The following is a 225,033-nucleotide window of genomic DNA, read 5'->3' as shown; positions in this document are numbered from 1 at the left end:
GGTACTGTGCAGTGTATTTACAGGAGGGGAATCAGGAGTACTGTGCGGTGTATACACAGGGGGGAGATCAGGGGTACTGTGCGGTGTATATAGAGGGGGGAGATCAGGAGTACTGTGCGGTGTATATACAGGGGGGAGATCAGGAGTACTGTGCGGTGTATATACAGGGGGAGATCAGGAGTACTGTGCAGTGTATATACAGGGGGGAGATCAGGGGTACTGTACGGTGTATTTACAGGGGGAGATCAAGGGGACTGTGCTGTGTATATACAGGGGGAGATCAGAGGTACTGTGCGGTGTATATACAGGGGGAGATCAGGGGTACTGTGCGGTGTATATACAGGGGGAGATCAGAGGTACTGTGCGGTGTATATACAGGGGGAGATCAGAGGTACTGTTCGGTGTATATACAGGGGGAGATCAGAGGTACTGGGCAGTGTATATACAGGGGGAGATCAGAGGTACTGTGTGGTGTATATACAGGGGGAGATCAGGGGTACTGTGCGGTGTATATACAGGGGGAGATCAGGGGTACTGTACGGTGTATTTACAGGGGGAGATCAGGGGGACTGTGCTGTGTATATACAGGGGGAGATCAGAGGTACTGTGCGGTGTATATACAGGGGGAGATCAGGGGTACTGTGCGGTGTATATACAGGGGGAGATCAGGGGTACTGTGCGGTGTATATACAGGGGTAGATCAGGGGTATTGTGCGGTGTATATACAGGCGGGAGATCAGTGGTACTGTGCGGTGCATATACAGGGGGGAGATCAGGGGTACTGTGCGGTGTATATACAGGGGGAGATCGGGGGAACTGTGCGGTGTATATACAGGAGGGGAATCAGGGGTACTGTGCGGTGTATATACAGGAGGGGAATCAGGAGTACTGTGCGGTGTATATACAGGGAGAGATCAGGGGTACTGTGCGGTGTATATACAGGGGGGAGATCAGGAGTACTGTGTGGTGTATATACAGGGGGGAGATCAGGGGTACTGTGTGGTGTATATACAGGGGGGAGATCAGAGGTACTGTGCGGTGTATATACAGGGGGGAGATCAGGAGTACTGTGCGGTGTATATACAGGGGGAGATCAGGAGTACTGTGCAGTGTATATACAGGGGGGAGATCAGGGGTACTGTACGGTGTATTTACAGGGGGAGATCAAGGGGACTGTGCTGTGTATATACAGGGGGAGATCAGAGGTACTGTGCGGTGTATATACAGGGGGAGATCAGGGGTACTGTGCGGTGTATATACAGGGGGAGATCAGAGGTACTGTGCGGTGTATATACAGGGGGAGATCAGAGGTACTGTTCGGTGTATATACAGGGGGAGATCAGGGGTACTGTGCGGTGTATATACAGGGGGAGATCAGGGGTACTGTGCGGTGTATATACAGGGGGAGATCAGGAGTACTGTGCTCTGTATGTACAGGGGGAGATCGGGGGAACTGTGCGGTGTATATACAGGAGGGGAATCAGGGGTACTGTGCGGTGTATATACAGGAGGGGAATCAGGAGTACTGTGCGGTGTATATACAGGGAGAGATCAGGGGTACTGTGCGGTGTATATACAGGGGGGAGATCAGGAGTACTGTGCGGTGTATATACAGGGGGGAGATCAGGGGTACTGTGTGGTGTATATACAGGGGGGAGATCAGAGGTACTGTGCGGTGTATATACAGGGGGGAGATCAGGAGTACTGTGCGGTGTATATACAGGGGGGAGATCAGGGGTACTGTGCTGTGTATATACAGGGGGAGATCAGGAGTACTGTGCTGTGTATATACAGGGGGAGATCAGAGGTACTATGCGGTGTATATACAGGGAGGAGATCAGGGGTACTGTGCAGTGTATATACAGGGGGAGATCAGGGGTACTGTGCAGTGTATTTACAGGAGGGGAATCAGGAGTACTGTGCGGTGTATATACAGGGGGGAGATCAGGGGTACTGTGCGGTGTATATAGAGGGGGGAGATCAGGAGTACTGTGCGGTGTATATACAGGGGGGAGATCAGGGGTACTGTGCGGTGTATATACAGGGGGGAGATCAGAGGTACTGTGCTGTGTATATACAGGGGGGAGATCAGGGGTACTGTGCGGTGTATATACAGGGGGAGATCAGGAGTACTGTGCAGTGTATATATAGGGGGAGATCAGAGGTACTGTGCAGTGTATATACAGGGAGGAGATCAGGGGTACTGTGCAGTGTATATACAGGGGGAGATCAGGAGTACTGTGTGGTGTATATACAGGGGGAGATCAGGGGTACTGTGCAGTGTATATACAGGGGGAGATCAGAGGTACTGTGCAGTGTATATACAGGGGGAGATCTGGGGTACTGTGCGGTGTATATACAGGGGGGAGATCAGAGGTACTATGCGGTGTATATACAGGGGGAGATCAGGAGTACTGTGCGGTGTATATACAGGGGGGAGATCAGAGGTACTATGCGGTGTATATATAGGGGGAGATCAGGAGTACTGTGCAGTGTATATACAGGGGGAGATCAGAGGTACTGTGCGGTGTATATATAGGGGGAGATCAGGAGTACTGTGCGGTGTATATACAGGGGGGAGATCAGAGGTACTGTGCAGTGTATATACAGGGGGAGATCAGAGGTACTGTGCAGTGTATATACAGGGAGGAGATCAGGGGTACTGTGCGGTGTATATACAGGGGGAGATCTGGGGTACTGTGCTGTGTATATATAGGGGGAGATCAGAGGTACTGTGCAGTGTATATACAGGGAGGAGATCAGGGGTACTGTGCGGTGTATATACAGGGGGAGATCAGGGGTACTGTGCGGTGTATATACAGGGGGAGATCAGGGGTACTGTGCGGTGTATATACAGGGGGAGATCAGGGGTACTGTGCAGTGTATATACAGGGAGGAGATCAGAGGTACTGTGTGGTGTATATACAGGGGGAGATCAGGGGTACTGTGCGGTGTATATACAGGGGGAGATCAGAGGTACTGTGCAGTGTATATACAGGGGGAGATCAGGAGTACTGTGCAGTGTATATACAGGGGGGAGATCAGGGGTACTGTGCAGTGTATATACAGGGGGAGATCAGAGGTACTGTGCGGTGTATATACAGGGAGGAGATCAGGGGTACTGTGCGGTGTATATACAGGGGGGAGATCAGAGGTACTGTGCGGTGTATATACAGGGGGAGATCAGGAGTACTGTGCGGTGTATATACAGGGGGAGATCAGGGGTACTGTGCAGTGTATATACAGGGGGAGATCAGGGGTACTGTGCGGTGTATATACAGGGGGAGATCAGGAGTACTGTGCAGTGTATATAAAGGGGGAGATCAGAGGTACTGTGCGGTGTATATACAGGGGGAGATCAGGAGTACTGTGTGGTGTATATACAGGGGGAGATCAGGGGTACTGTGCAGTGTATATACAGGGGGAGATCAGGAGTACTGTGCTGTGTATATACAGGGGGGAGATCAGGGGTACTGTGCAGTGTATATACAGGGGGAGATCAGAGGTACTGTGCGGTGTATATACAGGGAGGAGATCAAGGGTACTGTGCGGTGTATATACAGGGGGGAGATCAGAGGTACTGTGCGGTGTATATACAGGGGGAGATCAGGAGTACTGTGCGGTGTCTATACAGGGGGAGATCAGGGGTACTGTGCGGTGTATATACAGGGGGAGATCAGGAGTACTGTGCAGTGTATATAAAGGGGGAGATCAGAGGTACTGTGCGGTGTATATACAGGGGGAGATCAGGAGTACTGTGTGGTGTATATACAGGGGGAGATCAGGGGTACTGTGCAGTGTATATACAGGGGGAGATCAGAGGTACTGTGCAGTGTATATACAGGGGGAGATCAGGGGTACTGTGCGGTGTATATACAGGGGGGAGATCAGAGGTACTATGCGGTGTATATACAGGGGGAGATCAGGAGTACTGTGCGGTGTATATACAGGGGGGAGATCAGAGGCACTATACGGTGTATATATAGGGGGAGATCTGGAGTACTGTGCAGTGTATATACAGGGGGAGATCAGAGGTACTGTGCGGTGTATATACAGGGGGAGATCAGGAGTACTGTGCGGTGTATATACAGGGGGGAGATCAGAGGTACTGTGCAGTGTATATACAGGGGGAGATCAGAGGTACTGTGCAGTGTATATACAGGGAGGAGATCAGGGGTACTGTGCGGTGTATATACAGGGGGAGATCAGGGGTACTGTGCTGTGTATATATAGGGGGAGATCAGAGGTACTGTGCAGTGTATATACAGGGAGGAGATCAGGGGTACTGTGCGGTGTATATACAGGGGGAGATCAGGGGTACTGTGCGGTGTATATACAGGGGGAGATCAGGGGTACTGTGCGGTGTATATACAGGGGGAGATCAGGGGTACTGTGCAGTGTATATACAGGGAGGAGATCAGAGGTACTGTGTGGTGTATATACAGGGGGAGATCAGGGGTACTGTGCGGTGTATATACAGGGGGAGATCAGAGGTACTGTGCAGTGTATATACAGGGGGAGATCAGGAGTACTGTGCAGTGTATATACAGGGGGGAGATCAGGGGTACTGTGCAGTGTATATACAGGGGGAGATCAGAGGTACTGTGCGGTGTATATACAGGGAGGAGATCAGGGGTACTGTGCGGTGTATATACAGGGGGGAGATCAGAGGTACTGTGCGGTGTATATACAGGGGGAGATCAGGAGTACTGTGCGGTGTATATACAGGGGGAGATCAGGGGTACTGTGCAGTGTATATACAGGGGGAGATCAGGGGTACTGTGCGGTGTATATACAGGGGGAGATCAGGAGTACTGTGCAGTGTATATAAAGGGGGAGATCAGAGGTACTGTGCGGTGTATATACAGGGGGAGATCAGGAGTACTGTGTGGTGTATATACAGGGGGAGATCAGGGGTACTGTGCAGTGTATATACAGGGGGAGATCAGAGGTACTGTGCAGTGTATATACAGGGGGAGATCAGGGGTACTGTGCGGTGTATATACAGGGGGGAGATCAGAGGTACTATGCGGTGTATATACAGGGGGAGATCAGGAGTACTGTGCGGTGTATATACAGGGGGGAGATCAGAGGTACTATGCGGTGTATATATAGGGGGAGATCAGGAGTACTGTGCAGTGTATATACAGGGGGAGATCAGAGGTACTGTGCGGTGTATATATAGGGGGAGATCAGGAGTACTGTGCGGTGTATATACAGGGGGGAGATCAGAGGTACTGTGCAGTGTATATACAGGGGGAGATCAGAGGTACTGTGCAGTGTATATACAGGGAGGAGATCAGGGGTACTGTGCGGTGTATATACAGGGGGAGATCTGGGGTACTGTGCTGTGTATATATAGGGGGAGATCAGAGGTACTGTGCAGTGTATATACAGGGAGGAGATCAGGGGTACTGTGCGGTGTATATACAGGGGGAGATCAGGGGTACTGTGCGGTGTATATACAGGGGGAGATCAGGGGTACTGTGCGGTGTATATACAGGGGGAGATCAGGGGTACTGTGCAGTGTATATACAGGGAGATGATCAGAGGTACTGTGTGGTGTATATACAGGGGGAGATCAGGGGTACTGTGCGGTGTATACACAGGGGGAGATCAGAGGTACTGTGCAGTGTATATACAGGGAGGAGATCAGGGGCACTGTGCGGTGTATATACAGGGGGAGATCAGGGGTACTGTGCTGTGTATATACAGGGGGAGATAAGATATACTTTATTTTATTTTATCCCGGAGGAAATTGCGGTATCACAGCAGCAGAACACAGATCTCGAACATGACACATATAATAACAAAACATTTGGAATGCTTTAGACATTGCTTTTCAGACATTTGTTAAACACCCCCATAGCTGTTGGAACAAACGATCTCCTGTATTTTTCCTTTTTACACCTTAGTTGTATTAGGCGATTGCTGAATGTGCTCTTCTGTTTCGCAAACAGTTCATAAAGCGGGTGTGTGTTGTTGCCCATTATAGCTCTGCACTTCTTCTTAATCCTATCCTCTACCACCTCTTCAAAAGTCCCAAGCTGTAGGCCCACCGTCGCGCTAGCCTTCTTTATAAGTTTGTTGAGCTTGTTGGCGTCAGCAACACGCACACTGTTACCCCAGCAAATTATTGCCGCAAAGGTGGCACTAGCCACAATGGATTGGTAGAACACCTCAAGCATTTTGCCACACACATTAAAAGACCTTAACTTCCTTAGGAAGTACAATCTACTCATCCCCTTCTTGTAGACCTTCTCCATGTGGCACTTCCAGTCTAGCTTGCTATCCAGGTAAACCCCCAAATATTTGAAACTGTCCACCATCTCCACATCCTGACCGTCAATGGTAACAGGTAGGCATACCTTCTTGCACCTTCCATAGCTCATCACCAACTCCCTGGTTTTCTTAACATTTAGTTCTAGATGGTTAGCCTGGCACCATACTACAAAGTCCGCAACCACCCTTCTATATTCCTCTTCGTCCTGGTCCTTCCCAATACCGCCAACTATCACAGAGTCATCCGAGTACTTCTGGAGGTGACAACGGTCTGATTTATACTGAAAGTCAGCTGTGTACAATGTAAAGAGGAATGGCGACAGCACTGTTCCCTGCGGGGCTCCGACACTGCTCAGTACACTATCTGATGTAGCCGTCCCCCACCTAACAAACTGTGGCCTATCCGACAGGTAGTCAATTATCCAATTCACAAGTCCCTCATCCACCGCCATTTTAATCAACTTTCCTCGCAGTAAGAGTGGCTGTAATGTGTTGAACGCACTAGAGAAATCAAAGAACAAAGCACGCACTGTGGTTCCATCATTGTCCAAAAAGGAATGTACTGTTTGTAGCAGAGACGCTACAGCATCGTCCACACCCAGTCCCTGCCGGTACGCAAACTGAAGAGCATCAGTATGCGCCATCACCCTCGGACACAAGTGAGCAAGTACTATTCTCTCCAAGGACTTCATCGCATGCGATGTTAAGGCCACCGGTCTATAGTCCCCCGGGGAAGCCGGGAAGGTAGTCTTGGGAATCGGCACCAGGCAGGAAGTCTTCCATAGCACTGGTACTCTCTTTGATTGTAAGCTCTGGTTAAAGAGATGCTGGAAGACAGTACATAACTCATTTGCACACACTCTGAGGACACGTGGACTGAGACCGTCAGGCCCTGCTGCTTTGCCAATGGCCAGCTTACTAAACTGGTCCCTCACGTCATTTTTGGAGACCGAGAAATGATCTATTTCACCCCCTGTTAATTTAGCTAGTTGTTCCCCGGCCTCCTCCCCCTTCCCTGCTGCTACCGCACCTTTATTGCTGAATCTATTGAAGAACTGATTCATTTCATTAGCCATTGTAAGTCCACCACCCCCCTGCTCCGACCTTGCCTTAAACCCAGTCACTAGCTTCATTCCAGCCCACACCTCTCTGGAGCTTTTTTGTGCAAATTGATTTTCTAATTTAACTCTGAATGCCTCACGGGCAATCTTAATTTTCCCCTTTAGGTCTCGCTGTATAATTTTCAATGCCTCCTTGTCCTTCCTTTTAAAAGCCAGTTTTTTCATGTTTAGTAAATGTTTCAACTCTTTTGTAATCCATGGCTTATTGTTTGCATAACACCGAATCTCTTGAACAGGTACTACAATGTCCATACAGAAGTTGATGTAATCAGTAACTCTGCCAGTAATCTCATTAACATTACATTTCTCTTTCATGGTACACAACACCTCCCAGTCTGTACAGTCAAAGCAGTCTTGTAACGCCTCCTCTGCTGCTGGACACCACTTCCTTATCTTTTTAATTGTCACTGGTTGTTTGCGGACGTCTGGTTGGTAAGCAGGAGACAATAGTATGAGGTTGTGGTCAGATTTCCCCAGGGGGGGTAATGCAGCCGATGAATAAGCATTCTTAACATTAGCAAAGAGGAGATCCAGTGTGATGTTGTCCCGTGTAGGACATTTGACATATTGATAGAACTTTGGTATTGCAGATGAGATCTTTACTCGATTGAAATCCCCAGAAATTACAGTTAGAGAGTTTGGGTGTTTAGTCTGAAGCCGGGCCATCACCCCTGACAACACATCCCCAGCAGCCTCTGGGTTCGCAGATGGTGGTATATACATCACAACTACAATAACAAGAGTGAATTCTCTAGGCAGATAGTAAGGCCTGAGGCCCACTGCTAACAGTTCAATATTTGGACAGCAATGTTTCTCCTTAACAGTTACATGCCCCTGATTGCACCATCTGTTGTTAATGTAGAGTATCACTCCTCCACCTTTTTTCTTGCCGCATCTAACTCTCTCTCTATCAGCCCGAACCATTTGAAACCCTGGTACCGAGACACATGAATCTGGGACCTCCTCATGCAGCCAGGTTTCTGTAAAGCACATGAGACTGCATTCCCTAAACTGCTTCTGGGTCTTACTCAGAGCCAGCAGTTCATCCGACTTATTTCCCAGCGATCGTACGTTACCCATGATAATGGATGGGACCACTGGTTTAAACCTTCTCCTCCAGGACTTGATCTTCTTGCCTGCTCTGCAGCCTCTGAAAGGTCTCCTTATTTCCCGTGGAACATTCAGTATTGCCACTGCTGGAGAAGACTTTATCCTGCGCAGTTCCAGAAGACGATCCCTAGAATACACTGCTCGTTTAGCAACAGACCTAGGGTCCACCATCCCGTCATTATTCCCACCCGTCACACCAGTCCTCTCCATGGCAAATCGTATACAGTGACCTCCACCGCTCACATATGGCTGTATCCCTGTCACAGGCTGTGGGTAGCAGCATGCATCCTTCAGTAGCATTAGCTGAGCTGGTCCGTATTGCTTGCCCCAGAGTGTCTGTACCTGCAGGAGACTTGTAAGTGGTGGAAGAAGATCCAGGTGCAGATCTCGTGCTGTGTGCCCAGCAGCAGTTGATAGTGTGGGAAGTGTTGTATCTTCCATCCCCAATAGACGAGTATACAGGAACGTTGCAATCCAGAGAAGGTAATAAAATAAAATAACTGTAACAAAACTGTAACTAAAATAAAGTAGAAGCTTCTGCTGCTGCAATGGGCTGCCAGTAGTCCGGCGCCGTATTGTCTCCACAATCTAGCAGAGAGGCAGACAGGATCAGAGGTACTGTGCAGTGTATATACAGGGAGAAGATCAGGGGCACTGTGCGGTGTATATACAGGGAGGAGATCAGGGGTACTGTGCGGTGTATATACAGGGGGAGATCAGGGGTACTGTGCAGTGTATATACAGGGGGGAGATCAGGGGTACTGTGCGGTGTATATACAGGGGGAGATCAGGAGTACTGTGCAGTGTATATACAGGGGGAGATCAGAGGTACTGTGCGGTGTATATACAGGGGGAGATCAGAGGTACTGTGCGGTGTATATACAGGGGGAGATCAGGAGTACTGTGCGGTGTATATACAGGGGGGAGATCAGAGGTACTATGCGGTGTATATGTAGGGGGAGATCAGGAGTACTGTGCGGTGTATATACAGGGGGAGGTCAGAGGTACTGTGTGGTGTATATACAGGGGGAGATCAGGAGTACTGTGCGGTGTATATACAGGGGGGAGATCAGAGGTACTGTGCAGTGTATATATAGGGGGAGATCAGAGGTACTGTGCAGTGTATATACAGGGAGGAGATCAGGGGTACTGTGCGGTGTATATACAGGGGGAGATCAGGGGTACTGTGCGGTGTATATACAGGGGGAGATCAGGGGTACTGTGCGGTGTATATACAGGGGGAGATCAGGGGTACTGTGCAGTGTATATACAGGGAGGAGATCAGAGGTACTGTGTGGTGTATATACAGGGGGAGATCAGGGGTACTGTGCAGTGTATATACAGGGGGAGATCAGAGGTACTGTGCAGTGTATATACAGGGAGGAGATCAGGGGCACTGTGCGGTGTATATACAGGGGGAGATCAGGGGTACTGTGCTGTGTATATACAGGGGGAGATCAGAGGTACTGTGCAGTGTATATACAGGGAGGAGATCAGGGGTACTGTGCGGTGTATATACAGGGGGAGATCAGGGGTACTGTGCGGTGTATATACAGGGGGAGATCAGGGGTACTGTGCGGTGTATATACAGGGGGAAATCAGGGGTACTGTGCGGTGTATATACAGGGGGGAGATCAGAGGTACTGTGTGGTGTATATACAGGGGGAGATCAGGAGTACTGTGCAGTGTATATACAGGGGGGAAATCAGGGGTACTGTGTGTGCGCAGTGTATATACAGTGGGAAATCAGGCGTACTTTGTGTGCGGTGTATATACAGGGGGAAATCAGGGGTACTGTGTGTGCACGGTGTATATACAGGGGGAAATCAGGGGTACTTTGTGTGCGGTGTATATACAAGGGGAAATCAGGGGTACTGTGCAGTATATATGTAGAATAATATACATATTGAGGATTACATCCAGTATACAGGAGAAGTGTTACTGTGCAGTGTATATACTGTATATTGAATAATACAGATACTGGTAATTACTCTCAGTATACAGGACAGGAGAAGTGGTACTGTGCAGTGTTTATACAGAACTATCATCTCTACATAAATACATCACCCGAACCATCATCAGTACATTATTATGAAACCAAAATTATCATCAGCAAATAAATAGAACACCAGAGCCATCAATAGTACATGAATATGGCACCAGAACCTTCATCAGCAAATAAATACGTCACCAGAACCACCATCAGTACATTATGCCTCACAAGGACTACCATAAGTACATGAATACATCACCAGAACCACCACCTGTACATGAATACAGCACCAAGCTTAGTACAGCAATCAATTATAATGTCAAGCTAGCCCCATATACAATTACATTGCATGAACCAACAACTCCCAGTATGTCAGTTAGGGATCACCTTGTGAAGTGGATCCTCTAAGCCAGTGTTTCCCAAACTCCAGTCCTCACGGACCCCCCACAGATCATGTTTTCAGGATTTCCATAGTGTTGCACAGGTGAGAGAATTTCTGATGCATTGATGATACTTCCACCTGTGGTGCCCCTGAGGGTACTGCATCTCACACAGAGGTGTGGTATCTCACTCACAGGTAAGGAAGGAGTACAGCTCAGGACCCTAACACCTGCATCCAACACATACCCGCAGTGGGGGTAGGGCGAGATTGCTCCTAAGGGAGAGCACAGTCCCGGGTCCCTAGCTGGGGGGGAGGAACTATGTAGTGGGTGTGGGTGGAGGAAATAGCTTAGGGAAGCACATGAGAGCGAGGTATAAATAGAGAAGCCATCTTGTTTAGTCAGATCAGAACAGTGAGCAGAGAGAGAGAGAACAGTCTACAGTGAGAGGAGTTGGGAGCAGGGCTCTGCAGGAGCTCTGCTCAGGCAGAGGGCCTGAGGAGAGGCCCAGGACTGAAGAAAGAGGAGAGGGAGCAGGAAGGGCTCCAGGAACGGAAGAAGGGACCCCAGGGGTACGGGCAGTGCTGGAAGCCACCCGTACGCCCGAATCTACCAGGAGGTGGAGGGGTCAGGCCACACAAAGGGGACCGGTCCCTCAACTAGCAGAGAACTTTATGACTCAACTAGGAACCGGAGGCTGCAGTATTTCAAGTTCTGCAGCCAACAGTCCATATCAGTCTCACCAAGAAGGTAGCTATAGAGGACTCAGGGGACGGGACAGACGTCGCCTGACAAGGCCCGCAGGTACCGGATTGGGACACTAGGTATGAGGTGCAGGGAGACAGCCAGAGAGAGGACACAGAAGGGGGTCCTGCTAAGTACTCCGGAGATATCTGAGGGTGGACTGAACCCCTCCCTAAGTAAGCGCAGCACGACGAGGGAAGTTACTTTGGTGCCTGTAACTTGGACTGCAATAACCGTGAGTAAAGACCCTGAGGACTGCACCCCCCTGTCTCTGTGATTTATATCTGCGCCATCACCCCCACACTACAACGCCCAGCACAACCCATAGCATCTACACTGCCCTGGAGCTAACCTCTACCTGTGGAGAGCCACACCATCCCTGCTGCAGTAACATCAGCTCCAGAGGACCTGCTCCACAGCGGCGGCTCCCTTAGTCGCATACAACAGGTGGCGTCCCGAACTTTATACAATCACTATAAATCCCCTATCAATAACCCCTTTTTGTTGACCGCCCTGGGTCACGGTCCGGGTCACCGCCACTGTGACATCCCCCAGCATCTACCGGCCCGGCACCGGGTACCCCACGGCCCAGGGGGTGCGTCATATTTGGCGTCACGAACAGGATTTGAGCCCACGCGTTATCACCGGGTATTGTGCGCCTAAAGACTGTGTTTTATACTGAATGTGGCGCCCGCCCCAGAAGAACGGGCGCCATTATGTGCGAGCCAAAAGACAATAAGAAACCGCCTCCCATCGTGGGCCGGGTTCCAGAACGGCGCCAAAAGTGAAGCCCGTCCCGAGCAACAGTGACCATGTATGTGGATGTGTCTGTCAAGCTGGGGAGGCTGCCCCAAAGTGTGTCCGACAGCAAGTTGCCATGGAACCGCCCCTGAAAGGGGAGAGGAGAGAAGAAACCTGGGAGACAGGGTGTGGTCTCCAAGAGTCCTGACAGACCACACCCGGAGGGCAAGATGGAGAGTCAGGAGCCAGGTCCCATCCGTGGTCTGCAACAGGCGGCAAGGCCTCTTACCTTGGAGGAGGCCATGGCAGAGCTATCGCTGGAGGATACTGAATTCCTCCAGGCGGAAATCCAGGAGCTGGGAAGGAGAATGGAGAGGGCCCAGCAGGACACCATCGCCGGCTGGAGAAAGGAGCTGCTGGAGAAGCTGATGATCCGGCAGCAGCCAGCGCTGCACTCCACCAGCAGCGCTCCAGCCCCGGAGGAACCTGAACAGTGCCAGGAGGCAGAGGATGGCACAAGCGCGGCCACGGGAGCAGGTAAGGAGAGACTCCCTGTCCCGGGCGCTGAGAGTGCTAGCTTGCTCCTGGGCTCCCCGGCGGAACCTCCGATCCCGGGCGCTTGCTCCACCGACTTGCTCCTGGGCCCCCTACCGGAGCCACCTGCCCCCGCGCCTGAGTGGATCTACGGAGACACTGGCTATGACTGGTCCGCCAGATATGAGGACCAGCAAGGACCCCCACTCGCACCTGCACCCCCGGTTACCTGTCCAGGAGGAGAAGAGTTCCGGTGGGATAACCGGGGAGGGGACCTCATGGGGTTCCCATGGGAAACGCAGGCCCTCCGGAGGGAAGAGCACTGCAGGAGCTCCTGCAGCTGGAGTGGGAACATCATCACCGACAGGTGCGGTGGGAAAAGATGGAGGCCCGGAACATGGCGGCCAAAAACCGGGCCCGCCAAGCCAGAGCTACCACCCCTAGTCACCGTCTGGAGGGGACCGTCGTTAAGTTCGACCTAAACGCGGGGTGGGGCTTTGTGAGGGAACCGCATAACGACAGGGATGTGTTTGTAAACCGGCGGGATGTGGAACCCCACCTCCAACAGGGGCATCCCGGTTGAAATCTGTATCCCGGTGACTACGTCACATTTACCCGGCACAAGGGCGAGCGCGGCTGGTATGCCCTGCAAGTATACCGCGTGGTAAAGAAAGGAGACCTGCTCCCGCAGCCCCAGGCGGAAGACCCGGCTGGGTCAGCCTGCAAAAATCAGGAATTTCCTCCCCGGAGGGAGCACCCCTGTTAAACTGTTTGTGTTGCAGAAACTGTACATAAGTTACCTGGAAAGGTACAGGAAGTTTTGTTCATTTAGTTACCCGGTAAGGGTATAGAGACATTGGGGAAGAGGACGGTGATCTCCCTAAAAACTTTCCATTTTACATAATTGCACTTCTTAAAGTGTTCCTTATTGGTTTTATATATACAAAAATGACCTCAGAATAAAAACCCGTTTGGCGTGGCCGAAGACGTGGACCAACAGCTGGATCACCTATGTCCTGCAGCCACGCCCAGGGCCTACATTGAGGGTTTTCGGACGGGTCCCTCATACTCAAGTTTGCTACTTTGCACCTTAATAAAGAAAGTAGACACCTGGTTGCAGATCATGCTGTAACCTGTTAACAAATGTTTACTATGAAGAATGTTTATGAGAAAAATGTTTTATATGCGGAAGATGTGTTTATACAAGTGAAAAGAGTTTTACTGAAAGAGTTCTATAATGTTTTATATATGTGAAGAAAGTTTTATAATACTTTGATAAAAAACCGTAACCATTGACGTCCAAGAAAAAGTGCCTCCCATAAAGGGAAGAAAAGATGTTGTGGTTGTGATCTTATATGCGAATGCATTCTAAAATTTTGTATGTCTAAAATACCCTGTTTTTACTGTGTTCCAGCCCGCGGACGTGCTGTGTTTTACCTGGGGTGTGTAGGGTGCCCCTGAGGGTTCGGTCGCCACAGAGGTACTGCATCTCACACAGAGGTGTGGTATCTCACTCTCAGGTAAGGAAGGAGTACTGCTCAGGACCCTAACACCTGCATCCAACACATACCCGCAGTGGGGGTAGGGCGAGATTGCTCCTAAGGGAGAGCACAGTCCCGGGTCCCTAGCTGGGGGGCAGGAACTATGTAGTGGGTGTGAGTGGAGGAAGTAGCTTAGGGAAGCACATGAGAGCGAGGTATAAATAGAGAAGCCATCTTGTTTAGTCAGATCAGAACAGTGAGCAGAGAGAGAGAGAACAGTCTACAGTGAGAGGAGTTGGGAGCAGGGCTCTGCAGGAGCTCTGCTCAGGCAGAGGGCCTGAGGAGAGGCCCAGGACTGAAGAAAGAGGAGAGGGAGCAGGAAGGGCTCCAGGAATGGAAGAAGGGACCCCAGGGGTACGGGCAGTGCTGGAAGCCACCCGTACGCCCGAATCTACCAGGAGGTGGAGGGGTCAGGCCACACAAAGGGGACCGGTCCCTCAACTAGCAGAGAACTTTATGACTCAACTAGGAACCGGAGGCTGCAGTATTTCAAGTTCTGCAGCCAACAGTCCATATCAGTCTCACCAAGAAGGTAGCTATAGAGGACTCAGGGGACGGGACAGTCGTCGCCTGACAAGGCCCGCAGGTACCGGATTGGGACACTAGGTATGAGGTGCAGGGAGACGGCCAGAGAGAGGACACAGAAGGGGGTCCTGCTAAGTACTCCGAAGATATCTGACGGTGGACTGAACCCCTCAAGGAGTAAGCGCAGCACGACGAGGGAAGTTACTTTGGCGCCTGTAACTCGGACTGCAATAACCGTGAGTAAAGACCCTGAGGACTGCACCCCTCTGTCTCTGTGATTATTATCTGCGCCATCACCCCCGCACTACAACGCCCAGCACAACCAATAGCATCTACACTGCCCTGGAGCTAACCTCTACCTGTGGAGAGCCACACCATCCCTGCTGCAGTAACATCAGCTCCAGGGGACCTGCTCCGCAGCGGCGGCTCCCTTAGCCGCATACCACTGGTGGCATCACGAACTTTATACAATCACTATAAATCCCCTATCAATAACCCCTTTTGTTGACCGCCCTGGGTCACGGACCGGGTCACCGCCACTGTGACATCCCCCAGCATCTACCGGCCCGGCACCGGGTACCCCACGGCCCAGGGGGCGCGTCATACTACCTGGGCAATACTAAGGAAATCCTGAAAACATGACCTGTTGGGGGCCGCGAGTACTGGAGTTTGGGAAACACTGTTCTAAGCCAAGGTCCGGGGGGGCACAAGGATCCCAGGTGTTGATGCAGCAGCAAGAAGGCACATATGGAGTGAGGACTTGGAGCACTGGAGACGTCAGGCAGACAGGACACGGGAAAGCACAAGTGGGCCTTATGTAGGCCTAGGTCGAATATAACATGGGAGCACGCCGGGCCACATGGAAAACCCAGCGTGGAGTACAGCAAAGGGCATCGGTCACAGAAGAAGGTAATGACACCCTGCCAAGCCCGAGCCGATGAGTAACAATCTCTTCAACATTGGCAAGGAGATAATGGGAGTTGTTGTTACCAGCCATCATCATACTGTGGACCACACAGGACTGATGAGACAAAGCCAGTGTCACAAGCAAACATTTACTTACACTCATGTTCCTTATACTGTAGGTGACATCTTCTCTGATTGAGTGTTTCTTTCTTTTCATCTCCATCTTGTTCAGACACCAAGATGACTTTTCATATCCACAGCTCGTCTCTGCAGACTTCTGTTTTCTCCGGTCTTCCGCAGCACATCCTGACACAGTGCTCTTAAAAATAAGAGTGTTATTATAAGCCTCCTATAGTGTATGTCCTCCACACTGTCCACCATAATGAGCTATAATGACCACAATGTCTGCCATAGTCTGCCAAAACTGCCAGCACATCCGCCGTTATAAACCACAGCCTGTACCATGGCCGCCCCTTTCCACTGTTTTCCCTTACGCTCTCAATATTTCCACACTGTCACCCCGCCATGCTAACCTCTCTCCATACTGTGCCTCCATTTCACGCTGTTCCTTCACCTTATCCATACTGTGCCCCCTCTTCACACTATGTCCTCATACTGCCCAGCATGTTGCCCTCTCCAAACTGTACCCTGTTCTCCCACTGCCCCCCTACACTATATGATGGTCACCACAGCTGCCAATACAGTATGATATCATCAACAGCCCCCCAATATATAGTATAGTCACCACCATAGACTCCCATATACAGTATGATATCCACAACAACCCCCCATTATATAGTATTGTCGCCACCTCAGCCTCCCATACAGTGGGGAAAATAAGTATTTGATACACTGCCAATTTTGCAAGTTTTCCCACCTACAAAGAATGGAGAGGTCTGTAATTTTTATCGTAGGTCACTTCACATGTGAGAGACAGAATCTGAAAATAAGAAACAGAAAATCACATTGTTGGATTTTTACATAATTAAATTGCATTTTATTGCATGAAAGAAGCCCTCCTACTCTGCACTCATTACCTGTATTAACTGAACCTCTTAGAACTCGTTATCTGTATAAAAGACACTTGTCCACACACTCAATCAATCACACTCCAACCTCTCCACCATGGCCAAGACCAAAGAGCTGTCTAAGGATACCAGGGACAAAATTGTAGACCTGCACAAGGCTGGGATGGGCTACAGGACAATAGGCAAGCAGCTTGGTGAGAAGGCAACAACTGTTGGCACAATTATTAGAAAATGGAAGAAATGCAAGATGACCAGGGCCGGCGTCAGCACCCGGCGCACCCGGGCAAATGCCGGGGCCCTGAGCAGGCAGAGGGGCCCACTGGCGGTCGCGCACCCCGCTGGGCTATGGGCGGAGGAGAGTGGTGTCAGCGCCCGCCCTTCTCCGCCGCTTGCTCAGGGCCCCGGCAGGCGGATACTTACCTCTCCTCGTGCCTCCGCAGATCCGCTGTCTTCCTGCTCTGCGCTCCCTGTGACGTCTCACGTCAGAGGGCGCGGTGACGTCTTTTCACCGCGCCCTCCCCTGAGCCGTCACAGGGAGCGCTGAGCGGGAAGACGCTGACAACGCTGGAGTCCGGACCCGAGCAGCGGGCAGCAGGCGAGAAGGAGGGAGGTGAGTATTTGATTTTTTTTTTTTAATGTATGGAGGCATGGGGCAGTATAAAGAGAGGGGGGGGGAGGGGTGGCATCCTCCATGGAGCATTATAAAGAGGGGGGGTGACATCCTGCATGGGGCATTATAAAGAGGGGGGGTGACATCCTGCATGGGGCATTATAAAGAGGGGGGGTGACATCCTGCATGGGGCATTATAAAGAGGGGGGGACAGCCTGTATGGGGCATTATAAAGAGAGGGGGGGACATCCTGCATGGGGCATTATAAAGAGAGGGGGGGCATCCTGCATGGGGCATTATAAAGAGAGGGGGTGACATCCTGCATGGGGCATTATAAAGAGAGGGGGGGCATCCTGCATGGGGCATTATAAAGAGAGGGGGTGACATCCTGCATGGGGCATTATAAGGTGGGGAACAGCCTGCATGGGGCATTATAAAGAGAGGGGGGGGCATCCTGGATGAGGCATTATAAAGAGGGGGGGTGACATCCTGCATGGGGCATTATAAAGAGGGGGGGGTGACATCCTGCATGGGGCATTATAAGGTGGGGAACAGCCTGCATAGTGCATTATAAGGGGGGGGGCAGCCTGTATGGGGCATTATGTGGGGGGTAACAGCCTGCATGGAGCATTATAAGGGGGGGCAGCCTGTATGGGGCATTATGGGGGGGGTAACAGCCTGCATGCAGCATTATATGGGGGTCAGTATCCTGTATGGAGCGTTAAAAGGGGACCGGTATCCTGTATGGAGCGTTATAAGGGGACCGGTATCCTGTATGGAGCGTTATATGGGGGCCAGTATCCTGTATGGAGTTTTATAAGGGGACCAGTATCCTGTATGGAGCGTTATATGGGGACCGGTATCCTGTATGGAGCGTTATATGGGGGCCAGTATCCTGTATGGAGTTTTATAAGGAGACCAGTATCCTGTATGGAGCGTTATATGGGGGCCAGTATCCTGTATGGAGCTTTATAAGGGGACCAGTATCCTGTATGGAGCGTTATATGGGGGCCAGTATTCTGTACGGAGCCTTATATGGGGGCCAGTTGTCACGCTGTCTCTGTATACTGGAGGTAGGGGGCCTAAGCTGACCCTAAGCTGGGGCCCTGACTAATCCCTCAACCTGGAGGTACTGTTAAAGGTACAGAGGTCCAGGCCGCCAGCGTAACCCCTACCTCCTGAGGATCCCTGCACCTAAGTAATCTAGTCCTGAGAAGGACCCCGATCACAACAAAAGAGGACAAGTAATAATATGCCCACACACAGTACTTAGACGAACAAGACAGTACAAGGGAAAAACCAAAACCACCTTGCATACAAAAACTACACAACTACAACAGAGGGAACACCAACGGGAAAGGAGATAAATGATAAAGCGAGGAAGGGAAAACCCACTCCAAATACACTTATCTCAGAAACTCCAAATACCACGATCCGCTCTGTATGAAATGCTTTCACCGACACTTCCCAAACAGACCAGCAGGCATTTGAAGGAGACTCACTACAGCAGCATTGATTGCAGCTGGGCGAGGCTGGACCTCGTCTAGCACAGAGAGAGAGAGAATTAACTCCCTCACTGCCGAAAACACAAAGCACCAAAAAGTCAGCTGCGAGAAGTCAGGCTGTGTAATCGTGACGATCTTCGTGGCGACACACCCGTGACAGTACCCCCCCTTCTACGAGGGGCCTCCGGACCCTCAGGGCCAGGTTTATCCGGGTGAGTCGTGTGGAAGGCCCGAACTAATCGGTCTGCGTTAATATCCGACGCAGGAACCCACATCCTCTCCTCAGGACCATACCCTTTCCAATGAACCAGGTACTGAAGGGACCGGCGATTAAAACGTGAATCGATGACCCTTGATACCTGGAACTCCAAGTTACCATTGACCACCACTGGAGGGGGAGGTGAAGGTGACGGTACCACCGGCGCCACATACCTCTTAAGCAACGATCTGTGGAACACGTTGTGAATTTTAAACGTAGGGGGGAGGTCAAGACGGAATGCCACCGGATTAATAATAGAACTGATTCTGTACGGCCCGATGAACCTGAGACCCAGTTTCCAGGAGGGAACCTTAAGTTTAATATTCCTGGTAGACAACCATACCCGATCGTTCACACTTAGGTCCGGACCAGACACTCTCCTCCTATCAGCCATACGTTTGTATCGGTTCCCCATAGTATTCAGATTCTTCAGCACCCCTCTCCATACTGAAGCGAGTGATGAGGAAAATCGTTCCTCCTCAGGAACCCCCGAAGAGCCCCCCCTACTGAAAGTACAAAACTGGGGGTGAAAACCATATGCCCCAAAAAACGGGGACTTACCAGTGGACTCGCTCCGCCTATTATTAAGAGCAAACTCTGCCAGAGGTAAGAAAGAAGCCCAGTCCTCCTGGTTCTCTGACACAAAACACCGGAGATATGTCTCCAAGCTCTGGTTCATACGTTCCGTCTGACCATTGGTCTGAGGGTGAAAAGCCGATGAGAATGACAAATGCATCCCCCGCCGTGCACAAAACGCCTTCCAGAACTTGGACACAAACTGAGACCCCCGATCAGACACCACATCGGAGGGTACCCCGTGAAGCCTCACAATCTCCCCAATGAACACCTGCGCAAGAGTTTTAGCATTAGGGAGAGCCGGAAGAGCGATAAAATGTGCCATCTTGCTGAACCTGTCCACTACAACGAGTATGACCGTTTTACCCGAAGACGGAGGGAGGTCCGTAATAAAGTCCATAGACAGATGAGTCCAAGGACGCTCCGGGATCTTCAAAGGTAAGAGGGCCCCAGACGGACGGGTATGTGAGGTCTTAGAGCGCGCACAAACCCCACAGGACGCGACAAAAGTTACCACCTCCTTATGTAAGTTAGGCCACCAAAACCGACGCGAGAGGAGATCCACAGTTGCTTTACTCCCCGGGTGTCCTGCAAAAACTGAGTTATGGTGTGCCTCGATCACCTTTTGTCGCAACTGATCTGGAACAAACAGTCTCCCCGGAGGTCCAACAGGGGCGTCCCCCTGAGCCTCCAATACCTCCTCCTCCAGCTCAGAGCATACTGCCGAAACCACCACCCCCTCCTGAAGGATAGGAATCGGGTCGTCCGTATTCCCGGCCCCAGGGAAACTGCGAGATAAGGCATCCGCCTTTAAATTTTTTGACCCAGGACGATATGTAACGACAAAATTAAACCTGGTAAAAAACAATGACCACCTAGCTTGTCTGGGATTCAGACGTTTCGCGGACTCCAGATATAGCAGGTTCTTGTGATCGGTGATGACGGTGACCGGATGGACTGCCCCCTCCAAAAAATGGCGCCACTCCTCAAAAGCTAACTTAATGGCCAAGAGTTCCCTATTGCCGACATCGTAATTCCTCTCAGCGGACGACAATTTTTTAGAGAAAAAGGCGCACGGATGCCACTTACCAGGGGACGAACCTTGTGACAATACTGCTCCCACCCCTACCTCGGAAGCGTCTACCTCTACAATGAATGGCTGTGACGCATCAGGTTGAATGAGTATGGGTGCCGAGGCAAAACATTTTTTCAAGCAGGAGAATGCTTGACAAGCCTTGTCAGACCACCTAGAAAAATCCGTCCCCTTTTTAGTCATGTCTGTGAGAGGCTTAACCATGGACGAGAAATTACGAATGAACTTCCGGTAATAATTAGCAAACCCCAGGAAACGTTGTAGTGCCTTAAGATTCTCCGGCCGATCCCACTCAAGAACTGCCCGCACTTTCCCAGGGTCCATACGAAAACCGGACGCTGAAACCAGGAAGCCTAAAAACTGGAGTTCCTGTACGGCGAACACACACTTTTCCCATTTGGCATACAGTTTATTATCCCGCAAGATCTGTAACACCTGTCTAACGTGCTCCTGATGAGACACCAGATCCGGCGAGTAAATTAAGATATCATCCAGATATATGACAACAAACTGTCCCACCAGGCGGCGAAAAATGTCATTAACAAAGTGTTGGAACACCGCCGGGGCATTAGTCAGACCGAATGGCATGACAAGGTTCTCATAATGCCCCTCCGGAGTGTTAAACGCCGTCTTCCACTCATCCCCCTCCTTCATCCTAATCAGATTGTACGCCCCCCTGAGATCCAACTTAGAGAACCATTTGGCGCCCACGATCTGATTAAAGAGATCGGGAATAAGTGGGAGTGGATACGGATCTCGGACCGTAATCCGATTAAGTTCACGGAAATCCAGGCAAGGGCGTAGGCCTCCATCTTTCTTCTTAACAAAGAAGAACCCCGCAGCCACCGGTGAAGATGAAGGTCTAATATGCCCCTTAGCCAGACTTTCTGAAATATAATCCTTCATGGCGTGCCTCTCAGGACCAGAAAGGTTATACAACCTAGCTTTAGGTAACTTGGCCTCAGGGAGCAGTTTTACAGAACAGTCATACTCGCGATGAGGAGGTAGTTCCTGACACCCTTTCTCCGAGAATACATCCTCAAAGTCCGCCAGAAATGGAGGTAAGACCCAAGGAGTAACCGCACCGATGACCGTGTTCATGCAGTTTTTATTACAGAATTTACTCCATTGGCTTATCTCTCTGGTTTGCCAATTAATAACCGGGTTATGCTTAGTTAACCAAGGAAGGCCCAACACTATAGGAGTGGGAAGACCCTCCAACACGTAGCAAGACAACAGTTCTTTATGTATCGCCCCCACTTGAAGTTTTACGTCATGCACAGCTTGCAAAAAACTTCCCTGACCGAGAGGCCTGGCATCGATCGAGAATATGGGGATGGGTTTAGCCAACTCACTCAATCGCATACCTTGAACCCGGGCAAACCGAGCATCAACCAGATTAGCCCCGGCCCCACTATCCAGAAGAACAGATATCCTCTCAGTTCTCGTACCCACCACCACCTCCGCCGGTACGAGAAACTGAGACGAACCTAGGGACGAAATACCTACTCCCAGATTGCCGTCCACCACACAACCTGGGATCAACAGTTTTCCGACGACTCTTCACTCTGCAAGGGACGGGATGGACACCCCCCAATAAAATGTCCCTTTCTCCCGCAGAAGAAACACCTTCCTGTCTTATGGCACACCACCGGTCCCCTCCCCCGAAATGATGTCCCTCCTAATTGCATAGGCTCCTCTGGACTGACCAGGGGAACCACCATATGAGGGGACCTTGTAGGAGGTGGAGTCATCACAGGGGGTCGAGTTATCCCGCACCTCTCCCGAAGCCGTCTGTCAACGCGAATAGCCAGGGCCATAGCGGCTTCCAGTGACGCGGGAGAGTCATACTGTGCCAACACATCCTGTAATTTGTCGGATAAACCTTGACAAAACTGGCTCCTAAGAGCCGGGTCATTCCACTGGGTGTCCGTGGCCCACCTACGGAACTCCGAACAGAATTCCTCCGCCGGACGATCTCCCTGCTGGATCCTACGTAACTTAGACTCAGCAAGGGAGATCCGATCTGGGTCATCATATACGAGTCCCAGAGCAGCGAAAAACCTATCCACTGACTGGAGAGCCGGGGAGCCCGGGGGAAGAGAGAACGCCCAAGATTGTGGGTCCCCTTGTAGGAGCGAGATGACAATTCCCACCCTTTGTTCTTCACTCCCCGATGACCGAGGCCGCAGCCGAAAGTACAATTTGCATGCCTCCCGGAAAACAAAAAACTTGTCCCGCCCCCCAGTGAACCTGTCAGGGAGAGCTACTTTAGGTTCTGGTCCGGCTTGCTCCTGAGGATGCAAAACCTTGGACCTAACGTCCGCCAGCTCCATGGACAAACTCTGCAACTGCCGAGCTAGACCGGCTACTGGATCCATGGTAGCTGGAGAAAAACTAAGTGGGTCGGTGAAAATGTCACACTGTCACAGAATACTGGAGGTAGGGGGCCTAAGCTGACCCTAAGCTGGGGCCCTGACTAATCCCTCAACCTGGAGGTACTGTTAAAGGTACAGAGGTCCAGGCCGCCAGCGTAACCCCTACCTCCTGAGGATCCCTGCACCTAAGTAATCTAGTCCTGAGAAGGACCCCGATCACAACAAAAGAGGACAAGTAATAATATGCCCACACACAGTACTTAGACGAACAAGACAGTACAAGGGAAAAACCAAAACCACCTTGCATACAAAAACTACACAACTACAACAGAGGGAACACCAACGGGAAAGGAGATAAATGATAAAGCGAGGAAGGGAAAAACCACTCCAAATACACTTATCTCAGAAACTCCAAATACCACGATCCGCTCTGTATGAAATGCTTTCACCGACACTTCCCAAACAGACCAGCAGGCATTTGAAGGAGACTCACTACAGCAGCATTGATTGCAGCTGGGCGAGGCTGGACCTCGTCTAGCACAGAGAGAGAGAGAATTAACTCCCTCACTGCCGAAAACACAAAGCACCAAAAAGTCAGCTGCGAGAAGTCAGGCTGTGTAATCGTGACGATCTTCGTGGCGACACACCCGTGACACCAGTATTCCGTATGGAGCCTTATATGGGGGCCAGTATTCCGTATGGAGCCTTATATGGGGGCCAGTATTCCGCATGGAGCCTTATATGGGGGCCAGTATTCCGCATGGAGCCTTATATGGGGGCCAGTATTCCGTATGGGGCCTTATATGGGGGCCAGTATTCCTTATGGGGCCTTATATGGGGGCCAGTATTCCTTATTGGGCCTTATATGGGGGCCAGTATTCTGTATGGGGCCTTATATGGGGGCCAGTATTCCGTATGGGGCCTTATATGGGGGCCAGTATTCTGTATGGAGCGTTATATGGGGGCCAGTATTCCGTATGGAGCCTTATATGCGGGCCAGTATTCTGTATGGAGCCTTATATGGGGGCCAGTATTCTGTATGGAGCGTTATATGGGGGCCAGTATTCTGTATGGGGCCTTATATGGGGGCCAGTATTCTGTATGGGGCGTTATATGGGGGCCAGTATTCCGTATGGGGCCTTATATGGGGGCCAGTATTCTGTATGGAGCGTTATATGGGGGCCAGTATTCCGTATGGAGCCTTATATGGGGGCCAGTATTCCGTATGGAGCCTTATATGGGGGCCAGTATTCTGTATGGAGCGTTATATGGGGACCAGTATTCCGTATGGAGCCTTATATGGGGGCCAGTATTCCGTTTGGAGCCTTACATGGGGGCCAGTATTCCGTATGGAGCCTTATATGGGGGCCAGTATCCTGTATGGAGCCTTATATGGGGGCCAGTATTCCGTATGGAGCCTTATATGGGGGCCAGTATCCTGTATGGAGCCTTATATGGGGGCCAGTATTCTGTATGGAGCCTTATATGGGGGCCAGTATCCTGTATGGAGCCTTATATGGGGGCCAGTATTCCGTATGGAGCCTTATATGGGGGCCAGTATTCCGTTTGGAGCCTTATATGGGGGCCAGTATTCTGTATGGAGCGTTATATGGGGGCCAGTATTCCGTATGGAGCCTTATATGGGGACCAGTATTCTGTATGGAGCGTTATATGGGGGCCAGTATCCTGTATGAAGCCTTATATGGGGGCCAGTATTCTGTGTGGAGCGATTCACCGGTTTCTGAGCTATTGTGGAATTTACAATAGATATCACTCATGTAATGTAAGAAGTGAAATCTTTGCATTGTACTATATATATATATATTTCTCCGCCGTATCTCTGCATCATGAATCGTGGTATGTGTTAAAGGGGCGCACTGAGACTCTTTCGCCCGGGGCCCAGAAAAACCTGGAGCCGGCCCTGAAGATGACTGTCAATCTTCCTCAGTCTGGGGCTCCATGCAGGATCTCACCTTGTGAGGTAAGGATGATTCTGAGAGAGGTCAGGAATCAGCCCAGAACTACACGGGAGGACCTGGTCAATGACCTGAAGAGAGCTGGGACCACAGCCTCAAACATTAGTAACACACTATGCCATCATGGATTAAAATCCTGCAGAGCACGCAAGATCCCCCTGCTCACACCAGCACATGTCCAGGCCCGTTTGAAGTTTGGCAATGACCATCTGGATGATCCAGAGGAGGCATGGGAGAAGGTCATGTGGTCAGATGAGACCAAAATAGAACTTTTTGGTATCAACTCTAGTGATGAGCGAGCATGCTCGCCACTGCTCCGTACTCGCCCGAGCATCTCACTACTCGAAATGCTCGGAGCTCGCCAAGTACTTGCGGGAGCTCGGGTCCCCGTCCTGCATGTCTGGCGCTATTTAGAGCACCAATCATTCAGGGATTGCCAGCCACTCACTGTAATGCCACAGCCATGGTGGTTGTGGCATTACAGTGATTGCCCAAATCGATGGGAACAGTGCTCACAGTGAAACATGAAAAGCCGGCAATTCAGCAGCGGCATACACCGGTACCCGACAATTTAGAACCGAAAGAATAGAGCATCACACATAGATTAGATAGATAGAAACATGTCAGTCACATATATATGAAGTACAGTGATAGTGTTGATTACTGCACTTGTCATTTAGTGTAAAGGATTTATTAAAAAAAATATTAGTGTTTTCATGCACCGTCTCTTTAAAAAAGCCGGCCGGCAATTCAGCATCTGTACCCGACAATTTATAACAGAAAGAATAGAGAATCACACATAGATTAGATAGATAGAAACATGTCAGTCACATATATAAGAAGTACAGGCAGTTTCTGGTTTTTATTTTTAGATAGTCTCACAGGTGAAGTAACCCACGATAAAAATTACAGACCCCTCCATTCTCTGTAGGTGGGAAAATGTGCAAAATCAGCAGTGTATCAAATACTTCTTTCCCCACTGTATATAGTACAATGACCCCCCCCCCCCCCAGGTCCCAATACATTACAATGGCCCCCACAGCCCTTTATATACAGAATGATATTCACCACAGTCCCCAGTATAATGTCCCCCACAGTCCCCAGTATAATGTCCCCCACAGTGCCCTATACAATAAGGGCATCACAGCCCCCAATACAGTATGGTCATCACAGACCCCAGATATAAAGTCACTCACAGCTCTCTAATCATTATGATGTCCCCACAGCCCAGGTATTATCCCCCCTATAGCCCCTCATATAATAGGATGTCCCCTACAGCCTCTCATCATATAATGTCGCCAATAGCCCCACATATAATATGTTTCTGCAGCACCTCATATAAAAGGATGTCCCCCACAGCCCCTCATAATATAAGGTAGAGAATAGCCCCAGATACAGTATAATGTTTCTGCAGCCCCCAATATACTGTGTATAATATGATGTTCGCCCTCATATAATATATCCCCCCTCAGTCCCTCATGTAATATGATTTCCTCCCTTAGCCCCTCATATATAATATCCCCACTCAGTCCCTCATGTAATATGATGTCCCCCGTCAGCCCCTCATATAATATGATATCCCCCACAGCCCCTCATATAATAATGCCACAACCAAGATATAATGTCTCCCACAGTCCCTCATGTGATGTCCTCCACAGTCCCATATACAATGTCCCCACAGCCCCTCATATAATAAGATGTCCCTGCGGCCGAAGTGGTTGCAGGCATTCAGCAATGTCAGATTATTTTTTTCAAACGGCGCCGCTCTCAGGGAGGCAGGAGGTAGTGCACTAGGCAGGTGCCCACCCTGCTTGACCAGCTATAAGTTATCACAAGAGGTAAGCAATATACAGAGCCACCTAGTGGCCATCCTCAGGTACTGCAGCTCAGATCACATTCTATTTAATAGTAATGGGGAGTGTTGGGTGTCAGACTTCACCAAACTAATCTTGCTCACCTATCTTATGGATAATCCTTGAAGGGAAGTTTTTGTGATTTTTATTTTTGTATTAATAATTATTATGTAATAAATTATTTTTAATACAAAATGTAATGTCCTGATTTAACATTTTTTTATTTGCTATTTTTTTCTGCTACCACAGGGAGAAGACTTTTTTATTTGCTGGTGTGTAAACGTCTGAGCACAACACTTACACACTCCAAATACAGCAGCCCCTGGACATAGGAAGCTGTGTCAGTGTCCAACCGCATCTCCTACACTGTGGCTGCCTCAGCTGTGGACTGGGCTGGCCCCCTCGGCTGTCAAGTCACAGCTGTTGGAGAAGTTGGGTGTCATTTTGTGACCGTCAAGTTTTCAGAACTACGATATCCCCATCTTTGCTCACGCAGTATCCAGCTGCAAGCAGAGACAAGAGGGTAACAGGGCAGATGCGGAGAGTACAGGTCTGGCAGTGGTAGTGACGGCCCTATGGGGTAGAGGCTGCAAGTACAGGTCGGGCAGCAGTGGTGACCAAAGCTCCAGTGAAGAAGCGGTGAATACAGGTGTTGACCGGAGCTCCGGGGAAGAGGCAGCGAGTACAGGTTGGGAAGTGGTGGTGACCAGAGATCTGGGGCAGACGTGGTGAGTACAGGTTGAGCAGTGGCAGTGACCGGAGCTCTAGGGAAGAGGCAGTGAGTACAGGTAGTGACCTGACCTCCAGGAACGAGGTTGCAAGTATAGGTTTTTTCAGCGGTGGTGACCAGAGCAGCAGAGAAAAGGTGGCAAGTACAAGTCGGGCGGCAGCAGTGATCAGAGCTTCGGGGATGGGGTGGCAAATACAGGTCAGTAGTGGTGACCAGAGCTCTGGAGAAGAGGTCGTGAGTGTAAGTCTGGCAGCAGTGGTGACCAGAGCTCCAGTGAAAAGGCAGCGAGTTCAGGTCGGGCAGCAGCAGTGACAATAGCTCCAGGGAAGGGGCGGCAAGGTACAGGTCGGGCAGTGGCAGTGATCAGAGTTCCGGGGAACAGGTGGCGAGTACAGGTTGGGCAGCAGCAGTGATCGATGCCCCAGGGAAGGGGTGGCGAGTACAGGTCAGGCAGCGGCAGTGATCAGAGCTCCGGGGAACAGGTGGCGAGTACAGGTTGGGCAGCAGCAGTGATCGATGCCCCAGGGAAGGGGTGGCGAGTACAGGTCAGGCAGCGGCAGTGATCAGAGCTCCGGGGAACAGGTGGCGAGTACAGGTTGGGCAGCAGCAGTGATCGATGCTCCAGGGATGAGGTGGCGAGTACAGGTTTGGCAGCCCGGTTTTATACTACTAATACCATAGCATCCATACTTCCATGTGCAATGTAGGTTCTAGAGTAAAAGGCAGAATATACTGATACATCTCTACATAGCAATCTGTTTTTATGTCGCTGTATTCAAGAGGGAAAATAAGAAAAAGATTTTTTTTCTTCCTATAAAATACTAAAAAATAAAGGAAAACAATTACTATAATGTCATTTTTAATGCACTTTATAATTAATGCATTAAACATCACAAATGAGCAAATAGCAGACATAGTTACGTCCCTGTAATAGTAACGACCAACACAACACCGCGGTCAGATAATTTACAACGATCGGTAAATGGAGTTAAAAATGGCGTGATTGATATTGTTTCTACATTAAAGCCATAAAATATGTAATAGACGTGTAATGCTGTTTTTTCGATGTTTTTGCAGCTTTGCTTCCTCCTCCTCCATGCTTTATCTCACAGCTGCTGGGACTTGTAGTACCACAGGACAGCACTGAGGCGTCACATAGCTGGTGCTTGCTGTTCACCACAGTCACCAGCAGGTGGCGCGCTGTGATAACCTTATCAGCAGAAGGCCCCGCCTATCAGTTACACGTCACACACCACGCCCTCCTACGCAGCCTATCACGTCCACCTCATGACGTCATCGCGTCTCTCCTGCCGGCACTAGGACGCACACGGCTTAGAGGCACCGCACATCCGGGACAACGAACCGAGGCCGGACAAACCGGCGAGAGTCTCACACCTCACATGGGGATCTCAGGAAGTGATGACGTCACCACCCAGGAGGAGGAGCCCAAGACCGTAGCCAGGTCCAGGGTAAGGAGCCCGGAGCGCAACCACTTCCGGTGTGTCCGTGACGTCATCGCGTGCGCCGGAAGTTGCTGCCATGTAGCTAAACTGAACACATGACATTGTACCCAGAGCTGCCAGTGAGGGAGGAGGAGGTGTGCTGGGAGTTGTGGTTCCCTCTCAGCCTTAACCCCTTCAGCTCAGGGCGATTTAACTTTTTTTTTTGTTTCTTTTTTGCCCCCCTTCTTCCCGGAGCCAGAACTTTTTTTTATCTCTTGGTCAATATGGCCGTGTGAGGGCTTGTTTTTTGCGGGACGAGTTGTACTTTTGACCGACACCATTGGTTTTACCATATCATGTACTGGGAAACGGGAAAAAAATTCCAAGTGCGGTGGAATTGCAAAAAATAAAGTGCAATTCCACAATTGTTTTTTACCACGTTCTCTGGATGCTAACACTGAGCTGCCATTATTATTCCCCAGGTCATTACGAGTGCGCAGACACCAAACATGTGCAGGTTCTTTCATAGTTAAGTGGTGAAAAAAAATCCAAAGTTTTTATGGAAAAAAGTTTTTTCATTTCTCCCCATTTCTAAGACCTGTAGCGTCTCCTTTTTCCATGATCTGGGGCCGGGTGAGGGCTTATTTTTTGCGCGCTGAGCTGACGTTTTTATTGATATCATTTTGGGGTACATACAATGTTTTCATAGAATCATAGAGTGGTAGAGTTGGAGGGGACCTCCTGGGTCATCTGGTCCAACCCCCTGCTCAAAGCAGGATTCACTAAATCATCTCAGACAGATGTCTGTCCAGCCTCTGTGTGAAGACGTCCATTGAAGGGGAACTCACCACCTCTCGTGGCAGCCTGTTCCACTCATTAATCACCCTAACTGTCAAAAAGTTTTTTCTAATATCTAATCTGTGTCTCCTCCCATTTAGTTTCATCCCATTGCTTCTAGTCTTTCCTTGTGCAAATGAGAATAAAGATGATCCTTCTACAATGTGACAGCCCTTGACATATTTGTAGACAGCTATTAAGTCTCCTCTCAGTCTTCATTTTTGCAAGCTAAACATTCCCAAATCCTGCAACCGTTCCTCATAGGACATAGTTTGCAGACCGGTCACCATTCTGGTCGCTCTTCTCTGAACTTGCTCCAGTTTGTCGATGTCTTTTTTATAATGTGGTGCCCAAAACTGTACACAGTATTCCAGATGAGGTCTGACCAAAGAGGAGTAAAGACCGATAATGACTTCACGTGATCTAGACTGTATGCTTCTGTTAACACATCCCAGAATTGTATTTGCCTTTTTTGCTGCTGCATCACACTGTTGACTCATGTTCAGTCTATGATCTATTAGTATACCTAAGTCTTTTTCACATGTACTGTTGCTTAGCTCTATTCCTCCCATTCTGTATATGCTTTTTTCATTTTTATTGCCCAGATGTAGTACTTTGCATTTTTCCCTGTTAAAAACCATTCTGTTGGTTGCTGCCCACTGCTCCAGTTTATTTAGGTCTTTTTGAATCCTCTCTCTCTCTTCTCTAGTATTAGCTATCCCTCCTAGCTTTGTGTCATCAGCAAATTTAATCAGTTTACCCTCAATTCCTTCATCTAAATCATTGATAAAGATGTTGAACAATACAGGTCCCAGGACGGAGCCCTGTGGTACCCCACTTGAGACATTCATCCAGCTGGATGTGAAGCCATTTACAACCACCCTTTGAGTCCGATCACTAAGCCAGTTATGAATCCACCTTACAGTTGCCTTGTCCATTGCATACTTGGTCATTTTTTCAATAAGGATGGTGTGAGATACTTTGTCAAATGCTTTGCTGAAGTCAAGATATACTATATCTACAGCATTTCCCTGATCCACCCAGTCAGTGATTCTGTCATAGAAGGAAATTAAGTTAGTCTGACATGACTTGTTAGTTACAAACCCATGCTGACTCTGGTTAATCACTTCATTCTTATCCAGGTACTTACATGTTGTTTAATAATTTGTTCAAATATCTTTCCAGGTATAGAAGTCAGACTCACCGGCCTATAGTTCCCTGGGTCCACCTTCTTCCCCTTTTTGAAGATAGGAACAACATTTGCTCTTCTCCAGTCTTCTGGAACTTCTCCTGTTCTCCAAGAATTTTCAAAGATTATGGAGAGTGGTTCTAAAATTTCTTCTACGATCTCCTTCAGTACTGTGGGGTGTAATTCATCTGGACCTGGAGACTTGAACTCATTTATGTTAGCTAAATATTGCCTCACAATCTTTCTGTTTACAGATGATAACTTGGATTCTGCTATTCCTTTAATAGGACAGTGAAGATCAGTTGATGTTACATTTTCTTTCTGAGAGAAAACAGATGCAAAATAGGAATTAAAAAGTTCGGCCTTCTCAACATCCTTTCTTACCATTTCACCATTTTTCATCCTGTAAAAATCTAATAACATCTTTGACTGTTCTTTTACTTTTGACATACCCCCAAAATCCTTTTTTATTGCTTTTGACATCTCTTGCAAGCCTTAATTCATTGTCAGCTTTAGCTAACCTGATACGTGCCCTGCAGGATCTGCAGACTGCATTATAATCTTTAGATATGCCTCCCTCTTTCCATTTAATAAACATTTCTTTCTTTTTTTTTAGCATGTGTTTAAGTTCTGTGTTCATCCATCCTGGTTTCCTTAAATGCTTCCCATTCTTCCTACTTTTCGGGATTGTTATCGATTGTGCTTTGAGAATCTCATTTTTAAAAATTTCCCATCCTTCCTGGACATTTTTGTCCTTAAGGACATCCAGCCATTGGATCCCTCCTATTCTCTTTCTGAGTCTCTTAAAATCTGCCTTTCTAAAATCTTTCCTTTAAGTTTGAGTCTTCACATGTCTTCCTCCTCTAGTTATCCAAAATTCTATAATAGCATGATCGCTGCCTCCTAGGGTCCCAGCCACCTTTACCTCCTCAACCATTTCCTCCCTGTTTATAACGATTAGATCCAAAGTAGCAGATCCCCTTGTTTTCTCCCCTACCTTTTGGAAGATAAAGTTGTCAGCAAGAGAGGATAAGAATTTGCTTGACCTGTTAGTTTTACTTGAGAGAGATTCCCAACAAATGTCTGGATAGTTGAAATCTCCCATGACCACTACGTCATAATTTTTGGAGAACTTGGTCATTTGATGCATAAAGAGTTCATCCATATCTTCAGCTTGCCCAGGTGGCCTGTAGTAAATGCCTACAATGGTGTCCTTTCCGTTGTTCTCTCCTTGTATTCTTACCCAAACAGTTTCCACAGAACTCCCAGTCTCTGAAGCTTCAATCTCTGTGTAGATATTCGCTTTTCTAACATACAATGCGACACCTCCTCCTCATTTATCAAGTCTGTTTCTTGCAAATAGTTGTATCCTTTTAGCCTTTTATTCCAATCATGTGTATCGTCCCACCAAGTTTCAGTGATTCCAATGACATCATATTCCTTTTCCTGCATTAGTAGTTCCAATTCTCCTTGTTTGTTGCCCATGCTTTGTGCATTTGTATAAAAACATTTTAGTTTGTGATTGGTTTCTCTTCCTCCCATATTTTTATTATTTAGATTTTTTTGTCTTTGTTCTTCCTTTCCACTTCCAGTAGCAGAGATCTCAATAGTATTTGTCAGCTGTATGGCTTTTTCTGGCCTTTTGCTTCCCTTCCCACATTGTTCTGGTATAAAGCTCTCCTGATGAGTGCAGCAAGGCGACTTCCAAATACATGTTTTCCAGTCTTCGTAAGGTGCACCCCATCTCTAGCAAGTAGTCCATCGTATAGGTAATTCATTCCGTGATCCAGAAATCCAAATCCTTGTTGACGGCACCATCGACGTAGCCAGTTGTTCACCTGTAGAATCTTATTCCACCTCATTGTTCCATGGCCATCCACTGGGAGGATGGATGAGAAGACCACCTGCGCTCCCAATTCTTTCACTTTCTTGCCTAAGACTTCAAAGTCACTGCAGATGGTTTCCAGGTCCTTTCTTGCGGTGTCATTTGTCCCCACATGTATTAGCAGGAATGGGTAGTGATCTGTAGGTCTGAAGAGTCTTGATATCCTGTCAGACACATCTTTAATTTTTGCTCCTGGAAGACAGCACATTTCTCTTGAGGTTATGTCTGGTCTGCAGATAGCGGCCTCTGTTCCTCTTAACAGGGAATCCCCCATGACCACCACTCTCCGTTGTTTCTTCACAACATTCTTCTTTCTCCATCCAGGAGGATTCTGAGGGCTTACAAGGTTATTCATTGCTGGCAAAGTCTTATCTTGCTGTATTTCTTCATGGTTCTCCTGCGTGAGAGCCTGGTACTGGTTCCTGAGCAGTATGGGTGCTGACTGCCTCTCGATCCTCCTGCTTCTGTGGGTCACATGCTTCCATTCATCTGTTTCGTCAGGTGCAGTTCGAATTTCTTCTCTTTCTGAATCATGAAGAGATAATTCTGCTCTGTCTAAGAACTCTTCACCTTCCTTAATGATTTTCAACGTAGTTAACCTCTCTTCTAGATTTCGCAACTTTTCCTCCAACAGGGACACAAGCTTGCATTTCTGGCATGTGAAGTTTGGCTTTTCCACTGGCAAGTCTGTGAACATGTAGCAGGATATGCAGCTCACCAAATGGCTCCTGGACTCTTCCATGTTCTTACTGTTAATGTTCTGAAAACAGTGAAAAAAGCTTCAAAAAAAGCTTCAAAAGGCGCGCGCCGGGAGGCGCGCGGTTTACCGATGTCCTCTTTTCAGCTCCAACAGCCAAAATCCAGTGTTCTTTGAGCTCGCGGAGACTCTTCACTTACCCCAAAATGCAGTGGGAATATGCAAATTATCTCGTCAGGACTCCTCCCCTGGTTTGATCACCTGTTATTGCATTTTATTGCAAAGTTGCGATGACCAAAAAAAGACATAATTCTGGCATTTTTCTCGTTACGCCTTTTGCCGATCGGATTAATTATTTTTTTATATTGATAGATTGGGCGATTCTGAATGCGACGACACCAAATATGTGTATGTGGTTTTTTTTAATTTGTTTTATTTTGTGTGAGGTATAAGGGGGTGATTTGAACTTTTATGTTTCTATTTTTTTTACTGTTTCTTAAAACTTTTTTTCCCCCACTTTTTACTGGCTTCAGTAGACTCCATGGGAGACTAGAAGCTGCGATCATCGAATCGCTTGTGCTACACTGCTGCATCCCGGCTGTGGGTAGCAGAAATCATCTTGTATAGAGAGGAGCCGCACCCCCGTCCTCTTGTGTATAGAGAGGAGCCGCACCCCCGTCCTCCTGTATGTAGAGAGGAGCCGCACCCCCGTCCTCTTGTGTATAGAGAGGAGCCGCACCCCCGTCCTCCTGTATGTAGAGAGGAGCCGCACCCCCGTCCTCCTGTATGTAGAGAGGAGCCGCACCCCCGTCCTCTTGTGTATAGAGAGGAGCCGCACCCCCGTCCTCCTGTATGTAGAGAGGAGCCGCACCCCCGTCCTCTTGTGTATAGAGAGGAGCCGCACCCCCGTCCTCTTGTGTATAGAGAGGAGCCGCACCCCCGTCCTCTTGTGTATAGAGAGGAGCCGCACCCCCGTCCTCCTGTATGTAGAGAGGAGCCGCACCCCCGTCCTCTTGTGTATAGAGAGGAGCCGCACCCCCGTCCTCCTGTATGTAGAGAGGAGCCGCACCCCCGTCCTCCTGTATGTAGAGAGGAGCCGCACCCCCGTCCTCTTGTGTATAGAGAGGAGCCGCACCCCCGTCCTCCTGTATGTAGAGAGGAGCCGCACCCCCGTCCTCTTGTGTATAGAGAGGAGCCGCACCCCCGTCCTCTTGTGTATAGAGAGGAGCCGCACCCCCGTCCTCCTGTATGTAGAGAGGAGCCGCACCCCCGTCCTCTTGTGTATAGAGAGGAGCCGCACCCCCGTCCTCTTGTGTATAGAGAGGAGCCGCACCCCCGTCCTCTTGTGTATAGAGAGGAGCCGCACCCCCGTCCTCTTGTGTATAGAGAGGAGCTGCACCCCAGTCCTCCTGTATGTAGAGAGGAGCCGCACCCCCGTCCTCCTGTATGTAGAGAGGAGCCGCACCCCCGTCCTCTTGTGTATAGAGAGGAGCCGCACCCCAGTCCTCCTGTATGTAGAGAGGAGCCGCACCCCCGTTCTCCTGTATGTAGAGAGGAGCCGCACCCCCGTCCTCTTGTGTATAGAGAGGAGCCGCACCCCCGTCCTCCTGTATGTAGAGAGGAGCCGCACCCCCGTCCTCTTGTGTATAGAGGAGCCGCACCCCCGTCCTCCTGTATGTAGAGAGGAGCCGCACCCCCGTCCTCTTGTGTATAGAGAGGAGCCGCACCCCCGTCCTCCTGTATGTAGAGAGGAGCCGCACCCCCGTCCTCTTGTGTATAGAGAGGAGCCGCACCCCCGTCCTCCTGTATGTAGAGAGGAGCCGCACCCCCGTCCTCTTGTGTATAGAGAGGAGCCGCACCCCCGTCCTCCTGTATGTAGAGAGGAGCCGCACCCCCGTCCCCCTGTGTGTAGAGAGGAGCCGCACCCCCGTCCCCCTGTGTGTAGAGAGGAGCCGCACCCCCGTCCCCCTGTGTGTAGGGAGGAGCCGCACCCCCGTCCCCCTGTGTGTAGGGAGGAGCCGCACCCCCGTCCCCCTGTGTGTAGGGAGGAGCCGCACCCCCGCCCCCCTGTGTGTAGGGAGGAGCCGCACCCCCGCCCTCCTGTGTGTAGAGAGGAGCCGCACCCCCGCCCTCCTGTGTGTAGAGAGGTGCCGCACCCCCGTCCTCCTGTGTGTAGAGAGGAGCCGCACCCCCGTCCCCCTGTGTGTAGAGAGGAGACGCACCCCCGTCCTCCTGTGTGTAGAGAGGAGACGCACCCCCGCCCTCCTGTGTGTAGAGAGGTGCCGCACCCCCGCCCTCTTGTGTGTAGAGAGGAGCCGCACCCCCGTCCCCCTGTGTGTAGAGAGGAGCCGCACCCCCGTCCCCCTGTGTGTAGAGAGGAGCCGCACCCCCGTCCCCCTGTGTGTAGAGAGGAGCCGCACCCCCGTCCCCCTGTGTGTAGAGAGGAGCCGCACCCCCGTCCCCCTGTGTGTAGAGAGGAGCCGCACCCCCGCCCTCCTGTGTGTAGAGAGGAGCCGCACCCCCGTCCTCCTGTGTGTAGATAGGAGCCGCACCCCCGCCCTCCTGTGTGTAGAGAGGAGCCGCACCCCCGCCCTCCTGTGTGTAGAGAGGAGCCGCACCCCCGCCCTCCTGTGTGTAGAGAGGAGCCGCACCCCCGTCCTCCTGTGTGTAGATAGGAGCCGCACCCCCGTCCCCCTGTGTGTAGAGAGGAGCCGCACCCCCGTCCTGTGTGTAGAGAGGTGCCGCACCCCCGTCCTCCTGTGTGTAGATAGGAGCCGCACCCCCGTCCTCCTGTGTGTAGAGAGGAGCCGCACCCCCGTCCTCCTGTGTGTAGAGAGGAGCCGCACCCCCGTCCTCCTGTGTGTAGAGAGGAGCCGCACCCCCCGCCGTCGCCCCCTGTGCTCTGTTACCTGTAGTGCATATATAGGGGCTGCTCCGCTGCTGGTGGACACAGCGCCACCCTCTGTATATCTGTAGCACAAATATCTGACCCTTCTTCTGTCCTCAGGAGCCGGTGGTGGCCCCCGGGGAGCACCCCCTGCAGTATCGCTACACCTTCTGGTACTCCCGGAGGACGCCCTCCCGACCCGCCAGCACTCAGAACTACGAGCAGAACATCCGGCAGGTGGGCACAGTGGCATCGGTGAGTAGCCCTCCTTCGTGTACAGCGCTCCTCGGGGGTAGCCGTGGTAGTACCGCCACCTCTCGTCCTCTAGGTGGAGCAGTTCTGGCGGGTGTACAGCCACTTAGTGCGGCCCGGAGACCTCTCAGGATACAGCGACTTCCACCTGTTCAAGGAAGGAATCAAACCCATGTGGGAGGTGAGTGCAGGCAACGCTCTACCCCTAAGGGCACCTCTACTGTCCATTAGGGGTTAAACCTGTCCAGGTAAGTCCTCCATACTGCTGTTGCATTCCTCCCCATTTTCAGAATCTCTGCTTGCTGTCGGTGGACTTTCATCTGCATTTAGAGGCTGAGCCTCCCCTGTCCTGACTTGGTTCGTCCCTTGGCTGCGGGTAGTTACAATGTATCTATCAGGCACAACCTCCTGCATTATAACAAATGTTCAGCACAGGAGACAAATCTGTGCAGCTCCAGTCCTGTTAACCTCCCTTAGGTTTTAATAGGCCGGATGCAATAGTAACAGACCCTCAGCTCTGAAAAAGTATCGGGAGGGGTTTTCACCTTTTAAAGTGTTCCTGACATGTTAAAATTGTCTGGAAGCAAGCAGATATATTGGGAAAGGGTAGAAACTCAGCCTGTTGGGACACAGCAGAACTTCTCATGGTCGTGCTCGACCTTTCATTAAACCATAACCTCTGTGCCCCCCTCCCCACGCAGGATGACGCCAATAAGAATGGCGGCAAGTGGATCATCCGCCTCCGGAAAGGGCTGGCGTCCCGCTTCTGGGAGAACATCATCCTGGCCATGCTGGGGGAGCAGTTCATGGTGGGAGAAGAGATCTGCGGGGTGGTGGTGTCCATACGCTTTCAGGTAAGTGACTCTTCCTGACCGGTCCACTGCGCACAATGTACGGGATGTGAAGGAGCATGGCTTGCCGGCTCCTCCCCCTGACACTGAGCTTTGTCTGTGCCGCCCCCTGCAGGAAGACATCCTCTCCATTTGGAACAAGACGGCCAGCGACCAGCTTAGCACCATCCGGATCCGGGACACACTCAGGAGGGTCCTCAACCTCCCTCCGAACACCATCATGGAGTACAAGACTCACACTGACAGCCTGAAGTGAGTGTTCACTCCCCTCCACCCCCCCCTCGAGTGAGCTTGGACTGTAGGAAAGGAGAGGTTTCAGTTTAGCCTGTCCTGACACGTTGTAACAAACCCTCAGCTGGGTGACCTGTATGTGAGTAGTGATTGTAAGATCGGACGCCCTTCTTCTGTTTCCCTGCAGAGACAACTCAAGTTTCCGAAACACGAAGCTCACGCTGTGAGGTCTGAGGTCTCCCAGAGGGTCCGGTGGGATGAAGTGACCTCCGGTCACAGCATTCGTCTGTGGAGGGGTCTGCACTGGATGTGGAGACCCCTGATCACTCAGGGTGCGGTCACACGGGGCTGAGGATCAGACTGGCCAGTCCCGCTCCTCTTCTCTATCATCCTTGTAGGGTTTTGTAATTGACACAAATCAGGACAATAAAATATTTTCCAGCAATTTTCTGGTTTATTACAGAGATGACTCCGCCCCCGAGGAGCAGAAAACTGCAAAACTCAGCCGGCCGCGGTGGAGCAGGGGGGGAAGACGTGGTCACCGCTCGGGAAGGGACGTTCAGGAGCATTGTTAAAATGTCCCATGAAAAAGATGGCTAGAGTCCCCACCACAAAGAGGGGGAGCGCCCCCCAGAAACACAAGACGTCCAACACGTTCCCGATCATCACCCAGTTCTCCATCTCCTGAAGGGAGAGAAACCAGAGTGACATCAGGCTATTGAAATCATATGTCTACGGAGTTCAGCTCTGGAGTTAAATACAGGATAAGTAATGTATGTACCCAGTGATTTCACCAGCAGAATAGTGAGTGCAGCTCTGGAGTATAATACAGGATGTAACTCAGGATCAGTAATGTAATGTATGTACACAGTGACTGCACCAGCATTATAGTGAGTGCAGCTCTGGAGTATAATACAGGATGTAACTCAGGATCAGTAATGTAATGTATGTACACAGTGTCTGCTCCAGCAGAATAGTGACTGCAGCTCTGGAGTATAATACAGGATGTAACTCAGGATCAGTAATGTAATGTATGTACACAGTGACTGCACCAGCAGAATAGTGAGTGCAGCTCTGGAATATAATACAGGATGTAACTCAGGATCAGTAATGTAATGTATGTACACAGTGACTGCACCAGCAGAATAGTGAGTGCAGCTCTGGAATATAATACAGGATGTAACTCAGGATCAGTAATGTAATGTATGTACACAGTGACTGCACCAGTAGAATAGTGAGTGCAGCTCTGGAGTATAATACAGGATGTAACTCAGGATCAGTAATGTAATGTATGTACAGTGACTGCACCAGCAGAATAGTGAGTGCAGCTCTGGAGTTAAATACAGGATATAACTCAGGATCAGTAATGTAATGTATGTACACAGTGACTGCACCAGCAGAATAGTGAGTGCAGCTCTGGAGTATAATACAGGATGTAACTCAGGATCAGTAATGTAATGTATGTACACAGTGACTGCACCAGCAGAATAGTGAGTGCAGCTCTGGAGTATAATACAGGATGTAACTCAGGATCAGCAATGTAATGTATGTACACAGTGACTGCACCAGCAGAATAGTGAGTGCAGCTCTGGAGTTAAATACAGGATATAACTCAGGATCAGTAATGTAATGTATGTACACAGTGACTGCACCAGCAGAATAGTGAGTGCAGCTCTGGAGTTAAATACAGGATATAACTCAGGATCAGTAATGTAATGTATGTACACAGTGACTGCACCAGTAGAATAGTGAGTGCAGCTCTGGAGTATAATACAGGATGTAACTCAGGATCAGCAATGTAATGTATGTACACAGTGACTGCACCAGCAGAATAGTGAGTGCAGCTCTGGAATATAATACAGGATGTAACTCAGGATCAGTAATGTAATGTATGTACACAGTGACTGCACCAGCATAATAGTGAGTGCAGCTCTGGAGTATAATACAGGATGTAACTCAGGATCAGTAATGTAATGTATGTACACAGTGACTGCACCAGCAGAATAGTGAGTGCAGCTCTGGAGTATAATACAGGAGGTAACTCAGTATCAGTAATGTCATGTATGTACACAGTGACTGCACCAGCAGAATAGTGAGTGCAGCTCTGGAGTATAATACAGGATGTAACTCAGGATCAGTAATGTAATGTATGTACACAGTGACTGCACCAGCAGAATAGTGAGTGCAGCTCTGGAGTATAATACAGGATGTAACTCAGGATCAGTAATGTAATGTATGTACACAATGACTGCACGAGCAGAATAGTGAGTGCAGCTCTGGAGTATAATACAGGATGTAACTCAGGATCAGTAATGTAATGTATGTACACAGTGACTGCACCAGCAGAATAGTGAGTGCAGCTCTGGAATATAATACAGGATGTAACTCAGGATCAGTAATGTAATGTATGTACACAGTGACTGCACCAGCAGAATAGTGAGTGCAGCTCTGGAGTATAATACAGGATGTAACTCAGGATCAGTAATGTAATGTATGTACACAATGACTGCACCAGCAGAATAGTGAGTGCAGCTCTGGAGTATAATACAGGATGTAACTCAGGATCAGTAATGTAATGTATGTACACAGTGACTGCACCAGCAGAATGGTGAGTGCAGCTCTGGAGTATAATGCAGGATGTAACTCAGGATCAGTAATGTAATGTATGTACACAGTGACTGCACCAGCAGAATAGTGAGTGCAGCTCTGGAGTATAATACAGGAGGTAACTCAGGATCAGTAATGTAATGTATGTGCACAGTGACTGCACCAGCAGAATAGTGAGTGCAGCTCTGGAGTATAATACAGGATGTAACTCAGGATCAGTAATGTAATGTATGTACACAGTGACTGCACCAGCAGAATAGTGAGTGCAGCTCTGGAGTATAATACAGGATGTAACTCAGGATCAGTAATGTAATGTATGTACACAGTGACTGCACCAGCAGAATAGTGAGTGCAGCTCTGGAGTATAATACAGGATGTAACTCAGGATCAGTAATGTAATGTATGTACACAGTGACTGCACCAGCAGAATAGTGAGTGCAGCTCTGGAGTATAATACAGGAGGTAACTCAGGATCAGTACAGGATCAGTAATGTAATGTATGTACACAGTGACTGCACCGGCAGAATAGTGAGTGCAGCTCTGGAATATAATACAGAATGTAACTCAGGATCAGTAATGTAATGTATGTACACAATGACTGCACCAGCAGAATAGTGAGTGCAGCTCTGGAGTATAATACAGGATGTAACTCAGGATCAGTAATGTAATGTATGTGCACAGTGACTGCACCAGCAGAATAGTGAGTGCAGCTCTGGAGTATAATACAGGATGTAACTCAGGATCAGTAATGTAATGTATGTACACAGTGACTGCACCAGCAGAATAGTGAGTGCAGCTCTGGAGTATAATGCAGAATGTAACTCAGGATCAGTAATGTAATGTATGTACACAGTGACTGCACCAGCAGAATAGTGAGTGCAGCTCTGGAGGATAATACAGGAGGTAACTCAGGATCAGTAATGTAATGTATGTGCACAGTGACTGCACCAGCAGAATAGTGAGTGCAGCTCTGGGGTATAATACATGATGTAACTCAGGATCAGTAATGTAATGTATGTACACAGTGACTGCACCAGCAGAATAGTGAGTGCAGCTCTGGGGTATAATACAGGATGTAACTCAGGATCAGTAATGTAATGTATGTACACAGTGACTGCACCAGCAGAATAGTGAGCGCAGCTCTGGAGTATAATACAGGAGGTAACTCAGGATCAGTAATGTAATGTATGTACACAGTGACTGCACCAGCAGAATAGTGAGTGCAGCTCTGGAGTATAATACAGGATGTAACTACGGATCAGTAATGTAATGTATGTACACAGTGACTGCACCAGCAGAATAGTGAGCGCAGCTCTGGAGTATAATACAGGAGGTAACTCAGGATCAGTAATGTAATGTATGTACACAGTGACTGCACCAGCAGAATAGTGAGTGCAGCTCTGGAGTATAATACAGGATGTAACTCAGGATCAGTAATGTAATGTATGTACACAGTGACTGCACCAGCAGAATAGTGAGTGCAGCTCTGGAGTATAATACAGGATGTAGCTCAGGATCAGTAATGCAATGTATGTACACAGTGACTGCACCAGCAGAATAGTGAGTGCAGCTCTGGAGTATAATACAGGATGTAACTCAGGATCAGTAATGTAATGTATGTACACCGTGACTGCACCAGCAGAATAGTGAGTGCAGCTCTGGAGTATATACAGGATGTAACTCAGGATCAGTAATGTAATGTAAGTACACAGTGACTGCACCAGCATAATAGTGAGTGCAGCTCTGGAGTATAATACAGGATGTAACTCAGGATCAGTAATGTAATGTATGTACACAGTGATTGCACCAGCAGAATAGTGAGTGCAGCTCTGGAGTATAATACAGGATGTAACTCAGGATCAGTAATGTAATGTATGTACACAGTGATTGCACCAGCAGAATAGTGAGTGCAGCTCTGGAGTATAATACAGGATATAACTCAGGATCAGTATTGTAATGTATGTACACAGTGACTGCACCAGCAGAATAGTGAGTACAGCTCTGGAGGATAATACAGGAGGTAACTCAGGATCAGTAATGTAATGTATGTACACAGTGACTGCACCAGCAGAATAGTGAGTGCAGCTCTGGAGTATAATACAGGATGTAACTCAGGATCCGTAATGTAATGTATGTACACAGTGACTGCACCAGCAGAATAGTGAGTGCAGCTCTGGAGTATAATACAGGATGTAACTCAGGATCCGTAATGTAATGTATGGACACAGTGACTGCACCAGCAGAATAGTGAGTGCAGCTCTGGAGTATAATACAGGATGTAACTCAGGATCAGTAATGTAATGTATGTACACAGTGACTGCACCAGCAGAATAGTGAGTGCAGCTCTGGAGTATAATACAAGATGTAACTACGGATCAGTAATATAATGAATGGACACAGTGACTGCACCAGCAGAATAGTGAGTGCAGCTCTGGAGTATAATACAGGATGTAACTCAGGATCAGTAATGTAATGTATGTACACAGTGACTGCACCAGAAGAATAGTGAGTGCAGCTCTGGAATATAATACAGAATGTAACTCAGGATCAGTAATGTAATGTATGTACACAATGACTGCACCAGCAGAATAGTGAGTGCAGCTCTGGAGTATAATACAGGAGGTAACTCAGGATCAGTAATGTAATGTATGTGCACAGTGACTGCACCAGCAGAATAGTGAGTGCAGCTCTGGGGTATAATACATGATGTAACTCAGGATCAGTAATGTAATGTATGTACACAGTGACTGCACCAGCAGATTAGTGAGTGCAGCTCTGGAGTATAATACAGGATGTAACTCAGGATCAGTAATGTAATGTATGTACACAGTGACTGCACCAGCAGAATAGTGAGTGCAGCTCTGGGGTATAATACAGGATGTAACTCAGGATCAGTAATGTAATGTATGTACACAGTGACTGCACCAGCAGAATAGTGAGTGCAGCTCTGGAGTATAATACAGGATGTAACTCAGGATCAGTAATGTAATGTATGTACACAGTGACTGCACCAGCAGAATAGTGAGCGCAGCTCTGGAGTATAATACAGGAGGTAACTCAGGATCAGTAATGTAATGTATGTACACAGTGACTGCACCAGCAGAATAGTGAGTGCAGCTCTGGAGTATAATACAGGATGTAACTACGGATCAGTAATATAATGTATGGACACAGTGACTGCACCAGCAGAATAGTGAGTGCAGCTCTGGAGTATAATACAGGATGTAACTCAGGATCAGTAATGTAATGTATGTACACAGTGACTGCACCAGCAGAATAGTGAGTACAGCTCTGGAGTATAATACAGGATGTAGCTCAGGATCAGTAATGCAATGTATGTACACAGTGACTGCACCAGCAGAATAGTGAGTGCAGCTCTGGAGTATAATACAGGATGTAACTCAGGATCAGTAATGTAATGTATGTACACCGTGACTGCACCAGCAGAATAGTGAGTGCAGCTCTGGAGTATAATACAGGATGTAACTCAGGATCAGTAATGTAATGTATGTACACAGTGATTGCACCAGCAGAATAGTGAGTGCAGCTCTGGAGTATAATACAGGATATAACTCAGGATCAGTATTGTAATGTATGTACACAGTGACTGCACCAGCAGAATAGTGAGTGCAGCTCTGGAGGATAATACAGGAGGTAACTCAGGATCAGTAATGTAATGTATATACACAGTGACTGCACCAGCAGAATAGTGAGTGCAGCTCTGGAGTATAATACAGGATGTAACTCAGGATCCGTAATGTAATGTATGTACACAGTGACTGCACCAGCAGAATAGTGAGTGCAGCTCTGGAGTATAATACAGGATGTAACTACGGATCAGTAATATAATGTATGGACACAGTGACTGCACCAGCAGAATAGTGAGTGCAGCTCTGGAGTATAATACAGGATGTAACTCAGGATCAGCAATGTAATGTATGTACACAGTGACTGCACCAGCAGAATAGTGAGTGCAGCTCTGGAGTATAATACAGGATGTAACTACGGATCAGTAATATAATGAATGGACACAGTGACTGCACCAGCAGAATAGTGAGTGCAGCTCTGGAGTATAATACAGGATGTAACTCAGGATCAGTAATGTAATGTATGTACACCGTGACTGCACCAGCAGAATAGTGAGTGCAGCTCTGGGAGTATAATACAGGAGGTAACACAGGATCAGTAATGTAATGTATGTACACAGTGACTGCACCGGCAGAATAGTGAGTGCAGCTCTGGAATATAATACAGAATGTAACTCAGGATCAGTAATGTAATGTATGTACACAATGACTGCACCAGCAGAATAGTGAGTGCAGCTCTGGAGTATAATACAGGAGGTAACTCAGGATCAGTAATGTAATGTATGTGCACAGTGACTGCACCAGCAGAATAGTGAGTGCAGCTCTGGGGTATAATACATGATGTAACTCAGGATCAGTAATGTAATGTATGTACACAGTGACTGCACCAGCAGAATAGTGAGTGCAGCTCTGGGGTATAATACAGGATGTAACTCAGGATCAGTAATGTAATGTATGTACACAGTGACTGCACCAGCAGAATAGTGAGTGCAGCTCTGGAGTATAATACAGGCTGTAACTCAGGATCAGTAATGTAATGTATGTACACAGTGACTGCACCAGCAGAATAGTGAGTGCAGCTCTGGAGTATAATACAGGATGTAACTCAGGATCCGTAATGTAATGTATGTACACAGTGACTGCACCAGCAGAATAGTGAGTGCAGCTCTGGAGTATAATACAGGATGTAACTACGGATCAGTAATATAATGAATGGACACAGTGACTGCACCAGCAGAATAGTGAGTGCAGCTCTGGAGTATAATACAGGATGTAACTCAGGATCAGTAATGTAATGTATGTACACAGTGACTGCACCAGCAGAATAGTGAGTGCAGCTCTGGAGTATGATACAGGATGTAACTCAGGATCAGTAATGTAATGTATGTACACCGTGACTGCACCAGCAGAATAGTGAGTGCAGCTCTGGAGTATATACAGGATGTAACTCAGGATCAGTAATGTAATGTAAGTACACAGTGACTGCACCAGCAGAATAGTGAGTGCAGCTCTGGAGTATAATACAGGATGTAACTCAGGATCAGTAATGTAATGTATGTACACCGTGACTGCACCAGCAGAATAGTGAGTGCAGCTCTGGAGTATAATACAGGATGTAACTCAGGATCAGTAATGTAATGTATGTACACAGTGATTGCACCAGCTGAATAGTGAGTGCAGCTCTGGAGTATAATACAGGATGTAACTCAGGATCAGTAGTGTAATGTATGTACACAGTGACTGCACCAGCAGAATAGTGAGTGCAGCTCTGGAGTATAATACAGGATGTAGCTCAGGATCAGTAATGTATGTACACAGTGACTGCACCAGCAGAATAGTGAGTGCAGCTCTGGAGTATAATACAGGATGTAACTCAGGATCAGTAATGTAATGTATGTACACAGTGACTGCACCAGCAGAATAGTGAGTGCAGCTCTGGGGTATAATACAGGATGTAACTACGGATCAGTAATATAATGTATGGACACAGTGACTGCACCAGCAGAATAGTGAGTGCAGCTCTGGAGTATAATACAGGATGTAACTCAGGATCAGTAATGTAATGTATGTACACAGTGACTGCACCAGCAGAATAGTGAGTGCAGCTCTGGAGTATAATACAGGATGTAGCTCAGGATCAGTAATGCAATGTATGTACACAGTGACTGCACCAGCAGAATAGTGAGTGCAGCTCTGGAGTATAATACAGGATGTAACTCAGGATCAGTAATGTATGTACACCGTGACTGCACCAGCAGAATAGTGAGTGCAGCTCTGGAGTATATACAGGATGTAACTCAGGATCAGTAATGTAATGTAAGTACACAGTGACTGCACCAGCAGAATAGTGAGTGCAGCTCTGGAGTATAATACAGGATGTAACTCAGGATCAGTAATGTAATGTATGTACACAGTGATTGCACCAGCAGAATAGTGAGTACAGCTCTGGAGTATAATACAGGATGTAACTCAGGATCAGTAGTGTAATGTATGTACACAGTGACTGCACCAGCAGAATAGTGAGTGCAGCTCTGGAGTATAATACAGGATGTAGCTCAGGATCAGTAATGTAATGTATGTACACAGTGACTGCACCAGCAGAATAGTGAGTGCAGCTCTGGGGTATAATACAGGAGGTAACTGAGGATTAGTAATGCAATGGATGTACACAGTGACTGCACCAGCAGAATAGTGAGTGCAGCTCTGGAGTATAATACAGGATGTAACTCAGGATCAGTAATGTAATGTATGTACACCGTGACTGCACCAGCAGAATAGTGAGTGCAGCTCTGGAGTATAATACAGGATGTAACTCAGGATCAGTAATGTAATGTATGTACACAGTGACTGCACCAGCAGAATAGTGAGTGCAGCTCTGGAGTATATACAGGATGTAACTCAGGATCAGTAATGTAATGTAAGTACACAGTGACTGCACCAGCAGAATAGTGAGTGCAGCTCTGGAGTATAATACAGGATGTAACTCAGGATCAGTAATGTAATGTATGTACACAGTGACTGTACCAGCAGAATAGTGAGTGCAGCTCTAGAGTATAATACAGGATGTAACTCAGGATCAGTAATGTAATGTATGTACACAGTGACTGCACCAGCAGAATAGTGAGTGCAGCTCTGGGGTATAATGCAGGATGTAACTCAGGATCAGTAATGCAATGTATGTACACAGTGACTGCACCAGCAGAATAGTGAGTGCAGCTCTGGAGCATAATACAGGATGTAACTCCGGATCAGTAATGTAATGTATGTACACAGTGACTGCACCAGCAGAATAGTGAGTGCAACTCTGGAGTATAATACAGGATGTAACTCAGGATCAGTAATGTAATGTATGTACACAGTGACTGCACCAGCAGAATAGTGTGTGCAGCTCTGGGGTATAATGCAGGATGTAACTCAGGATCAGTAATGCAATGTATGTACACAGTGACTGCACCAGCAGAATAGTGAGTGCAGCTCTGGAGTATAATACAGGATGTAACTCAGGATCAGTAATGTAATGTATGTACACAGTGACTGCACCAGCAGAATAGTGAGTGCAGCTCTGGAGTATAATACAGGATGTAACTCAGGATCAGTAATGTAATGTATGTACACAGTGACTGCACCGGCAGAATAGTGAGTGCAGCTCTGGGGTATAATACAGGATGTAACTCAGGATCAGTAATGTAATGTATGTACACAGTGACTGCACCAGCAGAATAGTGAGTGCAGCTCTGTAGTATAATACAGGATGTAACTCAGGATCAGTAATGTAATGTATGTACACAGTGACTGCACCAGCAGAATAGTGAGTGCAGCTCTGGGGTATAATACAGGAGGTAACTCAGGATCAGTAATGTAATGTATGTACACAGTGACTGCACCAGCAGAATAGTGAGTGCAGCTCTGGGGTATAATAAAGGATGTAACTCAGGATCAGTAATGTAATGTATGTACACAGTGACTGCACCAGCAGAATAGTGAGTGCAGCTCTGGAGTATAATACAGGATGTAACTCAGGATCAGTAATGTAATGTATGTACACAGTGACTGCACCGGCAGAATAGTGAGTGCAGCTCTGGGGTATAATACAGGATGTAACTCAGGATCAGTAATGTAATGTATGTACACAGTGACTGCACCAGCAGAATAGTGAGTGCAGCTCTGGAGTATAATACAAGATGTAACTACGGATCAGTAATATAATGAATGGACACAGTGACTGCACCAGCAGAATAGTGAGTGCAGCTCTGGAGTATAATACAGGATGTAACTCAGGATCAGTAATGTAATGTATGTACACCGTGACTGCACCAGCAGAATAGTGAGTGCAGCTCTGGAGTATAATACAGGAGGTAACTCAGGATCAGTAATGTAATGTATGTACACAGTGACTGCACCAGCAGAATAGTGAGTGCAGCTCTGGGGTATAATACAGGAGGTAACTCAGGATCAGTAATGTAATGTATGTACACAGTGACTGCACCAGCAGAATAGTGAGTGCAGCTCTGTAGTATAATACAGGATGTAACTCAGGATCAGTAATGTAATGTATGTACACAGTGACTGCACCAGCAGAATAGTGAGTGCAGCTCTGGGGTATAATACAGGAGGTAACTCAGGATCAGTAATGTAATGTATGTACACAGTGACTGCACCAGCAGAATAGTGAGTGCAGCTCTGGGGTATAATACAGGATGTAACTCAGGATCAGTAATGTAATGTATGTACACAGTGACTGCACCAGCAGAATAGTGAGTGCAGCTCTGGAGTATATTACAGGAGGTAACTCAGGATCAGTAATGTAATGTATGTACACAGTGACTGCACCAGCAGAATAGTGAGTGCAGCTCTGGAGTATAATACAGGAGGTAACTCAGGATCAGTAATGTAATGTATGTACACAGTGACTGCACCAGCAGAATAGTGAGTGCAGCTCTGGAGTATAATACAGGAGGTAACTCAGGATCAGTAATGTAATGTATGTACACAGTGACTGCACCAGCAGAATAGTGAGTGCAGCTCTGGAGTATAATACAGGATGTAACTCAGGATCAGTAATGTAATGTATGTACACAGTGACTGCACCAGCAGAATAGTGAGTGCAGCTCTGGGGTATAATACAGGATGTAACTCAGGATCAGTAATGTAATGTATGTACACAGTGACTGCACCAGCAGAATAGTGAGTGCAGCTCTGAAGTATAATACAGGAGGTAACTCAGGATCAGTAATGTAATGTATGTACACAGTGACTGCACCAGCAGAATAGTGAGTGCAGCTCTGGGGTATAATACAGGATGTAACTCAGGATCAGTAATGTAATGTATGTACACAGTGACTGCACCAGCAGAATAGTGAGTGCAGCTCTGGAGTATAATACAGGATGTAACTCAGGATCAGTAATGTAATGTATGTACACAGTGACTGCACCAGCAGAATAGTGAGTGCAGCTCTGGGGTATAATACAGGATGTAACTCAGGATCAGTAATGTAATGTATGTACACAGTGACTGCACCAGCAGAATAGTGAGTGCAGCTCTGTAGTATAATACAGGATGTAACTCAGGATCAGTAATGTAATGTATGTACATAGTGAGTGCAGCTCTGGGGTATAATACAGGAGGTAACTCAGGATCAGTAATGTAATGTATGTACACAGTGACTGCACCAGCAGAATAGTGAGTGCAGCTCTGGGGTATAATACAGGATGTAACTCAGGATCAGTAATGTAATGTATGTACACAGTGACTGCACCAGCAGAATATTGAGTGCAGCTCTGGAGTATAATACAGGATGTAACTCAGGATCAGTAATGTAATGTATGTACACAGTGACTGCACCAGCAGAATAGTGAGTGCAGCTCTGGGGTATAATACAGGAGGTAACTCAGGATCAGTAATGTAATGTATGTACACAGTGACTGCACCAGCAGAATAGTGAGTGCAGCTCTGGGGTATAATACAGGAGGTAACTCAGGATCAGTAATGTAATGTATGTACACAGTGACTGCACCAGCAGAATAGTGAGTGCAGCTCTGGGGTATAATACAGGATGTAGCTCAGGATCAGTAATGTAATGTATGTACACAGTGACTGCACCAGCAGAATAGTGAGTGCAGCTCTGGAGTATAATACAGGAGGTAACTCAGGATCAGTAATGTAATGTATGTACACAGTGACTGCACCAGCAGAATAGTGAGTGCAGCTCTGGAGTATAATACAGGAGGTAACTCAGGATCAGTAATGTAATGTATGTACACAGTGACTGCACCAGCAGAATAGTGAGTGCAGCTCTGGAGTATAATACAGGATGTAACTCAGGATCAGTAATGCAATGTATGTACACAGTGACTGCACCAGCAGAATAGTGAGTGCAGCTCTGGAGTATAATACAGGATGTAACTCAGGATCAGTAATGTAATGTATGTACACAGTGACTGCACCAGCAGAATAGTGAGTGCAGCTCTGGAGTATAATACAGGATGTAACTCCGGATCAGTAATGTAATGTATGTACACAGTGACTGCACCAGCAGAATAGTGAGTGCAGCTCTGGAGTATAATACAGGATGTAACTCAGGATCAGTAATGTAATGTATGTACACAGTGACTGCACCAGCAGAATAGTGAGTGCTGCTCTGGAGTATAATACAGGATGTAACTCAGGATCAGTAACGTAATGTATGTACAGTGACTGCACCAGCAGAATAGTGAGTGCAGCTCTGGGGTATAATACAGGAGGTAACTCAGGATCAGTAATGTAATGTATGTACACAGTGACTGCACCAGCAGAATAGTGAGTGCAGCTCTGGGGTATAATACAGGATGTAACTCAGGATCAGTAATGTAATGTATGTACACAGTGACTGCACCAGCAGAATAGTGAGTGCAGCTCTGGAGTATATTACAGGAGGTAACTCAGGATCAGTAATGTAATGTATGTACACAGTGACTGCACCAGCAGAATAGTGAGTGCAGCTCTGGAGTATAATACAGGAGGTAACTCAGGATCAGTAATGTAATGTATGTACACAGTGACTGCACCAGCAGAATAGTGAGTGCAGCTCTGGAGTATAATACAGGAGGTAACTCAGGATCAGTAATGTAATGTATGTACACAGTGACTGCACCAGCAGAATAGTGAGTGCAGCTCTGGAGTATAATACAGGATGTAACTCAGGATCAGTAATGTAATGTATGTACACAGTGACTGCACCAGCAGAATAGTGAGTGCAGCTCTGGGGTATAATACAGGATGTAACTCAGGATCAGTAATGTAATGTATGTACACAGTGACTGCACCAGCAGAATAGTGAGTGCAGCTCTGAAGTATAATACAGGAGGTAACTCAGGATCAGTAATGTAATGTATGTACACAGTGACTGCACCAGCAGAATAGTGAGTGCAGCTCTGGGGTATAATACAGGATGTAACTCAGGATCAGTAATGTAATGTATGTACACAGTGACTGCACCAGCAGAATAGTGAGTGCAGCTCTGGAGTATAATACAGGATGTAACTCAGGATCAGTAATGTAATGTATGTACACAGTGACTGCACCAGCAGAATAGTGAGTGCAGCTCTGGGGTATAATACAGGATGTAACTCAGGATCAGTAATGTAATGTATGTACACAGTGACTGCACCAGCAGAATAGTGAGTGCAGCTCTGTAGTATAATACAGGATGTAACTCAGGATCAGTAATGTAATGTATGTACACAGTGACTGCACCAGCAGAATAGTGAGTGCAGCTCTGGGGTATAATACAGGAGGTAACTCAGGATCAGTAATGTAATGTATGTACACAGTGACTGCACCAGCAGAATAGTGAGTGCAGCTCTGGGGTATAATACAGGATGTAACTCAGGATCAGTAATGTAATGTATGTACACAGTGACTGCACCAGCAGAATATTGAGTGCAGCTCTGGAGTATAATACAGGATGTAACTCAGGATCAGTAATGTAATGTATGTACACAGTGACTGCACCAGCAGAATAGTGAGTGCAGCTCTGGGGTATAATACAGGAGGTAACTCAGGATCAGTAATGTAATGTATGTACACAGTGACTGCACCAGCAGAATAGTGAGTGCAGCTCTGGGGTATAATACAGGAGGTAACTCAGGATCAGTAATGTAATGTATGTACACAGTGACTGCACCAGCAGAATAGTGAGTGCAGCTCTGGGGTATAATACAGGAGGTAACTCAGGATCAGTAATGTAATGTATGTACACAGTGACTGCACCAGCAGAATAGTGAGTGCAGCTCTGGGGTATAATACAGGATGTAGCTCAGGATCAGTAATGTAATGTATGTACACAGTGACTGCACCAGCAGAATAGTGAGTGCAGCTCTGGAGTATAATACAGGAGGTAACTCAGGATCAGTAATGTAATGTATGTACACAGTGACTGCACCAGCAGAATAGTGAGTGCAGCTCTGGAGTATAATACAGGAGGTAACTCAGGATCAGTAATGTAATGTATGTACACAGTGACTGCACCAGCAGAATAGTGAGTGCAGCTCTGGAGTATAATACAGGATGTAACTCAGGATCAGTAATGCAATGTATGTACACAGTGACTGCACCAGCAGAATAGTGAGTGCAGCTCTGGAGTATAATACAGGATGTAACTCAGGATCAGTAATGTAATGTATGTACACAGTGACTGCACCAGCAGAATAGTGAGTGCAGCTCTGGAGTATAATACAGGATGTAACTCCGGATCAGTAATGTAATGTATGTACACAGTGACTGCACCAGCAGAATAGTGAGTGCAGCTCTGGAGTATAATACAGGATGTAACTCAGGATCAGTAATGTAATGTATGTACACAGTGACTGCACCAGCAGAATAGTGAGTGCTGCTCTGGAGTATAATACAGGATGTAACTCAGGATCAGTAACGTAATGTATGTACAGTGACTGCACCAGCAGAATAGTGAGTGCAGCTCTGGGGTATAATACAGGAGGTAACTCAGGATCAGTAATGTAATGTATGTACACAGTGACTGCACCAGCAGAATAGTGAGTGCAGCTCTGGGGTATAATACAGGATGTAACTCAGGATCAGTAATGTAATGTATGTACACAGTGACTGCACCAGCAGAATAGTGAGTGCAGCTCTGGAGTATATTACAGGAGGTAACTCAGGATCAGTAATGTAATGTATGTACACAGTGACTGCACCAGCAGAATAGTGAGTGCAGCTCTGGAGTATAATACAGGAGGTAACTCAGGATCAGTAATGTAATGTATGTACACAGTGACTGCACCAGCAGAATAGTGAGTGCAGCTCTGGAGTATAATACAGGAGGTAACTCAGGATCAGTAATGTAATGTATGTACACAGTGACTGCACCAGCAGAATAGTGAGTGCAGCTCTGGAGTATAATACAGGATGTAACTCAGGATCAGTAATGTAATGTATGTACACAGTGACTGCACCAGCAGAATAGTGAGTGCAGCTCTGGGGTATAATACAGGATGTAACTCAGGATCAGTAATGTAATGTATGTACACAGTGACTGCACCAGCAGAATAGTGAGTGCAGCTCTGAAGTATAATACAGGAGGTAACTCAGGATCAGTAATGTAATGTATGTACACAGTGACTGCACCAGCAGAATAGTGAGTGCAGCTCTGGGGTATAATACAGGATGTAACTCAGGATCAGTAATGTAATGTATGTACACAGTGACTGCACCAGCAGAATAGTGAGTGCAGCTCTGGAGTATAATACAGGATGTAACTCAGGATCAGTAATGTAATGTATGTACACAGTGACTGCACCAGCAGAATAGTGAGTGCAGCTCTGGGGTATAATACAGGATGTAACTCAGGATCAGTAATGTAATGTATGTACACAGTGACTGCACCAGCAGAATAGTGAGTGCAGCTCTGTAGTATAATACAGGATGTAACTCAGGATCAGTAATGTAATGTATGTACACAGTGACTGCACCAGCAGAATAGTGAGTGCAGCTCTGGGGTATAATACAGGAGGTAACTCAGGATCAGTAATGTAATGTATGTACACAGTGACTGCACCAGCAGAATAGTGAGTGCAGCTCTGGGGTATAATACAGGATGTAACTCAGGATCAGTAATGTAATGTATGTACACAGTGACTGCACCAGCAGAATATTGAGTGCAGCTCTGGAGTATAATACAGGATGTAACTCAGGATCAGTAATGTAATGTATGTACACAGTGACTGCACCAGCAGAATAGTGAGTGCAGCTCTGGGGTATAATACAGGAGGTAACTCAGGATCAGTAATGTAATGTATGTACACAGTGACTGCACCAGCAGAATAGTGAGTGCAGCTCTGGGGTATAATACAGGAGGTAACTCAGGATCAGTAATGTAATGTATGTACACAGTGACTGCACCAGCAGAATAGTGAGTGCAGCTCTGGGGTATAATACAGGATGTAGCTCAGGATCAGTAATGTAATGTATGTACACAGTGACTGCACCAGCAGAATAGTGAGTGCAGCTCTGGAGTATAATACAGGAGGTAACTCAGGATCAGTAATGTAATGTATGTACACAGTGACTGCACCAGCAGAATAGTGAGTGCAGCTCTGGAGTATAATACAGGAGGTAACTCAGGATCAGTAATGTAATGTATGTACACAGTGACTGCACCAGCAGAATAGTGAGTGCAGCTCTGGAGTATAATACAGGATGTAACTCAGGATCAGTAATGCAATGTATGTACACAGTGACTGCACCAGCAGAATAGTGAGTGCAGCTCTGGAGTATAATACAGGATGTAACTCAGGATCAGTAATGTAATGTATGTACACAGTGACTGCACCAGCAGAATAGTGAGTGCAGCTCTGGAGTATAATACAGGATGTAACTCCGGATCAGTAATGTAATGTATGTACACAGTGACTGCACCAGCAGAATAGTGAGTGCAGCTCTGGAGTATAATACAGGATGTAACTCAGGATCAGTAATGTAATGTATGTACACAGTGACTGCACCAGCAGAATAGTGAGTGCTGCTCTGGAGTATAATACAGGATGTAACTCAGGATCAGTAACGTAATGTATGTACAGTGACTGCACCAGCAGAATAGTGAGTGCAGCTCTGGGGTATAATACAGGATGTAGCTCAGGATCAGTAATGTAATGTATGTACACAGTGACTGCACCAGCAGAATAGTGAGTGCAGCTCTGGAGTATAATACAGGAGGTAACTCAGGATCAGTAATGTAATGTATGTACACAGTGACTGCACCAGCAGAATAGTGAGTGCAGCTCTGGAGTATAATACATGATGTAACTCAGGATCAGTAATGTAATGTATGTACACAGTGACTGCACCAGCAGAATAGTGAGTGCAGCTCTGGAGTATAATAAAGGATGTAACTCAGGATCAATAATGTAATGTATGTACACAGTGACTGCACCAGCATAATAGTGAGTGCAGCTCTGGAGTATAATACAGGATGTAACTCAGGATCAGTAATGTAATGTATGTACACAGTGACTGCACCAGCAGAATAGTGAGTGCAGCTCTGGAGTATAATACAGGATGTAACTCAGGATCAGTAATGTAATGTATGTACACAGTGACTGCACCAGCAGAATAGTGAGTGCAGCTCTGGAGTATAATACAGGATGTAACTCAGGATCAGTAATGTAATGTATGTACACCGTGACTGCACCAGCAGAATAGTGAGTGCAGCTCTGGAGTATAATACAGGATGTAACTCAGGATCAGTAATGTAATGTAAGTACACAGTGACTGCACCAGCATAATAGTGAGTGCAGCTCTGGAGTATAATACAGGATGTAACTTAGGATCAGTAATGTAATGTATGTACACAGTGATTGCACCAGCAGAATAGTGAGTGCAGCTCTGGAGTATAATACAGGATGTAACTCAGGATCAGTAATGTAATGTATGTACACAGTGATTGCACCAGCAGAATAGTGAGTGCAGCTCTGGAGTATAATACAGGATATAACTCAGGATCAGTATTGTAATGTATGTACACAGTGACTGCACCAGCAGAATAGTGAGTGCAGCTCTGGAGGATAATACAGGAGGTAACTCAGGATCAGTAATGTAATGTATGTACACAGTGACTGTACCAGCAGAATAGTGAGTGCAGCTCTGGAGTATAATACAGGATGTAACTCAGGATCAGTAATGTAATGTATGTACACAGTGACTGCACCAGCAGAATAGTGAGTGCAGCTCTGGAGTATAATACAGGATGTAACTCAGGATCAGTAATGTAATGTATGTACACAGTGACTGCACCAGCAGAATAGTGAGTGCAGCTCTGGGGTATAATGCAGGATGTAACTCAGGATCAGTAATGTAATGTATGTACACAGTGACTGCACCAGCAGAATAGTGAGTGCAGCTCTGGAGTATAATACAGGATGTAACTCAGGATCAGTAATGTAATGTATGTACACAGTGACTGCACCAGCAGAATAGTGTGTGCAGCTCTGGGGTATAATGCAGGATGTAACTCAGGATCAGTAATGCAATGTATGTACACAGTGACTGCACCAGCAGAATAGTGAGTGCAGCTCTGGAGTATAATACAGGATGTAACTCAGGATCAGTAATGTAATGTATGTACACAGTGACTGCACCAGCAGAATAGTGAGTGCAGCTCTGGAGTATAATACAGGATGTAACTCAGGATCAGTAATGTAATGTATGTACACAGTGACTGCACCGGCAGAATAGTGAGTGCAGCTCTGGGGTATAATACAGGATGTAACTCAGGATCAGTAATGTAATGTATGTACACAGTGACTGCACCAGCAGAATAGTGAGTGCAGCTCTGGGGTATAATACAGGATGTAACTCAGGATCAGTAATGTAATGTATGTACACAGTGACTGCACCAGCAGAATAGTGAGTGCAGCTCTGTAGTATAATACAGGATGTAACTCAGGATCAGTAATGTAATGTATGTACACAGTGACTGCACCAGCAGAATAGTGAGTGCAGCTCTGGGGTATAATACAGGAGGTAACTCAGGATCAGTAATGTAATGTATGTACACAGTGACTGCACCAGCAGAATAGTGAGTGCAGCTCTGGGGTATAATACAGGATGTAACTCAGGATCAGTAATGTAATGTATGTACACAGTGACTGCACCAGCAGAATAGTGAGTGCAGCTCTGGAGTATAATGCAGGATGTAACTCAGGATCAGTAATGTAATGTATGTACACAGTGACTGCACCGGCAGAATAGTGAGTGCAGCTCTGGGGTATAATACAGGATGTAACTCAGGATCAGTAATGTAATGTATGTACACAGTGACTGCACCAGCAGAATAGTGAGTGCAGCTCTGGGGTATAATACAGGATGTAACTCAGGATCAGTAATGTAATGTATGTACACAGTGACTGCACCAGCAGAATAGTGAGTGCAGCTCTGGGGTATAATACAGGATGTAACTCAGGATCAGTAATGTAATGTATGTACACAGTGACTGCACCAGCAGAATAGTGAGTGCAGCTCTGTAGTATAATACAGGATGTAACTCAGGATCAGTAATGTAATGTATGTACACAGTGACTGCACCAGCAGAATAGTGAGTGCAGCTCTGGGGTATAATACAGGAGGTAACTCAGGATCAGTAATGTAATGTATGTACACAGTAACTGCACCAGCAGAATAGTGAGTGCAGCTCTGGGGTATAATACAGGATGTAGCTCAGGATCAGTAATGTAATGTATGTACACAGTGACTGCACCAGCAGAATAGTGAGTGCAGCTCTGGAGTATATTACAGGAGGTAACTCAGGATCAGTAATGTAATGTATGTACACAGTGACTGCACCAGCAGAATAGTGAGTGCAGCTCTGGAGTATAATACAGGAGGTAACTCAGGATCAGTAATGTAATGTATGTACACAGTGACTGCACCAGCAGAATAGTGAGTGCAGCTCTGGAGTATAATACAGGAGGTAACTCAGGATCAGTAATGTAATGTATGTACACAGTGACTGCACCAGCAGAATAGTGAGTGCAGCTCTGGAGTATAATACAGGATGTAACTCAGGATCAGTAATGTAATGTATGTACACAGTGACTGCACCAGCAGAATAGTGAGTGCAGCTCTGGGGTATAATACAGGATGTAACTCAGGATCAGTAATGTAATGTATGTACACAGTGACTGCACCAGCAGAATAGTGAGTGCAGCTCTGGAGTATAATACAGGAGGTAACTCCGGATCAGTAATGTAATGTATGTACACAGTGACTGCACCAGCAGAATAGTGAGTGCAGCTCTGGGGTATAATACAGGATGTAACTCAGGATCAGTAATGTAATGTATGTACACAGTGACTGCACCAGCAGAATAGTGAGTGCAGCTCTGGAGTATAATACAGGATGTAACTACGGATCAGTAATATAATGAATGGACACAGTGACTGCACCAGCAGAATAGTGAGTGCAGCTCTGGAGTATAATACAGGATGTAACTCAGGATCAGTAATGTAATGTATGTACACCGTGACTGCACCAGCAGAATACTGAGTGCAGCTCTGGAGTATAATACAGGAGGTAACTCAGGATCAGTACAGGATCAGTAATGTAATGTATGTACACAGTGACTGCACCGGCAGAATAGTGAGTGCAGCTCTGGAATATAATACAGAATGTAACTCAGGATCAGTAATGTAATGTATGTACACAATGACTGCACCAGCAGAATAGTGAGTGCAGCTCTGGAGTATAATACAGGAGGTAACTCAGGATCAGTAATGTAATGTATGTGCACAGTGACTGCACCAGCAGAATAGTGAGTGCAGCTCTGGGGTATAATACATGATGTAACTCAGGATCAGTAATGTAATGTATGTACACAGTGACTGCACCAGCAGAATAGTGAGTGCAGCTCTGGGGTATAATACAGGATGTAACTCAGGATCAGTAATGTAATGTATGTACACAGTGACTGCACCAGCAGAATAGTGAGTGCAGCTCTGGAGTATAATACAGGATGTAACTCAGGATCAGTAATGTAATGTATGTACACAGTGACTGCACCAGCAGAATAGTGAGTGCAGCTCTGGAGTATAATACAGGATGTAACTCAGGATCCGTAATGTAATGTATGTACACAGTGACTGCACCAGCAGAATAGTGAGTGCAGCTCTGGAGTATAATACAGGATGTAACTACGGATCAGTAATATAATGAATGGACACAGTGACTGCACCAGCAGAATAGTGAGTGCAGCTCTGGAGTATAATACAGGATGTAACTCAGGATCAGTAATGTAATGTATGTACACAGTGACTGCACCAGCAGAATAGTGAGTGCAGCTCTGGAGTATGATACAGGATGTAACTCAGGATCAGTAATGTAATGTATGTACACCGTGACTGCACCAGCAGAATAGTGAGTGCAGCTCTGGAGTATATACAGGATGTAACTCAGGATCAGTAATGTAATGTAAGTACACAGTGACTGCACCAGCAGAATAGTGAGTGCAGCTCTGGAGTATAATACAGGATGTAACTCAGGATCAGTAATGTAATGTATGTACACCGTGACTGCACCAGCAGAATAGTGAGTGCAGCTCTGGAGTATATACAGGATGTAACTCAGGATCAGTAATGTAATGTAAGTACACAGTGACTGCACCAGCAGAATAGTGAGTGCAGCTCTGGAGTATAATACAGGATGTAACTCAGGATCAGTAATGTAATGTATGTACACAGTGATTGCACCAGCAGAATAGTGAGTGCAGCTCTGGAGTATAATACAGGATGTAACTCAGGATCAGTAATGTAATGTATGTACACAGTGATTGCACCAGCAGAATAGTGAGTACAGCTCTGGAGTATAATACAGGATGTAACTCAGGATCAGTAGTGTAATGTATGTACACAGTGACTGCACCAGCTAATAGTGAGTGCAGCTCTGGAGTATAATACAGGATGTAGCTCAGGATCAGTAATGTATGTACACAGTGACTGCACCAGCAGAATAGTGAGTGCAGCTCTGGAGTATAATACAGGATGTAACTCAGGATCAGTAATGTAATGTATGTACACAGTGACTGCACCAGCAGAATAGTGAGTGCAGCTCTGGGGTATAATACAGGATGTAACTACGGATCAGTAATATAATGTATGGACACAGTGACTGCACCAGCAGAATAGTGAGTGCAGCTCTGGAGTATAATACAGGATGTAACTCAGGATCAGTAATGTAATGTATGTACACAGTGACGGCACCAGCAGAATAGTGAGTGCAGCTCTGGAGTATAATACAGGATGTAGCTCAGGATCAGTAATGCAATGTATGTACACAGTGACTGCACCAGCAGAATAGTGAGTGCAGCTCTGGAGTATAATACAGGATGTAACTCAGGATCAGTAATGTATGTACACCGTGACTGCACCAGCAGAATAGTGAGTGCAGCTCTGGAGTATATACAGGATGTAACTCAGGATCAGTAATGTAATGTAAGTACACAGTGACTGCACCAGCAGAATAGTGAGTGCAGCTCTGGAGTATAATACAGGATGTAACTCAGGATCAGTAATGTAATGTATGTACACAGTGATTGCACCAGCAGAATAGTGAGTACAGCTCTGGAGTATAATACAGGATGTTACTCAGGATCAGTAATGTAATGTATGTACACAGTGATTGCACCAGCAGAATAGTGAGTACAGCTCTGGAGTATAATACAGGATGTAACTCAGGATCAGTAGTGTAATGTATGTACACAGTGACTGCACCAGCAGAATAGTGAGTGCAGCTCTGGAGTATAATACAGGATGTAACTCAGGATCAGTAATGTAATGTATGTACACCGTGACTGCACCAGCAGAATAGTGAGTGCAGCTCTGGAATATAATACAGGATGTAACTCAGGATCAGTAATGTAATGTATGTACACAGTGACTGCACCAGCAGAATAGCGAGTGCGGCTCTGGAGTATATACAGGATGTAACTCAGGATCAGTAATGTAATGTAAGTACACAGTGACTGCACCAGCAGAATAGTGAGTGCAGCTCTGGAGTATAATACAGGATGTAACTCAGGATCAGTAATGTAATGTATGTACACAGTGACTGTACCAGCAGAATAGTGAGTGCAGCTCTGGAGTATAATACAGGATGTAACTCAGGATCAGTAATGTAATGTATGTACACAGTGACTGCACCAGCAGAATAGTGAGTGCAGCTCTGGAGTATAATACAGGATGTAACTCAGGATCAGTAATGTAATGTATGTACACAGTGACTGCACCAGCAGAATAGTGAGTGCAGCTCTGGAGTATAATACAGGATGTAACTCAGGATCAGTAATGTAATGTATGTACACAGTGACTGCACCAGCAGAATAGTGAGTGCAGCTCTGGAGTATAATACAGGATGTAACTCAGGATCAGTAATGTAATGTATGTACACAGTGACTGCACCAGCAGAATAGTGTGTGCAGCTCTGGGGTATAATGCAGGATGTAACTCAGGATCAGTAATGCAATGTATGTACACAGTGACTGCACCAGCAGAATAGTGAGTGCAGCTCTGGAGTATAATACAGGATGTAACTCAGGATCAGTAATGTAATGTATGTACACAGTGACTGCACCAGCAGAATAGTGAGTGCAGCTCTGGAGTATAATACAGGATGTAACTCAGGATCAGTAATGTAATGTATGTACACAGTGACTGCACCAGCAGAATAGTGTGTGCAGCTCTGGGGTATAATGCAGGATGTAACTCAGGATCAGTAATGCAATGTATGTACACAGTGACTGCACCAGCAGAATAGTGAGTGCAGCTCTGGAGTATAATACAGGCTGTAACTCAGGATCAGTAATGTAATGTATGTACACAGTGACTGCACCAGCAGAATAGTGAGTGCAGCTCTGGAGTATAATACAGGATGTAACTCAGGATCAGTAATGTAATGTATGTACACAGTGACTGCACCGGCAGAATAGTGAGTGCAGCTCTGGGGTATAATACAGGATGTAACTCAGGATCAGTAATGTAATGTATGTACACAGTGACTGCACCAGCAGAATAGTGAGTGCAGCTCTGGGGTATAATACAGGATGTAACTCAGGATCAGTAATGTAATGTATGTACACAGTGACTGCACCAGCAGAATAGTGAGTGCAGCTCTGTAGTATAATACAGGATGTAACTCAGGATCAGTAATGTAATGTATGTACACAGTGACTGCACCAGCAGAATAGTGAGTGCAGCTCTGGGGTATAATACAGGAGGTAACTCAGGATCAGTAATGTAATGTATGTACACAGTGACTGCACCAGCAGAATAGTGAGTGCAGCTCTGGGGTATAATACAGGATGTAACTCAGGATCAGTAATGTAATGTATGTACACAGTGACTGCACCGGCAGAATAGTGAGTGCAGCTCTGGGGTATAATACAGGATGTAACTCAGGATCAGTAATGTAATGTATGTACACAGTGACTGCACCAGCAGAATAGTGAGTGCAGCTCTGGGGTATAATACAGGATGTAACTCAGGATCAGTAATGTAATGTATGTACACAGTGACTGCACCAGCAGAATAGTGAGTGCAGCTCTGGGGTATAATACAGGATGTAACTCAGGATCAGTAATGTAATGTATGTACACAGTGACTGCACCAGCAGAATAGTGAGTGCAGCTCTGTAGTATAATACAGGATGTAACTCAGGATCAGTAATGTAATGTATGTACACAGTGACTGCACCAGCAGAATAGTGAGTGCAGCTCTGGGGTATAATACAGGAGGTAACTCAGGATCAGTAATGTAATGTATGTACACAGTGACTGCACCAGCAGAATAGTGAGTGCAGCTCTGGGGTATAATACAGGATGTAGCTCAGGATCAGTAATGTAATGTATGTACACAGTGACTGCACCAGCAGAATAGTGAGTGCAGCTCTGGAGTATATTACAGGAGGTAACTCAGGATCAGTAATGTAATGTATGTACACAGTGACTGCACCAGCAGAATAGTGAGTGCAGCTCTGGAGTATAATACAGGAGGTAAATCAGGATCAGTAATGTAATGTATGTACACAGTGACTGCACCAGCAGAATAGTGAGTGCAGCTCTGGAGTATAATACAGGAGGTAACTCAGGATCAGTAATGTAATGTATGTACACAGTGACTGCACCAGCAGAATAGTGAGTGCAGCTCTGGAGTATAATATAGGATGTAACTCAGGATCAGTAATGTAATGTATGTACACAGTGACTGCACCAGCAGAATAGTGAGTGCAGCTCTGGGGTATAATACAGGATGTAACTCAGGATCAGTAATGTAATGTATGTACACAGTGACTGCACCAGCAGAATAGTGAGTGCAGCTCTGGAGTATAATACAGGAGGTAACTCAGGATCAGTAATGTAATGTATGTACACAGTGACTGCACCAGCAGAATAGTGAGTGCAGCTCTGGGGTATAATACAGGATGTAACTCAGGATCAGTAATGTAATGTATGTACACAGTGACTGCACCAGCAGAATAGTGAGTGCAGCTCTGGAGTATAATACAGGATGTAACTCAGGATCAGTAATGTAATGTATGTACACAGTGACTGCACCAGCAGAATAGTGAGTGCAGCTCTGGAGTATAATACAGGATGTAACTCAGGATCAGTAATGTAATGTATGTACACAGTGACTGCACCAGCAGAATAGTGTGTGCAGCTCTGGAGTATAATACAGGATGTAACTCAGGATCAGTAATGTAATGTATGTACACAGTGACTGCACCAGCAGAATAGTGAGTGCAGCTCTGGAGTATAATACAGGATGTAACTCAGGATCAGTAATGTAATGTATGTACACAGTGACTGCACCAGCAGAATAGTGTGTGCAGCTCTGGGGTATAATGCAGGATGTAACTCAGGATCAGTAATGTAATGTATGTACACAGTGACTGCACCAGCAGAATAGTGAGTGCAGCTCTGGAGTATAATACAGGATGTAACTCAGGATCAGTAATGTAATGTATGTACACAGTGACTGCACCAGCAGAATAGTGAGTGCAGCTCTGGAGTATAATACAGGATGTAACTCAGGATCAGTAATGTAATGTATGTACACAGTGACTGCACCAGCAGAATAGTGAGTGCAGCTCTGGAGTATAATACAGGATGTAACTCAGGATCAGTAATGTAATGTATGTACACAGTGACTGCACCAGCAGAATAGTGAGTGCAGCTTTGGAGTATAATACAGGAGGTAACTCAGGATCAGTAATGTAATGTATGTACACAGTGACTGCACCAGCAGAATAGTGAGTGCAGCTCTGGAGTATAATACAGGATGTAACTCAGGATCAGTAATGTAATGTATGTACACAGTGACTGCACCAGCAGAATAGTGAGTGCAGCTCTGGGGTATAATACAGGATGTAACTCAGGATCAGTAATGTAATGTATGTACACAGTGACTGCACCAGCAGAATAGTGAGTGCAGCTCTGTAGTATAATACAGGATGTAACTCAGGATCAGTAATGTAATGTATGTACACAGTGACTGCACCAGCAGAATAGTGAGTGCAGCTCTGGGGTATAATACAGGAGGTAACTCAGGATCAGTAATGTAATGTATGTACACAGTAACTGCACCAGCAGAATAGTGAGTGCAGCTCTGGGGTATAATACAGGATGTAGCTCAGGATCAGTAATGTAATGTATGTACACAGTGACTGCACCAGCAAAATAGTGAGTGCAGCTCTGGAGTATATTACAGGAGGTAACTCAGGATCAGTAATGTAATGTATGTACACAGTGACTGCACCAGCAGAATAGTGAGTGCAGCTCTGGAGTATAATACAGGAGGTAACTCAGGATCAGTAATGTAATGTATGTACACAGTGACTGCACCAGCAGAATAGTGAGTGCAGCTCTGGAGTATAATACAGGAGGTAACTCAGGATCAGTAATGTAATGTATGTACACAGTGACTGCACCAGCAGAATAGTGAGTGCAGCTCTGGAGTATAATACAGGATGTAACTCAGGATCAGTAATGTAATGTATGTACACAGTGACTGCACCAGCAGAATAGTGAGTGCAGCTCTGGGGTATAATACAGGATGTAACTCAGGATCAGTAATGTAATGTATGTACACAGTGACTGCACCAGCAGAATAGTGAGTGCAGCTCTGGAGTATAATACAGGAGGTATCTCCGGATCAGTAATGTAATGTATGTACACAGTGACTGCACCAGCAGAATAGTGAGTGCAGCTCTGGGGTATAATACAGGATGTAACTCAGGATCAGTAATGTAATGTATGTACACAGTGACTGCACCAGCAGAATAGTGAGTGCAGCTCTGGAGTATAATACAGGATGTAACTACGGATCAGTAATATAATGAATGGACACAGTGACTGCACCAGCAGAATAGTGAGTGCAGCTCTGGAGTATAATACAGGATGTAACTCAGGATCAGTAATGTAATGTATGTACACCGTGACTGCACCAGCAGAATACTGAGTGCAGCTCTGGAGTATAATACAGGAGGTAACTCAGGATCAGTACAGGATCAGTAATGTAATGTATGTACACAGTGACTGCACCGGCAGAATAGTGAGTGCAGCTCTGGAATATAATACAGAATGTAACTCAGGATCAGTAATGTAATGTATGTACACAATGACTGCACCAGCAGAATAGTGAGTGCAGCTCTGGAGTATAATACAGGAGGTAACTCAGGATCAGTAATGTAATGTATGTGCACAGTGACTGCACCAGCAGAATAGTGAGTGCAGCTCTGGGGTATAATACATGATGTAACTCAGGATCAGTAATGTAATGTATGTACACAGTGACTGCACCAGCAGAATAGTGAGTGCAGCTCTGGGGTATAATACAGGATGTAACTCAGGATCAGTAATGTAATGTATGTACACAGTGACTGCACCAGCAGAATAGTGAGTGCAGCTCTGGAGTATAATACAGGATGTAACTCAGGATCAGTAATGTAATGTATGTACACAGTGACTGCACCAGCAGAATAGTGAGTGCAGCTCTGGAGTATAATACAGGATGTAACTCAGGATCCGTAATGTAATGTATGTACACAGTGACTGCACCAGCAGAATAGTGAGTGCAGCTCTGGAGTATAATACAGGAGGTAAATCAGGATCAGTAATGTAATGTATGTACACAGTGACTGCACCAGCAGAATAGTGAGTGCAGCTCTGGAGTATAATACAGGAGGTAACTCAGGATCAGTAATGTAATGTATGTACACAGTGACTGCACCAGCAGAATAGTGAGTGCAGCTCTGGAGTATAATATAGGATGTAACTCAGGATCAGTAATGTAATGTATGTACACAGTGACTGCACCAGCAGAATAGTGAGTGCAGCTCTGGGGTATAATACAGGATGTAACTCAGGATCAGTAATGTAATGTATGTACACAGTGACTGCACCAGCAGAATAGTGAGTGCAGCTCTGGAGTATAATACAGGAGGTAACTCAGGATCAGTAATGTAATGTATATACACAGTGACTGCACCAGCAGAATAGTGAGTGCAGCTCTGGGGTATAATACAGGATGTAACTCAGGATCAGTAATGTAATGTATGTACACAGTGACTGCACCAGCAGAATAGTGAGTGCAGCTCTGGAGTATAATACAGGATGTAACTCAGGATCCGTAATGTAATGTATGTACACAGTGTCTGCACCAGCAGAATAGTGAGTGCAGCTCTGGAGTATAATACAGGATGTAACTACGGATCAGTAATATAATGAATGGACACAGTGACTGCACCAGCAGAATAGTGAGTGCAGCTCTGGAGTATAATACAGGATGTAACTCAGGATCAGTAATGTAATGTATGTACACAGTGACTGCACCAGCAGAATAGTGAGTGCAGCTCTGGAGTATAATACAGGATGTAACTCAGGATCCGTAATGTAATGTATGTACACAGTGACTGCACCAGCAGAATAGTGAGTGCAGCTCTGGAGTATAATACAGGAGGTAAATCAGGATCAGTAATGTAATGTATGTACACAGTGACTGCACCAGCAGAATAGTGAGTGCAGCTCTGGAGTATAATACAGGAGGTAACTCAGGATCAGTAATGTAATGTATGTACACAGTGACTGCACCAGCAGAATAGTGAGTGCAGCTCTGGAGTATAATATAGGATGTAACTCAGGATCAGTAATGTAATGTATGTACACAGTGACTGCACCAGCAGAATAGTGAGTGCAGCTCTGGGGTATAATACAGGATGTAACTCAGGATCAGTAATGTAATGTATGTACACAGTGACTGCACCAGCAGAATAGTGAGTGCAGCTCTGGAGTATAATACAGGAGGTAACTCAGGATCAGTAATGTAATGTATGTACACAGTGACTGCACCAGCAGAATAGTGAGTGCAGCTCTGGGGTATAATACAGGATGTAACTCAGGATCAGTAATGTAATGTATGTACACAGTGACTGCACCAGCAGAATAGTGAGTGCAGCTCTGGAGTATAATACAGGATGTAACTCAGGATCAGTAATGTAATGTATGTACACAGTGACTGCACCAGCAGAATAGTGAGTGCAGCTCTGGAGTATAATACAGGATGTAACTCAGGATCAGTAATGTAATGTATGTACACAGTGACTGCACCAGCAGAATAGTGTGTGCAGCTCTGGAGTATAATACAGGATGTAACTCAGGATCAGTAATGTAATGTATGTACACAGTGACTGCACCAGCAGAATAGTGAGTGCAGCTCTGGAGTATAATACAGGATGTAACTCAGGATCAGTAATGTAATGTATGTACACAGTGACTGCACCAGCAGAATAGTGTGTGCAGCTCTGGGGTATAATGCAGGATGTAACTCAGGATCAGTAATGTAATGTATGTACACAGTGACTGCACCAGCAGAATAGTGTGTGCAGCTCTGGGGTATAATGCAGGATGTAACTCAGGATCAGTAATGTAATGTATGTACACAGTGACTGCACCAGCAGAATAGTGTGTGCAGCTCTGGAGTATAATACAGGATGTAACTCAGGATCAGTAATGTAATGTATGTACACAGTGACTGCACCAGCAGAATAGTGAGTGCAGCTCTGGAGTATAATACAGGATGTAACTCAGGATCAGTAATGTAATGTATGTACACAGTGACTGCACCAGCAGAATAGTGTGTGCAGCTCTGGGGTATAATGCAGGATGTAACTCAGGATCAGTAATGTAATGTATGTACACAGTGACTCCACCAGCAGAATAGTGAGTGCAGCTCTGGGGTATAATGCAGGATGTAACTCAGGATCAGTAATGTAATGTATGTACACAGTGACTGCACCAGCAGAATAGTGAGTGCAGCTCTGTAGTATAATACAGGATGTAACTCAGGATCAGTAATGTAATGTATGTACACAGTGACTGCACCAGCAGAATAGTGAGTGCAGCTCTGGGGTATAATACAGGATGTAACTCAGGATCAGTAATGTAATGTATGTACACAGTGACTGCACCAGCAGAATAGTGAGTGCAGCTTTGGAGTATAATACAGGAGGTAACTCAGGATCAGTAATGTAATGTATGTACACAGTGACTGCACCAGCAGAATAGTGAGTGCAGCTCTGGAGTATAATACAGGATGTAACTCAGGATCAGTAATGTAATGTATGTACACAGTGACTGCACCAGCAGAATAGTGAGTGCAGCTCTGGAGTATAATACAGGATGTAACTCAGGATCAGTAATGTAATGTATGTACACGGTGACTGCACCAGCAGAATAGTGAGTACAGCTCTGGAGTATAATACAGGATGTAACTCAGGATCAGTAATGTAATGTATGTACACGGTGACTGCACCAGCAGAATAGTGAGTGCAGCTCTGGAGTATAATACAGGAGGTAACTCAGGATCAGTAATGTAATGTATGTACACAGTGACTGCACCAGCAGAATAGTGAGTGCAGCTCTGGAGTATAATACAGGATGTAACTCAGGATCAGTAATGCAATGTATGTACACAGTGACTGCACCAGCAGAATAGTGAGTGCAGCTCTGGGGTATAATGCAGGATGTAACTCAGGATCAGTAATGTAATGTATGTACACAGTGACTGCACCAGCAGAATAGTGAGTGCAGCTCTGGAGTATAATACAGGATGTAACTCAGGATCAGTAATGTAATGTATGTACACAGTGACTGCACCAGCAGAATAGTGTGTGCAGCTCTGGGGTATAATGCAGGATGTAACTCAGGATCAGTAATGCAATGTATGTACACAGTGACTGCACCAGCAGAATAGTGAGTGCAGCTCTGGAGTATAATACAGGATGTAACTCAGGATCAGTAATGTAATGTATGTACACAGTGACTGCACCAGCAGAATAGTGAGTGCAGCTCTGGAGTATAATACAGGATGTAACTCAGGATCAGTAATGTAATGTATGTACACAGTGACTGCACCGGCAGAATAGTGAGTGCAGCTCTGGGGTATAATACAGGATGTAACTCAGGATCAGTAATGTAATGTATGTACACAGTGACTGCACCAGCAGAATAGTGAGTGCAGCTCTGGGGTATAATACAGGATGTAACTCAGGATCAGTAATGTAATGTATGTACACAGTGACTGCACCAGCAGAATAGTGAGTGCAGCTCTGTAGTATAATACAGGATGTAACTCAGGATCAGTAATGTAATGTATGTACACAGTGACTGCACCAGCAGAATAGTGAGTGCAGCTCTGGGGTATAATACAGGAGGTAACTCAGGATCAGTAATGTAATGTATGTACACAGTGACTGCACCAGCAGAATAGTGAGTGCAGCTCTGGGGTATAATACAGGATGTAACTCAGGATCAGTAATGTAATGTATGTACACAGTGACTGCACCAGCAGAATAGTGAGTGCAGCTCTGGAGTATAATACAGGATGTAACTCAGGATCAGTAATGTAATGTATGTACACAGTGACTGCACCGGCAGAATAGTGAGTGCAGCTCTGGGGTATAATACAGGATGTAACTCAGGATCAGTAATGTAATGTATGTACACAGTGACTGCACCAGCAGAATAGTGAGTGCAGCTCTGGGGTATAATACAGGATGTAACTCAGGATCAGTAATGTAATGTATGTACACAGTGACTGCACCAGCAGAATAGTGAGTGCAGCTCTGGGGTATAATACAGGATGTAACTCAGGATCAGTAATGTAATGTATGTACACAGTGACTGCACCAGCAGAATAGTGAGTGCAGCTCTGTAGTATAATACAGGATGTAACTCAGGATCAGTAATGTAATGTATGTACACAGTGACTGCACCAGCAGAATAGTGAGTGCAGCTCTGGGGTATAATACAGGAGGTAACTCAGGATCAGTAATGTAATGTATGTACACAGTAACTGCACCAGCAGAATAGTGAGTGCAGCTCTGGGGTATAATACAGGATGTAGCTCAGGATCAGTAATGTAATGTATGTACACAGTGACTGCACCAGCAGAATAGTGAGTGCAGCTCTGGAGTATATTACAGGAGGTAACTCAGGATCAGTAATGTAATGTATGTACACAGTGACTGCACCAGCAGAATAGTGAGTGCAGCTCTGGAGTATAATACAGGAGGTAACTCAGGATCAGTAATGTAATGTATGTACACAGTGACTGCACCAGCAGAATAGTGAGTGCAGCTCTGGAGTATAATACAGGAGGTAACTCAGGATCAGTAATGTAATGTATGTACACAGTGACTGCACCAGCAGAATAGTGAGTGCAGCTCTGGAGTATAATACAGGATGTAACTCAGGATCAGTAATGTAATGTATGTACACAGTGACTGCACCAGCAGAATAGTGAGTGCAGCTCTGGGGTATAATACAGGATGTAACTCAGGATCAGTAATGTAATGTATGTACACAGTGACTGCACCAGCAGAATAGTGAGTGCAGCTCTGGAGTATAATACAGGAGGTATCTCCGGATCAGTAATGTAATGTATGTACACAGTGACTGCACCAGCAGAATAGTGAGTGCAGCTCTGGGGTATAATACAGGATGTAACTCAGGATCAGTAATGTAATGTATGTACACAGTGACTGCACCAGCAGAATAGTGAGTGCAGCTCTGGAGTATAATACAGGATGTAACTACGGATCAGTAATATAATGAATGGACACAGTGACTGCACCAGCAGAATAGTGAGTGCAGCTCTGGAGTATAATACAGGATGTAACTCAGGATCAGTAATGTAATGTATGTACACCGTGACTGCACCAGCAGAATACTGAGTGCAGCTCTGGAGTATAATACAGGAGGTAACTCAGGATCAGTACAGGATCAGTAATGTAATGTATGTACACAGTGACTGCACCGGCAGAATAGTGAGTGCAGCTCTGGAATATAATACAGAATGTAACTCAGGATCAGTAATGTAATGTATGTACACAATGACTGCACCAGCAGAATAGTGAGTGCAGCTCTGGAGTATAATACAGGAGGTAACTCAGGATCAGTAATGTAATGTATGTGCACAGTGACTGCACCAGCAGAATAGTGAGTGCAGCTCTGGGGTATAATACATGATGTAACTCAGGATCAGTAATGTAATGTATGTACACAGTGACTGCACCAGCAGAATAGTGAGTGCAGCTCTGGGGTATAATACAGGATGTAACTCAGGATCAGTAATGTAATGTATGTACACAGTGACTGCACCAGCAGAATAGTGAGTGCAGCTCTGGAGTATAATACAGGATGTAACTCAGGATCAGTAATGTAATGTATGTACACAGTGACTGCACCAGCAGAATAGTGAGTGCAGCTCTGGAGTATAATACAGGATGTAACTCAGGATCCGTAATGTAATGTATGTACACAGTGACTGCACCAGCAGAATAGTGAGTGCAGCTCTGGAGTATAATACAGGATGTAACTACGGATCAGTAATATAATGAATGGACACAGTGACTGCACCAGCAGAATAGTGAGTGCAGCTCTGGAGTATAATACAGGATGTAACTCAGGATCAGTAATGTAATGTATGTACACAGTGACTGCACCAGCAGAATAGTGAGTGCAGCTCTGGAGTATGATACAGGATGTAACTCAGGATCAGTAATGTAATGTATGTACACCGTGACTGCACCAGCAGAATAGTGAGTGCAGCTCTGGAGTATATACAGGATGTAACTCAGGATCAGTAATGTAATGTAAGTACACAGTGACTGCACCAGCAGAATAGTGAGTGCAGCTCTGGAGTATAATACAGGATGTAACTCAGGATCAGTAATGTAATGTATGTACACCGTGACTGCACCAGCAGAATAGTGAGTGCAGCTCTGGAGTATATACAGGATGTAACTCAGGATCAGTAATGTAATGTAAGTACACAGTGACTGCACCAGCAGAATAGTGAGTGCAGCTCTGGAGTATAATACAGGATGTAACTCAGGATCAGTAATGTAATGTATGTACACAGTGATTGCACCAGCAGAATAGTGAGTGCAGCTCTGGAGTATATACAGGATGTAACTCAGGATCAGTAATGTAATGTAAGTACACAGTGACTGCACCAGCAGAATAGTGAGTGCAGCTCTGGAGTATAATACAGGATGTAACTCAGGATCAGTAATGTAATGTATGTACACAGTGATTGCACCAGCAGAATAGTGAGTGCAGCTCTGGAGTATAATACAGGATGTAACTCAGGATCAGTAATGTAATGTATGTACACAGTGATTGCACCAGCAGAATAGTGAGTACAGCTCTGGAGTATAATACAGGATGTAACTCAGGATCAGTAGTGTAATGTATGTACACAGTGACTGCACCAGCTAATAGTGAGTGCAGCTCTGGAGTATAATACAGGATGTAGCTCAGGATCAGTAATGTATGTACACAGTGACTGCACCAGCAGAATAGTGAGTGCAGCTCTGGAGTATAATACAGGATGTAACTCAGGATCAGTAATGTAATGTATGTACACAGTGACTGCACCAGCAGAATAGTGAGTGCAGCTCTGGGGTATAATACAGGATGTAACTACGGATCAGTAATATAATGTATGGACACAGTGACTGCACCAGCAGAATAGTGAGTGCAGCTCTGGAGTATAATACAGGATGTAACTCAGGATCAGTAATGTAATGTATGTACACAGTGACGGCACCAGCAGAATAGTGAGTGCAGCTCTGGAGTATAATACAGGATGTAGCTCAGGATCAGTAATGCAATGTATGTACACAGTGACTGCACCAGCAGAATAGTGAGTGCAGCTCTGGAGTATAATACAGGATGTAACTCAGGATCAGTAATGTATGTACACCGTGACTGCACCAGCAGAATAGTGAGTGCAGCTCTGGAGTATATACAGGATGTAACTCAGGATCAGTAATGTAATGTAAGTACACAGTGACTGCACCAGCAGAATAGTGAGTGCAGCTCTGGAGTATAATACAGGATGTAACTCAGGATCAGTAATGTAATGTATGTACACAGTGATTGCACCAGCAGAATAGTGAGTACAGCTCTGGAGTATAATACAGGATGTAACTCAGGATCAGTAATGTAATGTATGTACACAGTGATTGCACCAGCAGAATAGTGAGTACAGCTCTGGAGTATAATACAGGATGTAACTCAGGATCAGTAGTGTAATGTATGTACACAGTGACTGCACCAGCAGAATAGTGAGTGCAGCTCTGGAGTATAATACAGGATGTAACTCAGGATCAGTAATGTAATGTATGTACACCGTGACTGCACCAGCAGAATAGTGAGTGCAGCTCTGGAGTATATACAGGATGTAACTCAGGATCAGTAATGTAATGTAAGTACACAGTGACTGCACCAGCAGAATAGTGAGTGCAGCTCTGGAGTATAATACAGGATGTAACTCAGGATCAGTAATGTAATGTATGTACACCGTGACTGCACCAGCAGAATAGTGAGTGCAGCTCTGGAGTATATACAGGATGTAACTCAGGATCAGTAATGTAATGTAAGTACACAGTGACTGCACCAGCAGAATAGTGAGTGCAGCTCTGGAGTATAATACAGGATGTAACTCAGGATCAGTAATGTAATGTATGTACACAGTGATTGCACCAGCAGAATAGTGAGTGCAGCTCTGGAGTATAATACAGGATGTAACTCAGGATCAGTAATGTAATGTATGTACACAGTGATTGCACCAGCAGAATAGTGAGTACAGCTCTGGAGTATAATACAGGATGTAACTCAGGATCAGTAGTGTAATGTATGTACACAGTGACTGCACCAGCTAATAGTGAGTGCAGCTCTGGAGTATAATACAGGATGTAGCTCAGGATCAGTAATGTATGTACACAGTGACTGCACCAGCAGAATAGTGAGTGCAGCTCTGGAGTATAATACAGGATGTAACTCAGGATCAGTAATGTAATGTATGTACACAGTGACTGCACCAGCAGAATAGTGAGTGCAGCTCTGGGGTATAATACAGGATGTAACTACGGATCAGTAATATAATGTATGGACACAGTGACTGCACCAGCAGAATAGTGAGTGCAGCTCTGGAGTATAATACAGGATGTAACTCAGGATCAGTAATGTAATGTATGTACACAGTGACGGCACCAGCAGAATAGTGAGTGCAGCTCTGGAGTATAATACAGGATGTAGCTCAGGATCAGTAATGCAATGTATGTACACAGTGACTGCACCAGCAGAATAGTGAGTGCAGCTCTGGAGTATAATACAGGATGTAACTCAGGATCAGTAATGTATGTACACCGTGACTGCACCAGCAGAATAGTGAGTGCAGCTCTGGAGTATATACAGGATGTAACTCAGGATCAGTAATGTAATGTAAGTACACAGTGACTGCACCAGCAGAATAGTGAGTGCAGCTCTGGAGTATAATACAGGATGTAACTCAGGATCAGTAATGTAATGTATGTACACAGTGATTGCACCAGCAGAATAGTGAGTACAGCTCTGGAGTATAATACAGGATGTAACTCAGGATCAGTAATGTAATGTATGTACACAGTGATTGCACCAGCAGAATAGTGAGTACAGCTCTGGAGTATAATACAGGATGTAACTCAGGATCAGTAGTGTAATGTATGTACACAGTGACTGCACCAGCAGAATAGTGAGTGCAGCTCTGGAGTATAATACAGGATGTAACTCAGGATCAGTAATGTAATGTATGTACACCGTGACTGCACCAGCAGAATAGTGAGTGCAGCTCTGGAATATAATACAGGATGTAACTCAGGATCAGTAATGTAATGTATGTACACAGTGACTGCACCAGCAGAATAGTGAGTGCGGCTCTGGAGTATATACAGGATGTAACTCAGGATCAGTAATGTAATGTAAGTACACAGTGACTGCACCAGCAGAATAGTGAGTGCAGCTCTGGAGTATAATACAGGATGTAACTCAGGATCAGTAATGTAATGTATGTACACAGTGACTGTACCAGCAGAATAGTGAGTGCAGCTCTGGAGTATAATACAGGATGTAACTCAGGATCAGTAATGTAATGTATGTACACAGTGACTGCACCAGCAGAATAGTGAGTGCAGCTCTGGAGTATAATACAGGATGTAACTCAGGATCAGTAATGTAATGTATGTACACAGTGACTGCACCAGCAGAATAGTGAGTGCAGCTCTGGAGTATAATACAGGATGTAACTCAGGATCAGTAATGTAATGTATGTACACAGTGACTGCACCAGCAGAATAGTGAGTGCAGCTCTGGAGTATAATACAGGATGTAACTCAGGATCAGTAATGTAATGTATGTACACAGTGACTGCACCAGCAGAATAGTGTGTGCAGCTCTGGGGTATAATGCAGGATGTAACTCAGGATCAGTAATGCAATGTATGTACACAGTGACTGCACCAGCAGAATAGTGAGTGCAGCTCTGGAGTATAATACAGGATGTAACTCAGGATCAGTAATGTAATGTATGTACACAGTGACTGCACCAGCAGAATAGTGAGTGCAGCTCTGGAGTATAATACAGGATGTAACTCAGGATCAGTAATGTAATGTATGTACACAGTGACTGCACCAGCAGAATAGTGAGTGCAGCTCTGGAGTATAATACAGGATGTAACTCAGGATCAGTAATGTAATGTATGTACACAGTGACTGCACCAGCAGAATAGTGTGTGCAGCTCTGGGGTATAATGCAGGATGTAACTCAGGATCAGTAATGCAATGTATGTACACAGTGACTGCACCAGCAGAATAGTGAGTGCAGCTCTGGAGTATAATACAGGCTGTAACTCAGGATCAGTAATGTAATGTATGTACACAGTGACTGCACCAGCAGAATAGTGAGTGCAGCTCTGGAGTATAATACAGGATGTAACTCAGGATCAGTAATGTAATGTATGTACACAGTGACTGCACCGGCAGAATAGTGAGTGCAGCTCTGGGGTATAATACAGGATGTAACTCAGGATCAGTAATGTAATGTATGTACACAGTGACTGCACCAGCAGAATAGTGAGTGCAGCTCTGGGGTATAATACAGGATGTAACTCAGGATCAGTAATGTAATGTATGTACACAGTGACTGCACCAGCAGAATAGTGAGTGCAGCTCTGTAGTATAATACAGGATGTAACTCAGGATCAGTAATGTAATGTATGTACACAGTGACTGCACCAGCAGAATAGTGAGTGCAGCTCTGGAGTATAATACAGGATGTAGCTCAGGATCAGTAATGTATGTACACAGTGACTGCACCAGCAGAATAGTGAGTGCAGCTCTGGAGTATAATACAGGATGTAACTCAGGATCAGTAATGTAATGTATGTACACAGTGACTGCACCAGCAGAATAGTGAGTGCAGCTCTGGGGTATAATACAGGATGTAACTACGGATCAGTAATATAATGTATGGACACAGTGACTGCACCAGCAGAATAGTGAGTGCAGCTCTGGAGTATAATACAGGATGTAACTCAGGATCAGTAATGTAATGTATGTACACAGTGACGGCACCAGCAGAATAGTGAGTGCAGCTCTGGAGTATAATACAGGATGTAGCTCAGGATCAGTAATGCAATGTATGTACACAGTGACTGCACCAGCAGAATAGTGAGTGCAGCTCTGGAGTATAATACAGGATGTAACTCAGGATCAGTAATGTATGTACACCGTGACTGCACCAGCAGAATAGTGAGTGCAGCTCTGGAGTATATACAGGATGTAACTCAGGATCAGTAATGTAATGTAAGTACACAGTGACTGCACCAGCAGAATAGTGAGTGCAGCTCTGGAGTATAATACAGGATGTAACTCAGGATCAGTAATGTAATGTATGTACACAGTGATTGCACCAGCAGAATAGTGAGTACAGCTCTGGAGTATAATACAGGATGTAACTCAGGATCAGTAATGTAATGTATGTACACAGTGATTGCACCAGCAGAATAGTGAGTACAGCTCTGGAGTATAATACAGGATGTAACTCAGGATCAGTAGTGTAATGTATGTACACAGTGACTGCACCAGCAGAATAGTGAGTGCAGCTCTGGAGTATAATACAGGATGTAACTCAGGATCAGTAATGTAATGTATGTACACCGTGACTGCACCAGCAGAATAGTGAGTGCAGCTCTGGAATATAATACAGGATGTAACTCAGGATCAGTAATGTAATGTATGTACACAGTGACTGCACCAGCAGAATAGTGAGTGCGGCTCTGGAGTATATACAGGATGTAACTCAGGATCAGTAATGTAATGTAAGTACACAGTGACTGCACCAGCAGAATAGTGAGTGCAGCTCTGGAGTATAATACAGGATGTAACTCAGGATCAGTAATGTAATGTATGTACACAGTGACTGTACCAGCAGAATAGTGAGTGCAGCTCTGGAGTATAATACAGGATGTAACTCAGGATCAGTAATGTAATGTATGTACACAGTGACTGCACCAGCAGAATAGTGAGTGCAGCTCTGGAGTATAATACAGGATGTAACTCAGGATCAGTAATGTAATGTATGTACACAGTGACTGCACCAGCAGAATAGTGAGTGCAGCTCTGGAGTATAATACAGGATGTAACTCAGGATCAGTAATGTAATGTATGTACACAGTGACTGCACCAGCAGAATAGTGAGTGCAGCTCTGGAGTATAATACAGGATGTAACTCAGGATCAGTAATGTAATGTATGTACACAGTGACTGCACCAGCAGAATAGTGTGTGCAGCTCTGGGGTATAATGCAGGATGTAACTCAGGATCAGTAATGCAATGTATGTACACAGTGACTGCACCAGCAGAATAGTGAGTGCAGCTCTGGAGTATAATACAGGATGTAACTCAGGATCAGTAATGTAATGTATGTACACAGTGACTGCACCAGCAGAATAGTGAGTGCAGCTCTGGAGTATAATACAGGATGTAACTCAGGATCAGTAATGTAATGTATGTACACAGTGACTGCACCAGCAGAATAGTGAGTGCAGCTCTGGAGTATAATACAGGATGTAACTCAGGATCAGTAATGTAATGTATGTACACAGTGACTGCACCAGCAGAATAGTGTGTGCAGCTCTGGGGTATAATGCAGGATGTAACTCAGGATCAGTAATGCAATGTATGTACACAGTGACTGCACCAGCAGAATAGTGAGTGCAGCTCTGGAGTATAATACAGGCTGTAACTCAGGATCAGTAATGTAATGTATGTACACAGTGACTGCACCAGCAGAATAGTGAGTGCAGCTCTGGAGTATAATACAGGATGTAACTCAGGATCAGTAATGTAATGTATGTACACAGTGACTGCACCGGCAGAATAGTGAGTGCAGCTCTGGGGTATAATACAGGATGTAACTCAGGATCAGTAATGTAATGTATGTACACAGTGACTGCACCAGCAGAATAGTGAGTGCAGCTCTGGGGTATAATACAGGATGTAACTCAGGATCAGTAATGTAATGTATGTACACAGTGACTGCACCAGCAGAATAGTGAGTGCAGCTCTGTAGTATAATACAGGATGTAACTCAGGATCAGTAATGTAATGTATGTACACAGTGACTGCACCAGCAGAATAGTGAGTGCAGCTCTGGGGTATAATACAGGAGGTAACTCAGGATCAGTAATGTAATGTATGTACACAGTGACTGCACCAGCAGAATAGTGAGTGCAGCTCTGGGGTATAATACAGGATGTAACTCAGGATCAGTAATGTAATGTATGTACACAGTGACTGCACCGGCAGAATAGTGAGTGCAGCTCTGGGGTATAATACAGGATGTAACTCAGGATCAGTAATGTAATGTATGTACACAGTGACTGCACCAGCAGAATAGTGAGTGCAGCTCTGGAGTATAATACAGGATGTAACTCAGGATCAGTAATGTAATGTATGTACACAGTGACTGCACCAGCAGAATAGTGAGTGCAGCTCTGGGGTATAATACAGGATGTAACTCAGGATCAGTAATGCAATGTATGTACACAGTGACTGCACCAGCAGAATAGTGAGTGCAGCTCTGGAGTATAATACAGGCTGTAACTCAGGATCAGTAATGTAATGTATGTACACAGTGACTGCACCAGCAGAATAGTGAGTGCAGCTCTGTAGTATAATACAGGATGTAACTCAGGATCAGTAATGTAATGTATGTACACAGTGACTGCACCAGCAGAATAGTGAGTGCAGCTCTGGGGTATAATACAGGATGTAACTCAGGATCAGTAATGTAATGTATGTACACAGTGACTGCACCAGCAGAATAGTGAGTGCAGCTCTGGGGTATAATACAGGATGTAACTCAGGATCAGTAATGTAATGTATGTACACAGTGACTGCACCAGCAGAATAGTGAGTGCAGCTCTGGGGTATAATACAGGATGTAACTCAGGATCAGTAATGTAATGTATGTACACAGTGACTGCACCGGCAGAATAGTGAGTGCAGCTCTGGGGTATAATACAGGATGTAACTCAGGATCAGTAATGTAATGTATGTACACAGTGACTGCACCAGCAGAATAGTGAGTGCAGCTCTGGAGTATAATACAGGATGTAACTCAGGATCAGTAATGTAATGTATGTACACAGTGACTGCACCAGCAGAATAGTGAGTGCAGCTCTGGAGTATAATACAGGATGTAACTCAGGATCAGTAATGTAATGTATGTACACAGTGACTGCACCAGCAGAATAGTGAGTGCAGCTCTGGAGTATAATACAGGATGTAACCCAGGATCAGTAATGTAATGTATGTACACAGTGACTGCACCAGCAGAATAGTGAGTGCAGCTCTGGAGTATAATACAGGATGTAACTCAGGATCAGTAATGTAATGTATGTACACAGTGACTGCACCAGCAGAATAGTGTGTGCAGCTCTGGGGTATAATGCAGGATGTAACTCAGGATCAGTAATGCAATGTATGTACACAGTGACTGCACCAGCAGAATAGTGAGTGCAGCTCTGGAGTATAATACAGGCTGTAACTCAGGATCAGTAATGTAATGTATGTACACAGTGACTGCACCAGCAGAATAGTGAGTGCAGCTCTGGAGTATAATACAGGATGTAACTCAGGATCAGTAATGTAATGTATGTACACAGTGACTGCACCGGCAGAATAGTGAGTGCAGCTCTGGGGTATAATACAGGATGTAACTCAGGATCAGTAATGTAATGTATGTACACAGTGACTGCACCAGCAGAATAGTGAGTGCAGCTCTGGGGTATAATACAGGATGTAACTCAGGATCAGTAATGTAATGTATGTACACAGTGACTGCACCAGCAGAATAGTGAGTGCAGCTCTGTAGTATAATACAGGATGTAACTCAGGATCAGTAATGTAATGTATGTACACAGTGACTGCACCAGCAGAATAGTGAGTGCAGCTCTGGGGTATAATACAGGAGGTAACTCAGGATCAGTAATGTAATGTATGTACACAGTGACTGCACCAGCAGAATAGTGAGTGCAGCTCTGGGGTATAATACAGGATGTAACTCAGGATCAGTAATGTAATGTATGTACACAGTGACTGCACCGGCAGAATAGTGAGTGCAGCTCTGGGGTATAATGCAGGATGTAACTCAGGATCAGTAATGCAATGTATGTACACAGTGACTGCACCAGCAGAATAGTGAGTGCAGCTCTGGAGTATAATACAGGCTGTAACTCAGGATCAGTAATGTAATGTATGTACACAGTGACTGCACCAGCAGAATAGTGAGTGCAGCTCTGGAGTATAATACAGGATGTAACTCAGGATCAGTAATGTAATGTATGTACACAGTGACTGCACCGGCAGAATAGTGAGTGCAGCTCTGGGGTATAATACAGGATGTAACTCAGGATCAGTAATGTAATGTATGTACACAGTGACTGCACCAGCAGAATAGTGAGTGCAGCTCTGGGGTATAATACAGGATGTAACTCAGGATCAGTAATGTAATGTATGTACACAGTGACTGCACCAGCAGAATAGTGAGTGCAGCTCTGTAGTATAATACAGGATGTAACTCAGGATCAGTAATGTAATGTATGTACACAGTGACTGCACCAGCAGAATAGTGAGTGCAGCTCTGGGGTATAATACAGGAGGTAACTCAGGATCAGTAATGTAATGTATGTACACAGTGACTGCACCAGCAGAATAGTGAGTGCAGCTCTGGGGTATAATACAGGATGTAACTCAGGATCAGTAATGTAATGTATGTACACAGTGACTGCACCGGCAGAATAGTGAGTGCAGCTCTGGGGTATAATACAGGATGTAACTCAGGATCAGTAATGTAATGTATGTACACAGTGACTGCACCAGCAGAATAGTGAGTGCAGCTCTGGGGTATAATACAGGATGTAACTCAGGATCAGTAATGTAATGTATGTACACAGTGACTGCACCAGCAGAATAGTGAGTGCAGCTCTGTAGTATAATACAGGATGTAACTCAGGATCAGTAATGTAATGTATGTACACAGTGACTGCACCAGCAGAATAGTGAGTGCAGCTCTGGAGTATAATACAGGATGTAACTCAGGATCAGTAATGTAATGTATGTACACAGTGACTGCACCAGCAGAATAGTGAGTGCAGCTCTGGAGTATAATACAGGATGTAACTCAGGATCAGTAATGTAATGTAAGTACACAGTGACTGCACCAGCAGAATAGTGAGTGCAGCTCTGGAGTATAATACAGGATGTAACTCAGGATCAGTAATGTAATGTATGTACACAGTGACTGTACCAGCAGAATAGTGAGTGCAGCTCTGGAGTATAATACAGGATGTAACTCAGGATCAGTAATGTAATGTAAGTACACAGTGACTGCACCAGCAGAATAGTGAGTGCAGCTCTGGAGTATAATACAGGATGTAACTCAGGATCAGTAATGTAATGTATGTACACAGTGATTGCACCAGCAGAATAGTGAGTACAGCTCTGGAGTATAATACAGGATGTAACTCAGGATCAGTAATGTAATGTATGTACACAGTGATTGCACCAGCAGAATAGTGAGTACAGCTCTGGAGTATAATACAGGATGTAACTCAGGATCAGTAGTGTAATGTATGTACACAGTGACTGCACCAGCAGAATAGTGAGTGCAGCTCTGGAGTATAATACAGGATGTAACTCAGGATCAGTAATGTAATGTATGTACACCGTGACTGCACCAGCAGAATAGTGAGTGCAGCTCTGGAATATAATACAGGATGTAACTCAGGATCAGTAATGTAATGTATGTACACAGTGACTGCACCAGCAGAATAGTGAGTGCGGCTCTGGAGTATATACAGGATGTAACTCAGGATCAGTAATGTAATGTAAGTACACAGTGACTGCACCAGCAGAATAGTGAGTGCAGCTCTGGAGTATAATACAGGATGTAACTCAGGATCAGTAATGTAATGTATGTACACAGTGACTGTACCAGCAGAATAGTGAGTGCAGCTCTGGAGTATAATACAGGATGTAACTCAGGATCAGTAATGTAATGTATGTACACAGTGACTGCACCAGCAGAATAGTGAGTGCAGCTCTGGAGTATAATACAGGATGTAACTCAGGATCAGTAATGTAATGTATGTACACAGTGACTGCACCAGCAGAATAGTGAGTGCAGCTCTGGAGTATAATACAGGATGTAACTCAGCATCAGTAATGTAATGTATGTACACAGTGACTGCACCAGCAGAATAGTGAGTGCAGCTCTGGAGTATAATACAGGATGTAACTCAGGATCAGTAATGTAATGTATGTACACAGTGACTGCACCAGCAGAATAGTGTGTGCAGCTCTGGGGTATAATACAGGATGTAACTCAGGATCAGTAATGTAATGTATGTACACAGTGACTGCACCAGCAGAATATTGAGTGCAGCTCTGGAGTATAATACAGGATGTAACTCAGGATCAGTAATGTAATGTATGTACACAGTGACTGCACCAGCAGAATAGTGAGTGCAGCTCTGGGGTATAATACAGGAGGTAACTCAGGATCAGTAATGTAATGTATGTACACAGTGACTGCACCAGCAGAATAGTGAGTGCAGCTCTGGGGTATAATACAGGAGGTAACTCAGGATCAGTAATGTAATGTATGTACACAGTGACTGCACCAGCAGAATAGTGAGTGCAGCTCTGGGGTATAATACAGGATGTAGCTCAGGATCAGTAATGTAATGTATGTACACAGTGACTGCACCAGCAGAATAGTGAGTGCAGCTCTGGAGTATAATACAGGAGGTAACTCAGGATCAGTAATGTAATGTATGTACACAGTGACTGCACCAGCAGAATAGTGAGTGCAGCTCTGGAGTATAATACAGGAGGTAACTCAGGATCAGTAATGTAATGTATGTACACAGTGACTGCACCAGCAGAATAGTGAGTGCAGCTCTGGAGTATAATACAGGATGTAACTCAGGATCAGTAATGCAATGTATGTACACAGTGACTGCACCAGCAGAATAGTGAGTGCAGCTCTGGAGTATAATACAGGATGTAACTCAGGATCAGTAATGTAATGTATGTACACAGTGACTGCACCAGCAGAATAGTGAGTGCAGCTCTGGAGTATAATACAGGATGTAACTCCGGATCAGTAATGTAATGTATGTACACAGTGACTGCACCAGCAGAATAGTGAGTGCAGCTCTGGAGTATAATACAGGATGTAACTCAGGATCAGTAATGTAATGTATGTACACAGTGACTGCACCAGCAGAATAGTGAGTGCTGCTCTGGAGTATAATACAGGATGTAACTCAGGATCAGTAACGTAATGTATGTACAGTGACTGCACCAGCAGAATAGTGAGTGCAGCTCTGGGGTATAATACAGGATGTAGCTCAGGATCAGTAATGTAATGTATGTACACAGTGACTGCACCAGCAGAATAGTGAGTGCAGCTCTGGAGTATAATACAGGAGGTAACTCAGGATCAGTAATGTAATGTATGTACACAGTGACTGCACCAGCAGAATAGTGAGTGCAGCTCTGGAGTATAATACATGATGTAACTCAGGATCAGTAATGTAATGTATGTACACAGTGACTGCACCAGCAGAATAGTGAGTGCAGCTCTGGAGTATAATAAAGGATGTAACTCAGGATCAATAATGTAATGTATGTACACAGTGACTGCACCAGCATAATAGTGAGTGCAGCTCTGGAGTATAATACAGGATGTAACTCAGGATCAGTAATGTAATGTATGTACACAGTGACTGCACCAGCAGAATAGTGAGTGCAGCTCTGGAGTATAATACAGGATGTAACTCAGGATCAGTAATGTAATGTATGTACACAGTGACTGCACCAGCAGAATAGTGAGTGCAGCTCTGGAGTATAATACAGGAGGTAACTCAGGATCAGTACAGGATCAGTAATGTAATGTATGTACACAGTGACTGCACCGGCAGAATAGTGAGTGCAGCTCTGGAATATAATACAGAATGTAACTCAGGATCAGTAATGTAATGTAAGTACACAGTGACTGCACCAGCATAATAGTGAGTGCAGCTCTGGAGTATAATACAGGATGTAACTCAGGATCAGTAATGTAATGTATGTACACAGTGACTGCACCAGCAGAATAGTGAGTGCAGCTCTGGAGTATAATACAGGATGTAACTCAGGATCAGTAATGTAATGTATGTACACAGTGATTGCACCAGCAGAATAGTGAGTGCAGCTCTGGAGTATAATACAGGATGTAACTCAGGATCAGTAATGTAATGTATATACACAGTGATTGCACCAGCAGAATAGTGAGTGCAGCTCTGGAGTATAATACAGGATATAACTCAGGATCAGTATTGTAATGTATGTACACAGTGACTGCACCAGCAGAATAGTGAGTGCAGCTCTGGAGTATACTACAGGAGGTAACTCAGGATCAGTAATGTAATGTATGTGCACAGTGACTGCACCAGCAGAATAGTGAGTGCAGCTCTGGGGTATAATACATGATGTAACTCAGGATCAGTAATGTAATGTATGTACACAGTGACTGCACCAGCAGAATAGTGAGTGCAGCTCTGGGGTATAATACAGGATGTAACTCAGGATCAGAAATGTAATGTATGTACACAGTGACTGCACCAGCAGAATAGTGAGTGCAGCTCTGGAGTATAATACAGGATGTAACTCAGGATCAGTAATGTAATGTATGTACACAGTGACTGCACCAGCAGAATAGTGAGCGCAGCTCTGGAGTATAATACAGGAGGTAACTCAGGATCAGTAATGTAATGTATGTACACAGTGACTGCACCAGCAGAATAGTGAGTGCAGCTCTGGAGTATAATACAGGAGGTAACTCAGGATCAGTAATATAATGTATGGACACAGTGACTGCACCAGCAGAATAGTGAGTGCAGCTCTGGAGTATAATGCAGGATGTAACTCAGGATCAGTAATGTAATGTATGTACACAGTGACTGCACCAGCAGAATAGTGAGTGCAGCTCTGGAGTATAATACAGGATGTAGCTCAGGATCAGTAATGCAATGTATGTACACAGTGACTGCACCAGCAGAATAGTGAGTGCAGCTCTGGAGTATAATACAGGATGTAACTCAGGATCAGTAATGTAATGTATGTACACCGTGACTGCACCAGCAGAATAGTGAGTGCAGCTCTGGAGTATAATACAGGATGTAACTCAGGATCAGTAATGTAATGTAAGTACACAGTGACTGCACCAGCATAATAGTGAGTGCAGCTCTGGAGTATAATACAGGATGTAACTTAGGATCAGTAATGTAATGTATGTACACAGTGATTGCACCAGCAGAATAGTGAGTGCAGCTCTGGAGTATAATACAGGATGTAACTCAGGATCAGTAATGTAATGTATGTACACAGTGATTGCACCAGCAGAATAGTGAGTGCAGCTCTGGAGTATAATACAGGATATAACTCAGGATCAGTATTGTAATGTATGTACACAGTGACTGCACCAGCAGAATAGTGAGTGCAGCTCTGGAGGATAATACAGGAGGTAACTCAGGATCAGTAATGTAATGTATGTACACAGTGACTGTACCAGCAGAATAGTGAGTGCAGCTCTGGAGTATAATACAGGATGTAACTCAGGATCAGTAATGTAATGTATGTACACAGTGACTGCACCAGCAGAATAGTGAGTGCAGCTCTGGAGTATAATACAGGATGTAACTCAGGATCAGTAATGTAATGTATGTACACAGTGACTGCACCAGCAGAATAGTGAGTGCAGCTCTGGGGTATAATGCAGGATGTAACTCAGGATCAGTAATGTAATGTATGTACACAGTGACTGCACCAGCAGAATAGTGAGTGCAGCTCTGGAGTATAATACAGGATGTAACTCAGGATCAGTAATGTAATGTATGTACACAGTGACTGCACCAGCAGAATAGTGTGTGCAGCTCTGGGGTATAATGCAGGATGTAACTCAGGATCAGTAATGCAATGTATGTACACAGTGACTGCACCAGCAGAATAGTGAGTGCAGCTCTGGAGTATAATACAGGATGTAACTCAGGATCAGTAATGTAATGTATGTACACAGTGACTGCACCAGCAGAATAGTGAGTGCAGCTCTGGAGTATAATACAGGATGTAACTCAGGATCAGTAATGTAATGTATGTACACAGTGACTGCACCGGCAGAATAGTGAGTGCAGCTCTGGGGTATAATACAGGATGTAACTCAGGATCAGTAATGTAATGTATGTACACAGTGACTGCACCAGCAGAATAGTGAGTGCAGCTCTGGGGTATAATACAGGATGTAACTCAGGATCAGTAATGTAATGTATGTACACAGTGACTGCACCAGCAGAATAGTGAGTGCAGCTCTGTAGTATAATACAGGATGTAACTCAGGATCAGTAATGTAATGTATGTACACAGTGACTGCACCAGCAGAATAGTGAGTGCAGCTCTGGGGTATAATACAGGAGGTAACTCAGGATCAGTAATGTAATGTATGTACACAGTGACTGCACCAGCAGAATAGTGAGTGCAGCTCTGGGGTATAATACAGGATGTAACTCAGGATCAGTAATGTAATGTATGTACACAGTGACTGCACCAGCAGAATAGTGAGTGCAGCTCTGGAGTATAATGCAGGATGTAACTCAGGATCAGTAATGTAATGTATGTACACAGTGACTGCACCGGCAGAATAGTGAGTGCAGCTCTGGGGTATAATACAGGATGTAACTCAGGATCAGTAATGTAATGTATGTACACAGTGACTGCACCAGCAGAATAGTGAGTGCAGCTCTGGGGTATAATACAGGATGTAACTCAGGATCAGTAATGTAATGTATGTACACAGTGACTGCACCAGCAGAATAGTGAGTGCAGCTCTGGGGTATAATACAGGATGTAACTCAGGATCAGTAATGTAATGTATGTACACAGTGACTGCACCAGCAGAATAGTGAGTGCAGCTCTGTAGTATAATACAGGATGTAACTCAGGATCAGTAATGTAATGTATGTACACAGTGACTGCACCAGCAGAATAGTGAGTGCAGCTCTGGGGTATAATACAGGAGGTAACTCAGGATCAGTAATGTAATGTATGTACACAGTAACTGCACCAGCAGAATAGTGAGTGCAGCTCTGGGGTATAATACAGGATGTAGCTCAGGATCAGTAATGTAATGTATGTACACAGTGACTGCACCAGCAGAATAGTGAGTGCAGCTCTGGAGTATATTACAGGAGGTAACTCAGGATCAGTAATGTAATGTATGTACACAGTGACTGCACCAGCAGAATAGTGAGTGCAGCTCTGGAGTATAATACAGGAGGTAACTCAGGATCAGTAATGTAATGTATGTACACAGTGACTGCACCAGCAGAATAGTGAGTGCAGCTCTGGAGTATAATACAGGAGGTAACTCAGGATCAGTAATGTAATGTATGTACACAGTGACTGCACCAGCAGAATAGTGAGTGCAGCTCTGGAGTATAATACAGGATGTAACTCAGGATCAGTAATGTAATGTATGTACACAGTGACTGCACCAGCAGAATAGTGAGTGCAGCTCTGGGGTATAATACAGGATGTAACTCAGGATCAGTAATGTAATGTATGTACACAGTGACTGCACCAGCAGAATAGTGAGTGCAGCTCTGGAGTATAATACAGGAGGTAACTCCGGATCAGTAATGTAATGTATGTACACAGTGACTGCACCAGCAGAATAGTGAGTGCAGCTCTGGGGTATAATACAGGATGTAACTCAGGATCAGTAATGTAATGTATGTACACAGTGACTGCACCAGCAGAATAGTGAGTGCAGCTCTGGAGTATAATACAGGATGTAACTACGGATCAGTAATATAATGAATGGACACAGTGACTGCACCAGCAGAATAGTGAGTGCAGCTCTGGAGTATAATACAGGATGTAACTCAGGATCAGTAATGTAATGTATGTACACCGTGACTGCACCAGCAGAATACTGAGTGCAGCTCTGGAGTATAATACAGGAGGTAACTCAGGATCAGTACAGGATCAGTAATGTAATGTATGTACACAGTGACTGCACCGGCAGAATAGTGAGTGCAGCTCTGGAATATAATACAGAATGTAACTCAGGATCAGTAATGTAATGTATGTACACAATGACTGCACCAGCAGAAAAGTGAGTGCAGCTCTGGAGTATAATACAGGAGGTAACTCAGGATCAGTAATGTAATGTATGTGCACAGTGACTGCACCAGCAGAATAGTGAGTGCAGCTCTGGGGTATAATACATGATGTAACTCAGGATCAGTAATGTAATGTATGTACACAGTGACTGCACCAGCAGAATAGTGAGTGCAGCTCTGGGGTATAATACAGGATGTAACTCAGGATCAGTAATGTAATGTATGTACACAGTGACTGCACCAGCAGAATAGTGAGTGCAGCTCTGGAGTATAATACAGGATGTAACTCAGGATCAGTAATGTAATGTATGTACACAGTGACTGCACCAGCAGAATAGTGAGTGCAGCTCTGGAGTATAATACAGGATGTAACTCAGGATCCGTAATGTAATGTATGTACACAGTGACTGCACCAGCAGAATAGTGAGTGCAGCTCTGGAGTATAATACAGGATGTAGCTACGGATCAGTAATATAATGAATGGACACAGTGACTGCACCAGCAGAATAGTGAGTGCAGCTCTGGAGTATAATACAGGATGTAACTCAGGATCAGTAATGTAATGTATGTACACAGTGACTGCACCAGCAGAATAGTGAGTGCAGCTCTGGAGTATGATACAGGATGTAACTCAGGATCAGTAATGTAATGTATGTACACCGTGACTGCACCAGCAGAATAGTGAGTGCAGCTCTGGAGTATATACAGGATGTAACTCAGGATCAGTAATGTAATGTAAGTACACAGTGACTGCACCAGCAGAATAGTGAGTGCAGCTCTGGAGTATAATACAGGATGTAACTCAGGATCAGTAATGTAATGTATGTACACCGTGACTGCACCAGCAGAATAGTGAGTGCAGCTCTGGAGTATATACAGGATGTAACTCAGGATCAGTAATGTAATGTAAGTACACAGTGACTGCACCAGCAGAATAGTGAGTGCAGCTCTGGAGTATAATACAGGATGTAACTCAGGATCAGTAATGTAATGTATGTACACAGTGATTGCACCAGCAGAATAGTGAGTGCAGCTCTGGAGTATAATACAGGATGTAACTCAGGATCAGTAATGTAATGTATGTACACAGTGATTGCACCAGCAGAATAGTGAGTACAGCTCTGGAGTATAATACAGGATGTAACTCAGGATCAGTAGTGTAATGTATGTACACAGTGACTGCACCAGCTAATAGTGAGTGCAGCTCTGGAGTATAATACAGGATGTAGCTCAGGATCAGTAATGTATGTACACAGTGACTGCACCAGCAGAATAGTGAGTGCAGCTCTGGAGTATAATACAGGATGTAACTCAGGATCAGTAATGTAATGTATGTACACAGTGACTGCACCAGCAGAATAGTGAGTGCAGCTCTGGGGTATAATACAGGATGTAACTACGGATCAGTAATATAATGTATGGACACAGTGACTGCACCAGCAGAATAGTGAGTGCAGCTCTGGAGTATAATACAGGATGTAACTCAGGATCAGTAATGTAATGTATGTACACAGTGACGGCACCAGCAGAATAGTGAGTGCAGCTCTGGAGTATAATACAGGATGTAGCTCAGGATCAGTAATGCAATGTATGTACACAGTGACTGCACCAGCAGAATAGTGAGTGCAGCTCTGGAGTATAATACAGGATGTAACTCAGGATCAGTAATGTATGTACACCGTGACTGCACCAGCAGAATAGTGAGTGCAGCTCTGGAGTATATACAGGATGTAACTCAGGATCAGTAATGTAATGTAAGTACACAGTGACTGCACCAGCAGAATAGTGAGTGCAGCTCTGGAGTATAATACAGGATGTAACTCCGGATCAGTAATGTAATGTATGTACACAGTGATTGCACCAGCAGAATAGTGAGTACAGCTCTGGAGTATAATACAGGATGTAACTCAGGATCAGTAATGTAATGTATGTACACAGTGATTGCACCAGCAGAATAGTGAGTACAGCTCTGGAGTATAATACAGGATGTAACTCAGGATCAGTAGTGTAATGTATGTACACAGTGACTGCACCAGCAGAATAGTGAGTGCAGCTCTGGAGTATAATACAGGATGTAACTCAGGATCAGTAATGTAATGTATGTACACCGTGACTGCACCAGCAGAATAGTGAGTGCAGCTCTGGAATATAATACAGGATGTAACTCAGGATCAGTAATGTAATGTATGTACACAGTGACTGCACCAGCAGAATAGCGAGTGCGGCTCTGGAGTATATACAGGATGTAACTCAGGATCAGTAATGTAATGTAAGTACACAGTGACTGCACCAGCAGAATAGTGAGTGCAGCTCTGGAGTATAATACAGGATGTAACTCAGGATCAGTAATGTAATGTATGTACACAGTGACTGTACCAGCAGAATAGTGAGTGCAGCTCTGGAGTATAATACAGGATGTAACTCAGGATCAGTAATGTAATGTATGTACACAGTGACTGCACCAGCAGAATAGTGAGTGCAGCTCTGGAGTATAATACAGGATGTAACTCAGGATCAGTAATGTAATGTATGTACACAGTGACTGCACCAGCAGAATAGTGAGTGCAGCTCTGGAGTATAATACAGGATGTAACTCAGGATCAGTAATGTAATGTATGTACACAGTGACTGCACCAGCAGAATAGTGAGTGCAGCTCTGGAGTATAATACAGGATGTAACTCAGGATCAGTAATGTAATGTATGTACACAGTGACTGCACCAGCAGAATAGTGTGTGCAGCTCTGGGGTATAATGCAGGATGTAACTCAGGATCAGTAATGCAATGTATGTACACAGTGACTGCACCAGCAGAATAGTGAGTGCAGCTCTGGAGTATAATACAGGATGTAACTCAGGATCAGTAATGTAATGTATGTACACAGTGACTGCACCAGCAGAATAGTGAGTGCAGCTCTGGAGTATAATACAGGATGTAACTCAGGATCAGTAATGTAATGTATGTACACAGTGACTGCACCAGCAGAATAGTGTGTGCAGCTCTGGGGTATAATGCAGGATGTAACTCAGGATCAGTAATGCAATGTATGTACACAGTGACTGCACCAGCAGAATAGTGAGTGCAGCTCTGGAGTATAATACAGGCTGTAACTCAGGATCAGTAATGTAATGTATGTACACAGTGACTGCACCAGCAGAATAGTGAGTGCAGCTCTGGAGTATAATACAGGATGTAACTCAGGATCAGTAATGTAATGTATGTACACAGTGACTGCACCGGCAGAATAGTGAGTGCAGCTCTGGGGTATAATACAGGATGTAACTCAGGATCAGTAATGTAATGTATGTACACAGTGACTGCACCAGCAGAATAGTGAGTGCAGCTCTGGGGTATAATACAGGATGTAACTCAGGATCAGTAATGTAATGTATGTACACAGTGACTGCACCAGCAGAATAGTGAGTGCAGCTCTGTAGTATAATACAGGATGTAACTCAGGATCAGTAATGTAATGTATGTACACAGTGACTGCACCAGCAGAATAGTGAGTGCAGCTCTGGGGTATAATACAGGAGGTAACTCAGGATCAGTAATGTAATGTATGTACACAGTGACTGCACCAGCAGAATAGTGAGTGCAGCTCTGGGGTATAATACAGGATGTAACTCAGGATCAGTAATGTAATGTATGTACACAGTGACTGCACCGGCAGAATAGTGAGTGCAGCTCTGGGGTATAATACAGGATGTAACTCAGGATCAGTAATGTATGTACACAGTGACTGCACCAGCAGAATAGTGAGTGCAGCTCTGGGGTATAATACAGGATGTAACTCAGGATCAGTAATGTAATGTATGTACACAGTGACTGCACCAGCAGAATAGTGAGTGCAGCTCTGCGGTATAATACAGGATGTAACTCAGGATCAGTAATGTAATGTATGTACACAGTGACTGCACCAGCAGAATAGTGAGTGCAGCTCTGTAGTATAATACAGGATGTAACTCAGGATCAGTAATGTAATGTATGTACACAGTGACTGCACCAGCAGAATAGTGAGTGCAGCTCTGGGGTATAATACAGGAGGTAACTCAGGATCAGTAATGTAATGTATGTACACAGTGACTGCACCAGCAGAATAGTGAGTGCAGCTCTGGGGTATAATACAGGATGTAGCTCAGGATCAGTAATGTAATGTATGTACACAGTGACTGCACCAGCAGAATAGTGAGTGCAGCTCTGGAGTATATTACAGGAGGTAACTCAGGATCAGTAATGTAATGTATGTACACAGTGACTGCACCAGCAGAATAGTGAGTGCAGCTCTGGAGTATAATACAGGAGGTAACTCAGGATCAGTAATGTAATGTATGTACACAGTGACTGCACCAGCAGAATAGTGAGTGCAGCTCTGGAGTATAATACAGGAGGTAACTCAGGATCAGTAATGTAATGTATGTACACAGTGACTGCACCAGCAGAATAGTGAGTGCAGCTCTGGAGTATAATATAGGATGTAACTCAGGATCAGTAATGTAATGTATGTACACAGTGACTGCACCAGCAGAATAGTGAGTGCAGCTCTGGGGTATAATACAGGATGTAACTCAGGATCAGTAATGTAATGTATGTACACAGTGACTGCACCAGCAGAATAGTGAGTGCAGCTCTGGAGTATAATACAGGAGGTAACTCAGGATCAGTAATGTAATGTATGTACACAGTGACTGCACCAGCAGAATAGTGAGTGCAGCTCTGGGGTATAATACAGGATGTAACTCAGGATCAGTAATGTAATGTATGTACACAGTGACTGCACCAGCAGAATAGTGAGTGCAGCTCTGGAGTATAATACAGGATGTAACTCAGGATCAGTAATGTAATGTATGTACACAGTGACTGCACCAGCAGAATAGTGAGTGCAGCTCTGGAGTATAATACAGGATGTAACTCAGGATCAGTAATGTAATGTATGTACACAGTGACTGCACCAGCAGAATAGTGTGTGCAGCTCTGGAGTATAATACAGGATGTAACTCAGGATCAGTAATGTAATGTATGTACACAGTGACTGCACCAGCAGAATAGTGAGTGCAGCTCTGGAGTATAATACAGGATGTAACTCAGGATCAGTAATGTAATGTATGTACACAGTGACTGCACCAGCAGAATAGTGTGTGCAGCTCTGGGGTATAATGCAGGATGTAACTCAGGATCAGTAATGTAATGTATGTACACAGTGACTGCACCAGCAGAATAGTGAGTGCAGCTCTGGGGTATAATGCAGGATGTAACTCAGGATCAGTAATGTAATGTATGTACACAGTGACTGCACCAGCAGAATAGTGAGTGCAGCTCTGTAGTATAATACAGGATGTAACTCAGGATCAGTAATGTAATGTATGTACACAGTGACTGCACCAGCAGAATAGTGAGTGCAGCTCTGGGGTATAATACAGGATGTAACTCAGGATCAGTAATGTAATGTATGTACACAGTGACTGCACCAGCAGAATAGTGAGTGCAGCTTTGGAGTATAATACAGGAGGTAACTCAGGATCAGTAATGTAATGTATGTACACAGTGACTGCACCAGCAGAATAGTGAGTGCAGCTCTGGAGTATAATACAGGATGTAACTCAGGATCAGTAATGTAATGTATGTACACAGTGACTGCACCAGCAGAATAGTGAGTGCAGCTCTGGAGTATAATACAGGATGTAACTCAGGATCAGTAATGTAATGTATGTACACGGTGACTGCACCAGCAGAATAGTGAGTACAGCTCTGGAGTATAATACAGGATGTAACTCAGGATCAGTAATGTAATGTATGTACACGGTGACTGCACCAGCAGAATAGTGAGTGCAGCTCTGGAGTATAATACAGGAGGTAACTCAGGATCAGTAATGTAATGTATGTACACAGTGACTGCACCAGCAGAATAGTGAGTGCAGCTCTGGAGTATAATACATAATGTAACTCAGGATCAGTAATGCAATGTATGTACACAGTGACTGCACCAGCAGAATAGTGAGTGCAGCTCTGGGGTATAATGCATGATGTAACTCAGGATCAGTAATGTAATGTATGTACACAGTGACTGCACCAGCAGAATAGTGAGTGCAGCTCTGGAGTATAATACAGGATGTAACTCAGGATCAGTAATGTAATGTATGTACACAGTGACTGCACCAGCAGAATAGTGTGTGCAGCTCTGGGGTATAATGCAGGATGTAACTCAGGATCAGTAATGCAATGTATGTACACAGTGACTGCACCAGCAGAATAGTGAGTGCAGCTCTGGAGTATAATACAGGATGTAACTCAGGATCAGTAATGTAATGTATGTACACAGTGACTGCACCAGCAGAATAGTGAGTGCAGCTCTGGAGTATAATACAGGATGTAACTCAGGATCAGTAATGTAATGTATGTACACAGTGACTGCACCGGCAGAATAGTGAGTGCAGCTCTGGGGTATAATACAGGATGTAACTCAGGATCAGTAATGTAATGTATGTACACAGTGACTGCACCAGCAGAATAGTGAGTGCAGCTCTGGGGTATAATACAGGATGTAACTCAGGATCAGTAATGTAATGTATGTACACAGTGACTGCACCAGCAGAATAGTGAGTGCAGCTCTGTAGTATAATACAGGATGTAACTCAGGATCAGTAATGTAATGTATGTACACAGTGACTGCATCAGCAGAATAGTGAGTGCAGCTCTGGGGTATAATACAGGAGGTAACTCAGGATCAGTAATGTAATGTATGTACACAGTGACTGCACCAGCAGAATAGTGAGTGCAGCTCTGGGGTATAATACAGGATGTAACTCAGGATCAGTAATGTAATGTATGTACACAGTGACTGCACCAGCAGAATAGTGAGTGCAGCTCTGGAGTATAATACAGGATGTAACTCAGGATCAGTAATGTAATGTATGTACACAGTGACTGCACCGGCAGAATAGTGAGTGCAGCTCTGGGGTATAATACAGGATGTAACTCAGGATCAGTAATGTAATGTATGTACACAGTGACTGCACCAGCAGAATAGTGAGTGCAGCTCTGGGGTATAATACAGGATGTAACTCAGGATCAGTAATGTAATGTATGTACACAGTGACTGCACCAGCAGAATAGTGAGTGCAGCTCTGGGGTATAATACAGGATGTAACTCAGGATCAGTAATGTAATGTATGTACACAGTGACTGCACCAGCAGAATAGTGAGTGCAGCTCTGTAGTATAATACAGGATGTAACTCAGGATCAGTAATGTAATGTATGTACACAGTGACTGCACCAGCAGAATAGTGAGTGCAGCTCTGGGGTATAATACAGGAGGTAACTCAGGATCAGTAATGTAATGTATGTACACAGTAACTGCACCAGCAGAATAGTGAGTGCAGCTCTGGGGTATAATACAGGATGTAGCTCAGGATCAGTAATGTAATGTATGTACACAGTGACTGCACCAGCAGAATAGTGAGTGCAGCTCTGGAGTATATTACAGGAGGTAACTCAGGATCAGTAATGTAATGTATGTACACAGTGACTGCACCAGCAGAATAGTGAGTGCAGCTCTGGAGTATAATACAGGAGGTAACTCAGGATCAGTAATGTAATGTATGTACACAGTGACTGCACCAGCAGAATAGTGAGTGCAGCTCTGGAGTATAATACAGGAGGTAACTCAGGATCAGTAATGTAATGTATGTACACAGTGACTGCACCAGCAGAATAGTGAGTGCAGCTCTGGAGTATAATACAGGATGTAACTCAGGATCAGTAATGTAATGTATGTACACAGTGACTGCACCAGCAGAATAGTGAGTGCAGCTCTGGGGTATAATACAGGATGTAACTCAGGATCAGTAATGTAATGTATGTACACAGTGACTGCACCAGCAGAATAGTGAGTGCAGCTCTGGAGTATAATACAGGAGGTAACTCCGGATCAGTAATGTAATGTATGTACACAGTGACTGCACCAGCAGAATAGTGAGTGCAGCTCTGGGGTATAATACAGGATGTAACTCAGGATCAGTAATGTAATGTATGTACACAGTGACTGCACCAGCAGAATAGTGAGTGCAGCTCTGGAGTATAATACAGGATGTAACTACGGATCAGTAATATAATGAATGGACACAGTGACTGCACCAGCAGAATAGTGAGTGCAGCTCTGGAGTATAATACAGGATGTAACTCAGGATCAGTAATGTAATGTATGTACACCGTGACTGCACCAGCAGAATACTGAGTGCAGCTCTGGAGTATAATACAGGAGGTAACTCAGGATCAGTACAGGATCAGTAATGTAATGTATGTACACAGTGACTGCACCGGCAGAATAGTGAGTGCAGCTCTGGAATATAATACAGAATGTAACTCAGGATCAGTAATGTAATGTATGTACACAATGACTGCACCAGCAGAATAGTGAGTGCAGCTCTGGAGTATAATACAGGAGGTAACTCAGGATCAGTAATGTAATGTATGTGCACAGTGACTGCACCAGCAGAATAGTGAGTGCAGCTCTGGGGTATAATACATGATGTAACTCAGGATCAGTAATGTAATGTATGTACACAGTGACTGCACCAGCAGAATAGTGAGTGCAGCTCTGGGGTATAATACAGGATGTAACTCAGGATCAGTAATGTAATGTATGTACACAGTGACTGCACCAGCAGAATAGTGAGTGCAGCTCTGGAGTATAATACAGGATGTAACTCAGGATCAGTAATGTAATGTATGTACACAGTGACTGCACCAGCAGAATAGTGAGTGCAGCTCTGGAGTATAATACAGGATGTAACTCAGGATCCGTAATGTAATGTATGTACACAGTGACTGCACCAGCAGAATAGTGAGTGCAGCTCTGGAGTATAATACAGGATGTAACTACGGATCAGTAATATAATGAATGGACACAGTGACTGCACCAGCAGAATAGTGAGTGCAGCTCTGGAGTATAATACAGGATGTAACTCAGGATCAGTAATGTAATGTATGTACACAGTGACTGCACCAGCAGAATAGTGAGTGCAGCTCTGGAGTATGATACAGGATGTAACTCAGGATCAGTAATGTAATGTATGTACACCGTGACTGCACCAGCAGAATAGTGAGTGCAGCTCTGGAGTATATACAGGATGTAACTCAGGATCAGTAATGTAATGTAAGTACACAGTGACTGCACCAGCAGAATAGTGAGTGCAGCTCTGGAGTATAATACAGGATGTAACTCAGGATCAGTAATGTAATGTATGTACACCGTGACTGCACCAGCAGAATAGTGAGTGCAGCTCTGGAGTATATACAGGATGTAACTCAGGATCAGTAATGTAATGTAAGTACACAGTGACTGCACCAGCAGAATAGTGAGTGCAGCTCTGGAGTATAATACAGGATGTAACTCAGGATCAGTAATGTAATGTATGTACACAGTGATTGCACCAGCAGAATAGTGAGTGCAGCTCTGGAGTATAATACAGGATGTAACTCAGGATCAGTAATGTAATGTATGTACACAGTGATTGCACCAGCAGAATAGTGAGTACAGCTCTGGAGTATAATACAGGATGTAACTCAGGATCAGTAGTGTAATGTATGTACACAGTGACTGCACCAGCTAATAGTGAGTGCAGCTCTGGAGTATAATACAGGATGTAGCTCAGGATCAGTAATGTATGTACACAGTGACTGCACCAGCAGAATAGTGAGTGCAGCTCTGGAGTATAATACAGGATGTAACTCAGGATCAGTAATGTAATGTATGTACACAGTGACTGCACCAGCAGAATAGTGAGTGCAGCTCTGGGGTATAATACAGGATGTAACTACGGATCAGTAATATAATGTATGGACACAGTGACTGCACCAGCAGAATAGTGAGTGCAGCTCTGGAGTATAATACAGGATGTAACTCAGGATCAGTAATGTAATGTATGTACACAGTGACGGCACCAGCAGAATAGTGAGTGCAGCTCTGGAGTATAATACAGGATGTAGCTCAGGATCAGTAATGCAATGTATGTACACAGTGACTGCACCAGCAGAATAGTGAGTGCAGCTCTGGAGTATAATACAGGATGTAACTCAGGATCAGTAATGTATGTACACCGTGACTGCACCAGCAGAATAGTGAGTGCAGCTCTGGAGTATATACAGGATGTAACTCAGGATCAGTAATGTAATGTAAGTACACAGTGACTGCACCAGCAGAATAGTGAGTGCAGCTCTGGAGTATAATACAGGATGTAACTCAGGATCAGTAATGTAATGTATGTACACAGTGATTGCACCAGCAGAATAGTGAGTACAGCTCTGGAGTATAATACAGGATGTAACTCAGGATCAGTAATGTAATGTATGTACACAGTGATTGCACCAGCAGAATAGTGAGTACAGCTCTGGAGTATAATACAGGATGTAACTCAGGATCAGTAGTGTAATGTATGTACACAGTGACTGCACCAGCAGAATAGTGAGTGCAGCTCTGGAGTATAATACAGGATGTAACTCAGGATCAGTAATGTAATGTATGTACACCGTGACTGCACCAGCAGAATAGTGAGTGCAGCTCTGGAATATAATACAGGATGTAACTCAGGATCAGTAATGTAATGTATGTACACAGTGACTGCACCAGCAGAATAGTGAGTGCGGCTCTGGAGTATATACAGGATGTAACTCAGGATCAGTAATGTAATGTAAGTACACAGTGACTGCACCAGCAGAATAGTGAGTGCAGCTCTGGAGTATAATACAGGATGTAACTCAGGATCAGTAATGTAATGTATGTACACAGTGACTGTACCAGCAGAATAGTGAGTGCAGCTCTGGAGTATAATACAGGATGTAACTCAGGATCAGTAATGTAATGTATGTACACAGTGACTGCACCAGCAGAATAGTGAGTGCAGCTCTGGAGTATAATACAGGATGTAACTCAGGATCAGTAATGTAATGTATGTACACAGTGACTGCACCAGCAGAATAGTGAGTGCAGCTCTGGAGTATAATACAGGATGTAACTCAGGATCAGTAATGTAATGTATGTACACAGTGACTGCACCAGCAGAATAGTGAGTGCAGCTCTGGAGTATAATACAGGATGTAACTCAGGATCAGTAATGTAATGTATGTACACAGTGACTGCACCAGCAGAATAGTGTGTGCAGCTCTGGGGTATAATGCAGGATGTAACTCAGGATCAGTAATGCAATGTATGTACACAGTGACTGCACCAGCAGAATAGTGAGTGCAGCTCTGGAGTATAATACAGGATGTAACTCAGGATCAGTAATGTAATGTATGTACACAGTGACTGCACCAGCAGAATAGTGAGTGCAGCTCTGGAGTATAATACAGGATGTAACTCAGGATCAGTAATGTAATGTATGTACACAGTGACTGCACCAGCAGAATAGTGAGTGCAGCTCTGGAGTATAATACAGGATGTAACTCAGGATCAGTAATGTAATGTATGTACACAGTGACTGCACCGGCAGAATAGTGTGTGCAGCTCTGGGGTATAATGCAGGATGTAACTCAGGATCAGTAATGCAATGTATGTACACAGTGACTGCACCAGCAGAATAGTGAGTGCAGCTCTGGAGTATAATACAGGCTGTAACTCAGGATCAGTAATGTAATGTATGTACACAGTGACTGCACCAGCAGAATAGTGAGTGCAGCTCTGGAGTATAATACAGGATGTAACTCAGGATCAGTAATGTAATGTATGTACACAGTGACTGCACCGGCAGAATAGTGAGTGCAGCTCTGGGGTATAATACAGGATGTAACTCAGGATCAGTAATGTAATGTATGTACACAGTGACTGCACCAGCAGAATAGTGAGTGCAGCTCTGGGGTATAATACAGGATGTAACTCAGGATCAGTAATGTAATGTATGTACACAGTGACTGCACCGGCAGAATAGTGAGTGCAGCTCTGTGGTATAATACAGGATGTAACTCAGGATCAGTAATGTAATGTATGTACACAGTGACTGCACCAGCAGAATAGTGAGTGCAGCTCTGGGGTATAATACAGGAGGTAACTCAGGATCAGTAATGTAATGTATGTACACAGTGACTGCACCAGCAGAATAGTGAGTGCAGCTCTGGGGTATAATACAGGATGTAACTCAGGATCAGTAATGTAATGTATGTACACAGTGACTGCACCGGCAGAATAGTGAGTGCAGCTCTGGGGTATAATACAGGATGTAACTCAGGATCAGTAATGTAATGTATGTACACAGTGACTGCACCAGCAGAATAGTGAGTGCAGCTCTGGGGTATAATACAGGATGTAACTCAGGATCAGTAATGTAATGTATGTACACAGTGACTGCACCAGCAGAATAGTGAGTGCAGCTCTGGGGTATAATACAGGATGTAACTCAGGATCAGTAATGTAATGTATGTACACAGTGACTGCACCAGCAGAATAGTGAGTGCAGCTCTGTAGTATAATACAGGATGTAACTCAGGATCAGTAATGTAATGTATGTACACAGTGACTGCACCAGCAGAATAGTGAGTGCAGCTCTGGGGTATAATACAGGAGGTAACTCAGGATCAGTAATGTAATGTATGTACACAGTGACTGCACCAGCAGAATAGTGAGTGCAGCTCTGGGGTATAATACAGGATGTAGCTCAGGATCAGTAATGTAATGTATGTACACAGTGACTGCACCAGCAGAATAGTGAGTGCAGCTCTGGAGTATATTACAGGAGGTAACTCAGGATCAGTAATGTAATGTATGTACACAGTGACTGCACCAGCAGAATAGTGAGTGCAGCTCTGGAGTATAATACAGGAGGTAACTCAGGATCAGTAATGTAATGTATGTACACAGTGACTGCACCAGCAGAATAGTGAGTGCAGCTCTGGAGTATAATACAGGAGGTAACTCAGGATCAGTAATGTAATGTATGTACACAGTGACTGCACCAGCAGAATAGTGAGTGCAGCTCTGGAGTATAATATAGGATGTAACTCAGGATCAGTAATGTAATGTATGTACACAGTGACTGCACCAGCAGAATAGTGAGTGCAGCTCTGGGGTATAATACAGGATGTAACTCAGGATCAGTAATGTAATGTATGTACACAGTGACTGCACCAGCAGAATAGTGAGTGCAGCTCTGGAGTATAATACAGGAGGTAACTCAGGATCAGTAATGTAATGTATGTACACAGTGACTGCACCAGCAGAATAGTGAGTGCAGCTCTGGGGTATAATACAGGATGTAACTCAGGATCAGTAATGTAATGTATGTACACAGTGACTGCACCAGCAGAATAGTGAGTGCAGCTCTGGAGTATAATACAGGATGTAACTCAGGATCAGTAATGTAATGTATGTACACAGTGACTGCACCAGCAGAATAGTGAGTGCAGCTCTGGAGTATAATACAGGATGTAACTCAGGATCAGTAATGTAATGTATGTACACAGTGACTGCACCAGCAGAATAGTGTGTGCAGCTCTGGGGTATAATGCAGGATGTAACTCAGGATCAGTAATGCAATGTATGTACACAGTGACTGCACCAGCAGAATAGTGAGTGCAGCTCTGGAGTATAATACAGGATGTAACTCAGGATCAGTAATGTAATGTATGTACACAGTGACTGCACCAGCAGAATAGTGAGTGCAGCTCTGGAGTATAATACAGGATGTAACTCAGGATCAGTAATGTAATGTATGTACACAGTGACTGCACCAGCAGAATAGTGTGTGCAGCTCTGGGGTATAATGCAGGATGTAACTCAGGATCAGTAATGTAATGTATGTACACAGTGACTGCACCAGCAGAATAGTGAGTGCAGCTCTGGGGTATAATGCAGGATGTAACTCAGGATCAGTAATGTAATGTATGTACACAGTGACTGCACCAGCAGAATAGTGAGTGCAGCTCTGTAGTATAATACAGGATGTAACTCAGGATCAGTAATGTAATGTATGTGCACAGTGACTGCACCAGCAGAATAGTGAGTGCAGCTCTGGAGTATAATACAGGAGGTAACTCAGGATCAGTAATGTAATGTATGTACACAGTGACTGCACCAGCAGAATAGTGAGTGCAGCTCTGGGGTATAATACAGGATGTAACTCAGGATCAGTAATGTAATGTATGTACACAGTGACTGCACCAGCAGAATAGTGAGTGCAGCTTTGGAGTATAATACAGGAGGTAACTCAGGATCAGTAATGTAATGTATGTACACAGTGACTGCACCAGCAGAATAGTGAGTGCAGCTCTGGAGTATAATACAGGATGTAACTCAGGATCAGTAATGTAATGTATGTACACAGTGACTGCACCAGCAGAATAGTGAGTGCAGCTCTGGAGTATAATACAGGATGTAACTCAGGATCAGTAATGTAATGTATGTACACGGTGACTGCACCAGCAGAATAGTGAGTACAGCTCTGGAGTATAATACAGGATGTAACTCAGGATCAGTAATGTAATGTATGTACACGGTGACTGCACCAGCAGAATAGTGAGTGCAGCTCTGGAGTATAATACAGGAGGTAACTCAGGATCAGTAATGTAATGTATGTACACAGTGACTGCACCAGCAGAATAGTGAGTGCAGCTCTGGAGTATAATACAGGATGTAACTCAGGATCAGTAATGCAATGTATGTACACAGTGACTGCACCAGCAGAATAGTGAGTGCAGCTCTGGAGTATAATACAGGATGTAACTCAGGATCAGTAATGTAATGTATGTACACAGTGACTGCACCAGCAGAATAGTGAGTGCAGCTCTGGAGTATAATACAGGATGTAACTCAGGATCAGTAATGTAATGTATGTACACAGTGACTGCACCAGCAGAATAGTGAGTGCAGCTCTGGGGTATAATACAGGAGGTAACTCAGGATCAGTAATGTAATGTATGTACACAGTGACTGCACCAGCACAATAGTGAGTGCAGCTCTGGAGTATAATACAGGATGTAACTCAGGATCAGTAATGTAATGTATGTACACAGTGACTGCACCAGCAGAATAGTGAGTGCAGCTCTGGAGTATAATACAGGATGTAACTCAGGATCAGTAATGTAATGTATGTACACAGTGACTGCACCAGCAGAATAGTGAGTGCAGCTCTGGAGTATAATACAGGATGTAACTCAGGATCAGTAATGTAATGTATGTACACAGTGACTGCACCAGTAGAATAGTGAGTGCAGCTCTGGAGTATAATACAGGATGTAACTCAGGATCAGTAATGCAATGTATGTACACAGTGACTGCACCAGCAGAATAGTGAGTGCAGCTCTGGAATATAATACAGGATGTAACTCCGGATCAGTAATGTAATGTATGTACACAGTGACTGCACCAGCAGAATAGAGAGTGCAGCTCTGGGGTATAATACAGGATGTAACTCAGGATCAGTAATGTAATGTATGTACACAGTGACTGCACCAGCAGAATAGTGAGCGCAGCTCTGGAGTATGCAGGATGTAACTCAGGATCAGTAATGTAATGTATGTATACAGTGACTGCACCAGCAGAATAGTGAGTGCAGCTCTGGAGTATAATACAGGGTGTAACTCAGGATCAGTAATGTAATGTATGTGCACAGTGACTGCACCAGCAGAATAGTGAGTGCAGCTCTGGGGTATAATACAGGATGTAACTCAGGATCAGTAATGTATGTACACAGTGAGTGCACCAGCAGAATAGTGAGTGCAGCTCTGGAGTATAATACAGGATGTAACTCAGGATCAGTAATGTAATGTATGTACACAGTGACTGCACCAGCAGAATAGTGAGTGCAGCTCTGGGGTATAATACAGGATGTAGCCTGTACTCTCTATCACACTCACCGCGTTGCTCTTGTTCTGCTCTTTTGTGCTGCTGGTTATGAAGTTGCACGCCTCCACACACTCCTTTATTTCCGGGGCGCAGTGAACCAGGTTCTTGAACAGTGGGGTCGTTACCCCAACGTCGAAGCCGTCCACTATAATACGGGGAGCAGAGTTATTCGGAGCCGTGTTATTCTTCCCAGCCCCGTTCATCATTTCGCTGCTGTCTAATGACTTATCTCTGTCTTTGACTTCTCGACCTCCCATCTCCTTCCAGCCGGAGACCATAAGCAGCGGCTCCACTTCAGAACATCATGGTAGAAGGTTTATCAATTAGCCCAGGGCGAATGTTAAGCAGGAGAATTGTGAGTGCAGCTCTGGCTGTGAGTGTAGTATAAGGCTGATGTGCAGAGGTGGAGCTGTGCTGTAGGCCACCCGCAGCTTCCTGCCGCCCCCTCCTTACCTATCTGCCACCTCCACTGCCCCTTCCTGCCTTTGGGCTCCTTTTCTTCACCTCTGTGGCCTCGGTCGTCCCTGTTCATCCCATGTCGCTCTCTCTGCCGCTCAAACATCAGCTCGCTCCGCGGCTTCCTCAGGACATATTCCTCCGCCTTCAGCATGATGCCGAGGGAGCTCTTCCTCCTCTCCCGCGGAGTGGCCTCCTCTTCCTCGCAGGGCTCGATCTTCATCTGCAGGTAGCGAGGTAACACCTCCAGAAGCCTCTGCAAGAGACCAAGCCGGAGGAGCGCTTGTGTTTTGCTCTTTGATCCGACCATTTTATTGATACAATTACTGACTTACGACGTTGTTACTGCGTTTTCGGAAACCAAAAAAACTACAATTTTGTCTTTTTTTTTTTTTCTTTTGGCGTTTACCATACGGTTTAATAGTAGGACATAACGGTAGAGCTCGAACCATTTCCTCACGTGTTTCATGGTCGCTGTCAGGCGGTGGGTGCTCGGCGTCCGCAGCGAAACATTGAGGACAATGACGCAGCTTAAGACGATGATGGTCGACACAAGCATCACAAAGATCAAGTACCTGCAAGGAAATGTAAATGTCATTACCCTGAAGTGCAGCAGAGGGCGCTGCGCCTATCGCACAACAACCAAGGGGTGGTCTGACAGCATGGCGCTGGCAAACTCCATGTAGCAACCAATAGAATGGTGACGGATGGGGTCACTTACTTTCCAATTAGTGGAACACTCAGGGAAGTTTCTGGGACCTTCTGAGCTATCAGGAACAGAAACACAACCTGTGCCAGGAGTACGGAGATGGACAAGGTGCACTTCTGACCGCCAGCTGGACAACGAGAGACGAAGAATTAAGTGGATTGTCCATGATTTTATGGTTGGACACACTGGTCCCAGTCCTAGCCATTTATGAAGATCATCCCTTTCACAGTCTGTTCTGGGTGCCACCAGTCTTTTGTAGAAAAGTATGATCCCTGAGAACCCATGCTATAAGCTAAATGAAGGTGAAGTTGCCCTCTAGGAAACTTTTTATGCCTATTTTGCTCTTTGGTCACACGACTATTGACCATCGCCAGTGGGTTCCTCACCTTTGGCAGGCAGAAAGTAGACGAGCACCACAAGCGAGGAGATGAGGACACACGGCACAATGATGTTGACTACGTAGAATAATGGCTTCCTCTGAATGATCAGGCCAAAGATAATCTGCTGGTACTGGAGGTCGTCATCCGTGTAGATGGTGTTCAGATATTTCCAGGCTGGGCAATGTTTAATGGCCCATTCACCATTTTCTGCAAGAGAGGGGAGTCATGGCAGACAACGATGTACACATGTCAGCCGCCCGTAATCATAAAAGCCAACACCTCTGACCTCCTTGTTGATTAGCATCCCAAGAGGAAACCCCATTTTTTCACAAAGACAAGATGAAACAAATCAATGGTCGTAAGTCAGGTCTGAGTCAATTGTATCCGTCAGTACCTGTGAAAGCCTCAGGGTCAATAGCAACCGTATCTATTGGTTCATTATTGTCACCCAACGCCAGCTGCATGTCCACTTCTTGGGCATTGTACGTTTGAGACCTAGAACAAGACAGCTTATTCAGAACTCCTCAAGATATACACAAGCTATGTTGCCAAAGGTGTGTGAAACCCCTAGCCCTCACTTTTGCATGAGCTTGATGGACATCCCTTTAGCATTAACATGGATTTGGGCCACTTTTTTGTTAGAAAAGTTTCAATTCATAGAAGATCGTCACTTTTATATGGGCTTCATTAATATCCCATGGGTGTCCAATTCATAGAAGGTCATCACTTCTATGTGAGCCCGGTGGACATTCCATGGGTATCCAAGTCATAAAAGTGATGACCTTCTATAGGAGCTTGATGAAGATACTATTGACATCTAATTCATAGATGACCTGCAAAGTGCTTGATGGACATCCAATGGATGTTAATATGCAGGTGGACCACTTTGTTAGATGAGAAGGTCCAATTCATAGATGGTCATCACTTCTATATGAGCTTGATTAATATTCCATGGGTATCCAATTAAGATCATCACTTCTACAGGTGCTTGATGGACATCCCATGGGCATCCAAGTCATACAACAAGTGATGACCTTCTATAGTAGCTTGTTGAAGATACCATGGGCATCTAATTCATAGAAGTGATGACCTGTATGTGCTTCATGAACATCCCATGGGGGTTAATATGCAGTTGAGCCGCTTTGTTGGAAGAGAAGGTCCAATTCACAAAAGGTCATCACTTCTATATGAGCTTGATGGACATCCCATGGGCGTTAATATCGAGTTGGGCCACTTTGTTGGATGAGAAGGACCAATTAATTCCAAAGGTGTTGGATGGGGTTGTGGTCCGTGTTGTGTTGCCACTTTAGTTTATCCATACCTTGCTTTTGACAATATAGTGTATGAATGGATGTATTGTGAGAAGAAAACGTATTGGGAAAGGCTCCAAAAAGAAGACCAATAGCAAGACTTTAAAACCCACCACAACTTTCTGGAGATGATGTTCCCGCTTGTTGTCACCAGAAGAAGTAAATTAGTAAACATGAGTCCAGCATGTCCTCACCTGAACACCAGAGTGCAGTTCTGCCAGTCGAAGGGGAAGTAGGTGACCTTAATGCTACATGCGCTCCTGAAGATGGCAGGTGGAAGCCAAGACATGTACCCGGTATTACTGACTAGAACGTTGGCGTAGTATGCAACATCAAACTGCCCGTCAACGCTGGAAGAAAATACGAGAAGGGTTACTTGCCCCTCCTTAATGTTTGTCATCTACACCAAGAAATTGAGATGCCACCGTTAGTCCCTCTGAGACCGTGAGCGCTGCCTTTTGTTTAGAGGTGGGTAACTCCTCATATCAAGCAACGCATGATTATTGATTGTTGATGAATAATCCCAGTGCTGCTCTCTTGCTTTAGAGGCGAGGTCAGGAAGAACTCACATGGGGTCCTGAACACTTACTTGTTCTCCAGTACGATTTCCGGCAGCCACACCATGTCAGGTGGGATTCGCATCACCTTGATGCCGCCATACTCTGAACTGTTCCACGTCATGCGAAAGTCATCCCACTCCTGATAGACAATAGGATGAATGCAATTAGTACTACCGCCATGAATGCAATTAGTACTACCGCCACATAGTTACTCTATAGGGAAAGAGAAATTCCACCTTAGAATAAATTTCTGACGGTTATTATTATTTAGTTTTCAGCTGTAGAATTCAGTGTTAATTCATTTCCTAATATGTATTTATGCCAAACAATTCTGTATAGACTTAGAGCTCCACTAGAGGGAGCACAGGAGCATACTGCATACCGCTCCACTAGAGGGAGCCCAGGAGGTTACTGCACACCGCTCCACTAGAGGGAGCTCAGGAGCATACTGCACGCCGCTCCACTAGAGGGAGCTCAGGAGCATACTGCATACCGCTCCACTAGAGGGAGCTCAGGAGCATACTGCATACCGTTCCACTACAGGGAGCTCAGGGGCATACTGCATACCGTTCCACTAGAGGGAGCTCAGGGGCATACTGCATACCGCTCCACTAGAGGGAGCCCAGGAGGTTACTGCATACCGCTCCACTAGAGGGAGCTCAGGACCATACTGCATACCGCTCCACTAGAGGGAGCTCAGGAGCATACTGCATACCGCTCCACTAGAGGGAGCTCAGGAGCATACAGCGTACCGCTCCACTAGAGGGAGCTCAGGAGCATACTGCATACCATTCCACTAGAGTGAGCTCAAGAGCATACTGCATACTGTTCCACTAGAGGGAGCTCAGGAGCATACTGCATACCACTCCACTAGAGGGAGCTCAGGAGCATACTGCATACCGTGCACTAGAGGGAGCACAGGAACATACTGCATACCATCCACTAGAGGGAGCTCAGGAGCATACTGCATACTGTTCCTCAGTCTAGAGGGAGCTCCGAAGCATACTGCATACCGTTCCACTAGAGGGAGCTCAGGAGCATACTGCATACCGTTCCACTAGAGTGAGCTCAAGAGCATACTGCATACCGCTCCACTAGAGGGAGCTCAGGAGCATACTGCATACCATTCCACTAGGGGGAGCTCAGGAACATACTGCATACCATCCACTAGAGGGAGCTCAGGAGCATACTGCATACCGTTCCACTAGGGGGAGCTCAGGAGCATACTGCATACAGTTCCTCTAGAGGGAGCTCAGAAGCATACTGAATACCGTCCACTAGAGGGAGCTCAGGAGCATACTGCATACCATCCACTAGAGGGAGCTCAAGAGCATACTGCATACCGTTCCACTAGAGGGAGCTGGGGAGCATAATGCATACCGTCCACTAGAGGGAGCTCAAGAGCATACTGCATACTGCTCCACTAGAGGGAGCTCAGGAGCATACTGCATACCGTCCACTAGAGGGAGCTCAAGAGCATACTGCATACTGTTCCACTAGAGGGAGCTCAGGAGCATACTGCATACCGTCCATTAGAGGGAGCTCAGGAGCATACTGCATACCGTCCACTAGAGGGAGCTCAGGAGCATACTGCATACCGTCCACTAGAGGGAGCACAGGAACATACTGCATATCATCCACTAGAGGGAGTTCAGGAGCATACTGCATACCGCTCAACTAGAGGGAGCTCAGGAGCATACTGCTCCACTAGAGCAGGGTTCCCCAACTCCAGTCCTCAAGGCCCACCAACAGGTCATGTTTTCAGGATTTCCTTAGTATTGCACAGGTGATGTAACTATTGCCTGTGCTGATGATGGAATTATCACCTGTGCAATACTAAGGAAATCCTGAAAACATGACCTGTTGGTGGGCCTTGAGGACTGGAGTTGGGGAACCCTGCACTAGAGGGAGCTCAGGAGCATACTGCATACCGCTCCACTAGAGGGAGCTCAGAAGCATACTGCATACCGCTCCACTAGAGGGAGCACAGGAGCATACTGCATACCGTCCACTAGAGGGAGCTCAGAAGCATACTGCATACCGCTCCACTAGAGGGAGCTCAGGAGCATACTGCATACCGCTCCACTAGAGGGAGCTCAGGAGCATACTGCATACCGTCCACTAGAGGGAGCTCAGGAGCATACAGCGTACCGCTCCACTAGAGGGAGCTCAGGAGCATACTGCATACCATTCCACTAGAGTGAGCTCAAGAGCATACTGCATACTGTTCCACTAGAGGGAGCTCAGAAGCATACTGCATACCGCTCCACTAGAGGGAGCTCAGGAGCATACTGCATACCGCTCCACTAGAGGGAGCTCAGGAGCATACTGCATACCGTCCACTAGAGGGAGCTCAGGAGCATACAGCATACCGCTCCACTAGAGGGGGCTCAGGAGCATACTGCATACCGTTCCACTAGGGGGAGCTCAGGAGCATACTGCATACCACTCCACTAGAGGGAGCTCAGGAGCATACTGCATACCGCTCCACTAGAGGGAGCACAAGAGCATATTGCATACCGCTCCACTAGAGGGAGCTGAGGAGCATACTGCATACCGCTCCACTAGAGGGAGCTCAGGAGCATACTGCATGCCGCTCCACTAGAGGGAGCTCAGGAGCATACTGCATGCCGCTCCACTAGAGGGAGCTCAGGAGCATACTGCATGCCGCTTCACTAGAGGGAGCTCAGGAGCATACTGCATGCCGCTCCACTAGAGGGAGCTCAGGAGCATACTGCATACCGCTCCACTAGAGGGAGCTCAGGAGCATACTGCACACCGCTCCACTAGAGGGAGCTCAGGAGCATACTGCTTGCCATTCCACTAGAGGGAGCTCAGGAGCATACTGCATGCCGCTCCACTAGAGGGAGCTCAGGAGCATACTGCATACCGCTCCACTAGAGGGAGCTCAGGAGCATACTGCATACCGCTCCACTAGAGGGAGCTCAGGAGCATACTGCATACCGCTCCTCTAGAGGGAGCTCAGGAGCATACTGCATACCGCTCCACTAGAGGGAGTTCAGGAGCATACTTCATACCTCTCCACTAGAGGGAGCTGAGGAGCATACTGCATACCGTTCCACTAGAGTGAGCTCAAGAGCATACTGCATACCGCTCCACTAGAGGGAGCTCAGGAGCATACTGCATACCATTCCACTAGGGGGAGCTCAGGAACATACTGCATACCATCCACTAGAGGGAGCTCAGGAGCATACTGCATACCGTTCCACTAGAGGGAGCTCAGGAGCATACTGCATACCGTTCCACTAGAGTGAGCTCAAGAGCATACTGCATACCGCTCCACTAGAGGGAGCTCAGGAGCATACTGCATACCGCTCCACTAGAGGGAGCTCAGGAGCATACTGCATACCGTCCACTAGAGGGAGCTCAGGAGCATACAGCATACCGCTCCACTAGAGGGGGCTCAGGAGCATACTGCATACCGTTCCACTAGGGGGAGCTCAGGAGCATACTGCATACCACTCCACTAGAGGGAGCTCAGGAGCATACTGCATACCGCTCCACTAGAGGGAGCACAAGAGCATATTGCATACCGCTCCACTAGAGGGAGCTCAGGAGCATACTGCATACCGCTCCACTAGAGGGAGCTGAGGAGCATACTGCATACCGCTCCACTAGAGGGAGCTCAGGAGCATACTGCATGCCGCTCCACTAGAGGGAGCTCAGGAGCATACTGCATGCCGCTCCACTAGAGGGAGCTCAGGAGCATACTGCATGCTGCTTCACTAGAGGGAGCTCAGGAGCATACTGCATGCCGCTCCACTAGAGGGAGCTCAGGAGCATACTGCATACCGCTCCACTAGAGGGAGCTCAGGAGCATACTGCACACCGCTCCACTAGAGGGAGCTCAGGAGCATACTGCATGCCATTCCACTAGAGGGAGCTCAGGAGCATACTGCATGCCGCTCCACTAGAGGGAGCTCAGGAGCATACTGCATACCGCTCCACTAGAGGGATCTCAGGAGCATACTGCATACCGCTCCACTAGAGGGAGCTCAGGAGCATACTGCATACCGCTCCACTAGAGGGAGCTCAGGAGCATACTGCATACCGCTCCACTAGAGGGAGTTCAGGAGCATACTTCATACCTCTCCACTAGAGGGAGCTGAGGAGCATACTGCATACCGTTCCACTAGAGTGAGCTCAGGAGCATACTGCATACCGTTCCACTAGAGGGAGCTCAGGAGCATACTGCATACCATTCCACTAGGGGGAGCTCAGGAACATACTGCATACCATCCACTAGAGGGAGCTCAGGAGCATACTGCATACCGTTCCACTAGAGTGAGCTCAAGAGCATACTGCATACCGCTCCACTAGAGGGAGCTCAGGAGCATACTGCATACCATTCCACTAGGGGGAGCTCAGGAACATACTGCATACCATCCACTAGAGGGAGCTCAGGAGCATACTGCATACCGTTCCACTAGTGGGAGCTCAGGAGCATACTGAATACCGTCCACTAGAGGGAGCTCAGGAGCATACTGCATACCATCCACTAGAGGGAGCTCAAGAGCATACTGCATGCCGTTCCACTAGAGGGAGCTGGGGAGCATAATGCATACCGTCCACTAGAGGGAGCTCAAGAGCATACTGCATACCGCTCCACTAGAGGGAGCTCAGGAGCATACTGCATACCGTCCACTAGAGGGAGCTCAAGAGCATACTGCATACTGTTCCACTAGAGGGAGCTCAGGAGCATACTGCATACCGTCCATTAGAGGGAGCTCAGGAGCATACTGCATACCGTCCACTAGAGGGAGCTCAGGAGCATACTGCATACCGTTCACTAGAGGGAGCACAGGAACATACTGCATATCATCCACTAGAGGGAGTTCAGGAGCATACTGCATACCGCTCTACTAGAGGGAGCTCAGGAGCATACTGCTCCACTAGAGGGAGCTCAGGAGCATACTGCATACCGCTCCACTAGAGGGAGCTCAGAAGCATACTGCATACCGCTCCACTAGAGGGAGCACAGGAGCATACTGCATACCGTCCACTAGAGGGAGCTCAGAAGCATACTGCATACCGCTCCACTAGAGGGAGCTCAGGAGCATACTGCATACCGCTCCACTAGAGGGAGCTCAGGAACATACTGCATACCGTCCACTAGAGGGAGCTCAGGAGCATACAGCATACCGCTCCACTAGAGGGGGCTCAGGAGCATACTGCATACCGTTCCACTAGGGGGAGCTCAGGAGCATACTGCATACCACTCCACTAGAGGGAGCTCAGGAGCATACTGCATACCGCTCCACTAGAGGGAGCACAAGAGCATATTGCATACCGCTCCACTAGAGGGAGCTCAGGAGCATACTGCATACCGCTCCACTAGAGGGAGCTGAGGAGCATACTGCATACCGCTCCACTAGAGAGAGCTCAGGAGCATACTGCATGCCGCTCCACTAGAGGGAGCTCAGGAGCATACTGCATGCCGCTCCACTAGAGGGAGCTCAGGAGCATACTGGATGCCGCTTCACTAGAGGGAGCTCAGGAGCATACTGCATGCCGGTCCACTAGAGGGAGCTCAGGAGCATACTGCATACCGCTCCACTGGAGGGAGCTCAGGAGCATACTGCACACCGCTCCACTAGAGGGAGCTCAGGAGCATACTGCATGCCATTCCACTAGAGGGAGCTCAGGAGCATACTGCATGCCGCTCCACTAGAGGGAGCTCAGGAGCATACTGCATGCCGCTCCACTAGAGGGAGCTCAGGAGCATACTGCATACCGCTCCACTAGAGGGATCTCAGGAGCATACTGCATACCGCTCCACTAGAGGGAGCTCAGGAGCATACTGCATACCGCTCCACTAGAGGGAGCTCAGGAGCATACTGCATACCTCTCCACTAGAGGGAGCTGAGGAGCATACTGCATGCCGCTCTACTAGAGGGAGCTCAGGAGCATACTGCATACCGCTCCACTAGAGGGAGCTCAGGAGCATACTGCATGCCATTCCACTAGAGGGAGCTCAGGAGCATACTGCATACCGCCCTACTAGAGGGAGCTCAGGACCATACTGCATACCGCTCCACTAGGGGGAGCTCAAGAGCATACAGCATACCGCTCCACTAGAGGGAGCACAGGAGCATACTGCATACCGTTCCACTAGAGGGAGCTCAGGACCATACTGCATACCGCTCCACTAGATGGAGCTCAGGACCATACTGCATACCGCTCCACTAGGGGGAGCTCAAGAGCATACAGTATACTGTTCCACTAGATGGAACTCAGGAGCATACTGCATACCGTTCCACTAGATGGAGCTCAGGAGCATACTGCATACCGTTCCACTAGAGGGAGCTCAGGAGGATACTGCATACCGTTCCACTAGAGGGAGCTCAGGAGCATACTGCATACCGCTCTACTAGGGGGAGCTCGGGAGCATACTGCATACCGCTCCACTAGAGGGAGCTCAGGAGCATACTGCATACCGCTCCACTAGAGGGAGCTCAGGAGCATACAGCATACCGCTCCACTAGAAGGAGCTCAGGAGCATACTGCATACCGTTCCACTAGAGTGAGCTCAAGAGCATACTGCATACCGCTCCACTAGAGGGAGCTCAGGAGCATACTGCATACCATTCCACTAGGGGGAGCTCAGGAACATACTGCATACCATCCACTAGAGGGAGCTCAGGAGCATACTGCATACCGTTCCACTAGGAGGAGCTCAGGAGCTTACTGCATACAGTTCCTCGAGTCTAGAGGGAGCTCAGAAGCATACTGAATACCGTCCACTAGAGGGAGCTCAGGAGCATACTGCATACCATCCACTAGAGGGAGCTCAGGAGCATACTGCATACCATCCACTAGAGGGAGCTCAGAAGCATACTGAATACCGTCCACTAGAGGGAGCTCAGGAGCATACTGCATACCATCCACTAGAGGGAGCTCAGGAGCATACTGCATACCATCCACTAGAGGGAGCTCAAGAGCATACTGCATACCGTTCCACTAGAGGGAGCTGGGGAGCATAATGCATACCGTCCACTAGAGGGAGCTCAAGAGCATACTGCATACCGCTCCACTAGAGGGAGCTCAGGAGCATACTGCATACCGTCCACTAGAGGGAGCTCAAGAGCATACTGCATACTGTTCCACTAGAGAGAGCTCAGGAGCATACTGCATACCGTCCATTAGAGGGAGCTCAGGAGCATACTGCATACCGTCCACTAGAGGGAGCTCAGGAACATACTGCATACCGTCCACTAGAGGGAGCACAGGAACATACTGCATATCATCCACTAGAGGGAGTTCAGGAGCATACTGCATACCGCTCTACTAGAGGGAGCTCAGGAGCATACTGCTCCACTAGAGGGAGCTCAGGAGCATACTGCATACCGCTCCACTAGAGGGAGCTCAGAAGCATACTGCATACCGCTCCACTAGAGGGAGCACAGGAGCATACTGCATACCGTCCACTAGAGGGAGCTCAGAAGCATACTGCATACCGCTCCACTAGAGGGAGCTCAGGAGCATACTGCATACCGTCCACTAGAGGGAGCTCAGGAGCATACAGCATACCGCTCCACTAGAGGGGGCTCAGGAGCATACTGAATACCGTTCCACTAGGGGGAGCTCAGGAGCATACTGCATACCGCTCCACTAGAGGGAGCACAAGAGCATATTGCATACCGCTCCACTAGAGGGAGCTCAGGAGCATACTGCATACTGCTCCACTAGAGGGAGCTGAGGAGCATACTGCATACCGCTCCACTAGAGGGAGCTCAGGAGCATACTGCATACCGCTCCACTAGAGGGAGCTCAGGAGCATACTGCATGCCGCTCCACTAGAGGGAGCTCAGGAGCATACTGCATGCCGCTCCACTAGAGGGAGCTCAGGAGCATACTGCATGCCGCTTCACTAGAGGGAGCTCAGGAGCATACTGCATGCCGCTCCACTAGAGGGAGCTCAGGAGCATACTGCATACCGCTCCACTAGAGGGAGCTCAGGAGCATACTGCACACCGCTCCACTAGAGGGAGCTCAGGAGCATACTGCATGCCATTCCACTAGAGGGAGCTCAGGAGCATACTGCATGCCGCTCCACTAGAGGGAGCTCAGGAGCATACTGCATACCGCTCCACTAGAGGGAGCTCAGGAGCATACTGCATACCGCTCCACTAGAGGGAGCTCAGGAGCATACTGCATACCGCTCCACTAGAGGTAGCTCAGGAGCATACTGCATACCGCTCCACTAGAGGGAGCTCAGGAGCATACTGCATACCGCTCCACTAGAGGGAGCTCAGGAGCATACTGCATACCTCTCCACTAGAGGGAGCTGAGGAGCATACTGCATGCCGCTCTACTAGAGGGATCTCAGGAGCATACTGCATACTGCTCCACTAGAGGGAGCTTAGGAGCATACTGCATGCCATTCCACTAGAGGGAGCTCAGGAGCATACTGCATACCGCTCCTCTAGAGGGAGCTCAGGAGCATACTGCATACCGCTCCACTAGAGGGAGCTCAGGAGCATACTGCATACCGCTCCACTAGAGGTAGCTCAGGAGCATACTGCATACCGCTCCACTAGAGGGAGCTCAGGAGCATACTGCATACCGCTCCACTAGAGGGAGCTCAGGAGCATACTGCATACCTCTCCACTAGAGGGAGCTGAGGAGCATACTGCATGCCGCTCTACTAGAGGGAGCTCAGGAGCATACTGCATACCGCTCCACTAGAGGGAGCTTAGGAGCATACTGCATGCCATTCCACTAGAGGGAGCTCAGGAGCATACTGCATACCGCCCTACTAGAGGGAGCTCAGAACCATACTGCATACCGCTCCACTAGGGGGAGCTCAAGAGCATACAGCATACCGCTCCACTAGAGGGAGCACAGGAGCATACTGCATACCGTTCCACTAGAGGGAGCTCAGGACCATACTGCATACCGCTCCACTAGGGGGAGCTCAAGAGCATACTGCATACCGCCCTACTAGAGGGAGCTCAGGACCATACTGCATACCGCTCCACTAGGGGGAGCTCAAGAGCATACAGCATACCGCTCCACTAGAGGGAGCTCAGGAGCATACTGCATACCATCCACTAGAGGGAGCTCAGAAGCATACTGAATACCGTCCACTAGAGGGAGCTCAGGAGCATACTGCATACCATCCACTAGAGGGAGCTCAGGAGCATACTGCATACCATCCACTAGAGGGAGCTCAAGAGCATACTGCATACCGTTCCACTAGAGGGAGCTGGGGAGCATAATGCATACCGTCCACTAGAGGGAGCTCAAGAGCATACTGCATACCGCTCCACTAGAGGGAGCTCAGGAGCATACTGCATACCGTCCACTAGAGGGAGCTCAAGAGCATACTGCATACTGTTCCACTAGAGAGAGCTCAGGAGCATACTGCATACCGTCCATTAGAGGGAGCTCAGGAGCATACTGCATACCGTCCACTAGAGGGAGCTCAGGAACATACTGCATACCGTCCACTAGAGGGAGCACAGGAACATACTGCATATCATCCACTAGAGGGAGTTCAGGAGCATACTGCATACCGCTCTACTAGAGGGAGCTCAGGAGCATACTGCTCCACTAGAGGGAGCTCAGGAGCATACTGCATACCGCTCCACTAGAGGGAGCTCAGAAGCATACTGCATACCGCTCCACTAGAGGGAGCACAGGAGCATACTGCATACCGTCCACTAGAGGGAGCTCAGAAGCATACTGCATACCGCTCCACTAGAGGGAGCTCAGGAGCATACTGCATACCGTCCACTAGAGGGAGCTCAGGAGCATACAGCATACCGCTCCACTAGAGGGGGCTCAGGAGCATACTGAATACCGTTCCACTAGGGGGAGCTCAGGAGCATACTGCATACCGCTCCACTAGAGGGAGCACAAGAGCATATTGCATACCGCTCCACTAGAGGGAGCTCAGGAGCATACTGCATACTGCTCCACTAGAGGGAGCTGAGGAGCATACTGCATACCGCTCCACTAGAGGGAGCTCAGGAGCATACTGCATACCGCTCCACTAGAGGGAGCTCAGGAGCATACTGCATGCCGCTCCACTAGAGGGAGCTCAGGAGCATACTGCATGCCGCTCCACTAGAGGGAGCTCAGGAGCATACTGCATGCCGCTTCACTAGAGGGAGCTCAGGAGCATACTGCATGCCGCTCCACTAGAGGGAGCTCAGGAGCATACTGCATACCGCTCCACTAGAGGGAGCTCAGGAGCATACTGCACACCGCTCCACTAGAGGGAGCTCAGGAGCATACTGCATGCCATTCCACTAGAGGGAGCTCAGGAGCATACTGCATGCCGCTCCACTAGAGGGAGCTCAGGAGCATACTGCATACCGCTCCACTAGAGGGAGCTCAGGAGCATACTGCATACCGCTCCACTAGAGGGAGCTCAGGAGCATACTGCATACCGCTCCACTAGAGGTAGCTCAGGAGCATACTGCATACCGCTCCACTAGAGGGAGCTCAGGAGCATACTGCATACCGCTCCACTAGAGGGAGCTCAGGAGCATACTGCATACCTCTCCACTAGAGGGAGCTGAGGAGCATACTGCATGCCGCTCTACTAGAGGGATCTCAGGAGCATACTGCATACCGCTCCACTAGAGGGAGCTTAGGAGCATACTGCATGCCATTCCACTAGAGGGAGCTCAGGAGCATACTGCATACCGCTCCTCTAGAGGGAGCTCAGGAGCATACTGCATACCGCTCCACTAGAGGGAGCTCAGGAGCATACTGCATACCGCTCCACTAGAGGTAGCTCAGGAGCATACTGCATACCGCTCCACTAGAGGGAGCTCAGGAGCATACTGCATACCGCTCCACTAGAGGGAGCTCAGGAGCATACTGCATACCTCTCCACTAGAGGGAGCTGAGGAGCATACTGCATGCCGCTCTACTAGAGGGAGCTCAGGAGCATACTGCATACCGCTCCACTAGAGGGAGCTTAGGAGCATACTGCATGCCATTCCACTAGAGGGAGCTCAGGAGCATACTGCATACCGCCCTACTAGAGGGAGCTCAGAACCATACTGCATACCGCTCCACTAGGGGGAGCTCAAGAGCATACAGCATACCGCTCCACTAGAGGGAGCACAGGAGCATACTGCATACCGTTCCACTAGAGGGAGCTCAGGACCATACTGCATACCGCTCCACTAGGGGGAGCTCAAGAGCATACTGCATACCGCCCTACTAGAGGGAGCTCAGGACCATACTGCATACCGCTCCACTAGGGGGAGCTCAAGAGCATACAGCATACCGCTCCACTAGAGGGAGCACAGGAGCATACTGCATACCGTTCCACTAGAGGGAGCTCAGGACCATACTGCATACCGCTCCACTAGGGGGAGCTCAAGAGCATACAGTATACTGTTCCACCAGATGGAACTCAGGAGCATACTGCATACCGTTCCACTAGAGGGAGCTCAGGAGCATACTGCATACCGTTCCACTAGAGGGAGCTCAGGAGGATACTGCATACCGTTCCACTAGAGGGAGCTCAGGAGCATACTGCATACCGCTCTACTAGGGGGAGCTCAGGAGCATACTGCATACCCCGCTCCACTAGAGGGAGCTCAGGAGCATACTGCATACTGTTCCACTAGAGGGAGCTCAGGAGCATACTGCATACCGCTCTACTAGGGGGAGCTCAGGAGCATACTGCATACTGTTCCACTAGGGGGAGCTCAGGAGCATACTGCATACCGCTCTACTAGAGGGAGCTCAGGACCATACTGCATACCGCTCCACTAGGGGGAGCTCAGGAGCATACTGCATACTGTTCCACTAGAGGGCGCTCAGGAGCATACTGCATACCGCCCTACTAGAGGGAGCTCAGGAGCATACTGCATACCGCTCCACTAGAGGGAGCTCAGGAGCATACTGCACACCGCTCCACTAGAGGGAGCTCAGGAGCATACTGCATGCCATTCCACTAGAGGGAGCTCAGGAGCATACTGCATGCCGCTCCACTAGAGGGAGCTCAGGAGCATACTGCATACCGCTCCACTAGAGGGATCTCAGGAGCATACTGCATACCGCTCCACTAGAGGGAGCTCAGGAGCATACTGCATACCGCTCCACTAGAGGGAGCTCAGGAGCATACTGCATACCTCTCCACTAGAGGGAGTTCAGGAGCATACTTCATACCTCTCCACTAGAGGGAGCTGAGGAGCATACTGCATACCGTTCCACTAGAGTGAGCTCAAGAGCATACTGCATACCGCTCCACTAGAGGGAGCTCAGGAGCATACTGCATACCATTCCACTAGGGGGAGCTCAGGAACATACTGCATACCATCCACTAGAGGGAGCTCAGGAGCATACTGCATACCGTTCCACTAGAGGGAGCTCAGGAGCATACTGCATACCGTTCCACTAGAGTGAGCTCAAGAGCATACTGCATACCGCTCCACTAGAGGGAGCTCAGGAGCATACTGCATACCATTCCACTAGGGGGAGCTCAGGAACATACTGCATACCATCCACTAGAGGGAGCTCAGGAGCATACTGCATACCGTTCCACTAGGGGGAGCTCAGGAGCATACTGCATACAGTTCCTCTAGAGGGAGCTCAGAAGCATACTGAATACCGTCCACTAGAGGGAGCTCAGGAGCATACTGCATACCATCCACTAGAGGGAGCTCAAGAGCATACTGCATGCCGTTCCACTAGAGGGAGCTGGGGAGCATAATGCATACCGTCCACTAGAGGGAGCTCAAGAGCATACTGCATACCGCTCCACTAGAGGGAGCTCAGGAGCATACTGCATGCCATTCCACTAGAGGGAGCTCAGGAGCATACTGCATACCGCCCTACTAGAGGGAGCTCAGGACCATACTGCATACCGCTCCACTAGGGGAAGCTCAAGAGCATACAGCATACCGCTCCACTAGAGGGAGCACAGGAGCATACTGCATACCGTTCCACTAGAGAGAGCTCAGGACCATACTGCATACCGCTCCACTAGATGGAGCTCAGGACCATACTGCATACCGCTCCACTAGGGGAGCTCAAGAGCATACAGTATACTGTTCCACTAGATGGAACTCAGGAGCATACTGCATACCGTTCCACTAGATGGAGCTCAGGAGCATACTGCATACCGTTCCACTAGAGGGAGCTCAGGAGGATACTGCATACCGTTCCACTAGAGGGAGCTCAGGAGCATACTGCATACCGCTCTACTAGGGGGAGCTCAGGAGCATACTGCATACCGCTCCACTAGAGGGAGCTCAGGAGCATACTGCATACCGCTCCACTAGAGGGAGCTCAGGAGCATACAGCATACCGCTCCACTAGAGGGAGCTCAGGAGCATACTGCATACCATTCCACTAGGGGGAGCTCAGGAACATACTGCATACCATCCACTAGAGGGAGCTCAGGAGCATACTGCATACCGTTCCACTAGGAGGAGCTCAGGAGCTTACTGCATACAGTTCCTCTAGAGGGAGCTCAGAAGCATACTGAATACCGTCCACTAGAGGGAGCTCAGGAGCATACTGCATACCATCCACTAGAGGGAGCTCAGGAGCATACTGCATACCATCCACTAGAGGGAGCTCAGAAGCATACTGAATACCGTCCACTAGAGGGAGCTCAGGAGCATACTGCATACCATCCACTAGAGGGAGCTCAGGAGCATACTGCATACCATCCACTAGAGGGAGCTCAAGAGCATACTGCATACCGTTCCACTAGAGGGAGCTGGGGAGCATAATGCATACCGTCCACTAGAGGGAGCTCAAGAGCATACTGCATACCGCTCCACTAGAGGGAGCTCAGGAGCATACTGCATACCGTCCACTAGAGGGAGCTCAAGAGCATACTGCATACTGTTCCACTAGAGGGAGCTCAGGAGCATACTGCATACCGTCCATTAGAGGGAGCTCAGAAGCATACTGCATACCGTCCACTAGAGGGAGCTCAGGAGCATACTGCATACCGTCCACTAGAGGGAGCACAGGAACATACTGCATATCATCCACTAGAGGGAGTTCAGGAGCATACTGCATACCGCTCTACTAGAGGGAGCTCAGGAGCATACTGCTCCACTAGAGGGAGCTCAGGAGCATACTGCATACCGCTCCACTAGAGGGAGCTCAGAAGCATACTGCATACCGCTCCACTAGAGGGAGCACAGGAGCATACTGCATACCGTCCACTAGAGGGAGCTCAGAAGCATACTGCATACCGCTCCACTAGAGGGAGCTCAGGAGCATACTGCATACCGTCCACTAGAGGGAGCTCAGGAGCATACAGCATACCGCTCCACTAGAGGGGGCTCAGGAGCATACTGAATACCGTTCCACTAGGGGGAGCTCAGGAGCATACTGCATACCGCTCCACTAGAGGGAGCACAAGAGCATATTGCATACCGCTCCACTAGAGGGAGCTCAGGAGCATACTGCATACTGCTCCACTAGAGGGAGCTGAGGAGCATACTGCATACCGCTCCACTAGAGGGAGCTCAGGAGCATACTGCATACCGCTCCACTAGAGGGAGCTCAGGAGCATACTGCATGCCGCTCCACTAGAGGGAGCTCAGGAGCATAGTGCATGCCGCTCCACTAGAGGGAGCTCAGGAGCATACTGCATGCCGCTTCACTAGAGGGAGCTCAGGAGCATACTGCATGCCGCTCCACTAGAGGGAGCTCAGGAGCATACTGCATACCGCTCCACTAGAGGGAGCTCAGGAGCATACTGCACACCGCTCCACTAGAGGGAGCTCAGGAGCATACTGCATGCCATTCCACTAGAGGGAGCTCAGGAGCATACTGCATGCCGCTCCACTAGAGGGAGCTCAGGAGCATACTGCATACCGCTCTACTAGAGGGAGCTCAGGAGCATACTGCATACCGCTCCACTAGAGGGAGCTCAGGAGCATACTGCATACCGCTCCACTAGAGGTAGCTCAGGAGCATACTGCATACCGCTCCACTAGAGGGAGCTCAGGAGCATACTGCATACCGCTCCACTAGAGGGAGCTCAGGAGCATACTGCATACCTCTCCACTAGAGGGAGCTGAGGAGCATACTGCATGCCGCTCTACTAGAGGGAGCTCAGGAGCATACTGCATACCGCTCCACTAGAGGGAGCTTAGGAGCATACTGCATGCCATTCCACTAGAGGGAGCTCAGGAGCATACTGCATACCGCTCCTCTAGAGGTAGCTCAGGAGCATACTGCATACCGCTCCACTAGAGGGAGCTCAGGAGCATACTGCATACCGCTCCACTAGAGGTAGCTCAGGAGCATACTGCATACCGCTCCACTAGAGGGAGCTCAGGAGCATACTGCATACCGCTCCACTAGAGGGAGCTCAGGAGCATACTGCATACCTCTCCACTAGAGGGAGCTGAGGAGCATACTGCATGCCGCTCTACTAGAGGGAGCTCAGGAGCATACTGCATACAGCTCCACTAGAGGGAGCTTAGGAGCATACTGCATGCCATTCCACTAGAGGGAGCTCAGGAGCATACTGCATACCGCCCTACTAGAGGGAGCTCAGAACCATACTGCATACCGCTCCACTAGGGGGAGCTCAAGAGCATACAGCATACCGCTCCACTAGAGGGAGCACAGGAGCATACTGCATACCGTTCCACTAGAGGGAGCTCAGGACCATACTGCATACCGCTCCACTAGGGGGAGCTCAAGAGCATACTGCATACCGCCCTACTAGAGGGAGCTCAGGACCATACTGCATACCGCTCCACTAGGGGGAGCTCAAGAGCATACAGCATACCGCTCCACTAGAGGGAGCACAGGAGCATACTGCATACCGTTCCACTAGAGGGAGCTCAGGACCATACTGCATACCGCTTCACTAGGGGGAGCTCAAGAGCATACAGTATACTGTTCCACCAGATGGAACTCAGGAGCATACTGCATACCGTTCCACTAGAGGGAGCTCAGGAGCATACTGCATACCGTTCCACTAGAGGGAGCTCAGGAGGATACTGCATACCGTTCCACTAGAGGGAGCTCAGGAGCATACTGCATACCGCTCTACTAGGGGGAGCTCAGGAGCATACTGCATACCCCGCTCCACTAGAGGGAGCTCAGGAGCATACTGCATACTGTTCCACTAGAGGGAGCTCAGGAGCATACTGCATACCGCTCTACTAGGGGGAGCTCAGGAGCATACTGCATACTGTTCCACTAGGGGGAGCTCAGGAGCATACTGCATACCGCTCTACTAGAGGGAGCTCAGGACCATACTGCATACCGCTCCACTAGGGGGAGCTCAGGAGCATACTGCATACTGTTCCACTAGAGGGCGCTCAGGAGCATACTGCATACCGCCCTACTAGAGGGAGCTCAGGAGCATACTGCATACCGCTCCACTAGAGGGAGCTCAGGAGCATACTGCACACCGCTCCACTAGAGGGAGCTCAGGAGCATACTGCATGCCATTCCACTAGAGGGAGCTCAGGAGCATACTGCATGCCGCTCCACTAGAGGGAGCTCAGGAGCATACTGCATACCGCTCCACTAGAGGGATCTCAGGAGAATACTGCATACCGCTCCACTAGAGGGAGCTCAGGAGCATACTGCATACCGCTCCACTAGAGGGAGCTCAGGAGCATACTGCATACCGCTCCACTAGAGGGAGTTCAGGAGCATACTTCATACCTCTCCACTAGAGGGAGCTGAGGAGCATACTCCATACCGTTCCACTAGAGTGAGCTCAAGAGCATACTGCATACCGCTCCACTAGAGGGAGCTCAGGAGCATACTGCATACCATTCCACTAGGGGGAGCTCAGGAACATACTGCATACCATCCACTAGAGGGAGCTCAGGAGCATACTGCATACCGTTCCACTAGAGGGAGCTCAGGAGCATACTGCATACCGTTCCACTAGAGTGAGCTCAAGAGCATACTGCATACCGCTCCACTAGAGGGAGCTCAGGAGCATACTGCATACCATTCCACTAGGGGGAGCTCAGGAACATACTGCATACCATCCACTAGAGGGAGCTCAGGAGCATACTGCATACCATTCCACTAGGGGGAGCTCAGGAACATACTGCATACCATCCACTAGAGGGAGCTCAGGAGCATACTGCATACCGTTCCACTAGGGGGAGCTCAGGAGCATACTGCATACAGTTCCTCTAGAGGGAGCTCAGAAGCATACTGAATACCGTCCACTGGAGGGAGCTCAGGAGCATACTGCATACCATCCACTAGAGGGAGCTCAAGAGCATACTGCATGCCGTTCCACTAGAGGGAGCTGGGGAGCATAATGCATACCGTCCACTAGAGGGAGCTCAAGAGCATACTGCATACCGCTCCACTAGAGGGAGCTCAGGAGCATACTGCATACCGTCCACTAGAGGGAGCTCAAGAGCATACTGCATACTGTTCCACTAGAGGGAGCTCAGGAGCATACTGCATACCGTCCATTAGAGGGAGCTCAGGAGCATACTGCATACCGTCCACTAGAGGGAGCTCAGGAGCATACTGCATACCGTCCACTAGAGGGAGCACAGGAACATACTGCATATCATCCACTAGAGGGAGTTCAGGAGCATACTGCATACCGCTCTACTAGAGGGAGCTCAGGAGCATACTGCTCCACTAGAGGGAGCTCAGGAGCATACTGCATACCGCTCCACTAGAGGGAGCTCAGAAGCATACTGCATACCGCTCCACTAGAGGGAGCACAGGAGCATACTGCATACCGTCCACTAGAGGGAGCTCAGAAGCATACTGCATACCGCTCCACTAGAGGGAGCTCAGGAGCATACTGCATACCGCTCCACTAGAGGGAGCTCAGGAGCATACTGCATACCGTCCACTAGAGGGAGCTCAGGAGCATACAGCATACCGCTCCACTAGAGGGGGCTCAGGAGCATACTCCATACCGTTCCACTAGGGGGAGCTCAGGAGCATACTGCATACCACTCCACTAGAGGGAGCTCAGGAGCATACTGCATACCGCTCCACTAGAGGGAGCACAAGAGCATATTGCATAACGCTCCACTAGAGGGAGCTCAGGAGCATACTGCATACCGCTCCACTAGAGGGAGCTGAGGAGCATACTGCATACCGCTCCACTAGAGAGAGCTCAGGAGCATACTGCATGCCGCTCCACTAGAGGGAGCTCAGGAGCATACTGCATGCCGCTCCACTAGAGGGAGCTCAGGAGCATACTGGATGCCGCTTCACTAGAGGGAGCTCAGGAGCATACTGCATGCCGCTCCACTAGAGGGAGCTCAGGAGCATACTGCATATCGCTCCACTGGAGGGAGCTCAGGAGCATACTGCACACCGCTCCACTAGAGGGAGCTCAGGAGCATACTGCATGCCATTCCACTAGAGGGAGCTCAGGAGCATACTGCATGCCGCTCCACTAGAGGGAGCTCAGGAGCATACTGCATACCGCTCCACTAGAGGGAGCTCAGGAGCATACTGCATACCGCTCCACTAGAGGGATCTCAGGAGCATACTGCATACCGCTCCACTAGAGGGAGCTCAGGAGCATACTGCATACCGCTCCACTAGAGGGAGCTCAGGAGCATACTGCATACCTCTCCACTAGAGGGAGCTGAGGAGCATACTGCATGCCGCTCTACTAGAGGGAGCTCAGGAGCATACTGCATACCGCTCCACTAGAGGGAGCTCAGGAGCATACTGCATGCCATTCCACTAGAGGGAGCTCAGGAGCATACTGCATACCGCCCTACTAGAGGGAGCTCAGGACCATACTGCATACCGCTCCACTAGATGGAACTCAGGAGCATACTGCATACCGTTCCACTAGATGGAGCTCAGGAGCATACTGCATACCGTTCCACTAGAGGGAGCTCAGGAGGATACTGCATACCGTTCCACTAGAGGGAGCTCAGGAGCATACTGCATACCGCTCTACTAGGGGGAGCTCAGGAGCATACTGCATACCGCTCCACTAGAGGGAGCTCAGGAGCATACAGCGTACCGCTCCACTAGAGGGAGCTCAGGGGCATACTGCATACCGCTCCACTAGAGGGGGCTCAGGAGCATACTGCATACCGCTCCACTAGAGGGAGCTCAGGAGCATACTGCATACCGCTCCACTAGAAGGAGCTCAGGAGCATACAGCATACCGCTCCACTAGAAGGAGCTCAGGAGCATACTGCATACCGTTCCACTAGAGTGAGCTCAAGAGCATACTGCATACCGCTCCACTAGAGGGAGCTCAGGAGCATACTGCATACCATTCCACTAGGGGGAGCTCAGGAACATACTGCATACCGCTCTACTAGAGGGAGCTCAGGAGCATACTGCATACCATTCCACTAGGGGGAGCTCAGGAGCATACAGCATACCGCTCCACTAGAGGTAGCTCAGGAGCATACTGCATACCGCTCCACTAGAGGGAGCTCAGGAGCATACTGCATACCGCTCCACTAGAGGGAGCTCAGGAGCATACTGCATACCTCTCCACTAGAGGGAGCTGAGGAGCATACTGCATGCCGCTCTACTAGAGGGAGCTCAGGAGCATACTGCATACCGCTCCACTAGAGGGAGCTTTGGAGCATACTGCATGCCATTCCACTAGAGGGAGCTCAGGAGCATACTGCATACCGCTCCACTAGAGGGAGCTCAGGAGCATACTGCATACCGCTCCACTAGAGGGAGCTCAGGAGCATACTGCATACCGCTCCACTAGAGGGAGCTCAGGAGCATACTGCATACCGCTCCACTAGAGGGAGCTCAGGAGCATACTGCATACCTCTCCACTAGAGGGAGCTGAGGAGCATACTGCATGCCGCTCTACTAGAGGGAGCTCAGGAGCATACTGCATACCGCTCCACTAGAGGGAGCTTAGGAGCATACTGCATGCCATTCCACTAGAGGGAGCTCAGGAGCATACTGCATACCGCCCTACTAGAGGGAGCTCAGGACCATACTGCATACCGCTCCACTAGGGGGAGCTAAAGAGCATACAGCATACCGCTCCACTAGAGGGAGCACAGGAGCATACTGCATACCGTTCCACTAGAGGGAGCTCAGGACCATACTGCATACCGCTCCACTAGGGGGAGCTCAAGAGCATACAGTATACTGTTCCACCAGATGGAACTCAGGAGCATACTGCATACCGTTCCACTAGAGGGAGCTCAGGAGCATACTGCATACCGTTCCACTAGAGGGAGCTCAGGAGGATACTGCATACCGTTCCACTAGAGGGAGCTCAGGAGCATACTGCATGCCGCTCCACTAGAGGGAGCTCAGGAGCATACTGCATACCGCTCCACTAGAGGGAGCTCAGGAGCATACTGCATACCGCTCCACTAGAGGGAGCTCAGGAGCATACTGCATACCGCTCCACTAGAGGTAGCTCAGGAGCATACTGCATACCGCTCCACTAGAGGGAGCTCAGGAGCATACTGCATACCGCTCCACTAGTGGGAGCTCAGGAGCATACTGCATAACTCTCCACTAGAGGGAGCTGAGGAGCATACTGCATGCCGCTCTACTAGAGGGAGCTCAGGACCATACTGCATACCGCTCCACTAGATGGAACTCAGGAGCATACTGCATACCGTTCCACTAGATGGAGCTCAGGAGCATACTGCATACCGTTCCACTAGAGGGAGCTCAGGAGGATACTGCATACCGTTCCACTAGAGGGAGCTCAGGAGCATACTGCATACCGCTCTACTAGGGGGAGCTCAGGAGCATACTGCATACCGCTCCACTAGAGGGAGCTCAGGAGCATACAGCGTACCGCTCCACTAGAGGGAGCTCAGGGGCATACTGCATACCGCTCCACTAGAGGGGGCTCAGGAGCATACTGCATACCGCTCCACTAGAGGGAGCTCAGGAGCATACTGCATACCGCTCCACTAGAAGGAGCTCAGGAGCATACAGCATACCGCTCCACTAGAAGGAGCTCAGGAGCATACTGCATACCGTTCCACTAGAGTGAGCTCAAGAGCATACTGCATACCGCTCCACTAGAGGGAGCTCAGGAGCATACTGCATACCATTCCACTAGGGGGAGCTCAGGAACATACTGCATACCGCTCTACTAGAGGGAGCTCAGGAGCATACTGCATACCATTCCACTAGGGGGAGCTCAGGAGCATACAGCATACCGCTCCACTAGAGGTAGCTCAGGAGCATACTGCATACCGCTCCACTAGAGGGAGCTCAGGAGCATACTGCATACCGCTCCACTAGAGGGAGCTCAGGAGCATACTGCATACCTCTCCACTAGAGGGAGCTGAGGAGCATACTGCATGCCGCTCTACTAGAGGGAGCTCAGGAGCATACTGCATACCGCTCCACTAGAGGGAGCTTTGGAGCATACTGCATGCCATTCCACTAGAGGGAGCTCAGGAGCATACTGCATACCGCTCCACTAGAGGGAGCTCAGGAGCATACTGCATACCGCTCCACTAGAGGGAGCTCAGGAGCATACTGCATACCGCTCCACTAGAGGGAGCTCAGGAGCATACTGCATACCGCTCCACTAGAGGGAGCTCAGGAGCATACTGCATACCTCTCCACTAGAGGGAGCTGAGGAGCATACTGCATGCCGCTCTACTAGAGGGAGCTCAGGAGCATACTGCATACCGCTCCACTAGAGGGAGCTTAGGAGCATACTGCATGCCATTCCACTAGAGGGAGCTCAGGAGCATACTGCATACCGCCCTACTAGAGGGAGCTCAGGACCATACTGCATACCGCTCCACTAGGGGGAGCTAAAGAGCATACAGCATACCGCTCCACTAGAGGGAGCACAGGAGCATACTGCATACCGTTCCACTAGAGGGAGCTCAGGACCATACTGCATACCGCTCCACTAGGGGGAGCTCAAGAGCATACAGTATACTGTTCCACCAGATGGAACTCAGGAGCATACTGCATACCGTTCCACTAGAGGGAGCTCAGGAGCATACTGCATACCGTTCCACTAGAGGGAGCTCAGGAGGATACTGCATACCGTTCCACTAGAGGGAGCTCAGGAGCATACTGCATGCCGCTCCACTAGAGGGAGCTCAGGAGCATACTGCATACCGCTCCACTAGAGGGAGCTCAGGAGCATACTGCATACCGCTCCACTAGAGGGAGCTCAGGAGCATACTGCATACCGCTCCACTAGAGGTAGCTCAGGAGCATACTGCATACCGCTCCACTAGAGGGAGCTCAGGAGCATACTGCATACCGCTCCACTAGTGGGAGCTCAGGAGCATACTGCATAACTCTCCACTAGAGGGAGCTGAGGAGCATACTGCATGCCGCTCTACTAGAGGGAGCTCAGGAGCATACTGCATACCGCTCCACTAGAGGGAGCTTAGGAGCATACTGCATGCCATTCCACTAGAGGGAGCTCAGGAGCATACTGCATACCGCTCCACTAGAGGGAGCTCAGGAGCATACTGCATACCGCTCCACTAGAGGGAGCTCAGGAGCATACTGCATACCGCTCCACTAGAGGTAGCTCAGGAGCATACTGCATACCGCTCCACTAGAGGGAGCTCAGGAGCATACTGCATACCGCTCCACTAGAGGGAGCTCAGGAGCATACTGCATACCTCTCCACTAGAGGGAGCTGAGGAGCATACTGCATGCCGCTCTACTAGAGGGAGCTCAGGAGCATACTGCATACCGCTCCACTAGAGGGAGCTTAGGAGCATACTGCATGCCATTCCACTAGAGGGAGCTCAGGAGCATACTGCATACCGCCCTACTAGAGGGAGCTCAGGACCATACTGCATACCGCTCCACTAGGGGGAGCTCAAGAGCATACAGCATACCGCTCCACTAGAGGGAGCACAGGAGCATACTGCATACCGCTCCACTAGAGGGAGTTTAGGAGCATACTGCATGCCATTCCACTAGAGGGAGCTCAGGAGCATACTGCATACCGTTCCACTAGAGGGAGCTCAGGACCATACTGCATACCGCTCCACTAGGGGGAGCTCAAGAGCATACTGCATACCGCCCTACTAGAGGGAGCTCAGGACCATACTGCATACCGCTCCACTAGGGGGAGCTCAAGAGCATACAGCATACCGCTCCACTAGAGGGAGCACAGGAGCATACTGCATACCGTTCCACTAGAGGGAGCTCAGGACCATACTGCATACCGCTCCACTAGGGGGAGCTCAAGAGCATACAGTATACTGTTCCACCAGATGGAACTCAGGAGCATACTGCATACTGTTCCACTAGAGGGAGCTCAGGAGCATACTGCATACCGTTCCACTAGAGGGAGCTCAGGAGGATACTGCATACCGTTCCACTAGAGGGAGCTCAGGAGCATACTGCATACCGCTCTACTAGGGGGAGCTCAGGAGCATACTGCATACCCCGCTCCACTAGAGGGAGCTCAGGAGCATACTGCATACTGTTCCACTAGAGGGAGCTCAGGAGCATACTGCATACCGCTCTACTAGAGGGAGCTCAGGACCATACTGCATACCGCTCCACTAGAGGGAGCTCAGGAGCATACTGCATACTGTTCCACTAGAGGGAGCTCAGGAGCATACTGCATAACGCTCTACTAGAGGGAGCTCAGGACCATACTGCATACCGCTCCACTAGAGGGAGCTCAGGAGCATACTGCATACTGTTCCACTAGAGGGAGCTCAGGAGCATACTGCATAACGCTCCACTAGAGGGAGCTCAGGACCATGCTGCATACCGATCCACTAGGGGGAGCTCAAGAGCATACATCATACTGTTCCACTAGAGGGAGCTCAGGAGCATACTGCATACCATCCACTAGAGGGAGCTCAAGAGCATACTGCATACCGTTCCACTAGAGGGAGCTGGGGAGCATAATGCATACCGTCCACTAGAGGGAGCTCAAGAGCATACTGCATACTGTTCCACTAGAGGGAGCTCAGGAGCATACTGCACACCGTCCATTAGAGGGAGCTCAGGAGCATACTGCATACCGTCCACTAGAGGGAACTCAGGAGCATACTGCATACCGTCCACTAGAGGGAGCACAGGAACATACTGCATATCATCCACTAGAGGGAGTTCAGGAGCATACTGCATACCGCTCTACTAGAGGGAGCTCAGGAGCATACTGCTCCACTAGAGGGAGCTCAGGAACATACTGCATACCGCTCCACTAGAGGGAGCTCAGAAGCATACTGCATACCGCTCCACTAGAGGGAGCACAGGAGCATACTGCATACCGTCCACTAGAGGGAGCTCAGAAGCATACTGCATACCGCTCCACTAGAGGGAGCTCAGGAGCATACTGCATACCGTCCACTAGAGGGAGCTCAGGAGCATACAGCATACCGCTCCACTAGAGGGGGCTCAGGAGCATACTGCATACCGTTCCACTAGGGGGAGCTCAGGAGCATACTGCATACCACTCCACTAGAGGGAGCTCAGGAGCATACTGCATACCGCTCCACTAGAGGGAGCACAAGAGCATATTGCATACCGCTCCACTAGAGGGAGCTCAGGAGCATACTGCATACCGCTCCACTAGAGGGAGCTGAGGAGCATACTGCATACCGCTCCACTAGAGGGAGCTCAGGAGCATACTGCATACCGCTCCACTAGAGGGAGCTCAGGAGCATACTGCATACCGCTCCACTAGAGGTAGCTCAGGAGCATACTGCATACCGCTCCACTAGAGGGAGCTCAGGAGCATACTGCATACCGCTCCACTAGAGGGAGCTCAGGAGCATACTGCATACCTCTCCACTAGAGGGAGCTGAGGAGCATACTGCATGCCGCTCTACTAGAGGGAGCTCAGGAGCATACTGCATACCGCTCCACTAGAGGGAGCTTAGGAGCATACTGCATGCCATTCCACTAGAGGGAGCTCAGGAGCATACTGCATACCGCCCTACTAGAGGGAGCTCAGGACCATACTGCATACCGCTCCACTAGGGGGAGCTAAAGAGCATACAGCATACCGCTCCACTAGAGGGAGCACAGGAGCATACTGCATACCGTTCCACTAGAGGGAGCTCAGGACCATACTGCATACCGCTCCACTAGGGGGAGCTCAAGAGCATACAGTATACTGTTCCACCAGATGGAACTCAGGAGCATACTGCATACCGTTCCACTAGAGGGAGCTCAGGAGCATACTGCATACCGTTCCACTAGAGGGAGCTCAGGAGGATACTGCATACCGTTCCACTAGAGGGAGCTCAGGAGCATACTGCATGCCGCTCCACTAGAGGGAGCTCAGGAGCATACTGCATACCGCTCCACTAGAGGGAGCTCAGGAGCATACTGCATACCGCTCCACTAGAGGGAGCTCAGGAGGATACTGCATACCGCTCCACTAGAGGTAGCTCAGGAGCATACTGCATACCGCTCCACTAGAGGGAGCTCAGGAGCATACTGCATACCGCTCCACTAGAGGGAGCTCAGGAGCATACTGCATAACTCTCCACTAGAGGGAGCTGAGGAGCATACTGCATGCCGCTCTACTAGAGGGAGCTCAGGAGCATACTGCATACCGCTCCACTAGAGGGAGCTTAGGAGCATACTGCAAGCCATTCCACTAGAGGGAGCTCAGGAGCATACTGCATACCGCTCCACTAGAGGGAGCTCAGGAGCATACTGCATACCGCTCCACTAGAGGGAGCTCAGGAGCATACTGCATACCGCTCCACTAGAGGTAGCTCAGGAGCATACTGCATACCGCTCCACTAGAGGGAGCTCAGGAGCATACTGCATACCGCTCCACTAGAGGGAGCTCAGGAGCATACTGCATACCTCTCCACTAGAGGGAGCTGAGGAGCATACTGCATGCCGCTCTACTAGAGGGAGCTCAGGAGCATACTGCATACCGCTCCACTAGAGGGAGCTTAGGAGCATACTGCATGCCATTCCACTAGAGGGAGCTCAGGAGCATACTGCATACCGCCCTACTAGAGGGAGCTCAGGACCATACTGCATACCGCTCCACTAGGGGGAGCTCAAGAGCATACAGCATACCGCTCCACTAGAGGGAGCACAGGAGCATACTGCATACCGCTCCACTAGAGGGAGTTTAGGAGCATACTGCATGCCATTCCACTAGAGGGAGCTCAGGAGCATACTGCATACCGTTCCACTAGAGGGAGCTCAGGACCATACTGCATACCGCTCCACTAGGGGGAGCTCAAGAGCATACTGCATACCGCCCTACTAGAGGGAGCTCAGGACCATACTGCATACCGCTCCACTAGGGGGAGCTCAAGAGCATACAGCATACCGCTCCACTAGAGGGAGCACAGGAGCATACTGCATACCGTTCCACTAGAGGGAGCTCAGGACCATACTGCATACCGCTCCACTAGGGGGAGCTCAAGAGCATACAGTATACTGTTCCACCAGATGGAACTCAGGAGCATACTGCATACTGTTCCACTAGAGGGAGCTCAGGAGCATACTGCATACCGTTCCACTAGAGGGAGCTCAGGAGGATACTGCATACCGTTCCACTAGAGGGAGCTCAGGAGCATACTGCATACCGCTCTACTAGGGGGAGCTCAGGAGCATACTGCATACCCCGCTCCACTAGAGGGAGCTCAGGAGCATACTGCATACTGTTCCACTAGAGGGAGCTCAGGAGCATACTGCATACCGCTCTACTAGGGGGAGCTCAGGAGCATACTGCATACTGTTCCACTAGGGGGAGCTCAGGAGCATACTGCATACCGCTCTACTAGAGGGAGCTCAGGACCATACTGCATACCGCTCCACTAGGGGGAGCTCAGGAGCATACTGCATACTGTTCCACTAGAGGGAGCTCAGGAGCATACTGCATAACGCTCCACTAGAGGGAGCTCAGGACCATGCTGCATACCGATCCACTAGGGGGAGCTCAAGAGCATACATCATACTGTTCCACTAGAGGGAGCTCAGGAGCATACTGCATACCATCCACTAGAGGGAGCTCAAGAGCATACTGCATACCGTTCCACTAGAGGGAGCTGGGGAGCATAATGCATACCGTCCACTAGAGGGAGCTCAAGAGCATACTGCATACTGTTCCACTACAGGGAGCTCAGGAGCATACTGCACACCGTCCATTAGAGGGAGCTCAGGAGCATACTGCATACCGTCCACTAGAGGGAACTCAGGAGCATACTGCATACCGTCCACTAGAGGGAGCACAGGAACATACTGCATATCATCCACTAGAGGGAGTTCAGGAGCATACTGCATACCGCTCTACTAGAGGGAGCTCAGGAGCATACTGCTCCACTAGAGGGAGCTCAGGAACATACTGCATACCGCTCCACTAGAGGGAGCTCAGAAGCATACTGCATACCGCTCCACTAGAGGGAGCACAGGAGCATACTGCATACCGTCCACTAGAGGGAGCTCAGAAGCATACTGCATACCGCTCCACTAGAGGGAGCTCAGGAGCATACTGCATACCGTCCACTAGAGGGAGCTCAGGAGCATACAGCATACCGCTCCACTAGAGGGGGCTCAGGAGCATACTGCATACCGTTCCACTAGGGGGAGCTCAGGAGCATACTGCATACCACTCCACTAGAGGGAGCTCAGGAGCATACTGCATACCGCTCCACTAGAGGGAGCACAAGAGCATATTGCATACCGCTCCACTAGAGGGAGCTCAGGAGCATACTGCATACCGCTCCACTAGAGGGAGCTGAGGAGCATACTGCATACCGCTCCACTAGAGGGAGCTCAGGAGCATACTGCATGCCGCTCCACTAGAGGGAGCTCAGGAGCATACTGCATGCCGCTCCACTAGAGGGAGCTCAGGAGCATACTGCATGCCGCTTCACTAGAGGGAGCTCAGGAGCATACTGCATGCCGCTCCACTAAAGGGAGCTCAGGAGCATACTGCATACCGCTCCACTAGAGGGAGCTCAGGAGCATACTGCACACCGCTCCACTAGAGGGAGCTCAGGAGCATACTGCATGCCATTCCACTAGAGGGAGCTCAGGAGCATACTGCATGCCGCTCCACTAGAGGGAGCTCAGGAGCATACTGCATACCGCTCCACTAGAGGGAGCTCAGGAGCATACTGCATACCGCTCCACTAGAGGGAGCTCAGGAGCATACTGCATACCGCTCCACTAGAGGGAGCTCAGGAGCATACTGCATACCTCTCCACTAGAGGGAGCTGAGGAGCATACTGCATGCCGCTTTACTAGAGGGAGCTCAGGAGCATACTGCATACCGCTCCACTAGAGGGAGCTCAGGAGCATACTGCATGCCATTCCACTAGAGGGAGCTCAGGAGCATACTGCATACCGCTCCACTAGGGGGAGCTCAAGAGCATACAGTATACTGTTCCACTAGATGGATCTCAGGAGCATACTGCATACCGTTCCACTAGAGGGAGTTCAGGAGCATACTGCATACCGTTCCACTAGAGGGAGCTCAGGAGCATACTGCATACTGTTCCACTAGAGGGAGCTCAGGAGCATACTGCATACCGCTCTACTAGGGGGAGCTCAGGAGCATACTGCATACTGTTCCACTAGGGGGAGCTCAGGAGCATACTGCATACCGCTCTACTAGAGGGAGCTCAGGACCATACTGCATACCGCTCCACTAGGGGGAGCTCAGGAGCATACTGCATACTGTTCCACTAGAGGGAGCTCAGGAGCATACTGCATACCGCTCCACTAGAGGGAGCTCAGGACCATACTGCATACCGCTCCACTAGGGGGAGCTCAAGAGCATATAGCATACTGTTCCCCTAGATGGAGCTCAGGAGCATACTGCATACCATTCCAGTAGAGGGAGCTCAGGAGCATACTGCATACCATTCCACTAGAGGGAGCTCAGGAGGATACTGCATACCGTTCACAAGAGGGAGCTCAAGAGCATACTGCGTACCTCTCCACTAGAGGGAGCTCAGGAGCATACTGCATACCTCTCCACTAGAGGGAGCTCAGGACCATACTGCATACCGCTCCACTAGAGGGAGCTCAGGGGCATACTGCATACCGCTCCACTAGAGGGAGCTCAGGAGCATACTGCATACCGCTCCACTAGAGGGAGCTCAGGAGCATACTGCATACTGTTCCACTAGAGGGAGCTCAGGAGCATACTGCATACCACTCCACTAGAGGGAGCTCAGGAGCATACTGCATACCGTCCACTAGAGGGAGCACAGGAAAATACTGCATACCATCCACTAGAGGGAGCTCAGGAGCATACTGCATACCGTTCCACTAGGGGGAGCTCAGGAGCATACTGCATACTGTTCCTCTAGAAGGAGCTCAGAAGCATACTGAATACCGTCCACTAGAGGGAGCTCAGGAGCATACTGCATACCATCCACTAGAGGGAGCTCAAGAGCATACTGCATACCGTTCCACTAGAGGGAGCTGAGGAGCATACTGCATAACGTCCACTAGAGGGAGCTCAAAAGCATACTGCATACCGCTCCACTAGAGGGAGCACAAGAGCATATTGCATACCGCTCCACTAGAGGGAGCTCAGGAGCATACTGCATACCGCTCCACTAGAGGGATCTGAGGAGCATAGTGCATACCCCTCCACTAGAGGGAGCTCAGGAGCATACTGCATACTGTCCACTAGAGGGAGCACAAGAGCATATTGCATACCGCTCCACTAGAGGGAGCTCAGGAACATACTGCATACCGCTCCGCTAGAGGGAGCTGAGGAGCATACTGCATACTGCTCCACTAGAGAGAGCTCAGGAGCATACTGCATACCGTCCACTAGAGGGAGCTCAGGAGCATACTGCATGCCGCTCCACTAGAGGGAGCTCAGGAGCATACTGCATACCACTCCACTAGAGGGAGCTCAGGGCCATACTGCATACCGCTCCACTAGGGGGAGCTCAAGAGCATACAGCATACTGTTCCACTAGAGGGAGCTCAGGAGCATACTGCATACCTTTCCACTAGAGGGAGCTCAGGGGCATACTGCATACCGCTCTACTAGAGGGAGCTCAGGACCATACTGCATACCGCTCCACTAGAGGGAGCTCAGGACCATTCTGCATACCGCTCCACTAGAGGGAGCTCAGGAGCATACAGCATACCGCTCCACTAGAGGGAGCTCAGGAGCATACTGCATACCGCTCCACTAGAGGGAGCTCAGGAGCATACAGCATACCGCTCCACTAGAGGGAGCTCAGGAGCATACTGCATACCGCTCCACTAGAGGGAGCTCAGGAGCATACTGCATACTGTTCCACTAGAGGGAGCTCAGGAGCATACTGCATACCACTCCACTAGAGGGAGCTCAGGAGCATACTGCATACCGTCCACTAGAGGGAGCACAGGAAAATACTGCATACCATCCACTAGAGGGAGCTCAGGAGCATACTGCATACCGTTCCACTAGGGGGAGCTCAGGAGCATACTGCATACTGTTCCTCTAGAGGGAGCTCAGAAGCATACTGAATACCGTCCACTAGAGGGAGCTCAGGAGCATACTGCATACCATCCACTAGAGGGAGCTCAAGAGCATACTGCATACCGTTCCACTAGAGGGAGCTGAGGAGCATACTGCATACCGTCCACTAGAGGGAGCTCAAAAGCATACTGCATACCGCTCCACTAGAGGGAGCACAAGAGCATATTGCATACCGCTCCACTAGAGGGAGCTCAGGAGCATACTGCATACCATCCACTAGAGGGAGCTCAAGAGCATACTGCATACCGTTCCACTAGAGGGAGCTGAGGAGCATACTGCATAACGTCCACTAGAGGGAGCTCAAAAGCATACTGCATACCGCTCCACTAGAGGGAGCACAAGAGCATATTGCATACCGCTCCACTAGAGGGAGCTCAGGAGCATACTGCATACCGCTCCACTAGAGGGAGCTGAGGAGCATACTGCATACCCCTCCACTAGAGGGAGCTGAGGAGCATACTGCATACTGCTCCACTAGAGAGAGCTCAGGAGCATACTGCATACCGTCCACTAGAGGGAGCTCAGGAGCATACTGCATGCCGCTCCACTAGAGGGAGCTCAGGAGCATACTGCATACCACTCCACTAGAGGGAGCTCAGGGCCATACTGCATACCGCTCCACTAGGGGGAGCTCAAGAGCATACAGCATACTGTTCCACTAGAGGGAGCTCAGGAGCATACTGCATACCATTCCACTAGAGGGAGCTCAGGGGCATACTGCATACCGCTCTACTAGAGGGAGCTCAGGACCATACTGCATACCGCTCCACTAGAGGGAGCTCAGGACCATTCTGCATACCGCTCCACTAGAGGGAGCTCAGGAGCATACAGCATACCGCTCCACTAGAGGGAGCTCAGGAGCATACTGCATACCGCTCCACTAGAGGGAGCTCAGGAGCATACAGCATACCACTCCACTAGAGGGAGCTCAGGAGCATACTGCATACCGCTCCACTAGAGGGAGCTCAGGAGCATACAGCATACCGCTCCACTAGAAGGAGCTCCGGAGCATACTGCATACCGTTCCACTAGAGTGAGCTCAAGAGCATACTGCATACCGCTCCACTAGAGGGAGCTCAGGAGCATACTGCATACCATCCACTAGAGGGAGCTCAGGAGCATACTGCATACCGTTCCACTAGGGGGAGCTCAGGAACATACTGCATACCATCCACTAGAGGGAGCTCAGGAGCATACTGCATACCGTTCCACTAGGGGGAGCTCAGGAGCATACTGCATACAGTTCCTCTAGAGGGAGCTCAGAAGCATACTGAATACCGTCCACTAGAGGGAGCTCAGGAGCATACTGCATACCATCCACTAGAGGGAGCTCAAGAGCATACTGCATACCGTTCCACTAGAGGGAGCTGGGGAGCATAATGCATACCGTCCACTAGAGGGAGCTCAGGAGCATACTGCATGCCGCTCCACTAGAGGGAGCTCAGGAGCATACAGTATACTGTTCCACTAGATGGAGCACAGGAGCATACTGCATACCGTTCCACTAGAGGGAGCGCAGGAGCATACTGCATACCGTTCCACTAGATGGAGCACAGGAGCATACTGCATATCGTTCCACTAAAGGGAGCACAGTAGCATACTGCATACCGTGCCACTAGGGGGAGCTCAGGAGCATACTGCATACCTTACCACTAGAGGGAGCTCAGAAGCATACTGCATACTGATCCACTAGAGGGAGCTCAAGAGCATACTGCATACTGTTCCACTAGAGGGAGCTCAGGAGCTTACTGCATACTGTCCACTAGAGGGAGCTCAGGAACATACTGCATACCGTCCACTAGAGGGAGCTCAGGAGCATACTGCATACCGTCCACTAGAGGGAGCGCAGGAGCATACTGCATACCGTCCACTAGAGGGAGTTCAGGAGCATACTGCATACCATCCACTAGAGGGAGCTCAGGAGCATACTGCATACCGTCCACTAGAGGGAGCGCAGGAGCATACTACATACCATCCACTAGAGGGAGCACAGGAACATACTGCATACCATCCACTAGAGGGAGCTCAAGAGCATACTGCATACCCTTCCACTAGAGGGAGCTCAGGAGCATACTGCATACCATTCCACTAGAGGGAGCACAGGAGCATACTGCATACCACTCCACTAGAGGGAGCTCAGAAGCATACTGCATACCGTTCCACTAGAGGGAGCTCAGGAGCATACTGCATACCGTTCCACTAGAGGGAGCTCAGGAGCATACTGCATACCATTCCACTAGAGGGAGCACAGGAGCATACTGCATACCACTCCACTAGAGGGAGCTCAGAAGCATACTGCATACCGTTCCACTAGAGGGAGCTCAGGAGCATACTGCATACCGTTCCACTAGAGGGAGCTCAGGAGCATACTGCATACCGCTCCACTAGAAGGAGCTCAGGAGCATACTGCATACTGTTCCACTCGGGGGAGCTCAGGAGCATGCTGCATACCGTTCCACTAGAGGGAGCACAGGAGCATACTGCATCCCATTCCACTAGAGGGAGCACAGGAGCATACTGCATACCGTTCCACTAGGGGGAGCTCAGGAGCATACTGCATACCGTTCCTCTAGGGGGAGCTCAGGAGCATACTGCATACCATTCCACTAGGGGGAGCTCAGGAGCATACTGCATACCGTTCCACTAGAGGGAGCTCAGGAGCATACTGCATACCGCTCCACTAGAGGGAGCTCAGGACCATACTGCATGCCGCTCCACTAGAGGGAGCTCAGGAGCATACTGCATACCGCTCCACTAGAGGGAGCTCAGGAGCATACTGCATACTGCTCCACTAGAGGGAGCTCAGGAGCATACTGCATACCGTCCACTAGAGGGAGCTCAGGAGCATACAGCGTACCGCTCCACTAGAGGGAGCTCAGGAGCATACTGCATGCAATTTATACATTGAATACAATAATAACACAGTATGCCGTAAGCTCTTAAGCTCCCCCTAGTTGTGGCTGCAGGTAGACAGAATTTTTTTATACATGCAGTGGATTTGGAGCTCTGTTTCAGGAAAAGACACCTCATACTCCTGACTGAAGAATCTAGAAACCTATAATGCATCCAGAGAGCGTATATATCAAGTCATCTGACTCCACAATCGGTTTCCTTACCAGCAGCAGCCACACACTGGTTGTCATCGTCTCTTCCTTCTCATTCTAGCAAAAAAAAGAATAGCAAATGTCAGTGCATCTTTTGCAGAAATGCTCTGTGCTGCTGGAGACTTTGTTCCTCCCACTAAGTAATTGGGTCTGTCACTTCCCAACAATATTCTTGTTGTGAGGAACGCTGACCCTTGTAACACTAAGTATCTCCTTAAATACTCTGTGCTGCTGGGGAATCTGCTCCTTCCACTATATTCTTTTCTGTCTGCGACCTCCAACCAGATTAGCACACTGTTTACCTGAAATACTCTGTGCTGCTGGCAGGACCTTGCTCTTTTCACTACGTGGAAGACATCTCTCCTGAAATGCTCTGCACTGCTGAGGACTCTACGTCTCCCTCCATGTAAATCCCGACCTGGAATTTCCCACTAGATGGCGCAATGCTCTCCTATAATACTCTGTGTTGCTGATGGTTTTCGTTTTTCCACTGTTTGTGACCTCATTTCCTGAAATGCTCTGTACTGCTGTAGGGACCTTCTTTACTCCACTTGATCATCCTACCGATCGTCTTACTGGATGACCATCCTACTCCATAACTATTATCCTATTGGACCAAAACTCTTCTCTCTTTAAATATTCTGTGCTGCTGGACTGACCCCACCGATTGTAATAAAGAAGTGATTGCTCACCAAGGAGATGAGGTTGGTCAGTGTGAGTTTCAGTTTGACTTCGATGATGTCTTTGATGGATTTGACGGGTCGGGACATTTTATCATAATTTGAGAATAAATCATCGATCAGTCGTTTTTCCTCATTCGCCATAAAACCTAAGAGACAAAAAAGAGATTGCTTGTCATCGTCCGCTGGGTGTGCATTATGGCTACAGGAGCAAGCGGAGGGGTAAAGTGAAGCTCCGGGGTCTCAAAGCAGAATCTGTACCACGGCCCCCAACTATTCATGTGACATTTACAACATGGCGGTCTTATATGTGGCTCCACAGTTACAGATTTAGTGCAGTGACTAGTCCAGATTTTGGACAAACATACCAGGCTAGAGTCTGGATTTTACAGCGTTAACCAGCAAGCTCTATGCCTCAGTACTGATTTGTAACCTCCAAGCCTTGTCTCATTGATGTGAAACCACTAAGCTCTGTGCCCCTATACTATGTGCAACTACTAAGCTCTGTGCCCCTATATAATGTGCAACTACTAAGCTCTGTGCCCCCACACAATGTGCAACTACTAAGCTCTGTGCCCCTATACAACGTGTAACTCTAAGCTCTCTGCCTCTATACAATGTGTAACCACTAAGCTCTGTGCCCCTATACAACGTGTAACTCTAAGCTCTCTGCCTCTATACAATGTGTAACTACTAAGCTCTGTGCCCCTATACAATGTGTAACCACTAAGCTCTGTGCCCCTATACAGTGTGTGACCACTAAGCTCTGTGCCCCTATACAATGTGTAACTACTAAGCTCTATGCCCCTATACAGTGTATTACCACTAAGCTCTGTGCCCCTATACAGTGTGTAACCACTAAGCTCTGTGCCCCTATACAACGTGTAACTCTAAGCTCTCTGCCTCTATACAATGTGTAACTACTAAGCTCTGTGCCCCTATACAATGTGTAACCACTAAGCTCTGTGCCCCTATACAGTGTGTGACCACTAAGCTCTGTGCCCCTATACAATGTGTAACTACTAAGCTCTATGCCCCTATACAGTGTATTACCACTAAGCTCTGTGCCCCTATACAGTGTGTGACCACTAAGCTCTGTGCCCCTATACAATGTGTAACTACTAAGCTCTGTGCCCCTATACAGTGTATTACCACTAAGCTCTGTGCTCCTATACAGTGTGTAACCTCTAAGCTCTGTGCCTCTATACAGAGTGTAACCACTAAGCTCTCTGCCCCTATACAGTGTGTAACCACTAAGCTCTGTGCCCCTATACAGTGTGTAACCACTAAGCTCTCTGCTCCTATACAGTGTGTAACCACTAAGCTCTGTGCCCCTATACAGTGTGTAACCACTAAGCTCTGTGCCCCTATACAGTGTGTAACCACTAAGCTCTCTGCTCCTATACAGTGTGTAACCACTAAGCTCTGTATTCCTATACAGTGTGTAACCTCTAAGCTCTGTGCCTCTATACAGAGTGTAACCACTAAGCTCTGTGCCCCTATACAGTGTGTAACCACTAAGCTCTCTGCTCCTATACAGTGTGTAACCATTAATCTCTGTGCCCCTATACAGTGTGTAACCACTAAGCTCTGTGCCCCTATACAGTGTGTAACCATTAAGCTCTGTGCCCCTATACAGTGTGTGACCACTAAGCTCTGTGCCCCTATACAGTGTGCAACCACTAAGCTCTGTGCCTCTATACAGTGTGTAACCATTAAGCTCTGTGCCCCTATACAGTGTGTGACCCCTAAGCTCTGTGCCCCTATACAGTGTGTAACCACTAAGCTCTGTGCCTCTATATAGTGTGTGACCACTAAGCTCTGTGCCCCTATACAGTATGTAACCACTAAGCTCTCTGCCCCTATACAGTGTGTGACCACTAAGCTCTGTACCCCTATACAGTGTGTAACCACTAAGCTCTGTGCCCCTATACAGTGTGTGACCACTAAGCTCTGTGCCCCTATACAATGTGTAACTACTAAGCTCTATGCCCCTATACAGTGTATTACCACTAAGCTCTGTGCCCCTATACAGTGTGTGACCACTAAGCTCTGTGCCCCTATACAATGTGTAACTACTAAGCTCTGTGCCCCTATACAGTGTATTACCACTAAGCTCTGTGCTCCTATACAGTGTGTAACCATTAAGCTCTGTGCCTCTATACAGAGTGTAACCACTAAGCTCTCTGCCCCTATACAGTGTGTAACCACTAAGCTCTGTGCCCCTATACAGTGTGTAACCACTAAGCTCTCTGCTCCTATACAGTGTGTAACCATTAAGCTCTGTGCCCCTATACAGTGTGTAACCACTAAGCTCTGTGCCCCTATACAGTGTGTAACCATTAAGCTCTGTGCCCCTATACAGTGTGTGACCACTAAGCTCTGTGCCCCTATACAGTGTGCAACCACTAAGCTCTGTGCCTCTATACAGTGTGTAACCATTAAGCTCTGTGCCCCTATACAGTGTGTGACCCCTAAGCTCTGTGCCCCTATACAGTGTGTAACCACTAAGCTCTGTGCCTCTATACAGTGTGTGACCACTAAGCTCTGTGCCCCTATACAGTGTGTAACCATTAAGCTCTGTGCCCCTATACAGTGTGTGACCCCTAAGCTCTGTGCCCCTATACAGTGTGTAACCACTAAGCTCTGTGCCTCTATACAGTGTGTAACCACTAAGCTCTGTGCCCCTATACAGTATGTAACCAATAAGCTCTCTGCCCCTATACAGTGTGTGACCACTAAGCTCTGTACCCCTATACAGCGTGTAACCACTAAGCTCTGTGTCCCTATACAGTGTGTGACCACTAAGCTCTGTTTTGTCTTTGTAACCAATATGCATAAAACCTGTTTAGTCTGTTGCACCATTTTCAAACCGGAAACAAGGCGTGAAGTCAAGGGCCACTCGCCGTAAAATGGGCCCACGTACAGTACAGGCCAAAAGTTTGGACACACCTTCTCATTTAAAGATTTTTCTGTATTTTCTTGACTATGAAAATTGTACATTCACACTGAAGGCATCAAAACTATGAATTACCACATGTGGAATTATATACTTAACAAAAAAGTGTGAAACAACTGAAAATATGTCTTATATTCTAGATTCTTCAAAGTAGCCACCTTTTGCTTTGATGACTGCTTTGCACACTCTTGGCATTCTCTTGATGAGCTTCAAGAGGTATGTGTGTCCAAACTTTTGGTCTGTACTGTATACTGTGGGAACAATATATATACATACAGTTAGGTCCATATATATTTGGACAGAGACAACATTTTTCTAATTTTGGTTCTAGACATTACCACAATGAATTTTAAACAAAACAATTCAGATGCAGTTGAAGTTCAGACTTTCAGCTTTCATTTGAGGGGATCCACATTAAAATTGGATGAAGGGTTTAGGAGTTTCAGCTCCTTAACATGTGCCACCCTGCTTTTAAAGGGACCATAAGTAATTGGACAATTGACTCCAAGGCTATTTCATGGACAGGTGTGGGCAATCCCTTCGTTATGTCATTCTCCATTAAGCAGATAAAAGGCCTGGAGTTGATTTGAGCTGTGGTGCTTGCATTTGGAAGGTTTTGCTGTGAAGTAAACATGCGGTCAAAGGAGCTCTCCATGCAGGTGAAACAAGCCATCCTTAAGCTGCAAAAACAGAAAAAACCCATCCGAGAAATTGCTACAATATTAGGAGAGGCAAAATCTTGAGTTTGGTACATCCTGAGAAAGAAAGAAAGCACTGGTGAACTCATCAATGCAAAAAGACCTGGGCGCCCACGGAAGACAACAGTGGTGGATGATCGCAGAATAATCTCCATGGTGAAGAGAATCCCCTTCACAACAGCCAACCAAGTGAACAACACTCTCCAGGAGGTAGGCGTATCAATATCCAAATCTACCATAAAGAGAAGACTGCATGTAAGTAACTACAGAGGGTTCACTGCACAGTGCAAGTCACTCATAAGCATCAAGAAGAAAAAGGCTAGACTGAACTTTGCTAAAAAAACATCTATAAAAGCCAGCACAGTTCTGGAAGAACTTTCTTTGGACAGATGAAACCAAGATCAACCTCTACCAGAATGATGGAAAGAGAAAAGTATGGCGAAGGCGTGGTACAGCTCATGATCCAAAGCATACCACATCATCTGTAAAACATGGCGGAGGCAGTGTGATGGCGCGGGCATGCATGGCTGCCAGTGGCACTGGGTCACTAGTGTTTATTGATGATGTGACACAGGACAGAAGCAGCCGAATGAATTCTGATGTATTCAGAGCCATACTGTGTGCTCAGATCCAGCCAAATGCAGCCAAACTGATTGGCCGTCGTTTCATACTACAGATGGACGATGACCCAAAACATAAAGCCAAAGCAACCCAGGAGTTTATTAAAGCAAAGAAGTGGAATATTCTTGAATGGCCAAGTCAGTCACCTGATCTCAACCCAATTGAGCATGCATTTCACTTGTTAAAGACTAAACTTCAGACAGAAAGGCCCACAAACAAACAGCAACTGAAAACCACCACAGTGAAGGCCTGGCAGAGCATCAAAAAGGAGGAAACCCAGCGTCTGGTGATGTCCATGAGTTCAAGACTTCAGGCAGTCATTGCCAACAAAGGGTTTTCAGCCAAGTACTAGAAATGAACATTTTATTTACAATTGTTTAATCTGTCCAATTACTTTTGGTCCCTTTAAAAACAGGGTGGCACATGTTAAGGAGCTGAAACTCCTAAACCCTTCATCCAATTTTAATGTGGATCCCCTCAAATGAAAGCTGAAAGTCTGAACTTCAACTGCATCTGAATTGTTTTGTTTAAAATTCATTGTGGTAATGTCTAGAAGCAAAATTAGAAAAATGTTGTCTCTGTCCAAATATATATGGACCTAACTGTATATACTCCAGATGTGTAGGACGGTTGGATATTTCCCCCCGATGAGGTATGTTCCCTTATTATATAAATGTGTACACGACACCTGTCCTGTCTATAAGAACCCCACAGATTACATATGACCCCCGCACATACAGACTCACCGCTCAGGAGGGGCAGCAGGGCCAGGAGGCTGAGCCTCCAGCCCATGTTTAGAGTGTCAGCTCCTGGGTCGATCTCTAAAGGACTGGATGGAGGAGACAGCTCGCAGCGATGGAGTTATTTAAAGATAGGATATGTTATTTCCGAAGGGAGGAGACTATCGCTTTCCAAAACCTCTTCACCCCCTTCTGGGTTTGATGCCAACTGCCCCCTCCACCCGGAAGGATCCCGTACAGCTGTCACCAACTAGTGCCAATAAGACCCCTTCTATTTAACCTCTTCCTGGCCTTTTTTAAGGGACAGAGGCAGATGGGGGTTCAGGGGCTCTACCAAGAACAGGAACAAAAGAAATTGACAGAGTCACTTGGTGTTAAATCTAACTCTTTCAGAATTATTAATTTATCTAAACACACTATTACTGGGTCTCAAGCAAATGTCTTAAAGAAGGGTTTGAATTTCTGTCTCCCAACCCATCTCAATAAATTCAACATTGTTAAAGATTTACACCTTTTTGGGAGGAAATTGATTTTTAAAAAGATGTTTTCAAAGAAATCTTCGAACGAAATCTTATCTTCAGGAGTGGACACAATTCCTAACTTCTCTAGTCAGGACCTGCAGATTTTGAAAATACTTGAGGAACTTGACATGGATAATGGAATGGAGAAGATTGGATCTGAGGAAGGAATAGGGTCAACTTGGCATAAAAAATCTTTGAAGCCTAAGTCTACTAACATGCCGCCATTACAAACCTGTCCAGCTGTTAAAGTCTTTATAGATATGGTCACAACGGATATACTAGCTTTACCTGATAAAACCTCAGGACCACATTTGGATTTTGAAGATAGACGGGCAATAAATACACTGAAACGACTGGATGATGTCGTTTTTAAGCCCAGTGACAAAGGTGGTAACATAGTTGTGTGGCCACAAGATAAATACATCCAAGAAGCTAAGAGGCAGCTCAATAACAAGGACTGTTACAAGTCCCTCTGGAGTGATCCCAAGGACCAATTCCTGAATGAGTATAAAGATATCGTATTCCAGGGTTGGGAAAATGGGGCAATCACTAAAAATGAAAGAGACTTTCTTGAGGTGAAGAATTCCAGGATAGCTACATTTTATATGCTACCCAAAGTTCATAAAGACATCAATAACCCACCAGGGAGACCCATTGTCTCTGGTATAGGAAATTTAACTGAAAAGGCCAATCAGTGGATTGATCAGGAATTAAGGGGATATGTATACGATCTTCCCTCCTATACCAGGGACACTATGCAGGTTCTTCAAGAATTACAAGGTAACAAACTGGATGAGCATGAACTCTTAGCGACATGTGATGTCGAAAGTCTATATACCAGTATAGACCAAGACATGGGATGTAAGGCTGTAGATTTTTTCCTTTCCAAGGATCAAAATTACAATCCAACTAGAAAACGATTTCTTCTTGGCCTTCTGAAGTTCATCTTGAAGAGGAATTATTTTGTGTTTGATGGTCGATTTTACCTTCAAACGCGGGGTGCCGCGATGGGGGCGGCAGTGGCACCAACTTTTGCCAACCTCTACCTAGGATGGTGGGAAGAGGAAATTGTTTTTGCGGAGGACATGTCTATCCATGTGGATCGGATCGTCATATGGAAACGTTATATAGATGACGTACTGATCATCTGGAAAGGCACAGGGGAAACCTTACAAAATTTTATTAACGTCCTCAATGATAATCAGTACAATTTGAAGCTTACTCTTCTATACCATCAAGACAAAATCCCGTTTTTGGATATTATGATCAAGAGAGATGCAGATAACATGATTCAAACTGATCTCTATAGGAAAGATACTGCTACCAATAGCATCTTGGACGCCAGAAGTGCCCATTTCACAACAACCATTAGAGCCATTCCCAAGGGGGAATTTTTGTGTTTACGTCGCAACTGTTCCACATTTGAGAGATTTAAAGCAAGAGCGGAGGACCTCAAAGAAAGACTTTTGGAAAGGAAGTATTCCAAGAGCAATATTAAAAGAGCATACAATATTGCCTTGAGAACTGAAAGGAGAGACCTTCTGACCCCGAAGAAACGTAAAGAACTGGGTAATGACAATGTGAGATTCATTACTGAATATCATGAGGACTGGTCTGAGATGATGAATATCCTCAATAGATATTGGGGTATCCTGAAATCGGATAGAGATCTCCACTATTGCCTTACACCGTGGGCATCTGCAGGCTATCGCAAAACCACGTCTATCTCGAGTCTGCTGGTGAGCAGTCATTTCAAACGGAACAATAAACCCATGACAGTTCGAGATCCGGGTTTTTTTCCTTGTAAGATATGCAAGGCTTGCCAAATTCTAGTTCCCAAGAGGTCTTTTAAAGATGCCTTTGGAAAAACCTTTACCTTGCGACAACACCTTAACTGTTCCTCTGTTGGAGTGGTTTACTGTTTGGAATGTACATGTGGACTACAATATGTGGGGAAAACCACGAGAGATTTGAAAACCCGGGTGAGAGAACACATTAGAAGCATCGTCAATTATGATAAGGATGAACAAAAAACTCAAGAACAACGGAAAGTTTTTGCACCCACCCCTATTGCCAGACATTTTAAGGATGTACATGCCTTAAGGTGGAAAGAACTGAAAGGGTGGGCTATTCTCCAACAGAAAATGGATATCAGAGGGGGCAATTTGGATTCAATCCTTCTAAAGAAGGAAAGTGAATGGATTTTCAGATTGAATACGGTCCGACCCCACGGACTTAATGAGAACTTCAATTTTGGCTGCTTTCTCTGATCTCGTTTATGAGATCAGGGTACCTTGTGGATTTGGTTTTGATTTTATCTGTCCACTATAATAAAATATATATTCATATATATCACATACCTCTTTAGGATATATTCTTTGATGACATATCCTTAGACTATTCGCCATCTCTTTGATATGTTATTTTGGCGGTTTAACTTTGAGAGTATAATCAAACCACATATGTATGATATGTACTGTATGTCCTTTGGACAATATTCTCCTTGAATTAGGAGTCTATCTGCTGATCATTCCATTTGAATCCTTGTAGAATCTATAGCATACATCATGATTCTGTTATAACTTGTCCTCCTTTGATTTATATTTAACAGCCATTATATACTCCTCTCTTTATATCTCTTCCTCATACATAATCTATCCTGAGATTATTTGCCTTTTCCCTATACAGACAATCAAATGAACTACCTTTATATAAACTGATTAACAATTATTTTAGGCCTTGATGCTTATAATTTAATATGAAATGTTCATTTGGTTCACAATTTTGTTTATTGCACCCTGTACCAATTGATCTTAACAAATCCGTACTTTTGATTTAATTGGCTGCTATACCTGTCAGTCATGGCAGGATGTATAAATAACCTGAGAAGGCGGCCGATCCCGCCCTTAGAAAAAGCCGGTACCTCCGGCGAAACGCGCGTCGGGACGTTCATGTCCTGTACATTCATATGCCAGCCTGCAATCTTCTATTCCCTTTCCTATCCACCTACTATGTCCCCGTCTGGCAACTCAGTATAGCGTCTCACTGAATTGGATCATTACACTGACCGCGTGCATACCACGTGTACGCGGCCAGCGTGTGAGACTGCTTGCCGGTGTTAGGAGTGAGCGTGCAGCTACAACTTTAGCTGCCGCTGATATAACATTGCCCACTCCTGGCACCGTGACGGAGATTGAGGAGTGACAGTGCAGCCTTGTATATAGCTGCTTTGATAGATCACTGTCTGCTCCTCATACCGCTGCGGGGCTTGATAATAGGGGTGCAGCATACCGTCAGTAACGGGGACGACACACCCCCACAATATATTTTGGGTTGAATCTTGCGGGGATTCCGCTTCATTCATTTGTGGGGTCACTTATAATATAAGAGTGACCCATGCTAATATGTGACAGAAGAAAACCTCATAATAGTTATAACTGTCACATCCACTATTATCCACAAAGAATACTGTATAATTAATTATTCTGAATCAGAATGTAGCGGTGACCCACAATGATTTCTCATAATTACTCATGCAGAGTAAATAGGGAAATATACATTTAAAAGGGACAGCACAATATAATTCCCCACCTCCAACTTTGAGGGACATAAGTGGTGGATCTGTATAATTTATCTGGCTGTGACATATAATACAGGACTTATAGGGTCAGAATTTATAAATTAATATCGACCCCATATGCATCCACTTGGATGTATGTTAGAATTTGATTTTACAATTAAACACTAGTATTTTAATTGAATCCATATTAAAAGTTATATTTTATATTTATTCACACTCTTTTTCCCCCTTTTCCCCTTCCTTATGATTTATGATCTATTTTGGTGATGTTCACCAGTGTGAATATTGTCCAATAAATCGGACTTTACTGAGTTTAATTGGCGTCTGTAGTATCCTCGCCTGACACCATGGTGTTCCTCCGGGACAGTCGGAGTCGTACATTACAGTTCAGCGACCTTCTCCAGGTATCGGCACCAAGGTCAAATGTTTCTGTTATTATAATTACTAGGTGATTCTTTATTTTCTAGCTCTTTATAATTAGCTTAGACTTCAGTCTGGGGGCTGTCGTAGAGCTGGGTGACTAATGACTTTCCTATAGTATATATAGCAATCGACCATTGTTTTGAATATCTGTCACTAAACGATCAGACCTAGTCCTGGTCCCAGGATCACAATTGATTTTCAAACTTATGTTGGGTTTAGTCTGTATATTAACAATAACATTTCTTTCCAGCAACTTTGTGTCTTTTTCCTCTCTATCCGCCTCTCTGTGCATTCAGCTTCCATGGCAGAATAATCACTCCTACTCTTATACTGCTAAAACTAAGTTTCCCAGCAGCACTTGCTCCTCCTCAGTGCTGGAAACCGCTTCCCCTTCTGATAGATGCTCCTTACTGCCCTATCAGTATGTGTCACCCCAGGCCTGGATGCCACAAACTTGTAAGGCTGTGTCTGAGAGCAGGAGGGAGGTTCTCTGGTCATGGACTATTTGCATGCCGCACCTCCTGTCCCAGGCCAGTAGGGGGAGCAGGCTGCCCCTATAAAAACTGGTACTGAGGGCAGGGTTAGAGAGACCAGGACCCACTTCTGAAGTATCCAGAAGGGTTCCCAGAAGAGAGGGACAGGTCAGCCGCAGCTGAGGAGTCCAGGAGGCATAGAAGGAACACCAAGCCAGGGACAGAGGCGACGAGAGCCGGTCCTGGTTGAAAGGGAACTACATACCGGACACTGGTGTCCGAGGCTGTCAGGATTGCAAGTCCTGCAGCAGATCATCTACCTGCGAGGGATTTTAGGTCCCTTAGCCTAAGAAGCCTGGAGCCTCCGCCACACAGACTGACCGGTACAGCACAGAGAAGCTACAGGTACTTAAGGCCCGAGTCGCGAGCCATACAGGCGTAGTACACGGCAAGCTCAGGGACGTGGGCTATGATACCACTAAAGGGGGAGATAGTCAGCAAGGGCAGAGAGAGAATGGTAGGCCTACCCACTCACCCTGACCAGTGGAGCTCACCCGAATGCTCTCAGATACCCAGGTCCATTCCTACCCTGTACTCCTGGTGGGTCTGTGATAAGATCTGCAGTAAAAGACCCTGGACTGCATTATTGGACTCTGTGTGGTTACTGCTGCGCCTGCACCATCACCCCCAGCATCCTATTACACTGCCCTGAGGCTACACTCCTCCCGTGGGGAGTTGTACTATTCCCTGCTGCATCCCCAACACCAGCCTCAGCGGTCTGCCTTGCAGCGGCGGTCCTCCCTGACCGCAATCCACGGGTGGCGTAGTCGGACATTACCTAAAACACATCATAGACTACCACTGGTCTGACCACCCTGAGCCACGGGACCGGGTCGCCACTACTACTCCCAGCATTGCCCTGAAGTCCGGTCTCGAGTGCCCCACGGCCCAAGGGGTGAGTCAGCTTTGGCATAGTCGGCAGGATTGTGACCAACCCGCCACAAACGGGTATTGCGTGCCTGAGAAAGACTGTACACTTACCTTAAAGAGAAGTTTCCCGCCATCCGGAGCCGTTTCCCGCCGTTTTCACCCGTCTCCCGCCATCTTCAGCAGTTTTCCCGCCATCTTCAGCTGTTTTCCCGCCATCGGACGCCATCTTCAGGACGCCGCGCGGGAAGAAGAGGGGCGTGGACGTCCAAAGCGCGCGAGACTTGAAGCCCCGCCCTACACACCGACGCTGCGCAAGGTCCTGGAAGGGAGAGAGAGAGACGCTGACGTCACCAGGACGCGACGCAAGGTCCTCACACGGAGCAGCACCAGCGGAGCTGCGGCCTACAGAAGAGGATCGTTGGAAGGTAGGCCACGCTTAACTAGGGGGGAGGAAGATGACGGATACGGAGGGGCCTTCTACAACCAGTGGGGCTGCAGCAGCGGTGATGCCGTTCTCTATGCCCTACATCCCCGGAGCAGCCTGGCTGCCCCAATACTCAGGGGACCCCCAGACCTTAACTGACTTTAGGGAAAGACTGCACAGTTTATTCAAAGTTTATCCCCTGACGGAAGAACAGAAAGTGAGCATTCTAACGGGGCAGCTCACCGGTGCAGCCCAGCGGGAAGTGAAATCATGGTCAGATGAGGAGAAAAGGACAGTAAAGGACATTCTGACCCGGCTGCGGAGTACCTTTGATACCCGTACCTCAGCAGAAATCAAAATGCGGTTCTATGGCTGTAAGCAGCGGGCCCAGGATAGTATCAGAGATTATGCCTTGAACCTGCAAGAAGCCCTGAGAGCTATCAAACAAGCTGACCCTGGTAGCGTGCAGGACTCTGATAAACTGTTGACTGACCAGTTCATAGAAGGTCTGCTGTCCAGCGCCCACAGAACCCAGCTGTGCCTCATGGCCCTACAGAACCCCGATTTGACTTTTGCGCAGTTCAAGGATCGGTCCATCCGGGTGCTCAGACAACCCGCAGCAGGTGGCGCTGTAGCTTCCCGGCACCCTGCCATCACTTACCACCAGGGGGCAGCGCCCTACCCCGCAGACCTTGTGGGGGCTGATGCACAGGCCCTAAATCCATCCCAACCTGCAGACCTGCACCATCAGGTCCAGGAGCTAACAAAGAGTGTGGCTGCATTAACCAGGACCGTACAGTCGTTGCAGGTGGAACCTTCAAGACCAATCGAGCTGGCTTCCAGTCCAGAGGATGTCCCGTGGCGTCGACAGAGGAGGATCCCGCCGTTCAGAGGGAGGGCCGCCGACCGCTACACTGAGGATGGACAGCCGATTTGCCGCCGTTGCAGTCAGCCAGGACACATAGCAAGGTACTGTACTTTAAATGGGTCCGACCTGGGGCAGAGGGCCAACCCCCAGGCATAAGGTCATCAGGCCCGTCTAATTGGCGTGATAAGTATGTGGGAGGATGCCCGGTCTTACCCGTAGTGCTGGACGGTATCCCCATAAGTGCACTGCTGGACACCAGGTCTCAAGTGACTACCATCCCCTACGTACTTTTCAAGCGGTACTGCAGTGACACTGACATAACCCGCTACCCAGACGATGACTTAAGCATCATTGCCAGCAATGGCCAACCCGTGCCGCAGGTGGGGTTCATAGAGATGACAATCAAGATTGGTAAGGTGGAACTGCCGGCACAGGGAGTGATCATTGTGGACATTGACCGTCGTGAAAGTCACCCTAAAATAACTGTGGGTACTAATGTAATTGAAAACTGTCTTTCAGAAGTAATTGTGATTTTACAGCAGGTGGCGTTGAATGCAAGCTCCAGCCAAAAGAGGGTCCTCCAGAAAGAGATAAGAGCCCTGATGAGACGGCATCAGGTAGAACTGTCTGGTGGTGAGATCGGTAGTGTAAGAATGAGTGACCCATTCCCCATTTCCATGCCTCCCAAAAGTGAAATGATGATCTGGTGTCGGACTGCAATCGGGTTGAGAGGCAGAGATTACCAAGCCATGGTAGAACCCGTGTACTCAGACAGCAGGCCCACCATTTTGACAGCCCGGGGGGTGGTTGATGTCCGTCATGGGAGGGTGCCCGTTCGCATTCTCAACATTGGGGAGAGGGAGGTACACCTACCCAGGTATGCTACACTTGCCAAACTGTTTGCTGTTGAGCACAAAGCTATCAGGGCGGTGGAACCGTTGCCTCCATCTCCACAGGCGGAGGGTAATGGCTCCCAGAAACAAAAGTGGGACTGGTGCCAGAAACTCCATGTGGGTGCTGACTCCACTCCCCTGCACCAAAAACAAGGAGTCTACCGGGTGGTCCAGGAGTACGAGAGAATTTTTAGTAAGCACCCGCTTGACTTCGGCAGAGTAAAAGGGATAGAACACCATATCCCCACGGGGAGCCACACACCAATAAAAGAGAGACACAGGCCTGTACCCCCTGCACATTATCAGAACGCCAAGGGCATGCTAAGAGAAATGAAAGAAGCTGGGGTCATTAGAGATAGCTGTAGCTCCTGGGCAGCCCCCCTGGTTCTGGTAAAAAAAAAAGACTGCACCATGAGAATGTGCGTGGACTATAGACAAATCAACCGTATCACCCACAAAGATGCATATCCGCTGCCTAGAATAGAGGAGTCTTTAGCAGCTCTAAAATCAGCTAATTTCTTCTCTACTTTGGACCTTACTAGCGGGTACTGGCAGGTTCCTGTGGCAGAGGCTGACAAGGAGAAGACCGCCTTCACCACCCCGATGGGACTGAGTGAGTTCAACTGTATGCCCTTCGGGCTCTGCAACGCACAGGGACCTTCCAGAGGCTGATGGAATGCTGTCTAGGGCACCGAAACTTCGAGACGGTCCTCCTTTACCTGGACGACGTGATCGTCTATTCGAAGACTTACGAGGACCATCTAAAGCACCTGGCCGAGGTGTTCGAAGCCCTGGCAGTCTACGGCCTGAAAGTGAAGCCTTCAAAGTGCCACCTGTTAAAACCGAAGGTCCAATACCTAGGACACGTGGTGAGTGCAGAGGGAGTAGCCACCGACCCCGACAAAGTTACAGCCATCAAGAGCTGGCAAAGCCCTTCTAACATCAAGGAAGTGAGGCAATTCCTCGGGTTGGTAGGCTACTACCGAAGGTTCATCCCCGGGTTCACTAAGATGGCAGCCCCTATGCAGGACCTCCTGATAGGGCAATCTAAATCCAGAAGTCACAAGCCACCCTTCAAGTGCGACAAGCCGGAAGAGGAGTCCTTCCGCCAGTTGAAGATGGCCCTCACGGGGGTTGAGATCCTGGCCTACCATGATTATGGTCAGCCTTTTATCCTCCACACAGATGCCAGTAATGTGGGGCTGGGAGCCGTACTGTCACAGAACCAACAGGGCAGAGAAAGGGTGATCGCATATGCCAGCCGGAAGTTGAGGCCCACTGAAAGAAACCCGGAGAACTACAGCTCCTTCAAGCTAGAATTCTTGGCAGTGGTGTGGGCCGTCACAGAACGGTTAAGCTTTACCTGGCCTCCGCAAAGTTCACCGTGTACACGGACAACAACCTGTCGACACATCTGGACAATGCAAGACTAGGTGCCCTAGAACAACGGTGGATGGCCCGGCTATCCAATTATGACTTCACAATCAAATACCGGGCAGGCAGAACCAACGCCAACGCAGACGCCCTATCAAGAATGCCCCACCTACCTGAAGGAGAAGACGACTCGGAAGAGCTGGAGGAAATAGAGCTCCCTGCTTTCCACCGGTATGGGGCCACTCAGCTTTCTCACCGGGTAAGAGACAAGGACTTAACCACCGTCATGTTCAATCCCTTACTCCACCACGGCTGGGCTGAAACACAAGATAGCGACCCTGCAATACGCCTGGTGAAAGACATGTTAACCCAGGAAGACGCTAGCCCTGGCCCGGACGCTCCAGAGGAAGCCAAGCAGATATGGAAGGAGAAAAGCAGGCTATTCCTCTACGAGGGTAAGCTGTGCAGAAGGCTTGTCAACCACCGGACAAACGACCTGACCTGGCAGATAGTGGTCCCAAGGCGAGATGCAGCAATCGTCCTGGAGGCCTACCATGACAGAGCGGGAGACTTCGGGTGGAAGAAACTGGAGTTCCTACTGAGAGAGCGGTTCTACTGGGTCGGCATGAGAAGGACCATCGAGAAGTGGAGCAGGGACTGCGGCCCATGCCACCTCAGAAGGAAGGACCGTACCAGCCAGCAGACACCCTTGAGGCCCATCGTCACCAGGCAGCCTCTTGAGCTGGTAGCTCTGGACCATGTGAAATTGGCTCCAAGCCGGTCGGGCTACGTCTATGCCCTGACAATTGTGGGCCATTACTCCCGGTTTCTGGTAGTGGTTCCTGTTAAAGACCTGACAGCCCAAACTGCGGCCAGAGCCTTCCAGCAACACTTCTGCCGTCCACATGGGTATCCGGAACAGGTCTTGACAGATCAAGGTCCAGCGTTTGAGGCTGAAGTATTCCAGGAGTTCTGCATCCTCTATGGCTGTAGGAAGATTCGGACAACGCCTTACCACCCGCAGACCAACGGGCTGTGTGAGAAGATGAACAATATCGTCATTGATCTCCTCAAGACGTTACCCCCGGAAGAACGCAGCCTGTGGCCGGAGAAGCTGCCAGACCTGATGGACTTGTACAACCATATCCCGGTGAATGCTACAAATTGCACCCCGGCTTACCTGATGCGAGCAAGACCAGGTAAGCTGCCGATCGACCTGGAAATGGGAGTCCTGACACCTGAGGACACCTCCCCAGATGCGGACTGGGACACGGAACGGCGGCTACAGTACAAGAAGGTACAGGAGAGTGTGGAGAGGAGTCTGGCTCAAGCGAGAGAAAAGCAAGAGAGGCTCTTCAACCAACATGCCCCTGCTGGTCCCCTGGAACCTGGTGAGCAGGTCCTGAAGCGGAAGAGAAGGCTTCACAAGCTGGATGACCAGTGGGAGAGAGACCCCTACACAGTGCTGCAGTCCGATCATGACAACCCGAAGGTATGTGTGATTACCAAGGATGGAGGAGAAACCACAAGCACCGTCTCCAGAGACCACCTAAAACGGTGCCCCGAGCAACTACAGAATCCAAATGAAGATCAAGATGACCTTGAACCCGCAGAGGACAAGGAAGAGATGATCAGCACAGTTCTCGAAGAGTTCCCCCGGACCTGGACTCAGATAAATGGCGCAATAGTGGTTACCGTCCTACACTTCCTTCAGCCTACCCAGCAGGAGCCTACAGGAGGACAGGAAGAACAAGAAGAGCAAGCGGCCCCAGAGGCGGAAGAACCCACGCCAGCAGCCCAGGAGAGTCAACCCTCTGCTGACAGTGAGCCTGCCATGCCTGCTGTAAGCCAAAGGACCCGCAGACAGCTGCCTGCCCTGCCTGTACAACCAGCTAGTAGCTGTACCCTCAATGATAGTGGGGAAAGCCAGGTTGGTCCACCACCAGACAGTGGGTTAAGGAGGTCAACCAGGAGCACTAGGGGTCAAATGCCAGCTCGCTGGAAGATCTAAATGTAAAATGTATGTATTTAATGTGTTATGTTTGTACCCTGGTTATTAATACTGTTTTCCAATTTTTCATAGTGACGAATGGACTAAAAGGTTATGAACTTTGAGTAACCGGGACTTCCTTGTAAATATGTTCGGAGCCTAACCAAAGGAAAGAATAAAGACTGTCAAGGACTCGGGGCAAGGACAGACACCCACCTGGTTAAGGCTCCCGTTGTGTTGGTGAAATGGACACCCGGTCACAGGCCATACTGTGACCTAAAGAACTCAATATGTGGTGTTGTTTGTTGTTTTCTTCTCTGTTATGTTTATGTTATAATTTCTACCCTGTATTGTGTTTCTCGTTTAGTCCCGGAGTACTAAGCTTTCCTAGGGGGGAATGTGTCACCCCAGGCCTGGATGCCACAAACTTGTAAGGCTGTGTCTGAGAGCAGGAGGGAGGTTCTCTGGTCATGGACCATTTGCATGCCGCACCTCCTGTCCCAGGCCAGTAGGGGGAGCAGGCTGCCCCTATAAAAACTGGTACTCAGGGCAGGGTTAGAGAGACCAGGACTCACTTCTGAAGCATCCAGAAGGGTTCCCAGAAGAGAGGGACAGGTCAGCCGCAGCTGAGGAGTCCAGGAGGCAAAGGAGGAACAGAAAGCCAGGGACAGAGGCGACGAGAGCCGGTCCTGGTTGAAAGGGAACTACATACCGGACACTGGGATCCGAGGCTGTCAGGATTGCAAGTCCTGCAGCAGATCATCTACCTGCGAGGGATTTTAGGTCCCTTGGCCTAAGAAGCCTGGAGGCTCCGCCACACAGAGGGACCGGTACAGCACAGAGAAGCTACAGGTACCTTAGGCCCGAGTCGCGAGTCATACAGGCGTAGTACACGGCAAGCTCAGGGACGTGGGCTATCATACCACTAAAGGGGGAGATAGTCAGCAAGGGCAGAGAGAGAATGGTAGGCCTACCCACTCACCCTGACCAGCGGAGCTCGCCCGTATGCCCTCAGACACCCAGGTCCATTCCTACCCTGTACTCCTGGTGGGTCTGTGATAAGATCAGTAAAAGACCCTGGACTGTATTATTGGGCTCTGTGTGGTTACTGTTGCGCCTGCACCATCACCCCAGCATCCTATTACACTGCCCTGAGGCTACACTCCTCCCGTGGGGAGTTGTACTATTCCCTGCTGCATCCCCAACACTAGCCTCAGCGGTCTGGCTTGCAGCGGCTGTCCTCCCTGACCGCAATCCACGGGTGGCGTAGTCGGACATTACCTAAAACACATCATAGACTACCACTGGTCTGACCACCCTGAGCCACGGGACCGGGTCGCCACTACTACTCCTAGCATTGCCCTGAAGTCCGGTCTCGAGTGCCCCACAGCCCAGGGGGTGAGTCAAGTACATTGCTCCTCTCAGCCCCTGTATACAGCCCATCCTGCAGTATATCATTTGTCTCAGCCCCAGTATACAGCCCATCCTGCAGTACATTGTTCCTTTCCGACCCTGTATACAGTCCATTCTGCAGTACAATGCGCCTCTACCCCTGTATACAGCCCATCCTGCAGTATATCTTTCCTCTCAGCCCCTGTATACAGCCCATCCTGTAGTACATTACTCATCTCAGCCCATGTATACAGCCCATCCTGCAGTATATCATTTGTCTCAGCCCCAGTATACAGCCCATCCTGCAGTACATTGTTCCTTTCCACCCCTGTATACAGCCCATCCTACAGTACATTGCGCCTCTCAGCCCCTGTATACAGCCCATCCTGCAGTACATCACTCATCTCAGCCCCTGTATACAGCCCATCCTGCAGTACATCACTCATCTCAGCCCCTGTATACAGCCCATCCTACAGTACATTGCGCCTCTCAGCCCCTGTATACAGCCCTTCCAACAGTACATCACTCATCTCAGCCCCTGTATACAGCCCATCCTACAGTACATCACTCATCTCAGCCCCTGTATACAGACCATCCTACAGTACATTGCACCTCTCAGCCCCTGTATACTGCCCATCCTGCAGTACATCACTCATCTCAGCCCCTGTATACAGCCCATCCTACAGTACATTGCGCCTCTCAGCCCCTGTATACAGCCCATCCTGCAATACATCACTCATCTCAGCCCTTGTATACAGCCCATCCTACAGTACATTGCGCCTCTCAGTCCCTGTATACAGCCCATCCTACAGTACATCGTGCCTCTCAGCCCCTGTATACAGTTCATCCTGCAGTATATCTTTCCTCTCAGCCCCTGTATACAGCCCATCCTGCAGTACATCACTCATCTCAGCCCCTGTATACAGCCCATCCTGCAGTACATCACTCATCTCAGCCCCTGTATACAGCCCATCCTGCAGTACATCACTCATCTCAGCCCCCGTATACAACCCATCCTGCAGTATATCTCTCCTCTCAGCCCCTGTATACAGGCCATCCTGCAGTACATCGCGCCTCTCAGCCCCTGTATAAAGCCCATCCTACAGTACATTGCGCCTCTCAGCCCCTGTATACAGCCCATCCTGCAATACATCACTCATCTCAGCCCCTGTATACAGCCCATCCTACAGTACATCGCGCCTCTCAGCCCTGTATGCAACCCATCCTGCAATACATCGTGCCTCTCAGCCCCTGTAAACAGTCCATCCTGCAGTATATCTTTCCTCTCAGCCTCTGTATACAGCCCATCCTGCAGTACATCACTCATCTCAGCCCCTGTATACAGCCCATCCTGCAGTACATCACTTATCTCAGCCCCCGTTTACAACCCATCCTGCAGTACATCGCGCCTCTCAGCCCCTGTATAAAGCCCATCCTGCAGAACATTGCGCCTCTCAGCGCCTGTATACAGCCCATTCTGCAGTATATGCCATATTTAGCCCCTGTATATGGCCCATCCTGCAGTACAGTAGAGTTCAAAATAATAGCAGTTCAATATGACTGACCAGATTAATCACTGTTTTTGGTATAAATTCTATCACCACATGTCAAACAATTTACCAGTTGGTGCCGTAGATTTTAAGAAAACCACCAGACTCCGCATTCATGATCTGCAGGTTTTTGAGTCTGTGTATTTGAATAATTAATTGTACGGGGTGTGATCAAAATAATATCAGTGTGGAGTTCAATCAGTGAGGTCAATCATTCTGTGAGGAAACAGGTGTGAATCAGGTGGCCCTTATTTAAGGGTGAAGCCAGCACATGTTGTACATGCATTTCTCCTTGAAAGCCTGAGAAATAAAGGTCGTTCGAGACATTGTTCAGAAGAACAGCGTACTTTGATTAAAAAGTTGATTGGAGAGGGTAAAACTTCTAAAGAAGTGCAGACAATGATAGACTGTTCAGCTAAAATGATCTCCAGTGCTTTAAAATATAAAAGCAAAACCAGAGAGACGTGGAAGAAAACAGAAGACTACCATTCGAATGGATGGAAGAATAGCCAGAATAGCAAAGGCTCAGCCAATGATTAGCTCCAGGATGATCACAGACAGTCTCCAGTTACCTGTGAGTCCTGTGACAGTTAGAAGACGCCTGTGTGAAGCTAATCTCTTAGTAAGAAGTCCCCGCAAAGTCTCACTGTAAAACAGACATGTACTGAAGGGCATACAATTTGCCAAAGAACACATCAACTGGCCTAAAGAGAAATGGAGAAACATTTTGTGGCCTGCTGAAAGTAAAATTGCTCTTCTTGGGTCCAAGGGCCGCAGACAGTTCATCATACGACCCCCAAACTCTGCATTCAAGCGACAGCACACTCTGAAGACAGTGAAGCATGGTGGAAGCATCATGATACAGGCATGTTTCTCTGACTATGGTGCCGGACCTATTTATCGCATTGAACACACTGCTATTATTTTGAACACTACTGTATATGCCATGTTCAGCAACTATATACAGCCAATCCTGCAGTACATCTCTCCTCTGAGCCCCTCTGTATACTGTACCATACTGCAGTACATCTCTCCTCTCAGCCCCTTCGTATACTGTACCATCCTGCAGTACCTCTCCTCTCAGCCCTTCTGTATACTGTACCATCCTGCAGTACATCTCTCCTCTCAGCCCCTCTATATACTGTACGATCCTGCAGTACATCTCTCCTCTCAGCACCTCTATATACTGTACCTTCCTGCAGTACATCTCTCCTCTCAGTCTTTCTATATACTGTACCTTCCTGCAGTACATCTCTCCTCTCAGTCTTTTTATATACGGTACCAAACTGCAGTACATCTCTCTTCTCAGCCCCTCTGTATACTGTACCATCCTACAGTACATCTCTCCTCTCAGCCCCTCTGTATACAGTACCATCCTGCAGTACATCTCTCCTCTCAGCCCCTCTGTATACTGTACAATCCTGCAGTACATCTCTCCTCTCAGCCCCCCTATATACTGTACCATCCTGCAGTACATCTCTCCTCTCAGCCCCTCTATATACTGTACCATTCTGCAGTACATCTCTCCTCTCAGCCCCTCTATATACTGTATCATCCGGAAGCACATCTCTCCTCTCAGCCTTTCTATATACTGTACCATCCTGCAGAACATCTTTCCTCTCAGCCCCTCTCCATACTGTATCATCCTGCAGTACATCTCTCCTCTCAGCCCCTCTATATTCTGTACCATCCTGCAGTACATCTCTCCTCTCAGCCCCTCCGTATACTGTACCATCCTGCAGCACATCTCTCAACGAAGCCCCTCTGTATACTGTACCATCCTGCAGTACATCTCTCCTTTCAGCCCCTCTATATACTGTACCATCCTGCAGTACATCTCTCCTCTCAGCACCTCTATATACTGTACCATCCTGCAGTACATCTCTCCTCTCAGCCCCTCTGTATCCTGTAACATCCTGCAGTACATCTATCCTCTCAGTCCCTCTATATACTGTAGCATCCTGCAGTACATCTCTCCCCTCAGCCCCTCCATATAATGTACCATCCGGCAGTGCATGTCTCCTCTTAACCCCTATGAACACTGTACCATCCTGCAGTACATCTCTCCTTTCAGCCCCTCTATATACTGCACCATCCTGCAGTACATCTCTCCTCTCAGCCCATCTGAATACTGTACCATCCTGCAGTACCTCTCTCCTCTCAGCCCCTCCGTATACTGTACCATCCTGCAGTACATCTCTCCTCTCAGCCACTCTATATACTGTACTTTCCTGCAGTACATCTCTCCTCTCAGCATTTCTGTATACTGTACCATCCTGCAGTACATCTCTCCTCTCAGCACCTCTATATACTGTACCTTCCTGCAGTACATTTCTCCTCTCAGCCTTTCTATATACTGTACCATCCTGCAGTACATCTCTCTTCTGAGCCTCTCTATATACTCTACCATCCTGCAGTACATCTCTCCTCTCAGCCCCTCTGTATACTGTAACATCCTGCAGTACATCTATCATCTTAGTCCCTCTATATACTGTACTATCCTGCAGTACATCTCTCCTCTCAGCCCCTCTATATACTGTATCATCCGGAAGCACATCTCTACTCTCAGCCCCTCTATATTCTGTACCATCCTGCAGTACATCTCTCCTCTCAGCAGCACTATATACTGTACCTTCCTGCAGTACATCTCTCCTCTCAGCCTTTCTATATACTGTACCATCTTGCAGTACATCTCTCCTCTGAGCCTCTCTATATACTCTACCATCCTGCAGTACATCTCTCCTCTCAGCCCCTCTATATACTCTATCATCGGGAAGCACATCTCTCCTCTCAGCCTTTCTATATACTGTACAATCCTGCAGAACATCTTTCTTCTCACCCCCTCTGCATACTGTATCATTCTGCAGTACATCTATCCTCTCAGCCCCTCCGTATACTGTACCATCGTGTAGCACATCTCTACTCTCAGCCCATCTATATACTGTACCATCCTGCAGTACATCTCTCCTCTCAGCACCTCTATATACTGTACCATCCTGCAGTACATCTCTCCTCTCAGCCCCTCTGTATACTGTACCATCCTGCAGAACATCTCTCCTCTCAGCCCATCTATATACTGTACCATCCTGCAGTACATCTCTCCTCTCAGCACCTCTATATACTGTACCTTCCTGCAGTACATCTCTCCTCTCAGCCTTTCTATATACTGTACCATCCTGCAGTACATCTCTACTCTCAGCTCCTCTATATACTGTTCCATCCTGCAGTACATCTCTCCTCTCAGCCCCTCTGTATACTGTAACATACTGCAGTACATCTATCCTCTCAGTCCCTCTATATACTGTAAAATCCTGCAGTACATCTCTCAGCACCTCTATATACTGTAACTTCCTGCAGTACATCTCTCCTCTCAGCCTTTCTATATACTGTACCATCCTGCAGTACATCTCTATTCTCAGCCCCTCTATATACTGTACCATCCTGCAGTACATCTCTCCTCTCAGCCCCTCTGTATACAGTATCATCATGCAGTACATCTCTCCTCTCAGCCCCTCTGTATACTGTACAATCCTGCAGTACATCTCTCCTCTCAGCCCCTCTATATACTGTACCATCCTGCAGTACATCTCTCCTCTCAGCCCCTCTATATACTGTACCATTCTGCAGTACATCTCTCCTCTCAGCCCCTCTATATACTGTATCATCCGAAAGCACATCTCTCCTCTCAGCCTTTCTATATACTGTACCATCCTGCAGAACATCTTTCCTCTCAGCCCCTCTCCATACTGTATCATCCTGCAGTACATCTCTCCTCTCAGCCCCTCTATATTCTGTACCATCCTGCAGTACATCTCTCCTCTCAGCCCCTTCATATACTGTACCATCCTGCAGCACATCTCTCAACGAAGCCCCTCTGTATACTGTACCATCCTGCAGAACATCTCTCCTTTCAGCCCCTCTATATACTGTACCATCCTGCAGTACATCTCTCCTCTCAGCCCCTCTGTATCCTGTAACATCCTGCAGTACATCTATCCTCTCAGTCCCTCTATATACTGTAGCATCCTGCAGTACATCTCTCCCCTCAGCCCCTCCATATAATGTACCATCCGGCAGTGCATGTCTCCTCTTAACCCCTATGAACACTGTACCATCCTGCCGTACATCTCTCCTTTCAGCCCCTCTATATACTGCACCATCCTGCAGTACATCTCTCCTCTCAGCCCATCTGAATACTGTACCATCCTGCAGTACCTCTCTCCTCTCAGCCCCTCTGTATACTGTACCATCCTGCAGTACACCTCTCCTCTCAGCCACTCTATATACTGTACTTTCCTGCAGTACATCTCTCCTCTCAGCATTTCTGTATACTGTACCATCCTGCAGTACATCTCTCCTCTCAGCACCTCTATAAACTGTACCTTCCTGCAGTACATTTCTCCTCTCAGCCTTTCTATATACTGTACCATCCTGCAGTACATTTCTCTTCTGAGCCTCTCTATATACTCTACCATCCTGCAGTACATCTCTCCTCTCAGCCCCTCTGTATACTGTAACATCCTGCAGTACATCTATCATCTTAGTCCCTCTATATACTGTACTATCCTGCAGTACATCTCTCCTCTCAGCCCCTCTATATACTGTATCATCCGGAAGCACATCTCTACTCTCAGCCCCTCTATATTCTGTACCATCCTGCAGTACATCTCTCCTCTCAGCAGCACTATATACTGTACCTTCCTGCAGTACATCTCTCCTCTCAGCCTTTCTATATACTGTACCATCTTGCAGTACATCTCTCCTCTGAGCCTCTCTATATACTCTACCATCCTGCAGTACATCTCTCCTCTCAGCCCCTCTATATACTCTATCATCGGGAAGCACATCTCTCCTCTCAGCCTTTCTATATACTGTACAATCCTGCAGAACATCTTTCTTCTCACCCCCTCTGCATACTGTATCATTCTGCAGTACATCTATCCTCTCAGCCCCTCCGTATACTGTACCATCGTGCAGCACATCTCTACTCTCAGCCCATCTATATACTGTACGATCCTGCAGTACATCTCTCCTCTCAGCACCTCTATATACTGTACCATCCTGCAGTACATCTCTCCTCTCAGCCCCTCTGTATACTGTACCATCCTGCAGGACATCTCTCCTCTCAGCCCATCTATATACTGTACCATCCTGCAGTACATCTCTCCTCTCAGCACCTCTATATACTGTACCTTCCTGCAGTACATCTCTCCTCTCAGCCTTTCTATATACTGTACCATCCTGCAGTACATCTCTACTCTCAGCTCCTCTATATACTGTACCATCCTGCAGTACATCTCTCCTCTCAGCCCCTCTGTATACTGTAACATACTGCAGTACATCTATCCTCTCAGTCCCTCTATATACTGTAAAATCCTGCAGTACATCTCTCAGCACCTCTATATGCTGTAACTTCCTGCAGTACATTTCTCCTCTCAGCCTTTCTATATACTGTATCATCCTGCAGTACATCTCTATTCTCAGCCCCTCTATATACTGTACAATCCTGCAGTACATCTCTCCTCTCAGCCCCTCTGTATACTGTAACATCCTGCAGTACATCTATCCTCTCAGTCCCTCTATATACTGTAACATCCTGCAGTACATCTCTCTTCTCAGTCCCTCTATATACTGCACAATCTTGCAGGACATCTCTCCTCTCAGCCCCTCTGAATACTGTACCATCCTGCAGTACATCTCTCCCCTCTGCCCCTCCATATACTGTACCATCCGGCAGTGCATGTCTCCTCACAACCCCTCTGAATACTGTACCATCCTGCTGTACATCTCTCCTTTCAGCCCCTCTATATACTGCACCATCCTGCAGTATATCTCTCCTCTCAACCCCTCTGAATACTGTACCAACCTGCAGTACATCTCTCCTTTCAGCCCCTCTATATACTGCACCATCCTGTAGAATATCTCTCCTCTCAGCCACTCTACATACTGTACCATCCTGCAGTACATCTCTCCTCTCAGCCTTTCTATATACTGTACCATCCTGCAGCACATCTCTTCTCTCGGCTTCGCTATATACTGCACCATCCTGCCGTACATCTCTCCTCTCAGCCCCTCTGTATACTGTAACATTCTGCAGTACATCTCTCCTCTCAGCCCCTCCTTATACTGTACCATCCTGCAGTACATCTCTCCTCTCAGCCCCTATGTATACTGTACCATCCTGCAGTACATCTCTCCTCTCAGCACCTCTATATAATTTACCATCCTGCAGTACATCTCTCCTCTCAGCACCTCTATATACTGTACCTTCCTGCAGTATATCTCTCCTCTCAGCCTTTCTATATACTGTACCATCCTGCAGTACATCTCTCCTCTCAGCCTCTCTATATACTGTACCATCCTGCAGTACATCTCTGCTCTCAGCCCCTCTGTATTCTGTAACATCCTGCAGTGCATCTATCATCTTAGTCCCTCTATATACTGTACCATCTTGCAGTACATCTCTACTCTCATTCACTCTATATACTGCACCATCCTGCAGTACAACTCTCCTCTCAGCCCCTCTGAATACTGTACCATCCTGCAGTACATCTCTCCTCTCAGTCACTCTATATACTGTACCATCCTGCAGTGCATGTCTCCTCTCAGCCCCTCTGAATACTGTACCATCCTGCAGCACATCTCTCCTCTAAGCACCTCTATATACTGTACCTTCCTGCAGAACATCTCTATCAGCCCCTCTGTATGCTGTACCATTCTGCAGTACATCTCTCCTCTCAGCCCCTCCGTATACTGTACCATCCTGCAGTACATCTCTCATCTCAGCCACTCTATATACTGTAACATCCTGCAGTACATCTATCCTCTCAGTCCCTCTATATACTGCACCATCCTGCAGGACATCTCTCCTCTCAGCCCCTCTGAATACTGTAGTATCCTCCAGTACATCTCTCCCTTCAGCCCCTCCATACACTGTACCATCCGGCAGTGCATGTCTCCTCTCAACCCCTCTGAATACTGTGCCATCCTGCAGTACATCTCTCCTTTCAGCCCCTCTATATACTGCACCATCCTGTAGTACATCTCTCCTCTCAGCCCCTCTGAATACTGTACCATCCTGCAGTACCTCTCTCCTCTCAGCCCCTCCGTATACTGTACCATCCTGCAGTACATCTCTCCTCTCAGCCACTCTACATACTGTACCTTCCTGCAGTACATCTCTCCTCTCAGCATTTCTGTATACCATACCATCCTGCAGTACATCTCTCCTCTCAACCTCTCTATATACTGTACCATCCTGCAGTACATCTCTCCTCTCAGTCCCTCTGTATACTGTAACATCCTGCAGTACATCTCTCCTCTCAGCCCCTACGTGTACTGTACCATCCTGCAGTACATCTCTCCTCTCAGCCCCTCTGTATACTGTACCATCCTGCAGTACATCTCTCCTCTCAGCACCTCTATATACTGTACCATCCTGCAGTACATCTCTCCTCTCAGTCCCTCTGTATACTGTAACATCCTGCAGTACATCTCTCCTCTCAGCACCTGTGTACTGTACCATCCTGCAGTACATCTCTCCTCTCAGCCCCTCTGTATACTGTACCATCCTGCAGTACATCTCTCCTCTCAGCAGCTCTATATACTGTACCATCCTGCAGTACATCTATCCTCTCAGCCTTTCTATATACTGTACCATCCTGCAGTACATCTCTCCTCTGAGCCTCTCTATATACTCTAGCATCCTGCAGTTCATCTCTCCTCTCAACCCCTCTGTATACTGTATCATCCTGCAGTACATCTATCATCTTAGTCCCTCTATATACTGTACGATCCTGCAGTACATCTCTCCTCTCAGTCACTCTATATACTGCACCATCCTGTAGTACATCTCTCCTCTCAGCATCTCTGAACACTGTACCATCCTGCAGTACATCTCTCCTCTCAGCCCCTCCGTATACTGTATCATTCTGCAGTGCATGTCTCTTCTCAGCCACTCTGAATACTGTACCATCCTGCAGTACATCTCTCCTCTCAGCACCTCTATATACTGTACCTTCCTGCAGTACATCTCTCCTCTGAGCCTTTCTATATACTGTACCATCCTACAGTACATCTCTCCTCTCAGCCCCTCTGCATGTTGTACCGTCCTGCAGTACATCTCTCCTCTCAGCCCCTCTGTATACTGTACCATCCTGCAGCACATCTCTCCTCTCAGCCCCTCTGTATACTGTACCATCCTGCACTACATCTCTCCTCTCAGCCCCTCTGTATGCTGTACCATCCTGCAGTACATCTCTCCTCTCAGCCCCTCCTTTTACTGTACCATCCTGCAGCACATCTCTCCTCTCAGCCCCTCTATATACTGTACCATCCTGCAGTACATCTCTACTCTCAGCACCTCTATATACTGTACCATCCTGAAATACATCTCTCCTCTCATCACCTCTATATACTGTACCATCCTGCAGAAAATCTCTCCTCTCAGCCGCTCTATATACTGTACCATCCTGCAGTACTGCTCTCCTCTCAGCCTTTCTATTTACTGTACCATCCTGCAGTGCATCTCTCCTCTCTGCCACTCTATATACTGTACCATCCTGAAGTACATCTCTCCTCTCAGCCCCTCTGTATACTCTAACATCCTTCAGTACATCTATTCTTTTAGTCCCTCTATATACTGTACTATCCTGCAGTACATCTCTCTTCTCAGTCCCTCTATACGCTGCACCATCCTGCAGTACATCTCTCCTCTCAGCCCCTCTGAATACTGTACCATCCAGCAGTACATCTCTCCTCTCAGCCCCTCCTTATACTGTACCATCCTGCAGTGCATGTCTCCTCTCAGCCCCCCTGAATACTGTACCATCCTGCAGTACATCTCTCCTCTCAGCACCTCTATATACTGTACCTTCCTGCAGTACATCTCTCCTCTCAGCCTTTCTATGTACTATACCATCCTGCAGTACATATTTCCTCTCAGCCCCTCTGAATGCTGTACCATCCTGGAGTACATCTCTCCACTCAGCCCCTCCGTATACTGTACCATCCTGCAGTACATCTCTCCTCTCAGCCCCTCTATATACTGTACCATCCTGCAGTACATCTCTCCTCTCAGCCCCTCTATGTACTGTACCATCCTGCAGTACATCTCTCCTCTCAACCCCTCTGTATTCTGTAACATCCTGCAGTACATCTATCCTCTTAGTCCCTCTATATACTGTACCATCCAGCAGTACATCTCTCCTCTCAGTCCCTCTATACACTGCATCATCCTGCAGTACATCTCTCATCTCAGCCCCTCTGAATACTGTACCATCCTGCAGTACATCTCTCCTCCCAGCCCCTACATATACTGTACCATCCTGCAGTTCATGTCTCCTCTCAGCCCCTCTGAATACTGTACCATCCTGCAGTACATCTTTCCTCTCAGCACCTCTATATACTGTATCTTCCTGCAGTACATCTCTCCTCTCAGCCTTTCTATATACTATACCATCCTGCAGTACATCTCTCCTCTCAGCCAGTCTGTATGCTGTACCATCCTGCAGTACATCTCTCCACTCAGCCCCTCCGTATACTGTACCATCCTGCAGCACATCTCTCCTCTCAGCCCCTCTGTATACTGTACCATCATGCAGTACATCTCTCCTGTCAGCCCCTCTATATACTGTACCATCCTGAGGTACATCTCTCCTCTCAGCACCTCTATATACTGTACCATCCTGAAGTACATCTCTCCTCTCAGCCCCTCTTTATACTGTGCTATCCTGCAGTACATCTCTCCTTTCAGCCCCTCTGTATACTGTACCATCCTGCAGTACATCTCTCCTCTCAGTCCCTCTCTATACTGTACCATCCTGCATTACCTCTCTCCGCTCAGCCCCTCCATATACTGCACCATCCTGCAGTACATCTCTCCTCTCAGCCACTCTATATACTGTACCTTCCTGCAGTACATCTCTCCTCTCAGCCTTTATATATACTGTACCATCCTGCAGTACATCTCTCCTCTCAGCCCCTCTATATACTGTACCATCCTACAGTACATCTCTCCTCTCAGCCCCTCTGAATACTGTACCATCCTGCAGTACCTCGCTCCTCTCAGCCCCTCCATATACTGCACCATCCTGCAGTACATCTCTCCTCTCAGCCACTCTATATACTGTACTTTCCTGCAGTACATCTCTCCCCTCAGCCTCTCTATATACTGTACCATCCTGCAGTACATCTCTCTTCTCATCCCCTCTGTACACTGTACCATCCTGCAGTACATCTCTCCTCTCAGCCCCTCTGTATACTGTACCATCCTGCAGTACATCTCTCCTCTCAGCACCTCTATATACTGTACCATCCTGCAGTACATCTCTCCTCTCAGCACCTCTATATACTGTACCTTCCTGCAGTACATCTCTCCTCTCAGCCTTTCTATATACTGTACCATCCTGCAGTACATCTCTCCTCTCAGCCTCTCTATATACTGTACCATCCTGCAGTACATCTCTGCTCTCAGCCCCTCTGTATACTGTAACATCCTACAGTACATCTATCATCTTAGTCCCTCAATATACTGTACCATTCTGCAGTACATCTCTCCTCTCAGTCACTCTATATACTGCACCATCCTGCAGTACAACTCTCCTCTCAGCCCCTCTGAATACTGAACCATCCTGCAGTACATCTCTCCTCTCAGCCCCTCCGTGTACTGTACCATCCTGCAGTGCATGTCTGCTCTCAGCCCCCCTGAATACTGTACCATCCTGCAGTACATCTCTCCTTTAAGCACCTCTATATACTGTACCTTCCTGCAGTACATCTCTCCTCTCAGCCTTTCTATATACTGTACTATCCTGCAGTACATCTCTCTCAGCCCCTCTGTATGCATTACCATTCTGCAGTACCTCCCTCCTCTCAGGCCCTCCGTATACTGTTCCAAACTGCAGTACATCTCTGCTCTCAGCCATTCTATATACTGTACCTTCCTGCAGTACATCTCTCCTCTCAGCATTTCGGTATACTGTACCATCCTGCAGTACATCCCTCCTCTCAGCCTCTCTATATACTGTACCATCCTGCAATACATCTCTCCTCTCAGCCCCTCTGTATACTGTACCATCCTGCAGTACATCTCTCCTCTCAGCACCTCTATATACTGTACCTTCTTGCAGTACATCTCTCCACTCAGCCTTTCTATATACTGTACCATCCTGCAGTACATCTCTACTCTCAGCCCCTCTATATACTGTACCATCCTGCAGTACATCTCTCCTCTCGGCCCCTCTGTATACTGTAACATCCTGCAGTACATCTATCCTCTCAGTCCCTCTATATACTGTAACATCCTGCAGTACATCTCTCCTCTCAGCACCTCTATATACTGTACCTTCCAGCAGTACATCTCTCCTCTCAGCCTTTCTATATGCTGTTCCATCCTGCAGTACATCTCTACTCTCAGTCCCTTAATATACTGTACCATCCTGAAGTACATCTCTCCTCTCAGCCCCTCTGTATACTGTAACATCCTGCAGTACATCTCTCCTCTCAGTCCCTCCATATACTGCACAATCCTGCAGTACATCTCTCCTCTCAGCCCCTCTGAATACTGTACCATCCTGCAGTACATCTCTCCCCTCAGCCCCTCCATATACTGTACCATCCGGCAGTGCATGTCTCCTCTCAACCCCTCTGAATACTGTGCCATCCTGCTGTACATCTCTCCTTTCAGCCCCTCTATATACTGCACCATCCTGCAGTATATCCCTCCTGTCAACCCCTCTGAATACTGTACCAACCTGCAGTACATCTCTCCTTTCATCCCCTCTATATACTGCACCATCCTGTAGTATATCTCTCCTCTCAGCCCCTCTGAATACTGTACCATCCTGCAGTACCACTCTCCTCTCAGCCCCTCCGTATACTGTACCATCCTGCAGTACATCTCTCCTCTCAGCCACTCTTCATACTGTACCATCCTGCAGTACATCTCTTCTCTCAGCCTTTCTATATACTGTACCATCCTGCAGTACATCTCTTCTCTCAGCCTCTCTATATACTGTACCATCCTGCAGTACATCTCTCCTCTCAGACCCTCTATATACTGTACCATCCTGCAGTACATCTCTCCTCTCAGCACCTCTATATACTGTACCATCCTGCAGTACATCTCTCCTCTCAGTCACTCTATATACTGCACCATCCTGCAGTACATCTCTTCTCTCAGCCTTTCTATATACTGCACCTTCCTGCAGTACATCTCTCCTCTCAGCCTTTCTATATACTGTACCATCCTGCAGTACATCTCTGCTCTCAGCCCCTCTATATACTCTAACATCCTGCAGTACATGTATCATCTTAGTCCCTCTATATACTGTACCATCCTGCAGTACATCTCTCCTCTCAGTCACTCTATATACTGCACCATCCTGCAGTACAACTCTCCTCTCAGCCCCTCTGAATACTGAACCATCCTGCAGTACGTCTCTCCTCTCAGCCCCTCTGTATACTGTACCATCCTGCAGTGATGTCTCCTCTCAGCCCCTCTGAATACTGTACCATCCTGCAGTACATCTCTCCTCTAAGCACCTCTATATACTGTACCTTCCTGCAGTACATCTCTCCTCTCAGCCTTTCTATATACTGTACCATCCTGCAGTACATCTCTCTCAGCCCCTCTGTATGCTGTACCATTCTGCAGTACATCTCTCCTCTCAGCCCCTCCGTATACTGTACCATCCTGCAGTACACCTCTCCTCTCAGCCATTCTATATACTGTACCTTCCTGCAGTACATCTCTCCTCTCAGCATTTCGGTATACTGTACCATCCTGCAGTACATCTCTCCTCTCAGCCTCTCTATATACTGTACCATCCTGCAGTACATCTCTCCTCTCAGCCCCTCTGTATACTGTAACATCCTGCAGTACATCTCTCCTCTCAGCCCCTCCATATACTGTACCATCCTGCAGTACATCTCTCCTCTCAGCCCCTCTGTATACTGTACCATCCTGCAGTACATCTCTCCTCTCAGCCCCTCTGTATACTGTAACATCCTGCAGTACATCTATCATCTTAGTCCCTCTATATACTGTACCATCCTGCAGTACATCTCTCCTCTCAGCCCCTCTATATACTGTATCATCCAGAAGCACATCTCTCCTCTCAGCCTTTCTATAAACTGTACAATCCCTCAGAACATCTTTCTTCTCACCCCCTCTGCATACTGTATCATTCTGCAGTACATCTCTCCTCTCAGCCCCTCTATATTCTGTACCCTCCTGCAGTACATCTATCCTCTCAGCCCCTCCTTATACTGTACCATCGTGCAGCACATCTCTCCTCTCAGCCACTCTGTATACTGTACAATCCTGCAGGACATCTCTCCTCTCAGCACCTCTATATACTGTATCTTCCTGCAGTACATCTCTCCTCTCAGCCTTTCTATATACTATACCATCCTACAGTACATCTCTCCTCTCAGCCACTCTGTATGCTGTACCATCCTGCAGTACATCTCTCCACTCAGCCCCTCCGTATACTGTACCATCCTGCAGCACATCTCTCCTCTCAGCGCCTCTGTATACTGTACCATCATGCAGTACATCTCTCCTGTCAGCCCCTCTATATACTGTACCATCTTGAGGTACATCTCTCCTCTCAGCACCTCTATATACTGTACCATCCTGAAGTACATCTCTCCTCTCAGCCCCTCTTTATACTGTGCTATCCTGCAGTACATCTCTCCTTTCAGCCCCTCTGTATACTGTACCATCCTGCAGTACATCTCTCCTCTCAGTCCCTCTCTATACTGTACCATCCTGCAGTACCTCTCTCCTCTCAGCCCCTCCATATACTGCACCATCCTGCAGTACATCTCTCCTCTCAGCCACTCTATATACTGTACCTTCCTGCAGTACATCTCTCCTCTCAGCCTTTCTATAAACTGTACCATCCTGCAGTCCATCTCTCCTCTCAGCCCCTCTATATACTGTACCATCCTACAGTACATCTCTTCTCTCAGCCCCTCTGAATACTGTACCATCCTGCAGTACCTCTCTCCTCTCAGCCCCTCCATATACTGCACCATCCTGCAGTACATCTCTCCTCTCAGCCACTATATATACTGTACCTTCCTGCAGTACATCTCTCCCCTCAGCTTTTCTATATACTGTATCATCCTGCAGTACATCTCTCCTCTCAGCCTCTCTATATACTGTACCATCCTGCAGTACATCTCTCTTCTCATCCCCTCTGTACACTGTACCATCCTGCAGTACATCTCTCCTCTCAGCCCCTCTGTATACTGTACCATCCTGCAGTACATCTCTCCTCTCAGCACCTCTATATACTGTACCATCCTGCAGTACATCTCTCCTCTCAGCACATCTATATACTGTACCTTCCTGCAGTACATCTCTCCTCTCAGCCTTTCTATATACTGTACCATCCTGCAGTACATCTCTCCTCTCAGCCTCTCTATATACTGTACCATCCTGCAGTACATCTCTGCTCTCAGCCCCTCTGTATACTGTAACATCCTGCAGTACATCTATCATCTTAGTACCTCAATATACTGTACCATCCTGCAGTACATCTCTCCTCTCAGTCACTCTATATACTGCACCATCCTGCAGTACAACTCTCCTCTCAGCCCCTCTGAATACTGTACCATCCTGCAGTACATCTCTACTCTCAGCCCCTCCGTGTACTGTACCATCCTGCAGTGCATGTCTCCTCTCAGCCCCCCTGAATACTGTACCATCCTGCAGTACATCTCTCCTTTAAGCACCTCTATATACTGTACCTTCCTGCTGTACATGTCTCCTCTCAGCCTTTCTATATACTGTACTATCCTGCAGTACATCTCTCTCAGCCCCTCTGTATGCTTTACCATTCTGGAGTACCTCTCTCCTCCCAGGCCCTCCGTATACTGTTCCAAACTGCAGTACATCTCTCCTCTCAGCCATTCTATATACTGTACCTTCCTGCAGTACATCTCTCCTCTCAGCATTTCGGTATACTGTACCATCCTGCAGTACATCCCTCCTCTCAGCCCCTCTGTATACTGTACCATCCTGCAGTACATCTCTCCTCTCAGCACCTCTATATACTGTACCTTCCTACAGTACATCTCTCCTCTCAGCCTTTCTATATACTGTACCATCCTGCAGTACATCTCTACTCTCAGCCCCTCTATATACTGTACCATCCTGCAGTACATCTCTCCTCTCGGCCCCTCTGTATACTGTAACATCCTGCAGTACATCTATCCTCTCAGTCCCTCTGTATACTGTAACATCCTGCAGTACATCTCTCCTCTCAGCACCTCTATATACTGTACCTTCCTGCAGTACATCTCTCCTCTCAGCCTTTCTATATGCTGTTCCATCCTGCAGTACATCTCTACTCTCAGCCCCTCAATATACTGTACCATCCTGAAGTACATCTCTCCTCTCAGCCCCTCTGTATACTGTAACATCCTGCAGTACATCTCTCCTCTCAGTCCCTCCATATACTGCACAATCCTGCAGGACATCTCTCCTCTCAGCCCCTCTGAATACTATACCATCCTGCAATACATCTCTCCCCTCAGCCCCTCCATATACTGTACCATCCGGCAGTGCATGTCTCCTCTCAACCCCTCTGAATACTGTACCATCCTGCTGTACATCTCTCCTTTCAGCCCCTCTATATACTGCACCATCCTGCAGTATATCCCTCCTGTCAACCCCTCTAAATACTGTACCAACCTGCAGTACATCTCTCCTTTCATCCCCTCTATATACTGCACCATCCTGTAGTATATCTCTCCTCTCAGCCCCTCTGAATACTGTACCATCCTGCAGTACCTCTCTCCTCTCAGCCCCTCCGTATACTGTACCATCCTGCAGTACATCTCTCCTCTCAGCCACTCTTCATACTCTACCATCCTGCAGTACATCTCTTCTCTCAGCCTTTCTATATACTGTACCATCCTGCAGTACATCTCTTCTCTGAGACTCTCTATATACTGTACCATCCTGCAGTACATCTCTCCTCTCAGACCCTCTGTATACTGTAACATTCTGCAGTACATCTCTCCTCTCAGCCACTCCGTATACTGTACCATCCTGCAGTACATCTCTCCTCTCAGACCCTCTGTATACTGTACCATCCTGCAGTACATCTCTCCTCTCAGCACCTCTATATACTGTACCATCCTGCAGTACATCTCTCCTCTCAGCACCTCTATATACTGTACCTTCCTGCAGTACATCTCTCCTCTCAGCCTTTCTATATACTGTACCATCCTGCAGTACATCTCTGCTCTCAGCCCCTCTATATACTCTAACATCCTGCAGTACATCTATCATCTTAGTCCCTCTATATACTGTACCATCCTGCAGTACATCTCTCCTCTCAGTCACTCTATATACTGCACCATCCTGCAGTACAACTCTCCTCTCAGCCCCTCTGAATACTGAACCATCCTGCAGTACGTCTCTCCTCTCAGCCCCTCTGTATACTGTACCATCCTGCAGTGATGTCTCCTCTCAGCCCCTCTGAATACTGTACCATCCTGCAGTACATCTCTCCTCTAAGCACCTCTATATACTGTACCTTCCTGCAGTACATCTCTCCTCTCAGCCTTTCTATATACTATACCATCTTGCAGTACATCTCTCCTCTCAGCCCCTCTGTATGCTGTACCATCCTGCAGTACATCTCTCCACTCTGCCCCTCCGTATACTGTACCATCCTGCAGCACATCTCTCCTCTCAGCCGCTCTGTATACTGTACCATCATGCAGTACATCTCTCCTCTCAGCCCCTCTATATACTGTACCATCCTCAGGTACATCTCTCCTCCCAGCACCTCTATATACTGTACCATCCTGAAGTACATCTCTCCTCTCAGCACCTCTTTATGCTGTACTATCCTGCAGTACATCTCTCCTTTCAGCCCCTCTGTATACTGTACCATCCTGCAGTACATCTCTCCTCTCAGTCCCTCTCTATACTGTACCATCCTGCAGTACCTCTCTCCTCTCAGCCCCTCTATATACTGCACCATCCTGCAGTACATCTCTCCTCTCAGCCACTCTATATACTGTACCTTCCTGCAGTACATCTCTCCTCTCAGCCTTTCTATATACTGTACCATCCTGCAGTACATCTCTCCTCTCAGCCCCTCTATATACTGTACCATCCTACAGTACATCTCTCCTCTCAGCTCCTCTGAATACTGTACCATCCTGCAGTACCTCTCTCCGCTTAGCCCCTCCATATACTGCACCATTCTGCAGTACATCTCTCCTCTCAGCCACTCTATATACTGTACCTTCCTGCAGTACATCTCTCCTCTCAGCCTTTCTATATACTGTACCATCCTGCAGTACATCTCTATTCTCATCCCCTCTGTACACTGTACCATCCTGCAGTACATCTCTCCTCTCAGCCCCTCTGTATACTGTACCATCCTGCAGTACATCTCTCCTCTCAGCACCTCTATATACTCTACCATCCTGCAGTACATCTCTCCTCTCAGCACCTCTATATACTCTACCTTCCTGCAGTACATCTCTCCTCTCAGCCTTTCTATATACTGTACCATCCTGCAGTACATCTCTCCTCTCAGCCTCTCTATATACTGTACCATCCTGCAGTACATCTCTCCTCTCATCCCCTCTGTATACTGTACCATCCTGCACTACATCTCTCCTCTCAGCCCCTCTGTATACTGCACCATCCTGCAGCACATTTCTCCTCTCAGCCCCTCCGTTTACTGTACCATCCTGCAGCACATCTCTCCTCTCAGCCCCTCTATATACTGTACCATCCTGCAGTACATCTCTCCTCTCAGCCTTTCTATATACTGTACCATCCTGCAGTACATCTCTCCTCTCAGCCCCTCTATATACTGTACCATCCTACAGTACATCTCTCCTCTCAGCTCCTCTGAATACTGTACCATCCTGCAGTAACTCTCTCCGCTTAGCCCCTCCATATACTGCACCATTCTGCAGTACATCTCTCCTCTCAGCCACTCTATATACTGTACCTTCCTGCAGTACATCTCTCCTCTCAGCCTTTCTATATACTGTACCATCCTGCAGTACATCTCTATTCTCATCCCCTCTGTACACTGTACCATCCTGCAGTACATCTCTCCTCTCAGCCCCTCTGTATACTGTACCATCCTGCAGTACATCTCTCCTCTCAGCACCTCTATATACTCTACCATCCTGCAGTACATCTCTCCTCTCAGCACCTCTATATACTCTACCTTCCTGCAGTACATCTCTCCTCTCAGCCTTTCTATATACTGTACCATCCTGCAGTACATCTCTCCTCTCAGCCTCTCTATATACTGTACCATCCTGCAGTACATCTCTCCTCTCATCCCCTCTGTATACTGTACCATCCTGCACTACATCTCTCCTCTCAGCCCCTCTGTATACTGCACCATCCTGCAGCACATTTCTCCTCTCAGCCCCTCCGTTTACTGTACCATCCTGCAGCACATTTCTCCTCTCAGCCCCTCTATATACTGTACCATCCTGCAGTACATCTCTCTTCTCAGCACCTCTATATACTGTACCGTCCTGAAATACATCTCTCCTCTCATCCCCTCTATATACTGTACCATCCTGCAGTAAATCTTTCCTCTCAGCCCCTCTATATACTGTACCATCCTGCAGTACATCTCTCCTCTCAGCCCCTCCGTATACTGTAACATCCTGCAGTACATCTATTCTTTTAGTCCCTCTATATACTGTACCATCCTGCAGTACATCTCTCCTCTCAGCCTTTCTATATACTATACCATCCTGCAGTACATATCTCCTCTCAGCCCCTCTGAATGCTGTACCATCCTGGAGTACATCTCTCCACTCAGCCCCTCCGTATACTGTACCATCCTGCAGCACATCTCTCCTCTCAGCCCCTCTGTATACTGTACCATCCTGCACTACATCTCTCCTCTCAGCCCCTCTGTATGCTGTACCATCCTGCAGCACATCTCTACTCTCAGCCCCTCCGTTTACTGTACCATCCTGCAGCACATCTCTCCTCTCAGCCCCTCTATATACTGTACCATCCTGCAGTACATCTCTCCTCTCAGCACCTCTATATACTGTACCGTCCTGAAATACATCTCTCCTCTCATTCCCTCTATATACTGTACCATCCTGCAGTAAATCTTTCCTCTCAGCCCCTCTATATACTGTACCATCCTGCAGTACATCTCTCCTCTCAGCCCCTCTGTATACTGTAACATCCTGCAGTACATCTATCATCTTAGTCCCTCTATATACTGTACCATCCTGCAGTACATCTCTCCTCTCAGCCCCTCTATATACTGTATCATCCGGAAGCACATCTCTCCTCTCAGCCTTTCTATAAACTGTACAATCCCTCAGAACATCTTTCTTCTCACCCCCTCTGCATACTGTATCATTCTGCAGTACATCTCTCCTCTCAGCCCCTCTATATTCTGTACCCTCCTGCAGTACATCTATCCTCTCAGCCCCTCCTTATACTGTACCATCGTGCAGCACATCTCTCCTCTCAGCCACTCTGTATACTGTACCATCCTGCAGCACATCTCTCCTCTCAGCACCTCTATATACTGTATCTTCCTGCAGTACATCTCTCCTCTCAGCCTTTCTATATACTATACCATCCTGCAGTACATCTCTCCTCTCAGCCACTCTGTATGCTGTACCATCCTGCAGTACATCTCTCCACTCAGCCCCTCCGTATACTGTACCATCCTGCAGCACATCTCTCCTCTCAGCGCCTCTGTATACTGTACCATCATGCAGTACATCTCACCTGTCAGCCCCTCTATATACTGTACCATCTTGAGGAACATCTCTCCTCTCAGCACCTCTATATACTGTACCTTCCTGAAGTATATCTTTCCTCTCAGCCCCTCTTTATACTGTGCTATCCTGCAGTACATCTCTCCTTTCAGCCCCTCTGTATACTGTACCATCCTGCAGTACATCTCTTCTCTCAGTCCCTCTCTATACTGTACCATCCTGCAGTACCTCTCTCCTCTCAGCCCCTCCATATACTGCACCATCCTGCAGTACATCTCTCCTCTCAGCCACTCTATATACTGTACCTTCCTGCAGTACATCTCTCCTCTCAGCCTTTCTATATACTGTACCATCCTGCAGTCCATCTCTCCTCTCAGCCCCTCTATATACTGTACCATACTACAGTACATCTCTTCTCTCAGCCCCTCTGAATACTGTACCATCCTGCAGTACCTCTCTCCTCTCAGCCCCTCCATATACTGCACCATCCTGCAGTACATCTCTCCTCTCAGCCACTCTATATACTGTACCTTCCTGCAGTACATCTCTCCCCTCAGCTTTTCTATATACTGTACCATCCTGCAGTACATCTCTCCTCTCAGCCTCTCTATATACTGTACCATCCTGCAGTACATCTCTCTTCTCATCCCCTCTGTACACTGTACCATCCTGCAGTACATCTCTCCTCTCAGCCCCTCTGTATACTGTACCATCCTGCAGTACATCTCTCCTCTCAGCACCTCTATATACTGTACCATCCTGCAGTACATCTCTCCTCTCAGCACATCTATATACTGTACCTTCCTGCAGTACATCTCTCCTCTCAGCCTTTCTATATACTGTACCATCCTGCAGTACATCTCTCCTCTCAGCCTCTCTATATACTGTACCATCCTGCAGTACATCTCTGCTCTCAGCCCCTCTGTATACTGTAACATCCTGCAGTACATCTATCATCTTAGTCCCTCAATATACTGTACCATCCTGCAGTACATCTCTCCTCTCAGTCACTCTATATACTGCACCATCCTGCAGTACAACTCTCCTCTCAGCCCCTCTGAATACTGTACCATCCTGCAGTACATCTCTACTCTCAGCCCCTCCGTGTACTGTACCATCCTGCAGTGCATGTCTCCTCTCAGCCCCCCTGAATACTGTACCATCCTGCAGTACATCTCTCCTTTAAGCACCTCTATATACTGTACCTTCCTGCTGTACATGTCTCCTCTCAGCCTTTCTATATACTGTACTATCCTGCAGTACATCTCTCTCAGCCCCTCTGTATGCTTTACCATTCTGGAGTACCTCTCTCCTCTCAGGCCCTCCGTATACTGTTCCAAACTGCAGTACATCTCTCCTCTCAGCCATTCTATATACTGTACCTTCCTGCAGTACATCTCTCCTCTCAGCATTTCGGTATACTGTACCATCCTGCAGTACATCCCTCCTCTCAGCCCCTCTGTATACTGTACCATCCTGCAGTACATCTCTCCTCTCAGCACCTCTATATACTGTACCTTCCTGCAGTACATCTCTCCTCTCAGCCTTTCTATATACTGTACCATCCTGCAGTATATCTCTACTCTCAGCCCCTCTATATACTGTACCATCCTGCAGTACATCTCTCCTCTCGGCCCCTCTGTATACTGTAACATCCTGCAGTACATCTATCCTCTCAGTCCCTCTATATACTGTAACATCCTGCAGTACATCTCTCCTCTCAGCACCTCTATATACTGTACCTTCCTGCAGTACATCTCTCCTCTCAGCCTTTCTATATGCTGTTCCATCCTGCAGTACATCTCTACTCTCAGCCCCTCAATATACTGTACCATCCTGAAGTACATCTCTCCTCTCAGCCCCTCTGTATACTGTAACATCCTGCAGTACATCTCTCCTCTCAGTCCCTCCATATACTGCACAATCCTGCAGGACATCTCTCCTCTCAGCCCCTCTGAATACTATACCATCCTGCAGTACATCTCTCCCCTCAGCCCCTCCATATACTGTACCATCCGGCAGTGCATGTCTCCTCTCAACCCCTCTGAATACTGTACCATCCTGCTGTACATCTCTCCTTTCAGCCCCTGAATACTGCACCATCCTGCAGTATATCCCTCCTGTCAACCCCTCTGAATACTGTACCAACCTGCAGTACATCTCTCCTTTCATCCCCTCTATATACTGCACCATCCTGTAGTATATCTCTCCTCTCAGCCCCTCTGAATACTGTACCATCCTGCAGTACCTCTCTCCTCTCAGCCCCTCCGTATACTGTACCATCCTGCAGTACATCTCTTCTCTCAGCCTTTCTATATACTGTACCATCCTGCAGTACATCTCTTCTCTGAGCCTCTCTATATACTGTACCATCCTGCAGTACATCTCTCCTCTCAGACCCTCTGTATACTGTAACATTCTGCAGTACATCTCTCCTCTCAGCCACTCCGTATACTGTACCATCCTGCAGTACATCTCTCCTCTCAGACCCTCTGTATACTGTACCATCCTGCAGTACATCTCTCCTCTCAGCACCTCTATATACTGTACCATCCTGCAGTACATCTCTCCTCTCAGCACCTCTATATACTGTACCTTCCTACAGTACATCTCTCCTCTCAGCCTTTCTATATACTGTACCATCCTGCAGTACATCTCTGCTCTCAGCCCCTCTATATACTCTAACATCCTGCAGTACATCTATCATCTTAGTCCCTCTATATACTGTACCATCCTGCAGTACATCTCTCCTCTCAGTCACTCTATATACTGCACCATCCTGCAGTACGTCTCTCCTCTCAGCCCCTCTGTATACTGTACCATCCTGCAGTGATGTCTCCTCTCAGCCCCTCTGAATACTGTACCATCCTGCAGTACATCTCTCCTCTAAGCACCTCTATATACTGTACCTTCCTGCAGTACATCTCTCCTCTCAGCCTTTCTATATACTATACCATCTTGCAGTACATCTCTCCTCTCAGCCCCTCTATATACTGTACCATCCTACAGTACATCTCTCCTCTCAGCTCCTCTGAATACTGTACCATCCTGCAGTACCTCTCTCCGCTTAGCCCCTCCATATACTGCACCATTCTGCAGTACATCTCTCCTCTCAGCCACTCTATATACTGTACCTTCCTGCAGTACATCTCTCCTCTCAGCCTTTCTATATACTGTACCATCCTGCAGTACATCTCTCTTCTCATCCCCTCTGTACACTGTACCATCCTGCAGTACATCTCTCCTCTCAGCCCCTCTGTATACTGTACCATCCTGCAGTACATCTCTCCTCTCAGCACCTCTATATACTCTACCATCCTGCAGTACATCTCTCCTCTCAGCACCTCTATATACTCTACCTTCCTGCAGTACATCTCTCCTCTCAGCCTTTCTATATACTGTACCATCCTGCAGTACATCTCTCCTCTCAGCCTCTCTATATACTGTACCATCCTGCAGTACATCTCTCCTCTCAGCCCCTCTGTATACTGTACCATCCTGCACTACATCTCTCCTCTCAGCCCCTCTGTATGCTGCACCATCCTGCAGCACATTTCTCCTCTCAGCCCCTCCGTTTACTGTACCATCCTGCAGCACATCTCTCCTCTCAGCCCCTCTATATACTGTACCATCCTGCAGTACATCTCTCCTCTCAGCACCTCTATATACTGTACCGTCCTGAAATACATCTCTCCTCTCATCCCCTCTATATACTGTACCATCCTGCAGTAAATCTTTCCTCTCAGCCCCTCTATATACTGTACCATCCTGCAGTACATCTCTCCTCTCAGCCCCTCCGTATACTGTAACATCCTGCAGTACATCTATTCTTTTAGTCCCTCTATATACTGTACCATCCTGCAGTACATCTCTCCTCTCAGCCTTTCTATATACTATACCATCCTGCAGTACATATCTCCTCTCAGCCCCTCTGAATGCTGTACCATCCTGCAGTACATCTCTCCACTCAGCCCCTCCGTATACTGTACCATCCTGCAGCACATCTCTCCTCTCAGCCCCTCTGTATACTGTACCATCCTGCACTACATCTCTCCTCTCAGCCCCTCTGTATGCTGTACCATCCTGCAGCACATCTCTACTCTCAGCCCCTCCGTTTACTGTACCATCCTGCAGCACATCTCTCCTCTCAGCCCCTCTATATACTGTACCATCCTGCAGTACATCTCTCCTCTCAGCACCTCTATATACTGTACCGTCCTGAAATACATCTCTCCTCTCATTTCCTCTATATACTGTACCATCCTGCAGTAAATCTTTCCTCTCAGCCCCTCTATATACTGTACCATCCTGCAATACTGCTCTCCTCTCAGCCTTTCTTTTTACTGTACCATCCTGCAATACATCTCCCCTCTCAGCCCCTCTATATACTGTACCATCCTGCAGTGCATCTCTCCTCTCAGCCCCTCTGTATACTGTAACATCCTGCAGTACATCTATTCTTTTAGTCCCTCTAGATACTGTACCATCCTGCAGTACATCTCTCCTCTCAGCCTTTCTATATACTATACCATCCTGCAGTACATATCTCCTCTCAGCCCCTCTGAATGCTGTACCATCCTGCAGTACATCTCTCCACTCAGCCCCTCCATATACTGTACCATCCTGCAGCACATCTCTCCTCTCAGCCCCTCTATATACTGTACCATCCTGCAGTACATCTCTCCTCTCAGCCCCTCTATGTACTGTACCATCCTGCAGTACATCTCTCCTCTCAGCCACTCTGTATACTGTAACATCCTGCAGTACATCTATCCTCTTATTCCCTCTATATACTGTACCATCCAGCAGTACATCTCTCCTCTCAGTCCCTCTATACACTGCTTCATCCTGCAGTACATCTCTCATCTCAGCCCCTCTGAATACTGTACCATCCTGCAGTACATCTCTCCTCTCAGCCCAAACGTATACTGTACCATCCTGTAGTTCATGTCTCCTCTCAGCCCCTCTGAATGCTGTACCATCCTGCAGTACATCTCTCCTCTCAGCACCTCTATATACTGTACCTTCCTGCAGTACATCTCTCCTCTCAGCCTTTCTATATACTATACCATCTTGCAGTACATCTCTCCTCTCAGCCCCTCTGTATGCTGTACCATCCTGCAGTACATCTCTCCACTCAGCCCCTCCGTATACTGTACCATCCTGCAGCACATCTCTCCTCTCAGCCCCTCTATATACTGTACCATCCTCAGGTACATCTCTCCTCTCAGCACCTCTATATACTGTACCATCCTGAAGTACATCTCTCCTCTCAGCCACTCTTTATGCTGTACTATCCTGCAGTACATCTCTCCTTTCAGCCCCTCTGTATACTGTACCATCCTGCAGTACATCTCTCCTCTCAGTCCCTCTCTATACTGTACCATCCTGCAGTACCTCTCTCCTCTCAGCCCTTCTATATATTGCACCATCCTGCAGTACATCTCTCCTCTCAGCCACTCTATATACTGTACCTTCCTGCAGTACATCTCTCCTCTCAGCCTTTCTATATACTGTACCATCCTGCAGTACATCTCTCCTCTCAGCCCCTCTATATACTGTACCATCCTACAGTACATCTCTCCTCTCAGCTCCTCTGAATACTGTACCATCCTGCAGTACCTCTCTCCGCTTAGCCCCTCCATATACTGCACCATTCTGCAGTACATCTCTCCTCTCAGCCACTCTATATACTGTTCCTTCCTGCAGTACATCTCTCCTCTCATCCTTTCTATATACTGTACCATCCTGCAGTACATCTTTCTTCTCATCCCCTCTGTACACTGTACCATCCTGCAGTACATCTCTCCTCTCAGCCCCTCTGTATACTGTACCATCCTGCAGTACATCTCTCCTCTCAGCACCTCTATATACTCTACCATCCTGCAGTACATCTCTCCTCTCAGCACCTCTATATACTCTACCATCCTGCAGTACATCTCTCCTATCAGCTTCTCCATATACTGTACCATCCTGCAGTACATCTCTCCTCTCAGTCCCTCTCTATACTGTACCATCCTGCAGTACATCTCTTCTCTCAGCCCCTCTGAATTCTGTACCATCCTGCAGTACATCTCTCCTCTCAGCCCCTCTGTATACTGATCCATCCTGCAGTACAACTCTCCTCTCAGCCCCTCCGTATACTGTAACAACCTGCAGTATATCTCTCCTCTCAGCTCCTCCGTATACTGTACCATCTTGCAGTACATGTCTCCTCTCAACCCCTCTGTACACTGTGCCATCCTGCAGAACATCTCTCCTCTCAGCCACTCTGTATACTGTACCATCCTGCAGTACATCTCTTCTCTCAGCCCCTCTGAATTATGTACCATCCTGCAGTACATCTCTCCTCTCAGCCCCTCTGTATACTGATCCATCCTGCAGTACAACTCTCCTCTCAGCCCCTTCGTATACTGTAACAACCTGCAGTATATCTCTCCTCTCAGCTCCTCCGTATACTGTACCATCTTGCAGTACATGTCTCCTCTCAACCCCTCTGTACACTGTGCCATCCTGCAGTACATCTCTCCTCTCAGCCCCTCTGTTTACTGTACCATCCTGCAGTACATTTTTCCACTCAGCACCTCTGAATACTGTACCATCCTGCCGTACATCTCTCCTCTCAGCCCCTCCGTATACTGTACCATCCTGCAGTACATCTCTTCTCTCAGCCCCGCTGAATGCTGTAACATCCTGCAGTACCTCTCTCCTCTCAGCCCTTCTGTATACTGTACCATCCTACAGTACTTCTCTGCTCTCAGCCTCTCCGTATACTGAACCATCCTGCAGTATATCTCTCCACATAGTACCTCTCTAAACTTTACCATCCTGCAGTACATCTCTCTTCTCAGCCTCTCCGTATACTGTACCATCGTGCAGTACATCTCTCCTCTCAGCCCCTCTGTACACTGCACCATCCTGCAGTACATCTCTCCTCTCAGCGCCTCTGTATACTGTACCATTATGCAGAATCTCTCTCCTTTTAGCCGCTTCGTATTCTGTACCATCCTTCACTACATCTCTCTTCTCAGATCTTCTGAATACTGTACTATCCTGCAGTACATCTCTCCTATCGGGCGCTCTATATACTGTACCAACCTGCAGTACAGCACTCCTTTCAGTCCCTCTCTATACTGTACCATCCTGCTGTACATCTCTCCTCTCTGACACTCTGTATACTGTACCATCCTGCAGTACATCTCTCCTCTCAGCCCCTCTGTATACTATACCATCCTACAGTATATCTCTCCTCGCAGCCCCACTATTTACTGTACCATCCTACAGCACAACTCTCCTCTCAGCCCCTTTTTATACTGTACCATCCTCCAGTACATCTCTCCTCTCAGCCTCTCTGTATACTGTGCCATCCTGCAATACATCTCTCCTCTCAGTCCCTCTCTATACTGTACCATCCTGCAGTACATCTCTCTTCTCAACCTTTCTATACACTGTACCATCCTGCAGTACATCTCTCCTCTCAGACCCTCCGTATAATGTACCATACTGCAGTACATCTCTCCTATCAGCCCTTCTATATACTTTAACATCTTGCAGTACATATCTCCTCTCAGCCTCTTTGTATACTGTACTATCCTGCAGTATATCTCTCCTCTCAGCCCCTTTGTATACTGTACTATCCTGCAGTACATCTCTCCTCTCAATCCCTCTATATACTGTACCATCCTGCAGCACATCTCTCCTCTCAGCCCCTTCGTATACTGTACCGTCCTGCAGTACATCTTTCCTCTCACTCCCTTTCTAAATTGTTCCATCCTGCAGTACATCTCTCCTCTCAGCCTTTCTATATACTGTACCATCCTCCAGTAAATCTCTCATCTCAGCCCCTCCGTATACTGCACCATACTGCAGTACATCTCTCCTCTCAGCACCTCAATATACTGTACCTTCTCGCAATACATCTCTCCTCTCAGCCTTTCTATATACTCTACCATCCTGTAGTACATCTCTCCTAACAGTTTCTCCATATACTGTAACATCCTGCAGTACATCTCTCCTCTCAGTCCCTCTATGTAAGGTACCATCCTGCAGTACATCTCTCCTCCAAGCCCCTCCATATACTGTACTCTCCTACAGTACATCTCACCTCTCAGTCCCTCTCTATACTGTACCATCCTGCAGTACATCTCTCCTCTCATCCACTCTGTATACTGTACCATCCTGCAGTACATCTCTTCTCTCAGCCCCTCTGAATTCTGTACCATCCTGCAGTACATCTCTCCTCTCAGCCCCTATGTATACTGTACCATCCTGCAGTACATCTCTCCTCTCAGCCCCTCCGTATACTGTACCATCCTGAAGTATATCTCTCCTATCAGCTCCACCGTATACAGTACCATCTTGCAGCACATCTCTCCTCTCAGCCTTTCAATATACTGTACCATACTGCAGTACATCTCTCCTCTCAGCGCCTCTATATACTGTACCATACTGCAGTACATCTCTCCTCTCAGCCCCTCTGTATACTGTAGCATCCTGCAGTATATCTCTCCTCTCAGCCCCTCCGTATACTGTACCATCCTGCAGTACATCTCTCCTCACAGCCCCTCCGTATACTGTACCATCCTGCAGTACATCTCTCCTCTCAGCCCCTCTATATCCGTTACCATCCTGCAGTACATCTCTCCTCTTAGCCCCTCTGTATACTGTACTATCCTGCAGTACATCTTTCCTCTCAGTCCTTCTATATACTGTACCATCCTGCAGTACATCTCTCCTCTCAGCTCCTTCGTATACTGTACCATCCTGCAGTACAACTCTCCTCTCACTCCCCCTCTATACTGTACCATCCTGCAGTACATCTCTCCTCTCAGCCTTTCTATATACTGTACCATCCTGCAGTACATCTCTCGTCTCAGCCCCTCAGTATACTGTACTATTCTGCAGTATATCTCTCCTCTTAGTCCCTCTCTATACTGTACCATCCTGCAGTACATCTCTCCTTTCAACCCCTCCGTATACTGTACAATGCTGCAATACATCTCTCCTCTCAGCCCTTCTGAATACTGCACCATTCTGCAGTACATCTCTCCTCTCAGCCCTTTCGTATACTGTACCTTACTGCAGTACAACTCTCCTCTCTCTCCCTCTCTATAGTGTACCATTCTGCAGTACATCTCTCCTCTCAGCCTTTCATAAATACTGTACCATCCTGCAGTACATCTCTTGTCTCAGTCCCTCCGTATACTGTACCATCCTGAAGTATATCTCTACTCTTAGTCCCTCTCTATACTGTACCATTCTGCAGTACATCTCTCCTTTCAGCCCCTCCGTATACTGTACAATCCTGAAATACATCTCTCCTCTCAGCCTTTCTATATACTGTACCATCCTCCAGTAAATCTCTCATCTCAGCCCCTCCGTATACTGCACCATACTGCAGTACATCTCTCCTCTCAGCACCTCAATATACTGTACCTTCTCGCAATACATCTCTCCTCTCAGCCTTTCTATATACTCTACCATCCTGTAGTACATCTCTCCTAACAGTTTCTCCATATACTGTAACATCCTGCAGTACATCTCTCCTCTCAGTCCCTCTATGTAAGGTACCATCCTGCAGTACATCTCTCCTCCAAGCCCCTCCATATACTGTACTCTCCTACAGTACATCTCTCCTCTCAGTCCCTCTCTATACTGTACCATCCTGCAGTACATCTCTCCTCTCATCCACTCTGTATACTGTACCATCCTGCAGTACATCTCTTCTCTCAGCCCCTCTGAATTCTGTACCATCCTGCAGTACATCTCTCCTCTCAGCCCCTATGTATACTGTACCATCCTGCAGTACATCTCTCCTCTCAGCCCCTCCGTATACTGTACCATCCTGAAGTATATCTCTCCTATCAGCTCCACCGTATACAGTACCATCTTGCAGCACATCTCTCCTCTCAGCCTTTCAATATACTGTACCATACTGCAGTACATCTCTCCTCTCAGCGCCTCTATATACTGTACCATACTGCAGTACATCTCTCCTCTCAGCCCCTCTGTATACTGTAACATCCTGCAGTATATCTCTCCTCTCAGCCCCTCCGTATACTGTACCATCCTGCAGTACATCTCTCCTCACAGCCCCTCCGTATACTGTACCATCCTGCAGTACATCTCTCCTCTCAGCCCCTCTATATCCGTTACCATCCTGCAGTACATCTCTCCTCTTAGCCCCTCTGTATACTGTACTATCCTGCAGTACATCTTTCCTCTCAGTCCTTCTATATACTGTACCATCCTGCAGTACATCTCTCCTCTCAGCTCCTTCGTATACTGTACCATCCTGCAGTACAACTCTCCTCTCACTCCCCCTCTATACTGTACCATCCTGCAGTACATCTCTCCTCTCAGCCTTTCTATATACTGTACCATCCTGCAGTACATCTCTCGTCTCAGCCCCTCAGTATACTGTACTATTCTGCAGTATATCTCTCCTCTTAGTCCCTCTCTATACTGTACCATCCTGCAGTACATCTCTCCTTTCAGCCCCTCCGTATACTGTACAATGCTGCAATACATCTCTCCTCTCAGCCCTTCTGAATACTGCACCATTCTGCAGTACATCTCTCCTCTCAGCCCTTTCGTATACTGTACCTTACTGCAGTACAACTCTCCTCTCTCTCCCTCTCTATAGTGTACCATTCTGCAGTACATCTCTCCTCTCAGCCTTTCATAAATACTGTACCATCCTGCAGTACATCTCTTGTCTCAGTCCCTCCGTATACTGTACCATCCTGAAGTATATCTCTACTCTTAGTCCCTCTCTATACTGTACCATTCTGCAGTACATCTCTCCTTTCAGCCCCTCCGTATACTGTACAATCCTGAAATACATCTCTCCTCTCAGCCCCTCTGAATACTGTACCATTCTGCAGTACATCTCTCCTCTCAGCCCCTCTGTATACTGTACCATCCTGCAGTCCATCTCTCCTCTCAACCCCTCCGTATACTGTACCATCCTGCAGTATATCTCTCCTCTCATCCCCTCCGTATACTGTACCATCTTGCAGTACATTTCTCCTCTCAGCCTTTCAGTATACTGTACCATTCTGCAGCTCATCTCTCCTCTCAGCCCCTCTATATACTGTACCATCCTGCAGTACATCTCTCCTTTGAGCCCTTTATATACTGTACCATCTCGAATTACATCACTCCTCTCAGCTCCTGTATAAACCGTACCATCCTCCAGTACATCTCTCCTCTCAGCCCCTCTATATAATGTACCATTCTGCAGTAAATCTCTCCTCTCAGTCACTCTCTATAAGGTACCGTACTGCAGTACATCTCTCCTCTCACCCCTTCTGAATACTGTACCATTTTGCAGTACATCTCTCCTCTCAACTCCTCTCTATACTGTACCATCCTACAGTTCAACTCTCTTCTCTGCCCCATTGTATACTGTACCATCCTCCAGTACATCTCTCCTCTCAGCCCCTCTGTATACTGTACCATCCTGCAGTACATCTCTCCTCTCAGTCCCTCTCTACACTGTACCATCCTGCAGTACATCTCTCTTCTCAACCTTTCTATATACTGTACCATCCTGCAGTACAGCTCTCCTCTCAGCCCCTCTGTATACTGTACCAACCTGCAGTACATCGCTCCTCTCAGCCCCTCTTTATACTTTATCATCCTGCAGTACATCTCTCCTCTCAGCCCCTCTGTATACTGCACTATCCTACAGTATATCTCCCCTCTCAGTTACTCTATATACTGTACCATCCTGCAGTACATCTCTCCTCTCAGCCCTTTCGTATACTGTACCATCCTGCAGTACATCTCAAGTCTCAGCCCCTCAGATTACTGTACCATCCTGCAGTACATCTCTGCTCTCAGTCCCTCCGTATACTGTATGATCCTGCAGTATATCTCTCCTCTTAGTCCCTCTCTATACTATGCCATCCTGCAGTACATCTCTCCTTTCAGCCCCTCCGTATACTGTACAATCCTGCAATACATCTCTCCTCTCAGCCAATCCGTATACTGTACAATCTTGCAGTACATCTCTCCTCTCAGCCTTTCAATATACTGTACCATACTGCAGCACATCTCTCCTCTCAGCCCCTCTATACACTGTACCATCCTGCAGTTCATCTCTCCTTTGCGTCCTTTATATACTGTACCATCTCGGATTACATCGCTCCTTTCAGCTCCTCTATAAACCGTACCATCCTGCAGTACATCTCTCCTCTCAGCCCCTGAATATATTGTACCATTCTGCAGTAAATCTCTCCTCTCAGTCCCTCTCTATAAGGTACCATACTGCAGTACATCTCTCCTCTCAGCCGCTCGGAATACTGTACCATCCTGCAGTACATCTCTCCTCTCAACCCCTCTCTATACTGTACCATCGTGCAGTACATTTCTCATCTGAGCCTCTCTGAATACTGTACAATCCTGCAGTACATCTCTCCTCTCAGCCCCTCCATATACTATACCTTCCTGCAGTACATCTCTTCTCTCAGCCCCTCTGAATACTGAACCATTCTGCAGTACATCTCTCCTCTCAGCCCCTCTGTATACTGTACCATCCTGCAGTACATCTCTTCTCGCAGTCCCTCTATATACTGTACCATCCTGCAGTATATCTCTACTCTCTGCCCCTCCGTATACGGTACCATGCTGCAGTAGATCTCTCCACTTAGTGCTCTCTATACTTTACCATCCTGCAGTAGATCTCTCCTCTCAGCCTCTCTGCAAACTGTACCATCCTGCAGTACATCTCTCCACTCAGCCCCTCTGTATACAGCACCATCCTGCAGTACATCTCTCCTCTCAGCCCCTCTGTATACTGTACCATCCTGCAGTACTTCTCTCCTATAAGTACCTCCGTATACTGTACTATTCAGCAAAATATCTCTCCTTTCAGCCCCTCCGTATACTGTGTGATCCTGCAATACATCTCTCTTCTCAGCCCTTCTGAATACTGTACCATCCTGCAGTACATCTCTCCTCTTAGCCCATCTATATACTGTACCAACCTGCAGTACATCTCTCCTCTCAGCCCCTCGGTATACTGTACCATCGTGCAGTACATCTCTACTCTCAGCCCCTGTGTATACTATACCATCCTGCAGTACATGTCTCCTCGCAGCCCCTCTATATACTGTACCATGCTACAGTTCAACTCTCCTCTCTGCCCCTTTGTATACTGTACCATCCACCACTACATCTCTCCTCTCAGCCCCTCGGTATACTGTACCATCCAAGAGTACATCTCTCCTCTCAATCCCTCTCTATACTGTACCATCCTGCAGTACATCTGTCCTCTCAGCCCCTCCGTATTCTGTGCCATCCTGCAGTACATCTCTCCTCTCAGCCCCTCTATTTACTTTACCATCCTGCAGTACATCTCTCCTCTTAGTGCCTCTCAATGCTGTACCATCCTGCAGTACATCTCTCCATTCAGCCCCTCCGTATACTGTAAACTCCTGCAATACATCTCTCCTCTCAGCCCCTCTGTATACTGTACCATCCTGCAGTACATCTATCCTATCAACCCGTCTGAATACTGTACCATCCTGCAGTACATCTCTCCTCTCAGCCCCACAATATACTGTACCATCCTGCAGTACATCTCTCCTCTCAGTCCCTCTCTATACTGCACCATCCTGCAGTACATCTCTGTTCTCAGTCCCTCCGTATACTGTACCATCCTGCAGTATATCTCTCCTCTTAGTCCCTCTCTATACTGTAACATCCTGCACTTCAACTCTCCTCTCAGCACCTCCGTATACTGTACAATCCTACAATATCTCTCTCCTCTCAGCCCCTCTATACATTGTACCAACCTGCAGAACATCTCTCCTCTCAGCCCCTTCGTATAATGTAGCATCCTGCAGTACATCTCTCCTCTCACTCCATTTATACTGTAACATCCTGCAGTACATCTCTCCTCTTAGCCTTTCTATATACTGTACCATCGTGCCGTACATCTCTCCTCTCAGCCCCTCTGTATACTGTACCATCCTGCAGCACATCTCTCCTCTCAGTCCCTCTCTATACTGTACCATCCTGCAGTACATCTCTCTTCTCAACCTTTCTATATACTGTACCATCCTTCAGTACATCTCTCCTCTCAGCCACTCCGTATACTGTACCATCCTGCAGTACATCTCTCCTCTCAGCCCCTCTATATTCTTTACCATCCTGCAGTACATCTCTTCTCTCATTCCCTCTATATATTGTACCATCCTGCAGTACATCTCTCCTCTCAGCCCCGTCGTATACTGTACCATCCTGCAGTACATCTCTCCTCTCACCCCCGCTCTATACTGTAACATACTGCAGTACATCTCTCCTCTCAACCTTTCTATATACTGTACCATCCTGCAGTACATCTCTTTTCTCAGCCCATTAGTATACTGTACCATCCTGCAGTACATCTCTGCTCTCAGTCCCTCTCTATGCTGTACTGTCCTGCAGTACATCTCTTCTCTCAGCCTTTCTATATACTGTACCATCCTGCAGTATATCTCTCCTCTCAGCCCCTTTATATACTGTACCATCTTGCAGTACATCTCTTCTCTCAGCCACTCTGTATACTCTACCATCCAGCTGTACATCTCGCCTCTCAGCCCCTCTGAATACTGTACCATCCTGCAGTACATCTCTCCTATCAGTCCCTCAATATACTGTACCATCCTGCAGTACATCTCTCCTCTCAGTCCCTCTCTATACAGCACCATCCTGCAGTACATCTCTGCTCTCAGTCCCTCCGTAAACTATACCATCCTGCAGTATCTCTCCTCTTAGTCCCTCTCTATACTGTACCATCCCGCTGTACAACTCTCCTCTCAGCCCCCCCGTATACTGTACCATCCTGCAGTACAGTACTCCTCTCAGTCCCTCTATATAATGTACCATCCTGCAGCACATCTCTCCTCTCAGCCCCTCTGAATACTGTACCATCTTGCAGTACATTTCTCCTCTCAGCCCCTCTATGTACTGTACCATGTTGCAGTACATCTCTCCTCTCAGCCCCTCTATATACTGCAGCATCCTTCAGTACATCTCTGCTCTCAGTCCCTCCGTATACTGTACCATGCTGCAGTATATCTCTCCTCTTAGTCCCTCTCTATACTTTACCATCCTGCTGTACATCTCTCCTTTCAGCCCCTCCGTATACTGTACAATCCTGCAATACATCTCTCCTCTCAGCCGCTCTGTATACCGTACCATCCAGCAGTACATCTCTCATCTCAACCCGTCTGAATACTGTACCATCATGCAGTACAACTCTCCTCTTAGCCCCTCAATATACTGTACCATCCTGCAGTACATCTCTCCTATCAGTCTCTCTCTACACTGCACCATCCTGCAGTACATCTCTGCTCTCAGTCCCTCCGTATAATGTACCATCCTGCAGTATATCTATCCTCTTAGTCCCTCTCTATACTGTACCATCCTGCAGTACAACTCTCCTCTCAGCCCGTCCATATACTGTACAATCCTGCAATACATCTCTCCTCTCAGCCTTTCTATATACTGTACCAAACTGCAGTACATCTCTCCTCTCAGCCCCTTCGTATACTGTACCACCCTGCAGTACATCTCTCCTCTCAGCCTTTCTATATACTGTACCATTCTGCCATATATCTTTCCTCACAGCACCTCTATATAATGTACTATCCTACAGTACAACTCTCCTCTCTGCCCCTTTGTATACTGTACCATACTCCACTACATCTCTCCTCTCAGCCCCTCTGTATACTGTACCATCCTGCAGTACATCTCTCCTCTCAGTCCCTCTATATACTGCACCATCCTGCAGTACATCTCTCCTCTCAGCCCCTCTATATTCTTTACCATCCTGCAGTACATCTCTCCTCTCAGCTCCTCTGTATACTGTACTATCATGCAGTACATCTCTCCTCTCACTCCCTGTATATATTGTACCATCCTGCAGTACATCTTTACTCTCAGCCCCTTCGTATACTGTACCATCCTGCAGTACATCTCTCCTCTCACTCCCTCTCTTTACTGTAACATCCTGCAGAACATCTCTCCTCTCAGCCTTTCTATATACTGTACCATCCTACAGTACATCTCTTGTCTCAGCCCCTCAGTATAGTGTACCATCCTGCAGTACATCTCTGCTCTCAGTGCCTCCGTATACTGTACCATCCTGCAATATATCTCTCCTCTTAGTCCCTCTCTATACTGTACCTTCCTGCAGTACATCTCTCCTTTCAGCCCCTCCATATACTGTACAATCCTGCAATACATCTCTCCTCTCAGCACCTCTGTATACTGTACCATCCTTCAGTACATCTCTCCTCTCAGCCCCTCTGTATGCTGTACCATCCTGCAGTACATCTCTCCTCTCAACCTGTCTGAATACTGTACCATCCTGCAGTACATCTCTCCTCTCAGTCCCTCTCTATACTGCACCATCCTGCAGTACGTCTCTGCTCTCAGTCCCTCCGTAAACTGTCCCATCCTGCAGTATCTCTCCTCTTAGTCCCTCTCTATACTGTTCCATCCTGCAGTACAACTCTCCTCTCAGCCCCTCCGTATACTGTACAATCCTGCAATACATCTCTCTTCTCAGCCCCTCTGTATACTGTTCCATCCTGCAGTACATCTCTCCTCTCAGCCCCTCTGTATACTGTACCATCCTGCAGTCCATCTCTCCTCTCAGCCCTTCTGAATACTGTACGATACTGCACTACATCTCTCCTCTCAGCCCCTCAATATACTATAACAACCTGCTGTACATCTCTCCTCTCAGTCCCTCTCTATACTGTACCATTCTGCAGTACATCTCTCCTCTCAGCCCCTCTGTATGCTCTACCATCCTGCAGTACATCTCTCCTCTCAGCCCCTCTGTGTACTGTGCCATCCTGCAGTATATCTCTCCTCTGATTCCCTCTATATACTGCACCATCCTGCAGTACATCTCTCCTCTCAGCCCCTCAGAAAACTGTACCATCCTGCAGTACATCTCTCCTCTCAGCCCCTCCGTATACTGTACCATCCTGCAGTGCATCTCTCCTCTCAGCCCCTCTGAATACTGCACCATCCTGCAGTACATCTATCCTCTCAGCCCCTCTGTATACTGTACCATCCTGCAGTACATCTCTCCTCTCAGTTCCTCTATATACTTTACCATCTTGCAGTACATCTCTCCTCTCAGCCCCTCTGTATACTGTACCATCCTGCAGTACATCTCTCCTCTTAGTCCCTCTCTATACTTCACCATCCTGCAGTAAATCTCTATTCTCAGCCCCTCCGTATACTGTACCATCCTGCAGTACATCTCTCCTCTCAGCCCCTCTGAATACTGTACCATTCTGTAGTACATCTCTCCTCTCAGCCCCTCTGTATACTGTACCATCCTGCAGTACATCTCTTCTCTCAGCCCCTTTGTATACTGTACCATCATGCAGTACATCTATCCTCTCCGCCCCTCTGTACACTGTACCATCCAGCAGTACATGTCTCCTCTCAGTTCCTCTATATACTTTACCATCTTGCAGTACATCTCTCCTCTCAGCCCCTCTGCATACTGTACCATCCTGCAGTACATCTCTCCTCTTAGTCCCTCTCTATACTGCACCATCCTGCAGTAAATCTCTATTCTCAGCCCCTCCGTATACTGTACCATCCTCCATTACATCTCTACTCTCAGACCCTTTGTATACTGTACCATCCTGCTGTACATCTCTCCTCTCAGCCCCTCTCTATACTGTACTGTCCTGCAGTGCATCTCTTCTCTCAGCCTTTCTATAAACTGTACCATCCTCCAGTATATCTCTCCTCTCAGCCCCTTTATATACTGTACCATCCTGCAGTACATCTCTTCTCTCAGCCACTCTGTATACTGTACCATTCAGCTGTACATCTCTCCTATCAGCCCCTCTGAATACTGTACCATCCTGCAGTACATCTCTCCTCTCAGTCCCTCAATATACTGTACCATCCTGCAGTACATCTCTCCTCTCAGTCCCTCTCTATACTGCACCATCCTGCAGTACATCTCTGCTCTCAGTCCCTCCGTAAACTGTACCATCCTGCAGTTTCTCTCCTCTTAGTCCCTCTCTATACTGTACCATCCTGCAGTACAACTCTCCTCTCAGCCCCCCCGTATACTGTACCATTCTGCAGGACAGTTCACCTCTCAGTCCCTCTGTATAATGTACCAACCTGCAGCACATCTCTCCTCTCAGCCCCTCTGAATACTGTACCATCTTGCAGTACATTTCTCCTCTCAGCCCCTCTATATACTGTACTATGTTGCGGTACATCTCTCTTCTCAGCCACTCTATATACTGCAGCATCCATCAGTACATCTCTGCTCTCAGTCCCTCCGTATACTGTACCATCCTGCAGTATATCTGTCCTCTTAGTCCCTCTCTATACTTGCCATCCTGCAGTACATCTCTCCTTTCAGCCCCTCCGTATACTGTACAATCCTGCAATACATCTCTCCTCTCAGCCCCTCTGTATACTGTACCATCCTGCAGTACATCTCTCCTCTCAACACGTCTGAATACTGTACCATCCTGCAGTATAGCTCTCCTCTCAGCCCCTCAATATACTGTACCATCCTGCAGTACATCTCTCCTCTCAGTCCCTCTCTATACTGCACAATCCAGCAGTACATCTCTGCTCTCAGTCCCTCCGTATACTGTACCATCCTGCAGTATATCTATGCTCTTAGTCCCTCTCTATACTGTACCATCCTGCAGTACAACTCTCCTCTCAGCCCCTCCGTATACTCTACAATCCTGCAATACATCTCCCCTCTCAGCCCCTCTATATACTGTACCATACTGCAGTACATCTCTCCTCTCAGCCCCTTCGTATACTGTACCATCCTGCAGTACATCTCTCCTCTCACTCCCTCTCTGTACTGCACCATCCTGCAGTACGTCTCTGCTCTCAGTCCCTCCGTAAACTGTCCCATCCTGCAGTATCTCTCCTCTTAGTCCCTCTCTATACTGTTCCATCCTGCAGTACAACTCTCCTCTCAGCCCCTCCGTATACTGTACAATCCTGCAATACATCTCTCTTCTCAGCCCCTCTGTATACTGTTCCGTCCTGCAGTACATCTCTCCTCTCAGCTCCTCTGTATACTGTACCATCCTGCAGTCCATCTCTCCTCTCAGCCCTTCTGAATACTGTACGATACTGCACTACATCACTCCTCTCAGCCCCTCAATATACTATAACAACCTGCTGTACATCTCTCCTCTCAGTCCCTCTCTATACTGTACCATTCTGCAGTACATCTCTCCTCTCAGCCCCTCTGTATACTCTACCATCCTGCAGTACATCTCTCCTCTCAGCCCCTCTGTGTATTGTGCCATCCTGCAGTATATCTCTCCTCGCAGCCCCTCCATATACTGTACCATCCTGCAGTATATCTCTCCTCTGATTCCCTCTATATACTGCACCATCCTGCAGTACATCTCTCCTCTCAGCCCCTCAGAAAACTGTACCATCCTGCAGTACATCTCTCCTCTCAGCCCCTCCGTATACTGTACCATCCTGCAGTGCATCTCTCCTCTCAGCCCCTCTGAATACTGCACCATCCTGCAGTACATCTATCCTCTCAGCCCCTCTGTATACTGTACCATCCTGCAGTACATCTCTCCTCTCAGTTCCTCTATATACTTTACCATCTTGCAGTACATCTCTCCTCTCAGCCCCTCTGTATACTGTACCATCCTGCAGTACATCTCTCCTCTTAGTCCCTCTCTATACTTCACCATCCTGCAGTAAATCTCTATTCTCAGCCCCTCCGTATACTGTACCATCCTGCAGTACATCTCTCCTCTCAGCCCCTCTGAATACTGTACCATTCTGTAGTACATCTCTCCTCTCAGCCCCTCTGTATACTGTACCATCCTGCAGTACATCTCTTCTCTCAGCCCCTTTGTATACTGTACCATCATGCAGTACATCTATCCTCTCCGCCCCTCTGTACACTGTACCATCCAGCAGTACATGTCTCCTCTCAGTTCCTCTATATACTTTACCATCTTGCAGTACATCTCTCCTCTCAGCCCCTCTGCATACTGTACCATCCTGCAGTACATCTCTCCTCTTAGTCCCTCTCTATACTGCACCATCCTGCAGTAAATCTCTATTCTCAGCCCCTCCGTATACTGTACCATCCTCCATTACATCTCTACTCTCAGACCCTTTGTATACTGTACCATCCTGCTGTACATCTCTCCTCTCAGCCCCTGTGAATACTGTACCATCCTGCAGTACATCTCTTCTCCCAGCCCCTCTGTATACTGTACCATCCTGCAATACATCTCTCCTCTTGGCCCCTCCGTATACTGTACCATCCTACAGTACATCTCTCCTCTCAGCAGCTCTGAATACTGTACCATCCTGAAGTTCATCTCTCCTCTCAGACCCTCCGTATACTGTACGATCCTGCAGTATATCTCTCCTCTCAGCCCCAACATTACCTGTACCATCCTACAGTACATCTCTCCTTTGAACCCTTTATATACTGAACCATCTCGCATTACATCTCTCCTCTCAGCTCCTGTTAAGACCCTACCATCCTGCAGTACATCTCTCGTCTCAGTCCCTCTATATACTGTACCATCCTGCAGCACATCTCCCATCTCAGCCCCTCTGCATACTATACCATTCTGCAGTACATCTCTCCTCTCAGCCCCTCTGTATACTGTACCATCCTCCAGTACATCTCTCTTCTCAGCTTTTCTATATACTGTACCTTCCTGCAGTACATCTGTCCTCTATGCCCCTCGGTATACTGAACCATCCTGCAGTACATCTCTCCTCTCAGACCCCCCGTATACTATTCCATCCTGCAGTACAGTTCTCCTCTCAGACCCTCAATATAATGTACAATCCTGCAGCACATCTCTCCTCTCAGTCCCTCTGAATACTGTACCATCCTGCAGTACATCTCTCGTCTCAGCCCCACCGTATACTGTACCATCCTGCAGTACATCTCTCCTCTCAGCCCCTTTGAATTTTGTGCCATCCTGCAGTACATCTCTCCTCTCAGCCCCTCTATATACTGTACCATCCTGCAGTACATCTCTCCTCTCAGCCCCTCTGTATACTGTACCATCCTGTAGTACATGTCTCCTCTCAGTCCCTATATATACTGTACCATCCTGCAGTACATCTCTCTTCTCAGCCTTTCTATATACTGCGCCGTCCTTCAGTACATCTCTCCTCTCAGCCGCTCCGTATACCGTACCATCCTGCAGTACATCTGTCCTCTCAGCACCTCTGTATACTGTACCATCCTGCAGTTCATCTCTCCACTCAGTACCTCTCTATCCGGTACCATCCTGCAGTACATCTCCCCTCTCAGACTTTTTATACACTGTACCATCCTACAGTACATCTCTCCTCTCAGCCCCTCTGTATACTGTACTATCCTGCAGTACATCTCTCCTCTCAGTCCCTCTCTATACTGTACTGTCCTGCAGTGCATCTCTTCTCTCAGCCTTTCTATAAACTGTACCATCCTGCAGTATATCTCTCCTTTCAGCCCCTTTATATACTGTACCATCCTGCAGTATATCTCTCCTCTCAGCCCCTTTATATACTGTACCATCCTGCAGTACATCTCTTCTCTCAGCCACTCTGTATACTGTACCATTCAGCTGTACATCTCTCCTATCAGCCCCTCTGAACACTGTACCATCCTGCAGTACATCTCTCCTCTCAGTCCCTCAATATACTGTACCATCCTGCAGTACATCTCTCCTCTCAGTCCCTCTCTATACTGCACCATCCTGCAGTACATCTCTGCTCTCAGTTCCTCCGTAAACTGTACCATCCTGCAGTTTCTCTCCTCTTAGTCCCTCTCTATACTGTACCATCCTGCAGTACAACTCTCCTCTCAGCCCCCCCCGTATACTGTACCATCCTGCAGTACAGTTCAACTCTCAGTCCCTCTATATAATGTACCAACCTGCAGCACATCTCTCCTCTCAGCCCCTCTGAATACTGTACCATCTTGCAGTACATTTCTCCTCTCAGCCCCTCTATATACTGTACTATGTTGCGGTACATCTCTCTTCTCAGCCACTCTATATACTGCAGCATCCTTCAGTACATCTCTGCTCTCAGTCCCTCCGTATACTGTACCTGTAGCGCTGGCGTCCCTGCCCTCTGCTAGGCAGGGACGCTGCTCCCCTCACCGCTCTGCTCCGTGCCCGGCGTCCTCTCCCCGCTCTGCTGTCAGCGCGCGCTCCTGCCCGGCGTCCTCTCCCCGCTCTGCTGTCTGCGCGCGCTCCGTCCCGGCGTCCTCCTCCTGCTCTGCTCTCGGCGCGCGCTCCTTCCCGGCCCCTGTGCTTAGGGCGCGCGCGCGCGCGCTCCCCTCCTCTTAAAGGGGCCGCGCGCGCCGCCCTAAAGAGTCCCCGGCCAATGGCCGGAGGACTTCATCATATAAAAGGCACCTCCTCCAAAATGGAGGTGCCCGAGCAATGTTGTTTGCACCTGTGTCTCACCTGTGCTTCAGCCCTCAGGTCCCGTTGCCAGTTACCTGCCAGTTACCTGCCAGTTTCCTGCCAGTTTCCTGCTAGTTACCTGCCTGATTCCTGCCTGAATACTTGTTACCTGCCTGCCTGCCTGAGGTCCGACGGTCTGCCTTACAACTCCGGTCAGTCTGTCTAAGGACCAACTTGTCCGCTCACCTGGGAGCGCACATCAGCTACCTGCCTGCTTGCCTGAGGTCCGACGGTCTGCCTTACAACTCCGGTCAGTCTGTCTATGGACCAGCTTGCCCGCTCACCTGGGAGCGCTTCTCCGCTACCTGCCTGCTTGCCAGCCCGGAGGCTCCGTTGTCACGTGCTGTGACCACCAGCTATCTCAGAGACTCTTGCCCGCTCACCTGGGAGCGCATCTCCGTTACCTGCCTGCTTGCCAGCCCGGAGGTCCCGTTGTCACGTGCGGTGACCACCAGCTATTCCAGAGACTCTTGCCCGCTCACCTGGGAGCGCTTCTCCGTTACCTACCTGCCTGCCAGCCCGGAGGTTCCGCCGTCACGTGCCGTGACCACCTGCTATTCCAGAGACTCTCGCTTGCTCACCTGGGAGCACACATCTACCATCTGCCTGCTAGCCTACCCGGAGGCTCTGCCATCACAGGTCGTACCTACCCCTTACCCAGAGACTGCCCTGATCACTTGCCGTAACTCCCTGTCCGTTCACCCAGAGACTGCCACCCGCTCCCTTACAAGGGCCGCCCCCTTGTATAGTAGCTCAGAGGTTCCGCCTCCCAGACCCGTTACAGTTTGCTCGGGCCATGGAACCCGGTGGCACCCAAGCTCCCTCGCTCTCGGACCTCTGTCTTGAACTGTCCCGTCAGAGGTCCCAACAGGAGACCATCCTGGGTCACCTGCGGAATGTTAATACTCGCCTGAACACTCTGTCTGATCCACCAACAACCTCCGCCAGTACCATGGTATCCTTTTCCGGACCCCGGCTCTCTGCACCTCCTCGCTTCGGAGGCGACTCCGTCCTGGCTCGGGGCTTCATAAATCAGTGCACCCTGCATTTTGAACTATTATCCCACCAGTTTAACTCCGACCGAGCCAAAATTGCCTTTATCATGTCCCATCTCACCGGGGAGGCCCTGGCCTGGCTAAATCCTCTATGGGAGAGAGGAGATCCCCTGGTGTCCGACTTGCCTGCCTTTCTCATGGCTTTCCGGAAAGCCTTCGACGAACCCGGACGGAGGACCTCATCCGCATCTTCTCTGCTTCGCCTCCGTCAGGGAAGCCTCACCGTGGGCCAATATGCCATACGGTTCCGTACCCTTGCCTCGGAGCTGGCCTGGGATAACGAAGCCCTGGTATCCGTCTTCTGGGAGGGTCTGTCCGGCCGTATTAAAGATGAACTTGCTGGTCGGGACATTCCTACCACTCTCGATGATCTAATAACCCTTGCCACCCGGATTGACCTACGGTTCCAGGAGCGTGCCAAAGAGGTCACCCGTGAGAGAAGGATTCCACGTCTAGCTCCTACTTTCCAGGAACCCGTCATTCCTTCCGTTTCTCCACAGGTACACTCTCCTGAGCCTATGCAGGTCGACCAGACCAAGATGGTCAAATCCCGTCAGGATTTCCGCCGTGCCGAGGGGAGCTGCTTCTACTGTGGCAGTAAGGAGCATCTGATCCGTGCCTGCCCGGAGAGGTCGGGAGAACGCCTGTATCTAGGTTCACTCAGAGGGGTCGATCTAGACAAAAATAAATCCTCTCCATCCCTGCTGTTGTCAGTCTCAATCACCTGCGGGGAGAATCGTTATTCCGAACTAGCCCAACTTGACTCTGGAGCAGCCGGAAATCTTATTTCACAGTCCGTGGTGGAGAAATTCCGCATCCCCACCAAACCTCTGGCTGTACCCTTGTCTGTTGTTGCCGTGGATGGGGGCCTCTTACCTCGCCCCATCCAATTCATCACCGAATCCATTACTCTGCAGGTGGGAATGCTGCATTCAGAGAGTATCTCCTTTCACGTTCTGCCTGGTCTCCCTCACGCCCTCTTGCTAGGTCTGCCTTGGCTCCAGAGACATGCACCCGTGCTTGACTGGCAAACCGGAGAAGTCCTTCACTGGGGACAGGCCTGTCATAAAACCTGCCTGGTTCCCGTCCATTCCGTCCGTCCCTCTCCTATCCCAGCTAATCTACCTGGACTTCCGATTCCTTATTGGTCTAGTGCTGATGTCTTTGTTAAGGAGGAGGCAGAGACATCACCACCTCATAGACCATGTGACTGCCCCATCGATCCCGCCAGAGTAATGCAGGTGGCTCCCGTGAGTCTAAATTGTCTCCCTCCTGGTAAGACGTTCGTATCGGTACCTGATCGGGAGAGAATCCTACACTGGGGTCATTCGTCTAAACTAGCTGACCACGCCGGTCGGAAAAAGACCCTCCAGCTTATTACCCGACACTACTGGTGGCCTAACCTGCACAAGGATGTTATGGACTTTGTTTCTGCCTGTGTGTCCTGCGCCCGCAACAAAGTTCCGAGACACATGTCGGCCGGCCGCCTTCTTCCTCTGCCAGTACCTGCTGCCCCCTGGCAGCATTTAGCGATGGACCCTCCTCAATTCCGTCCTGGGGATAAAGTCTGGCTCTCGTCCAAATATGTCCGACTCAAGATCCCTTCCTATAAGTTAGGGTCTCGGTTCATCGGCCCACTGGTGGTCATCGGTCAGATCAACCCGGTAGCCTATAAATTGAAACTCCCGGCCAACTTACGGATCCCTAACTCCTTCCATGTATCTCTCCTCAAACCTGTGGTACTTAACTCTTTTTCTAAGTCTACAGGTACGCCTCCTGCTCTGGTTTCTGCTGAGGACAAGTTTGAGGTAGAGAACATTCTTGCCAGCAAAAGGGTAAGAGGAAAGACCTTTTTTCTGGTAGATTGGAGGGGGTTTGGTCCTGAGGAGAGAACGTGGGAGCCCCGGGAGAACATCCATGCCCCTCTCATCCTAGCTAAATTTCTGTCTGGCCTAAAAAAGGGGGGGCCTAAAGGGGGGGGTACTGTAGCGCTGGCGTCCCTGCCCTCTGCTAGGCAGGGACGCTGCTCCCCTCACCGCTCTGCTCCGTGCCCGGCGTCCTCTCCCCGCTCTGCTGTCAGCGCGCGCTCCTGCCCGGCGTCCTCTCCCCGCTCTGCTGTCTGCGCGCGCTCCGTCCCGGCGTCCTCCTCCTGCTCTGCTCTCGGCGCGCGCTCCTTCCCGGCCCCTGTGCTTAGGGCGCGCGCGCGCGCGCTCCCCTCCTCTTAAAGGGGCCGCGCGCGCCGCCCTAAAGAGTCCCCGGCCAATGGCCGGAGGACTTCATCATATAAAAGGCACCTCCTCCAAAATGGAGGTGCCCGAGCAATGTTGTTTGCACCTGTGTCTCACCTGTGCTTCAGCCCTCAGGTCCCGTTGCCAGTTACCTGCCAGTTACCTGCCAGTTTCCTGCCAGTTTCCTGCTAGTTACCTGCCTGATTCCTGCCTGAATACTTGTTACCTGCCTGCCTGCCTGAGGTCCGACGGTCTGCCTTACAACTCCGGTCAGTCTGTCTAAGGACCAACTTGTCCGCTCACCTGGGAGCGCACATCAGCTACCTGCCTGCTTGCCTGAGGTCCGACGGTCTGCCTTACAACTCCGGTCAATCTGTCTATGGACCAGCTTGCCCGCTCACCTGGGAGCGCTTCTCCGCTACCTGCCTGCTTGCCAGCCCGGAGGCTCCGTTGTCACGTGCTGTGACCACCAGCTATCTCAGAGACTCTTGCCCGCTCACCTGGGAGCGCATCTCCGTTACCTGCCTGCTTGCCAGCCCGGAGGTCCCGTTGTCACGTGCGGTGACCACCAGCTATTCCAGAGACTCTTGCCCGCTCACCTGGGAGCGCTTCTCCGTTACCTACCTGCCTGCCAGCCCGGAGGTTCCGCCGTCACGTGCCGTGACCACCTGCTATTCCAGAGACTCTCGCTTGCTCACCTGGGAGCACACATCTACCATCTGCCTGCTAGCCTACCCGGAGGCTCTGCCATCACAGGTCGTACCTACCCCTTACCCAGAGACTGCCCTGATCACTTGCCGTAACTCCCTGTCCGTTCACCCAGAGACTGCCACCCGCTCCCTTACAAGGGCCGCCCCCTTGTATAGTAGCTCAGAGGTTCCGCCTCCCGGACCCGTTACAGTACCATCCTGCAGTATATCTGTCTTCTTAGTCCCTCTCTATACTTTACCATCCTGCAGTACATCTCTCCTTTCAGCCCCTCCGTATACTGTACAATCCTGCAATACATCTCTCCTCTCAGCCCCTCTGTATACTGTACCATCCTGCAGTACATCTCTCCTCTCAACACGTCTGAATACTGTATCATCCTGCAGTATAGCTCTCCTCTCAGCCCCTCAATATACTGTACCATCCTGCAGTACATCTCTCCTCTCAGTCCCTCTCTATACTGCACAATCCTGCAGTACATCTCTGCTCTCAGTCCCTCCGTATACTGTACCATCCTGCAGTATATCTATGCTCTTAGTCCCTCTCTATACTGTACCATCCTGCAGTACAACTCTCCTCTCAGCCCCTCCGTATACTCTACAATCCTGCAATACATCTCCCCTCTCAGCCCCTCTATATACTGTACCATACTGCAGTACATCTCTCCTCTCAGCCCCTTCGTATACTGTACCATCCTGCAGTACATCTCTCCTCTCACTCCCTCTATACTGTAACATCCTGCTGTACATCTCTCCTCTCAGATTTTCTATATACTGTACCACCCTGCCGTACATCTTTCCTCGCAGCACCTCTATATACAGTATCATCCTACAGTTCAACTCTCCTCTCTGCCCCTTTGTATACTGTACCATACTCCAGTACATCTCTCCTCTCAGCCCCTCTGTATACTGTATCATCCTGCAGTCCATCTCTCCTTTCAGTCCCTGTATATATTGTACCATCCTGCAGTACATCTTTCCTCTCAGCCCCTTCGTATACTGTACCATCGTGCAGTACATCTCTCCTCTCACTCCTTCTCTTTACTGTAACATCCTGCAGTACATCTCTCCTCTCAGCCTTTCTATATACTGTACCATCCTGCAGTACATCTCTACTCTCAGTACCTCTGTATACTGCACCATCCTACAGTATATCTCTCCTCTTAGTTCCTCTATATACTGTACCATCCTGCAGTACATCTCTCCTTTCAGCCCCTCCGTATACTGTACAATCCTGCAATACATCTCTCCTCTCAGTACCTCTGTATACTGCACCATCCTGCAGTACATCTCTCCTCTCAGCACCTCTGTATACTGTACCATCCTGCAGTACATCTCTCCTCTCAACCCGTCTGAATACTGTACCATCCTGCAGTACATCTCTGCTCTCAGCCCCTCTATATACTGTACCATCCTGCAGTACAACTATCCTCTCAGCCCCTCCGTATACTGTACAATCCTGCAAGACGTCTCTCCTCTCAGCCCCTCTGTATACTGTTCCATCCTGCAGTACATCTCTCCTCTCAGCCACTCTGTATACTGTACCATCCTGCAGTCCATCTCTCCTCTCAGCCCTTCTGAATACTGTACGATACTGCACTACATCTCTCCTCTCAGCCCCTCAATATACTATAACATCCTGCAGTACATCTCTCCTCTCAGTCCCTCTCCATACTGTACCATTCTGCAGTACATCTCTCCTTTCAGCCCCTCTGTATACGCTACCATCCTGCAGTACATCTCTCCTCTCAGCCCCTCTGTATACTGTGCCATCCTGCAGTATATCTCTCCTCGCAAACCCTCTATATACTGTACCATCCTGCAGTATATCTCTCCCTTGATTCCCTCTATATACTGCACCATTCTGCAGTACATTTCTCCTCTCAGCCCCACAGAAAACTGTACCATCCTGCAGTACATCTCTCCTCGCAGACCCTCCGTATACTGTACCATACTGCAGTGCATCTCTCCTCTCAGCCCCTCTGAATACTGCACCATCCTGCAGTACATCTCTCCTCTCAGCCCTTCTGTAAACTGTACCATCCAGCAGTACATCTCTCCTCTCAGTTCCTCTATATACTTTACCATCCTGCAGTACATCTCTCCTCTCAGCCCCTTCGTATACTGTACCATCCTGCAGTACATCTCTCCTCTTAGTCCCTCTCTATACTGCACCATCCTGCAGTAAATCTCTCCTCTCAGCCCTTCCGTATACTGTACCATCCTGCAGTACATCTCTCCTCTCAGCCCCTCTGAATACTGTACCATTCTGCAGTACATCTCTCATCTCAGCCCCTCTGTATACTGTACCATCCTACAGTACATCCCTCCTCTCAGACCCTCCGTATGCTGCAACATCCTGCAGTACATCTCTTCTCTCAGCCCCTCTGTATACTGTACCATCCTGCAGTACATATCTCCTCTCAGCCCCTCTATATACTGTACCTTCCTACAGTACCTTTCTACTCTCAGTCCCTCTCTATACTGTACCATTCTGCAATACATCTCTCCTCTTGGCCCCTCCGTATACTGTACCATCCTGCAGTATATCTCTCCTCTCAGCCGCTTTGATTACTGTACCATCCTGAAGTACATCTCTCCTCTCAGACCCTCCGTATACTATACAATCCTGCAGTATATCTCTCCTCTCAGCCCCTACGTTAACTGTACCATCCTGCAGTACATCTCTCCTTTGAACCCTTTATATACTGAACCATCTCGCATTACATCTCTCCTCTCAGCTCCTGTTAAAACCTTACTATCCTGCAGTACATCTCTCGTCTCAGTCCCTCTATATAGTGAACCATCCTGCAGCACATCTCCCCTCTCAGGCCCTCTGCATACTATACCATTCTGCAATACATCTCTCCTCTCAGCCCCTCTGTATACTGTACCATCCTGCAGTACATCTCTCTTCTCAGCTTTTCTATATACTGTACCATCCTGCAGTACATCGGTCCTCTATGCCCCTCCATTTACTGAACCATCCTGCAGTACATCTCTCCTCTCAGCCCCTCTGAATACTGTACCATCCTGCAGTACATCTCTCCTCTCAGCCCCTCCAAATACTGTACCATCCTGCAGTACATTTCTCCTCTCAGCCCCTTTGAATACTGTGCCATCCTGCAGTGCATCTCTCCTCTCAGCCCCTCTGTCAGGAAAACATGCCGGCCGGTGGGTGCCGCTCTCTGGCGCCCTCTTACCTCTCAGGTCAGTCAAGGTACTGCACCTAGAGTAAGTAGTGCCAGGAAGCCGCCACCAGCGGGGGAAGACACTGTGGGGTGTTATCCCTTACACGTCACCAATCCGTGACGCCACAATACAGGCACAACTCTCTGGCGCCCTCTCGCCTCTCAGGTCAGTCAAGGTACTGCACCTAGAACGAGTGGTCGCCGGAGAGGCTGTCCTGTAGCCCACTGGGTATTTGAAGCCCTCTGCAGTGAGGGCGGTATATATACATTTCCCTGGCTGCACCAGTAATATATATCCACACCTCCGACCGTCACTGCCAGCCTTCCTCAAATCCCCCAGATGGTATGCTGCCACCAGTTCTGGTTTGATACAGCCCGGTATCAATGGACTTGTATCGGGTCAGGAACCAACCCGGTAGCGTTTATGGCTTCGGGGAGGAGAACGATTACTGAACAAAAGAAACAGAACTATTAAATTTTATATTTAATCCAAAAGGGAGGCAGTGTTTAGGAAAAATATATACATAAGGATGTTACAAAGGGGGCATTAAAATACATAAGCAGATACATAAAATAAAACAAGATAAAGAGAGAAAATTACTTACACTACACGATCACGGAGAGGATTCAGTATAGTGGGAGGGGGTGTTCTCCAGATTACTGTTATTGAACAGGACCCTTTGCGTATAATTCGTATTCCCCCCAGCAATGAGTGCTTCTGTCTTCCCCCTAGATTACTTTATACCTAAGGAGAGACCTGGCCATACGCCCCTTGCGGTGACATCATGTGGGCCGGTCTTCAGTCTGTAGATTTTTATTAGAAATGCTGACTTTTGCGATAACTCATCGCCCGTTAATCGCAGAAGCTCGCAAACTACGCCATATTTTCCCTCATGATTTTATCTTTCTTTTGATATCACGCATCCCATCGCTGCAGTCTACTATTCGGGTGTTTTTGCACTACGGCCCCCCGATGTTGGTTACGGCCGTGGAAAAATACCTGCATATTCCGGGGCTGATTTGGTTACTCCACATATGGGTCCCGTTATTGTCGGACCTATAGAACTCATATTATTTCATATCTAATATCGGAGTCATCATGTCTGCAAATTCCCCTTTGAAGCTGGGGAACTGGTCTTCAACAGTTACATGTAAATTAGCGCAAGCCCGCATAGTAATTACCCCCTGCCCTCTCAGAGACAAGAGGCTTGGTTCCCTAATGAAGTTTTCACACTTCTTCCCTGGCCGTGTGTGAATAACTATTTATCAGTCGTGCGTTAATTGGGGCTTTGTGCTGGCAGAAAGAGTGGGTGATAATTTGCATTAGACACAGTATAATTGTCATCTCTGGACAAACACTACAGCAGAGGGCATGGGAGAAGGGCTAATATTCTGTTAAGCTGTCCCTGATATCAATATTTTATAATATTCCTGACACCCTCTATATACTGTACCATGCTGCACTACATCTCTCCTCTCAACCGCTCTATATACTGTACCATCCTGCAGTACATCTCTCCTCTCAGCCCCTCTGTATACTGTACCATCCTGCAGTACATGTCTCCTCTCAGTCCTTATATATACTGTACCATCCTGCAGTACATCTCTCTTATCAGCCTTTCTATATACTGCCCCGTCCTGCAGTACATCTCTCCTCTCAGCCCCTCCGTATACTGTACCATCCTTCAGTACATCTGTCCTCTCAGCACCTCTGTATACTGTACCATCCTGCAGTTCATCTCCACTCAGTACCTCTCTATACGGTACCATCCTGCAGTACATCTCCCCTCTCAGACTTTTTATATACTGTACCATCCGGCAGTACATCTCTGCTCTCAGCCCCTCCGTATACTGTACCATCCTGCAGTACATCTCTCCTCTCAGTCCCTCTCTATACTGTACTGTCCTGCAGTACATCTCTTCTCTCAGCCTTTCTATATACTGTACCTTCCTGCAGTATATCTCTCCTCTCAGCCCCTTTATATACTGTACCATCCTGCAGTACATCTCTTCTCTCAGACCCTTTATATACTGTACCATCCAGCTATACATCTCTCCTCTCAGCCCCTCTGAATACTGAACCATCCAGCAGTACATCTCTCCTCTCAGTCCCTCAATGTACTGTACCATCCTGCAGTACATCTCTCCTCCCAGCCCTGCTGTATACTGTATCATCCTGCAGTACATCTTTCCTCTCAGTCCCTCTCTATACCGCACCATCCTGCAGTACATCTCTGCTCTCAGTCCCTCCGTAAACTGTACCATCCTGCAGTATCTCTCCTCTTAGTCCCTCTATACTGTACCATCCCGCAGTACAACTCTCCTCTCAGCCCCCCCGTATACTGTACCATCCTGCAGTACAGTACTGCTCTCAGTCCCTCTATATAATGTACCATCCTGCAGCACATCTCTCCTCTCAGCCCCTCCGTATACTGTACCATCCTGCAGTACATCTCTCCTCTCAGTCCCTCTCTATACTGTACTGTCCTGCAGTACATCTCTTCTCTCAGCCTTTCTATATACTGTACCATCCTGCAGTATATCCCTCCTCTCAGTCCCTTTATATACTGTACCATCCTGCAGTACATCTCTCCTCTCAGTCCCTCTCTATGCTGTACTGTCCTGCAGTACATCTCTTCTCTCAGCCTTTCTATATACTGTACCATCCTGCAGTATATCTCTCCTCTCAGCCCCTTTATATATTGTACCATCCTGCAGTACATCTCTTCTCTCAGCCCCTTTGTATACTGTACCATCCAGCTATACATCTCTCCTCTCAGCCCCTCTGAATACTGAACCATCCAGCAGTACATCTCTCCTCTCAGACCCTCAATATACTGTACCATCCTGCAGTACTTCTCTCCTCTCAGTCCCTCTCTATACTGCACCATCCTGCAGTACATCTCAGCTCTCAGTCCCTGCGCAAACTGTACCATCCTGCAGTATCTCTCCTCTTAGTCCCTCTCTATACTGTACCATCCTGCAGTACAACTCTCCTCTCAGCCCCCCGTATACTGTGCCATCCTGCAGTACAGTTCTCCTCTGAGTCCCTCTATATAATGTACCATCCTGCAGCACATCTCTCCTCTCAGCCCCTCTGAACACTGTACCATCCTGCAGTACATCTCTCCTCTCAGCCGCTCTATATACTGTACCATGTTGCAGTACATCTCTCCTCTCAGCCCCTCCGTATACTGTACTATTCTGCAGTATATCTCTCCAATTAGTCGCTCTCTATACTGTACCATCCTACAGTACATCTCTCCTTTCAGCCCCTCTGTATACTGTACCATCCTGCAGTACATCTCTCCTCTCAGCCCCTTTGTATACTGTACCATCCTGCAGTACATCTCTCCTCTCAACCCGTCTGAATACTGTACCATCCTGCAGTACATCTCTCCTCTCAGTCCCGCTATATACTGTACCATCCTGCAGTACATCTCTCCTCTCAGTCCCTCTCTATACTGCACCATCCTGCAGTACATCTCTGCTCTCAGTCCCTCCGTATACTGTACCATTCTGCAGTATATCTCTCCTCTTACTCCCTCTCTATACTGTACCATCCTGCAGTACATCTCTCCTCTCACTCCCTCTATACTGTAACATCCTGCAGTACAACTCTCCTCTCTGCCCCATTGTACACTATACCATCCTCCAGTACATCTCTCCTCTCAGCCCCTCTGTATACTGTACCATCCTGCAGTACATCACTCCTCTCAGTGCCTCTCTATACTGTACCATCCTGCAGTACATCTCTCTTTTCAACCTTTCTATATACTGTACCATCCTGCAGTACATCTCTCCTCTCAGCCCTTCCATATACTTTACCATCTTGCAGAACATCTCTCTTCTCAACTTTTCTATATACTGTACCATCCTGCATTACATCTCTCCTCTCAGCACCTCCGTATACTGTACCATCCTGCAGTACATCTCTCCTCTCAGTCCCTCGCTATACTGTACCATTCTGCAGTACATCTCTTTCTCAGCCTTTCTATCTACTGTCCCATCCTGCAGTACATCTGTCCTCTCAGCCCCTCCATATAATGTACCGTCCTGCAGTACATGTCTCCTCTCAGCCCCTCTGTATACTGTACTATCCTGCAGTACATCTCTCCTCTCCATCCCTCTACATACTGTACCATCCTGCAGTACATCTCTCCTCTCAGCCCCTTCGTATACAGTACCATCCTGCAGTACATCTCTCCTCTCAGCCCCTCTATATACTGTACCATCCTGCAGTACATCTCTCTTCTCAGCCCCTCTGTATACTGTACCATCCTGCAGTACATCTCTACTCCAAGTCCCTCTTTATACTGTACCATCCTGCAGCACATCTCTCCTCTCCGCCCCTCTGAATACTGTAACATACTGCAGTACATCTCTCCTCTCAGCCCCTCCGTATACTGTACCATCCTGCACTACATCTCTCCTCTCAGTCCCTCGCTATGCTGTACCATTCTGCAGTACATCTCTTTTCTCAGCCTTTCTATCTACTGTCCCTTCCTGCAGTACATCTGTCCTCTCAGCCCCTCCATATACTGTACCATCCTGCAGTACATCTCTCCTCTCAACAGCTCTATATACTGTACCGTCCTGCAGTACATCTCTCCACTCAACCCCTATGTATAGTGTACCATCCCGCAGTACATCTCTCTTCTCAGCCTTTCTATATACTGCCCCGTCCGGCAGTACATCTCTCCTCTCAGCCCCTCCGTATGCTGTACCATCCTTCAGTACATCTGTCCTCTCAGCACCTCTGTATACTGTACCATCCTGCAGTTCACCTCCACTCAGTACCTCTCTATACGGTACCATCCTGCAGTACATCTCCCCTCTCAGAATTTTTATATACTGTACCATCCTGCAGTACATCTCTCCTCTCAGTCCCTCTCTATACTGTACTGTCCTGCAGTACATCTCTTCTCTCAGCCTTTGTATATACTGTGCCATCCTGCAGTACAGTTCTCCTCTGAGTCCCTCTATATAATGTACCATCCTGCAGCACATCTCTCCTCTCAGCCCCTCTGAATACTGTACCATCCTGCAGTACATCTCTCCTCTCAGCCCCTCTGTATACTGTACTGTCCTGCAGTACATCTCTCCTCTCCGTCCCTCTATATACTGTACCATCAAGCAGTACATCTCTCCTCTCAGCCCCTCCGTATACAGTACCATCCTGCAGTACATCTCTCCTCTCAGCCCCTCTATATAATGTACCATCCTGCAGTACATCTCTCCTCTCAGCTCCTCTGCGTACTGTACCATCCTGCAGTACATCTCTCCTCTAAGTCCCTCTTTATACTGTACCATCCTGCAGTACATCTCTCCTCTCAGCCCCCCCGTATACTGTACCATCCTGCAGTACAGTTCTACTCTCAGTCCCTCTATATAATGTACCATCCTGCAGCACATCTCTCCTCTCAGCCCCTCTGAATACTGTACCATCCTGCAGTACATCTCTTCTCTCAGCCCCTCCGTATATTGTACCATCCTGCAGTACATCTCTCCTCTCAGCCCCTTTGAATACTGTGCCATCCTGCAGTACATCTCTCCTCTCAGCCCCTCTATATACTGTACCATCCTGCCGTACATCTCTCCTCTCAGCCCCCTATATACTGTACCATCCTGCAGTACATCTCTCCACTCAACCCCTCTGTATAGTGTACCATCCTGCAGTACATCTCTCCTCTCAGTCCCTATATATACTGTACCATCCTGCAGTACATCTCTCTTCTCAGCCTTTCTATATACTGCCCCGTCCTGCAGTACAACTCTCCTCTCAGCCCCTCCGTATGCTGTACCATCCTTCATTACATCTTTCCTCTCAGCACCTCTGTATACTGTACCATCCTGCAGTTCATCTCCACTCAGTACCTCTCTATACGGTAACATCCTGCAGTACATCTCCCCTCTCAGACTTTTTATATACTGTACCATACTGCAGTACATCTCTCCTCTCAGCCCCTCCGTATACTGTACCATCCTGCAGTGCATCTCTCCTCTCAGTCCCTCTCTATACTGTACTGTCCTGCAGTACATCTCTTCTCTCAGCCTTTCTATATACTGTACCATCCTGCAGTATATCTCTCCTCTCAGCCCCTTTATATACTGTACCATCCTGCAGTACATCTCTTCTCTCAACCCCTTTGTATACTGTACCATCCAGCTATACATCTCTCCTCTTAACCCCTCTGAATACTGAACCATCCAGCAGTACATCTCTCCTCTCAGACCCTCAATATACTGTACCATCCTGCAGTACATCTCTCTTCTCAGTCCCTCTCTATACTGCACCATCCTGCAGTACATCTCAGCTCTCAGTCTCTGCGCAAACTGTACCATCCTGCAGTATCTCTCCTCTTAGTCCCTCTCTATACTGTACCATCCTGCAGTACATCTCTCCTCTCAGCCCCCCGCATACTGTGCCATCCTGCAGTACAGTTCTCCTCTGAGTCCCTCTATATAATGTACCATCCAGCAGCTCATCTCTCCTCTCAGCCCCTCTGAATACTGTACCATCCTGCAGTACATCTCTCCTCTCAGCCGCTCTATATACTGTACCATGTTGCAGTACATCTCTCCTCTCAGCCCCTCCGTATACTGTACTATCCTGCAGTATATCTCTACAATTAGTCCCTCTCTATACTTACCATCCTTCAGTACATCTCTCCTTTCAGCCCCTCCGTATACTGTACAATCCTGCAATACATCTCTCCTCTCAGCCCCTCTGTATACTGTACCATCCTGCAGTACATCTCTCCTCTCAGCCCCTCTGTATACTGTACCATCCTGCAGTACATCTCTCCTCTCAACCTGTCTGAATACTGTACCATCCTGCAGTACAACTCTCCTCTCAGCCCCTCAATATACTGTACCATCCTGCAGTACATCTCTCCTCTCAGTCCCTCTCTATACTGCACCATCCTGCAGTACATCTCTGCTCTCAGTCCCTCCGTATACTGTAACATCCTGCAGTATATCTCTCCTCTTACTCCCTCTTTATACTGTACCATCCTGCAGTACATCTCTCCTCTCACTCCCTCTATACTGTAACATCCTGCAGTACAACTCTCCTCTCTGCCCCATTGCATACTGTACCATCCTCCAGTACATCTCTCGTCTCAGCCCCTCTGTATACTGTACCATCCTGCAGTACATCTCTCCTCTCAGTGCCACTCTATACTGTACCATCCTGCAGTACATCTCTCTTCTCAACCTTTCTATATACTGTACCATCCTGCAGTACATCTCTCCTCTCAGCCCCTCCGTATACTCTACCATCCTGCAGAACATCTCTCTTCTCAGCTTTTCTATATACTGTACCATCCTGCAGTACATCTCTCCTCTCAGCCCCTCCGTATACTGTACCATCCTGCAGTACATCTCTCCTCTCAGTCCCTCTCTATACTGTACTGTCCTGCATTACATCTCTTCTCTCAGCCGTTCTATATACTGTACCATCCTGCAGTACATCTCTTCTCTCAGCCCCTCTGTATACTGTACTGTCCAGCTGTACATCGCTCCTCTCAGCCCCTCTGAATACTGTACCATCCTGCAGTACATCTCTCCTCTCATTCCCTCAATATACTGTACCATCCTGCAGTACATCTCTCCTCTCAGTCCCTGTCTATACTGCACAATCCTGCAGTACATCACTGCTCTCAGTCCCTCCGTAAACTGTACCGTCCTGCAGTATCTCTCCTCTCAGTCCCTCTATATAATGTACCATCCTACAGCACATCTCTCCTCTCAGCCCCTCTGAATACTGTACCATCCTGCAGTTCATCTCTCCTCTCAGCCCCTCCGTATACTGTACCATCCTGCAGTACATCTCTCCTCTCAGCCCCTTTGAATACTGTGCCATCCTGCAGTACATCTCTCCTCTCAGCCCCTCTATATACTGTACCATCCTGCAGTACATCTCTCCTCTCAGCCCCTCTATGTACTGTATCATCCTGCAGCACATCTCTCCTCTTGGCCCCTCTGTATACTGTACCATCCTGCAGTACATGTCTCCTGTCAGTCCCTATATATACTGTACCATCTTGCAGTACATCTCTCTTCTCAGCCTTTTTGTATACTGTCCCGTCCTGCAGCACATCTGTCCTCTCAGCCCCTCCGCATACTGTACCTTCCTGCAGTACATCTCCCCTCTCAGCCTTTTTATATACTGTACCATCCTGCAGTACATCTCTCCTCACAGCCCCTCCGTATACTGTACCATCCTGCAGTACATCTCTACTCTCAGTCCCTCTCTATACTGTGCTGTCCTGCAGTACATCTCTTCTCTCATCCTTTCTATATACTGTTCCCTCCTGCAGTATATCTCTCCTCTCAACCCATTTATATACTGTACCATCCTGCTGTACATCTCTCCTCTAAGCACCTGTGAATACTGTACCATCCTGCAGTACATCTCTCCTCTCAGTACCTCTATATACTGTACCATCCTGCAGTACATCTCTCCTCTCTGCCCCTCCGTATACTGCACCATCCTGCAGTACATCTCTCCTCTCAGTCCCTCTATATACTGTACCCTCCTGCAGTGCATCTCTCCTCTCAGCCCCTCTGAACACTGTACCATCCTGCAGTACATCTCTCTTCTCAGCCCCTCCGTATACTGTACCATCCTTCAGTACATCTCTCCTCTAAGCCCCTCTGAATACTGTACCATCCTGCAATATATCTCTCATCTCAGCCCCTCTGTATACTGTGCCATCCTTCAGTACATGTCTCCTCTCAGTCCCTCTATATACGGTACCATCCTGCAGTACATCTCTCCTCTCAGCTCCTCCGTTTACTGTACCATCGTGCAGTACATCTCTCCTCTCATTCCCTCTATATATTGCACCATCCTGCAGTACATCTCTCGTCTCAGCCCCTCTGTATACTGTACCATCCTGCAGTACATATCTCCTCTCAGTGCCTCTATATACTGTACCATCCTGCAGTACATCTCTCCTCTCTGCCGCTCCATATACTGTACCATCCTGCAGTACATCTCTCCTCTCAGTCCCTCTCTATACTGTACCATCATGCAGTACATCTCTCCTCTCAGCCCCTCCGTATACTAAACCAACCTGCAGTACATCTCTCCTCTCAGCCCCTCTGAATACTGTACCATCCTGCAGTACATCTCGCCTCTCAGCCCCTCTATATACTGTACTTTCCTGCAGTACATATCTCCTCTCAGCCCCTCTGAATACTGTACCATCCTGCAGTACATCTCTCCTCTCAGCCCCTCTATATACTGTACTTTCCTGCAGTACATATCTCCTCTCAGCCCCTCTGCATACTGTACCATCCTGCAGTACACCTCTCATCTCAGCCGCTCTGTTTAATGTACTATCCTGCAGTACATCTCTCCTTGCAGCCCCTCTATATACTATACCATCCTGCATTACATCTCTCCTCTCAGCCCCTCTATATAATGTACCATGTTGCAGTACATCTCTCCTCTCAGCCCCTCTATATACTGCACCATCCTGCAGTACATCTCTCCTCTCAGTCCCTCTGAATACTGTACCATCCTGCAGTACCTCTCTCCTCTCAGCCCCTCCATATACTGCACCATCCTGCAGTGCAACTCTCCTCTCAACCACTCTATATACCGTATGTAACATACCTGGCGGCATCCTTGCATAGTGGTCGATCTCCCACTGTGCAAGAGCGCGCACTTGATTTCCAGTCCAGACTGCCACTCTGGCTTTTTTCCATACTGTCTGCTTTGCTCTGCTCTGGCTGCTTAGGGCGACGCCCTCTGAACTTCCTGTTTCTTGTAGCTGCTGCAGACACACCCCTAATGCGTCCTCAGCCTATTGCTGTCTGTCACCTGGTATTTAAACCAGATCCTCCTTGGAATCCATGCCTGAGCATCTTGTTCTGTCAGTTGGCTTCTTGTCTCTGATGTGCCAGGTCCTGTCTATGTTTCCTGCCTTGCGGTATCAGTACCGGTGTCTGAACTGTGTCCTGTCTGTGTACTCTAGCCAGCTGTCTGTCTGCCTTCCTGGAGGCTGTATTTCCAGGCCTGTCTGTACACGCTCCTAGCCTGTTCGTCTCGCCCTCTGGGAGCCGCATACCCAGACTCGCTCCTGTATTTGTTGCAGTACAGTTCCTGTCTGAACTGTCTCTTAGCTTCCTACCTGTTTTGTCTTTATGTTCCTTTGTTCCCTTTTTCTGCAGTGTCTGAACCAGCACTTGGCTTTTCCTAGGCTCGTTCCTGCATTTTGTTGCAGTAACTGTTCTTGTCTGAACTGTCTCCTAGCTTCTTACCTGTTTTGTCTTTATGTCCGTTTGCTCCCTTTTTCTGTAGAGTCTGAACCTGCATCTAACTTCTACTCGTTGTCATTGTACTTCTGTTTGTGAGTTGGAGTCCTTTCGCTACTTCTTTGCAAGTACCTTGTGTGTATCTGGTTCTGCCTTTCTTTTCCAGTCTGTTCCATGTGAACAGAGCCCTGTCCCCTTTGCTTTGTCTTTGTTTACCGCTTCAGCGATTTATCTCTGTCCTGTCTTATTTACCGCTTCGGCGGTTCCTGCCCGCTCAACCTTGTCCACCGCGTCTGCGGTTTTGCTCTGCTCAGCCTTGTCCACCACGTCTGCGGATTTGCTCTGCTCAGCGTTGTCTACCACGTTTGCGGTTTTGCTCTGCTCGGCCTTGTCCACCGCATCTGCGGTTTTGTTCTGACAGCCTTGTCTACCGCGTCTGCAGTTTTGCTCTGCTCAGCCTTCTCTACCGCGTCTGCGGTTTCGCTCTGCTCAGCCTTGTCTACCGCGTCTGCGGTTTCGCTTTGCTCAGCCTTGTCTACCGCGTCTGCGGTTTCGCTCTGCTCAACCCTGTCCACCGCGTCTGCGGTTTTGCTCTGCTCAGCCCTGTCCACCGTGTCTGCGGTTTTGCTCTGCTCAGCCTTGTCCACCGCGTCTGCGGTTTTGCTCTGCTCAGCCTTGTCCACCGCGTCTGCGGTTTTGCTCTGCTCAGCCTTGTCTACCGCGTCTGCGGTTTCGCTCTGCTCAGCCTTGTCTACCGCGTCTTTGGTTTCTTTCTGCTCAGTATTGTTTACCGCATCTGCGGTTTCGTTCTGCTCAGCCTTGTCTACCGCGTCTGCGGTTTCGCTCTGCTCAGCCTTATCTACCGCGTCTGCGGTTTCGCTCTGCTCAGCCTTGTCTACCGCGTCTGCGGTTTCGCTCTGCTCAGCCTTGCCTACCGCGTCTGCGGTTTCGCTCTGCTCAGCCTTGTCTACCGCGTCTGCGGTTTCGCTCTGCTCAGCCTTGTCTACCGCGTCTGCAGTTTCACTCTGCTCAGCATTGTCTACCGCGTCTGCGGTTTCGCTCTGCTCAGCCTTGTCTACCACGTCTGCGGTTTCGCTCTGCTCAGCCCTGTCCACCGCGTCTGCGGTTTTGCTCTGCACAGCCGTGTCCACCGCGTCTGCGGTTTTGCTCTGCTCAGCCTTGTCCACCGCGTCTGTGGATTTGCTTTGCTCAGCCTTGTCTACCGCGTCTGCGGTTTTGATCTGCTCAGCCTTGTCTACCGCGTCTGCGGTTTCGCTCTGCTCAGCCTTGTCTACCGCGTCTGCGGTTTCGTTCTGCTCAGCCTTGTCTACCGCGTCTGCGGTTTTGCTCTGCTCAGCCGTGTCCACCGCATCTGCGGTTTTGCTCTGCTCAGCCTTGTCCACCGCGTCTGCGGATTTGATCTGCTCAGTCTTGTCTACCGCGTCTGCGGTTTCGCTCTGCTCAGCCTTGTCTACCACGTTTGCAGTTTCGCTCTGCTCAGCATTGTCTACCGCGTCTGCGGTTTCGTTCTGCTCAGCCTTGTCTACCACGCCTGGGGTTTCGCTCTGCTCAGCCTTGTCTACCGCGCCTGGGGTTTCGCTCTGCTCAGCCCTGTCCACCGCGTCTGCAGTTTTGCTCTGCTCAGCCGTGTCCACCGCGTCTGCGGTTTTGCTCTGCTCAGCCTTGTCCACCGCGTCTGCGGATTTGCTCTGCTGAGCCTTGTCTACCGCGTCTGCGGTTTTGCTCTGCTCAGTCTTGTCTACCGCGTCTGCGGTTTCGCTCTGCTCAGCCTTGTCTACCGCGTCTGCGGTTTCATTCTGCTCAGCCTTGTCTATCGCATCTGCGGTTTTGCTCTGCTCAGCCGTGTCCACCGCGTCTGCGGTTTTGCTCTGCTCAGCCGTGTCCACCGCGTCTGCGGTTTTGCTCTACTCAGCCTTGTCCACCGCTTCTGCGGATTTGCTCTGCTCAGCCTTGTCTACCACGTCTGCGGTTTTGATCTGCTCAGCCTTGTCTACCGCGTCTGCGGTTTCGCTCTGCTCAGCCTTGTCTACCGCGTCTGCAGTTTCGTTCTGCTCAGCCTTGTCTACCGCGTCTGCGGTTTTGCTCTGCTCAGCCGTGTCCACCGCGTCTGCGGTTTTGCTCTGCTGAGCCTTGTCTACCGCGTCTGCGGTTTTGCTCTGCTCAGCCTTGTCTACCGCGTCTGCGGTTTCGCTCTGCTCAGCCTTGTCTACCGCGTCTGCGGTTTCGTTCTGCTCAGCCTTGTCTATCGTGTCTGCGGTTTTGCTCTGCTCAGCCGTGTCCACCGCGTCTGCGGTTTTGCTCTGCTCAGCCGTGTCCACCGCGTCTGCGGTTTTGCTCTACTCAGCCTTGTCCACCGCGTCTGCGGATTTGCTCTGCTCAGCCTTGTCTACCGCGTCTGCGGTTTTGATCTGCTCAGCCTTGTCTACCGCGTCTGCGGTTTCGCTCTGCTCAGCCTTGTCTACCGCGTCTGCAGTTTCGTTCTGCTCAGCCTTGTCTACCGCGTCTGCGGTTTTGCTCTGCTCAGCCGTGTCCACCGCGTCTGCGGTTTTGCTCTGCTCAGCCTTGTCCACCGCGTCTGCGGATTTGCTCTGCTCAGCCTTGTCTACCGCGTCTGCGGTTTTGCTCTGCTCAGCCCTGTCCACCGCGTCTGCGGTTTTGCTCTGCTCAGCCGTGTCCACCGCGTCTGCGGTTTCGCTCTGCTCAGCCCTGTCCACCGGGTCTGCAGTTTTGCTCTGCTCAGCCGTGTCCACCGCGTCTGCGGTTTTGCTCTGCTCAGCCTTGTCCACCACGTCTGCGGATTTGCTCTGCTGAGCCTCATCTACCGCGTCTACGGTTTTGCTCTGCTCAGCCTTGTCTACCGCGTCTGCGGTTTCGCTCTGCTCAGCCTTGTCTACCGCGTCTGCAGTTTCGTTCTGCTCAGCCTTGTCTACCGCGTCTGCGGTTTTGCTCTGCTCAGCCGTGTCCACCGCGTCTGCGGTTTTGCTCTGCTCAGCCTTGT

The 225,033-nt window shown here is 48.0% G+C and overlaps 2 protein-coding genes across 3 annotated transcripts; one reads left to right on the top strand and one right to left on the bottom strand.

Annotated features, from left to right (window-relative positions):
- Positions 1–29,134: 29,134 nt before the first annotated feature.
- Positions 29,135–38,601, top strand: LOC141167122 (eukaryotic translation initiation factor 4E type 2-like). The gene is made up of 6 exons (XM_073654489.1): positions 29,135–29,354; positions 36,943–37,077; positions 37,151–37,255; positions 37,776–37,928; positions 38,041–38,177; positions 38,344–38,601. The coding sequence occupies exons 1-6, from the start codon at positions 29,286–29,288 to the stop codon at positions 38,381–38,383; spliced, it is 639 nt and encodes a 212-aa protein (XP_073510590.1). The 5' UTR covers positions 29,135–29,285; the 3' UTR covers positions 38,384–38,601.
- A 7-nt stretch (positions 38,602–38,608) lies between these two features.
- On the bottom strand, positions 38,609–148,070 carry LOC141167121 (acetylcholine receptor subunit epsilon-like). 2 transcript variants are annotated; one of them, XM_073654487.1, is made up of 12 exons: positions 147,920–148,070; positions 142,908–143,044; positions 142,228–142,272; positions 108,777–108,886; positions 108,382–108,537; positions 107,272–107,372; positions 106,884–107,084; positions 106,510–106,624; positions 106,249–106,363; positions 105,786–106,044; positions 105,344–105,477; positions 38,609–38,840 (listed from the first exon to the last, which is right to left on the bottom strand). In XM_073654487.1, the coding sequence occupies exons 1-12, from the start codon at positions 147,963–147,965 to the stop codon at positions 38,658–38,660; spliced, it is 1,602 nt and encodes a 533-aa protein (XP_073510588.1). In that variant the 5' UTR covers positions 147,966–148,070; the 3' UTR covers positions 38,609–38,657. The 2 variants fall into 2 exon arrangements, with proteins under 2 accessions (XP_073510588.1, XP_073510589.1); XM_073654488.1 differs by having other exon boundaries at positions 38,611–38,840; positions 105,837–106,044.
- Between the last annotated feature and the right edge of the window lie 76,963 nt (positions 148,071–225,033).

The sequence above is a fragment of the Phyllobates terribilis genome, unplaced genomic scaffold (genome assembly GCF_046119375.1).
Source record: "Phyllobates terribilis strain yellow unplaced genomic scaffold, ASM4611937v1 Scaffold_11__3_contigs__length_659146591, whole genome shotgun sequence".
Lineage (NCBI taxonomy): Eukaryota > Metazoa > Chordata > Amphibia > Anura > Dendrobatidae > Phyllobates > Phyllobates terribilis.
Note: the sequence above shows the minus strand (reverse complement) of the source record. Positions and strands in the feature narration are given on the sequence as shown.

Excerpts from the sequence above, each read along its gene's own strand:
- LOC141167122 (XM_073654489.1), top strand. The coding sequence starts at position 29,286 with ATGGGGATCTCAGGAAGTGATGACGTCACCACCCAGGAGGAGGAGCCC. Across the intron at positions 29,355-36,942 it reads AGACCGTAGCCAGGTCCAGG|GAGCCGGTGGTGGCCCCCGG; the intron begins GTAAGGAGCCCG and ends TTCTGTCCTCAG. Across the intron at positions 37,078-37,150 it reads AGGTGGGCACAGTGGCATCG|GTGGAGCAGTTCTGGCGGGT; the intron begins GTGAGTAGCCCT and ends CTCGTCCTCTAG.
- LOC141167121 (XM_073654487.1), bottom strand. The coding sequence starts at position 147,965 with ATGGGCTGGAGGCTCAGCCTCCTGGCCCTGCTGCCCCTCCTGAGCG. Across the intron at positions 142,273-142,907 it reads TGACCAACCTCATCTCCTTG|AATGAGAAGGAAGAGACGAT; the intron begins GTGAGCAATCAC and ends TTTTTTTGCTAG. Across the intron at positions 106,045-106,248 it reads TGACAGCGACCATGAAACAC|AGGCTTCTGGAGGTGTTACC; the intron begins GTGAGGAAATGG and ends GGTCTCTTGCAG.